A 257,500-nucleotide genomic window follows, 5' to 3' on the forward strand; every position below is an offset into this window, starting at 1 on the left:
AGCCTCCACATTGTTATATTACTGCTGCTGTTGAATTATTTGTTACTTTTATTTTCAATTTTTTACTTAACACTTATTTTTCTTAAAAATGCATTGTTGGTTAAGGGCTTGTAAGTAAGCATTTCCCCTTTATTTAACTAGGCAAGTTAGTTAAGAACAAATTCTTATTTACAATGACGGCCTAGGAACAGTGGGTTAACTGCCTGTTCAGGGGCAGAACGTCAGATTTTCACCTTGTCAGCTCGGGGATTCGATCTTGTAAACTTTCGGGTTACTAGTCCAACGCTCTCACCACTAGGCTACCTGCCTCCTCACTGTAAGGTCTACACCTGTTGTATTCGGGCGCATGTGACAAATACAATTGGATTTGGTTTTGGATTTGATATTAACAGAACAGAGTACGATGGAGCAAAATAGCTGATTGACGATCTATGCTTCATTGGGAGCGAGGAGCCTAATTAAGAAACATTGGTGCAATATACATACCGCATAGATGGCGAACCCGATGGCACTGAGGTCTTCTCCCATCTGGCGGTTGCGTCGTCCGTCTTTCTGCATCAGGCCCACCAGGAAAGTGCAGCCATCCACACCATCCAGAGGATCATCGTCCACATCCTCCAGACACACCAGGAACTGGGGGTTGGAGCAGAACGTGGCTGGAAGAGAGGAGGGAAATCAGTGCCTCGTTTAAGGGCAAAACGAGACATCGAAATTTAAACCAACCAGTGAAAGACTCTCATACTCCTGTAATATGGGGGCTCGAAATAAACATGAACAAAAATCTCCAAAAACACTCAGATATACTGAAGAAAAAAATATAAACGCAGAACGCAACAGTTTAATAGATTTGAACGAGTTACAGATCTTATAAGGAAATCAGTCATTTTGTTTTTGATTCCACCGGACCAGCTGTGCTGTTCTCCTGCCAATATCCAGCAGTTTCACACAGCCGTTGTAGAGGAGTGGGACCAACATTCCACAGGCCACAATCAACAGCCAGAGCAACTCTATGCGAAGGAGATGTGCCACACTGTATGAGGCAAAATGGTGGTCACACCAGATACTGACTCGTTTTTTTACAAGGTATCAGTGACCAACAGATTCGTATCTGTACTCCCAGTCATGTGAAATCCATAGATTAGTGCCTAACGAATTCATTTTAAATGACTGATTGCCTTTATAGGAAATGTAACTCAAGTAAAATCGATTAAATTGTTGCATGTTGCGTTTTGTATTTTTGTTCCAGTATATTTGGGTGTTTTTTGGAGATTTTGTTCATGTTTATTTCGAGCCCCCTGATAATGCAGAACGAGGAAGTCAAGTCAAGGGAAATCGCAAAACAAACGTCTCTTTCAGAAGCTTTAATAACATGGCTTTTATCTACAGACGGTCAACAACTTCTCCTTTAAACTATTCAGACTTGTTGGATGTACCTGGATGGTTCCTGCAGCCTCCAGCGGTAGACCCTACCCTCCACGTGCCTTTATACTGGTAGTTGTTCCAGCGGCCCACCTCGTCACTGGTCAGGATGTCCGGAGTCAGGTTACAGATCTCCAGCTTGGAGAACTGACGTATAAAGTCTGAATAGGACATCCTGGAGAGACAGAGAGACAGAGAGACACAGAGAGAGACACAGAGAGAGACACAGAGAGAGAGAGAGAGAGAGAGAGAGAGAGACAGAGAGACAGACCCTGGATGAACCAGACGTAAACACTGTGCAGACCACGGTTTCACTTCAAACAACAGTGAAATAAGTTGGGGATGCCAAGCTAAGAACTGCCTCACAAATGTCTGAGTCGAACATCCTGTAGATTCTGGTGGGAAACACTTCAGCATCAGCAGACACGCTGATGAACGCGTTAGCCCGATACGCTTCGGTGTACGTTAATAATGGCTTAGCCCGCACAATAGAGGCTTTTTAACTTTCAAACCCACACAATTGCCTGATTTTAATGCCACTTAGCAACACATTGTTGTTGTAATTTCTACAGATGCCATATCTTAATTTGATCATCCTGTTGATGCAGGAATCTTCCTGCGAGGCAGGAAATACAAACGTGTAGTATTTTCTAGGTTTAAAAAGGCTTCTAAAGTTTTTCATTTCCCGCTTCGAAATGTCCGAGTTGATTTGCCCTAAATAAAATATATCAAGCCCTACCTCACCGTTATTATAATCCACATTTCCTGTTGCCGTAGGATTATTTTCCTGCTGTAGCAGGCTGGCTCAAATTAAGATCCTACATCAGTAGTTCTATTCCTCTGAAACAGCACCTGTGGTTGTCTTGAATGTTTAAATGTTTTATGTGGCTCAGTTGGTAGAGCGTGGCACTTGCAACACCAGGGTTGTGGGTTCAATTCCCACGGGGGGACTAGTGTGGAAAATATATTCATTCACTTCTGTAAAACTTTCTGGATAAGAGCATCTGGTAAATGACTAAAATGTAAATGTACATCTTAGCAGGAAGTCAAGCTGAGGCCCCTGGTCTTTTTTGCAGAGGAGCCCTGCATGCATATCTACATACACATCAATTACACTATATATAGCCTATCTATTATACCAATCAAATGACACTATACACATCAATTACACTATACATATATAATATACACATGTACAGTAGGGCAAAAAAGTATTTGGTACTTATTTTCCACCATAATTTGCAAATAAATTCATTAAAAATCCTACAATGTGATTTTCTGGATTTTTTTTCTCATTTTGTCTGCCATAGTTGAAGTGCACCTATGATGAAAATTACAGGCCTCTCTCATCTTTTTAAGTGGGAGAACTTGCACAATTGATGGCTGACTAAATACTTTTTTGCCCCACTGTCAATAACACTATATATAGCCTATCTATATACAAATCAAATTACACTACACACATCAATTACACTATACATATATAATATTATATATACACACATCAATAACACTATACATACAGTATCTTTCTACACATCAAGACAATACCTAGCCTATCTCTATACACACCAATTACACTATACATACATATATATATATATATATATATATATAATATTATATATACACACACCAATTACACTATACATACAGTATCTATCTACACATCAATTAGGCAATACCTCTCTATACACACCAATTACACTATACATACATATATATATATATATATATATATATATATATTATATATATATATATATATATATAATATTATATATACACACACCAATTACACTATCCATGAAAAGCAAACACAGTCATATGAAACAAATACCAACTCCAGCAACTTTAATGAGTTTTGGAGATCATTCCACAGGAGATGTGTAAACAACTAAAAGCAGATTCATCTAACTGGGAGGGGATTGAAGGTACCCCCTGGTCTAAAGTAGTGCCCTACTACCCTATACACCCTGGTCTAAAGTAGTGCACTACTACCCTATAGACCCTGGTCTAAAGTAGTGCACTACTACCCTATACACCCTGGTCTAAAGTAGTGCACTACTACCCTATACACCCTGGTCTAAAGTAGTGCACTACTACCTTATAGACCCTGGTCTAAAGTAGTGCACTACTACCCTATACACCCTGGTCTAAAGTAGTGCACTACTACCCTATAGACCCTGGTCTAAAGTAGTGCACTACTACCCTATAGACCCTGGTCTAAAGTAGTGCACTACTACCCTATACACCCTGGTCTAAAGTAGTGCACTACTACCCTATACACCCTGGTCTAAAGTAGTGCACTACTACCCTATACACCCTGGTCTAAAGTAGTGCACTACTACCCTATACACCCTGGTCTAAAGTAGTGCACTACTACCCTATACACCCTGGTCTAAAGTAGTGCACTACTACCCTATACACCCTGGTCTAAAGTAGTGCACTACTACCCTATAGACCCTGGTCTAAAGTAGTGCACTACTACCCTATAGACCCTGGTCTAAAGTAGTGCACTACTACCCTATAGACCCTGGTCTAAAGTAGTGCACTACTACCCTATAGACCCTGGTCTAAAGTAGTACACTACTACCCTATAGACCCTGGTCTAAAGTAGTGCACTACTACCCTATAGACCCTGGTCTAAAGTAGTGTACTACTTAGTATACATTTAAGTTAAAAAAGGATCTAAGTGTACTATTTATTCAATTATTTAGGTCACAGGGGTCACCACCTTTGTGAAGGAGCAGTATATGGGCTGCCTTCCAGACCCTGACGATGGTTCCAGGAACCATTGTAATGTAAAACATTTGTGCTAAAGATTCTGCAATCACAAGAGAAGAAATATTCTGCAATCACAAGAGCAGAAAGATTCTGCAATCACAAGAGCAGAAATATTCTGCAATCACAAGAGCAGAAAGATTCTGCAATCACAAGAGCAGAAAGATTCTGCCATCACAAGAGCAGAAAGATTCTGCCATCACAAGAGCAGAAAGATTCTGCAATCACAAGAGCAGAAAGATTCTGCAATCACAAGAGCAGAAAGATTCTGCAATCACAAGAGCAAAAAGATTATGCAATCACAAGAGCAGAAAGATTCTGCAATCACAAGAGCAGAAAGATTCTGCAATCACAAGAGCAGAAAGATTCTGCCATCACAAGAGCAGAAAGATTCTGCCATCACAAGAGCAGAAAGATTCTGCAATCACAAGAGCAGAAATATTCTGCAATCACAAGAGCAGAAAGATTCTGCAATCACAAGAGCAGAAATATTCTGCAATCACAAGAGCAGAAAGATTCTGCCATCACAAGAGCAGAAAGATTCTGCAATCACAAGAGCAGAAAGATTCTGCAATCACAAGAGCAGAAAGATTCTGCAATCACAAGAGCAAAAAGATTATGCAATCACAAGAACAGAAAGATTATGCAATCACAAGAGCAGAAAGATTCTGGAATCACAAGAGCAGAAAGATTCTGCAATCACAAGAGCAGAAAGATTCTGCAATCACAAGAGCAGAAAGATTCTGGAATCACAAAAGCAGAAAGCTGCAGCAAGAAGGGATCAAGCAAATCAGCCCCGGTGTCACCTTCTGACCTTAGTTCTTTAACGTTCTTTGAACGTTACACCCGGTGTATTCTTTTAGAACAATAACAAGTAGAATGTTGTTGAAATGAAGACAAAGATTCACTAGAAGGTTGAACTTCCATCGAAACAACTAAGAGTCTAGGAGAGGGACAGGCACTCGGTTTATTAAACCACCATTTCATTTAAACAAAAAGCCTTCTTCAAACGTTGATCAAGAGCATCACTTATCTTACATGTCTCAGTAATCATGCCAGAGTCTAACATAACTTTCTTATACAGGGAAGGAGAGGACTTTCTACGCTTCAGTGCATTAAATGTTGTACAAAATTGAGATAGAATATAGAAAGTAGCTAGATTTTATTTTCTTGATCGAGGATGAACATGTACTTCTCAATTGCCTGAAAAGCTGCCAATCAGCTAAAGAGTCAGTATCTCTAGTCTTGGCCTGATTTCTCATCATAAAAAGATCTGAAAGTTCCATAGAGAACCAAGTATTTGTTATCTTTTTTACTCAAAGGCTTTTAAAGGGTGCATGTTTGTCTGCCAGAGAGATGCAAAGAGATGAGAACAATTCTGAATCGATCCTGCTATTTCTTTTTCTTCAAATATCTCAGTAATATTGACAGGTAATGGAGGGATCCCCACACAGGAAAGTTAATAGAACAGAAGAGAACTGGGAGGGAACACAGGAGAGTTAATAGAACAGAACTGGGAGGGAACACAGGAGAGTTAACAGAACTTGGAGGGAACACGGGAGAGTTAATAGAACAGAACTGGGAGGGAACACAGGAGAGTTAATAGAACAGAACTGGGAGGGAACACGGGAGAGTTAATAGAACAGAACTGGGAGGGAACACAGGAGAGTTAATAGAACAGAACTGGGAGGGAACACAGGAGAGTTAATAGAACAGAACTGGGAGGGAACACAGGAGAGTTAATAGAACAGAACTGGGAGGGAACACGGGAGAGTTAATAGAACAGAACTGGGAGGGAACACAGGAGAGTTAATAGAACAGAACTGGGAGGGAACACAGGAGAGTTAATAGAACAGAACTGGGAGGGAACACAGGAGAGTTAATAGAACAGAACTGGGAGGGAACACAGGATAGTTAATAGAACAGAACTGGGAGGGAACACAGGAGAGTTAATAGAACAGAACTGGGAAGGAACACAGGAGAGTTAATAGAACAGAACTGGGAGGGAACACAGGAGTGTTAATAGAACAGAACTGGGAGGGAACACAGGAGAGTTAATAGAACAGAACTGGGAGGGAACACAGGAGAGTTAATAGAACAGAACTGGGAGGAACACAGGAGAGTTAATAGAACAGAACTGGGAGGGAACACAGGAGAGTTAATAGAACAGAACTGGGAGGGAACACAGGAGAGTTAATAGAACAGAACTGGGAGGGAACACAGGAGAGTTAATAGAACAGAACTGGGAGGAACACATGAGAGTTAATAGAACAGAACTGGGAGGGAACACAGGAGAGTTAATAGAACAGAACTTCGGAGGGAACACAGGAGAGTTAATAGAACAGAACTGGGAGGGAACACAGGAGAGTTAATAGAACAGAACTGGGAGGGAACACAGGAGAGTTTTAGAACAGAACTGGGAGGGAACAAAGGAGAGTTAATAGAACAGAACTCGAGGGAACACAGGAGAGTTAATAGAACAGAACTGGGAGGAACACAGGAGAGTTAATAGAACAGAACTGGGAGGGAACACAGGAGAGTTAATAGAACAGAACTGGGAGGGAACACAGGAGAGTTAATAGAACAGAACTCGGAGGGAACACAGGAGAGTTAATAGAACAGAACTGGGAGGGAACACAGGAGAGTTAATAGAACAGAACTGGGAGGGAACACAGGAGAGTTAATAGAACAGAACAGGGAGGGAACACAGGAGAGTTAATAGAATAGAACTGGGAGGGAACACAGGAGAGTTAATAGAACAGAACTCGGAGGGAACAATGGAGAGTTAATAGAACAGAACTGGGAGAGAACACAGGAGAGTTAATAGAACAGAACTGGGAGGGAACACATGAGAGTTAATAGAAGAGTACTGGGAGGGAACACAGGAGAGTTAATAGAACAGAACTGGGAGGGAGAGTTAATAGAACAGAACTGGGAGGGAACACATGAGAGTTAACAGAACAGAACTGGGAGGGAACACAGGATAGTTAATAGAACAGAACTGGGAGGGAACACAGGAGAGAACAGAACTGGGAGGGAAACAAGGAGAGTTAATAGAACAGAACTCTGTTAATAGAACAGAACTGGGGTGTTTCACAGGAGAGTTAATAGAACAGAACTAGGAGGGAACACAGGAGAGTTAATAGAACAGAACTGGGAGGGAACACAGGAGAGTTAATAGAACAGAACTGGGAGGGAACACAGGAGAGTTAATAGAACAGAACTGGGAGGGAACACATGAGAGTTAATAGAACAGAACTGGGAGGGAACACAGGAGAGTTAATAGAACAGAACTGGGAGGGAGGGAGAGTTAATAGAACAGAACTGGGAGGGAGAGTTAATATAACAGAACTTGGAGGGAACACAGGAGAGTTAATAGAACAGAACTGGGAGGGAACACATGAGAGTTAATAGAACAGAACTGGGAGGGAACACATGAGAGTTAATAGAACAGAACTGGGAGGGAACACGGGAGAGTTAATAGAACAGAACTGGGAGGGAGAGTTAATAGAACAGAACTCGGAGGGAACACAGGAGAGTTAATAGAACAGAACTGGGAGGGAACACAGGAGAGTTAATAGAACAGAACTGGGAGGGAACACAGGAGAGTTAATAGAACAGAACTGGGAGGGAACACAGGAGAGTTAATAGAACAGAACTGGGAGGGAACACAGGAGAGTTAATAGAACAGAACTGGGAGGGAACACAGGAGAGTTAATAGAACAGAACTGGGAGGGAACACAGGAGAGTTAATAGAACAGAACTGGGAGGGAACACAGGAGAGTTAATAGAACAGAACTGGGAGGGAACACAGGAGAGTTAATAGAACAGAACTGGGAAGGAACACAGGAGAGTTAATAGAACAGAACTGGGAGGGAACACAGGAGTGTTAATAGAACAGAACTGGGAGGGAACACAGGAGAGTTAATAGAACAGAACAGGGAGGGAACACAGGAGAGTTAATAGAATAGAACTGGGAGGGAACACAGGAGAGTTAATAGAACAGAACTCGGAGGGAACAATGGAGAGTTAATAGAACAGAACTGGGAGAGAACACAGGAGAGTTAATAGAACAGAACTGGGAGGGAACACATGAGAGTTAATAGAACAGTACTGGGAGGGAACACAGGAGAGTTAATAGAACAGAACTGGGAGGGAGAGTTAATAGAACAGAACTGGGAGGGAACACATGAGAGTTAACAGAACAGAACTGGGAGGGAACACAGGATAGTTAATAGAACAGAACTGGGAGGGAACACAGGAGAGTTAATAGAACAGAACTGGGAGGGAACACAGGAGAGTTAATAGAACAGAACTCGGGGGAACACAGGATAGTTAATAGAACAGAACTGGGTGTGAACACAGGAGAGTTAATAGAACAGAACTAGGAGGGAACACAGGAGAGTTAATAGAACAGAACTGGGAGGGAACACAGGAGAGTTAATAGAACAGAACTGGGAGGGAACACAGGAGAGTTAATAGAACAGAACTGGGAGGGAACACATGAGAGTTAATAGAACAGAACTGGGAGGGAACACAGGAGAGTTAATAGAACAGAACTGGGAGGGAGAGTTAATAGAACAGAACTGGGAGGGAGAGTTAATAGAACAGAACTGGGAGGGAGAGTTAATATAACAGAACTTGGAGGGAACACAGGAGAGTTAATAGAACAGAACTGGGAGGGAACACATGAGAGTTAATAGAACAGAACTGGGAGGGAACACATGAGAGTTAATAGAACAGAACTGGGAGGGAACACGGGAGAGTTAATAGAACAGAACTGGGAGGGAGAGTTAATAGAACAGAACTGGGAGGGAACACATGAGAGTTAATAGAACAGAACTGGGAGGGAACACAGGATAGTTAATAGAACAGAACTGGGAGGGAACACAGGAGAGTTTAATAGAACAGAACTGGGAGGGAACACAGGAGAGTTAATAGAACAGAACTGGGAGGGAACACAGGATAGTTAATACAACAGAACTGGGTGTGAACACAGGAGAGTTAATAGAACAGAACTAGGAGGGAACACAGGAGAGTTAATAGAACAGAACTGGGAGGGAACACAGGAGAGTTAATAGAACAGAACTGGGAGGGAACACAGGAGAGTTAATAGAACAGAACTGGGAGGGAACACTTGTAGAGTTAATAGAACAGAACTGGGAGGGAACACAGGAGAGTTAATAGAACAGAACTGGGAGGGAACACAGGAGAGTTAATAGAACAGAACTGGGAGGGAACACAGGAGAGTTAATAGAACAGAACTGGGAGGGAACACAGGATAGTTAATAGAACAGAACTGGGTGTGAACACAGGAGAGTTAATAGAACAGAACTGGGAGGGAACACAGGGGAGTTAATAGAACAGAACTGGGAGGGAACACAGGAGAGTTAATAGAACAGAACTGGGAGGGAACACAGGAGAGTTAATAGAACAGAACTGGGAGGGAACACAGGAGAGTTAATAGAACAGAACTGGGAGGGAACACAGGAGAGTTAATAGAACAGAACTGGGAGGGAACAGAGGAGAGTTAATAGAACAGAACTGGGAGGGAACACAGGAGAGTTAATAGAACAGGACTGGGAGGGAGAGTTAATAGAACAGAACTGGGAGGGAGAGTTAATAGAACAGAACTGGGAGGGAGAGTTAATATAACAGAACTTGGAGGGAACACAGGAGAGTTAATAGAACAGAACTTGGAGGGAACACAGGAGAGTTAATAGAACAGAACTGGGAGGGAACACAGGAGAGTTAATAGAACAGAACTGGGAGGGAACACAGGAGAGTTAATAGAACAGAACTGGGAGGGAACACAGGATAGTTAATAGAACAGAACTGGGTAACACAGGAGAGTTAATAGAACAGAACTGGGAGGGAACACAGGGAGTTAATAGAACAGAACTGGGAGGGAACACAGGAGAGTTAATAGAACAGAACTGGGAGGGAACACAGGAGAGTTAATAGAACAGAACTGGGAGGGAACACAGGAGAGTTAATAGAACAGAACTGGGAGGGAACACAGGAGAGTTAATAGAACAGAACTGGGAGGGAACACAGGAGAGTTAATAGAACAGAACTGGGAGGGAACACAGGAGAGTTAATAGAACAGGACTGGGAGGGAGAGTTAATAGAACAGAACTGGGAGGGAGAGTTAATATAACAGAACTTGGAGGGAACACAGGAGAGTTAATAGAACAGAACTTGGAGGGAACACAGGAGAGTTAATAGAACAGAACTGGGAGGGAACACAGGAGAGTTAATAGAACAGAACTGGGAGGGAACACATGAGAGTTAATAGAACAGAACTGGGAGGGAACACATGAGAGTTAATAGAACAGAACTGGGAGGGAACACAGGAGAGTTAATAGAACAGAACTGGGAGGGAGAGTTAATAGAACAGAACTGGGAGGGAGAGTTAATAGAACAGAACTGGGAGGGAACACATGAGAGTTAATAGAACAGAACTGGGAGGGAACACAGGAGAGTTAATAGAACAGAACTGGGAGGGAACACAGGATAGTTAATAGAACAGAACTGCCCCCTAGTCACAAAATTAATCACACAGTGCCATCACTTATGAGAAGGACAACTCTTAATGACACAGTGCCATCACTTATGAGAAGGACAACTCTTAGTGACACAGTGCCATCACTTATGAGAAGGACAACTCTTAATGGCACAGTGCCATCACTTATGAGAAGGAAAACTCTTAAGGGCCCCAGGGGGCAGTGGCCGACTTACCAGAACTCCCCATCCTCAGCAACATGATCCAGCTTCAGCTTCTCGTCGGGACGGACATATTTCCATTCACTAGAACTGATCAAAGGGATCCAGCAGTCAGTGTAAATAGTGGGGGGGGTGTTTACAGGAGATCATGGTAATAGTGGAGGGAGGTTTTACAGGTGATCATGGTAATAGTGGAGGGAGGTTTTACAGGTGATCATGGTAATAGTGGAGGGAGGTTTTACAGGTTATCATGGTAATAGTGGAGGGAGGTTTTACAGGTGATCATGGTAATAGTGGAGGGAGGTTTTACAGGTGATCATGGTAATAGTGGAGGGAGGTTTTACAGGTGATCATGGTACTAGTGGAGGGAGGTTTTACAGGTGATCATGGTAATAGTGGAGGGAGGTTTTACAGGTGATCATGGTAATAGTGGAGGGAGGTTTTACAGGTGATCATGGTAATAGTGGAGGGAGGTTTTACAGGTGATCATGGTCTGTGCAGTAAGCAGAGATATTGTACACTAACAAGCAAAACGGCAGTAACTGCTCATAGCGTGGAATTGAGAAAAATGGTTTTCATTTACCTTAGTTTCACAGTAACCTTATCCAGTTACTGCTAACATGACCTCCATTTTCTCCTAAACACAATACAATAGAGGCAGGATACTTGTCCACGTGACTAAACGTGTATTTAATGTAGCAAAAAATTTTGGACCAATTTAGCCATTACTGCCTTTGTGCTTGGTAGGGCAGTTTCCCACTCTCAATATTGTTTGGTGTAGGTCTTCCTTGTGGACACAGTGGGCATATCGTAGCCTGGTACCAGACCTCTTTGTGCTGTCTTGCCAACTCCTTTGGTGACAATGAGCATTGAAGTTGACAAGACAGCACAAACAGATCTGGGACCAGGCTGTAGAGCTTGTTGGTCTTGTAGTCTATTTCAGTGTACTGCTTGGAAGTCATGATCATTCCCTCACCCATCACTCCAGGGCCCAGTCCACTCCACCTGTCCCCAGGGGTTCCTGATGCGAATCAGCTGGACCGGGTCTCTATGGAGATGGACCTGGATTGAGAACAGGACTCACTTAGGCCTGTGGTCTTATTTAACACAATCAGTACTGTGTTTTTCCCCCATATGTTTGTGATTTTATTGAAAGGGTAGGACCTGACCCCAGATGAACCTGGGGTTAGAGCCCATCAGAAAGACAGATGAACCTGGGGTTAGTGCCCATCAGAAAGACAGATGAACCTGGGGTTAGTGCCCATCAGAAAGACAGATGAACCTGGGGTTAGTGCCCATCAGAAAGACAGATGAACCTGGGGTTAGAGCCCATCAGAAAGACAGATGAACCTGGGGTTAGAGCCCATCAGAAAGACAGATGAACCTGGGGTTAGAGCCCATCAGAAAGACAGATGAACCTGGGGTTAGTGCCCATCAGAAAGACAGATGAACCTGGGGTTAGAGCCCATCAGAAAGACAGATGAACCTGGGGTTAGAGCCCATCAGAAAGACAGATGAACCTGGGGTTAGAGCCCATCAGAAAGACAGATGAACCTGGGGTTAGAGCCCATCAGAAAGACAGATGAACCTGGGGTTAGAGCCCATCAGAAAGACAGATGAACCTGGGGTTAGAGCCCATCAGAAAGACAGGTGAACCTGGGGTTAGTGCCCATCAGAAAGACAGATGAACCTGGGGTTAGTGCCCATCAGAAAGACAGATGAACCTGGGGTTAGAGCCCATCAGAAAGACAGATGAACCTGGGGTTAGTGCCCATCAGAAAGACAGATGAACCTGGGGTTAGTGCCCATCAGAAATACAGATGAACCTGGGGTTAGAGCCCATCAGAAAGACAGATGAACCTGGGGTTAGTGCCCATCAGAAAGACAGATGAACCTGGGGTTAGAGCCCATCAGAAAGACAGGTGAACCTGGGGTTAGAGCCCATCAGAAAGACAGATGAACCTGGGGTTAGAGCCCATCAGAAAGACAGATGAACCTGGGGTTAGAGCCCATCAGAAATACAGATGAACCTGGGGTTAGAGCCCGTCAGAAAGACAGAAGAACCTGGGGTTAGAGCCCATCAGAAATACAGATGAACCTGGGGTTAGAGCCCGTCAGAAAGACAGATGAACCTGGGGTTAGAGCCCATCAGAAATACAGATGAACCTGGGGTTAGAGCCCGTCAGAAAGACAGATGAACCTGGGGTTAGTGCCCATCAGAAAGACAGATGAACCTGGGGTTAGAGCCCATCAGAAAGACAGATGAACCTGGGGTTAGAGCCCATCAGAAAGACAGATGAACCTGGGGTTAGAGCCCATCAGAAAGACAGATGAACCTGGGGTTAGAGCCCATCAGAAAGACAGATGAACCTGGGGTTAGAGCCCATCAGAAATACAGATGAACCTGGGGTTAGAGCCCGTCAGAAAGACAGATGAACCTGGGGTTAGAGCCCATCAGAAATACAGATGAACCTGGGGTTAGAGCCCGTCAGAAAGACAGATGAACCTGGGGTTAGAGCCCATCAGAAAGACAGATGAACCTGGGGTTAGAGCCCATCAGAAAGACAGATGAACCTGGGGTTAGAGCCCATCAGAAAGACAGATGAACCTGGGGTTAGAGCCCATCAGAAAGACAGATGAACCTGGGGTTAGAGCCCATCAGAAAGACAGATGAACCTGGGGTTAGAGCCCATCAGAAATACAGATGAACCTGGGGTTAGAGCCCATCAGAAATACAGATGAACCTGGGGTTAGAGCCCATCAGAAATACAGATGAACCTGGGGTTAGAGCCCATCAGAAATACAGATGAACCTGGGGTTAGAGCCCATCAGAAATACAGATGAACCTGGGGTTAGAGCCCATCAGAAATACAGATGAACCTGGGGTTAGAGCCCATCAGAAAGACAGATGAACCTGGGGTTAGAGCCCATCAGAAATACAGGTGAACCTGGGGTAAATGGTGCTGGTACAGTGTGGACACTGTGATATGTAGGTACTTTACCTCTTCAGCACCGGTGACAGAGTATGCGTGTCCCTTCACCAGTTTAAGAGCTGTCACTGCCTCTGTCTCATAGGAATTGGTGATCTAAAAAATAAACAATTGTGATGTTAGTATCTAAATCAATCAATTAATCAATTGAAATATTGATCAACCTACATCAATGGAACAGCCCAGTAGAGAGCCCAGGCCCAGAGCCTTCTCCATGATCTTGAAGAGGTGAGGAGGAGCTTTGTCCAACTGGTAGTTCTCTGCTATCCCTCCTGTGAAGTCCTCAAAGCCCTCAATGGTGGAGCCACCTGACAGAGACTCATAGCATCCATTCACCCTGAGACAGAGACAGAGAGACAATATATTCAGACTCATAGCATCCATTCACCCTGAGACAGAGACAGACAATATATTCAGACTCATAGCATCCATTTACCCTGAGACAGAGAGACAGACAATATATTCAGACTCATAGCATCCATTTACCCTGAGACAGAGACAGAGAGACAATATATTCAGACTCATAGCATCCATTCACCCTGAGACAGAGACAGACAATATATTCAGACTCATAGCATCCATTTACCCTGAGACAGAGACAGAGAGACAGACAATATATTCAGACTCATAGCATCCATTCACCCTGAGACAGAGGCAGACAGACAGAAAATATATTCAGACTCATAGCATCCATTCACCCTGAGACAGAGACAGAGAGACAATATATTCAGACTCATAGCATCCATTTACCCTGAGACAGAGACAGAGAGACAATATATTCAGACTCATAGCATCCATTCACCCTGAGACAGAGACAGACAATATATTCAGACTCATAGCATCCATTTACCCTGAGACAGAGACAGAGAGACAGACAATATATTCAGACTCATAGCATCCATTCACCCTGAGACAGAGACAGACAATATATTCAGACTCATAGCATCCATTTACCCTGAGACAGAGAGACAGACAATATATTCAGACTCATAGCATCCATTTACCCTGAGACAGAGACAGAGAGACAATATATTCAGACTCATAGCATCCATTCACCCTGAGACAGAGACAGACAATATATTCAGACTCATAGCATCCATTTACCCTGAGACAGAGACAGAGAGACAGACAATATATTCAGACTCATAGCATCCATTCACCCTGAGACAGAGACAGACAATATATTCAGACTCATAGCATCCATTTACCCTGAGACAGAGACAGAGAGACAGACAATATATTCAGACTCATAGCATCCATTCACCCTGAGACAGAGGCAGACAGACAGACAATATATTCTGACTCATAGCATCCATTCACCCTGAGACAGAGACAGAGAGACAATATATTCAGACTCATAGCATCCATTTACCCTGAGACAGAGACAGAGAGACAATATATTCAGACTCATAGCATCCATTCACCCTGAGACAGAGACAGACAATATATTCAGACTCATAGCATCCATTTACCCTGAGACAGAGACAGAGAGACAGACAATATATTCAGACTCATAGCATCCATTCACCCTGAGACAGAGGCAGACAGACAGACAATATATTCAGACTCATAGCATCCATTCACCCTGAGACAGAGACAGAGAGATAGACAATATATTCAGACTCATAGCATCCATTCACCCTGAGACAGAGACAGAGAGACAGACAATATATTCAGACTCATAGCATCCATTTACCCTGAGACAGAGACAGAGAGACAGACAATATATTCAGACTCATAGCATCCATTTACCCTGAGACAGAGGCAGAGAGACAATATATTTTTTATTTTATTTATTTATTTCACCTTTATTTAACCAGGTAAGCAAGTTGAGAACAAGTTCTCATTTACAATTGCGACCTGGCCAAGATAAAGCAAAGCAATTCGACACATACAACGACACAGAGTTACACATGGAGTAAAACAAACATACAGTCAATAATACAGTAAAAAAAAACAAGTCTATATACAATGTGAGCAAATTAGGTGAGAAGGGAGATTCAGACTCATAGCATCCATTTACCCTGAGACAGAGACAGAGAGAGACAGACAATATATTCAGACTCATAGCATCCATTTACCCTGAGACAGAGACAGAGAGACAGACAATATATTCAGACTCATAGCATCCATTCACCCTGAGACAGAGACAGAGAGACAGACAATATATTCAGACTCATAGCATCCATTTACCCTGAGACAGAGAGACAGACAATATATTCAGTGACACAGTGAGGTCCAACAAGTATTGGGACAGTGACAAGTTTGTTATTGTTTTGGCTCTGTACTCCAGCACTTTGGATTGGAAATTATATAACAACTATGAGGTTAAAGTACAGAATGTCAGCTTTAATTTGAAGGTATTTTCATCTATATCAGGTGAACAGTTTAGAAATTACAGCACTTTTTGATATTTGTGTCTCATCATTATTCACAATTTATTTAAGTAGGCAAGTCAATTAAGAAATTCTGGTGCCCATCAGATTCTTATGTTCTTGCTTTCAAATTCTTATTTTCAATGACGGCCTAGGAACAGTGGGTTAACTGTCTTGTTCAGGGGGCAGAAGGACAGATTTTTACCTTATCAGCTCGGGGATTTGATCTTGTAACCTTTTGGATACTAGTCCAACGCACTAACCACTAGGCTACCTGCCACCCCTGGTGCTGTGTCTTAGCATAAACCATGTATGTATTATGGTGCTGTATCTTAGCATAAACCATGTATGTATTATGGTGCTGTATCTTAGCATAAACCACGTATGTATTATGGTGCTGTGTCTTAGCATAAACCATGTATGTACTATGGTGCTGTATCTTACTTGGCGTAGGCCTTCTCCAGCAGGGCGCTCCAGAACTCAGAGCCCTCGGCTGAGTGAACAAACAGCAGCTTTCCATCTCTGGTGGGCAGCCTGTCGTCAATCACCACGTCCACCCACTCACCAAACTGCCAGAACTGAAGAGGACCACAACAGACAACATTCCATAGAATGTCTCAACGTGTCACAAAGAGAGTGAATCACATGGCAGAACATGGAGAAGCATACTGGACACTACAACTGTCTCTAAACCTAGAAACGATCTAACTTCCACAGGCGTAAAACAAGTCCCCTATGACAGAAAATAAAGGGAAAATTCACTAAGGATCTTGGAAAAACATGTGTACTTGTCTTTCTCACACTAGCAATGACTGACATACTGTATGTGACTGTTTTATCTACCTTAGTTGAATTCAAGTTGCCCCTGGATAAGAGTGTTTGCTCAATGAACAATATGTAAATGTCAATGAATGGAGAGTGTTGAGGATTGGGAAAAACTAGATGTTAAAACCTTTGACCCTTAACTCGTGACCCCTAACCCCTGACCCCTGACCTGGAAGTGAAAGATGCCAGCGTAGCGGTCAGTGAAGCTCTGTTCAGGAGGAACAACCCTGGCCAGCACTCTCTCGTCCAGGGTCAGTGATGCAATAGCAGCCAGCAGCCAACAGTCCCCTGTAATACACACACACACACACACACACACACACACACACACACACACACACACACACACACACACATATATATTATATATATATAAAATATAAATATATATATATTATACTTGTGCCAGTCTTGTAGTACTGTATGCAATATTCAGAGACACACTCGTCTGGTTCTGCCAGATTACCGCATACAACAAACATCCTGTTTTGTCATAGTTACAAAACTGTAACAATGGAAACATCTCAGCGATATTGACAAGGGAGGGAGGGAAACAGGAGAGTAAATACAACCGTTGGTGTTGTTTTCATAAAGTATGTGTTTGAAGTTTTAACACTCTGAAACTGGCGCAACTTTGCAAACGCAGTCTCATAATAATATTATTGTGTATGAATTCATTTTGCTTTCTTCACCACACAATCATTGATCCAAAATATACGTTTACTGTGAAATATCACGAGAAAATTGATTTTAGTCATCAAAACACTACATGATGATATCATCTCAATTGAGTTGTTTTAACAACCCGTTTAAACCAATAGCAGAAAATACAAGAAACAGCTTTATAAATTGTAATTTGAATGTAATACGCTACAGTACTGTCAATTACAGTATATTACCCTGTTTTCATATCAGGCAATACACTGTAATACGCTACAGTACTGTCAATTACAGTATATTACCCTGTTTTCATATCAGGCAATACACTGTAATATGCTACAGTACTGTCAATTACAGTATATTACCCTGTTTTCATATCAGGCAATACACTATTTTTACATCAGGCAAATGTAAATAGTTTGCTAATAGTTTTATACAGCTCTTTGAATGCGGTCTTAGTGCCAACATCGGTTTGTGGTGGTAAATAGACAGATACGAAATATAACGATGAAAACTCTCTTGGTAAATAGTGTGGTCTACAGCTTATCATGAGATACACTACCTCAGGCGAGAAAAACCTCCAGACTTCCTTAATATTAGATTTGGTGCACCAGCTGTTATTGACCAATAGACACAGACCGTCAGCCCTCGTCTTATGGAAGGCAGCTGTTCTATCTTGCCGATGGACCGAAAACCCAGCCAGCTGTATGTTATCCATGTTGTCGTTCAGCCACGACTCGGTGAAACATAAGATGTTACCGTTTTTAATGTCCCGTAGGATAGTGTTGAACGGAACTCATACAGTTTATTCTCAAATGATTGCACATTGGCCAACGGGACGGATGGTAGAGGCGAGTTCTCCGACGAATTCTCACAAGGCACCCTGACCTGCGTCCTCTGTAACGACGTCTTCTCTTCATGTGAATGACGGGTATTTGGGCCTGGTCGGGTATCTTGAGTAAATCCTTCACGTCCGACTCGTTAAAGAAAAAAATCTTTGTCCAGTCTGAGGTGAGTAATCGCTGCTCTGATATCCAGAAGCTCTTTTCGTTCATAAGAGACGGTGGCAGAATCACTATGTACAAAATAAGTTACAAACAACGCCAACGAAACACAGAATAGCACAAATCTTAGGAGCCCATTAAATCTCCTCCAGCGCCATTCAAATGAGAAGATTATCATATCATAGGTAACGTGAGCATTGTGAAAAGCAATTCCTTTATATGTATTTCAATGTGATTTCTAGATGAAACACTGATTCATTTTTGTGGAAAAGTGACTGTGATTTTGTGTGTCAATTGAAAATTAGCTTTTTTGATGATCTGTTTTGAGTTTTGTACTACGAAAATATAATTGTGAAAATCGCACCACATACTGGCACCAACGCGATTGAAAACAAAACTGTAATACATCACAGAACAAATATATGCCCTACGTTTAATACATCTATAGACAAAGATTATACTCTTCTGCAATATATCTGTAGACAAACATATGTTGTAGTCTCCTTCACTGTCTGTTGGTGGACACAAAGCCAGAATTAGTGGGAGGAGGATCTTGGGATTAGCAGTATTTACCTCAACACCCCTTCTCTTTGTGAAATATGCTTACCCAGATCTCCTTGGCAGATATCAGTCCTGGTGGCTCCATCGTCAATGAATTTGGGGTTTGAGCACAACTCCTACAGCAGTCACATGTGAGAGACAGAAGAATTCCTTTGTTTACACAGTAATCATTGTCGTATGATAAGTTGCTCGTCAAATCCTACAGCAAACGCATGAGCGAGAACAGGGGAATCTATTTGTTAAACCAGCTGCAATAGGATTGTGCGTTTACTTGACATTTGGGCATAAACTGTAGTTGAACCAACATACATTTTCAAGCTCAACTGTATGTTCACTCGATTTAGAATTTTAGTGTGAACGTACAATTCAACTTGAGAATTTATTCTACCTTATTTGCATATTTCCCCAGTGTGAAATTAAACTATTTATGAATAATATATATTTGTTAAAGTTTTCTATATTTAACCAGTGTGAGTTGACTGAGAATACATTCTCATTTACAGCTAAGATCTGGAGCAAGTTAGAAGACATGGGTCTAGTTCAAATATATAGTTCACATTCAAATATATAAGCCAGCGAAAAAACACAAACACCCCCCCCCCTCCTCCCCCCAAAAACACAAGATCAATCATAAAATCATAACAAATGTAACAAATTCTTCCTTAAGAAGGTCCTCACATAGCCGTCTGGACTGCTTCATAGACCATTCCACAAGCCATGTGCAAAATAGCTCAAGGCAGATTTACCTCGAAGGGATCTCTAGAATGAGTAATTCCTGAGATCGTATCTGATAGCTTGTATTTCTGAAGGTTAACAGAGAAGTGAGACGTGGTCGGTAGTTTATGCAATAGGGCTTTTATAATTGTGGAACACTGATACAGAGCGTAGTGATACTGTGTTAAACTGCACCCAGAGAGACGTGGTGGGTAGTTTATGCAATAGGGCTTTTATAATTGTGGAACACTGATACAGAGCGTAGTGATACTGTGATAAACCCAGAGACCTCAATACAACGGCAGACTCATTCAGAGAGACGATATCGCCATCGTCGAAGACCGCAATGAATGTCGAACTGAATTATTTGTTTTCTACTATTTAACTAAAGGCAGGACCTATTCCTATAAAAAAAAAATAATCATAATTCTTAACTAACTCATCAACATGGTTTTGACAGAAAGTCTATCATTGATCCAGATGCCTAGAAATTATAAAATCTGGGACACGATCAATAAGGGCCCCATCCAATGTAAGTATGCATAAATCATCAGATACATTTTTATGAGATTTATAAAATAACATATACTTGTTTTTACCTTGATTAAGTACTAATTTAAGCTCAACAAAGGCTTTCTGCAAGGTGGAAAAAGGCAGATTGAATCATTGAAGCTTCGAAATGGCCTGCTCAGCCATGGAGGCAATAACACCACAATGACCTCTGTATACAGACAACACATACATCAAAAGGTCTTTCTTTGAGGGCCTAGTTACACCCTGGTTTACACCCTAACACAGTGGTCTGAAACTCCTGGTTTACACCCTAACACAGTGGTCTGAAACTCCTGGTTTACACCCTAACACAGTGGTCTGAAACTCCTGGTTTACACCCTAACACAGTGGTCTGAAACTCCTGGTTTACACCCTAACACAGTGGTCTGAAACTCCTGGTTTACACCCTAACACAGTGGTCTGAAACTCCTGGTTTACACCCTAACACAGTGGTCTGAAACTCCTGGTTTACACCCTAACACAGTGGTCTGAAACTCCTGGTTTACACCCTAACACAGTGGTCTGAAACTCCTGGTTTACACCCTAACACAGTGGTCTGAAACTCCTGGTTTTACACCCTAACACAGTGGTCTGAAACTCCTGGTTTACACCCTAACACAGTGGTCTGAAACTCCTGGTTTACACCCTAACACAGTGGTCTGAAACTCCTGGTTTACACCCTAACACAGTGGTCTGAAACTCCTGGTTTACACCCTAACACAGTGGTCTGAAACTCCTGGTTTACACCCTAACACAGTGGTCTGAAACTCCTGGTTTACACCCTAACACAGTGGTCTGAAACTCCTGGTTTACACCCTAACACAGTGGTCTGAAACTCCTGGTTTACACCCTAACACAGTGGTCTGAAACTCCTGGTTTACACCCTAACACAGTGGTCTGAAACTCCTGGTTTACACCCTAACACAGTGGTCTGAAACTCCTGGTTTACACCCTAACACAGTGGTCTGAAACTCCTGGTTTACACCCTAACACAGTGGTCTGAAACTCCTGGTTTACACCCTAACACAGTGGTCTGAAACTCCTGGTTTACACCCTAACACAGTGGTCTGAAACTCCTGGTTTACACCCTAACACAGTGGTCTGAAACTCCTGGTTTACACCCTAACACAGTGGTCTGAAACTCCTGGTTTACACCCTAACACAGTGGTCTGAAACTCCTGGTTTACACCCTAACACAGTGGTCTGAAACTCCTGGTTTACAGGCCACATAGAGCCTGCAAGTTACATTATTCTGGCTTGCAAAGTGATGTGTAATTCCTATTAGAATGCAGCCAGAGTTAGGAGAGCCAACAACTGGAACTTTTATCTCTTTTAGTTTATTTTTCAAGGTACTTTTTAAGAAACTTGTAATAAACATGCATTGAGAATGACTGCCATGGGGGAAAGTGATTAGTTAGGCTACCTAAATCATATAAACTGGAACAGTCACCTTAGCAACGGGCGCAAAAAAATTTGATTAATTTAGAAAAAAATGGCTGTTATTTATGTTTGTGTAGCATAGGATTAATTAGCCAATCACTGTACATGGTGTTGAAACAAATAATTCGTGAAAATCAACATGCAATAAGAGCATGCTGGGAAATATGATAATAATGGGCGTGGTTTGATTGGTTTTGAGAAAATATACATTTGTATCTTTACTCAACAAGCTTCTTCAAATTCAGTTTATTGATTCAACGTGCAATCGTAAGGTTTAGTTTAGTCAACATTTGGGCATATAGCTGAACCATCGTACGGTGTTGCCTTCCAAAGGCAAACATGAATTTGTAAATTGACTCAACAGGCTTTAAACAAACATTAGCTCAAATTCTTGAAGTCCACTCAACTCACAGAATGATGCTGATTAAGAAATGGGTTAAATTGGCTTTTTCAGAGTGCAGCAGGCTGATAACACTCTCTGGTCTAGTCAGCTGAGTAAACAATGAGTTGACAAAATCCCCTTTTGATCTAATCTATTAGATTCTATTTTGCCCTGTTTATCAAAAGTGTTGAAAAAAAACTTGTCAATAATCAACTGACTGGCTTTCTTGACATCTATAATATTCTGTCGGGTATGCAATCTGGTTTCCGCTCAGGTTATGGATGTGTCACTGCAACCTTAAAGGTCCTCAATGATGTCACCATTGCCCTTGATTCTAAGCAATGTTGTGCTGCTATTTTTATTGACTTGGCCAAAGCATTTGATACGGTAGACCCTTCCATTCTTGTGGGCAGGCTAAGGAGTATTGGTGTCTCTGAGGGGTCTTTGGCCTGGTTTGCTAACTACCTGTCTCAAAGAGTGCAGTGTATAAAGTCAGAACATCTGCTGTCTCAGCCACGGCCTGTCACCAAGGGAGTAACCCCAAGGCTCGATCCTAGTCCCCACGCTCTTCTCAATTTACATCAACAACATAGCTCAGGCACTAGGAAGCTCTCTCATCCATTTATATGCAAATGAAGCAGTCATATACTCAGCTGGCCCCTCCCAGGATTTAGTGTTAAACTCTCTATAACAAAGCTTTCTTAGTGTCCAACAAGCTTTCTCTGCCCTTAACATTGAACACCTCCGAATCAAAGGTAATGTGGTTTGGTAAGAAGAATGCCCCTCTCCCCACCGGTGTGATTACTACTTCTGTGGGTTTAGAGCTTGAGGTAGTCACCTCATACAAGTACATGCTAGTATGGCTAGACGGTGTCCTTCTCTCAGCACATATCAAAGCTCCAGACTAAGGTTAAATCTAGATTTGGTATCCTCTATCGTATTCACTCCTCTTTCACCCCAGCTGCCAAACTAACCCTGATTCAGATGACCATCCAACCCATGCTAGATTACGGAGACATAATTTATAGATCGGCAGGTAAGGGTGCTCTCGAGGGACTAGATGTTCTTTAGCATTCGGCCATCAGATTTGCCACCAATGCTCCTTATAGGACACATCACTGCACTCTATACTCCTCTGTAAACTGGTCATCTCTGTATACCCGTCGCAAGACCCACTGGTTGATGCTTATTTATAAAACCCTCTTAGGCCTCACTCCCCCCTATCTGAGAAATCTACAGCAGCCCTCATCCTCCACATACAACACCCGTTATGCCATTCACATTCTATTAAAGGTCCCCAAAGCACACACATCTCTGGGTCGCTCCTCTTTTCAGTTCACTGCAGCTCGCGACTGGAACGAGCTGCAACAAACACTCAAACTGGACAGTTTTATCTCAATCTCTTCATTCAAAGACTCAATCATGGACACTTTTACTGACAGTTGTGGCTGCTTTGCATGATATATTGTTGTCTCTACCTTCTTGACCTCTGTGCTGTTGTCTGTGACCCATAATGTTTGTACCATGTTTTGTGCTGCTACCATGTTGTGCTGCTGCCATGTTGTTGTCATGTTGTGTTGCTACCATGCTGTGTTGTCATGTGTTGCTACCATGTTGTGCTGCTACCATGTTGTGTTGTCATGTTGTGTTGCTACCATGCTGTGTTGTCATGTTGTGTTGTCATGTTGTGTTGTCATGTTGTGTTGTCATGTTGTGTTGTCATGTTGTGTTGTCATGTTGTGTTGTCATGTTGTGTTGCTACCATGTTGTGTTGTCATGTTGTGTTGCTACCATGCTGTGTTGTCATTTGTTGCTACCATGTTGTGCTGCTACCATGTTGTGTTGTCATGTTGTGTTGCTACCATGCTGTGTTGTCATGTGTTGCTACCATGCTATGTTGTTGTCTTAGGTCTCTCTTTATGTAGTGTTGCTACCATGCTATGTTGTTGTCTTAGGTCTCTCTTTATGTTGTGTTGTGGAGTCTCTCTTGTCGTGATGTGTATTTTTATTTTATTTTTTAATCCCCTTTTGGTCGGTTCCTCATTGTAAATACGAATTTGTTCTGAACTGACTTGCCTAGATAAATAAAGGTAAAAAAAAAAAAAAAATTATTATAATGATAATAATCTTTAGACTCAGAGGAGAGGCTATGTTGTGGTCTTTGTGTGTGTCATTGGACATCCTAACCCTAAAACACAATCAAAATGAGATCAGTCAAACAGAAAGTAGAACAAGTGTCAACAAACGGACCAGCGCCCACCGCCCATGTCTCTAAAGCTCTGGTTACCATTATAATACGTTGTGTAGTGTTTCCATTGTTCTACACCTGGGCAGTTATATCCCCAGGACAGCATTCAGTGTAAATTTCATTTCCTGCACCAAGGTGCCTTTTAAAAGGTGACTGTGCTTGTGTATTGTAACTGACAAAGATCTTTGGGTTGACATGATGTCAGCACTGTACAACAGCAATAACCACCTCGTTTTCCTCTGGGACAGTACTTCTTGACACACACTTAGGAAAAAAATATGATTCCTTCAAGAACCGTTTTCATCTGAAGAACCCTTTTTTTTTTGAAACAGGGTTCTGAAATAGTTATTTGTAAAAGCAAAGAGTTCCAGCTAGAAACCATCCTAGTTTTTAAAACTTTTTTAAAGAAAGGGTTCTGTGTGACGGTTTAGAACCCTTTCTAGAACCCTTTTGATTCTGAAAAATAATTTTTCATTGTATTCTTTTTCTTTCTTTTAAATAGAGCCTTAACATGAAGTGTTTACTTCAGTATTTAAATGTTAACATTGAGAGATTGAGTAATATGATCCATTCATTTATTTTTAAAGATAGGTGTGAGAATATTTTAAACTGTGCCTATCTGGGGGATAATTGTACAGTACATGTGTCTGGTACTCCCTTAATCATTTGACATATACAGTACTGACAATTTATATTTTTTGCCATGATTTCTGTCTTTCAAAGTAGTATTTTCTGTGATTTTATTGAGCAGAGAGTAGGAGAATAGAAGGGAGTATGAACCAGCAGTGTGTTGTATATGGTACACAGCAAATTGTCCAGTTTAACAAAGCATTGGTTTTTCAGTGTAATATTTTTAGTGATAATTCACGAGATAAATTAACTTAACACTCAATGGTGTAAAATAACCTTAGTGTTGTTTTTTGTGTTGTGGTGGTTGTTAACAACCAGAGTTGAGTCGGACCGTGTCATTTTTACTCTGTGTTGAGTCAAGCACTCAAAACCACGCCCACCATTATCATGTTTCCCAGCATGCTCTATTGCAGAATTGTTTCAATATTTACGTTTGTACATTGATTGGTTGATTAACCTCATGCTACACAAAGATAAATAGCATAACCTTTTCGCACAGCCATCTTCACTAACCCAAGCCGTCAATCTGAATGCAGGTTGCAAGTGATTAAAAGTTCCAATTGTTGAATATCCTTGACCTAGCTAGATTCCAATAGGAACTACACATCACTTTGCAAGCCAGCATGATGTGATTTACAAGCCTGGTGTGTAAAACCAGGAGTTTCCTAACACCACTTGGTTAGGGTATAACTAGACCATAATGTATTGTTATAAAGAATTACATTTTAAAGGCTGATTTGGCTGGTGGAACCATTCATTAAGGGTTCTAAAAAGTTAAAGAGTTCTTGGTCAAACCATTCTGCCTAGAACCCTTCATAAAAGATACAGGTACAGGGGGTTCTATGTAGAACCCTACTTAGAGAGTTCTAGACCCTTAAATGGTTCTGCTATGGGGACAAACCATATATGGTTCTACTCAGCACCTTTTGTAGTGACAAGCTTAAATCTCCAATGAATTGTAATCTTGACACTGAGTATAATTTACATTATATATAAAAAATATAACACACTGATAAACTGATACATCTCACAATTTTTATTTTTAAATTTTATTTCACCTGTATTTAACCAGGTAGGCAAGTTGAGAACACCTTTATTTAACCAGGTAGGCAAGTTGAGAACACCTTTATTTAACCAGGTAGGCAAGTTGAGAACACCTTTATTTAACCAGGTAGGCTAGTTGAGAACACCTTTATTTAACCAGGTAGGCTAGTTGAGAACACCTTTATTTAACCAGGTAGGCAAGTTGAGAACACCTTTATTTAACCAGGTAGGCTAGTTGAGAACACCTTTATTTAACCAGGTAGGCTAGTTGAGAACACCTTTATTTAACCAGGTAGGCAAGTTGAGAACACCTTTATTTAACCAGGTAGGCTAGTTGAGAACACCTTTATTTAACCAGGTAGGCAAGTTGAGAACACCTGTATTTAACCAGGTAGGCAAGTTGAGAACAAGTTCTCATTTACAATTGCGACCTGATAACAATACATTTTTCCCTGCTTCAAATTAAACCAGACAAAGACCCTGGTAGTCAAAGCCAGACATCTGGTCGTTGTACATCTAGATTCTAGACTGTATGTGGAATCAAAAAGTGCTCTCTTACCGTGGGTCTCTTCCACATCAGCCCCTTGGTCTTGGATGAGTACTTCCCCAGCTCTTTGTACCCTAGAGACTTGCTCTCTGCTGGGAAGAACGGGTCCTGGAACAGCTTCCCGGACTCCAGACAGCCCTGAAGCAGCGTTTCATAGTCCTGCTGGAGGAACTTTACCGCCTGCTGGTTGGTTCCAACACCGTTTTCCCTCTCCTGCTGACGGGCCAGCCAACCTGCCATAGACGTCATCCTGGAGCCTAGGAGTGGGGAGAACAGTGAGTCCAAGGAGACTAAAGATAGAGGTTGTAGTTTGTTATCGCTGCCTGGATGAAAACCGACCTGGATTTGTTGTTGTGTGTCGCTGGGTTTTGCTGTGGAGACCGGTGAGATCCTTGGATGTTATCCTGACTCTGGACTCCTGGGAACAGTCCGCTGGGCTGTAAGGACTGAGTTAGAGGTTAGGTTGCTGTGTTGAATCCCTGGATGCAATCCTAGTTACCGTAATAGTTGTTGTTGTGTGTCCAGGCTCCTGGGGACAGTCAGTGTTGCTGAAGAGACTGTGGAGTCTAGCGTCTGGAGACTGAAGGTGTGATTAATGTGTGTGTGGGGGGGTGCAGTAGACTGGAGTCGTTTTGTGATGAAGAAGTTTTAGTGTCCTATGGAATGATTACAATCTCACACACAAACACAAATACCTCTGGTTCTCTGTCCTTCTCCTTTATACTAAACCAGCTAACAGAAAGGCAGGAGGCAGAAGCCCCGAGCTAGGGGAGGAGCCTGATGGATAGGACGACAGGTGTGCTGATGGAAATGAAGCAGACAAGACAACAGCATCAGGCCACATCAAACAACAGGGCTACCTGGCGGCCACCCACCTGACTCTGGCCTTAACCTCAGCAGAAATACACACACACACACAGAGAGAGAGAGAGAGAGAGAGAGAGAGAGAGAGAGAGAGAGAGAGAGACAGGGAGAGAGAGAGAGAGAGAGAGAGAGAGAGAGAGAGACAGAGACAGAGAGAGAGAGAGAGAGAGAGAGAGAGAGAGAGAGAGAGAGAGAGAGAGAGAGAGAGAGAGAGAGAGAGAGAGAGACAGAGAGAGAGAGAGAGAGACAGAGAGAGAGAGAGAGAGAGAGAGAGAAAACAAAACAGTAACCACACCTACAGCCCAAGTAACCTGATCCTTCCTCCAGCTAATGATCTAATGTCACGAGAATGGATGGGTGTGTGTGTGTGTGTGTGTGTGTGTGTGTGTGCGTGCGTGCGTGTGTGGTGAGGAGAGGAGAGAGAAGGTTCCTGGACAAAGGGGCAGTGGTGTACCTGGTCTAGTTTTGCAAGTTAAATATGACTGATATGGGTTGGGTCTAATTTCCTCTTTCCCCATGGATGGACACACACACACACACACACACACACACACACACACACACACACACACACACACACACACACACACACACACACACACACACACACACACACACACACACACCTTGATTTATGTGGGACTTCCCTGTTTACAGTAAAAAATATATATATATACTTCTCAAACAAGAATCCTGGTTACTGTAGTTGTTGTTGTTACTGTTCTTGCTGTTCTTATTCTTGTTGTTGTTGTACTTGTTGTTGTACTTGTTGTTGTTTGTTGTTGTACTTGTAGTTGTTGTTTTAGTTGTTGTTTTAGTTATTGTAGTTGTTCTTGCTGTTGTTGTTGCTGTTGTTGCTGTTGTTGTTGCTGTTGTTGCTGTTGTTGCTGTTGTTCTTGTTGTTGTTTTTCTTGCTGTTGTCGTTGCTGTTGTTGTTGTTGTTGCTGTTGTTGTAGTGGTTGTAGTTGTTGTAGTTGTGTTGCTGTTGTTGTTGTTGTTGCTGTTGTTGTAGTGGTTGTAGTTGTTGTAGTGGTTGTAGTTGTTGTAGTTGTGTTGCTGTTGTTGTAGTTGTTGCTGTTGTTGCTGTTGTTGTAGTTGTTGCTCTTGTTCTTGTTGTTGTTTTTCTTGCTGTTGTTGTTGCTGTTGTTGTTGCTGTTGTTGTAGTTGTTGTTGTAGTAGTAGTTGTAGTTGTACTTGTTGTTGTTCTTGCTGTTGTTCTTGCTGTTGTTGTTGTTGTACTTGTGTAGTTGTTGTTGTAGTTGTTCTTGTTGTTGTTGTAGTTGTTGTTGTAGTTGTACTTGTTGTTGTTGTAGTTGTAGTTGTTGTTGTTGTTGTTGTTGTTGTAGTTGTTCTTGTTGTTGTTGTAGTTTTGTTGCTGTTGTTGTAGTTGTTGTTGTAGTTGTACTTGTTGTTGTTCTTGCTTGTTCTTGCTGTTGTTGTTGTAGTAGTTGTTGTTGTAGTAGTAGTTGTTGTTGTTCTTGCTGTTGTTGTTGTTGTTGTTGTAGTAGTTGTTCTTGTTGTTGTTGTAGTTATAGTTGTTGTAGTTGTTCTTACTGTTGTTGTAGTTGTAGTTGTTGTAGTTGTTCTTGCTGTTGTTGTAGTTGTAGTTGTTGTAGTTGTTCTTGCTGTTGTTACTGTTGTTATTGTTGTTGTTGTTGTGCTCCTGGGAACAGTCAGTGGAACTGTAGACTGTAGAGACACAATGTCAACTTTCACTGCTATGCGGGCAACACACAACACACAGTACATTTCGATGAAACATGGTGAAACCCCCAAATTGCCTATCCTGGAAGCCTGTGTTTCAGACATAAGGAAGTGGATGGTGGCAAATGTTTAACTTTTAAACTCGGACAAAACAGAGATGCTAGTTCTAGGTCCCAAGAAACCTGCTGTTGGATCTGACCATTTCTTTATCTTTTATTTAACCAAGCAAGTCAGTTAAGAATACATTCTTATTTTCAATGACGGCCTAGCAACAGTGGGTTAACTGCCTTGTTCAGGGGCAGAACAACAGATTTTTACCTTGTCAGCTCAGGGATTCGATCTAGCAACTTTTCAGTTACTGACTTAACGCTCTAACCACTATGCTACCTTCCGACCCAAATTTAATTTTGATGGTTGTACAGTCGTCTCAAATAAAACTGTGAAAGACCTCTGATCTCTGGACCCCGATCTCTCTTTTGACGAACATATCAAAAAACGTTTCAAGAGCAGCCTTTTTCCATCTTCGTACCATTTACAACAAAAAAATATCAAACTTTTTCTCCCCCCAAAAACTGATCAGGAAAACTAATCCATGGATTTGTCACTTGTAGATTAGACGACTGCAATGCTCTACTCTCCAGCTACCCGGACAAGGCACTAAATACACTTCAGTTAGTGTTAAATACAGCTAATAGAACTCCAGTGCTAGCCTCCAGTGCTAGCCTCCAGTGCTAGCCTCCAGTGCTAGCCTTCAGTGCTAGCCTCCAGTGCTAGCCATCAGTGCTAGCCTCCAGTGCTAGCCTCCAGTGCTAGCCTTCAGTGCTAGCCTCCAGTGCTAGCCTTCAGTGCTAGCCATCGGTGCTAGCCGCAAGTGCTATCCTCCAGTGCTAGCCTTCAGTGCTAGCCTCCAGTGCTAGCCTCCAGTGCTAGCCTTCAGTGCTAGCCTTCTTGTTAAGGCTAACATGGAGTTGATCCCCCTCCATTTGCTGTTATAACAGCCTCTCTTCTGGGAAGGTTTTCCACTAGATGTTGGAACATTGTTGCGGGGGTCTTGCTTCCATTCAGCCACAAGATCATTGTTGACGTCGGACACTGATTTTGGGCGATTAGGCCCTGGCTCGCAGTCAGCGTTCCTATTCATCCCAAAGGTGTTTGATGGGGTTGAGGTCAGGGCTCTGTGCAGGCCAGTCAAGTTCTTCCACACAAATCTCGACAAAAAAATTCTGTATGGACCTCGCTTTGTGCATTGGGGGCATTGTCATGTGGAAACAGGAAAGGTCTTTCCCCAAACTGTTGGCACAAAGTTAGAAGCACAGGATCGTCTAGAATGTTATTGTATGCGTTAAGATTTCCCTTCAACTGGAACCAAAGGGCCCGAACAATGAAAAACAGTCCCATGTTACATGTTCTTCCACAATGTACAGTTGCCACTGTGGATTGGGACAGGTAGCGTCCTCCTGGCATCTGCCAAACCCAGACTTAGCCGTCGGACTGCCAGATGGTGAAGCGTGATTCGTCACTCCAGAGAGTGTGTTTCCACTGCTCCAGAGTCCAATGGCCGCAACCTTCACACCACTCCAGCCGATGCTTGGCATTACGTATGGTGATTTTAGGCTTGTGTGCAGCTGCTCGACCATGGAAACACATTTCATTAAGCTCCCGGTGAACAGCATCCAGAGGCAGTTTGGAACTGGGCAGTGAGTGTTGTAACCGGGGACATATGATTAGCACTCAACGGTTGCGTTATGTGAGCTAATGTGGCCTACCTTCGCGGCTGAGTCGTTGTTGCTCGTAGACATTTCCACTTCACAATAACAGCACTTACAGCTGCCCCGGATCAGCTCTAGAAGGGCAGACATTTTAAGAACTGACTTGTTGGAAAGTTGGCATCCTATGACGGTGCCACGTTGAAAGTCACTGAGCTCTTCAGTGACTGAAGGCTAGCACTGAAGGCTAGCACTGGTGGCTAGCACTGGAGGCTAGCACTGAAGGCTAGCACTGGAGTTCTATTAGCTGTATTTAACACTAACTGAAGGCCGTTCTACTGCCAATGTTTGTCTATGGAGATTGCATGGCTGTGTGCTCGATTTTATACACCTGTCAGCAACGGGTGTGGCTGAAATAGCCGAATCCACTAACTTGAAGGGGTGTCCACATACTTCTGTATATATAGTGTACCTGATGCTTACCTACCTGGCTCTGGCTATAACCTCAACAAAAATACACACGAACACACACACACACACACACCTGCATCCCAGGTAACATGAACCTTCCTCTGTCTAATGTCACGAGAATAGATGGGGGATGGTAGTTTGTGTGTGTGTGTGTGTGTGTGTGTGTGTGTGTGTGTGTGTGTGTGTGTGTGTGTGTGTGTGTGTGTGTGTGTGTGTGTGTGTGTGTGTGTGTGTGTGTGTGTGTGTGTGTGTGTGTGTGCGTGCGTGCGTGTGTGTGTGCGTGGGTGTTTGAGAAGGTGGAGTTTCCTCTATTTTAGGACAAAGGGGCAGGTGTACCTGGCCTGGAGCTTGTTGTCCATCACAATGAAACTGGGGAGGGGACTATGGATCTGCCTCTGTACGTTGGTGCGTGCCTCTGTACGTTGGTGCGTGCCTCTGCACGTTGGTGCGTGCCTTTATACGTTGGTGCGTGCCTCTGTACGTTAGTGCGTGCCTCTGCACGTTGGTGCGTGCCTCTATACGTTGGTGCGTGCCTCTATACGTTGGTGCGCGCCTCTGCACGTTGGTGCGTGCCTCTATACGTTGGTGCGTGCCTCTGTACGTTAGTGCGTGCCTCTGTACGTTGGTGCGTGCCTCTATACGTTGGTGCGTGCCTCTGTACGTTAGTGCGTGCCTCTGTACGTTGGTGCGTGCCTCTATACGTTAGTGCGTGCCTCTGTACGTTGGTGCGTGCCTCTGTACGTTAGTGCGTGCCTCTGTACGTTGGTGCGTGCCTCTGCACGTTGGTGCGTGCCTCTGTACGTTGGTGCGTGCCTCTGTACGTTGGTGCGTGCCTCTGTACGTTGGTGCGTGCCTCTGTACGTTAGTGCGTGCCTCTGTACGTTGGTGCGTGCCTCTGCACGTTGGTGCGTGCCTCTGTACGTTGGTGCGTGCCTCTGCACGTTGGTGCGTGCCTCTGCACGTTGGTGCGTGCCTCTGCACGTTGGTGCGTGCCTCTGTACGTTGGTGCGTGCCTCTGTACGTTGGTGCGTGCCTCTGCACGTTGGTGCGTGCCTCTGCACGTTGGTGCGTGCCTCTGTACGTTGGTGCGTGCCTCTGCACGTTGGTGCGTGCCTCTGCACGTTGGTGCGTGCCTCTGCACGTTGGTGCGTGCCTCTGCACGTTGGTGCGTGCCTCTGTACGTTGGTGCGCGCCTCTGTACGTTGAGGCGCGCCTCTGCACGTTGGTGCGCGCCTCTGTACGTTGGTGCGCGCCTCTGTACGTTGGTGCGCGCCTCTGTACGTTGGTGCGCGCCTCTGCACGTTGGTGCGTGCCTCCGTGCATACGTCCGTCAAACGTGATATCTCAGACACCACTGGCACACATTTTTGACGAAACTTGGTTGAATGACGCGGCTTACCAAAGACATCCGTCATTGAGAAAATGACACTGATTGGCCAGACGGTGGCGCTATGACAAGTGATAGAAAATGCTAACTTTTTAAGGTCACCCCCCCCCACCCTGTTTGATCGAGAGTCATGGAACTTGACACATAGGTCCTTCTCCTCACAAAGAATTAATTTACCTCAAGGTCTGCCATGACGGATCTTCCGCCATTTTTAATTTTGTGACAAATACTTAACATGCTAGTTAGTCCTCTGGTGCCAAATGACCGATCTGCACCAAATGACGATATGAGGAATCCATAGACAAAAGTCTCTCAGCACAATATTTTTTCCAGACTAGTACCTAAAACAACATGGTCCCCATTGACCAATGAACATTCACGTGGGTGTGGTCTGGCACATAAACGCATATCAATCCGCCATGGATATTTGTATTGAAACAAAACACTGTTAGGAATCAACGTTTATATTGACCAAACGGTCGCACTATAACAGGTACATGGTGCTGTCACTAACTTGTTTTGCAAGTGAAGTATTTTATTTCACTAGGCAAGTCAGTTAAGAACAAATTCTTAATTTCAATGACAGCCTAGGAACAGTGGGTTAACTGCCTTGTTCAGGGGCAGAATGACAGATTCGTACCTTGTCAGCTCTGGGATTTGAACTTGCAACGTTTTGGTTACTAGTCCAATGCTCTAACCACTAGGCTACCTGCCGTCCCTACACTCTAAACACTATGCTACCTGCCATCCCTACACTCTAACCACTAGGCTACCTGCCGTCCCTACGCTCTAACCACTAGGCTACCTACCGTCCCTACACTCTAAACACTAGGCTACCTGCCGTCCCTACACTCTAAACACTAGGCTACCTGCCATCCCTACACTCTAACCACTAGGCTACCTGCCGTCCCTACGCTCTAACCACTAGGCTACCTACCGTCCCTACACTCTAAACACTAGGCTACCTGCCGTCCCTACACTCTAACCACTAGGCTACCTGCCGTCCCTACGCTCTAACCACTAGGCTACCTACCGTCCCTACGCTCTAACCACTAGGCTACCTGCCGTCCCTACACTTTAACCACTAGGCTACCTGCCGTCCCTACACTCTAAACACTAGGCTACCTGCCATCCCTACACTCTAACCACTAGGCTACCTGCCGTCCCTACGCTCTAACCACTAGGCTACCTACCGTCCCTACACTCTAAACACTAGGCTACCTGCCGTCCCTACACTCTAACCACTAGGCTACCTGCCGTCCCTACGCTCTAACCACTAGGCTACCTACCGTCCCTACGCTCTAACCACTAGGCTACCTGCCGTCCCTACACTTTAACCACTAGGCTACCTGCCGTCCCTACACTCTAACAACTAGGCTACCTGCCGTCCCTACGCTCTAACACACCAGCCAGGTCACTACCAGATTAAATGCAGTATTTGACTTTCGTTCAGGTCCCCCATGAAGTCGGGAGATGCCTTCAGTTCAGGCCAATAGGGGCAACGGTTAACACTATGGGCGTCAGGTGGGCTGGCGGCTTGCTAGAGCGTTGTGGATGAGGATGGCAGATGGGTGTTCCACTGATCGTTGGTTTAACCCCAGCGCTAGGTGTGTTCTCATTAGTTTTAACTAAAACCTTTACCTTAACCATTCATAACCCTATCCTAACCTTAACCCTTACCTTAATCAATCATAACCCTATCCTAACCTTAACCCTTACCTTAATCAATCATAACCCTATCCCAAACCTTAACCATTCATAACCCTATCCCAAACCTTAACCATTCATAACCCTATCCTAACCTTAACCCTTACCTTAATCAATCATAACCCTATCCCAAACCTTAACCATTCATAACCCTATCCCAAACCTTAACCATTCATAACCCTATCCCAAACCTTAACCATTCATAACCCTATCCCAAACCTTAACCATTCATAACCCTATCCCAAACCTTAACCATTCATAACCCTATCCCAAACCTTAACCCTTACCTTACCTTACCTACCTTACCTAACCCTATCCTAACCTGACCCCTTACCTTAACCATTCATAATCCCAAACCTTAACTAGTCGGAATTAATGCCTAAACTTAACCATCAAAACTCAACATTTATGGTTGAACACTGAATGTTGCAGTCAGACTGTGAGATCGTATTACACACAAACACACAAACACACAAAATATACACAAACACACAACATATAAACAAACACACAACATATACACAAACACACAAACACACAAAATATACACAAACACACAAACACACAAACACACATAGCAAACACACACATAAACAAACACACACATATAGCAAACACACACACACACACACACACACGCACGCACGCACACGCACACACACACACACACACACACACACACACACACACACACATAGCAAACAAACACACACACACACACACACACACACATAGCAAACACACACACACACACACGCACACACACACACACACACACATAGCAAACAAACACACACACAAGTGTCACGATAAATGTACGGGGGTCAGTAACAAAATTCTTCGTAATTATTCAATGAGTCATCCAGGTTAGTCTGGAGTCAATGAGTAACAATCTGAGTTGAAAGAGACCTCGTCATGGACTGGAGTGGATTAGAGTAAATTGATATAGTTGGGTCTGGGAGTTGTGCAAGGCAAAGACTAGGTGATTAGAAAACGGTATGTGTCAAGAATAAACAGCAGTAAGCGAAGACGTTTCAACAGGTGAGTCTTAGTTCTTGATGTCAGGAGGATTTTGGAGACACTAGTTGTGACAGACATGAGGCGGGGGGCGGGGGGGAGGGGGTCTAACTCTGTCTTAAGGAGTTGTGGGAAATTGACTACTGAAGTGTGTAACAAATGGCACACTATTCCCTACATAGTAAACTACTTTTTTTTAAATTTATTTGTATTGTTGCCCATACAATTCTGGTTAAAAGTAATGTACTCCGTAGGAAATTGGATGCAATTTGAGTTGTCCAGCAGGCATTGGCCAGTCTGTCCTTGTAGTCTGTTGGCACAACAACATAAGTATATTTTCAGTTGTCCTATTTTGTCTTCAGGCCCTATTCATGAATCATAAAGCTAAATAAGGGAGGGTGCGATGTCTATCAACGCATATCCTTGTTTGTCGTGTGCTTAACACGAAGACGAGAGCAATGACTGACTGGCCAATGACAGCCTTTCTGGTACAGGATGGTTGACGTACAAGATAGGCTACAACTTAACCAGAAGTCTATATCCTGTAGGCAAAACCAGACTTCCTCATTGGATCCGCCCTGTAAACGGCATACTACTCCACACCAACATAAGGCCTCAGATTGTATGGGTAGGATATACTGTAAACTACTCCACACCAACATAAGGCCTCAGATTGTATGGGTAGGATATACTGTAAACTACTCCACACCAACATAAGGCCTCAGATTGTATGAGGCTCGCGCTCGCGAAGAAGAGAACCCTTAGGAGGCTTCAAATGAGGAAACGCCCCTCTGCCTCCCATGCTTTATACTGTATATCTATGTTCCTCTGTTCTTCTCTATCAATTTCAAATTTCAATTCAAAGAGCTTTATTGTCATGGAAACAAATGTTTACGTTGCCTAAGCAAGTGAAATAGATAATAAAGAAAAGTGAAATAAACTGGGGGGGGTTTTTAAATGAAGAGTGATGTTTCAAATGTCATATAATGTCAATTGACAGTTTTGTAACAATGTGCAAATAGTTAAAGTACAAAAAAAGGAAAATAAATAAACATAAATATTGGTTGCATTTATAATGGTGTTTGTTCTTCACTGGTTGTCCTTTTCTCGTGGCAACAGGTCACAAATCTTGCTGCTGTGATATTGGCACACTGTGGTATTTCACCCAGTAGATATAGGAGTTTTTAAAATCAGCATGGTTTTCTAATTCTTTGTGGGTCTGTGTAATCGGAGGGAAATATGTGTCTCTAATATGGTCATACATTGGACAGGAGGTTGGGAAATGCAATTGTTTCCACCTCATGTTGTGGGCAGTGAGCACATAGCCTGTCTTCTCTTGAGAGCCATGTCTGCCTACGGCGGCCTTTCTCAATAGCAAGGCTATGCTCACTGAGTTTTGTACATAGTCAAAGCTTTCCTTAAGTTGGGTAAGTCAGAGTGGTCAGGTATTCTGTCACTGTGTACTCTCTGTGTAGGGCCAGATAACATTCTAGTTTGCCTAATTCTGCTCTGCATGCATTATTTTGTGTTTTATGTTATACACTGAGGATATTTTCGCAGAAATCTGCATGCAGAGTCTCAATTTTGTGAATTCTTGGTTGGTCAGTGGCCCCCAGACCTCACAACCATAAAGGGCATTGGGTTCTATAACTGATTCAAGTATTTTTAGCCAGGTCCTAATTGGTATGTCGAATTTTATGTTCCTTTTGATGGCATAGAATGCCCTTCTTGCCTTGTCTCTCAGCTCGTTCACAGCTTTGTGGAAGTCACCTGTGGCGCTGATGTTTAGGCCGAGGTATGTATCGTTTTTTGTGTACTCTAGGACAATGGTGTCTAGATTCAATGTATTGTATTTGTATTTGTGTTCCTGGTAACTGGACCTGTTTTGGAACATATTTATTTTGGTCTTACTGAGATTTACTGTCAGGGCCCAGGTCTGACAGAATCTGTGCAGAAGATCTAGGTGCTGCTGTAGGCCCTCCTTGGTTGGTGACAGAAGAACCAGATCATCAGCAAACAGTAGACATTTGAATCTCCCTCCCTCCATCTGTCTCTCTCTCTCTCTCTCTCTCTCTATCTTTGTCCCTCCCTCTATCCTTCTGTCTCTCTCTCCCCCTGTCTCTCTCTCCCTCTGTCTCTCTCTCCCCCTGTCTCTCTCTCCCCCTGTCTCTCTCTCCCTCTGTCTCTCTCTCCCCCTGTCTCTCTCTCTCCCTCTGTCTTTCCCTCCGTCTGTCTCTCCCTCTGTCTCTCCCTCCCTCTGTCTCTCTCTCTGTCTCTCTCTCTCCCTATCTTTGTCTCTGTCTTTGTCCCCTCTATCTCTCTCTCCCCCCTGTCTCTCTCTCCCTCTGTCTCTCTCTCCCCTGTCTCTCTCTCCCCCTGTCTCTCTCTCCCCCTGTCTCTCTCTCCTCTGTCTCTCCCCCCTGTCTCTCCCTCCCTCTGTCTCTCCCTCCCTCTGTCTCTCTCCCTCTGTCTCTCTCCCCCTGTCTCTCCCTCTCTCCCTCTGTCTCTCCCTCCCCTGTCTCTCACCCCCTGTCTCCTCTCCCCTGTCTCTCTCTGTCTCTCTCTCTCTCTCTGTCTCTCTCTCCTCTCTCTGTCTCTCCCTCTCCCTGTCTCTCCCTCCCTCTGTCTCTCTCCCACTGTCTCTCCCTCCCTCTGTCTCTCCCTCTCCCTGTCTCTCCCTCCCTCTGTCTCCCTCCTCTGCCTCTCCCTCTGTCTTCCCTCCTCTCTCCCCTCTGTCTCTCCCTCCCTCTCTCTGTCACTCCCTCTCCCTGTCTCTCCCTCCCTCTGTCTCCCTCCCTGTCTCTCTCCCTCTGTCTCTCCCCCGCTATCTCTCTCCCTCTGTCTTTCCCTCCCTCTGTCTCTCTCTCCTCTCTCCCTATCCCTGTCTCTCCCTCCCTCTGTCTCTCCCCCGCTCTCTCCCTCTCTCTGTCTCTCCCTCCCTCTGTCTCTCCCTCCCCCTGTCTCTCCCTCTCTCTGTCTCTCCCTCCCTCTGTCTCTCTCCCTCTGTCTCCCTCCCTATGTCTCTCCCTCCCCCTGTCTCTCCCTCCCTCTGTCTCTCCCTCCCTCTGTCTCTCCCTCTCTCTGTCTCTCCCTCTCTCTCCCTCCCCCTGTCTCTCCCTCCCTCTGTCTCTCTCTACCTCCTCATGTCATAGGGAAAGTAGGGCTGGGCGATATATATATTTATTCAAATAGAGTTGAAGTCGGAAGTTTACATACACTTAGGTTGGAGTCATTAAAACTTGTTTTTCAACCGCTCCACAAATGTCTTGTTAACAAACTATAGTTTTGGCAAGTCGGCTAGGACATCTACTTTGTGCATGACACAAGTCGTTTTTCCAACAATTGTTTACAGACAGATTCTTTCACTGTATCGCAATTCCAGTGAGTCAGAAGTTGACATACACTAAGTTGACTGTGCCTTTAAACAGCTTTGAAAATTCCAGAAAATTATGTCATGGCTTTAGAAGCTTCTGATAGGCTAATTGAGGTCATTTGAGTCAATTGGAGGTGTACCTGTGGATGTATTTCAAGGCCTACCTTCAAACTCAGTGCCTCTTTGCTTGACATCATGGGAAAATCAAAAGAAATCAGCCAAGACCTCAGAAAAACAATTGTAGACCTCCACAAGTCTGGTTTATCCTTGGGAGCAATTTCCAAATGCCTGAAGGTACCACGTTCATCTGTACAAACAATAGTACGCAAGTATAAACACCATGGGACCATGCAGCCATCATACCTGTCACGCCCTGGTCATAGAGAGGTTTTTATTCTCTATTTTGGTTAGGCCAGGTTGTGAATGCCCACCCTAGGGTGTGACTAGGGTGGGCATTCTAGTTTCTTTATTTCTATGTTTTATATTTCTTTGTGTTTGACCGGGTGTGGTTCCCAATCCGAGGCAGCTGTATATCGTTGTCTCTGATTGAGAACCATACTTAGGCAGCTTTTTCCCCCACCTGTGTTTTGTGGGTAGTTGTTTTCTGTTTTGTGTTTCTGCACCTGACAGAACTGTTTAGTTTCATATTGTTATTTTTTCAGTTTAAATAAATGATCATGAACACGTACCACGCTGCGCTTTGGTCCTCTTCTTCAGACGAGCGTTACAATACCGCACAGGAAGGAGACGCGTTCTGTCTCCTAGAGATGAACGTACTTTGGTGCAAAAAGTGCAAATCTATCCCAGAACAACGGCAAGGGACCTTGTGAAGATGCTGGAGGAAACAGGTACAAAAGTATCTATATCCACAGTAAAACGAGTCCTGTATCGACATAACCTGAAAGGCCGCTCCAAAACCTCCATTAAAATTGTATTTTTTGTAGAAATGTCCTCTGGTCTGACGAAACAAAAATAAAACTGTTTGGCCATAATGACCATCATTATGTTTGGAGGAAAAAGGGGGAGGTTTGCAAGCCGAAGAACACCATCCCAACCGTGAAGCACGGGGGTGGCAGCATCATGTTGTGGGGGTGCTTTGTTGCAGGAGGAACTGGTGCACTTCACAAAATAAATGGCATCATGAGGTAGGAAAATGATGTGGACATGATGCAACATCTCAAGACATCAGTCAGGAAGTTAAAGCTTGGTCACACATGGCTCTTCCAAATGGACAATGACCCCAAGCATACTTCCAAAGTTGTGGCAAAATGGCTTAAGGACAACAAAATCAAGGTATTGGAGTGACCATCACAAAGCCCTGACCTCAATCCAAAAGAACATTTGTGGGCAGAACTGAAAAAGCATGTGAGCAAGGAGGCCTACAAACCTGACTCAGTTACACCAGCTTTGTCTGGAGGAATCAGCCAAAATTCACCCAACTTATTGTATGAAGCTTGTGGAAGGCTACACTAAACGTTTGACCTAAGTTAAACAATTTCAAGGCAATGCTACCAAATTGAGTGTATGTAACCTTCTGACCCACTGGGAATGTGATGAAAGAAATAAAAGCTGAAAAAAATCACTCTCTGTAATATTATTCTAACATTTCAAATTGTTAAAATAAAGTGGTGATCCTAACTGACCTAAGACAGGCTATTTTTACTCTGATTAAATGTCAGAATTGTGAAAAACTTCATTTAAATGTATTTGGCTAAGGTGTATGTAAACTTCTGACTTCAACTGTATATGTTTTACCACCATGTTCCAAATGCATGTACCTCAAGAATATAGATTTGTTTTATGTTCTATGTCTTTTTGGTCTTCTTCGCTCTTTCTGTGCTGTAACACCTAGCCCCTCCTCCTCTGTGCTGTAACACCTAGCCCCTCCTCCTCTGTGCTGTAACACCTAGCCCCTCCTCCTCTGTGCTGTAACACCTAGCCCCTCCTCCTCTGTGCTGTAACACCAAGCCCCTCCTCCTCTGTGCTGTAACACCAAGCCCCTCCTCCTCTGTGCTGTAACACCAAGCCCCTCCTCCTCTGTGCTGTAACACCAAGCCCCTCCTCCTCTGTGCTGTAACACCTAGCCCCTCCTCCTCTGTGCTGTAACACCTAGCCCCTCCTCCTCTGTACTGTAACACCTAGCCCCTCCTCCTCTGTACTGTAACACCTAGCCCCTCCTCCTCTGTGCTGTAACACCTAGCCCCTCCTCCTCTGTACTGTAACACCAAGCCCCTCCTCCTCTGTGCTGTAACACCTAGCCCCTCCTCCTCTGTGCTGTAACACCTAGCCCCTCCTCCTCTGTGCTGTAACACCTAGCCCCTCCTCCTCTGTGCTGTAACACCTAGCCCCTCCTCCTCTGTGCTGTAACACCTAGCCCCTCCTCCTCTGTGCTGTAACACCTAGCCCCTCCTCCTCTGTGCTGTAACACCTAGCCCCTCCTCCTCTGTGCTGTAACACCTAGCCCCTCCTCCTCTGTGCTGTAACACCTAGCCCCTCCTCCTCTGTGCTGTAACACCTAGCCCCTCCTCCTCTGTACTGTAACACCTAGCCCCTCCTCCTCTGTGCTGTAACACCTAGCCCCTCCTCCTCTGTGCTGTAACACCTAGCCCCTCCTCCTCTGTGCTGTAACACCTAGCCCCTCCTCCTCTGTACTGTAACACCTAGCCCCTCCTCCTCTGTACTGTGACACCTGCCCCTCCTCCTCTGTACTGTAACACCTAGCCCCTCCTCCTCTGTACTGTAACACCTAGCCCCTCCTCCTCTGTACTGTAACACCTAGCCCCTCCTCCTCTGTACTGTAACACCTAGCCCCTCCTCCTCTGTACTGTAACACCTAGCCCCTCCTCCTCTGTGCTGTAACACCAAGCCCCTCCTCCTCTGTGCTGTAACACCTAGCCCCTCCTCCTCTGTGCTGTAACACCAAGCCCCTCCTCCTCTGTACTGTGACACCTAGCCCCTCCTCCTCTGTACTGTAACACCTAGCCCCTCCTCCTCTGTGCTGTAACACCTAGCCCCTCCTCCTCTGTGCTGTAACACCTAGCCCCTCCTCCTCTGTGCTGTAACACCTAGCCCCTCCTCTGTGGTGTAACACCTAGCCCCTCCTCCTCTGTGCTGTAACACCTAGCCCCTCCTCCTCTGTGCTGTAACACCAAGCCCCTCCTCCTCTGTGCTGTAACACCTAGCCCCTCCTCCTCTGTGCTGTAACACCAAGCCCCTCCTCCTCTGTGCTGTAACACCTAGCCCCTCCTCCTCTGTACTGTAACACCTAGCCCCTCCTCCTCTGTGCTGTAACACCTAGCCCCTCCTCCTCTGTGCTGTAACACCTAGCCCCTCCTCCTCTGTGCTGTAACACCTAGCCCCTCCTCCTCTGTGCTGTAACACCTAGCCCCTCCTCCTCTGTGCTGTAACACCTAGCCCCTCCTCCTCTGTACTGTAACACCTAGCCCCTCCTCCTCTGTGCTGTAACACCTAGCCCCTCCTCCTCTGTACTGTAACACCTAGCCCTCCTCCTCTGTGCTGTAACACCTAGCCCTCCTCCTCTGTGCTGTAACACCTAGCCCCTCCTCCTCTGTGCTGTAACACCTAGCCCCTCCTCCTCTGTGCTGTAACACCTAGCCCCTCCTCCTCTGTACTGTAACACCTAGCCCCTCCTCCTCTGTGCTGTAACACCTAGCCCCTCCTCCTCTGTGCTGTAACACCTAGCCCCTCCTCCTCTGTGCTGTAACACCAAGCCCCTCCTCCTCTGTGCTGTAACACCTAGCCCCTCCTCCTCTGTACTGTAACACCTAGCCCCTCCTCCTCTGTGCTGTAACACCTAGCCCCTCCTCCTCTGTGCTGTAACACCTAGCCCCTCCTCCTCTGTACTGTAACACCTAGCCCCTCCTCCTCTGTACTGTAACACCTAGCCCTCCTCCTCTGTGCTGTAACACCTAGCCCCTCCTCCTCTGTGCTGTAACACCTAGCCCTCCTCCTCTGTACTGTAACACCTAGCCCCTCCTCCTCTGTACTGTAACACCTAGCCCCTCCTCCTCTGTACTGTAACACCTAGCCCCTCCTCCTCTGTACTGTAACACCTAGCCCCTCCTCCTCTGTACTGTAACACCTAGCCCCTCCTCCTCTGTGCTGTAACACCTAGCCCCTCCTCCTCTGTGCTGTAACACCTAGCCCCTCCTCCTCTGTGCTGTAACACCTAGCCCCTCCTCCTCTGTGCTGTAACACCTAGCCCCTCCTCCTCTGTGCTGTAACACCTAGCCCCTCCTCCTCTGTGCTGTGCTGTAACACCTAGCCCCTCCTCCTCTGTGCTGTAACACCTAGCCCTCCTCCTCTGTGCTGTAACACCTAGCCCCTCCTCCTCCTCTCCTCTGTACTGTAACACCTAGCCCCTCCTCCTCTGTACTGTAACACCTAGCCCCTCCTCCTCTGTGCTGTAACACCTAGCCCTCCTCCTCTGTGCTGTAACACCTAGCCCCTCCTCCTCTGTGCTGTAACACCTAGCCCCTCCTCCTCTGTACTGTAACACCTAGCCCCTCCTCCTCTGTGCTGTAACACCTAGCCCCTCCTCCTCTGTACTGTAACACCTAGCCCCTCCTCCTCTGTGCTGTAACACCTAGCCCCTCCTCCTCTGTGCTGTAACACCTAGCCCCTCCTCCTCTGTGCTGTAACACCTAGCCCCTCCTCCTCTGTGCTGTAACACCTAGCCCCTCCTCCTCTGTACTGTAACACCTAGCCCCTCCTCCTCTGTGCTGTAACACCTAGCCCCTCCTCCTCTGTGCTGTAACACCTAGCCCCTCCTCCTCTGTGCTGTAACACCAAGCCCCTCCTCCTCTGTGCTGTAACACCTAGCCCCTCCTCCTCTGTACTGTAACACCTAGCCCCTCCTCCTCTGTGCTGTAACACCTAGCCCCTCCTCCTCTGTGCTGTAACACCTAGCCCCTCCTCCTCTGTACTGTAACACCTAGCCCCTCCTCCTCTGTACTGTAACACCTAGCCCCTCCTCCTCTGTGCTGTAACACCTAGCCCCTCCTCCTCTGTGCTGTAACACCTAGCCCCTCCTCCTCTGTACTGTAACACCTAGCCCCTCCTCCTCTGTACTGTAACACCTAGCCCCTCCTCCTCTGTACTGTAACACCTAGCCCCTCCTCCTCTGTGCTGTAACACCTAGCCCCTCCTCCTCTGTGCTGTAACACCTAGCCCCTCCTCCTCTGTGCTGTAACACCTAGCCCCTCCTCCTCTGTGCTGTAACACCTAGCCCCTCCTCCTCTGTGCTGTAACACCTAGCCCCTCCTCCTCTGTGCTGTAACACCTAGCCCCTCCTCCTCTGTGCTGTAACACCTAGCCCCTCCTCCTCTGTACTGTAACACCTAGCCCCTCCTCCTCTGTACTGTAACACCTAGCCCCTCCTCCTCTGTACTGTAACACCTAGCCCCTCCTCCTCTGTGCTGTAACACCTAGCCCCTCCTCCTCTGTACTGTAACACCTAGCCCCTCCTCCTCTGTACTGTAACACCTAGCCCCTCCTCCTCTGTACTGTAACACCTAGCCCCTCCTCCTCTGTGCTGTAACACCTAGCCCCTCCTCCTCTGTGCTGTAACACCTAGCCCCTCCTCCTCTGTACTGTAACACCTAGCCCCTCCTCCTCTGTACTGTAACACCTAGCCCCTCCTCCTCTGTACTGTAACACCTAGCCCCTCCTCCTCTGTGCTGTAACACCTAGCCCCTCCTCCTCTGTGCTGTAACACCTAGCCCCTCCTCCTCTGTACTGTAACACCTAGCCCCTCCTCCTCTGTACTGTAACACCTAGCCCCTCCTCCTCTGTACTGTAACACCTAGCCCCTCCTCCTCTGTACTGTAACACCTAGCCCCTCCTCCTCTGTACTGTAACACCTAGCCCCTCCTCCTCTGTACTGTAACACCTAGCCCCTCCTCCTCTGTACTGTAACACCTAGCCCCTCCTCCTCTGTACTGTAACACCTAGCCCCTCCTCTCTGTGCTGTAACACCTAGCCCCTCCTCCTCTGTACTGTAACACCTAGCCCCTCCTCCTCTGTACTGTAACACCTAGCCCCTCCTCCTCTGTGCTGTAACACCTGCCCCTCCTCCTCTGTGCTGTAACACCAAGCCCCTCCTCCTCTGTGCTGTAACACCAAGCCCCTCCTCCTCTGTGCTGTAACACCTAGCCCCTCCTCCTCTGTGCTGTAACACCTAGCCCCTCCTCCTCTGTGCTGTAACACCTAGCCCCTCCTCCTCTGTGCTGTAACACCAAGCCCCTCCTCCTCTGTACTGTAACACCTAGCCCCTCCTCCTCTGTGCTGTAACACCTAGCCCCTCCTCCTCTGTGCTGTAACACCTAGCCCCTCCTCCTCTGTGCTGTAACACCTAGCCCCTCCTCCTCTGTGCTGTAACACCTAGCCCCTCCTCCTCTGTGCTGTAACACCAAGCCCCTCCTCCTCTGTGCTGTAACACCAAGCCCCTCCTCCTCTGTGCTGTAACACCTAGCCCCTCCTCCTCTGTGCTGTAACACCTAGCCCCTCCTCCTCTGTGCTGTAACACCTAGCCCCTCCTCCTCTGTACTGTAACACCTAGCCCCTCCTCCTCTGTACTGTAACACCTAGCCCCTCCTCCTCTGTGCTGTAACACCTAGCCCCTCCTCCTCTGTGCTGTAACACCTAGCCCCTCCTCCTCTGTGCTGTAACACCTAGCCCCTCCTCCTCTGTGCTGTAACACCTAGCCCCTCCTCCTCTGTGCTGTAACACCTAGCCCCTCCTCCTCTGTGCTGTAACACCTAGCCCCTCCTCCTCTGTGCTGTAACACCTAGCCCCTCCTCCTCTGTGCTGTAACACCTAGCCCCTCCTCCTCTGTGCTGTAACACCAAGCCCCTCCTCCTCTGTGCTGTAACACCTAGCCCCTCCTCCTCTGTGCTGTAACACCAAGCCCCTCCTCCTCTGTGCTGTAACACCAAGCCCCTCCTCCTCTGTGCTGTAACACCAAGCCCCTCCTCCTCTGTGCTGTAACACCAAGCCCCTCCTCCTCTGTGCCGTAACACCAAGCCCCTCCTCCTCTGTGCTGTAACACCTAGCCCCTCCTCCTCTGTGCTGTAACACCTAGCCCCTCCTCCTCTGTGCTGTAACACCAAGCCCCTCCTCCTCTGTGCTGTAACACCTAGCCCCTCCTCCTCTGTGCTGTAACACCTAGCCCCTCCTCCTCTGTGCTGTAACACCTAGCCCCTCCTCCTCTGTGCTGTAACACCTAGCCCCTCCACCTCTGTGCTGTAACACCTAGCCCCTCCTCTGTGCTGTAACACCAAGCCCCTCCTCCTCTGTGCTGTAACACCTAGCCCCTCCTCCTCTGTGCTGTAACACCTAGCCCCTCCTCCTCTGTGCTGTAACACCTAGCCCCTCCTCCTCTGTGCTGTAACACCTAGCCCCTCCTCCTCTGTGCTGTAACACCTAGCCCCTCCTCCTCTGTACTGTGACACCAAGCCCCTCCTCCTCTGTGCTGTAACACCTAACCCCTCCTCCTCTGTACTGTGACACCAAGCCCCTCCTCCTCTGTGCTGTAACACCAAGCCCCTCCTCCTCTGTGCTGTAACACCTAGCCCCTCCTCCTCTGTACTGTAACACCTAGCCCCTCCTCCTCTGTACTGTAACACCTAGCCCCTCCTCCTCTGTACTGTAACACCTAGCCCCTCCTCCTCTGTACTGTAACACCTAGCCCCTCCTCCTCTGTACTGTAACACCTAGCCCCTCCTCCTCTGTGCTGTAACACCTAGCCCCTCCTCCTCTGTGCTGTAACACCAAGCCCCTCCTCCTCTGTGCTGTAACACCAAGCCCCTCCTCCTCTGTGCTGTAACACCTAGCCCCTCCTCCTCTGTGCTGTAACACCTAGCCCCTCCTCCTCTGTGCTGTAACACCTAGCCCCTCCTCCTCTGTGCTGTAACACCAAGCCCCTCCTCCTCTGTACTGTAACACCTAGCCCCTCCTCCTCTGTGCTGTAACACCTAGCCCCTCCTCCTCTGTGCTGTAACACCTAGCCCCTCCTCCTCTGTGCTGTAACACCTAGCCCCTCCTCCTCTGTGCTGTAACACCAAGCCCCTCCTCCTCTGTGCTGTAACACCAAGCCCCTCCTCCTCTGTGCTGTAACACCTAGCCCCTCCTCCTCTGTGCTGTAACACCTAGCCCCTCCTCCTCTGTGCTGTAACACCTAGCCCCTCCTCCTCTGTGCTGTAACACCAAGCCCCTCCTCCTCTGTACTGTAACACCTAGCCCCTCCTCCTCTGTGCTGTAACACCTAGCCCCTCCTCCTCTGTGCTGTAACACCTAGCCCCTCCTCCTCTGTGCTGTAACACCTAGCCCCTCCTCCTCTGTGCTGTAACACCTAGCCCCTCCTCCTCTGTGCTGTAACACCTAGCCCCTCCTCCTCTGTGCTGTAACACCTAGCCCCTCCTCCTCTGTGCTGTAACACCTAGCCCCCTCCTCTGTGCTCCTCTCCTCTGTGCTGTAACACCTAGCCCCTCCTCCTCTGTGCTGTAACACCTAGCTCCTCCTCTGTGCTGTAACACCTAGCCCCTCCTCCTCTGTGCTGTAACACCTGCTGTGCTGTAACACCAAGCCCCTCCTCCTCTGTGCTGTAACACCAAGCCCCTCCTCCTCTGTGCTGTAACACCTAGCCCCTCCTCCTCTGTGCTGTAACACCAAGCCCCTCCTCCTCTGTGCTGTAACACCAAGCCCCTCCTCCTCTGTGCTGTAACACCAAGCCCCTCCTCCTCTGTGCTGTAACACCAAGCCCCTCCTCCTCTGTGCTGTAACACCAAGCCCCTCCTCCTCTGTGCCGTAACACCAAGCCCCTCCTCCTCTGTGCTGTAACACCTAGCCCCTCCTCCTCTGTGCTGTAACACCTAGCCCCTCCTCCTCTGTGCTGTAACACCAAGCCCCTCCTCTGTGCTGTAACACCTAGCCCCTCCTCCTCTGTGCTGTAACACCTAGCCCCTCCTCCTCTGTGCTGTAACACCTAGCCCCTCCTCCTCTGTGCTGTAACACCTAGCCCCTCCACCTCTGTGCTGTAACACCTAGCCCCTCCTCTGTGCTGTAACACCAAGCCCCTCCTCCTCTGTGCTGTAACACCTAGCCCCTCCTCCTCTGTGCTGTAACACCTAGCCCCTCCTCCTCTGTGCTGTAACACCAAGCCCCTCCTCCTCTGTGCTGTAACACCTAGCCCCTCCTCCTCTGTGCTGTAACACCAAGCCCCTCCTCCTCTGTGCTGTAACACCAAGCCCCTCCTCCTCTGTGCTGTAACACCAAGCCCCTCCTCCTCTGTGCTGTAACACCTAGCCCCTCCTCCTCTGTGCTGTAACACCTAGCCCCTCCTCCTCTGTGCTGTAACACCAAGCCCCTCCTCCTCTGTGCTGTAACACCTAGCCCCTCCTCCTCTGTGCTGTAACACCTAGCCCCTCCTCCTCTGTGCTGTAACACCTAGCCCCTCCTCCTCTGTGCTGTAACACCTAGCCCCTCCACCTCTGTGCTGTAACACCTAGCCCCTCCTCTGTGCTGTAACACCAAGCCCCTCCTCCTCTGTGCTGTAACACCTAGCCCCTCCTCCTCTGTGCTGTAACACCTAGCCCCTCCTCCTCTGTGCTGTAACACCTAGCCCCTCCTCCTCTGTGCTGTAACACCTAGCCCCTCCTCCTCTGTGCTGTAACACCTAGCCCCTCCTCCTCTGTGCTGTAACACCAAGCCCCTCCTCCTCTGTGCTCCTCCTCTGTACTGTGACACCAAGCCCCTCCTCCTCTGTGCTGTAACACCAAGCCCCTCCTCCTCTGTGCTGTAACACCAGCCCCTCCTCCTCTGTGCTGTAACACCTAGCCCCTCCTCCTCTGTACTGTAACACCTAGCCCCTCCTCCTCTGTGCTGTAACACCTAGCCCCTCCTCCTCTGTACTGTAACACCTAGCCCCTCCTCCTCTGTACTGTAACACCTAGCCCCCTCCTCTGTGCTGTAACACCTAGCCCCTCCTCCTCTGTGCACACTAGCCCCTCCTCCTCTGTGCTGTAACACCTAGCCCCTCCTCCTCTGTGCTGTAACACCAAGCCCCTCCTCCTCTGTGCTGTAACACCAAGCCCCTCCTCCTCTGTGCTGTAACACCTAGCCCTCCTCCTCTGTGCTGTAACACCTAGCCCCTCCTCCTCTGTGCTGTAACACCTAGCCCCTCCTCCTCTGTGCTGTAACACCTAGCCCCTCCTCCTCTGTGCTGTAACACCTAGCCCCTCCTCCTCTGTGCTGTAACACCTAGCCCCTCCTCCTCTGTGCTGTAACACCTAGCCCCTCCTCCTCTGTGCTGTAACACCTAGCCCCTCCTCCTCTGTGCTGTAACACCAAGCCCCTCCTCCTCTGTGCTGTAACACCAAGCCCCTCCTCCTCTGTGCTGTAACACCTAGCCCCTCCTCCTCTGTGCTGTAACACCTAGCCCCTCCTCCTCTGTGCTGTAACACCTAGCCCCTCCTCCTCTGTGCTGTAACACCTAGCCCCTCCTCCTCTGTGCTGTAACACCAAGCCCCTCCTCCTCTGTGCTGTAACACCTAGCCCCTCCTCCTCTGTGCTGTAACACCTAGCCCCTCCTCCTCTGTGCTGTAACACCTAGCCCCTCCTCCTCTGTGCTGTAACACCTAGCCCTCCCTCCTCTGTGCTGTAACACCTGTAACACCTAGCCCCTCCTCCTCTGTGCTGTAACACCTAGCCCCTCCTCCTCTGTGCTGTAACACCTAGCCCCTCCTCCTCTGTGCTGTAACACCAAGCCCCTCCTCCTCTGTACTGTAACACCTAGCCCCTCCTCCTCTGTGCTGTAACACCAAGCCCCTCCTCCTCTGTGCCCCTCCTCTGTACTGTGACACCAAGCCCCTCCTCCTCTGTGCCCCTCCTCTGTACTGTGACACCTAGCCCCTCCTCCTCTGTGCTGTAACACCAAGCCCCTCCTCCTCTGTGCTGTAACACCAAGCCCCTCCTCCTCTGTGCTGTAACACCAAGCCCCTCCTCCTCTGTGCTGTAACACCAAGCCCCTCCTCCTCTGTGCTGTAACACCAAGCCCCTCCTCCTCTGTGCTGTAACACCTAGCCCCTCCTCCTCTGTGCTGCTGTAACACCTAGCCCCTCCTCCTCTGTGCTGTAACACCTAGCCCCTCCTCTCTGTGCTGTAACACCTAGCCCCTCCTCCTCTGTGCTGTAACACCTAGCCCCTCCTCCTCTGTGCTGTAACACCTAGCCCCTCCTCCTCTGTGCTGTAACACCTAGCCCCTCCTCCTCTGTGCTGTAACACCTAGCCCCTCCTCTGTGCTGTAACACCTAGCCCCTCCTCTGTGCTGTAACACCAAGCCCCTCCTCCTCTGTGCTGTAACACCTAGCCCCTCCTCCTCTGTGCTGTAACACCTAGCCCCTCCTCCTCTGTGCTGTAACACCTAGCCCCTCCTCCTCTGTGCTGTAACACCTAGCCCCTCCTCCTCTGTGCTGTAACACCTAGCCCCTCCTCCTCTGTACTGTGAACACAAGCCCCTCCTCCTCTGTGCTGTAACACCAAGCCCCTCCTCCTCTGTGCTGTAACACCTAGCCCCTCCTCCTCTGTGCTGTAACACCTAGCCCCTCCTCCTCTGTGCTGTAACACCTAGCCCCTCCTCCTCTGTGCTGTAACACCTAAGCCCCTCCTCCTCTGTGCTGTAACACCTAGCCCCTCCTCCTCTGTGCTGTAACACCTAGCCCCTCCTCCTCTGTGCTGTAACACCTAGCCCCTCCTCCTCTGTGCTGTAACACCTAGCCCCTCCTCCTCTGTGCTGTAACACCTAGCCCCTCCCTCTGTGCTGTAACACCAAGCCCCTCCTCCTCTGTGCTGTAACACCTAGCCCTCCTCCTCTGTGCTGTAACACCTAGCCCCTCCTCCTCTGTGCCCCTCCTCTGTGCTGTAACACCTAGCCCCTCCTCCTCTGTGCTGTAACACCTAGCCCCTCCTCCTCTGTGCTGTAACACCAAGCCCCTCCTCCTCTGTGCTGTAACACCTAGCCCCTCCTCCTCTGTGCTGTAACACCTAGCCCCTCCTCCTCTGTGCCCCTCCTCTGTGCTGTAACACCTAGCCCCTCCTCCTCTGTGCTGTGACACCAAGCCCCTCCTCCTCTGTGCTGTAACACCTAGCCCCTCCTCCTCTGTGCTGTAACACCTAGCCCCTCCTCCTCTGTGCTGTAACACCTAGCCCCTCCTCCTCTGTGCTGTAACACCTAGCCCCTCCTCCTCTGTGCTGTGACACCAAGCCCCTCCTCCTCTGTGCTGTAACACCTAGCCCCTCCTCCTCTGTGCTGTAACACCTAGCCCCTCCTCCTCTGTGCTGTAACACCTAGCCCCTCCTCCTCTGTGCTGTAACACCAAGCCCCCCTCCTCTGTGCTGTAACACCTAGCCCCTCCTCCTCTGTGCTGTAACACCTAGCCCCTCCTCCTCTGTGCTGTAACACCTAGCCCCTCCTCCTCTGTGCTGTAACACCTAGCCCCTCCTCCTCTGTGCTGTAACACCTAGCCCCTCCTCCTCTGTGCTGTAACACCTAGCCCCTCCTCCTCTGTGCTGTAACACCTAGCCCCTCCTCCTCTGTGCTGTAACACCTAGCCCCTCCTCCTCTGTGCTGTAACACCTAGCCCCTCCTCCTCTGTGCTGTAACACCTAGCCCCTCCTCCTCTGTGCTGTAACACCTAGCCCCTCCTCCTCTGTGCTGTAACACCTAGCCCCTCCTCCTCTGTGCTGTAACACCTAGCCCTCCTCCTCCTCTGTGCTGTAACACCAAGCCCCTCCTCCTCTGTGCTGTAACACCTAGCCCCTCCTCCTCTGTGCTGTAACACCAGCCCCTCCTGCTGTAACACCAAGCCCCCTCTGTGCTGTAACACCAAGCCCCTCCTCCTCTGTGCTGTAACACCAAGCCCCTCCTCCTCTGTGCTGTAACACCTAGCCCCTCCTCCTCTGTGCTGTAACACCTAGCCCCTCCTCCTCTGTGCTGTAACACCTAGCCCCTCCTCCTCTGTGCTGTAACACCTAGCCCCTCCTCCTCTGTGCTGTAACACCTAGCCCCTCCTCTGTGCTGTAACACCTAGCCCCTCCTCCTCTGTGCTGTAACACCTAGCCCCTCCTCCTCTGTGCTGTAACACCTAGCCCCTCCTCCTCTGTGCTGTAACACCTAGCCCCTCCTCCTCTGTGCTGTAACACCTAGCCCCTCCTCCTCTGTGCTGTAACACCTAGCCCCTCCTCCTCTGTGCTGTAACACCTAGCCCCTCCTCCTCTGTGCTGTAACACCTAGCCCCTCCTCTGTGCTGTAACACCTAGCCCCTCCTCCTCTGTGCTGTAACACCTAGCCCCTCCTCCTCTGTGCTGTAACACCTAGCCCCTCCTCCTCTGTGCTGTAACACCTAGCCCCTCCTCCTCTGTGCTGTAACACCTAGCCCTCCTCCTCTGTGCTGTAACACCTAGCCCCTCCTCCTCTGTGCTGTAACACCTAGCCCCTCCTCCTCTGTGCTGTAACACCAAGCCCCTCCTCCTCTGTGCTGTAACACCTAGCCCCTCCTCCTCTGTGCTGTAACACCTAGCCCCTCCTCCTCTGTGCTGTAACACCTAGCCCCTCCTCCTCTGTGCTGTAACACCTAGCCCCTCCCTCCTCTGTGCTGTAACACCTAGCCCCTCCTCCTCTGTGCTGTGACACCAAGCCCCTCCTCCTCTGTGCTGTAACACCTAGCCCCTCCTCCTCTGTGCTGTAACACCTAGCCCCTCCTCCTCTGTGCTGTAACACCAAGCCCCTCCTCTGTGCTGTAACACCTAGCCCCTCCTCCTCTGTGCTGTAACACCTAGCCCCTCCTCCTCTGTGCTGTAACACCTAGCCCCTCCTCCTCTGTGCTGTAACACCAAGCCCCTCCTCCTCTGTGCTGTAACACCTCCCCTCCTCCTCTGTGCTGTAACACCTAGCCCCTCCTCCTCTGTGCTGTAACACCTAGCCCCTCCTCCTCTGTGCTGTAACACCTAGCCCCTCCTCCTCTGTGCTGTAACACTAGCCCCTCCTCCTCTGTGCTGTGACACCAAGCCCCTCCTCCTCTGTGCTGTAACACCTAGCCCCTCTGTGCTCCTCTCCTCTGTGCTGTAACACCTAGCCCCTCCTCCTCTGTGCTGTAACACCTAGCCCCTCCTCCTCTGTGCTGTAACACCTAGCCCCTCCTCCTCTGTGCTGTAACACCTAGCCCCTCCTCCTCTGTGCTGTAACACCTAGCCCCTCCTCCTCTGTGCTGTAACACCTAGCCCCTCCTCCTCTGTGCTGTAACACCTAGCCCCTCCTCCTCTGTGCTGTAACACCCCTCCTCCTCTGTGCTGTAGCACAGTTTGCTCAGTTTCTGTGCTGTAACACCTAGCCCAGAATTTGCTGTTTCCACTCAGCAGCAATGCGGAACCACTAGCAGCATTGCGGAACCACTAGCAGCATTGCGGAACCACTAGCAGCATTGCGGAACCACTAGCAGCATTGCGGAACCACTAGCAGCATTGCGGAACCACAAACTGTTATACTAGCTGTCTAGTCTGTGTTTTATAAATGTACAATGAGCATAAAAAGACGCATTTATATTGTCATGACTGCCCCCCCTGACGCTTGAGGTCGCCAGGCTGCCCTGCATCACGCACTCCTGCCTTCCCCCGTCACGGGCATCAGCGATATTGGACTCACCTGTATTCAGTCATCACCTGTTTATTTCCTCCTCTATATCTGTCAGTTCCTCTCTGATCCCCTCTGCTGCATTGTATTGTTTTTTGACTGTTACTCGTTTGCTGAAGCTGTTCCTGTCTCGTTCCATGTCCTTTCTTTATTAAATGTTTGATCCCCGTACCTGCTTCGTCTCTCCAGCGTCATCCCATGTGACATATTTAAGGATTTCAACACAGGGGCCCCTCAGGGGTGCGTGCCTAGTCCCCCTCCTGTACTCCCGGTTCAGGCACGACTGTGTGGCCAAGCATGACTCCAAAACCACCATTAAGTTTGCTAACACAACGGTGGTAGGCCTGATCACAGACAACGATGAGACAGTCTATAGAGAGGTCAGAGACCTGGCCGTGTGTTGCCTGGACAACAACCTCTCCCTCAACGTGATCAAGTCAAAGGAGATGATTGTGGAATATAGGAAAGGAGGACCGAACACACCCCCATTAACATCGATGGGGCTGTAGTGGAGCGGGCCGAGAGTTTCAAGTTCGTTGGTGTCCGCATCACCAACAAACTATCATGGTCCAAACAGCACAAGACAGTCATGGAGAGGGCACAACAAAACCTATTCCCCCTCAAGAGACTAAAAATATTTGTCATGGGTCCCCAGATCCTCAAAATGCTCTACAGCTGCACCATCAAGAGCTGGTTACATCACTGCCTGGTATGGCAACTGCTCAGCATCCAACCATAAGGCACTACAGGGAGTAGTGTGTACGGCCCAGTACATCACTGGGGCCAAGCTTCCTGACATCCAGGTCCTCAATACCAGGCGGTGTCAGAGGAAGGCCCAAAAAATTGTCAAAGACTCCAGTCACCCAAGTCATAGACTGTTCTCTCTGCTACCGCACGGCAAGCGGTACCGGAGTGCCAAGTCTAGGACCAAAAGGCTCCTGAACAGTTTCTACCCCCCAAGCCATAAGACTGATGAGCAATTAATCAAATGGCCACCTTGACTATTTACATTGACCCCCCCCACACACACACACACACTTTGTTTTTACACTGCTGCTACTCTCTGTTTATTATCTATGCATAGTCACTTCACCTGGACTAACCTGTACCCACGCACATTGACTCAGTGAGGTACCCCCTGTATATAGCCTCCACATTGACTCAGTAGAGGTACCCCCTGTATATAGCCTCCACATTGACTCAGTAGAGGTACCCCCTGTATATAGCCTCCACATTGACTCAGTAGAGGTACCCCCTGTATATAGCCTCCACATTGACTCTGACTCTGTACCCCTGTATATAGCCCACATTGGTACCCCCTGTATATAGCCTCCACATTGACTCAGTAGAGGTACCCCCTGTATATAGCCTCCACATTGACTCAGTAGAGGTACCCCCTGTATATAGCCTCCACATTGACTCAGTAGAGGTACCCCCTGTATATAGCCTCCACATTGACTCTGTACCGGTACCCCCTGTATATAGCCTCCACATTGACTCAGTAGAGGTACCCCTGTATATAGCCTCCACATTGACTCAGTAGAGGTACCCCCTGTATATAGCCTCCACATTGACTCAGTAGAGGTATATAACCTCCTTGACTCAGTATAGCCTCCACATTGACTCTGTAGAGGTATATAACCTCCACATTGACTCATATGTAGCCTCCACATTGACTCAGTACCGGTACCCCCTGTATATAGCCTCCACATTGACTCATATGTATATAACCTCCACATTGACTCAGTAGAGGTACCCCCTGTATATAGCCTCCACATTGACTCAGTAGAGGTACCCCCTGTATATAGCCTCCACATTGACTCAGTAGAGGTACCCCCTGTATATAGCCTCCACATTGACTCAGTAGAGGTACCCCCTGTATAAAGCCTCATTTGTGTTATTTAATTGTGTAACTTTTTTTTTTTTTTTTTTAAATGTACTTTTGTTTATTTAGTAAATATTTTCTCAACTCTATTTTCTGAACTGCATTGTGGGTAAGGGGCTCGTAAGTCAGCATTTCACTGTCAGGTCTACTACACCTGTTGTATTCAGCATTTCACTGTGAGGTCTACTACACCTGTTGTATTCAGCATTTCACTGTAAGGTCTACTACACCTGTTGTATTCAGCATTTCACTGTCAGGTCTACTACACCTGTTGTATTCAGCATTTCACTGTAAGGTCTACTACACCTGTTGTATTCAGCATTTCACTGTGAGGTCTACTACACCTGTTGTATTCAGCATTTCACTGTGAGGTCTACTACACCTGTTGTATTCAGCATTTCACTGTAAGGTCTACTACACCTGTTGTATTCAGCATTTCACTGTAAGGTCTACTACACCTGTTGTATTCAGCATTTCACTGTAAGGTCTACTACACCTGTTGTATTCAGCATTTCACTGTAAGGTCTACTACACCTGTTGTATTCAGCATTTCACTGTAAGGTCTACTACACCTGTTGTATTCAGCATTTCACTGTAAGGTCTACTACACCTGTTGTATTCAGCATTTCACTGTAAGGTCTACTACACCTGTTGTATTCAGCATTTCACTGTAAGGTCTACTACACCTGTTGTATTCAGCATTTCACTGTAAGGTCTACTGTACACCTGTTGTATTCAGCATTTCACTGTCAGGTCTACTACACCTGTTGTATTCAGCATTTCACTGTGAGGTCTACTACACCTGTTGTATTCAGCATTTCACTGTAAGGTCTACTACACCTGTTGTATTCAGCATTTCACTGTAAGGTCTACTACACCTGTTGTATTCAGCATTTCACTGTGAGGTCTACTACACCTGTTGTATTCAGCATTTCACTGTCAGGTCTACTACACCTGTTGTATTCAGCATTTCACTGTAAGGTCTACTACACCTGTTGTATTCAGCATTTCACTGTAAGGTCTACTACACCTGTTGTATTCAGCATTTCACTGTGAGGTCTACTACACCTGTTGTATTCAGCATTTCACTGTAAGGTCTACTACACCTGTTGTATTCAGCATTTCACTGTAAGGTCTACTACACCTGTTGTATTCAGCATTTCACTGTGAGGTCTACTACACCTGTTGTATTCAGCATTTCACTGTAAGGTCTACTACACCTGTTGTATTCAGCATTTCACTGTAAGGTCTACTACACCTGTTGTATTCAGCATTTCACTGTGAGGTCTACCTACACCTGTTGTATTCAGCATTTCACTGTAAGGTCTACTACACCTGTTGTATTCAGCATTTCACTGTAAGGTCTACTACACCTGTTGTATTCAGCATTTCACTGTAAGGTCTACTACACCTGTTGTATTCAGCATTTCACTGTAAGGTCTACTACACCTGTTGTATTCAGCATTTCACTGTAAGGTCTACTACACCTGTTGTATTCAGCATTTCACTGTAAGGTCTACTACACCTGTTGTATTCAGCATTTCACTGTAAGGTCTACTACACCTGTTGTATTCAGCATTTCACTGTAGGTCTACTACACCTGTTGTATTCAGCATTTCACTGTAAGGTCTACTACACCTGTTGTATTCAGCATTTCACTGTAAGGTCTACTACACCTGTTGTATTCAGCATTTCACTGTAAGGTCTACTACACCTGTTGTATTCAGCATTTCACTGTGAGGTCTACTACACCTGTTGTATTCAGCATTTCACTGTCAGGTCTACTACACCTGTTGTATTCAGCATTTCACTGTAAGGTCTACTACACCTGTTGTATTCAGCATTTCACTGTAAGGTCTACTACACCTGTTGTATTCAGCATTTCACTGTAAGGTCTACTACACCTGTTGTATTCAGCATTTCACTGTGAGGTCTACTACACCTGTTGTATTCAGCATTTCACTGTGAGGTCTACTACACCTGTTGTATTCAGCATTTCACTGTAAGGTCTACTACACCTGTTGTATTCAGCATTTCACTGTAGGTCTACTACACCTGTTGTATTCAGCATTTCACTGTAAGGTCTACTACACCTGTTGTATTCAGCATTTCACTGTAAGGTCTACTACACCTGTTGTATTCAGCATTTCACTGTAAGGTCTACTACACCTGTTGTATTCAGCATTTCACTGTAAGGTCTACTACACCTGTTGTATTCAGCATTTCACTGTAAGGTCTACTACACCTGTTGCATTCAGCATTTCACTGTAGGTCTACTACACCTGTTGTATTCAGCATTTCACTGTTGTATTCAGGCACTGTACTCTACTACACCTGTTGTATTCAGCATTTCACTGTAAGGTCTACTACACCTGTTGTATTCAGCATTTCACTGTAAGGTCTACTACACCTGTTGTATTCAGCATTTCACTGTAAGGTCTACTACACCTGTTGTAGTCAGCATTTCACTGTAAGGTCTACTACACCTGTTGTAGTCAGCATTTCACTGTAAGGTCTACCTACACCTGTTGTATTCAAATCAAATCAAATCAAATTTATTTATATAGCCCTTCATACATCAGCTGATATCTCAAAGTGCTGTACAGAAACCCAGCCTAAAACCCCAAACAGCAAGCAATGCAGGTGTAAAAGCACGGTGGCTAGGAAAAACTCCCTAGAAAGGCCAAAACCTAGGAAGAAACCTAGAGAGGAACCAGGCTATTTGGGGTGGCCAGTCCTCTTCTGGCTGTGCAGCATTTCACTGGGTAGAGATTATAACAGAACATGGCCAAGATGTTCAAATGTTCATAAATGACCAGCATGGTCGAATAATAATAAGGCAGAACAGTTGAAACTGGAGCAGCAGCACCGTCAGGTGGACTGGGGACAGCAAGGAGTCATCGTGTCAGGTAGTCCTGGGGCACGGTCCTAGGGCTCAGGTCCTCCGAGAGAGATAAAGAAAGAGAGAATTAGAGAGAGCATATGTGGAGTGGCCAGTCCTCTTCTGGCTACTACACCTGTTGTATTCAGCATTTCACTGTGAGGTCTACTACACCTGTGCCGGGTGGAGATTATAACAGAACGTGGCCAAGATGTTCAAATGTTCATAAATGACCAGCATGGTCGAATAATAGTAAGGCAGAACAGTTGAAACTGGAGCAGCAGCATGGCCAGGTGGACTGGGGACAGCAAGGAGTCATCATGTCAGGTAGTCCTGGGACATGGTCCTAGGGCCCAGGCCAGTTGAAACTGGAGCAGCAGCATGGCCAGGTGGACTGGGGACTGCAAGGAGTCATCATGTCAGGTAGTCCTGGGGCATGGTCCTAGGGCTCAGGTCCTCCGAGAGAGAGAAGGAGAGAATTAGAGAACGCACACTTAGATTCACACAGGACACCGAATAGGACAGGAGAAGTATTCCAGATATAACAAACTGACCCTAGCCCCCCGACACATAAACTACTGCAGCATAAATACTGGAGGCTGAGACAGGAGGGGTCAGGAGACACTGTGGCCCCATCCGAGGATTCAGCTATTCAGCATTTCACTGTGAGGTCTACTACACCTGTTGTATTCAGCATTTCACTGTAAGGTCTACTACACCTGTTGTATTCAGCATTTCACGGTAAGGTCTACCTACACCTGTTGTATTCAGCATTTCACTGTAAGGTCTACTACACCTGTTGTATTCAGCATTTCACTGTAAGGTCTACTACACTTGTTGTATTCAGCATTTCACTGTAAGGTCTACTACACCTGTTGTATTCAGCATTTCACTGTAAGGTCTACTACACCTGTTGTATTCAGCATTTCACTGTGAGGTCTACTACACCTGTTGTATTCAGCATTTCACTGTGAGGTCTACTACACCTGTTGTATTCAACATTTCACTGTAGGTCTACTACACCTGTTGTATTCAACATTTCACTGTAAGGTCTACTACACCTGTTGTATTCAGCATTTCACTGTAAGGTCTACTACACCTGTTGTATTCAGCATTTCACTGTAAGGTCTACAGGTACACCTGTTGTATTCAGCATTTCACTGTAAGGTCTACCTACACCTGTTGTATTCAGCATTTCACTGTAAGGTCTACCTACACCTGTTGTATTCATCATTTCACTGTAAGGTCTACTACACCTGTTGTATTCAGCATTTCACTGTAAGGTCTACTACACCTGTTGTATTCAGCATTTCACTGTAAGGTCTACCTACACCTGTTGTATTCAGCATTTCACTGTAAGGTCTACCTACACCTGTTGTATTTAGCATTTCACTGTAAGGTCTACTACACCTGTTGTATTCAGGTCTACTACACCTGTTGTATTCAGCATTTCACTGTAAGGTCTACTACACCTGTTGTATTTATTTCACTGCATTTCACTACTACACCTGTTGTATTCAGCATTTCAGGTCTACTACACCTGTTGTATTTAGCATTTCACTGTAAGGTCTACCTACACCTGTTGTATTTAGCATTTCACTGTAAGGTCTACCTACACCTGTTGTATTTAGCATTTCACTGTAAGGTCTACTACACCTGTTGTATTCAGGTCTACTACACCTGTTGTATTCAGCATTTCACTGTAAGGTCTACTACACCTGTTGTATTTAGCATTTCACTGTAAGGTCTACTACACCTGTTGTATTCATCATTTTACTGTAAGGTCTACTACACCTATTGCATTTATCCAGGTAGGCCACTTGATTTCAATATCTAAACAATGTGAACAGGTTGTGTTGTTCAAACAGTTGGAGACTGACAGGTGTATTCATAACAATTCAACTCAGGTCATAAGGAAAGTCTCTACCTCTCTTCCTCAGGTCATAAGGAAAGTCTCTACCTGTCTTCCTCGGGTCATAAGGAAAGTCTCTACCTCTCTTCCTCAGGTCATAAGGAAAGTCTCTACCTGTCTTCCTCAGGTCATAAGGAAAGTCTCTACCTGTCTTCCTCAGGTCATAAGGAAAGTCTCTACCTGTCTTCCTCAGGTCATAAGGAAAGTCTCTACCTCTCTTCCTCAGGTCATAAGGAAAGTCTCTACCTCTCTTCCTCAGGTCATAAGGAAAGTCTCTACCTCTCTTCCTCAGGTCATAAGGAAAGTCTCTACCTCTCTTCCTCAGGTCATAAGGTCTTTCAGGTCTTAAGGTCTCTCAGGTCTTTACTGAAGACTCATCTCTTCAGTGGGTCATACGATTGAGTGTAGTCTGGCCCAGGATTGTGAAGGTGAACGGAAAGGCTCTGGAGCAACGGACCGCCCTTACGGTCTCTGCCTGGCCGGTTCCCCTCTTTCCACTGGGATTCTCTGCCTCTAACCCTATTACGGGGGCTGAGTCACTGGCTTACTAGGGCTCTTTCATACCGTCCCTAGGAGGGGTGCGTCACTTGAGTGGGTTGAGTCACTGATGTGATCTTCCTGTCTGGGTTGACACCCCCCCCCCTTGGGTTGTGCCATGGCGGAGATCTTTGTGGGCTCTACTCGGCCTTGTCTCAGGATGGTAAGTTGGTGGTTGAAGATATCCCTCTAGTGGTGTGGGGGCTGTGCTTTGGCAAAGTGGGTAGGGTTATATCCTTCCTGTTTGGCCCTGTCCGTAGGTGTCATCGGATGGGGCCACAGTGTCTCCTGACCCCTCCTGTCTCAGCCTCCAGTATTTTTGCTGCAGTAGTTTGTGTCGGGGAGCTAGGGTCAGTTTGTTATATCTGGAGTACTTCTCCTGTCCTATCCGGTGTCCTGTGTGAATTTAAGTATGCTCTCTCTAATTCTCTCTTTCTCTCTCTCTGAGGACCTGAGCCCTAGGACCATGCCTCAGGACTACCGGGCATGATGAGTCCTTGCTGTCCCCAGTCCACCTGGCCGTGCTGCTGCTCCAGTTAACTGTTCTGCCTGTGATGATTATTATTTGACCATGCTGCTCATTTATGAACATTTGAACATCTTGGCCATGTTCTGTTATAATCTCCACCCAGCACAGCCAGAAGAGGACTGGCCACCGCACATAGCCTGGTTCCTCTCTAGGTTTCTTCCTAGGTTTTGGCCTTTCTAGGGAGTTTTTCCTAGCCACCGTGCTTCTACACCTGCATTGCTTGCTGTTTGGGGTTTTAGGCTGGGTTTCTGTACAGCACTTTGAGATATCAGCTGATGTACGAAGGGCTATATAAATACATTTGATTTGATAAGGAAAGTCTCTACCTGTCTTCCTCAGGTCATAAGGAAAGTCTCTACCTGTCTTCCTCAGGTCATAAGGAAAGTCTCTACCTCTCTTCCTCAGATCATAAAGAAAGTCTCTACCTGTCTTCCTCAGGTCATAAAGAAAGTCTCTACCTGTTTTCCTCAGGTCATAAGGAAAGTCTCTACCTGTCTTCCTCAGGTCATAAAGAAAGTCTCTACCCGTCTTCCTCAGGTCATAAAGAAAGTCTCTACCTGTCTTCCTCAGGTCATAAGGAAAGTCTCTACCTGTCTTCCTCAGGTCATAAGGAAAGTCTCTACCTGTCTTCCTCAGGTCATAAAGAAAGTCTCTACCTGTCTTCCTCAGGTCATAAGGAAAGTCTCTACCTGTCTTCCTCAGGTCATAAGGAAAGTCTCTACCTGTCTTCCTCAGGTCATAAGGAAAGTCTCTACCTGTCTTCCTCAGGTCATAAGGAAAGTCTCTACCTGTCTTCCTGGGGTCCCGTGACCAAAACACAGTCGCTGGACTCTAGGTGGCATCTCAAACACTTGGGGTCAACATTTGGGTATATTTTTGCCAACCTGTCATTTGAGTGTGCAGATTTTGTATTTGCAAAGGAAGGCGGATTAATGTTCTGTATTATGTCTGGAGATTATGCCCTTCAGATACGGGTTAAGATCTAAGCACCTCTCGACTGGACACTTAGAGGTCTCGAGTGGAAATTAAGGGAAATGTTTTTGGGCAAAGCTGCGAGTTTGCAGGTATCTAAAAATAGTAGGTATTGGGAAAATTATTGTCAACCCTCAGAGTATGGAATGAGACGAATGTGTTATCAACAAATAGGTCATACATAAAATCCGACCGTTCCTATGCCAGAACTGTCAATCTGTGACACTGAGAAGAGATGATTAGATGTTAATGGAGAGACGTCGCTTGCTTGTTTAAGGCTAAAGTGACTTTGGAATTGGGACCAGATTTTAAGGGAGTTCTTGACAATGGGGTTCAAAACATGGGAGCCGAGGTTCATGGGCATTGGGGGAGCACAGGAGAGAGACAGGAGAAGTTGGAAGGATTGACTGTAACTCAATGATGGCCCAAGTTGGACCATCCTTGTTTTCATGTGTAGAAACCCAATAAACACATTTAGATATATTTACTGACCAGTAGCAGTGTCAAAAAAAATTGGGAAGACCCAGCCCACCTGCAGGCTTAGGTCTCTCCAGATATACCTTTCTCATTCGTGGATTTGACTTATTCCAAATGAAGTTGGAAATGTAGCTGGCCAGTTGCTTGAACATCGACTTTGGCAGAAAAAATGGGAATCATTTGGAATAAGTACAAAAACCTAGGTAGTACAGTCATCTTGACAGAATTAATGTGACCTGTTAATAAAATGGAGACGACCACCTTATGAAATCCTGCTTGGTGCGCTCCAGGAGTGTTTTGAAGTTGTTTAAACAGAGCCTTAAGAGTGTATGACCTTTATCCCCAAATAAGTATAGACATGATGCTCCACCTTAAATGGGAAATTGGCATACCCAATTCCTTCTGCTAACTGATTAATGGGGAGTATGCTTTTTGTTAGGTTTAACTTATAACCAGAGACTGTCCCAAAACCTTGTAGCATGTCCAAGAGAGGGTATAGACTCCACAGGGTTAGAGATGTAGAAAATAAGATTGTCTGCAAAAAGGACACCTTGATCCTCTCCTCCGCCTATAGGGCGATAGCAACAGGTTCAATAGCATATCAAATAGGAAAGGGGATAAACAGCAACCTTGCCTGGCCCCCCTGTGGAGATGGGAAGTAGCTGGATGCAACATTGTTGGTGCGAACAGAAGCCACTGGGGACGAGTACAACATCTTCATCCAGGAAAGGAATGACGGGCCAAACCCAAATCTCTCTAGTACTGTAAATAGATATTCTGTAAATAGATATTCCCCCTCAACCCGATGAAAGCCTTTTCAGCATCTTCTGGCTGGTGGCGGGGTAGCCTAGTGGTTAGAGCGTTGGGCTAGTAACCGAAAGGTTGCAAGTTCAATTCCTTGAGCTGACAAGTTACCAATTTGTCATTCTGCCCTGAATAAGGCAGTTAACCCACTGTTCGTAGGCCATCATTGAAAATAAGAAATTGTTCTTAACTGACTTGCCTAGTTATATAAAGGTAAAAATATATATATATATATTGGCTATTAGTTACAAAAGGAAGAATTCTATTGTCGAAAACGTAAATCCTAGAGTATGAGCGGGGGACTGGAGAAATAAAAGGAGTACTGTTTATCATTGGGATTGCTCCTCCTCCATGGATCAGGCAAATTATAGGATTCTAGAAATGAGTTGATTACTGTGCCTGATTTTGAAATGACGTTGTTGGGCTTTGGTCTGGATCTGTCTAGACGTGGATTTGGTCTGGATCTGTCTAGACTTGGCTTTGGTCTGGATCTGTCTAGACTTGGCTTTGGTCTGGATCTGTCTAGACTTGGCTTTGGTCTGGATCTGTCTAGACTTGGCTGCAATACACAATTGAAATCTCCACCCAATATCAAATGATGTTGTAACTTAAATGGGTTACAAAGTTAATGTTTACAGTTAATGCATTGAGCTGTATCTAAAGATATTTTCTTTAGAGTTATTTACATATGTAATTGTATTAGAATTCGTGTGTTGGAGATTGAGAGAACTACATACATATCTGTTGTATTGGTTAGTATTGGATTACGCTTTTGACGGCAAGTTCCAGAATGCCTTGCGACAGGAAGTAGAGAGAGAACACGCCAGTTATGTACTAGTGACAAGTGTTAACTGACTTGCCCAGTTAAATAAAAGGTTAAATTAAAAAGTAGCAGTCAGATATTTACAATGTGCCATGAATACTAGGCTAGTTCTTTATAAAAATAAATTACAAAGAAGCTAGCTAGCTTAGTGGTTAGAGCGATTGGGCCAGTAAACGAAAGGTTTCTGGATTGAATACCCACGATGACAAGGAAAAAAATCTGTTTTTCTTCCCCTGAACAAGGCAGTTAACCCACTGCTCCCCGGTAGACTGTCATTGTAAATAAGAATTTGTTCTTAAACTGACTTGCCTAGTTAAATAAAGGTTAAATAAAAATAAATCGAGGATATTAGCAACATACCCTTATTTTGCAGTTCCTCTTCTCCTTCAGCCAGTGGATGTTTGTATTTAATCCCTTATCATTTCTGCTAACTTTCTGAACCAGGTGAAATCACTGGAGGCTGTTGAAGGGAGGACGGCTCGTAATAGTGGCTGGAACGGAGCCAATGGAATGGCATCTTTTATTACCATTCCACTTATTCTGTTCCAGCCAATTACCATTCAATCCTCAACTAAGGTGCCACCAACCTCCTGTGGGCGAAATCCATTTAAATTCATGGTGTCAAAATGCACTGCTGTATTTAAGCAACTCAGAACTAACTTGTTGACATGTTCTGTTGCAGATTCAATGACAGATTAACTCATTGCAGAATGTATGAATAATCAGATTTATTTGACAGGAATGCACCAAGTCACCCATCAATCACATCCAACACCTGAACTCCAACCATTATATTATTTTAAAGAACAAAATATAGTAAAGTATGCCTTACATACATAACTTAAACATCTGACTTGAAGTGAAGAACAAACGATTCATTCATCAATGCCACAAACCTGGGACATAGATCACCATAGTAACTATGATTACTAACCTGGGACATAGATCACCATAGTAACTATGATTACTAACCTGGGACATAGATCACCATAGTAACTATGATTACTAACCTGGGACATAGATCACCATAGTAACTATGATTACTAACCTGGGACATAGATCACCATAGTAACTATGATTACTAACCTGGGACAGAGATCACCATAGTAACTATGATTACTAACCTGGGACATAGATCACCATAGTAACTATGATTACTAACCTGGGACAGAGATCACCATAGTAACTATGATTACTAACCTGGGACAGAGATCACCATAGTAACTATGATTACTAACCTGGGACAGAGATCACCATAGTAACTATGATTACTAACCTGGGACATAGATCACCATAGTAACTATGATTACTAACCTGGGACAGAGATCACCATAGTAACTATGATTACTAACCTGGGACAGAGATCACCATAGTAACTATGATTACTAACCAGGGACATAGATCACCATGGTAACTATGACTACTAACCTGGGACATTGAAGATCACCATGGTAACTATGATTACTAACATGGGACATTGAAGATCACCATGGTAACTATGATTACTAACCTGGGACATTGAAGATCACCATGGTAACTATGATTACTAACCTGGAACATTGAAGATCACCATGATTACTAACCAGGGACATAGATCACCATGGTAACTATGATTACTAACCTGGGACATTGAAGATCACCAGGGTAACTATTAGAGTACCCACAGATTCTTCTGCTCTTCCATTGTAGGAATTAGACCAGCACAAATAACAACATATTGGCATATTGCGATTGTATTTTTTTGTAGACGAGTTAGAAATGTAGAAACAACTGGATGTGTGAGGTATGTTTATTAAATATAAAATACAAGGTCAACTCTAACAGAATGAGTGACGCACGTAAAAGACTACAAAATCCATGTTGTTGCTGTCAACTGTGGGCAGCACATTCACCACTGCATTCAGTCTGAACCCCAGAATAAGCAGGAGGAGGACAGCATTCCACAGGTGAAGAAAAGGTAGACAAAAAGAGAGAGTACGCCACAACACCTTGAAAAACGTGTTCCCGAGTCTAGACGTTATCACACCAGGAGATGAACAAGCGAAAGAAGCAGCATTTGGGAGAACGGGTGTAGGTAGGGTGGGTTTATGGAGATATGATGGAGATTTCCAACGATGGAGAATTCCAAAAGGGTCCTAAGTTGAGGGACCACGGGGCCATAAAAGGCATAATGTGGAATAAGGGGTTGCTACAGGGATGGTTGGCCATGGAATAAACATAACATGGCCAACCATTGCTTAGCCAGGGACACACTCCAACACTCAGACATAATAAACAAAGCATGTGAGTCTGCCAGATCAGAGACCGTAGGGATGACCATGGGTGTTCTCTTGATAAGTGGAGATGACCAGGGGTGTTCTCTTGACAAGTGGAGATGACCAGGGGTGTTCTCTTGATAAGTGGAGATGACCAGGGGTGTTCTCTTGATAAGTAGAGATGACCAGGGATGTTCTCTTGATAAGTGGAGATGACCAGGGATGTTCTCTTGATAAGTGGATATGACCTGGGATGTTCTCTTGATAAGTGGAGATGACCAGGGGTGTTCTCTTGATAAGTGGAGATGACCAGGGGTGTTCTCTTGATAAGTAGAGATGACCAGGGATGTTCTCTTGATAAGTGGAGATGACCAGGGGTGTTCTCTTGATAAGTGGAGATGACCAGGGATGTTCTCTTGATAAGTGGAGATGACCAGGGGTGTTCTCTTGATAAGTTTGTAAATTAGATCACTTTCCTGTCAAAATGGAACGAGTACTTTCGGGTGTCAGGGGAAAATGTACGGACTAAAAAATACATTATTTTCTTTTGGAATGTTGTGAAGTAAAAGTAGTCCATATACAGTTGAAGTCGGAAATGTACATACACCTTAGCCAAATACATTTAAACACAGTTTTTCACAATTCCTGACATTTAATCCTAGTAAAAACTCCCTGTCTTAGGTCAGTTAGGATCACCAATTTATTTATTTTTTATTTATTTATTTAAGAATGTGAAATGTCAGAATAATAGTAGAGAGAATGATTAATTTCAGCTTTTATTTCTTTCATCACATTCCCAGTGGGTCAGAAGTTTACATACACTCAACTAGTATTTGGTGGAATTGCCTTTAAATTGTTTAACTTGGGTCAAACATTTTGGGTAGCCTTCAACAAGCATCCCACAATAAGTTGGGTGAATTTTTGCCCATTCCTCCTGACAGAGCCGGTGTAACTGAGTCAGGTTTGTTGGCCTCCTTGCTCACACACACTTTTTCAGTTCTGCCCACAAATGTTCTATAGGATTGAGGTCAGGGCTTTGTGATGACCACTCCAATACCATGACTTTGTTGTCATTAAGCCATTTTGCTTCAACTTTGGAAGTATGCTTGGGGTCATTGTCCATTTGGAAGACCCATTTCCAACCAAGCTTTAACTTCCTGACGGAGGTCTTGAGATGCTGCTTCAGTATATCCACATAATTTTCCATCCTCATGAAGCCATTTATTTTGTAAAGTGCACCAGCCCCTCCTGCAACAAAGCACCCCCACAGCATGATGCTGCCACCCCCGTGCTTCACGGTTGGGATGGTGTTCTTCAGTTTGCAAGCCTCCCCCTTTTTCCTCTAAACATAACGATGGTCATTATGACCAAACAGTTCTATTTTTGTTTCATCAGACCAGAGGACATTTCTCCAAAAAGTATGACCTCTGTCCCCATGTGCAGTTGCAAACCGTAGTCTGTCTTTTTTATGGCAGTTTTGGAGCCGTGGCTTCTTCCTTGCTGAGCGGCCTTTCAGGTTATGTCGATATAGGACTCGTTTTACTGTGGATATTGATACTTTTGTACCTGTGTCCTCCAGCATCTTCACAAGGTCCTTTGCTGTTGTTCTGGGATTGATTTGCACTTTTCGCACCAAAGTACGTTCAACTCTAGGAGACAGAACGCGTCTCCTTCCTAAAGGGTATGACGGCTGCGTGGTCCCATGGTGTTTAAACTTGCGTACAATTGTTTGTACAGATGAACGTGGTACCTCCAGGCATTTGGAAATTGCTCCCAAGGATGAACCAGACTTGTGGAGGTCTACAATTTTTCTTCTGATTTTCCAATGATGTCAAGCAAAGAGGCATTGAGTTTGAAGGTAGGCCTTGTAATACATCCACAGGTACACTTCCAATTGACTCAAATGACGTCAATTAGCCTATCAGAAGCTTCTTAAGCCATTACATCATTTTCTGAAATGTTCCAATGCTGTTTAAAGGCACAGTCAACTTAGTGTATGTAAACTTCTGACCCACTGGAATTGTGATACAGTGAATTATACGTGAAATAATTTGTCTGTAAACAATTATTGCAAACATTACTTGTGTCATTCACAAAATAGATGTCCTAGCCGACTTTCCAGAACTTGCTTGTTTGTTAACAAGAAATGTATGGAGTGGTTGAAAAACGAGTTTTAATGACTCCAACCTAAGTGTATGTAAACTAGTTTTAATGACTCCAATCTAAGTGTATGTAAACTAGTTTTAATGACTCCAATCTAAGTGTATGTAAACTAGTTTTAATGACTCCAATCTAAGTGGATGTAAACTAGTTTTAATGACTCCAATCTAAGTGTATGTAAACTAGTTTTAATGACTCCAATCTAAGTGTATGTAAACTAGTTTTAATGACTCCAATCTAAGTGGATGTAAACTAGTTTTAATGACTCCAATCTAAGTGGATGTAAACTAGTTGTAATGACTCCAATCTAAGTGTCTGTAAACTAGTTTTAATGACTCCAATCTAAGTGTCTGTAAACTAGTTGTAATGACTCCAATCTAAGTGTATGTAAACTAGTTTTAATGACTCCAATCTAAGTGTATGTAAACTAGTTTTAATGACTCCAATCTAAGTGTATGTAAACTAGTTTTAATGACTCCAATCTAAGTGTCTGTAAACTAGTTTTAATGACTCAACCTAAGTGTATGTAAACTAGTTTTAATGACTCCTAATGTATGTAAACTTTTAATGACTGTATGTAAACTAGTTTTAATGACTCAATCTAAGTGTATGTAAACTAGTTTTAATGACTCCAATCTAAGTGTATGTAAACTAGTTTTAATGACTCCAATCTAAGTGGATGTAAACTAGTTTTAATGACTCAATCTAACCTTTTAATGACTGGATGTAAACTAGTTTTAATGACTCCAACCTAAGTGTATGTAAACTAGTTTTAATGACTCCAATCTAAGTGTATGTAAACTAGTTTTAATGACTCCAATCTAAGTGGTTTGTAAAACTAGTTTTAATGACTCCAATCTAAGTGGATGTAAACTAGTTTTAATGACTCCAATCTAAGTGGATGTAAACTAGTTTTAATGACTCCAATCTAAGTGGATGTAAACTAGTTTTAATGACTCCAATCTAAGTGGATGTAAACTAGTTTTAATGACTCCAATCTAAGTGGATGTAAACTAGTTGTAATGACTCCAATCTAAGTGTCTGTAAACTAGTTTTAATGACTCCAATCTAAGTGTCTGTAAACTAGTTGTAATGACTCCAATCTAAGTGTATGTAAACTAGTTTTAATGACTCCAATCTAAGTGTATGTAAACTAGTTTTAATGACTCCAATCTAAGTGTATGTAAACTAGTTTTAATGACTCCAATCTAAGTGGATGTAAACAAGTTTTAATGACTCCAATCTAAGTGTATGTAAACTAGTTTTAATGACTCCAATCTAAGTGGATGTAAACTAGTTTTAATGACTCCAATCTAAGTGTATGTAAACTAGTTTTAATGACTCCAATCTAAGTGTATGTAAACTAGTTTTAATGACTCCAATCTAAGTGGATGTAAACTAGTTTTAATGACTCCAATCTAAGTGGATGTAAACTAATTTTAATGACTCCAATCTAAGTGGATGTAAACTAGTTTTAATGACTCCAATCTAAGTGGATGTAAACTAATTTTAATGACTCCAATCTAAGTGGATGTAAACTAGTTTTAATGACTCCAACCTAAGTGTGTGTAAACTAGTTTTAATGACTCCAATCTAAGTGTATGTAAACTAGTTTTAATGACTCCAACCTAAGTGTATGTAAACTAGTTTTAATGACTCCAATCTAAGTGTATGTAAACTAGTTTTAATGACTCCAATCTAAGTGGATGTAAACTAGTTTTAATGACTCCAATCTAAGTGTATATAAACTAGTTTTAATGACTCCAACCTAAGTGTATATAAACTAGTGTTAATGACTCCAATCTAAGTGTATATAAACTAGTTTTAATGAGTCCAACCTGAGTGTATGTAAACTTCTGACTTCAACTGTAAATAGTGAAGTACAGATACTCAAAATAAACAACTTAAGTAGTACTATAAGTAGTACTTTTAAAGTATTTCTACACCATTGCATGTCCAGTCATACTTGGGGTCTGAGCGTGTCTCTCGACGTCGTTCCGTCTCCGTTGCAGCATTCAAATCGTGGTCATGGTGTGTCTGTGCATCACAGCATTTCCACAGATTGAGCCATACACAATACAAGTTAAGCAATGAGGATAACATTTTGTTGACAACATGGTGGTTTACACTGTGTCTACTGTGTGTGAGAATGATGGAAGAAATCTTACCCCAGCTGTAGGTCCATTTGAGTCTGTGTGGTTACTTAGGCCTACGCATCAACCAGTACTGGGTCCATTTGAGTCTGTGTGGTTACTTAGGCCTACGCATCAACCAGTACTGGGTCCATTTGAGTCTGTGTGGTTACTTAGGCCTACGCATCAACCAGTACAGGGTCCATTTGAGTCTGTGTGGTTACTTAGGCCTACGCATCAACCAGTACTGGGTCCATTTGAGTCTGTGTGGTTACTTAGGCCTACGCATCAACCAGTACAGGGTCCATTTGAGTCTGTGTGGTTACTTAGGCCTACGCATCAACCAGTACAGGGTCCATTTGAGTCTGTGTGGTTACTTAGGCCTACGCATCAACCAGTACAGGGTCCATTTGAGTCTGTGTGGTTACTTAGGTCTACGCATCAACCAGTACTGGGTCCATTTGAGTCTGTGTGGTTATTTAGGCCTACGCATCAACCAGTACTGGGTCCATTTGAGTCTGTGTGGTTACTTAGGCCTACGCATCAACCAGTACTGGGTCCATTTGAGACTGTGTGGTTACTTAGGCCTACGCATCAACCAGTACTGAGTCCATTTGAGTCTGTGTGGTTACTTAGGCCTACGCATCAACCAGTACTGGGTCCATTTGAGTCTGTGTGGTTACTTAGGCCTACGCATCAACCAGTACTGAGTCCATTTGAGTCTGTGTGGTTACTTAGGTCTACGCATCAACCAGTACTGGGTCCATTTGAGACTTGGGATGCTTGATCTCAAAGTGCTGCTTGAATGTCTTTGGGTCTGCGTCTATAAAAAGGTCAAGGACAACATGGAAGACGTTAACAATCTATGTCTTAGACTGAATTCAGAGTTGACACAAATGATAAACTATGCAACAAACTACTCCACATATGAAAGACCACACAGGCCAGTCCAATAGTCTACACATGGAATGGAACCTAAAGGCAAATACAGTACTAACTGTTGATGGAATTTGTATGAATGACTAGAATATTCCGCCCTGAAGCCATATCTACCCTGAAGCCATATAATCGTATGAAATTGGTTACAATCATGTATGTCTATGATCATGTATGAATCATGTCTGTCAATATGTCTATAATAGTATCTTAAAACTGACTGTCTGAGCAAGATTCATGCATGTAAATGGAAAGACAAATAGACGGCTCATCTATCCAGTCTAATGTTGCTAACTAAACTCAGCAAAAAAAATAAACGTCCTCACTGTCAGCTGCGTTTATTTTCAGACAATTTAACATGTGTAAATATTTGTAGGAACATAAGATTCAACAACTGAGACATAAACTGAACAAGTTCCACAGACATGTGACTAACAGAAGTGGAATATTGTGTCTCTGAACAAAGGGGGGTGTCAAAATCAAAAGTATCAGTCAGTATCTGGTGTGGCCACCAGCTGCATTAAGTACTGCAGTGCATCTCCTCCTCATGGACTGCACCAGATTTGCCAGTTCTTGCTGGCAAATCTCTTCCACCACTCTTCCACCAAGGCACCTGCAAGTTCCCGGACATTTCTGGACATTTCTGGGGGGATTGGCCCTAGCTCTCACTCTCCGATCCAACAGGTCCCAGACATGCTCAATGGGATTGAGATCCAGGTTCTTCGCTGGCTATGGCAGAACACTGACATTCCTGTCTTGCAGGACATCACGCACAGAACGAGCAGTATGGCTGGTGGCATTGTCATGCTGGAGGGTCATGTCAGGATGAGTCTGCAGGAAGGGTACCACATGAGGGAGGAGGATGTCTTCCCTGTAACGCACAGCATTGAGATTGCCTGCAATGACAACAAGTTCAGTCCGATGATGCTGTGACACACCGCCCCAGACCATGACGGACTCTCCACCTCCAAATCGATCCCACTCCAGAGTACAGGCCTCTGTGTAACGCTCATTCCTTCGACAATAAATGCCAATCGACCATCACCCCTGGTGAGACAAAAGCGTGAACTCGTCAGTGAAGAGCACTTTTTGACAGTCCTGTCTGGTCCAGCGAAGGTGGGTTTGTGCCCATAGGCGACATTGTTGCCAGTGATGTCTGATGAGGACATGCCTTTACAACAGGCCTACAAGTACTCAGTCCAGCCTCTCTCAGTCAATTGCGGACAGGCTGAGCACTGATGGAGGGATTGTGCATTCCTGGTGTAACTCAGGCAGTTGTTGTTGCCATCCTGTACTTGTCCCGCAGGTGTGATGTTCGGATGTACCGATCCTGTGCAGGTGTTGTTAAACGTGGTCTGCAACTGCGAGGACAATCAGCTGTCCGTCCTGTCTCCCTGTAGCGCTGTCTTAGGCGTCTCACAGTACGGACATTGCAATTTATTGCCCTGGCCACATCTGCAGTCCTCATGCCTCCTTGCAGCGTGCCTAAGACACGTTCACGCAGATGAGCAGGGACCCTGGGCATCTTTCTGATGTTGTATTTCAGAGTCAGTTGAAAGGCCTCTTTAGTGTCCTAAGTTTTCATAACTGTGACCTTAATTGCCTACTGTCTGTAAGCTGTTAGTGTCTTAACGACCGTTCCACAGGTGCATGTTCATTAATTGTTTATGGTTCATTGAATAAGCATGGGAAACAGTGTTTAAACCCTTTACAATGAAGATATGTGAAGTTCTTTGACAGACAGGGTCCTTTTTTTGCTGAGTTTAGCTAGCTAACCTTGAGCTAGCTAGCTAGATCACAGGTATTCTGTAAATTAAAAAAACTTTCCCAAGACAGTTCACAGATGTCAATTTAAACCATTTTTTCCAATTTATTCTTTACTAAATTTAGCTAACAGATGTTTAATCCAGAGATTCTTACCTTTGCCAGGATTCAGCAGTCTCATCCACATCATCATGGCCCATTAGCAGCTAATATTGATAAAAGTCACCTTGTCTGAGAAAGATTTATGGTTATCAAAACGGCACACCTGGGTAAGCCTACGTGAAACACAGCCCTTATTTAAAGTGTTACTTAAATCCCCTATAGGAAAAGTAATGGTGGAAAAACGATTGGAACCATTTCTGTATTTGACCGCTAGGTTTTATGGGTATTATGACTCATACTGTGGTACTCTATAAGGGCAGCATAACTTTTAATTTATGGAAGTTGTTCCTTTCTTTATCAGGCATGTAATGTGGTTCTATTTGTCGAGTTAGCTATTGTGATATTTATATTTATATATTTTTATATTTTACTGTTCGGAAAGTGCAAGTCACTTGGTGGTGGTCTGGCTGGTAGCGCCTGGCTGTCATTGAGGTCTAGTAACGGCTGATGGCTAATGCCCCCTGCTGGTAGACATTATTACTGCAACACGTTGGCCAGATGTGGCATGAACGTCCACAAATCTTAGGGTAGAGCGCCATCTTTCGGCCATCAACCGCACACACCTGTGGCTTTTTACCTGTATGTTCATAGCATGGAATAGAGTAGAGAATTGACTCGGACTTTATATTAATCCACCCATATGATGTTCAAAAAGATTATTTCAATTCCAGGTGAGTGTACATCCGGAGTAGTTGATCTTCAGTGTTCATTTTCACAATAAATACTTTTGAACTGGTAAACGTTGACGAAATGAACAATTCCTGATAGTTCCGGTCATAGAAATCTATGTAAACATTGTAAAAAAAATATATAAAAAAATAACTTGCACAGACTTGCAAACCACGCCTGAAAATTCAGGGGCGGAGGAGAAGAATTTGACTATTCCAACACAACTGTTTTCCTCTTCACTGTCAACACAGACTTCCACAATGGCTGGTGTGGCATCTACGTTGGCCAAGAAGAGGGCATTGGCCGCTGGGTTTGGCACTAATGCCAACGCGTCAAAGTACCTAAACCAAGACTTCCAATCTCTCAGGAGCGAGTGTCTAAGAAAAGGTTCGATATTTACCGATTGCACTTTTCCAGCTGCACCCGAGTCGCTCGGATTCAAAGAGCTTGGCCCGAATACTTCCAAAACCAGAGGTGTGCAATGGAAGAGACCTGGGGTAAATTACTGCGCCTCTTATACTCACTGCATTTACGCATGATTGAAGTGTCTGTCTGCTCTATTGACTAGAAGTTCACTGCACTTTAAAAAAAATATATATATACACAAATAGACCAAAGTGTTATTAAAAATTGCATTTCCTATCACTGGAAGAAAAAAAACGCCTGAACATGTGTCAGTTGTTTTTAGATGGGCGAGTCCGGATGCGTGTCCTTTTTGATACCCTATGGCTAATCGGTGTAAATCCATTCACATTACAATATTATTTTCTAACTAAAGCAACTCATGTCTTGGGTTAAATCAATGACCGATCCAGCTATTTATACGAAACTTTAGTTACACATCTGATCTGATCCTACATGGTTTTGGCTGTGGTAGATGTGATCTGTGATCTGATCCTACAGGGTTTGCGCTGTGGTAGATGTGATCTGTGATCTGATCCTACAGGGTTTTGGCTGTGGTAGATGTGATCTGTGATCTGATCCTACAGGGTTTTGGCTGTGAATAGATCTGATCGGTGATCTGATCCTACATGGTTTTGGCTGTGGTAGATGTGATCTGTGATCTGATCCTACAGAGTTTGGGCTGTGGTAGATGTGATCTGTGATCTGATCCTACAGGGTTTTGGCTGTGAATAGATCTGATCTGTGATCTGATCCTACAGGGTTTGGGCTGTGGTAGATGTGATCTGTGATCTGATCCTACAGGGTTTTGGCTGTGAATAGATCTGATCTGTGGTCTGATCCTACAGGGTTTTGGCTGTGGTAGTGTTGACAGTAGATCAACTCCATGTCTAGGCTAACTCATGTGTATAGACATTATCTCCCTGAGTAAAGATAGTGTATGACTGTAAACAGTGCTGTTAAAGATTGGCCCTCAGTATATCTTTCACAGTCTTACTCGTGTTTTGATCCCTCCCTGAATAGGAACTGGTGTCCAACCCAGAATTCATCGTTGGTGGAGCCACGAGAACCGACATCTGCCAAGGAGGTCTGGGTAAGTCTACCTTTACATTAGGAGTTCTGGGTGAGTCTACCATTTACATTAGGAGGTCTGGGTGAGTCTACCCTTTACATTAGGAGGTCTGGGTAAGTCTACCTTTACATTAGGAGGTCTGGGTAAGTCTACCCTTTACATTAGGAGGTCTGGGTAAGTCTACCCTTTACATTAGGAGGTCTGGGTGAGTCTACCCTTTACATTAGGAGGTCTGGGTAAGTCTACCTTTACATTAGGAGGTCTGGGTAAGTCTACCTTTACATTGGGAGGTCTGGGTAAGTCTACCTTTACATTAGGAGGTCCGGGTAAGTCTACCTTTACATTGGGAGGTCTGGGTAAGTCTACCCTTTACATTAGGAGGTCTGGGTAAGTCTACCTTTACATTAGGAGTTCTGGGTGAGTCTACCATTTACATTAGGAGGTCTGGGTGAGTCTACCCTTTACATTAGGAGGTCTGGGTAAGTCTACCTTTACATTAGGAGGTCTGGGTAAGTCTACCTTTACATTAGGAGGTCTGGGTAAGTCTACCTTTACATTAGGAGGTCTGGGTAAGTCTACCTTTTATATTAAGAGGTCTGGGTAAGTCTACCTTTACATTAGGAGGTCTGGGTAAGTCTACCTTTATAACAGGAACCATACCAAAACCACAGGGCCGGTTTGCCAACAGTGTCCATGTTTTCCTCTTTGAGGAAGAGATGGTATAGTAGTCTAAGTGAATGTGATTGATGTGATAGCACAACCAGTTATTGCTTTATTAACCAATGAGGTGATTTGTTTTCCTAGACTACCAATGAATAGCCTCCATCTCAGGTTGTTATCTCTCTCTCAAGGTATAATAAGGACTCAGCGGTCTAAGGCACTGCATTTCAGTACAAAAGGTGTCACTATAGTACCTGGTTCGAATCCAGCCTGTATCACATCTGGCCGTGATTGGGAGTCCCATGGGGGCGGCACACAATTGGCACCAGCGTCGTCCGGATTTGGCCGGAGTAGGCCGTCATTGTAAATAATAATTTTTTCTTAACTGACTTACCTAGTTTAAATAAAGGTTGAATAAAGCATCACCCTAACCTTATAAATCGACCACAGGGATATATTTATATGGAAACCAATCCAGTAAGCCTGCTGGGGGGGAAGTCCGGTCACTCTTTATGGGGATCGTCCCATATAGATGATCTACAGATGGTCATACTATCAACAAACTCTCTGTTGATAACCAGCTGATTGATAAGGTTAGGGTGAGGGCTAGGGTTAGGGTGAGGGCTAAGGTTAGAGTGAGGGCTAAGGTTAGGGTGAGGGTTAGGGTGAGGGCTAAGGTTAGGGTGAGGGCTAGGGTTAGGGTGAGGGCTAAGGTTAGAGTGAGGGCTAAGGTTAGGGTGAGGGCTAAGGTTAGGGTGAGGGCTAAGGTTAGGGTGAGGGCTAAGGTTAGGGTGAGGGGTGAGGGCTAAGGTTAGAGTGAGGGCTAAGGTTAGGGTGAGGGCTAAGGTTAGGGTGAGGGCTAAGGTGAGGGCTAAGGTTAGGGTGAGGGCTAGGGTTAGGGTGAGGGCTAGGGTTAGGGTGAGGGCTAAGGTTAGAGTGAGGGCTAAGGTTAGGGTGAGGGCTAAGGTTAGGGTGAGGGCTAAGGTGAGGGCTAAGGTTAGGGTGAGGGCTAAGGTTAAGGTGAGGGCTAAGGTTAGGGTGAGGGCTAAGGTGAGGGCTAAGGTTAGGGTGAGGGCTAAGGTGAGGACTAAGGTTAGGGTGAGGGCTAAGGTTAGGGCTAAGGTGAGGGTGAGGGCTAAGGTTAGGGTGAGGGCTAAGGTGAGGGATAAGGTTAGGGTGAGGGCTAAGGTTAGGGTGAGGGCTAAGGTTAGGGTGAGGGCTAAGGTTAAGGTGAGGGCTAAGGTTAGGGTGAGGGCTAAGGTTAGGGTGAGGGTTAAGGTTAGGGTGAGGGCTAAGGTTAGGGTGAGGGCTAAGGTTAGGGCTAAGGTGAGGTTGAGGGCTAAGGTTAGGGTGAGGGCTAAGGTGAGGGATAAGGTTAGGGTGAGGGCTAAGGTTAGGGTGAGGGCTAAGGTGAGGGCTAAGGTTAGGGTGAGGGCTAAGGTTAGGGCTAAGGTGAGGGTGAGGGCTAAGGTTAGGGTGAGGGCTAAGGTGATGGCTAAGGTTAGGGTGAGGGCTAAGGTTAGGGTGAGGGCTAAGGTTAGGGTGAGGGCTAAGGATAGGGTGAGGGCTAAGGTTAGGGCTAAGGTGAGGGTGAGGGCTAAGGTTAGGGTGAGGGCTAAGGTGAGGGCTAAGGTTAGGGTGAGGGCTAAGGTTAGGGTGAGGGCTAGGGTTAGGGTGAGGGCTAAGGTTAGGTGAGGGCTAAGGTTAGGGTGAGGTCTAAGGTTAGGGTGAGGTCTAGGGTTAGGGTAAGGGCTAAGGTTAGGGTGAGGGCTAAGGTTAGGGTGAGGGCTAAGGTTAGGGTGAGGGCTAGGGTTAGGGTGAGGGCTAAGGTTAGGGTGAGGTCTAGGGTTAGGGTGAGGGCTAAGGTTAGGGTGAGGGCTAAGGTTAGGGTGAGGTCTAGGGTTAGGGTGAGGGCTAAGGTTAGGGTGAGGGCTAAGGTTAGGGTGAGGGCTAAGGTTAGGGTGAGGGCTAGGTTAGGGTGAGGTCTAAGGTTAGGGTGAGGTCTAAGGTTAGGTGAGGGCTAGGGTTAGGGTGAGGTCTAAGGTTAGGGTGAGGGCTAGGGTTAGGGTGAGGTCTAAGGTTAGGGTGAGGTCTAAGGTTAGGGTGAGGGCTAGGGTTAGGGTGAGGTCTAAGGTTAGGGTGAGGGCTAGGGTTAGGGTGAGGGCTAGGGTTAGGGTGAGGGCTAAGGTTAGGGTGAGGGCTAAGGTTAGGGTGAGGTCTAGGGTTAGGGTGAGGGCTAGTTTAGGGTGAGGGCTAAGGTTAGGGTGAGGGCTAAGGTTAGGGTGAGGGCTAGGTTAGGGTGAGGGCTAGTGTTAGGGTGAGGGCTAGGGTGAGGTCTAGGTGAGGGCTAAGGTTAGGGTGAGGGCTAGGGTAGGGCTAAGGTTAGGGTGAGGGCTAAGGTTAGGGTGAGGGCTAAGTGTTAGGGTGAGGGCTAGGGTTAGGGTGAGGGCTAAGGTTAGGGTGAGGTCTAGGGTTAGGGTGAGGGCTAAGGTTAGGGTGAGGGCTAAGGTTAGGGTGAGGTCTAGGGTTAGGGTGAGGGCTAAGGTTAGGGTGAGGGCTAAGGTTAGGGTGAGGGCTAAGGTTAGGGTGAGGGCTAGTGTTAGGGTGAGGGCTAGTGTTAGGGTGAGGGCTAAGGTTAGGGTGAGGGCTAGGGTTAGGGTGAGGGCTAAGGTTAGGGTGAGGGCTAGTGTTAGGGTGAGGGCTAGGGTTAGGGTGAGGGCTAAGGTTAGGGTGAGGGCTAGGGTTAGGGTGAGGGCTAGGGTTAGGGTGAGGGCTAAGGTTAGGGTGAGGGCTAAGGTTAGGGTGAGGTCTAGGGTTAGGGTGAGGGCTAAGGTTAGGGTGAGGGCTAAGGTTAGGGTGAGGGCTAGTGTTAGGGTGAGGGCTAGTGTTAGGGTGAGGGCTAAGGTTAGGGTGAGGGCTAGGGTTAGGGTGAGGGCTAGTGTTAGGGTGAGGGCTAGGGTGAGGTCTAGGGTGAGGGCTAAGGTTAGGGTGAGGGCTAGGGTAAGGGCTAAGGTTAGGGTGAGGGCTAAGGTTAGGGTGAGGGCTAAGGTTAGGGTGAGGGCTAGGGTTAGGGTGAGGGCTAAGGTTAGGGTGAGGTCTAGGGTTAGGGTGAGGGCTAAGGTTAGGGTGAGGGCTAAGGTTAGGGTGAGGTCTAGGGTTAGGGTGAGGGCTAAGGTTAGGGTGAGGGCTAAGGTTAGGGTGAGGGCTAAGGTTAGGGTGAGGGCTAGTGTTAGGGTGAGGGCTAGTGTTAGGGTGAGGGCTAAGGTTAGGGTGAGGGCTAGGGTTAGGGTGAGGGCTAAGGTTAGGGTGAGGGCTAGGGTTAGGGTGAGGGCTAGGGTTAGGGTGAGGTCTAGGGTTAGGGTGAGGGCTAGGGTTAGGGTGAGGTCTAGGGTTAGAGTTAGTAGATAGTGAAAATGTCTATAGATAGATAGTCCATCTGTAGATGCTCTAATGTCTATAGATAGATAGTCCATCTGCAGATGCTCTAATGTCTATAGATAGATAGTCCATCTGTAGATGCTCTAATGTCTATAGATAGATAGTCCATCTGTAGATGCTCTAATGTCTATAGATAGATAGTTAATCTGCAGATGCTCTAATGTCTATAGATAGATAGTTAATCTGCAGATGCTCTAATGTCTATAGATAGATAGTTAATCTGCAGATGCTCTAATGTCTATAGATAGAGAGTTAATCTGCAGATGCTCTAATGTCTATAGATAGATAGTCCATCTGTAGATGCTCTAATGTCTATAGATAGATAGTCCATCTGCAGATGCTCTAATGTCTATAGATAGATAGTCCATCTGTAGATGCTCTAATGTCTATAGATAGATAGTCCATCTGTAGATGCTCTAATGTCTATAGATAGATAGTCCATCTGTAGATGCTCTAAAGTCTATAGATAGATAGTCCATCTGTAGATGCTCTAATGTCTATACAAATGGGTTAACTGAAGCCCTAATTAAACCAGTTACTGGAAAGCTCAGCTGTTCCTTTGAAAATGTCCATTTAGTCTTCATGTTAAGTTGATTTATTTTACCTTTATTTAACTAGGCAAGTCAGTTAAATTAAGAACAAATTCTTATTTACAATGATGGCCTAGGAACAGTGGGTTAACGGCCTCGTTCAGGGGCAGAATGACAGATTTTTACCTTGTCAGCTCGGGGATTCGATCTTGCCACCTTTCGGTTACTAGTCCAACGCTCTAACCACTAGGCTTCCTGCCGCACCAGATAGTGTAGCCTCGTCCTCAACCGTTAAATCATCTTCTCTTCGGTGTGTGAGTGTGTGTGTGTGCGTGCGTGCGTGCAGGCTATATCATCCTCCGTTTCCTTTTAAGACAGAGGATAAAGGACACTTTTATTCACAGATGGCTTCAGATTGTCAGTCCCCACAGGAGTGCGTGAGCTGTGAAGGTGTGGCTGGTACAAAGTAAACAGTTGCCCAGAGTAAACTAGTACACTGTGCTCTAACCAGTCGTGCTAGTTGACAGTAGATAGCGGTGCTCAGTTCTGTCTGTCAGACAGCATATTCTATAGCGTGAGAGTTTGAGAGAGCAATGGCCGGGGTCGACTAAACCAGTTAAACTAGAATGAACGCCTCACTCGCTCACCGTAAACATGGTAGTTAAGAAAGATTTAACCAGGGTAGGGATGGGGCCCGCCATCCCGCCCAGAGGGAAATGTGTTGATCATTTGACTCATTATGCATAACTCATCTTTAGACACACACACACACACACACACACACACACACACACACACACACACCCACACACACACACACCCGCACACACACACACACACACACACACACACACACACACACCCACACACACACACCCACACACACACCCACACACACACACCCACACACACACCCACACACACACACACACACACACACACACACACACACACACACCCACACACACACACCCACACACACACACACACACACACACACACACACACACACACACACACACACACACACACACACACACACACACACACACACACACACACCCCGCACACACACACCCACACACACACCCACACACACACACACCACACACCCACACACACACCCACACACACACACCCACACACACACCACACACACACACACCCACACACACACACACACACACACACACCCACACACACACACACCCACACACACACCCACACACACACACACACACACCAAACATGTGTCTCCTCTCTGTTCTCTCCAGGTGACTGCTGGCTCCTGGCAGCCATCGCCTCTCTGACCCTGAATGAAGATGTGATGGCCCGGGTCGTTCCTGAAGGACAAGGATTTGGACGTGGAGAGTACGCTGGGATCTTTCACTTCCAGGTAGAGATAAGCTCAAATTCTAGAGTTATACAGGCTGGATCACAAAATGCCAGCCTATTATACATGACTTTTTATTAGGCTCTGGCACAAAGTACACTATAAATCAGTCACATTTCTTTCCAGCAGAATTACTGGTATTTTCCCCATGACCTTCTCTCGACCCCTGACCCCAAATCTAATGAACATTTACGTCATTTATCAGACACTCGTATCCAGAGAGATTTACAATAGTGAGTGCATACATTTTAATGACTCAACCTTATAACCCCTACATTTTTACATCAACAAATTACCTTCAATTCAGTACATTTTCATCTCTTTATCAAAACGAAAAGAAATCAATAAATACATTTACTCAATAGTTTTATTCATTATTGTTATCTTTCTCCAAATGATCTTTCCCAGACAATAATTTGTACTCCTGAATTTTCTGTTCCTAAAATTTTAATTTATTATTATTTTTTTTTTTATTTTGGCAACCGAACTGCAGTTCACCCCCCGACCCCGACTTGGAATACCACTGCTATGAAAGAAACAGTGCTATATTGTGTATATAGTTCAAGTATACAGTATTTAATGTGACTATACAGCTTAAATTAACCCAGCCAGACGTCACACCTTATTCTCATTCTGGAGAACGCTAGAACGGCTGGGGATGAGACGACCATAAGTCAAGCCCTGTCTTATGTTGTCTCATATATGTGGCATTAGATTAACTATGTGACACAGTATGAACAACACCCACACGAAGAGGCCCTGGTTCGCCCGCAGCACAATACAGTACCTTTGTCAAAGCCACAGTTAGGTAGGGCGTATCCTCTGTCAGACGTGCAATACACCCTGGAGATGGGACAATCGGTTAAGTCACTTGTGGATTACCCAAACTCAATAACATAATGTGACTACCTTCAGTTTCTTTTGGATACCCTAAACTCAGTAATGTGATTACTTTCAGTTACTTTTGGATTCCCCAAACTCAGTAATGTGATTACTTTCAGTTACTTTTGGATTCCCCAAACTCAGTAATGTGATTACTATCAGTTACTTTTGGATTCCCCAAACTCAGTAATGTGATTACTATCAGTTACTTTTGGATTCCCTAAACTCAGTAATGTGATTACTATCAGTTACTTTTGGATTCCCCAAACTCAGTAATGTGATTACTTTCAGTTACTTTTGGATTCCCCAAACTCAGTAATGTGATTACTATCAGTTACTTTTGGATACCCTAAACTCAGTAATGTGATTACTATCAGTTACTTTTGGATTCCCCAAACTCAGTAATGTGATTACTTTCAGTTACTTTTGGATACCCTAAACTCAGTAATGTGATTACTATCAGTTACTTTTGGATTCCCCAAACTCAGTAATGTGATTACTTTCAGTTACTTTTGGATACCCTAAACTCAGTAATGTGATTACTATCAGTTACTTTTGGATTCCCCAAACTCAGTAATGTGATTACTTTCAGTTACTTTTGGATACCCCAAACTCAGTAATGTGATTACTTTCAGTTACTTTTGGATTCCCCAAACTCAGTAATGTGATTACTATCAGTTACTTTTGGATTCCCCAAACTCAGTAATGTGATTACTATCAGTTACTTTTGGATTCCCCAAACTCAGTAATGTGATTACTATCAGTTACTTTTGGATTCCCCAAACTCAGTAATGTGATTACTATCAGTTACTTTTGGATTCCCCAAACTCAGTAATGTGATTACTATCAGTTACTTTTGGATTCCCCAAACTCAGTAATGTCACTACCTTCAGTTACTTTTGGATTCCCCAAACTCAGTAATGTGATTACTTTCAGTTACTTTTGGATACCCCAAACTCAGTAATGTGATTACTATCAGTTACTTTTGGATTCCCCAAACTCAGTAATGTGATTACTATCAGTTACTTTTGGATTCCCCAAACTCAGTAATGTGATTACTATCAGTTACTTTTGGATTCCCCAAACTCAGTAATGTGATTACTATCAGTTACTTTTGGATTCCCCAAACTCAGTAATGTGATTACTATCAGTTACTTTTGGATTCACCAAACTCAGTAATGTGATTACTATCAGTTACTTTTGGATACCCCAAACTCAGTAATGTGATTACTATCAGTTACTTTTGGATTCCCCAAACTCAGTAATGTCACTACCTTCAGTTACTTTTGGATTCCCTAAACTCAGTAATGTGATTACTTTCAGTTACTTTTGGATTCCCTAAACTCAGTAATGTGATTACTATCAGTTACTTTTGGATTCCCCAAACTCAGTAATGTGATTACTATCAGTTACTTTTGGATTCCCCAAACTCAGTAATGTGATTACTTTCAGTTACTTTTGGATTCCCTAAACTCAGTAATGTGATTACTATCAGTTACTTTTGGATTCCCCAAACTCAGTAATGTGATTACTATCAGTTACTTTTGGATTCCCCAAACTCAGTAATGTGATTACTTTCAGTTACTTTTGGATTCCCTAAACTCAGTAATGTGATTACTATCAGTTACTTGTGGATTCCCCAAACTCAGTAATGTGATTACTTTCAGTTACTTTTGGATTCCCCAAACTCAGTAATGTGATTACTATCAGTTACTTGTGGATTCCCTAAACTCAGTAATGTGATTACTATCAGTTACTTGTGGATTCCCCAAACTCAGTAATGTGATTACTTTCAGTTACTTTTGGATTCCCCAAACTCAGTAATGTGATTACTATCAGTTACTTTTGGATTCCCCAAACTCAGTAATGTGATTACTATCAGTTACTTTTGGATACCCCAAACTCAGTAATGTGATTACTTTCAGTTACTTTTGGATTCCCCAAACTCAGTAATGTGATTACTTTCAGTTACTTTTGGATTCCCCAAACTCAGTAATGTGATTACTATCAGTTACTTTTGGATTCCCTAAACTCAGTAATGTGATTACTTTCAGTTACTTTTGGATTCCCTAAACTCAGTAATGTGATTACTTTCAGTTACATTTGGATTCACCAAACTCAGTAATGTGATTACTATCAGTTACTTTTGGATTCCCCAAACTCAGTAATGTGATTACTATCAGTTACTTTTGGATTCCCCAAACTCAGTAATGTGATTACTATCAGTTACTTTCGATTAAATGATCTATATTGTTGCTGGTAACGTAACTAACTACAGTGGTCACGTGCGTGCGACACATACATGTGTCACGTAAAGACAGCAAGGGAAAAGGGAATATTTTTCCTAAACAAATGAGGGATTTCGGTAACAGAACTTTTCAAGTAAGAAACTAGAAATGTGTGTGATTTTTGTTGCAGCGTCAGCACCACGGCGATAAGCACTGTTTCTGTGTATTGTATGGTCCCTTTGTCGCTGCATGACTTATGAGGATATACAATGTTGTGGCTTTATGCTAAGTTATTTCCACTGGACTCAACAACTAAAAAAAAAGTAACATAACATCAACTGAATTAAATGTAAAAGGCTTTGAATGATTGTTTTTTTTTAAAGCTTGCGTTATGCTCAGTTGACATTTTCACAGAGATACGCTTGTTTCTCTGATAAATCTGTTTTAAATAACTTTTTTTTAAATAACTGATTTCGCATTAATATGAAAAGTGTAAAGAGCGTCTACTCAAATACTATGTCTAAACATCGATATCCGTCTTACCGTCTTACTTCTCTATTGTTTTTCTGTCCTCCGTATTCGAGGAGAAAGAGGACGTTGAGCCTTCAGTTTGCCTTGATTCTCTCACAGCATCCAGACTAGTTGACACAATGCTTTTTCCCAGGTTCTTGACCACTTTCTCTGCCTTCCATTGATTTAGTCAGACTAATTCTGGTCATTCTACAAGGTCAACAACTCCAATAACCGTTTAAACAAATTATGATTCATGAGGTTTGGACCATTTTGTTTTCTGGGAGGATTAACATATTATTAGGAGAGGCTGCTGTCTGTCAACACTACCACTAGGAGAGACTGCTGTCTGTCAACACTACCACTAGGAGAGGCTGCTGTCTGTCAACACTACCACTAGGAGAGGCTGCTGTCTGTCAACACTACCACTAGGAGAGGCTGCTGTCTGTCAACACTACCACTAGGAGAGGCTGCTGTCTGTCAACACTACCACTAGGAGAGGCTGCTGTCTGTCAACACCACCACTAGGAGAGGCTGCTGTCTGTCAACACTACCACTAGGAGAGGCTGCTGTCTGTCAACACTACCACTAGGAGAGACTACTGTCTGTCAACACTACCACTAGGAGAGGCTGCTGTCTGTCAACACTACCACTAGGAGAGACTGCTGTCTGTCAACACTACCACTAGGAGAGGCTAGGAGAGGCTGCTGTCTGTCAGACTACCACTAGGAGAGGCTGCTGTCTGTCAACACTACCACTAGGAGAGGCTGCTGTCTGTCAACACTACCACTAGGAGAGACTGCTGTCTGTCAACACTACCACTAGGAGAGGCTGCTGTCTGTCAGACTACCACTAGGAGAGACTGCTGTCTGTCAACACTACCACTAGGAGAGGCTGCTGTCTGTCAACACTACCACTAGGAGAGACTGCTGTCTGTCAACACTACCACTAGGAGAGGCTGCTGTCTGTCAACACTACCACTAGGAGAGGCTGCTGTCTGTCAACACTACCACTAGGAGAGACTGCTGTCTGTCAACACTACCACTAGGAGAGGCTGCTGTCTGTCAACACTACCACTAGGAGAGACTGCTGTCTGTCAACACTACCACTAGGAGAGGCTGCTGTCTGTCAACACTACCACTAGGAGAGGCTGCTGTCTGTCAACACTACCACTAGGAGAGGCTGCTGTCTGTCAACACTACCACTAGGAGAGGCTGCTGTCTGTCAACACTACCACTAGGAGAGACTGCTGTCTGTCAACACTACCACTAGGAGAGGCTGCTGTCTGTCAACACTACCACTAGGAGAGGCTGCTGTCTGTCAACACTACCACTAGGAGAGGCTGCTGTCTGTCAACACTACCACTAGGAGAGGCTGCTGTCTGTCAACACTACCACTAGGAGAGACTGCTGTCTGTCAACACTACCACTAGGAGAGGCTGCTGTCTGTCAACACTACCACTAGGAGAGACTGCTGTCTGTCAACACTACCACTAGGAGAGGCTGCTGTCTGTCAACACTACCACTAGGAGAGGCTGCTGTCTGTCAACACTACCACTAGGAGAGACTGCTGTCTGTCAACACTACCACTAGGAGAGACTGCTGTCTGTCAACACTACCATTAGGCAGTGGTGGAGAAAGTACTAAATTGTCAGACTTGAGTAAAATTAAAGATTCCTTAATAGAAAATGACTCAAGTAATAGTGAAAGTCACCCAGTAAAATACTACTTAAGTAAAAGTCTAAAAGTATTTGGTTTTAAATATAATATATGCTAAAATGTACTTAAGTATCAAAAGTAAAACTATAAATAATTTAAAAGTCCTTATATTAAACAAACCATGTAAAGTTTACACCACTGACACTAGGAGACGCTGCTCACATATCAGCCTTGTCTAGAAACAATCCCTTTACCTCTACCACCCTAGAAACAATCCCTTTACCTCTACCACCCTAGAAACAATCCCTTTACCTCTACCACCCTAGAAACAATCCCTTAACCTCTACCACCCTCGAAACAATCCCTTTACCTCTACCACCCTAGAAACAATCCCTTTACCTCTACCACCCTCGAAACAATCCCTTTACCCCTACCACCCTAGAAACAATTCCTTTACCTCTACCACCATAGAAACAATCCCTTTACCTCTACCACCCTCGAAACAATCCCTTTACCTCTACCACCCTAGAAACAATCCCTTTACCTCTACCACCCTCGAAACAATCCCTTTACCTCTACCACCCTAGACCCTAGAAACAATCCCTTAACCCCTACCACCCTAGAAACAATCCCTTTACCTCTACCACCCTCGAAACAATCCCTTTACCTCTACCACCCTAGACCCTAGAAACAATCCCTTAACCCCTACCACCCTAGAAACAATCCCTTTACCTCTACCACCCTAGAAACAATCCCTTTACCTCTACCACCCTAGAAACAATCCCTTTACCTCTACCACCCTCGAAACAATCCCTTTACCTCTACCACCCTAGACACAATCCCTTAACCCCTACCACCTTAGAAACAATCCCTTTACCTCTACCACCCTAGAAACAATCCCTTTACCTCTACCACCTTAGAAACAATCCCTTTACCTCTACCACCTTAGAAACAATCCCTTTACCTCTACCACCCTAGAAACAATCCCTTAACCCCTACCACCCTCGAAACAATCCCTTTACCTCTACCACCTTAGAAACAATCCCTTTACCTCTACCACCCTAGAAACAATCCCTTTACCTCTACCACCCTAGAAACAATCCCTTTACCTCTACCACCCTCGAAACAATTCCTTTACCTCTACCACCCTAGACCCTAGAAACAATCCCTTAACCCCTACCACCCTAGAAACAATCCCTTTACCCCTACCACCCTAGACACTAGAAACAATCCCTTTACCTCTACCACCCTAGAAACAATCCCTTTACCTCTACCACCCTAGACACAATCCCTTAACCCCTACCACCCTAGAAACAATCCCTTTACCTCTACCACCCTAGAAACAATCCCTTAACCCCTACCACCCTAGAAACAATCCCTTTACCTATACCACCCTAGAAACAATCCCTTTACCTCTACCACCCTCGAAACAATCCCTTTACCTCTAACACCCTAGACCCTAGAAACAATCCTTTAACCCATACCACCCTAGAAACAATCCCTTTACCCCTACCACCCTAGACACTAGAAACAATCCCTTTACCTCTACCACCCTAGACATTAGAAACAATCCCTTTACCTCTACCACCCTAGTCCCTAGAAACAATCCCTTTACCCCTACCACCCTAGACCCTAGAAACAATCCCTTTACCTCTACCACCCTAGACCCTAGAAACAATCCCTTTACCTCTACCACCCTAGACACTAGAAACAATCCCTTTACCTCTACCACCCTAGAAACAATCCCTTTACCTCTACCACCCTAGACCCTAGAAACAATCTCTTTACCTCTACCACCCTAGAAACAATCCCTTTATCTCTACCACCCTAGAAAAAATCCCTTTACCTCTACCACCCTAGAAACAATCCATTTACCTCTATCACCCTAGCAACAATCCTCTACCTCTACCACCCTAGACCTTAGAAACAATCCCTTTACCTCTACCACCCTAGACCTTAGAAACAATCCCTTTACCTCTACCACCCTAGACCCTAGAAACAATCCCTTAACCCCTACCACCCTAGAAACAATCCCTTTATCTCTACCACCCTAGACACTAGAAACAATCCCTTAACCCCTACCACCCTAGAAACAATCCCTTTATCTCTACCACCCTAGAAACAATCCCTTTACCTCTACCACCCTAGAAACAATCCATTTACCTCTATCACCCTAGCAACAATCCCTCTACCTCTACCACCCTAGACCTTAGAAACAATCCCTTTACCTCTACCACCCTAGACCTTAGAAACAATCCCTTAACCCCTACCACCCTAGAAACAATCCCTTTACCTCTACCACCCTAGAAACAATCCCTTTACCTCTACCACCCTCGAAACAATCCCTTTACCTCTACCACCCTCGAAACAATCCCTTTACCTCTACCACCCTAGACACAATCCCTTAACCCCTACCACCTTAGAAACAATCCCTTTACCTCTACCACCCTAGAAACAATCCCTTTACCTCTACCACCTTAGAAACAATCCCTTTACCTCTACCACCCTAGAAACAATCCCTTAACCCCTACCACCCTCGAAACAATCCCTTTACCTCTACCACCTTAGAAACAATCCCTTTACCTCTACCACCCTAGAAACAATCCCTTTACCTCTACCACCCTAGAAACAATCCCTTTACCTCTACCACCCTAGAAACAATCCCTTAACCCCTACCACCCTCGAAACAATCCCTTTACCTCTACCACCTTAGAAACAATCCCTTTACCTCTACCACCCTAGAAACAATCCCTTTACCTCTACCACCCTAGAAACAATCCCTTTACCTCTACCACCCTCGAAACAATCCCTTTACCTCTACCACCCTAGACCCTAGAAACAATCCCTTAACCCCTACCACCCTAGAAACAATCCCTTTACCCCTACCACCCTAGACACTAGAAACAATCCCTTTACCTCTACCACCCTAGAAACAATCCCTTTACCTCTACCACCCTAGACACTAGAAACAATCCCTTTACCTCTACCACCCTAGACCCTAGAAACAATCCCTTAACCCATACCACCCTAGAAACAATCCCTTTACCCCTACCACCCTAGACACAATCCCTTAACCCCTACCACCCTAGAAACAATCCCTTTACCTCTACCACCCTAGAAACAATCCCTTAACCCCTACCACCCTAGAAACAATCCCTTTACCTCTACCACCCTAGAAACAACCCCTTTACCTCTACCACCCTCGAAACAATCCCTTTACCTCTACCACCCTAGACCCTAGAAACAATCCCTTAACCCATACCACCCTAGAAACAATCCCTTTACCCCTACCACCCTAGACACTAGAAACAATCCCTTTACCTCTACCACCCTAGACATTAGAAACAATCCCTTTACCTCTACCACCCTAGACCCTAGAAACAATCCCTTTACCCCTACCACCCTAGACCCTAGAAACAATCCCTTTACCTCTACCACCCTAGACCCTAGAAACAATCCCTTTACCTCTACCACCCTAGACACTAGAAACAATCCCTTTACCTCTACCACCCTAGAAACAATCCCTTTACCTCTACCACCCTAGACCCTAGAAACAATCTCTTTACCTCTACCACCCTAGAAACAATCCCTTTATCTCTACCACCCTAGAAACAATCCCTTTACCTCTACCACCCTCGAAACAATCCCTTTACCTCTACCACCCTCGAAACAATCCCTTTACCTCTACCACCCTAGACCCTAGAAACAATCCCTTAACCCATACCACCCTAGAAACAACCCCTTTACCCCTACCACCCTAGACACAATCCCTTAACCCCTACCACCCTAGAAACAATCCCTTTACCTCTACCACCCTAGAAACAATCCCTTAACCCCTACCACCCTAGAAACAATCCCTTTACCTCTACCACCCTAGAAACAACCCCTTTACCTCTACCACCCTCGAAACAATCCCTTTACCTCTACCACCCTAGACCCTAGAAACAATCCCTTAACCCATACCACCCTAGAAACAATCCCTTTACCCCTACCACCCTAGACACTAGAAACAATCCCTTTACCTCTACCACCCTAGACATTAGAAACAATCCCTTTACCTCTACCACCCTAGACCCTAGAAACAATCCCTTTACCCCTACCACCCTAGACCCTAGAAACAATCCCTTTACCTCTACCACCCTAGACCCTAGAAACAATCCCTTTACCTCTACCACCCTAGACACTAGAAACAATCCCTTTACCTCTACCACCCTAGAAACAATCCCTTTACCTCTACCACCCTAGACCCTAGAAACAATCTCTTTACCTCTACCACCCTAGAAACAATCCCTTTATCTCTACCACCCTAGAAACAATCCCTTTACCTCTACCACCCTAGAAACAATCCATTTACCTCTATCACCCTAGCAACAATCCCTCTACCTCTACCACCCTAGACCTTAGAAACAATCCCTTTACCTCTACCACCCTAGACCTTAGAAACAATCCCTTTACCTCTACCACCCTAGACCCTAGAAACAATCCCTTAACCCCTACCACCCTAGAAACAATCCCTTTATCTCTACCACCCTAGACACTAGAAACAATCCCTTAACCCCTACCACCCTAGAAACAATCCCTTTATCTCTACCACCCTAGAAACAATCCCTTTACCTCTACCACCCTAGAAACAATCCATTTACCTCTATCACCCTAGCAACAATCCCTCTACCTCTACCACCCTAGACCTTAGAAACAATCCCTTTACCTCTACCACCCTAGACCTTAGAAACAATCCCTTAACCCCTACCACCCTAGAAACAATCCCTTTACCTCTACCACCCTAGAAACAATCCCTTTACCTCTACCACCCTCGAAACAATCCCTTTACCTCTACCACCCTCGAAACAATCCCTTTACCTCTACCACCCTAGACACAATCCCTTAACCCCTACCACCTTAGAAACAATCCCTTTACCTCTACCACCCTAGAAACAATCCCTTTACCTCTACCACCTTAGAAACAATCCCTTTACCTCTACCACCCTAGAAACAATCCCTTAACCCCTACCACCCTCGAAACAATCCCTTTACCTCTACTCCACCTTAGAAACAATCCCTTTACCTCTACCACCCTAGAAACAATCCCTTTACCTCTACCACCCTAGAAACAATCCCTTTACCTCTACCACCTCGAAACAATCCCTTTACCTCTACCACCCTAGACCCTAGAAACAATCCCTTAACCCCTACCACCCTAGAAACAATCCCTTTACCCCTACCACCCTAGACACTAGAAACAATCCCTTTACCTCTACCACCCTAGAAACAATCCCTTTACCTCTACCACCCTAGACACTAGAAACAATCCCTTTACCTCTACCACCCTAGACCCTAGAAACAATCCCTTAACCCATACCACCCTAGAAACAATCCCTTTACCCCTACCACCCTAGACACAATCCCTTAACCCATACCACCCTAGAAACAATCCCTTTACCCCTACCACCCTAGACACTAGAAACAATCCCTTTACCTCTACCACCCTAGACATTAGAAACAATCCCTTTACCTCTACCACCCTAGACCCTAGAAACAATCCCTTTACCCCTACCACCCTAGACCCTAGAAACAATCCCTTTACCTCTACCACCCTAGACCCTAGAAACAATCCCTTTACCTCTACCACCCTAGACACTAGAAACAATCCCTTTACCTCTACCACCCTAGACCCTAGAAACAATCTCTTTACCTCTACCACCCTAGAAACAATCCCTTTATCTCTACCACCCTAGAAACAATCCCTTTACCTCTACCACCCTAGAAACAATCCATTTACCTCTATCACCCTAGCAACAATCCCTCTACCTCTACCACCCTAGACCTTAGAAACAATCCCTTTACCTCTACCACCCTAGACCTTAGAAACAATCCCTTTACCTCTACCACCCTAGACCCTAGAAACAATCCCTTAACCCCTACCACCCTAGAAACAATCCCTTTATCTCTACCACCCTAGACACTAGAAACAATCCCTTAACCCCTACCACCCTAGAAACAATCCCTTTATCTCTACCACCCTAGAAACAATCCCTTTACCTCTACCACCCTAGAAACAATCCATTTACCTCTATCACCCTAGCAACAATCCTCTACCTCTACCACCCTAGACCTTAGAAACAATCCCTTTACCTCTACCACCCTAGACCTTAGAAACAATCCCTTAACCCCTACCACCCTAGAAACAATCCCTTTACCTCTACCACCCTAGAAACAATCCCTTTACCTCTACCACCCTCGAAACAATCCCTTTACCTCTACCACCCTCGAAACAATCCCTTTACCTCTACCACCCTAGACACAATCCCTTAACCCCTACCACCTTAGAAACAATCCCTTTACCTCTACCACCCTAGAAACAATCCCTTTACCTCTACCACCTTAGAAACAATCCCTTTACCTCTACCACCCTAGAAACAATCCCCACCTAACCCCTACCACCTCGAAACAATCCCTTTACCTCTACCACCTTAGAAACAATCCCTTTACCTCTACCACCCTAGAAACAATCCCTTTACCTCTACCACCCTAGAAACAATCCCTTTACCTCTACCACCCTCGAAACAATCCCTTTACCTCTACCACCCTAGACCCTAGAAACAATCCCTTAACCCCTACCACCCTAGAAACAATCCCTTTACCCCTACCACCCTAGACACTAGAAACAATCCCTTTACCCTACCACCCTAGAAACAATCCCTTTACCTCTACCACCCTAGACACTAGAAACAATCCCTTTACCTCTACCACCCTAGACCCTAGAAACAATCCCTTAACCCATACCACCCTAGAAACAATCCCTTTACCCCTACCACCCTAGACACAATCCCTTAACCCTACCACCCTAGAAACAATCCCTTTACCTCTACCACCCTAGAAACAATCCCTTAACCCCTACCACCCTAGAAACAATCCCTTTACCTCTACCACCCTAGAAACAACCCCTTTACCTCTACCACCCTCGAAACAATCCCTTTACCTCTACCACCCTAGACCCTAGAAACAATCCCTTAACCCATACCACCACCCTAGAAACAATCCCTTTACCCCTACCACCCTAGACACTAGAAACAATCCCTTTACCTCTACCACCCTAGACATTAGAAACAATCCCTTTACCTCTACCACCCTAGACCCTAGAAACAATCCTTTACCCCTACCACCCTAGACCCTAGAAACAATCCCTTTACCTCTACCACCCTAGACACTAGAAACAATCCCTTTACCTCTACCACCTTAGAAACAATCCCTTTACCTCTACCACCCTAGAAACAATCCCTTTACCTCTACCACCCTAGAAACAATCCCTTTACCTCTACCACCTCTCCCTTTACCACCAATCCCTAGACCCTAGAAACAATCCCTTAACCCCTACCACCCTAGAAACAATCCCTTTACCCTACCACCCTACAATCCCTTTACCCCTACCACCCTACCCTAGAAACAATCCTAGACACTAGAAACAATCCCTTTACCTCTACCACCCTAGAAACAATCCCTTTACCTCTACCACCCTAGACACTAGAAACAATCCCTTTACCTCTACCACCCTAGACCCTAGAAACAATCCCTTAACCCATACCACCCTAGAAACAATCCCTTTACCCCTACCACCCTAGACACAATCCCTTAACCCCTACCACCCTAGAAACAATCCCTTTACCTCTACCACCCTAGAAACAATCCCTTAACCCCTACCACCCTAGAAACAATCCCTTTACCTCTACCACCCTAGAAACAACCCCTTTACCTCTACCACCCTCGAAACAATCCCTTTACCTCTACCACCCTAGACCCTAGAAACAATCCCTTAACCCATACCACCCTAGAAACAATCCCTTTACCCCTACCACCCTAGACACTAGAAACAATCCCTTTACCTCTACCACCCTAGACATTAGAAACAATCCCTTTACCTCTACCACCCTAGACCCTAGAAACAATCCCTTTACCCCTACCACCCTAGACCCTAGAAACAATCCCTTTACCTCTACCACCCTAGACACTAGAAACAATCCCTTTACCTCTACCACCCTAGAAACAATCCCTTTACCTCTACCACCCTAGACCCTAGAAACAATCTCTTTACCTCTACCACCCTAGAAACAATCCCTTTATCTCTACCACCCTAGAAACAATCCCTTTACCTCTACCACCCTCGAAACAATCCCTTTACCTCTACCACCCTCGAAACAATCCCTTTACCTCTACCACCCTAGACCCTAGAAACAATCCCTTAACCCATACCACCCTAGAAACAATCCCTTTACCCCTACCACCCTAGACACAATCCCTTAACCCCTACCACCCTAGAAACAATCCCTTTACCTCTACCACCCTAGAAACAATCCCTTAACCCCTACCACCCTAGAAACAATCCCTTTACCTCTACCACCCTAGAAACAACCCCTTTACCTCTACCACCCTCGAAACAATCCCTTTACCTCTACCACCCTAGACCCTAGAAACAATCCCTTAACCCATACCACCCTAGAAACAATCCCTTTACCCCTACCACCCTAGACACTAGAAACAATCCCTTTACCTCTACCACCCTAGACATTAGAAACAATCCCTTTACCTCTACCACCCTAGACCCTAGAAACAATCCCTTTACCCCTACCACCCTAGACCCTAGAAACAATCCCTTTACCTCTACCACCCTAGACCCTAGAAACAATCCCTTTACCTCTACCACCCTAGACACTAGAAACAATCCCTTTACCTCTACCACCCTAGAAACAATCCCTTTACCTCTACCACCCTAGACCCTAGAAACAATCTCTTTACCTCTACCACCCTAGAAACAATCCCTTTATCTCTACCACCCTAGAAACAATCCCTTTACCTCTACCACCCTAGAAACAATCCATTTACCTCTATCACCCTAGCAACAATCCCTCTACCTCTACCACCCTAGACCTTAGAAACAATCCCTTTACCTCTACCACCCTAGACCTTAGAAACAATCCCTTTACCTCTACCACCCTAGACCCTAGAAACAATCCCTTAACCCCTACCACCCTAGAAACAATCCCTTTATCTCTACCACCCTAGACACTAGAAACAATCCCTTAACCCCTACCACCCTAGAAACAATCCCTTTATCTCTACCACCCTAGAAACAATCCCTTTACCTCTACCACCCTAGAAACAATCCATTTACCTCTATCACCCTAGCAACAATCCCTCTACCTCTACCACCCTAGACCTTAGAAACAATCCCTTTACCTCTACCACCCTAGACCTTAGAAACAATCCCTTAACCCATACCACCCTAGAAACAATCCCTTTACCCCTACCACCCTAGACCCTAGAAACAATCCCTTAACCCCTACCACCCTAGAAACAATCCCTTTATCTCTACCACCCTAGACCCTAGAAACAATCCCTTAACCCCTACCACCCTAGAAACAATCCCTTTATCTCTACCACCCTAGACCCTAGAAACAATCCCTTAACCCCTACCACCCTAGAAACAATCCCTTAACCCCTACCACCATAGAAACAATCCCTTTACCTCTACCACCCTAGAAACAATCCCTTTACCTCTACCACCCTCGAAACAATCCCTTTACCTCTACCACCCTAGACCCTAGAAACAATCCCTTAACCCCTACCACCCTAGACACTAGTGGATATCAAGGTTGATTCTGGACACGGCCATTCCTTATCAGGTATGTAAGCTAAGGGATGTAAGCTAAGGGATGTACGTTTTGTAAGTTTCCATTGTGTTAGGGTGGGAGGCCCTAGTGAGAGGTGTGGTGTGGGAAACGTAGGGTTTAGCGCAAAACAAGCAAGTCTAGTATAGAAAATCATTGTACCATCTAAACTGCTGTGAAATATATTTTACATAACCCGAACATAGTGTATTTTCAGCAGTTTGAAGCTGGTGTACAAAACCGAAAAGTAAAAGACGCAAAAATGAAACTTGGGAAGCATAGAAATTGTGCACATAGAACAGATCACCTGCTTTTTAGACTTGATTTCAATGCGAATGAGAGATCTATAACTAACATTTCTATGTGAATTTGGTCGGGTCGCATGAAAAGTTATATATTGCAGCTTTAACAATTGAACTAACTATTTAGTAGTCTTATGGGTTGGGGGTAGAAGCTGTTCAGGGTCCTGTTGGTTCCAAACTTGGTGCATCGGTACCACTTGCCATGCGGTAGCAGAGAGAAAAGTCTATGACTTGGGTGGCTGGATTCTTTGACAATTTTTAGGGCCTTCCTCTGACACCGCCTGGTATGGAGGTCCTGGATGGCAGGGAGCTCGGCCCCAGTGATGTATACTCACAGCGACCATGGAGAGCATGATCGCACAGTCGTCCGGGAACAGCTGGTGCTCTCATGCATGGTTCAGTGTTGCTAGCCTTAAAGCGAGGATAGAAGGTATTTAGCTCGTCTGGTAGGCGCACGTCACTCGGCAGCTCACGGCTGGGTTTCCCTTTGTAATCCGTGATTGTTTGCAAGCCCGTACCACACCCGACAAGCATCAGAGCCGGTGTAGTAGGATTTGATCTTGGTTCTGTATTGACGCTTTGCCTGTTTGATGGTTCGTCAGAGGGCGTAGCGGGATTTTTTTATAAGCGGCCAAATTAGTGTCCTGCTCCTTGAAAGCGGCAGCTCTAGTCATTACCTCGGTGCGGATGTTGCCTGTAATCCATGGCTTCTATTTGCGATATGTACGTACGATGCACTTTTTAATGGAGCAGGTGACAGATGTGGTAAACTCCTCAGTGCCATCGGATGAATCACAGAACATAGTCCAGTCTGTGCTAACAAAACAATAGCTTAGCATCTGCGTCATCTGACCACTTCCGTATTGAGTCACTGGTACTTCCTCTTTGAGTTTTTGCTTGTAAACAGGAATCAGGAGGATAGAGTTATGGTCAGATTCGCCAAGTGGAGGACAGGGGAGAGCTTTGTATGAGTCTCTGTGTGGAGTAAAGGTGACCTAGAGTTTTTTTCACCTCTAGTTGCACAGGTGACATGCTGGTAGAAATGAGATAAAACGGATTTCATTTTTCCTGCATTAAAGTTTCCGTCTCTCGGTGAGCCTTTTCTTGTTTACTTACGGCCCTATACAATTGTGCGGCGCTATTGCAAGCATTGGTTTGTGGTGGTAAATAGACAGCTACGAAAAACACAGAGCCATCTTCTCCTTCAAGTGTCTGGGATTTGGGTCTGGTCCGGGATAATCCATGTGTCTTTCGCCTCTGACTCATTGAGGTAGTCCTGGCCCAAATCGAAGGTTAATGATAGCTGTTCTGATGCCCAGAAGCTCTTTGCGGTCATAGGAAACGATGGCGGAAACATTATGTACCAAACAAAGCTACGACCAGTACAAGAAAATATACAAAATAGCACAAATGGTCAGGAGCCTATAAAACTGCCACTATTCCCTCCAGCACCATTCTCTGCAAAGAGTTCTGGAATGTTTGTCCGGCACCATTCTCTGCAAAGAGTTCTGGACTGTTTCTCCGGCACCGTTCTCTGCAAAGTGTTCTGGAATGTTTCTCCGGCACCTTTCTCTGCAAAGAGTTCTGGAATGTTTCTCCGGCACCATTCTCTGCAAAGAGTTCTGGAATGTTTGGCCGGCACCATTCTCTGCAAAGAGTTCTGGAATGTTTCTCCGGCACCATTCTCTGCAAAGAGTTCTGGAATGTAAACCATTCTTTCGTTCTGGAATGCAATGCAAATCCTTCTCATTTGTTGAAGTGGAAATGTAGAATGCTGTCTGTTGTGGTCCTCTTCAGTTCTGGCAGTTTGGTGAGTGGGTGGACGTGGTGATTGACGACCGGCTGCCAACGAAGGATGGAAAGCTGCTGTTTGTTCACTCAGCCGAGGGCTCTGAGTTCTGGAGCGCCCTGCTGGAGAAGGCCTACGCCAAGTAAGAAACAGCACCATAGTACATACATGGTTTATGCTAAGACACAGCACCATAATACATACATGGTTTATGCTAAGACACAGCACCATAATACATACGTGGTTTATGCTAAGACACAGCACCATAGTACATACATGGTTTATGCTAAGACACAGCACCATAATACATACATGGTTTATGCTAAGATACAGTACTGTAATACATACATGGTTTATGCTAAGACACAGCACCATAGTACATACATGGTTTATGCTAAGACACAGCACCATAATACATACATGGTTTATGCTAAGATACAGCACCATAATACATACATGGTTTATGCTAAGACACAGCACCATAATACATACATGGTTTATGCTAAGACACAGCACCATAATACATATGTAACGGATGTGAAACGGCTAGCTTAGTTAGCGGTGGTGCGCGCTAAATAGCGTTTCAATCGGTGACGTCACTTGCTCTAAGACCTTGAAGTAGTGGTTCCACTTGCTCTGCCGCAGCTTTTGTGGAGCGATGGGTAACGATGCTTCGTGGGTGACTGTTGTTGATGTGTGCAGAGGGTCCCTGGTTTGCGCCCGGGTATGGGCGAGGGGACGGTCTAAAGTTATACTGTTACACATACATGGTTTATGCTAAGATACAGCACCATAACACATACAGTATGTGGTTTGTGCTAAGTAAGATAAGGTATTAACACAACATATTCAGTACATGGTGTAAACATTGTATGCCACAGAGTTCTGACAGTCCGGTGTTACCTGATTCCCATAGGATTTGCAGGATACATTTTGTCACTTGAGTCAAACACTTTCTACTGAACTAACTTCATGTCAGGATAGGCAACCCGAAATATGAATAATTAATGTATGTGTGTTATATTAAACATAGAGGAGGGAGTAAAATGTAGGCAAGTAATAAACATTTCAGAACTACTACTAGTTGAATAAGACGTGGGAGAGATGATGAATTTTTGGCAAAGAGATTTATTTATAGACTAATACACTTGAAACAAATGGCCAAAACTAGCCAAAAGTGCAGATATTACTAGAGTGCCTCCCCCGCGATCAAACCGCCATATGAAATGAAATGAAACGCAGCCTAACGTGATCATTGCTCAGCTGCCTTGGAAGGACACAAATGAAACCTGCGTTTTGCTACTAAGTGTATTGTTTTCTGTCTGTCTGTGTCTCTCTCTCTGTCTCTCTGTCGCTCAGGGTGAATTGATGCTATGAGTCTGAATATATTGTCTGTCTCTCTGTCTCTGTCTCAGGGTGAATGGATGCTATGAGTCTGAATATATTGTCTGTCTCTCTGTCTCAGGGTGAATGGATGTTATGAGTCTGAATATATTGTCTGTCTCTCTGTCTCTGTCTCAGGGTGAATGGATGCTATGAGTCTGAATATATTGTCTGTCTCTCTGTCTCTGTCTCATGGTGAATGGATGCTATGAGTCTGAATATATTGTCTGTCTCTCTGTCTCAGGGTGAATGGATGCTATGAGTCTGAATATAATGTCTGTCTCTCTGTCTCTGTCTCTGGGTGAATGGATGCTATGAGTCTGAATATATTGTCTGTCTCTCTGTCTCAGGGTGAATGGATGCTATGAGTCTGAATATATTGTCTCTCTGTCTCAGGGTGAATGGATGCTATGAGTCTGAATATATTGTCTCTCTGTCTCAGGGTAAATGGATGCTATGAGTCTGAATATATTGTCTGTCTCTCTGTCTCTGTCTCAGGGTGAATGGATGCTATGAGTCTGAATATATTGTCTCTCTGTCTCTGTCTCAGGGTGAATGGATGCTATGAGTCTGAATATATTGTCTGTCTCTCTGTCTCTGTCTCAGGGTAAATGGATGCTATGAGTCTGAATATATTGTCTGTCTCTCTGTCTCTCTGTCGCTCAGGGTAAATGGATGCTATGAGTCTGAATATATTGTCTGTCTCTCTGTCTCTGTCTCAGGGTGAATGGATGCTATGAGTCTGAATATATTGTCTGTCTCTCTGTCTCTCTGTCTCAGGGTGAATGGATGCTATGAGTCTGAATATATTGTCTGTCTCTCTGTCGCTCAGGGTGAATGGATGCTATGAGTCTGAATATATTGTCTGTCTCTCTGTCTCAGGGTGAATGGATGCTATGAGTCTGAATATATTGTCTGTCTCTCTGTCTCAGGGTGAATGGATGCTATGAGTCTGAATATATTGTCTGTCTCTCTGTCGCTCAGGGTGAATGGATGCTATGAGTCTGAATATATTGTCTGTCTCTCTGTCTCTGGGTGAATGGATGCTATGAGTCTGAATATATTGTCTGTCTCTCTGTCTCTGTCTCAGGGTGAATGGATGCTATGAGTCTGAATATATTGTCTGTCTCTCTGTCTCTGTCTCAGGGTGAATGGATGCTATGAGTCTGAATATATTGTCTGTCTCTCTGTCTCAGGGTAAATGGATGCTATGAGTCTGAATATATTGTCTGTCTCTCTGTCTCTGTCTCAGGGTGAATGGATGCTATGAGTCTGAATATATTGTCTGTCTCTCTGTCTCTGTCTCAGGGTGAATGGATGCTATGAGTCTGAATATATTGTCTGTCTCTCTGTCTCTGTCTCAGGGTGAATGGATGCTATGAGTCTGAATATATTGTCTCTCTGTCTCTGTCTCAGGGTGAATGGATGCTATGAGTCTGAATATATTGTCTCTCTGTCTCTGGGTGAATGGATGCTATGAGTCTGAATATATTGTCTGTCTCTCTGTCTCTGTCTCAGGGTGAATGGATGCTATGAGTCTGAATATATTGTCTCTCTGTCTCTGTCTCAGGGTGAATGGATGCTATGAGTCTGAATATATTGTCTGTCTCTCTGTCTCTGTCTCAGGGTAAATGGATGCTATGAGTCTGAATATATTGTCTCTCTCTGTCTCTGTCTCAGGGTGAATGGATGCTATGAGTCTGAATATATTGTCTGTCTCTCTGTCTCTGTCTCAGGGTGAATGGATGCTATGAGTCTGAATATATTGTCTGTCTCTCTGTCTCTGTCTCAGGGTGAATGGATGCTATGAGTCTGAATATATTGTCTGTCTCTCTGTCTCAGGGTGAATGGATGCTATGAGTCTGAATATATTGTCTGTCTCTCTGTCTCTGTCTCAGGGTAAATGGATGCTATGAGTCTGAATATATTGTCTGTCTCTCTGTCTCTCTGTCGCTCAGGGTAAATGGATGCTATGAGTCTGAATATATTGTCTGTCTCTCTGTCTCTGTCTCAGGGTGAATGGATGCTATGAGTCTGAATATATTGTCTGTCTCTCTGTCTCAGGGTGAATGGATGCTATGAGTCTGAATATATTGTCTGTCTCTCTGTCGCTCAGGGTGAATGGATGCTATGAGTCTGAATATATTGTCTGTCTCTCTGTCTCAGGGTGAATGGATGCTATGAGTCTGAATATATTGTCTGTCTCTCTGTCTCAGGGTGAATGGATGCTATGAGTCTGAATATATTGTCTGTCTCTCTGTCGCTCAGGGTGAATGGATGCTATGAGTCTGAATATATTGTCTGTCTCTCTGTCTCTCTGTCTCAGGGTGAATGGATGCTATGAGTCTGAATATATTGTCTCTCTGTCTCTGTCTCAGGGTGAATGGATGCTATGAGTCTGAATATATTGTCTCTCTGTCTCTGGGTGAATGGATGCTATGAGTCTGAATATATTGTCTGTCTCTCTGTCTCTGTCTCAGGGTGAATGGATGCTATGAGTCTGAATATATTGTCTCTCTGTCTCTGTCTCAGGGTGAATGGATGCTATGAGTCTGAATATATTGTCTGTCTCTCTGTCTCTGTCTCAGGGTAAATGGATGCTATGAGTCTGAATATATTGTCTCTCTGTCTCTGTCTCAGGGTGAATGGATGCTATGAGTCTGAATATATTGTCTGTCTCTCTGTCTCTGTCTCAGGGTGAATGGATGCTATGAGTCTGAATATATTGTCTGTCTCTCTGTCTCTGTCTCAGGGTGAATGGATGCTATGAGTCTGAATATATTGTCTGTCTCTCTGTCTCAGGGTGAATGGATGCTATGAGTCTGAATATATTGTCTGTCTCTCTGTCTCTGTCTCAGGGTAAATGGATGCTATGAGTCTGAATATATTGTCTGTCTCTCTGTCTCTCTGTCGCTCAGGGTAAATGGATGCTATGAGTCTGAATATATTGTCTGTCTCTCTGTCTCTGTCTCAGGGTGAATGGATGCTATGAGTCTGAATATATTGTCTGTCTCTCTGTCTCTCTGTCTCAGGGTGAATGGATGCTATGAGTCTGAATATATTGTCTGTCTCTCTGTCGCTCAGGGTGAATGGATGCTATGAGTCTGAATATATTGTCTGTCTCTCTGTCTCAGGGTGAATGGATGCTATGAGTCTGAATATATTGTCTGTCTCTCTGTCTCAGGGTGAATGGATGCTATGAGTCTGAATATATTGTCTGTCTCTCTGTCGCTCAGGGTGAATGGATGCTATGAGTCTGAATATATTGTCTGTCTCTCTGTCTCTGGGTGAATGGATGCTATGAGTCTGAATATATTGTCTGTCTCTCTGTCTCTGTCTCAGGGTGAATGGATGCTATGAGTCTGAATATATTGTCTGTCTCTCTGTCTCTGTCTCAGGGTGAATGGATGCTATGAGTCTGAATATATTGTCTGTCTCTCTGTCTCAGGGTAAATGGATGCTATGAGTCTGAATATATTGTCTGTCTCTCTGTCTCTCTGTCTCAGGGTGAATGGATGCTATGAGTCTGAATATATTGTCTGTCTCTCTGTCTCTGTCTCAGGGTGAATGGATGCTATGAGTCTGAATATATTGTCTGTCTCTCTGTCTCTGTCTCAGGGTGAATGGATGCTATGAGTCTGAATATATTGTCTGTCTCTCTGTCTCTGTCTCAGGGTGAATGGATGCTATGAGTCTGAATATATTGTCTCTCTGTCTCTGGGTGAATGGATGCTATGAGTCTGAATATATTGTCTGTCTCTCTGTCTCTGTCTCAGGGTGAATGGATGCTATGAGTCTGAATATATTGTCTCTCTGTCTCTGTCTCAGGGTGAATGGATGCTATGAGTCTGAATATATTGTCTGTCTCTCTGTCTCTGTCTCAGGGTAAATGGATGCTATGAGTCTGAATATATTGTCTCTCTGTCTCTGTCTCAGGGTGAATGGATGCTATGAGTCTGAATATATTGTCTGTCTCTCTGTCTCTGTCTCAGGGTGAATGGATGCTATGAGTCTGAATATATTGTCTGTCTCTCTGTCTCTGTCTCAGGGTGAATGGATGCTATGAGTCTGAATATATTGTCTCTCTCTCTGTCTCTGTCTCAGGGTGAATGGATGCTATGAGTCTGAATATATTGTCTCTCTCTGTCTCTGTCTCAGGGTGAATGGATGCTATGAGTCTGAATATATTGTCTGTCTCTCTGTCTCTGTCTCAGGGTGAATGGATGCTATGAGTCTGAATATATTGTCTCTCTCTCTGTCTCTGTCTCAGGGTGAATGGATGCTATGAGTCTGAATATATTGTCTGTCTCTCTGTCTCTGTCTCAGGGTGAATGGATGCTATGAGTCTGAATATATTGTCTGTCTCTCTGTCTCTGTCTCAGGGTAAATGGATGCTATGAGTCTGAATATATTGTCTGTCTCTCTGTCTCTGTCTCAGGGTGAATGGATGCTATGAGTCTGAATATATTGTCTGTCTCTCTGTCTCTGTCTCAGGGTGAATGGATGCTATGAGTCTGAATATATTGTCTCTCTCTCTGTCTCTGTCTCAGGGTAAATGGATGCTATGAGTCTGAATATATTGTCTCTCTGTCTCTGGCTCAGGGTGAATGGATGCTATGAGTCTGAATATATTGTCTGTCTCTCTGTCTCAGGGTGAATGGATGCTATGAGTCTGAATATATTGTCTGTCTCTCTGTCTCAGGGTGAATGGATGCTATGAGTCTGAATATATTGTCTGTCTCTCTGTCGCTCAGGGTGAATGGATGCTATGAGTCTGAATATATTGTCTGTCTCTCTGTCTCAGGGTGAATGGATGCTATGAGTCTGAATATATTGTCTGTCTCTCTGTCTCAGGGTGAATGGATGCTATGAGTCTGAATATATTGTCTGTCTCTCTGTCGCTCAGGGTGAATGGATGCTATGAGTCTGAATATATTGTCTGTCTCTCTGTCTCTGGGTGAATGGATGCTATGAGTCTGAATATATTGTCTGTCTCTCTGTCTCTGTCTCAGGGTGAATGGATGCTATGAGTCTGAATATATTGTCTGTCTCTCTGTCTCTGTCTCAGGGTGAATGGATGCTATGAGTCTGAATATATTGTCTGTCTCTCTGTCTCAGGGTAAATGGATGCTATGAGTCTGAATATATTGTCTGTCTCTCTGTCTCTCTGTCTCAGGGTGAATGGATGCTATGAGTCTGAATATATTGTCTGTCTCTCTGTCTCTGTCTCAGGGTGAATGGATGCTATGAGTCTGAATATATTGTCTGTCTCTCTGTCTCTGTCTCAGGGTGAATGGATGCTATGAGTCTGAATATATTGTCTCTCTCTCTGTCTCTGTCTCAGGGTGAATGGATGCTATGAGTCTGAATATATTGTCTCTCTCTCTGTCTCTGTCTCAGGGTGAATGGATGCTATGAGTCTGAATATATTGTCTGTCTCTCTGTCTCTGTCTCAGGGTAAATGGATGCTATGAGTCTGAATATATTGTCTGTCTCTCTGTCTCTGTCTCAGGGTGAATGGATGCTATGAGTCTGAATATATTGTCTGTCTCTCTGTCTCTGTCTCAGGGTGAATGGATGCTATGAGTCTGAATATATTGTCTCTCTCTCTGTCTCTGTCTCAGGGTAAATGGATGCTATGAGTCTGAATATATTGTCTCTCTGTCTCTGGCTCAGGGTGAATGGATGCTATGAGTCTGAATATATTGTCTGTCTCTCTGTCTCAGGGTGAATGGATGCTATGAGTCTGAATATATTGTCTGTCTCTCTGTCTCAGGGTGAATGGATGCTATGAGTCTGAATATATTGTCTGTCTCTCTGTCGCTCAGGGTGAATGGATGCTATGAGTCTGAATATATTGTCTGTCTCTCTGTCTCAGGGTGAATGGATGCTATGAGTCTGAATATATTGTCTGTCTCTCTGTCTCAGGGTGAATGGATGCTATGAGTCTGAATATATTGTCTGTCTCTCTGTCGCTCAGGGTGAATGGATGCTATGAGTCTGAATATATTGTCTGTCTCTCTGTCTCTGGGTGAATGGATGCTATGAGTCTGAATATATTGTCTGTCTCTCTGTCTCTGTCTCAGGGTGAATGGATGCTATGAGTCTGAATATATTGTCTGTCTCTCTGTCTCTGTCTCAGGGTGAATGGATGCTATGAGTCTGAATATATTGTCTGTCTCTCTGTCTCAGGGTAAATGGATGCTATGAGTCTGAATATATTGTCTGTCTCTCTGTCTCTCTGTCTCAGGGTGAATGGATGCTATGAGTCTGAATATATTGTCTGTCTCTCTGTCTCTGTCTCAGGGTGAATGGATGCTATGAGTCTGAATATATTCTCTGTCTCTCTGTCTCTGTCTCAGGGTGAATGGATGCTATGAGTCTGAATATATTGTCTGTCTCTCTGTCTCTGTCTCAGGGTGAATGGATGCTATGAGTCTGAATATATTGTATCTCTGTCTCTGGGTGAATGGATGCTATGAGTCTGAATATATTGTCTCTCTTTCTCTGTCTCAGGGTGAATGGATGCTATGAGTCTGAATATATTGTCTGTCTCTCTGTCTCTGTCTCAGGGTAAATGGATGCTATGAGTCTGAATATATTGTCTCTCTGTCTCTGTCTCAGGGTGAATGGATGCTATGAGTCTGAATATATTGTCTGTCTCTCTGTCTCAGGGTGAATGGATGCTATGAGTCTGAATATATTGTCTGTCTCTCTGTCTCTGTCTCAGGGTGAATGGATGCTATGAGTCTGAATATATTGTCTGTCTCTCTGTCTCAGGGTGAATGGATGCTATGAGTCTGAATATATTGTCTGTCTCTCTGTCTCTGTCTCAGGGTAAAGGGATGCTATGAGTCTGAATATATTGTCTGTCTCTCTGTCTCTGTCTCAGGGTGAATGGATGCTATGAGTCTGAATATATTGTCTCTCTCTCTGTCTCTGTCTCAGGGTGAATGGATGCTATGAGTCTGAATATATTGTCTGTCTCTCTGTCTCTGTCTCAGGGTGAATGGATGCTATGAGTCTGAATATATTGTCTGTCTCTCTGTCTCTGTCTCAGGGTAAATGGATGCTATGAGTCTGAATATATTGTCTGTCTCTCTGTCTCTGTCTCAGGGTGAATGGATGCTATGAGTCTGAATATATTGTCTCTCTCTCTGTCTCTGTCTCAGGGTGAATGGATGCTATGAGTCTGAATATATTGTCTCTCTCTCTGTCTCTGTCTCAGGGTGAATGGATGCTATGAGTCTGAATATATTGTCTCTCTCTCTCTGTCTCTGTCTCAGGGTGAATGGATGCTATGAGTCTGAATATATTGTCTGTCTCTCTGTCTCTGTCTCAGGGTGAATGGATGCTATGAGTCTGAATATATTGTCTCTCTCTCTGTCTCTGTCTCAGGGTGAATGGATGCTATGAGTCTGAATATATTGTCTCTCTCTCTGTCTCTGTCTCAGGGTGAATGGATGCTATGAGTCTGAATATATTGTCTGTCTCTCTGTCTCTGTCTCAGGGTAAATGGATGCTATGAGTCTGAATATATTGTCTGTCTCTCTGTCTCTGTCTCAGGGTGAATGGATGCTATGAGTCTGAATATATTGTCTGTCTCTCTGTCTCTGTCTCAGGGTGAATGGATGCTATGAGTCTGAATATATTGTCTCTCTCTCTGTCTCTGTCTCAGGGTGAATGGATGCTATGAGTCTGAATATATTGTCTCTCTGTCTCTGTCTCAGGGTGAATGGATGCTATGAGTCTGAATATATTGTCTGTCTCTCTGTCTCAGGGTGAATGGATGCTATGAGTCTGAATATATTGTCTGTCTCTCTGTCTCTGTCTCAGGGTAAATGGATGCTATGAGTCTGAATATATTGTCTGTCTCTCTGTCTCTGTCTCAGGGTGAATGGATGCTATGAGTCTGAATATATTGTCTCTCTGTCTCTGTCTCAGGGTGAATGGATGCTATGAGTCTGAATATATTGTCTGTCTCTCTGTCTCTGTCTCAGGGTGAATGGATGCTATGAGTCTGAATATATTGTCTGTCTCTCTGTCTCAGGGTGAATGGATGCTATGAGTCTGAATATATTGTCTCTCTGTCTCTCTGTCTCTGTCTCAGGGTGAATGGATGCTATGAGTCTGAATATATTGTCTCTCTGTCTCTGTCTCAGGGTGAATGGATGCTATGAGTCTCTGTCAGGTGGCTCCACCACTGAGGGCTTTGAGGACTTCACAGGAGGGATAGCAGAGAACTATGACCTGAAGAAGGCTCCCTCCGACCTGTTCCAGATCATCAGGAAAGCCCTGGCCTCTGGAGCTCTGCTGGGCTGCTCCATCGACGTGTGTACAACTTCAGAATATAACATTTATATCACTGTCATCGTCATCCAGTTTTTGGAAGGTTTCAGGTTTAATTTGCCGTGTGTAATGAAAACATGATTGTGATATGTAGTTGTTTTACGGGATAAGAGCATCTTCTATAAAAATAAAAAAACATAATGGAGACTGTTACATGCAGTGAAGGACATGATCATATCTAAGATTTGATTTTAATAGCATGGTTCTTCACTGCACTGTGCCACGGAACATAAGTCGCTCTGGATAAAAACATCTGTCACCTTTTAAATGCAGTAAACATTTGGGGGTGGTTTCATGGGCACAGATTAAGCCTAATCCTAGACTAAAAAGCAAGCTGAATGAACTGTGTAAACATTTGGGGGTGGTTTCCTGGGCACAGATTAAGCCTAATCCTAGACTAAAAAGCAAGCTGAATGAACTGTGTAAACATTTGGGGGTGGTTTCCTGGGCACAGATTAAGCCTAATCCTAGACTAAAAAGCAAGCTGAATGAACTGTGTAAACATTTGGGGGTGGTTTCCTGGGCACAGATTAAGCCTAATCCTAGACTAAAAAGCAAGCTGAATGAACTGTGTCTGTGGATATTTTAGTGCAGGTTCTGTGTGCTGTTTGGCTGTGATATTATCAGGGGTTTTCCATGGTGTGGTTATGATTTAGTTACGGTTCGGTTCCCTGTCTCTCCAGATCACCAGTCAAGCAGACTCGGAGGCCGTCACCTATCAGAAGCTGGTGAAAGGACACGCCTACTCTCTGACCGGGGCTATGGAGGTAACGTTAGACAGACTCAATATTTCATACAGCACGGTTCCCTGACTGGAGGGCAGAATTTGGCCCGCTGTTGGTTTCATTTGGCCCCCCAAGTTTTTGGAGCAACCCACCCCCCCTCCCCTCCCCCCCAACACAAAAAGGAAATCATCTCCTGGTGATTTTAATTTAAGAAATCCGCTCCCAAGTATTACAACGCATAATAGAGAGAGACCTTTGATCATATACAAATGTAAGCAAGGTTTGAAATTGTAAAGTTTTAGTCAAAAATTATCTACTTTGGGCTTCTTCCGGTCAATTTGCAGTCTACTCAACAACAACAACAACATCGTCCAGAGGATGAATCTAGTTGTCGATCCCTGTCATACAGTGTATCCACAAAGTCCAGGCCTGGTCGCAGGTCTGTTTGTGCTTTATAGCCAACTTGTATGTATGATGTATGCATTATGTTGAGTGTGTCATGTGTCTATGTTGCATACAGCAGTACTGTGTGACTGGTACAAGTTAATCCTATCATATTGACAACGACCATATATATATATATATATGAGTTGGCTATACAACACCAACAGATCCAGTTTATCAAAGTTTCTCATAGTATATGACAATAGTCGCCAACCGATCGATCGCGATCTACTGGTCGCTGTTCAATGCATTACAAGTCTATCGCCAAACATTTCTGTTGAAAATTCAAGGATAAAAGCAGTTTTTTTTCTTCTTTTTTGTGTTGCGCTGTTGACCTCCGGTGCACTTAATTCAGAAGTCCTGCGCACCGGATAAGCAAAGTGTTCCCATTTTGAACGATTCAATATGTCTGAAAAGACAAACTCCGCCTACCCGGCGGACCGGGAGATCTGTGGGTAAATCGAGTGCGCCTACTGGGCTGGCCAATCAGATAGCTCAAATCACTGTGCGAACAGAGCTTCGACGGTCACCGCAAAGTTTGATACTAACCTACGTAAAATGAACTAACTTAAAGCCATAACCACAGAGAAACTGTCAAAGAGCTGCAGTTTATGACTGAGTTCATGTTTCTGTTTTCATTCAGCACAAAACATAAAAGCTCTACTCCGTAATTCCACTCGCGCTGCAGCTGCAATGAATGAGTAGCCGATCATATCGATAGCTCTAAGTTTTAATTATTATTAGCAGCTCGTCGTATCGATTAATTTTTTACATTCTCTGTTCATAGGAACAACATTTAATTTGTTCATGAGGCAGATGCGACTCGTTACGCCACCAGGTGGAAGACTGGCCCCTCTGATCAGTCTCACCGGAGGAAAGGAAGGCGAGAGCGAGCAGGGACTGTGAGAGGCGGACCTTCTGCAGGCTCTCTCTCTCCCTCCGTTGAGACTAATGCCGTGTTCAAAACAACTGGGAACTCGTAATCACCGACTTCCGAATTCAATGCGTTCCAGACAACTGGGAACTCGGGTGGAAAAAAACGAGATCTGGCATATAGCCAATATGCTGTGATAATGTATTAGACCAGGCATATAGCCATTATGATTCGATAATGTATTAGGGCTACTGCACACCTCATTCATACATAACTGTTTTTATTCTGTTAATTTTACAAATCTGAGCGGTAGATCTGAACTTACTTTTTGACTGCGAAAGTTGATCTTGACTCAGAAATTGTTGGTGACGACAATGTATGAGATCTGTCTGAACCCAAAGCAGGACCTAACAACTGTATGATGACCTTACTAAACCAGGTGAACTACCGTGGCCGCAAGGAGAAGCTGGTCAGAGTGCGTAACCCCTGGGGAACAGTGGAGTGGACTGGGGCCTGGAGTGACAAGTAAGAGAGAACCTCAGAGTAGTGGGTGGGTTCAATTCACTGGGTGGGTTCAATACAAACTGGGTGGGTTCAATACAAACTGGGTGGGTTCAATTCAAACTGGGTGGGTTCAATTCAAACTGGGTGGGTTCAATTCAAACTGGGTGGGTTCAATTCAAACTGGGTGGGTTCAATTCAAACTGGGTGGTTTCAATTCCAGTTCAGTTAATTTAGGAAGTCAACTGAGAAATGTTATTGGAATTTCAACTTGCTTTCTGAATTGAATTAACCCTGATGGTTACCACACACTTGTTAAAGAAACTGTTTTTTCTCTCTTTCTTTCTCTCTCTCTCTCTCTCTCTCTCTCTAGCTCCTCGGAGTGGAACAGCGTTGATTTTTCTGAGCGTGACGTTGTGAAAGCAGACGATGGAGAGTTCTGGTAAACTGTTTTTCTACAGCACTCAACGGGCCCATAATTATATCCCAAGGATCTGTTATTTTAATTATTTATTTTCTTATTTTAGCTCCCTTACGGCCACTTAAGCAACACGTTATAATCTCATTATCCTAAGTATCTGTTATGATTAAAGTTGTGTGGGTCTAAGCCAAGGTGTGCCTGGGTTTAACCGTGTGAGTCGTGTCATGGCTTGTGTCTGATCAAATGACCTGTGTTGCTTTGTATTGTGAAATGTGTGTATATATATATATATATATTTTTTTTTACAGACAGACAAATCAGGTTATTGCTTGGAAAATATTGAACTGGCAAATGTCATTTCTGTTTTGTGGTGTCTTTGTGATCTGTTCCACAGGTTGGATTTCACAGTCTGTGTAAATACTGTATATATAAAATACTGTATATATAAAATACTGTATATATAAAAATATCTAATGTGTCCCCAGGCTATTGAGCACAGAGGCCTCAGTGGGAGTGACTAAAGAATTCTACCTTGGAATTCTGTGGTCACGCCCACTTACTGAGGAAAGTATTTGTCATCGTTTCATTTTAGCGAATCACACGACTCCCAAGGCAATGCTACAAATAGAGGCGAGACCCAACATGAATGGGGGGAAGGTTAGGGGGAAGATGATTGGTTGGTAGATGAAGCTGATTGAGACAGCTGGGAGTTTCTCCCTGTCTTTGTCTGTTTGCTAACGAACGCCAAGTTTCAAATGTAAATACCATTGAATTTCTTACCCATCAACGTTGCAGATAACAAACAGAGTAGCAACAGCATATATGATGTGTGTGTGGATGCACGTTATATGTGTGTGGTTTGACCCACCAGGCTCTTCGTACATCAAATCAAATGTATTTATAAAGCCCGTCTTACATCAGCTGATATCTCAAAGTGCTGTACAGAAATCCAGACTAAAACCCCAAACAGCAAGCAATGCAGGTGTAGAAGCACAGAGAGGCGGACGTTTCTGGGAATGAGATACTTTTATCGAAAGCAACTTACATTGATTTTTTTTATTTGACCTTTTACCTAGGCAAGTCAGTTAAGAACAAATTCTTATTTTCAATGACGGCCTAGGAACAGTGGGTTAACTGCCTGTTCAGGGGCAGAACGACAGATTTGTACCTTGTCAGTTCGGGGATTTGAGCTTGCAACCTTCCGGTTACTAGTCCAACGCTCTAACCACTAGGCTACCCTGCCGCCCCATTGGAATCAAACCCACTATCCTGGCCTTACAAGTGCCGTGCTTGACCAACCGAGCTTGATTTGTGTGTTAAAGAATAATAGTTTACCGACTTGGTCTTTACAGGATGTCCTTCTCTGACTTGGTGTTGCTTCCTGTCTTTACAGGATGTCCTTCTCTGACTTGGTGTTGCTTCGTGTCTTTACAGGATGTCCTTCTCTGACTTCCTGTCTTTACAGGATGTCCTTCTCTGACTTGGTGTTGCTTCCTGTCTTTACAGGATGTCGTACACAGACTTCATGAAGAATTACCATCGTCTGGAGATCTGCACTCTGACCCCTGACACCCTGACCTCCGATGATACAAAACAATGGAGTGTGACCAACTATGACGGGGCCTGGAGGAAAGGATCGACCGCAGGAGGATGCAGGAATAATGCCCGTAAAGGACGCCCCATACACACAGACACACACACCACAGGAGGCTGTTTACGGGAGGACAGCTCATAATAATCACTGGAATGGAGTAAATGGAATGGGAGTATATGGAATGGGAGTAACTGGAATGGAGTAAATGGAATGGGAGTAATGGAATGGAGTAAATGGAATGGGAGTATATAGAATGGGAGTATATAGAATGGGAGTATATAGAATGGGAGTATATGGAATGGGAGTATATAGAATGGGAGTATATGGAATGGGAGTATATAGAATGGGAGTATATAGAATTGGAGTATATAGAATGGGAGTATATGGAATGGGAGTATATAGAATGGGAGTATATAGAATGGGAGTAAATGGAATGGAGTAAATGGAATGGAGTATATGGAATGGAGTAAATGGAATGGGAGTATATGGAATGGGAGTATATAGAATGGGAGTAATGGAATGGGAGTATATAGAATGGGAGTAATGGAATGGAGTAAATGGAATGGGAGTAAATAGAATGGGAGTAATGGAATGGAGTATATAGAATGGGAGTAAATGGAATGGGAGTATATGGAATAGGAGTATATGGAATAGGAGTATATAGAATGGGAGTAAATGGAATGGAGTAAATGGAATGGGAGTATATAGAATGGGAGTAAATGGAATGGAGTAAATGGAATGGGAGTATATAGAATGGGAGTAATGGAATGGAGTAAATGGAATGGAGTAAATGGAATGGGAGTATATAGAATGGGAGTAATGGAATGGAGTATATAGAATGGGAGTAAATGGAATGGGAGTATATGGAATGGGAGTATATGGAATTGGAGTATATAGAATGGGAGTATATAGAATGGGAGTATATAGAATGGGAGTAAATGGAATGGGAGTATATAGAATGGGAGTAAATGGAATGGAGTAAATGGAATGGGAGTATATAGAATGGGAGTAATGGAATGGAGTAAATGGAATGGGAGTATATAGAATGGGAGTAAATGGAATGGGAGTATATGGAATGGGAGTAATGGAATGGGAGTAATGGAATTGGAGTAAATGGAATGGAGTAAATGGAATGGGAGTATATAGAATGGGAGTAAATGGAATGGAGTAAATGGAATGGGAGTATATAGAATGGGAGTAATGGAATGGAGTAAATGGAATGGGAGTATATGGAATGGGAGTATATGGAATGGAGTAAATGGAATGGGAGTATATGGAATGGGAGTAATGGAATGGAGTAAATGGAATGGGAGTATATAGAATGGGAGTAAATGGAATGGGAGTATATGGAATGGGAGTAATGGAATTGGGAGTAAATGGAATTGGAGTAAATGGAATGGAGTAAATGGAATGGGAGTAAATGGAATGGAGTAAATGGAATGGAGTAAATGGAATGGGAGTATATAGAATGGGAGTAATAGAATGGGAGTAATGGAATGGAGTAAATGGAATGGGAGTATATAGAATGGGAGTAATGGAATGGAGTAAATGGAATGGAGTAAATGGAATGGGAATAAATGGAATCGGAGTAATGGAATGGGAGTAAATGGAATGGGAGTATATAGAATGGGAGTAATGGAATGGAGTAAATGGAATGGAGTATTTGGAATGGAGTAAATGGAATGGGAGTATATAGAATGGAGTAAATGGAATGGGAGTATATGGAATGGGAGTAAATGGAATGGGAATAAATGGAATGGGAGTATATAGAATGGGAGTAAATGGAATGGAGTAAATGGAATGGGAGTATATGGAATGGGAGTATATAGAATGGGAGTAATGGAATGGGAGTAAATGGAATGGAGTAAATGGAATGGGAGTATATAGAATGGGAGTAATGGAATGGGAGTAAATGGAATGGAGTAAATGGAATGGAGTAAATGGAATGGGAGTATATGGAATGGGAGTAAATGGAATGGAGTAAATGGAATGGAGTAAATGGAATGGGAGTATATAGAATGGGAGTAATGGAATGGAGTAAATGGAATGGAGTAAATGGAATGGAGTAAATGGAATGGGAGTATATAGAATGGGAGTAATGGAATGGAGTAAATGGAATGGGAGTATATAGAATGGGAGTAATGGAATGGAGTAAATGGAATGGGAGTATATAGAATGGGAGTAATGGAATGGAGTAAATGGAATGGGAGTAAATGGAATGGAGTAAATGGAATGGGAGTATATAGAATGGGAGTAATGGAATGGAGTAAATGGAATGGGAGTATATGGAATGGGAGTAAATGGAATGGAGTAAATGGAATGGGAGTATATAGAATGGGAGTAATGGAATGGAGTAAATGGAATGGGAGTATATGGAATGGGAGTAAATGGAATGGAGTAAATGGAATGGGAGTATATGGAATGGGAGTATATGGAATGGTGTAAATGGAATGGAGTATATAGAATGGGAGTATATGGAATGGGAGTTTATGGAATGGGAGTATATAGAATGGGAGTAATGGAATGGAGTAAATGGAATGGGAGTATATGGAATGGTATCAAACATCAGGAAACCATATATGTATTTTGAGTTCCATACCATTCCATTACTTCTGTCCCAGCCATTACTATGAGACTGTCCTCCCCAATTACGGTGTCACCAACCTCCTGTGACTCACACAGACAGTTTCCTCAGCCATAGCAGTGGAGTCTTTATGTCAAACATCAGGCTAAATCCATGCAGTGGCAATGGCCCACGAGTATGAATAAAACACCTTCTGTTCTATTGTCTCCATCAACCCAACCCTCGTATTGACCCTGGTCTCTACTCCCACAGATCCTTCCACAGATCCTTCCACAGATACCTCTAAAAAATACCACAAACACACCTCAACCATACACTACAAGTCATACTTTGTAACAGTACTCTCCTTCATAATAACCCTGGCCCCCCGCCTCCCCCCACAGACACGTTCTGGATGAATCCCCAGTTCAAGATCAATCTGGAGGAAGAGGATGACGACCCGGGGGATAATGAGGTGGGCTGTAGCTTCGTGGTGGGACTCATCCAGAAGAACAGAAGACGGATGAGGAAAGTAGGAGAGGACATGCACACCATCGGATTCGCCATCTATGAGGTGGGGCTTGTGGGGGGGAGGAATCATCATTATAATAATATACTGGTCCTAAATCTGTTTGTGCTCTCGCCAATCAATCATTCAATCAATTATGATTCCCTGTTTACATAGTGAGCAGTTGTCACACAAACAAGTGCATTACAGAAACCCAGCCTAAAATCCCTAAGAGCAAGCAATGCAGAAGTTAACTCCATTGCTATCCATGTCAAGCCATTGAGTTGGCAGGATAAACAGACCAGCACTCAGGCTATATTAAACCCACTGCTGTCAGATAAATCCATAATTAATACCAGTCCTGTTTGTTATACCTGTTACTTTTATTGTGTTTTATACTATATTAACATATGACATTTAGCAGACACCTCTATCCAAAGTGCCTTAGTCTTATGTGTGCATACATTTTAAGAATCGGTGCTCCCCGGGAATCAAACTCACAATTCTCCCGTTGCAAGCACCTTGCTCTACAGAAGATCCCTGATGTAACATTAACATTATGTGATGTTTCTTTATTTAACTAGGCAAGTCAGTTAAGAACAAATTCTTATTTTCAATGACTGCCTAGGAACAATGGGTTAACTTCCTTGTTCAGGGGCAGAATGACAGATTTTTACCTTGTCAGCTCGGGATTCGATCTTGCAACCTTCCAGTTACTAGTCCAACGCTCTGACCACTAGGCTACCTGCCGTCCCTACACTCTAACCACTAGGCTACCTGTTGTCCCTACACTCTAACCACTAGGCTACCTGCCGTCCCTACACTATAACCACTAGGCTACCTACCGTCCCTACACTCTAACCACTAGGCTACCTGCCGCCCCTACACTCTAACCACTAGGCTACCTGCCATCCCTACACTCTAACCACTAGGCTACCTGCCATCCCTACACTCTAACCTGATGTAATGTGATGTGGCTGATGTAACGTGATGTGGCTGATGTCATGTGATGTGATGTGGCTGATGTAATGGGATGTGGCTGATGTAATGGGATGTGGCTGATGTAATGTGATGTGGCTGATGTAATGTGATGTGGCTGATGTAATGGGATGTGGCTGATGTAATGTGATGTGGCTGATGTAATGTGATGTGGCTGATGTAATGTGATGTGGCTGATGTGATGGGATGTGGCTGATGTCATGTGATGTGATGTGGCTGATGTAATGGGATGTGGCTGATGTGATGGGATGTGGCTGATGTCATGTGATGTGATGTGGCTGATGTAATGGGATGTGGCTGATGTAATGGGATGTGGCTGATGTAATGGGATGTGGCTGGTGTAATGTGATGTGGCTGATGTAATGTGATGTGGCTAATGTGATGGGATGTGGCTGATGTAATGTGATGTGGCTGGTGTAATGGGATGTGATGAGGCTGATGTGACTGATGTAATGTGATGTGGCTGATGTAATGTGATGTGGCTGATGTAATGGGATGTGATGTGGCTGATGTAATGGGATGTGATGTGGCTGATGTAATGTGATGTGATGAGGCTGATGTAATGGGATGTGATGTGGCTGATGTAATGTGATGTGGCTGATGTGATGGGATGTGATGTGGCTGATGTAATGTGATGTGATGTGGCTGATGTAATGTGATGTGGCTGATGTGATGGGATGTGATGTGGCTGATGTAATGTGATGGGATGTGGCTGATGTAATGGGATGTGATGTGGCTGATGTAATGTGATGTGGCTGATGTAATGTGATGTGGCTGATGTAATGTGATGTGATGAGGCTGATGTGACTGATGTAATGTGATGTGGCTGATGTAATGTGATGTGGCTGATGTAATGGGATGTGATGTGGCTGATGTAATGGGATGTGATGTGGCTGATGTAATGTGATGTGGCTGATGTGATGGGATGTGGCTGATGTAATGGGATGTGGCTGATGTGATGTGATGTGGCTGATGTAATGTGATGTGATGTGGCTGATGTAATGTGATGTGATGAGGCTGATGTAATGGGATGTGATGTGGCAGATGTAATGGGATGTGGCTGATGTAATGTGATGTGATGTGGCTGATGTAATGTGATGTGATGAGGCTGATGTAATGGGATGTGATGTGGCTGATGTAATGGGATGTGGCTGATGTAATGTGATGTGATGTGGCTGATGTAATGTGATGTGATGTGGCTGATGTAATGTGATGTGATGAGGCTGATGTAATGTGATGTGATGAGGCTGATGTAATGGGATGTGGCTGATGTGATGGGATGTGGCTGATGTCATGTGATGTGATGTGGCTGATGTAATGGGATGTGGCTGATGTAATGTGATGTGATGTGGCTGATGTAATGTGATGAGGCTGATGTAATGTAATGTGATGTGGCTGATGTAATGGGATGTGATGTGGCTGATGTAATGTGATGTGATGAGGCTGATGTAATGGGATGTGATGTGGCTGATGTAATGGGATGTGATGTGGCTGATGTAATGTGATGTGGCTGATGTGATGGGATGTGGCTGATGTAATGTGATGTGGCTGATGTAATGTGATGTGGCTGATGTGATGGGATGTGGCTGATGTAATGGGATGTGGCTGATGTGATGGGATGTGGCTGATGTAATGTGATGTGATGTGGCTGATGTAATGGGATGTGATGTGGCTGATGTAATGTGATGTGGCTGATGTGATGTGATGAGGCTGATGTAATGGGATGTGATGTGGCTGATGTAATGGGATGTGGCTGATGTAATGTGATGTGATGTGGCTGATGTAATGTGATGTGATGAGGCTGATGTAATGGGATGTGATGTGGCTGATGTAATGGGATGTGGCTGATGTAATGTGATGTGGCTGATGTGATGGGATGTGGCTGATGTAATGTGATGTGATGTGGCTGATGTAATGTGATGTGATGTGGCTGATGTGATGTGATGAGGCTGATGTAATGTGATGTGATGAGGCTGATGTAATGTGATGAGGCTGATGTAATGGGATGTGATGTGGCTGATGTAATGGGATGTGATGTGGCTGATGTAATGTGATGTGGCTGATGTGAAGGGATGTGGCTGATGTAATGTGATGTGATGAGGCTGATGTAATGGGATGTGATGAGGCTGATGTGACTGATGTAATGTGATGTGGCTGATGTAATGTGATGTGATGTGACTGATGTAATGGGATGTGGCTGATGTGATGGGATGTGATGAGGCTGATGTAATGTAATGTGATGAGGCTGATGTAATGTAATGTGATGTGGCTGATGTAATGGGATGTGATGAGGCTGATGTAACACGACGTGATGAAGCTGTTTCTACTCCCAGGTACCACAACAGTTCCACGGCCAGAGGGAGGTCCACCTGGATAAGAACTATTTCCTGACCCATGCCCAGAAGGCCCGCTCTGAGACCTTTGTCAACCTGAGAGAGGTCAGCACCCGCTTCAAACTGCCCCCTGGAGAATACCTCATCGTCCCCTCCACCTTCGAGGCCGACCTGAACGGGGACTTCTGCCTACGAGTGTTCTCAGAGAAACAGGCCCAATTTCAGTAAGGAGTGTGTGTGTGTGGTGTGTGCGTTCAGTGGTTCTTCCTGTAAAAGTTGCATCACTCAGCTTTATGTAGGTGTTGAGGCTATATGACTGAGTCACTCAGCTTTATGTAGGTGAGGCTATATGACTGAGTCTCTCAGCTTTATTTAGGTGAGGCTATATGACTGAGTCACTCAGCTTTATGTAAGTGAGGCTATATGACTGAGTCACTCAGCTTTATTTAGGTGAGGCTATATGACTGAGTCACTCAGCTTTATGTAGATGCTGAGGCTATATGACTGAGTCACTCAGCTTTATGTTGGTGCTGAGGCTATATGACTGAGTCACTCAGCTTTATGTAGGTGAGGCTATATGACTGAGTCACTCAGCTTTATGTAGATGCTGAGGCTATATGACTGAGTCACTCAGCTTTATGTAGGTGAGGCTATATGACTGAGTCACTCAGCTTTATGTAGGTGAGGCTATATGACTGAGTCACTCAGCTTTATGTAAGTGATGAGACTATATGACTGAGTCACTCAGCTTTATGTAGGTGTTGAGGCTATATGACTGAGTCACTCAGCTTTATGTAGGTGCCGAGGCTATATGACTGAGTCACTCAGCTTTATGTAGATGAGGCTATATGACTGAGTCACTCAGCTTTATGTAGGTGAGGCTATATGACTGAGTCACTCAGCTTTATGTAGGTGAGGCTCTATGACTGAGTCACTCAGCTTTATGTAGGTGCTGAGGCTATATGACTGAGTCACTCAGCTTTATGTAGGTGAGGCTATATGACTGAGTCACTCAGCTTTATGTAGGTGAGGCTATATGACTGAGTCACTCAGCTTTATGTCAGTGAGGCTATATGACTGAGTCACTCAGCTTTATGTAGGTGAGGCTATATGACTGAGTCACTCAGCTTTATGTAGGTGAGGCTATATGACTGAGTCACTCAGCTTTATGTAGGTGCTGAGACTATATGACTGAGTCACTCAGCTTTATGTAGGTGCCGAGGCTCTATGACTGAGTCACTCAGCTTTATGTAGGTGAGGCTATTTGACTGAGTCACTCAGCGTTATGTAGGTGCTGAGGCTATATGACTGAGTCACTCAGCTTTATGTAGGTGCTGAGGCTATATGACTGAGTCACTCAGCTTTATGTAGGTGAGGCTATATGACTGAGTCACTCAGCTTTATGTAGGTGCTGAGGCTATATGACTGAGTCACTCAGCTTTATGTAGGTGAGGCTATATGACTGAGTCACTCAGCTTTATGTAGGTGCTGAGGCTATATGACTGAGTCACTCAGCTTTATGTAGGTGAGGCTATTTGACTGAGTCACTCAGCGTTATGTAGGTGCTGAGGCTATATGACTGAGTCACTCAGCTTTATGTAGGTGCTGAGGCTATATGACTGAGTCACTCAGCTTTATGTAGGTGAGGCTATTTGACTGAGTCACTCAGCTTTATGTAGGTGAGGCTATATGACTGAGTCACTCAGCTTTATGTAGGTGCTGAGGCTATATGATTGAGTCACTCAGCTTTATGTAGGTGAGGCTATTTGACTGAGTCACTCAGCGTTATGTAGGTGCTGAGGCTATATGACTGAGTCACTCAGCTTTATGTAGGTGCTGAGGCTATATGACTGAGTCACTCAGCTTTATATAGGTGAGGCTATATGACTGAGTCGCTCAGCTTTATGTAGGTGCTGAGGCTATATGACTGAGTCACTCAGCTTTATGTAGGTGAGGCTATATGACTGAGTCACTCAGCTTTATGTAGGTGAGGCTCTATGACTGAGTCACTCAGCTTTATGTAGGTGCTGAGGCTATATGACTGAGTCACAGCTTTATGTAGGTGAGGCTATATGACTGAGTCACTCAGCTTTATGTAGATGAGGCTATATGACTGAGTCACTCAGCTTTATGTAGGTGCTGAGGCTATATGACTGAGTCACTCAGCTTTATGTAGGTGAGGCTATATGACTTTCAGCTTTATGTAGGTGAGGCTATATGACTGAGTCACTCAGCTTTATGTAGGTGCTGAGGCTATATGACTGAGTCACTCAGCTTTATGTAGGTGAGGCTATATGACTGAGTCTCTCAGCTTTATTTAGGTGAGGCTATATGACTGAGTCACTCAGCTTTATGTAAGTGAGGCTATATGACTGAGTCACTCAGCTTTATTTAGGTGAGGCTATATGACTGAGTCACTCAGCTTTATGTAGATGCTGAGGCTATATGACTGAGTCACTCAGCTTTATGTAGGTGCTGAGGCTATATGACTGAGTCACTCAGCTTTATGTAGGTGAGGCTATATGACTGAGTCACTCAGCTTTATGTAGGTGCTGAGGCTATATGACTGAGTCACTCAGCTTTATGTAGGTGAGGCTATATGACTGAGTCACTCAGCTTTATGTAGGTGCTGAGGCTATATGACTGAGTCACTCAGCTTTATGTAGATGAGGCTATATGACTGAGTCACTCAGCTTTATGTAGGTGAGGCTATATGACTGAGTCACTCAGCTTTATGTAGGTGCTGAGGCTATATGACTGAGTCACTCAGCTTTATGTAGGTGAGGCTATATGACTGAGTCACTCAGCTTTATGTAGATGAGGCTATATGACTGAGTCACTCAGCTTTATGTAGGTGCTGAGGCTATATGACTGAGTCACTCAGCTTTATGTAGGTGAGGCTATATGACTGAGTCACTCAGCTTTATGTAGGTGAGGCTATATGACTGAGTCACTCAGCTTTATGTAGGTGAGGCTAAATGACTGAGTCACTCAGCTTTATGTAGGTGCTGAGGCTATATGACTGAGTCACTCAGCTTTATGTAGGTGAGGCTATATGACTGAGTCACTCAGCTTTATGTAGGTGCTGAGGCTATATGACTGAGTCACTCAGCTTTATGTAGGTGAGGCTATATGACTGAGTCACTCAGCTTTATGTAGATGAGGCTATATGACTGAGTCACTCAGCTTTATGTAGGTGCTGAGGCTATATGACTGAGTCACTCAGCTTTATGTAGGTGAGGCTATATGACTGAGTCACTCAGCTTTATGTAGGTGCTGAGGCTATATGACTGAGTCACTCAGCTTTATGTAGGTGAGGCTATTTGACTGAGTCACTCAGCGTTATGTAGGTGCTGAGGCTATATGACTGAGTCACTCAGCTTTATGTAGGTGCTGAGGCTATATGACTGAGTCACTCAGCTTTATGTAGGTGAGGCTATTTGACTGAGTCACTCAGCTTTATGTAGGTGAGGCTATATGACTGAGTCACTCAGCTTTATGTAGGTGCTGAGGCTATATGACTGAGTCACTCAGCTTTATGTAGGTGAGGCTATTTGACTGAGTCACTCAGCGTTATGTAGGTGCTGAGGCTATATGACTGAGTCACTCAGCTTTATGTAGGTGCTGAGGCTATATGACTGAGTCACTCAGCTTTATGTAGGTGCTGAGGCTATATGACTGAGTCACTCAGCTTTATGTAGGTGAGGCTATATGACTGAGTCTCTCAGCTTTATGTAGGTGCTGAGGCTATATGACTGAGTCACTCAGCTTTATGTAGGTGAGGCTATATGACTGAGTCACTCAGCTTTATGTAGGTGAGGCTCTATGACTGAGTCACTCAGCTTTATGTAGGTGCTGAGGCTATATGACTGAGTCACTCAGCTTTATGTAGGTGAGGCTATATGACTGAGTCACTCAGCTTTATGTAGATGAGGCTATATGACTGAGTCACTCAGCTTTATGTAGGTGCTGAGGCTATATGACTGAGTCACTCAGCTTTATGTAGGTGAGGCTATATGACTGAGTCACTCAGCTTTATGTAGGTGAGGCTATATGACTGAGTCACTCAGCTTTATGTAGGTGCTGAGGCTATATGACTGAGTCACTCAGCTTTATGTAGGTGAGGCTATATGACTGAGTCACTCAGCTTTATGTAGGTGCTGAGGCTATATGACTGAGTCACTCAGCTTTATGTAGGTGAGGCTATATGACTGAGTCACTCAGCTTTATGTAGGTGCTGAGGCTATATGACTGAGTCACTCAGCTTTATGTAGGTGAGGCTATATGACTGAGTCACTCAGCTTTATGTAGGTGCTGAGGCTATATGACTGAGTCACTCAGCTTTATGTAGATGAGGCTATATGACTGAGTCACTCAGCTTTATGTAGGTGAGGCTATATGACTGAGTCACTCAGCTTTATGTAGGTGCTGAGGCTATATGACTGAGTCACTCAGCTTTATGTAGGCTATATTACTGAGTCACTCAGCTTTATGTAGATGAGGCTATATGACTGAGTCACTCAGCTTTATGTAGGTGCTGAGGCTATATGACTGAGTCACTCAGCTTTATGTAGGTGAGGCTATATGACTGAGTCACTCAGCTTTATGTAGGTGAGGCTATATGACTGAGTCACTCAGCTTTATGTAGGTGAGGCTAAATGACTGAGTCACTCAGCTTTATGTAGGTGCTGAGGCTATATGACTGAGTCACTCAGCTTTATGTAGGTGAGGCTATATGACTGAGTCACTCAGCTTTATGTAGGTGCTGAGGCTATATGACTGAGTCACTCAGCTTTATGTAGGTGAGGCTATATGACTGAGTCACTCAGCTTTATGTAGGTGCTGAGGCTATATGACTGAGTCACTCAGCTTTATGTAGGTGAGGCTATATGACTGAGTCACTCAGCTTTATGTAGATGAGGCTATATGACTGAGTCACTCAGCTTTATGTAGGTGCTGAGGCTATATGACTGAGTCACTCAGCTTTATGTAGATGAGGCTATATGACTGAGTCACTCAGCTTTATGTAGGTGCTGAGACTATATGACTGAGTCATCATCTTGATTATTTAGCAGACATCACTTGTAAATATTTAGTCAACACATATATCGTAAGAATATCGTGGAATATAATTGAACATTTTAATTTCTCTTAGAATAATCACCTTAGTGGAACAACAGTTTTAGTAAGTAATACTGACGAGTAGAAATAAATAAATGTTTTTCCGGGTGTGTGCGCGTGCAGGTCAGAGGAAGACCAATTCTCACACTATTGTTCTAAATTCAATCACCTTCTTCATCCTCATCATTCAATTCATTGAAATTCAATTTTGAAGTTGTGCACAATTATCAGTTTCTATTTGGTTTATATCGCCCATTCATTTGTTGTCAGTTAGTGCCTTGGGACCCAAAAGCATAACCAGTGCTCTACCTCCCCCTTGTGGTGGTCTGGAGCAATGCATCAGTGACGCAGAGTACCATACTAAACCACATATTACCTCTAAATCCCGCAGAATAATCCCAAAATGTAGTTGAGCAACAATTGTATGTGTGTACATATGTGTTTAATGTGTTTATTTCTCTGTTCCACAGCCACTGTGAAGACCGTGTAGAGGCTAAACTAGAAAATGTAAGGAACCAAATCACACTATCACTACTATACCCTGTGACTTATCCTATCACTACTATACCCTGTGACTTATCCTATCACTACTATACCCTGTGACTTATCCTATCACTACTATAGCATACCCTGTGACTTATCCTATCACTACTATAGCATACCCTGTGACTTATCCTATCTCTACTACAGCATACCCTGTGACTTATCCTATCACTACTATAGCATACCCTGTGACTTATCCTATCACTACTACAGCATACCCTGTGACTTATCCTATCACTACTACAGCATACCCTGTGATTATCCTATCACTACTATAGCATACCCCGTGACTTATCCTATCACTACTACAGCATACCCTGTGACTTATCCTATCACTACTACAGCATACCCTGTGACTTATCCTATCACTACTACAGCATACCCTGTGTCTTATCCTATCACTACTATACCCTGTGACTTATCCTATCACTACTACAGCATACCCTGTGACTTATCCTATCACTACTATACCCTGTGACTTATCTTATCACTACTGTTCCATACCCTGTGACTTATCCTACCACTACTGTTCCATACCCTGTGACTTATCCTATCACTACTATACCCTGTGACTTATCCTACCACTTTTATACCCTGTGACTTATCCTATCACTACTATACCCTGTGACTTATCCTATCACTACTATACCCTGTGACTTATCCTACCACTACTGTTCCGTACCCTGTGACTTATCATATCACTACTGTTCCGTACCCTGTGACTTATCCTATCACTATAGCATACCCTGTGACTTATCCTATCACTATTATAGCATACCCTGTGACTTATCCTATCACTACTATAGCATACCCTGTGACTTATCCTATCACTATAGCATACCCTGTGACTTATCCTATCACTACTGTTCCGTACCCTGTGACTTATCCTATCACTACTGTTCCGTACCCTGTGACTTATCCTACCACTACTGTTCCGTACCCTGTGACTTATCCTATCACTACTGTTCCGTACCCTGTGACTTATCCTATCACTATAGCATACCCTGTGACTTATCCTATCACTACTATAGCATACCCTGTGACTTATCCTATCACTACTATAGCATACCCTGTGATTATCCTATCACTACTATAGCATACCCTGTGACTTATCCTATCACTCTAGCATACCCTGTGACTTATCCTATCACTACTATAGCATACCCTGTGACTTATCCTATCACTATAGCATACCCTGTGATTATCCTATCACTACTACAGCATACCCTGTGACTTATCCTATCACTATAGCATACCCTGTGACTTATCCTATCACTACTACAGCATACCCTGTGACTTATCATATCACTACTACAGCATACCCTGTGTCTTATCCTATCACTACTACAACATACCCTGTGACTTATCCTATCACTACTACAGCATACCCTGTGACTTATCCTATCACTACTACAGCATACCCTGTGACTTATCCTATCACTACTATACCCTGTGACTTATCTTATCACTACTGTTCCATACCCTGTGACTTATCCTACCACTACTGCTCCATACCCTGTGACTTATCCTATCACTACTATACCCTGTGACTTATCCTACCACTTCTATACCCTGTGACTTATCCTATCACTACTATACCCTGTGACTTATCCTATCACTACTATACCCTGTGACTTATCCTACCACTACTGCTCCGTACCCTGTGACTTATCCTATCACTATAGCATACCCTGTGACTTATCCTATCACTACTATACCCTGTGACTTATCCTATCACTACTATACCCTGTGACTTATCCTATCACTACTGTTCCGTACCCTGTGACTTATCCTATCACTATAGCATACCCTGTGACTTATCCTATCACTACTATACCCTGTGACTTATCCTATCACTACTATAGCATACCCTGTGACTTATCCTATCACTACTATACCCTGTGACTTATCCTATCACTACTATACCCTGTGACTTATCCTACCACTACTGCTCCGTACCCTGTGACTTATCCTATCACTATAGCATACCCTGTGACTTATCCTATCACTACTATACCCTGTGACTTATCCTATCACTACTATACCCTGTGACTTATCCTATCACTACTGTTCCGTACCCTGTGACTTATCCTATCACTATAGCATACCCTGTGACTTATCCTATCACTACTATACCCTGTGACTTATCCTATCACTACTATAGCATACCCTGTGACTTATCCTATCACTACTATACCCTGTGACTTATCCTATCACTACTATACCCTGTGACTTATCCTACCACTTCTATACCCTGTGACTTATCCTATCACTACTATACCCTGTGACTTATCCTATCACTACTATACCCTGTGACTTATCCTACCACTACTGCTCCGTACCCTGTGACTTATCCTATCACTATAGCATACCCTGTGACTTATCCTATCACTACTATACCCTGTGACTTATCCTATCACTACTATACCCTGTGACTTATCCTATCACTACTGTTCCGTACCCTGTGACTTATCCTATCACTATAGCATACCCTGTGACTTATCCTATCACTACTATACCCTGTGACTTATCCTATCACTACTATAGCATACCCTGTGACTTATCCTATCACTACTATACCCTGTGACTTATCCTATCACTACTATACCCTGTGACTTATCCTACCACTACTGCTCCGTACCCTGTGACTTATCCTATCACTATAGCATACCCTGTGACTTATCCTATCACTACTATACCCTGTGACTTATCCTATCACTACTATACCCTGTGACTTATCCTATCACTACTGTTCCGTACCCTGTGACTTATCCTATCACTATAGCATACCCTGTGACTTATCCTATCACTACTATACCCTGTGACTTATCCTATCACTACTATAGCATACCCTGTGACTTATCCTATCACTACTATACCCTGTGACTTATCCTATCACTACTATACCCTGTGACTTATCCTATCTACTACTATATCACCTATACTGTGACTTATCCTATCACTACTATACCCTGTGACTTATCCTATCACTACTATACCCTGTGACTTATCCTATCACTACTATACCCTGTGACTTATCCTATCACTACTATACCCTGTGACTTATCCTATCACTACTATACCCTGTGACTTATCCTATCACTACTATACCCTGTGACTTATCCTATCACTACTATACCCTGTGACTTATCCTATCACTACTATACCCTGTGACTTATCCTATCACTACTATACCCTGTGACTTATCCTATCACTACTATACCCTGTGACTTATCCTATCACTACTATACCCTGTGACTTATCCTATCACTACTATACCCTGTGACTTATCCTATCACTACTATACCCTGTGTCTTATCCTATCACTACTATACCCTGTGACTTATCCTATCACTACTATACCCTTATCCTATCACTACTATACCCTGTGACTTATCCTATCACTACTATACCCTGTGACTTATCCTATCACTACTATACCCTGTGACTTATCCTATCACTACTATACCCTGTGACTTATCCTATCACTACTATACCCTGTGACTTATCCTATCACTACTATACCCTGTGACTTATCCTATCACTACTATACCCTGTGACTTATCCTATCACTACTATACCCTGTGACTTATCCTATCACTACTATACCCTGTGACTTATCCTATCACTACTATACCCTGTGACTTATCCTATCACTACTATACCCTGTGACTTATCCTATCACTACTATACCCTGTGACTTATCCTATCACTACTATACCCTGTGTCTTATCCTATCACTACTATACCCTGTGACTTATCCTATCACTACTATACCCTGTGTCTTATCCTATCACTACTATAGCATACCCTGTGACTTATCCTATCACTACTATACCCTGTGACTTATCCTATCACTACTATAGCATACCCTGTGACTTATCCTATCACTACTATACCCTGTGACTATCAATGTGCTAAATGTGTTTTTCACTCCTATTTCCCCAGGACACTGTGTCTGAAGCGGAGGTTGATGCTGGGTTCAGAGGTCTGTTCGCCAAGCTAGCTGGAAAAGTGAGTTTTACAAACCGTTATCACTGAGGGGGGGAAAAGGATTCAGTAGTGAGTGTATGTCACGTGGGGTGTTTACACACACCTCATTTCTGTCGCCGTGACAATCGCCACCTTTTTAAATACAGGACTAGAATAAAACATGTTCTTAAAGGGGCGGAGCATGGAAATAAAATACACACATATCATCAACAGTTTATTTTTCATGGCTGAGTTACATCATTCACAACAACGATATCTTGTCTTCGGTGCTCCTGTTACTTAAATCCCCAGCAGCTCTCGTACACGCCTTTTATATCTTTATCACAGGACCGATTTCAAAACATTGGAAACAGATCAACAATTCAATACGTCTAACAAATGTAATTCATTTATAGAGGTATTGCGCAACACCCGTTTAAAAAAAAATAATAATTATAGAAGGGCGTGACCAGGGAGAAGTGGAGCGGATCAATGACACTCACACCACAGAAACAACACACTGTACTTTTACAATCAACACAGCTGCTTCTCTCGCCGTTCTTGTTCTCCCTGTGCACGCCAACCTACACACAGTAATGGGGAATCTGCTGAAGAGTAGCAAACAGACAGGTTAAATACAGAAAGCCACACCCTTAGTTACAATCAACTACACCTGGCAACGAGAAAGAAGCTCTGTGTTCACAACTCAACTGTTCCACCCTGTGACATAAACCTCGTCACTGCGGCCATGTGGGTCTTACTGGGGTACGGACGCAAAAATCCCCCAAAAAAAAAAATCTACCGTTGTCGGCCATTTCAAATTAGCCCCAAGGTTGCCTTGTTAAATCTGGTTTATTTTTATGCTTTTTGAAATGTCCAATACAACATACTTTGGTGATATCGTGATCAACTTTATTAGCATGCTAACACTCATTAAGACAGACAGGCTGAATAGCTAGCCATTGTTAGCATTCACTGGTTGAAGTAACTTTTGAGGGTAATGCAGTTGACTCGTGACTATGACATGAATATCTATCATTCACGACATTTTGATAATCCATCTTTAATAAAAAATAAAAAATAAATATTTTGTTGTTGTTCGTTTGGAATTCAAGATTGGCTTCCGTTATTTTGTTGAAAACGTCTCTTTTCCCGTGTGCGGGAAACCTACATAAGGGTTGTAATTTTTGTGACTGTCACTTGTTTCTAGGACATGGAGATTTCAGCAGCTGAGCTCCAGTCGATTCTCAACAAAATCATAGCTAAACGTGAGTGAAGTGCTATATATGCTTTCTATCCCGTCATGATTCGTATTTCTCCTGTACATACTGCACACTGTTTTATGTAGAGTGGAAGTCCTAACTCTTTGTGATGTCTCCTCTACAGGAACGGACATAAAGACGGACGGTTTCAGCCTAGAAACAGCCAGAGTCATGGTCAATCTCATGGACGTATCCTTAACGGCAGGTAGCCTAGTGGTTAGAGTGTAGGGACGGCAGGTAGCCTAGTGGTTAGAGCGTAGGGACGGCAGGTAGCCTAGTGGTTAGAGCGTAGGGACGGCAGGTAGCCTAGTGGTTAGAGTGTAGGGACGGTAGGTAGCCTAGTGGTTAGAGCGTAGGGACGGCAGGTAGCCTAGTGGTTAGAGTGTAGGGACGGCAGGTAGCCTAGTGGTTAGAGTGTAGGGACGGCAGGTAGTCTAGTGGTTAGAGTGTAGGGGCGGCAGGTAGCCTAGTGGTTAGAGTGTAGGGGCGGCAGGTAGTCTAGTGGTTAGAGTGTAGGGACGGCAGGTAGCCTAGTGGTTAGAGCGTTGGACTAGTAACCGGAAGGTTGCAAGTTCAAACCCCCGAGCTGACAAGGTACAAATCTGTTGTTCTGCCCCTGAACAGGCAGTTAACCCACGATCTAGGCCGTCATTGTAAATAAGAATTTGTTCTTAACTGATTTGCCTAGTTAAATAAAGGTAAAATAAAAAAATAAATCAAATAAATAACATGCCTTCACAGCGCCACTAGATTCAGACCTGGGTTTCAATACTATTTACAATGTCTCAGGTATTTTCACAAAGTTAGTATTCAGATGTATTTTATTTGAAAAGACAAGAAGTTTAATATTTGAATTTGTATTTGGAAAATACATCGACTCAATCACACTCCTGTGCGTTTAACCCTGGTATTTCAAAATGGTATGTGAAAAAAGTTTGAGAAAATAATTGTAAATACAATTTGGTCGACTATTTTTTTGTTTTTTGAAATAACTGTTAAAATACTCAAATAAAATTACTTGTTTTGGGCTGTGTTTTCTGAAAATACACCAAAAAAAAAAGAGTATTTTAAGTACCAGATTCTCAAATACACATGTATTTGAACCCAGGTATGGCTACATCACAATGATTATATACTGTGTCTGTCTATACAAAGAATGGTATTCTAGATCTAGAATGGTATTCTAGAATGGTATTCTAGATCTAGAATGGTATTCTAGAATGGTATTCTAGCTTGAGATCTGCAACACTGTGCATAACTTGACACAAGTCTCCCATTGACCTCAATGAGTGACTTGGGCACACTCATCTCAATACTAAATCAGGCCCAACGTGACTAATGAAAGTTTTTAGTTTGGAATGTTCTGGTTTCTAAGGGCTTGCTGATGTGCGGATACTTGTTGAGCCTTAACCGTCGTACAGGACAACGGTAACGGACAACTGGGGCTGGGAGAATTTGCGACACTGTGGAAGAAGATCCAGAGATACTTGGTGAGGTTCTAGTGTTTGTGTTACTGCTGTGGTAGCTCTGGTCCATGGCGTTTACGTACAACTTCTGCGTCCGCAAGCTGCACGTAACCCCTTGGACCAGAGCTAATGCAGCATTATTTATGTTATGTAAGAATGGACAGCCTATATACGAGTGTTTACTTTACAGAGTGTTCACAGTGTAGTGTGTTTTACAGTGTAGTGTGTGTTACAGTGTAGTGTGTTTTACAGTGTAGTGTGTTTTACAGTGTAGTGTGTTTTACAGAGTTCAGTGTAGTGTGTTTTACAGTGTAGTGTGTTTTACAGTGTAGTGTGTTTTACAGTGTAGTGTGTGTTACAGTGTAGTGTGTTTTACAGTGTAGTGTGTTTTACAGTGTAGTGTGTTTTACAGTGTAGTGTGTTTTACAGTGTAGTGTGTGTTACAGTGTAGTGTGTTTTACAGTGTAGTGTGTTTTACAGTGTAGTGTGTTTTACAGTGTAGTGTGTGTTACAGTGTAGTGTGTTTTACAGTGTAGTGTGTTTTACAGTGTAGTGTGTTTTACAGTGTAGTGTGTTTTACAGTGTAGTGTGTGTTACAGTGTAGTGTGTTTTACAGTGTAGTGTGTTTTACAGTGTAGTGTGTTTTTCAGTGTAGTGTGTTTTACAGTGTAGTGTGTGTTACAGTGTAGTGTGTTTTACAGTGTAGTGTGTTTTACAGTGTAGTGTGTTTTACAGTGTAGTGTGTTTTACAGAGTTCAGTGTAGTGTGTTTTACAGTGTAGTGTGTTTTACAGTGTAGTGTGTTTTACAGTGTAGTGTGTTTTACAGTGTAGTGTGTGTTACAGTGTAGTGTGTTTTACAGTGTAGTGTGTTTTACAGTGTAGTGTGTTTTACAGTGTAGTGTGTGTTTTACAGTGTAGTGTGTGTTTTACAGTGTAGTGTGTGTTTTACAGTGTAGTGTGTGTTTTACAGAGTTCACAGTGTGTGTTTTACAGTGTAGTGTGTGTTTTACGGTGTAGTGTGTGTTTTACAGTGTAGTGTGTTTTACAGAGTTCACAGTGTGTGTTTTAGTGTTCAGTGTATTGTGTGTTTTACAGTGTTCACGTTGTAGTGTGTATTTTTTAGTGTAGTGTGTGTGTTTCAGTGTAGTGTGTTTTACAGTGTTCAGTGTATTGTGTGTTTTACACAGTGCAATCTGATTATAACCCTTCTTTATTCCCCATCCATCCCTTCCTTATTCCCCCTTCATCCCGTCATCCATCCCTTCCTTATTCCCCCTTCATCCCGTCATCCATCCCTTCCTTATTCCCCCTTCATCCCGTCATCCATCCCTTCCTTATTCCCCCTTCATCCCGTCATCCATCCCTTCCTTATTCCCCCTTCATCCCGTCATCCATCCCTTCTTTATTCCCCCTCCATCCCGTCATCCATCCCTTCCTTATTCCCCCTCCATCCCGTCATCCATCCCTTCCTTATTCCCCCTCCATCCCGTCATCCATCCCTTCTTTATTCCCCCTCCATCCCGTCATCCATCCCTCTCTAATTCCCCCTCTATCCCGTCATCCATCCCTCTCTTATTCCCCCTCCATACCGTCATCCATCTCTCTCTCCATCCCTTCCTTCCTCTAGTCCATTTATAAGAAGAATGACATGGATAACTCTGGCACCATGAGTACCCCAGAAATGAGGATGGCCTTGAAGGATGCAGGTTTGTGGACATAAAATAAAATAATTTTGTGCCTCCAGAGACTCTGGGTTCGCGCCCAGGCTCTGTCGTAACCGGCCGCGACCGGGAGGTTCATGGGGCGACGCACAATTGGCCTAGCGTCGTCCGGGTTAGGGAGGGTTTGGCCGGTAGGGATGTCCTTGTCTCATCGCTCACCAGCGACTCCTGAGGCGGGCCAGGCGCAGTGCGCGCTAACCAAGGTTGCCAGGTGCACGGTGTTTCCTCCGACACATTGGTGCGGCTGGCTTCCAGGTTGGAAGGCGCTGTGTTAAGAAGCAGTGCGGCTTGGTTGGGTTGTGTATCGGAGGACGCATGACTTTCAACCTTCGTCTCTCCCGAGCCCGTACGGGAGTTGTAGCAATGAGACAAGATAGTAGCTACTAAAACAATTGGATACCATGATTTTTAAAATATATATATATAAATATTAATAATTAATATATATATATATATATATATATATAGTTTTTTAAACATTTTTTAAAATGTAACTTTTGTTTAACTTGGCAAGTCAGTTAAGAACAAATTCTTATTTACAATGACGGCCTACCGGGGAACAGTGGGTTATAACTGCCTTGTTCAGGGGAACAGTGGGTTAACTGCCTTGTTCAGGGGAACAGTGGGTTAACTGCCTTGTTCAGGGGAACAGTGGGTTAACTGCCTTGTTCAGGGGAACAGTGGGTTAACTGCCTTGTTCAGGGGAACAGTGGGTTAACTGCCTTGTTCAGGGGAACAGTGGGTTAACTGCCTTGTTCAGGGGAACAGTGGGTTAACTACCTTGTTCAGGAGACCAGTGGGTTAACTGCCTTGTTGAGGGGAATAGTGGGGTTAACTGCCTTGTTCAGGGGAACAGTGGGTTAACTACCTTGTTCAGGGGAACAGTGGGTTAACTGCCTTGTTCAGGGGAACAGTGGGTTAACTGCTGTGTTCAGGGGAACAGTGGGTTAACTGCCTTGTTCAGGGGAACAGTGGGTTAACTGCTGTGTTCAGGGGAACAGTGGGTTAACTGCCTTGTTCAGGGGAACAGTGGGTTAACTGCCTTGTTCAGGGGAACAGTGGGTTAACTGCCTTGTTCAGGGGAACAGTGGGTTAACTACCTTGTTCAGGGGAACAGTGGGTTAACTACCTTGTTCAGGGGAACAGTGGGTTAACTGCCTTGTTCAGGGGAACAGTGGCTTAGCCTGTTCAGGGGAACAGTGGGTTAACTGCCTTGTTCAGGGGAACAGTGGGTTAACTGCCTTGTTCAGGGGAACAGTGGGTTAACTACCTTGTTCAGGAGACCAGTGGGTTAACTGCCTTGTTGAGGGGAATAGTGGGGTTAACTGCCTTGTTCAGGGGAACAGTGGGTTAACTACCTTGTTCAGGGGAACAGTGGGTTAACTGCCTTGTTCAGGGGAACAGTGGGTTAACTGCTGTGTTCAGGGGAACAGTGGGTTAACTGCCTTGTTCAGGGGAACAGTGGGTTAACTGCTGTGTTCAGGGGAACAGTGGGTTAACTGTCTTGTTCAGGGGAACAGTGGGTTAACTGCCTTGTTCAGGGGAACAGTGGGTTAACTGCCTTGTTCAGGGGAACAGTGGGTTAACTACCTTGTTCAGGGGAACAGTGGGTTAACTACCTTGTTCAGGGGAACAGTGGGTTAACTGCCTTGTTCAGGGGAACAGTGGCTTAGCCTGTTCAGGGGAACAGTGGGTTAACTGCCTTGTTCAGGGGAACAGTGGGTTAACTGCCTTGTTCAGGGGAACAGTGGGTTAACTGCCTTGTTCAGGGGAACAGTGGGTTAACTGCCTTGTTCAGGGGAACAGTGGGTTAACTGCCTTGTTCAGGGGAACAGTGGGTTAACTGCCTTGTTCAGGGGAACAGTGGGTTAACTACCTTGTTCAGGGGAACAGTGGGTTAACTGCCTTGTTCAGGGGAACAGTGGCTTAGCCTGTTCAGGGGAACAGTGGGTTAACTGCCTTGTTCAGGGGAACAGTGGGTTAACTGCCTTGTTCAGGGGAACAGTGGGTTAACTGCCTTGTTCAGGGGAACAGTGGGTTAACTGCCTTGTTCAGGGAAACTGTGGTTAACTGCCTTGTTCAGGGGAACAGTGGGTTAACTGCCTTGTTCAGGGGAACAGTGGGTTAACTGCCTTGTTCAGGGGAACAGTGGGTTAACTGCCTTGTTCAGGGGAACAGTGGGTTAACTACCTTGTTCAGGGGCAGAACGACACATTTTTACCTTGTCAACTCGGGGATTCGATCTAGCAACCATTTCAGTTACTGACCCAACGCTCTAATCACTTGGCTACCTGCCATCCCAATACCTGCCGCTCGATTAAGGCAGCCCCCCGCTCTGATTCAGATTTGTTGGGTTAAATTCGGAAGACACATTTTAGTTGAATGCATTCAGTTGTACAACTGACTAGGTATCCCCCTTTCCCTTTCCCTAAGTCTACTGTGAGTTGCTCTGGATAAGAGCATCTGCTAAATGACTAAAATGTACAGTATATACAGGACGGTATTAAATTATTTACCATTCATTTATATTGAGCACAAAATAATGTGAAACACAACCTAAACAACCTGCAAATTAAACAAATTAAATAGTTTATTGAGTCGCACGCTTGATGTAGTCATTGTGTGCTACAATATGAATATTGGACCAAATATTAAACTTTTCACTATTGTATTTATTAGAATCTTCAAGGGTGTCAATCTTTACTTGTTGAACAAAATCTCTTTCTCTGAGCAATTGTATTGGTATAAAATAACAACCCCCCCCCCACCCCCCACCCAAATTGAAGCATAAAATATAGCTTAGTATTTGAATAGTTGATTTAATTCAGTTATTATTACTCATCTTTTATCAAGGCTGTCAATCATTTGGGACCCCACAGTAATATTCTATCTCTCACCAGGTTTCAGTCTGAACAACGCCATCCACCAGATTCTGGTTGTTCGGTATGGAGAGGCTGACATGACCATCGACTTTGATAACTTTGTCGCCTGCATCATGCGGCTGGAGATGATGTTCAGTAAGTACAACGGCGTCCTGTTTTAAAGCCACAATCCTGAATTTATGTTTTTCAGCCAAACGGCAGCACTTTGTTTTCCAATAAAGCTGAGAGATGGCCATGGAGTGTAACAGCAGTAAATATTGCAGATTGTACCTTTTTTTAATGTGTGGGTTAAAAAAAAATTGGGGGGGGGGGGGGTATGCTTTTCTTCTCTTTTATCTATTTAATTTCAGCTCTGGATTACAAGCAGACAGTTTGACTCTCCACAGATAGGATTTATGGGGTGTAAATATGTCATAATGTATATTTTAATTCATAGCCGTATCCAGGCAACTGAAAGTCATCAGCGTTCTCTTCCTGTCTTACCGTGTCGGGTTCATGTGGAGACTTCTCTCTTCTGAGAGGGTAGAGTGTGTGTTTATAGACTCTCTTATGCCTGTACCTCTCTCTCTCTCTCTCTCTCTCTCTCTCAACCCTGCAGAGGTCTTCATGAAGATCGACACGGCTAATACTGGCTCTATTGAATTGGATATCCATCAGGTGAGAACCGTCAGCTTACTCTTATAATCAACTCATAAAGACAGCTTTTATGTTGTTGTTGTTACAGTTCTAATGTATTGTTATTCTGTTTTTCTATTTTCAGTGGTTGTCATTTACCATGATCTAGAACACTGCAGACATAAAAAGACGTCTGTAAATCTGTCAACTTTATGTGCCACAATTTTTTTATTTTACAAAAATTGAAGCCAGGAGGGCAAGAGAGCTCTCTACAAATCATTAAACCAAAGTGCCTTTTAAAAGACGTTTAATTTGAAAACACGGTATTACATCACATCCTGTTTTAAATCTTTATTTGTTTTATTAGATGTAGCCTAGCTGTCTAGGCCTATTGAAAGTTGCTTACAGATTATATTTGTGTGATAAATGTATCACGTAGTTCCGATCCTTTTTATGCAGATTTGTGTCGCTCATTTTGTCATGTTTTGAAAAGAAAAGCCTTTCTATATGTCTCAAAGCTAATAAACAACGTTATTATTATAGTGTCTGTTTTATTTCGAACTTGTATCTATAGTTTTTAGTCCTATAAGCGCACCATGCGTGTGGCCAGCTTTGAGACGGTCCATGCGCCCCTCCCCCGACGGACGGGGTTGGGTTTTTACGGGCGCAGTAGTATTGACCGAACGTACGGAACTTGCGCTTCTGTCGCCGCACCACAACCGCCTTGCAACTTTCTACGTTAAACACCCAGTACTGAGATTTATGCGATTGTTTAGCGAACTGGCACTCTGTCACCTAACTACAACACACATCGGAGGTGTCTTCAAAGTGGTGAGTGCTCAATGTTGTTGTAGTTTCTAAGTGACATCTCTATTCAGAGAGAGTGCGTGTTATTTTCGGGTTTCCTCTTTCCAGAAGGCCACCGTACTCTAGGTTTACTATATTTCTAAGAATGGTTCTGTAATTTTGTTATAATTTTAACATATTAATATTTTCGGTAGGTTACATCATGAATGTATTAAATAACCAGCCATGTCAACTAGGTTATGCCTCTGCAATAACCCAGAAGTGAACCATTTGCGCGACAAAATAATATCTCAAATTAACTTATTGTCATGACCCATGCATCTTCAACCCTCCTGCTGTGTTCCGGTCGAATTGGACCGATTTAAGTATTCTCTCTGAAAAATGTAGTTCCTTTAATCTGATTGTCATATAAGGTTCCATGACTTTGTCCACACAGGGCATCTGAACACACAAAATACATTTAGATGATTTTCATGACATTTTGGGTGTTTTATTTAACTTTTGTACACCTGTGGTGTTCCCGCTCAGAATGACCGGTCATTAGAAATTAATGGGTGAGACTACAATTAGTGTATAAAATTGAGTTCAGCCACATGCCCATTCATCAGATGGACACAGTTCCTCTCCCAGACCCCCACATGCATGTGTGTTTGAGCGTGTAAACACACACACCTCACTCCCCTTCTTGGCTTCCATGGCAACCCCCACGGGAACCCAATAGAATCTTTCCCCCACGGGAACCACACCTGTTGGCATTCTCATAAACAATCGCAACATTGTTTCAATAATATATAGAACTTTTCTCACAGCTCTGGTATATAAAGCTTTTTTGAGGCCTTGCTCACAATTCATTCTGTAGCAGCACAACGACCAAACGATATAGTGTATGTGAGGCTCTTGATCATATCTTTGATCATGACACTGGTGAGGAGGAGAGAGTCCTTGTTCAACTTTGACACAAAGTAGTCTGTGATAAACAGCACAATATGTTTCATCTGGGTATTTGTTATAGTCAAAATAATCCATACATTATTTATTTTTACTCAAAAATGTGTTGTATGAGCTCAGGTCAATGAGGCCCACAGGCCATGAATAGCAAATAGAAGTTCAAAACTTGTAATGTTCACATAGAACTGAAGTTGATAAAAAGATCTAACACAACATTAGGTGATAATATATGTATTATTATGGATTTATAATCAGCTATAATGGGGAGGTCAATTTGGACAGGGAACACAGAATTAATTAACATGAAAAGAACAGGAGTCCCCTGTTACACCCACAGTACTGAGGAGTCCTGTTACACCCACAGTACTGAGGAGTCCTGTTACACCCACAGTACTGAGGAGTCCTGTTACACCCACAGTACTGAGGAGTCCTGTTACACCCACAGTACTGAGGAGTCCTGTTACACCCACAGTACTGAGGAGTCCTGTTACACCCACAGTACTGAGGAGTCCTGTTACACCCACAGTACTGAGGAGTCCTGTTACACCCACAGTACTGAGTCCTGTTACACCCACAGTACTGAGGAGTCCTGTTACACCCACAGTACTGAGGAGTCCCCTGTTACACCCACAGTACTTAGGAGCCCCCTGTTACACCCACAGCACTGAGTAGTCCTGTTACACCCACAGTACTGAGGAGTCCTGTTACACTCACAGTACTGAGGAGTCCTGTTACACCCACAGTACTGAGGAGTCCTGTTACACCCACAGCACTGAGGAGTCCTGTTACACCCACAGTACTGAGGAGTCCTGTTACACCCACAGTACTGAGGAGCCCCCTGTTACACCCACAGCACTGAGGAGTCCTGTTACACCCACAGTACTGAGTCCTGTTACACCCACAGTACTGAGGAGTCCTGTTACACCCACAGTACTGAGGAGTCCCCTGTTACACCCACAGTACTGAGGAGCCCCCTGTTACACCCACAGTACTGAGGAGTCCTGTTACACCCACAGTACTGAGTCCTGTTACACCCACAGTACTGAGTCCTGTTACACACCCACAGTACTGAGGAGTCCTGTTACACCCACAGTACTGAGTCCTGTTACACCCACAGTACTGAGGAGTCCTGTTACACCCACAGTACTGAGGAGTCCTGTTACACCCACAGTACTGAGGAGTCCTGTTACACCCACAGTACTGAGGAGTCCTGTTACACCCACAGTACTGAGGAGTCCTGTTACACCCACAGTACTGAGTCCTGTTACACCCACAGTACTGAGGAGTCCTGTTACACCCACAGTACTGAGGAGTCCTGTTACACCCACAGTACTGAGTCCTGTTACACCCACAGTACTGAGGAGTCCTGTTACACCCACAGTACTGAGGAGTCCTGTTACACCCACAGTACTGAGGAGTCCTGTTACACCCACAGTACTGAGGAGTCCTGTTACACCCACAGTACTGAGGAGTCCTGTTACACCCACAGTACTGAGGAGCCCTGTTACACCCACAGTACTGAGGAGTCCCCTGTTACACCCACAGAACCGAGGAGCCCACTGGTTGGATTACAGGCTCATCTCTAGTTGTTTTTGAGCGTTTGTTGAAGTTGAGTCCGGGAACAGGACGAAGGTCCTATGCATGACTTGACTCCAGGACTGCATGAATCAGCTGCTCTCTGAGAATGGAGAGACTTTGGCTCATAGTGAGTGAAACTAGCCTGAGTCGCACTCTCACAGTCTGACCTTATGTCCCTGAGGAGAAGGATATGTGGTTGGTTTCTTTCAGACACAAACAGAATTTCAGTTTTTGCCTTTGACTGAAATAGGTTCCGGTACACATTTTGTTTGCCGTAACTGTTTATATTTGCAGCAACTCTAGAACACTTTTAAGCTAATATTCTAGAAGAGGTGCAGGAACTCTAGAACACTTTTAAGCTAATATTCTAGAAGAGGTGCAGGAACTCCAGAACACTTTTAAGCTAATATTCTAGAAGAGGTGCAGGAACTCTAGAACACTTTTAAGCTAATATTCTAGAAGAGGTGCAGGAACTCCAGAACACTTTTAAGCTAATATTCTAGAAGAGATGCAGGAACTCCAGAACACTTTTAAGCTAATATTCTAGAAGAGGTGCAGGAACTCCAGAACACTTTTAAGCTAATATTCTAGAAGAGGTGCAGGAACTCCAGAACACTTTTAAGCTAATATTCTAGAAGAGGTGCAGGAACTCCAGAACACTTTTAAGCTAATATTCTAGAGGAGATGCAGTAGAACATTTGAGGGGGCAGTACTCAGTTCTAGTGTACTACAGCCCAAGTCAAGCACTAACACAACATTGATTCAGCTTGTAACTGTGTATAACAAGTGATTTTATGATGCTGTCGTGTAGATAAGTTGAATTCCTCCCTCCAGAACTGAACAGAGTACTCTCTATGTGACTCAGCTGCCTCCCAAATGCCACCCCATTCACTTTACAGTGCACTACTTTAGACCAGGGCCCATAGGGAATAGGGTGCCATTTCCGAGGCACACTTTCAGATTCCCTCCCCACCTTCATGGATTTATGGCATTCAGTCTATCTATTCACTCCGATGACCTGCTGCTTCCCAGGCGAGCCTCTCTCTCTCTCTCACTCTCTCTTTGTCTGTCTCTTTCTCTCTCTGTGTGTGTCTCTCTCTGTGTCTCTCTCGCTCTGTTTCTCTCTGTGTGTCTCTCTCTCTAGGTCTGTCTGTCTGTCTGTCTGTCTGTCTCTCTCACTCTGTGTCCTCTCTCTCTCTCTCTCTCTCTCTCTGTCTCATTAGAATGCCAGTCAAGTGTTTGAGAACTGTTTTGGCATACTAAACACTACTGGGTTGCCATATTGGTTAATGTTTATATTATATTCTCCATTAAGGGGAATGAGAGAGAGAGTTCAGAAAGTATTCAGACCCCTTAACTTTTTCCACATTTTGTTACATTACAGCCGTATTATAAAATTGAGTAAATTCCAATTTTTACCTCATTAATCTACACACGCTACCCTATAATAACAAAATGAAAACAGCTTTTTAGAAATAATTAAATAAAAACAGAAATACCTTATTTACATAAATATTCAGACCCTTTACTATGAGACTCCAAATTGAGTGCAGGTGCATCCTGTTTCCATCAATCATCCTTGAGATGTTTCTACAACTTGATTGGAGTCCAACCTGTGGTAAATTCAATTGATTGGACATGATTTGGAAAGGCACACAGATGTCTATATAAGGTCCCACAGTCAGAGCAAAAACCAAGCCATGAGGTCGAAGGGATTGAGGCTCATACCCAATAAGACTTGAGGCTGGGTGAAATTCACAGTGTGCCATCACAGCAGCAATATTTGTGACCTGTTGCCACAAGAAAAGGGCAACCAGTGAAGAACAAACACCATTGTAAATACAACCCATATTTATGTTTATTTATTTTCCCTTGTGTACTTTAACTATTTGCACAACGTTACAACGCGTGACATTTGAAATGTCTTTATTATTTTGGAACTTTTGTGAGTGTAGTGTTTACTGTTAATGTTTTGTTTATTATCTATTTCATGTAAACATATGTTTCCCATAAAGCCGTTGGGGAGAATCTTCATTGTTTTTCTCCCATACAGAATGAGGACTTCACATTCCCTAACACAGGACAGTAATGTTTTGGTATCAAATGAACCTGCCTAACACAGGACAGTAATGTTTTGGTATCAAATGAACCTGCCTAACACAGGACAGTAATGTTTTGGTATCAAATGAACCTGCCTAACACAGGACAGTAATGTTTTGGTATCAAATGAACCTGCCTAACACAGGACAGTAATGTTTTGGTATCAAATGAACCTGCCTAACACAGGACAGTAATGTTTTGGTATCAAATGAACCTGCCTAACACAGGACAGTAATGTTTTGGTATCAAATGAACCTGCCTAACACAGGACAGTAATGTTTTGGTATCAAATGAACCTGCCTAACACAGTACAGTAATGTTTTGGTATCAAATGAACCTGCCTAACACAGTACAGTAATGTTTTGGTATCAAATGAACCTGCCTAACACAGGACAAATGTCCCGATTCACTACTAAACTCAGCAAAAACAAAGAAACGTCCTCTCACTGTCAACTGCGTTTATTTTCAGCAAACTTAACATGTGTAAATATTTGTATGAACATAACAAGATTCAGCAACTGAAACAGACTCAACAAGTTCGACAGACATGTGACTAACAGAAATGGAATAATGTGTCCCTGAACAAAGGGGGGGTCAAAAGTAACAGTCAGTATCTGCAGTGCATCTCCTCCTCGTGGACTGCACCAGATGTGCCAGTTCTTGCTGTGAGATATTACCCCACTCTTCCACCAAGGCACCTGCAAGTTCCGGGCATTTCTGGGTGGAATGGCCCTAGCCCTCACCCTCCGATCCAACAGGTCCCAGACGTGCTCAATGGGATTGAGATCCGGGCTCTTCGCTGGCCATGGCAGAACACTAATATTCCTGTCTTGCAGGAAATCATGCACAGAACGAGCAGTATGGCTGGTGGCATTGTCATGCTGGAGGTTCATGTTAGGATGAGCCTGCAGGAAGGGTACCACATGAGGGAGGAGGATGTCTTCCCTGTAACGCACAGCGTTGAGATTGCCTGCAATGACAACAAGCTCAGACCGATGGTGCTGTGACACACCGCCCCAGACCATGACGGACCCTCCACCTCCAAATCGATCCCGCTCCAGAGTACAGGCCTCGGTGTAACGCTCATTCCTTCGACGATAAACGCGAATCCGACCATCACCCCTGGTGAGACAAAACCGCGACTCGTCAGTGAAGAGCACTTTTTGCCAGTCCTGTCTGGTCCAGCGATGGTGGGTTTGTGCCCATATGCGACGTTGTTGCCGGTGATGTCTGGTGAGGTCCTGCCTGGTGTTGCAGTGCCAGACGTGTGCCCCTGCTTAAGCCAGTACATCTCCAGGCCCGTCTGAAGTTTGCTAGAGAGCATTTGGATGATCCAGAAGAAGATTGGGAGAATGTCATATGGTCAGATTAAACCAAAATATAACTTTTTGGTAAAAACTCAACTCGTCGTGTTTGGAGGACAAAGAATGCTGAGTTGCATCCAAAGAACACCATACCTACTGTGAAGCATGGGGGTGGAAACATCATGCTTTGGGGCTGTTTTTCTGCAAAGGGACCAGGATGACTGATCCGTGTAAAGGAAAGAATGAATGGGGCCATGTATCGTGAGATTTTGAGTGAAAACCTCCTTCCATCAGCAAGGGCATTGAAGATGAAACGTGGCTGGGTCTTTCAGCATGACAATGATCCCAAACACACCGCCCGGGTAACAAAGGAGTGGCTTCGTAAGAAGCATTTCAAGGTCCTGGAGTGGCCTAGCCAGTCTCCAGATCTCAACCCCATAGAAAATCTTTGGAGGGAGTTGAAAGTCCGTGTTGCCCAGCAACTGCCCCAAAACATCACTGCTCTAGAGGAGATCTGCATGGAGGAATGGACCAAAATATCAGCAACAGTGTGTGAAAACCTTGTGAAGACTTACAGAAAACGTTTGACCTCTGTCATTGCCAACAAAGGGTATATAACAAAGTATTGAGATAAACTTTTGTTATTGACCAAATACTTACCAAATAAATAAATAAATAAATAAATAAATAAAAAATCCTACAATGTGATTTTCTGGATTTTTTTTCTCATTTTGTCTGTCATAGTTGAAGTGTACCTTTGATGAAAATTACAGGCCCCTCTCATCTTTTTAAGTGGGAGAACTTGCACAATTGGTGGCTGACTAAATACTATTTTGCCCCACTGTATCTCTTATTTTTCAAGGTGGTGCCCGAAAGGTTCTGAATGCAACAGACTAAACCCTGTTTCTAAAGTCATATTGGTTACAGACATGAATCCTTTCTCTCATTTCTCCACAGCCTGCTCACAGACCCAAGGTATTCATCTCTTTTTTTTGTGTGTGTGTGGGGGCGGGGGGGTCTGGTTTGTTAAGATAGATGTTGCTGTCTCTGTCTCCCATTTCAACCTAACCGTAACCTCGTCCCCAGGCTATTGCACATAGTAGGATATCAACCATTCACACATGGGATATCACCCATTCACGCATGGGATTTCATCCATTCAAAGTTGGCCTTAGTTGGAGTGACCATAGAATTCTATGTGAATGACCTTCTGATCAAAGTATTTGTCATTAGTTAATTTTAGCAAATCACACGACCATGAGGCGTGGGGAGAGTTAGGGGGAAGGTGTTATGGGAGATGATTGGTTGGTAGATTAAGCCAATTACTGCCTATCCACTGGGAGCGTCTCCCGGCTTTCTGTATTGGCTAATGGTCTACCAGACTCATCGCGCATTTAGGCGGAAGTGTCTGGGAATGAGATTACCCTAACACCTAGCACCCTACCCCTAACACCTAGCACCCTATCCCTAACACCTAGCACCCTATCCCTAACACCTAGCACCCTATCTCTAACACCTAGCACCCTATCCCTAACACCTAGCACCTTACCCCTAACACCTAGCACCCTATCTCTAACATTTAGCACCTTACCCCTAACACCTAGCACCCTACCCCTAACACCTAGCACCCTATCTCTAACACCTAGCACCCTATCCCTAACACCTAGCACCCTATCTCTAACACCTAGCACCCTATCCCTAACGCCTAGCACCCTACCCCTAACACCTAGCACCCTAAATCTTTCTGAAACCTCTCTGACTCACTGCAGGTGGGAAGGCCAGAGGAAATCTTTCTGAAACCTCTCTGACTCACTGCTGGTGGGAAGGCCAGAGGAAATCTTTCTGAATCCTCTCTGACTCACTGCAGGTAGGAAGGCCAGAGGAAATCTTTCTGAAACCTCTCTGACTCACTGCAGGTGGGAAGGCCAGAGGAAATCTTTCTGAAACCTCTCTGACTCACTGCTGGTGGGAAGGCCAGAGGAAATCTTTCTGAAACCTCTCTGACTCACTTCTGGTGGGAAGGCCAGAGGAAATATTTCTGAAACCTCTCTGACTCACTGCAGGTGGGAAGGCCAGAAGAAATCTTTCTGAAACCTCTCTGACTCACTGCAGGTGGGAAGGCCAGAGGAAATATTTCTGAAACCTCTCTGACTCACTGCTGGTGGGAAGGCCAGAGGAAATCTTTCTGAAACCTCTCTGACTCACTGCAGGTGGGAAGGCCAGAGGAAATCTTTCTGAAACCTCTCTGACTCACTGCAGGTAGGAAGGCCAGAGGAAATCTTTCTGAATCCTCTCTGACTCACTGCAGGTAGGAAGGCCAGAGGAAATCTTTCTGAATCCTCTCTGACTCACTGCAGGTAGGAAGGCCAGAGGAAATCTTTCTGAAACCTCTCTGACTCACTGCAGGTGGGAAGGCCAGAGGAAATCTTTCTGAAACCTCTCTGACTCACTGCTGGTGGGAAGGCCAGAGGAAATCTTTCTGAAACCTCTCTGACTCACTTCTGGTGGGAAGGCCAGAGGAAATATTTCTGAAACCTCTCTGACTCACTGCAGGTGGGAAGGCCAGAAGAAATCTTTCTGAAACCTCTCTGACTCACTGCAGGTGGGAAGGCCAGAGGAAATATTTCTGAAACCTCTCTGACTCACTGCTGGTGGGAAGGCCAGAGGAAATCTTTCTGAAACCTCTCTGACTCACTGCAGGTGGGAAGGCCAGAGGAAATCTTTCTGAAACCTCTCTGACTCACTGCAGGTAGGAAGGCCAGAGGAAATCTTTCTGAATCCTCTCTGACTCACTGCAGGTAGGAAGGCCAGAGGAAATCTTTCTGAATCCTCTCTGACTCACTTCTGGTGGGAAAGATCAGTTGAAGAATCTATAACACGTTTACAGACACATCACAAGATCAGAGGTTCATTGGTTGAAAAACAGAACAGAATAGACAGGCACAGATCACTAGTAAAACAGCGAACATACAAACACAGACAGGCTGGAATAGATGGTTGCTGTGCTGCAGTCTTTGTGTCAGTGTGCCACTCTGTTGTTAGCTTAGCTTGCTGCTATTAATACCTTCCGCCCTGTGCCTGTCCCAGACGTGGGTTCAGAGACTATTTCAAAATATTTGAAATACTTTGAGCGTTAGCTTTAGGCTGCCTGAAGGGCCGGGTGGGAGGGGATTCAGTCGTACGACGATTCTATTGGTTCCCTTGCAGACAGACAAGCTTAATCAAGCCCAGCTAATGTATTTTAAATGATATTGAATATAATTTGAACCCAGGTGTGGCCTGTGCATTGCAGCACCCACCTAGCCTCTTGTTTATATCCTGTATCTGATCCAGCATGTCAGGAGACATTGAGAGACAGCAGCAGAATATTGGCTGTCTTGTAAATGATTTGCCTATGCTGCTCCCACCTAGGCCTCTGACTGTATTTGCAATGAGCTCCAAAAGTATAGGGACAGTGACACATTTTTAAAATACTTTGGCTCTGCTCATCCAGCACTTTGGATTTGAAATTATACAATGACTCGGTGGTTAAAGTACCGGAGTCGCTGGTGATTAAAGTCAGGCGCAGGAGAGCAGAGATGAGTGAAACAACGCACTTTACTCGACAGCACTAAGTAAAACAATTTACAAAGTGCAAAAAGAACGGTTGCCACAAAGCTTGATGGGTGATAAACAGCACCCGGTACAAACCAGCCGGAACATTCCGACCTGAACCAATAACAATCGCACACAAAGACATGGGTGATAAACAGCACCCGGTACAAACCAGCCGGAACATTCCGACCTGAACCAATAACAATCGCACACAAAGACATGGGGGAAACAGAGGGTTAGATACAGTGGGGAGAACAAGTATTTGTTACACTGATGATTTTGCAGGTTCTCCTACTTACAAAGCATGTAGAGGTCTGTATTTTGTTATCATAGGTACACTTCAACTGTGAGAGGCGGAATCTAAAACAAAAATCCAGAAAATCACTTTGTATGATTTTTAAGTAATTAATTTGCATTTTATTGCATGACATAAATATTTGATACATCAGAAAAGCAGAGCTTAATATTTGGTACAGAAACCTTTGTTTGCAATTACAGAGATCATACGTCTCCTGTAGTTCTTCACCAGGTTTGCACACACTGCAGCAGGGATTTTGGCCCACTCCTACATACAGACCTTCTCCAGATCATTCAGGTTTCAGGGATGTTGCTGGGCAATACGGACTTTCAGCTCCCTCCAAAGATTTTCTATTGGGTTCAGGTCTGGAAACTGGCTAGGCCACTCCAGGACTTTGAGATGCTTCTTACGGAGCCACTCCTTAGTTGCCCTGGCTGTGTGTTTCGGGTCGTTGTCATTCTGGAAGACCCAGCCACGACCCATCTCCAATGCTCTTACTGAGGGAAGGAGGTTGCTGGCCAAGATCTCGCGATACATGGCCCCATCCATCCTCCCCTCAATACGGTGCAGTCGTCCTGTCCCCTTTGCAGAAAAGCATCCCCAAAGAATGATGTTTCCACCTCCATGCTTCATGGTTGGGATGGTGTTCTTGGGGTTGTACTTATCCTTCTTCTTCCTCCAAACACGGCGAGTGGAGTTTAGACCAAGAAGCTCTATTTTTGTCTCATCAGACCACATGACCTTCTCCCATCCTCCTCTGGATCATCCAGATGGCCATTGGCAAACTTCAGAAGGGCCTGGACATGCGCTGGTTTGAGCAGGGGGACCTTGCGTGCGCTGCAGGATTTTAATCCATGACGGCGTAGTGTGTTACTAATGGTTTTCTTTGAGACTGTGGTCCCAGCTCTCTTCAGGTCATTGACCAGGTCCTGCCATGTACTTCTGGGCTGATCTCTCACCTTCCTCATGATCATTGATGTCCCATGAGGTTAGATCTTGCATGGAGCCCCAGACTGAGGGTGATTGACCCGTCAACTTGAACTTCTTCCATTTTCTAATAATTGCGCCAACAGTTGTTGCCTTCTCACCAAGCTGCTTGCCTATTGTCCTGTAGCCCATCCCAGCCTTGTGCAGGTCTACCATTTTAACCCTGATGTCCTTACACAGCTCTCTGGTTTTGGCCATTGTGGAGAGGTTGGAGTCTGTTTGATTGAGTGTGTGGACAGGTGTCTTTTATACAGGTAACGAGTTCAAACAGGTGCAGTTAATACAGGTAATGAGTGGAGAACAGGAGGGCTTCTTAAAGAAAAACTAACAGGTCTGTGAGAGCCGGAATTCTTACTGGTTGGTAGGTGATCAAATACTTATGTCATGCAATAAAATGCTAATTAATTACTTAAAAATCATGCAATGTGATTTTCTGGATTTTTGTTTTAGACTCTGTCGATCACAGTTGAAGTGTACCTATGATAAAAATTTCAGACCTCTACATGCTTTGTAAGTAGGAAAACCTGTAAAATCGGCAGTGTATCAAATACTTGTTCTCCCCACTGTACATGACCAGTAATTGGGAAATGAAAACCAGGTGTGTGGGAAAACGAGACAAAACAAATGGAAAATGACAAATGGATCGGCGATGGCTAGAAGACTGGTGACGTCGACCGCAGAACACCACCCGAACAAGGAGAGGCATCGACTTCGGCCGAAGTCGTGACAGACAGCTTTAATTTGAGGGTATTTTTATTCATATCTCGTGAACCGTTTAGAAATTAGAGCACTTTTTGAACATCGTCCCCTCCATTTAGAGGACTAAAAGTATTGGGACAAATGTACTTATACTGTGTGTGTATTCAAGTAGTCAAAGGTTTAGTATCTGGTCCCATATTCATAGCACTCAATCACTACATCAAACTTGTGACTCTACAAAGTTGTTGGATGTTTCAGATCGTTTTGTGACCAATAGAAATGAATGGTAAATAATATACTGTGTCATTTTGGAGACACTTTTATTAAAAATAAGAATATATATACTATATGATTCTAAACACTTCTACATTAATGTTGATTCTACCATGATTACGGATAATCCTGAATGAATCAAGAATAATGATGAGTGAGAAAGTTACAGACGCACAAATATCATACCCCAAAATGCTAACCTCTCACCATTACAATAACAGGGGAGGTTAGCATTTTATATCATACCCCCAAGACATGCTAATCTCTCACCATTACAATAACAGGGGAGGTTAGCCTTTTATAACACAACCCCAAGACATGCTAAACTCTCACCATTACAATAACAGGGGAGGTTAGCATTTTATATCATACCCCCAAGACATGCTAACCTCTCACCATTACAATAACAGGGGAGGTTAGCCTTTTATAACACAACCCCAAGACATGCTAACCTCTCACCATTACAATAACAGGGGAGGTTAGCATTTTATATCACATTTACATTTACATTTAAGTCATTTAGCAGACGCTCTTATCCAGAGCGACTTACAAATTGGTGCGTTCACCTTAAGACATCCAGTGGAACAGCCACTTTACAATAGTGCATCTAAATCTTTTAAGGGGGGTGAGAAGGATTACTTTATCCTATCCTAGGTATTCCTTAAAGAGGTGGGGTTTCAGGTGTCTCCGGAAGGTGGTGATTGACTCCGCTGTCCTGGCGTCGTGAGGGAGTTTGTTCCACCATTGGGGGGCCAGAGCAGCGAACAGTTTTGACTGGGCTGAGCGGGAACTGTACTTCCTCAGTGGTAGGGAGGCGAGCAGGCCAGAGGTGGATGAACGCAGTGCCCTTGTTTGGGTGTAGGGCCTGATCAGAGCCTGGAGGTACTGAGGTGCCGTTCCCCTCACAGCTCCGTAGGCAAGCACCATGGTCTTGTAGCGGATGCGAGCTTCAACTGGAAGCCAGTGGAGAGAGCGGAGGAGCGGGGTGACGTGAGAGAACTTGGGAAGGTTGAACACCAGACGGGCTGCGGCGTTCTGGATGAGTTGTAACGGTTTAATGGCACAGGCAGGGAGCCCAGCCAACAGCGAGTTGCAGTAATCCAGACGGGAGATGACAAGTGCCTGGATTAGGACCTGCGCCGCTTCCTGTGTGAGGCAGGGTCGTACTCTGCGGATGTTGTAGAGCATGAACCTACAGGAACGGGCCACCGCCTTGATGTTATTTGAGAACGACAGGGTGTTGTCCAGGATCACGCCAATTATTAATTGTGTGTCGTCTGCATAGCAATGATAGGAGAGACCATGTGAGGTTATGACAGAGCCAAGTGACTTGGTGTATAGCGAGAAGAGGAGAGGGCCTAGAACAGAGCCCTGGGGGACACCAGTGGTGAGAGCACGTGGTGAGGAGACGGATTCTCGCCACGCCACCTGGTAGGAGCGACCTGTCAGGTAGGACGCAATCCAAGCGTGGGCCGCGCCGGAGATGCCCAACTCGGAGAGGGTGGAGAGGAGGATCTGATGGTTCACAGTATCGAAGGCAGCCGATAGGTCTAGAAGGATGAGAGCAGAGGAGAGAGAGTTAGCTTTAGCAGTGCGGAGCGCCTCCGTGATACAGAGAAGAGCAGTCTCAGTTGAATGACTAGTCTTGAAACCTGACTGATTTGGATCAAGAAGGTCATTCTGAGAGAGATAGCGGGAGAGCTGGCCAAGGACGGCACGTTCAAGAGTTTTGGAGAGAAAAGAAAGAAGGGATACTGGTCTGTAGTTGTTGACATCGGAGGGATCGAGTGTAGGTTTTTTCAGAAGGGGTGCAACTCTCGCTCTCTTGAAGACGGGAGGGACGTAGCCAGCGGTCAGGGATGAGTTGATGAGCGAGGTGAGGTAAGGGAGAAGGTCACCGGAGATGGTCTGGAGAAGAGAGGAGGGGATAGGGTCAAGCGGGCAGGTTGTTGGGGGTTATATCATACCCCCAAGACATGCTAATCTCTCACCATTACAATAACAGGGGAGGTTAGCATTTTATAACACAACCCCAAGACATGCTAAACCTCTCACCATTACAATAACAGGGGATGTTAGCGTTTTATATCATACCCCCAAGACATGCTAACCTCTCACCATTACAATAACAGGGGATGTTAGCATTTTATATCATACCCCCAAGACATGCTAACCTCTCACCATTACAATAACAGGGGATGTTAGCATTTTATATCATACCCCCAAGACATGCTAACCCCTCACTATTACAATAACAGGGGATGTTAGCATTTTATATCATACCCCCAAGACATGCTAATCTCTCATCATTACAATAACAGGGGATGTTAGCATTTTATATCATACCCCCAAGACATGCTAACTCTCACCATTACAATAACAGGGGATGTTAGCATTTTATATCATACCACCAAGACATGCTAACCTCTCACTATTACAATAACAGGGGATGCTAGCATTTTATATCATACCCCCAAGACATGCTAACTCCTCACCATTACAATAACAGGGGATGTTAGCATTTTCGGGGGGTATGATATTTGTGCGTCTGTAACTTTCTGACTCATCATTATTCACGATACATTCAGAATTATCTGTAATAATGGTAGCTTCAACATTAATATAATCATTGCGTGCTAGGAAAATGGGCCCAAATACTAAACTTCTGTATACTTTAATACAAATATAAGTGAACTTTTGTTCCCCTAAAATGGGGGAGGGACTATGTACAAAGAGTGCTGTAATTTCTAAACAGTTCACCTGATATGGATGAAAATACCCTCAAATTAAAGCTGACAGTCCTGCACTTTTGTCATCATTTTTGTATCATTTCAAATCCAAAGTGCTAGAGAACAGAGCCAAAACCCACGCCCAAAAAATGTGTCACTGTCCCAATACTTTTGGAACTCACTGTATGTCCTGTCCCGTGTCAGAATGTCAGGGGGAATCTCTGCTAGCATAGCCACCGGCAGACTGCGAGCTGAGGGAATGGGCTCCAACGACCACGCCGTACCCTTCCTTGAGCAGGTCAGTTTGTTTGTTTCATTGTTTTGTTTTGTAAACCTTGTGCCCCAAATGGAGCCCTATTCCCTATTTAGTGCACTACATTTGTCCAGAACCCATAGGGATTAGGGTGTCATTTGGGACAGATTATTTTATGTTATTTATTTACCATCGAGGACCACTTTGGAAATACAGGGCGAAACGCACGCCCAATTTTTCAGTTTTTGATTTGTTAAAAAAGTATGAAATATCCAATAAATGTTGTTCCACTTCATGATTGTGTCCCACTTGCTGTTGATTCTTCACAAAAAAATACAGTTTTATATCTTTATGTTTGAAGCCTGAAATGTGGCAAAAGGCCGCAAAGTTCAAGGGGGCCGAATACTTTCGCAAGGCACTGTACCTGTTTAATCATTCAAGATCTGTTTAAATGCACATATTGATGCACAATGTGTGTTATGTTTATTTAATTCATTCAACCAGGACTATGAGGCTTTGAGGCAGGAGTGTCTGGAGACGGGGTGTCTGTTCCAGGACCCCTCCTTCCTAGCGGAGCCTCCCTCTCTGGGCTTCAAGGAACTGGCCCCCTTCTCCGCCAAGACCAGGGACGTGGAATGGATGAGACCCACGGTGAGAGAGAGGGGGAGGGAGAGGGATAGAGAGAGAGAGAGAGAGGGATAGGGAGAGAGAGAGAGGGGGGGAGAGGGATAGAGAGAGAGAGAGAGAGAGAGAGAGAGAGAGAGAGAGAGAGAGAGAGACATAGAGAGAGAGAGAGAGAGAGAGAGGGGGGGGGGAGGGATAGAGAGAGAGAGAGAGAGAGAGAGAGGGATAGAGAGAGAGAGAGGAGGAGGGAGAGGGATAGAGAGAGAGAGAGAGAGAGAGAGAGAGAGAGAGAGATAGGGAGAGAGAGAGAGGGATAGAGAGAGAGATAGGGAGAGAGAGAGGAGGAGAGAGAGAGAAGGAGAGAGAGAGAGAGGTAGAGAGAGAGATAGAGAGAGGGAGAGAGAGGAGGAGGGAGAGGGAGGAGGAGAGAGAGAGAGAGAGAGAGAGAGCAACACAATTAGACCCAACCAAATCATGAGAAAACAAAAAGATAATTACTTGACACATTGGAAAGAATTAACATAAAAAAATAAAAAACAGAGCAAACTAGAATGCTATTTAGCCCAAAACAGAGAGTACACAGTGGAGACCCAAACTTAAGGAAAGCTTTGACTATGTACAGACTCAGTGAGCATAACCTTGCTATTGAGAAAGGCCGCCGTAGGCAGACATGGCTCTCAAGAGAAGACAGGCTATGTGCTCACTGCCCACAAAATGGGGTGGAAACTGACCTGCACTTCCTAAACCTCCTGCCAAAAATGTATGACCATATTATAGACACATATTTCCCTCAGATTACACAGACCCACAAATAATTAGAAAAGACACCCAATTTTGATAAACTCCTATATCTACTGAGTGAAATACCACAGTGTGCCAATATCACAGCAGCAGGATTTGTGACCTATTGCCACAAGAAAAGGGCAACCAGTGAAGGACAAACACCATTATAAATACAACCAATATTTATGTTTATTTATTTTCCCTTTTTGAGAGAGGGAGAGAGAGAGAGAGGGGCGACCACATGTACTAATTATCTATCTAGCGTCCTCTGAACACCTGTGTCTAAGCTACCTGGGCAGGAAGTGAGTGTAGTTGGTCAGCTGTCTGCTACAGGAAGTGAATCATTTTTATTTGAAAGATTCTTTCTCGCTGATATGAAAGATAAGGGGGCAAATCAGCATATGCTTTAAACTGTTTTGCCAAGCGTTGATGATTAACGTGTCTAATCATTTCTAAACGTTTCTTAACAGTATCGGAATTGTAGTTTACACAGAGCCCACCGAAGTTAACTGCTGAAAACCCTACGGGGATGGAGAGGTTTTCAGAGCAAAATGTACCCGTGTAACATCACAGTTTGGATGCTGTCTACTACACGGCCTCTGTCACGCCCTGCACCTGTTACCATTCAAGGCAATTCACATTCAAATCTAATTTAGGTTGATCCATGTTGTTGTAAAGACAGCTAGATGGTCTAGCCCACATGCTGCATGCCTGTCACACCCTACTCCTGCACTTGTTGTATGGCTGGCATGTGGGACAGACTGGCAGTATGGGACAAGTAGAGACAGGAAGAGGAAGGAACCTCTCAGTCCAATAAAGACCAATCAGTGCAGCTGTTGACCAGGTTTCCTCTGACCACTCCCTAGATTTGCCACTTGTTTACCTGAGTTACATATTATGTTCTAGAATCACTCAAGTGCCAGATATGCTCAGCTGCCTGAACAACTAGAAGCATCAGTTATAGAAATATACAGAGAATAAATGTTATACCTGTAATGTATTGTAAATGAAGTGGATACTCCCACAGGAAAAAGACAACCCAAGAATGTCTGTTTGCTGAGCAGTCCCTCTCCCTAACAGTCTACTGTAAATCACTCTTGCTATAGTCTAATGTAATCCTCCCCTTTCCTTCCCTCCAGGAGCTGACAGATGATCCTCAGTTCATCCTGGGAGGAGCTACCAGAACAGACATCTGCCAGGGAGCTCTAGGTGAGTTCTGATTGGCCAGGGACAAGCTCTCTGAGTTCTGATTTGGCAGGGAGCCCTACGTGAGTTCTGATTGGACAGAGACTTCCTCTGGGTGAGTTCTGATTGGCCAGGGAGCTCTACGTGAGTTCTGATTGGACAGGGACACAATAGGATTATGTGTTTTCACATGCAAAAGGAATTGCTTTTGATAAAAATGCTTTATCTGCCTTCCCGAATTAAAATTCAAACATTTATTTTATGGAAAATATATGTTGTATGTTTCTGAATGATGCACCATGCTGCCTTGTTGACAACATGGCCGAGCGGTACAGATTACTGTTCTATTTGAGCAGGGCGCTCCTCCCTCCCTCCTTGCTTTTCCCCCGTTCACATCACAGTCCATAGCCCGGTCCACCTCGGGTCAGCTTCATCCCTCAATAGATTGACCTTCCAATAAAAGTCACCTGTTCCTGTCTGAAGATGGGGACTTGTGAATGGCTAATAAATACAGGATTGCTGGCACAACAAATGGTTGCTATGGGGTGTTTATGTGCTTTATGTGGCTATGGGGTGTTTATGTTGCTATGGGGGTGTTTATGTTGCTATGGCTGTGTTTATGTTGCTATGGGGGGTGTTTATGTTGCTATGGGGTGTTTATGTTGCTATGGGGTGTTTACAGTGGGGCAAAAAAGTTTAGTCAGCCACCAATTGTGCAAGTTCTCCCACTTAAAAAGATGAGAGAGGCCTGTAATTGTCATCATAGGTACACTTCAACTATGACAGACAAAATGAGAGAAAAAAATCCAGAAAATCACATTGTAGGATTTTTTATGAATTTATTTGCAAATTATGGTGGAAAATAAGTATTTGGTCACCTACAAACAAGCAAGATTTCTGGCTCTCACAGACCTGTAACTTCTTCTTTAAGAGGCTCCTCTGTCCTCCACTCGTTACCTGTGCTGTCATCCTGTTAGAAGGTAACAGATTATTTTATTACAATGGTTAAATTGGATTTTCATTGTGTTCAATGGTGTTATTTGCCCCCTAGTGGCATTTTCTGGTACTTAGAAAGACCACGCAAACAGGAAGTACAGAATTTGTTTTGCACGCATAGAAACAGCTACAAACAACGCTACGGTGCAGGTCTTTCAATGTAGTTATTTCTTGTCACGCTTCAGCCTTGGAAAAATATTTGTTTGTAAGTTCGATTCAAGCATTTAGCTAATGATGATAATCTTGTTATTGATAGAGTTGCTTACATATCAATGTTGGTTGCATTTACTCACAAATTGCAATGCCTTTAATGTATGTCGTTAGCTGTATTACTTTGCTCATGCGTCATGCAAACGAATTGTAAAATATACAATACTGTAGTTTTGTTACTGTTTCTAGTGTAATATGCTTTGTTATTCTACATAGATGGTTATACATTATTAGAGTAATGAAAGGAGCCAATTACCATATGGTTAACAATTAGCTATATGGTTTGGCATCATGCCAGATGCATGGTACCTTAGCGCGTGCTTTGTATTTATGCAACTTCAAATGTTTAATGTACAGCTACAGTATGTCGGTGTGAATTGAACACTAAAGTATATTCTTTTCTGTATTTTGCAGTTTCACAACATAAACGTTTTCAATATATTCATTCAAGAAAAGTCACGCCTTGGGAGTTTTATTGAAGACTTAGTTGTTAGCTATCTGTCTAGTTTTGCATGGGAACGCAACTCAAGGGCAGAATATTACCTGTATTAATGGCACCTGTTTGAACTTGTTATCAGTATAAAAGACACCTGTCCACAACCTCAAACAGTCACACTCCAAACTCCACTATGGCCAAGACCAAAGAGCTGTCAAAGGACACCAGAAACAAAATTGTAGACCTGCACCAGGCTGGGAAGACTGAATCTGCAATAGGTAAGCAGCTTGGTTTGAAGAAATCAACTGTGGGAGCAATTATTAGGAAATGGAAGACATACAAGACCACTGATAATCTCCCTCGATCTGGGGCTCCATGCAAGATCTCACCCCGTTGGGTCAAAATGATCACTAGAATGGTGAGCAAAAATCCCAGAACCACACGGGGGGACCTAGTGAATGGCCTGCAGAGAGCTGGGACCAAAGTAACAAAGCCTACCATCAGTAACACACTACGCCGCCAGGGACTCAAATCCTGCAGTGCCAGACGTGTCCCCCTGCTTAAGCCAGTACATGTCCAGGCCCGTCTGAAGTTTGCTAGAGAGCATTTGGATGATCCACAAGAAGATTGGGAGAATGTCATATGGTCAGATGAAACCAAAATATAACATTTTGGTAAAAACTCAACTCGTCGTGTTTGGAGGACAAAGAATGCTGAGTTGCATCCAAAGAACACCATACTTACTGTGAAGCATGGGGGTGGAAACATCATGCTTTGGGGCTGTTTTTCTGCAAAGGGACCAGGACGACTGATCCGTGTAAAGGAAAGAATTAATGGGGCCATGTATCGTGAGATTTTGAGTGAAAACCTCCTTCCATCAGCAAGGGCATTAAAGATGAAACGTGGCTGGGTCTTTCAGCATGACATGATCCCAAACACACTGCCCGGGCACCGAAGGAGTGGCTTCGTAAGAAGCATTTCAAGGTCCTGGAGTGGCCTAGCCAGTCTCCAGATCTCAACCCCATAGAAAATCTTTGGAGGGAGTTGAAAGTCCGTGTTGCCCAGCAACAGCCCCAAAACAACACTGCTCTAGAGGAGATCTGCATGGAGGAATGGGCCAAAATACCAGCAACAGTGTGTGAAAACCTTGTGAAGACTTACAGAGAACGTTTGATCTCTGTCATTTCCAACAAAGGGTATATAACAAAATATTGAGATAAACTTTTGTTATTGACCAAATACTTATTTTCCACCATAATTTGCAAATAAATTCATAAAAAATCCTACAATGTGATTTTCTGGATTTTTTTTCTCATTTTGTCTTTCATAGTTGAAGTGTACCTATGATGAAAATGACAGGCCTCTCTCATCTTTTTAAGTGGGAGAACTTGCACAATTGGTGGCTGACTAAATACTTTTTTGCCCCACTGTATGTGCTTTATGTTGCTATGGGTGTGTTTATGTTGCTATGGGGGTGTTTATGTTGCTATGGGGGGTGTTTATGTTGCTATGGGGGGTGTTTATGTTGCTATGGGGGTGTTTATGTTGCTATGGGGTGTTTATGTTGCTATGGGGTGTTTATGTTGCTATGGGATGTTTATGTTGCTATGGGGGGTGTTTATGTTGCTATGGGGGTGTTTATGTTGCTATGGGGTGTTTATGTTGCTATGGGGTGTTTACAGTGCCTTGCGAAAGTATTCGGCCCCCTTGAACTTTGCGACCTTTTGCCACATTTCAGGCTTCAAACATAAAGATATAAAACTGTATTTTTTTGTGAAGAATCAACAACAAGTGGGACACAATCATGAAGTGGAACGACATTTATTGGATATTTCAAACTTTTTTAACAAATCAAAAACTGAAGAATTGGGTGTGCAAAATTATTCAGCCCCTTTACTTTCAGTGCAGCAAACTCTCTCCAGAAGTTCAGTGAGGATCTCTGAATGATCCAATGTTGACCTAAATGACTAATGATGATACATACAATCCACCTGTGTGTAATCAAGTCTCCGTATAAATGTACCTGCACTGTGATAGTCTCAGAGGTCCGTTAAAAGCGCAGAGAGCATCATGAAGAACAAGGAACACACCAGGCAGGTCCGAGATACTGTTGTGAAGAAGTTTAAAGCCGGATTTGGATACAAAAAGATTTCCCAAGCTTTAAACATCCCAAGGAGCACTGTGCAAGCGATAATATTGAAATGGAAGGAGTATCAGACCACTGCAAATCTACCAAGACCTGGCCGTCCCTCTAAACTTTCAGCTCATACAAGGAGAAGACTGATCAGAGATGCAGCCAAGAGGCCCATGATCACTCTGGATGAACTGCAGAGATCTACAGCTGAGGTGGGAGACTCTGTCCATAGGACAACAATCAGTCGTATATTGCACAAATCTGGCCTTTATGGAAGAGTGGCAAGAAGAAAGCCATTTCTTAAAGATATCCATAAAAAGTGTTGTTTAAAGTTTGCCATAAGCCACCTGGGAGACACACCAAACATGTGGAAGAAGGTGCTCTGGTCAGATGAAACCAAAATTGAACTTTTTGGCAACAATGCAAAACATTATGTTTGGCGTAAAAGCAACACAGCTCATCACCCTGAACACACCATCCCCACTGTCAAACATGGTGGTGGCAGCATCATGGTTTGGGCCTGCTTTTCTTCAGCAGGGACAGGGAAGATGGTTAAAATTGATGGGAAGATGGATGGAGCCAAATACAGGACCATTATGGAAGAAAACCTGATGGAGTCTGCAAAAGACCTGAGACTGGGACGGAGATTTGTCTTCCAACAAGACAATGATCCAAAACATAAAGCTCAATCTACAATGGAATGGTTCAAAAATAAACATATCCAGGTGTTAGAATGGCCAAGTCAAAGTCCAGACCTGAATCCAATCGAGAATCTGTGGAAAGAACTGAAAACTGCTGTTCACAAATGCTCTCCATCCAACCTCACTGAGCTCGAGCTGTTTTGCAAGGCATACCCCAAGCGACTTACAGCTGTAATCGCAGCAAAAGGTGGCGCTACAAAGTATTAATTTAAGGGGGCTGAATAATTTAGCACGCCCAATTTTTCAGTTTTTGATTTGTTCAAAAAGTTTGAAATATCCAATAAATGTCGTTCCACTTCATGATTGTGTCCCACTTGTTGTTGATTCTTCACAAAAGAATACAGTTTTATATCTTCATGTTTGAAGTCTGAAATGTGGCAAAAGGTCGCAAAGTTCAAGGGGGCCGAATACTTTCGCAAGGCACTGTGTGTTGCTATGGGGTGTTTATGTGTCATGGCTGTTGAAGGAGGAGGACCAAGGTGCAGCGTGGTGAGCGTACATATTATTTTTATTTGAAAAAGATTCAGACAAAAACAATAAACACTACAAAACAAACCGTGAAGCTAAAGGCTATGTGCCATGAACCAAGACAACTTCCCACAAAGAAATGAGGGAAAAAGGGCTACCTAAGTATGGTTCCCAATCAGAGACAACGATAGGCAGCTGTCCCTGATTGAGAACCATACCCGGCCAAAACATAGAAACACAAAATCATAGAAACACAAAACATAGAACGCCCACCCCAAATCACACCCTCACCAAACCAAATAGAGAGCTTAAAAGGCTCTCTAAGGTCAGGGCGTGACATTATGTAGCTATGGGGTGATTGTCTAGCTAAATAGATACTACTAGAAGTTAGAGCTGGGCGACACGGACAAAATCAATAAATTGCCTGAGTTGATACAATAACAATAAATATAATTATATTTTTTTATCATATTAATGTGCACCACAGTTTTTCTATTTTATTATCTTTTAAACTACTAACTTACTACTAGTTTGTCTCATGAACTATCACCCATATTAGCATATTGTTTTCATTTCATTTCAAACTTGACATTTCTCCAGTATATCTCCAGTATAGGCTACTTATCATCATGAACCTTACTGTATCAGGCTACTTATCATCATGAACCTTACTGTATCAGGCTACTTATCATCATGAACCTTACTGTATCAGGCTACTTATCTTCATGAACCTTACTGTATCAGCAGAATGTCTGCTACAAGAGGTTGTCATGGCTTTAACCGTCCCAGCGCTACCTGAAGTTCAAAGAGGGAAGGGGACATCTTTAAACACTTCTAATAGCCTACTAGCTGAAAGGCTCTTTTGCTATAACCCCAACAGTCCAGCCTCGTTCTTGACTTGTACAAGATGGACGGATAACCTTAATCACATTTACATTTTGATAGTTTTAATAGCAGACGCTCTTATCCAGTGACTGAGTCAGTGCATTCAACTTAAGGTAGCTAGGTAAAACAACCACGTAATCTTGCCGTCCCCCCCGTCCCCCAGTTTTTTACACTGATGCTACTCGCTGTTTATTATCTATGCACAGTGTCGTGACGTTGTATTAGTTAATGTGACGACTGTGATTAACTGAATCAAGCAATTATTAACTCATTAACCTGGGGCACCATGGGAAAACTCGTTTTTATTTTTTTTTATATTTCTCAAATTAACTCAAAGAATATCAGAATATCGATTTTACAACAGCCGCTAATTAACCAGTTGCCTCTACCAATCTCGTTCTGAACGTCGTATAGCACGTGAATCTGCACGGACCTGGGTCTCACCAATGGGTTCGGACCCGGGTCTCACCAATGGGTTCGGACCCGGGTCTCACCAATGGGTTCGGACCCGGGTCTCACCAATGAGTTCGGACCCGGGTCCCACCAATGAGTTCGTACCACACCAATCTTAGTTGAATATTTATTTACTAAAAAGCTAAAATGATGATAAAAGATACACATAGACAAAACACATTATAGGCTATTGATTAGGACTTAGTTTAAATAACTGGCCAACACACTATGGCGCGTGTTACCCACAATGAGGATTTCAAAGAGAGAGAAAAAAAGAAAGTACACAAGAGAAATATACACTTGGGTGAATTTGCCAGCTATGCTATTCTAACCCTAGCCTTGCCCCAAATTGCCGCTCTTATGGGTCAGAATATAATGATGTAATTACGTGGGGATGATATCCGAGGATTCTCTGCGTGGACCGTTCAGCTGCTCGATGACGCACTTCTCCTGCGCACCTCTCTGATCGTCCTCCCGATGTTTCCTTTTGGCTTAGGAGTCTGTTCCCTCACCCTTTGCTCTGGAAGGGGTCTTCTGAGGACAGACAGCTCTGTAGCTCAGAGCTCACTGCATAGGAATGAAACCCTTTAGATACCACGATTCGATGGGAGATGGAGGCTAGGTGGTTCGACTTGAATTCACCCGCTTAGACAGAGCTACTCATCCGTAGCTTGGGTAGAAAAGGATTTCTTTGTCCTCAAACTTGCGTTGCATTCTGGGTTCGTTGACTTTTTAGACCTTGCTGCAGCTTGGGTGACGTAGTCTTATCTGTAAATTCTATACTCACAGGTTATATACCCTTGGGTCAGAAGTGGGCGTAACCGCCTTTAGGGCAATTCTCTGGGCGTACCAAATTAATGAGGCAAGGTCTAGATTTGATTCAAATCCAATTTTAGACAACTAACTTAACATTTCATCTTTACCAAAACATTCTATTTGATTTTGATATTTTCCATACAACGTACAATGTATAAACATCAGACATATACTAGGAAAACTCTTCACATTACAATATTTTCGTAATAATGTAATCTATTAACCTTTAATAACAAAACAAAAATGACATACATTTTCATATTCCATCTATCGTCATGACCACCATTGTGGCTGACGGAAACCATTGTTCCAAAGTCCCTTTATTTCATGTTTAATGTTGTGAGGCTGGTTCTCCATAGTAACAGGACAAAGGAATTTGTCTGTGGCCTGAGATTGAACAGGGGCTTGAGGGGTCATAAACCCCCCCCACATCTTCAGACCCCTAGATCTCTCCTCCTCTGTTGGGGTTGAGAGATAATCTGTAGGGTTGTGGTCTCCTGTAACCTGATCTGGTCAGGACAGTCATGACAACAGTCACTTTACAAATGACCTCGGTTAACCTGTACCCTCGCACATTGACTCGGTACCAGTAACCCCTGAATATAGAATCCACATTGACTCGGCACCAGTAACCCCTGTATATAGTCTTGCTATTGATAGTTTATTGTGTTACTTTTTGATTGATTCCATTTTTTAAACTTTACTTTAGCCGTCTTATCCCCCTCTCCTCTCAGTGATAGTGTCGTCTTCTAACCCTCTCCTCTCAGTGATAGTGTCGTCTTCTAACCCTCTCCTCTCAGTGATAGTGTCGTCTTCTAACCCTCTCCTCTCAGTGATAGTGCCGTCTTCTCCCCCTCTTCTCTCAGTGATAGAGCCGTCTTCTCCCCCTCTCCTCTCAGTGATAGTTCCTTCTTCTCCCCCTCTTCTCTCAGTGATAGTGCCGTCTTCTCCCAGTGATAGTGCCATCTTCTCCCCCTCCCTCTCAGTAATAGTGTCGTCTTGTCCCCCTCTCCTCTCAGTGATAGTGCCGTCTTCTTCTCCTCTCAGTAATAGTGTCATCTTCTCCCCTTCTCCTATCAGTGATAGTGCCGTCTTCTTCCCCAGTGATAGTGTCGTCTTCTCCCCCTCTCCTCTCAGTGATAGTTTAATCTTCTCCTCCTCTCAGTGATAGTGCCTGCTCCCCCTCTCCTCTCAGTGATAGTGCCGTCTTCTCCCCCTCTCCTCTCAGTGATAGTGTCGTCTTCTCCTCCTCTCAGTGATAGTGCCGTCTTCTCCTCCTCTCAGTGATAGTGCCGTCTTCTCCCCCTCTCCTCTCAGTGATAGTTTAATCTTCTCCTCCTCTCAGTGATAGTGCCTTCTCCCCCTCTCCTCTCAGTGATAGTGTCGTCTTCTCCTCCTCTCAGTGATAGTGCCGTCTTCTCCTCCTCTCAGTGATAGTGCCGTCTTCTCCCCCTCTCCTCTCAGTGATAGTGTCGTCTTCTCCTCCTCTCAGTGATAGTGCCGTCTTCTCCCCCTCTCCTCACAGTGATAGTGTCGTCTTCTCCTCCTCTCAGTGATAGTGCCGTGTTCTCCCCCTCTCCTATCAGTGATAGTGTCGTCTTCTCCTCCTCTCAGTGATAGTGCCGTCTTCTCCCCCTCTCCTCTCAGTGATAGTGCCGTCTTCTCCCCCTCTCCTCACAGTGATAGTGTCGTCTTCTCCTCCTCTCAGTGATAGTGCCGTGTTCTCCCCCTCTCCTATCAGTGATAGTGCCGTCTTCTCCCCCTCTCCTAACAGTGATAGTGCCACCCACCACAGCCATATAATATCTCATCCAGATCTTTGCCTTGCTTCCATCCATATTTACAACATGCTTTTACAGACCTCAGTCATCACTGTGAGGTCTGTCTAATTTGCATCCATTAAAGTAAAGTGCTGTACTCTGGTAGCTGGCTCAAGAAATCAAACAATTTCCCCCTTTCATCATGTTCAAGTGAATGTGGAAAATTCTCTTCCACAGAACGAAGTTGAACTATGGGGTAGGACAGTAGGTAATAGTAGGTAGTAACGGTAGTACTTGGTTGTTAGTGCAGCTTTCTTCCTAGAGGGACTACCGCCATACTAACGCCCTGGACCAGATCTGGGTGGGCCCTGGACCAGAGCTGGGTAGGCCCTGGACCAGAGCTGGGTGGGCCCTGGACCAGAGCTGGGTGGGCCCTGGACCAGAGCTGGGTGGGCCCTGGACCAGATCTGGGTGGGCCCTGGACCAGAGTTGGGTGGGCTCTGGACCAGAGCTGGGTGGGCCCTGGACCAGAGCTGGGTGGGCCCTGGACCAGAGCTGGGTGGGCCCTGGACCAGAGCTGGGTGGGCCCTCGACCAGAGCTGGGTGGGCCCTGGCTGACATCCATACACAAGCACACCCTGGTACACACTCCACCTGCTGGACATTCTAGTTAAATGGTTGCAACAATCTCTCTCTCTGTCTATCTGTCTTACCCTCCCTCCCTCCCGCCCCTCTTTCTCCCCTCTCTCTGTCCCTCCCTGTCTCTATCTCACTCCCCTCTCTTTCTCCCCTCTCTCTCTCTCCCTCCATCAGGTGATTGCTGGCTCCTAGCAGCCATAGCCTCTCTAACCCTCAATGAGAGGCTGCTCCACCGAGTGGTCCCTCATGGTCAGTCCTTCCAAGAGGACTATGCTGGGATCTTCCACTTTCAGGTATGACTACGTGCGTGATGGCGCCGATGGGTAGGGCTGCTGTCTTATCGGCCCTCAACCAATCATGCTATTTTGTTTGTTTTTTCGCGTTGTTCGTAACTTGTTTTGTCTCTGATTGAGGATCATATTTAGGCAGCCTTTTCCCACCTGTTGGTTGTGGGATCTTGATTTTGTATTGTTGCTTTTTAGCCCCACAAAGCTGTACGTTTCGTTTGTTACTCTTTCTTGTTTTGTGCCTGTTATCATAAATAAAAAATGATTAACCTGCCCCACGCTGCATCTTGGTCCGACCATCCTTCCAACAACGATTGTTACATTGTGAGGATCAGGCGACGATTGGCTAGTCTGCCCTTGCCTTCCGTCCTGCTAGCTGACGTTCAATCGCTAGAAAATAACATTAAAAATTAAAATATTTTATGCTTCACCGAGTGGAGGACGACATTAAGAACATACGGCTGGCGGGTTATACGCTGTATCGGCAGGACAGAACAGCAGCCTCTGGTGAGACGGCTGGCGGGTTATACGCTGTATCGGCAGGACAGAACAGCAGCCTCTGGTGAGACGGCTGGCGGGTTATACACTGTATCGGCAGGACAGAACAGCAGCCTCTGGTGAGACACGTTCTGACCTTAGTTCCTTTATGATAGAGGAATTCTAAATTCCTATGTGTTTTATAGCCAAAATCAATTTCACACTCTCTCTAAGTCATTAATGATGTGTAAGTTCATTAATTATGCATGAAGTAGATCGAGACCAGTCTTAAAAGCCAGGTAAGAGCGTTTAATTCCAGAGAGTACTGACCACATACACATATTTCCACAGGTTATAAACTGAAAATGACATCATCAGTTTCCCACAATAGCCCCGTGTTTTTAGGTCCGGAGATGCTTTCTACTCCCCTCATAAACCAGACATTCCAATCTGTCTAAAAGATATAATTTTCTTCACTAATGGAACATAACCCAAACATTCTTATCTGTCTGAAAAGCTATATCATCTCACCCCCCGAGAGGCACAGACAATTAATTCGTTCTGCTTACATTTTCAGTAACAGCTTAACCAAGAACCCATACCTTTCATACCATAACATAATAGTATTAGAATAAATGGTTCTAATCAATAATGTATACATAATTAATCATTTCAACTATAATTTCCTCTAACAATCCTCCCTTTGATCAAATATTATACATTCAAATCTACATCTAGTTTACATTATATCATAAAAAATGAAAATATCAACCTACTCATACTAACCTTATGATAAAGGTTTATCAGATTATCATATGAATAGACACATAATCAACATTATTATAAATGTTTATCCGACTCTTCACACATCATTAATCAAATCTAACCTTAACTCCAACTGTTTTTAAACAGAATCAGAATCATAACTCTTCTTTCCGGATTTTCGTTACGACCTTCATTAAAAAAACAGTTTAATCATGGAAACAAATTACAATCTAATTCCCCTTCATCTCAACACTAGTCTCATCAAACATAAATTCCCCACAAATGACAGATCCAGATTCGTCCACTTCCTCTGTAGACATGCCTTCAGTCCTCCACGGGTCAGAACCTGGAATCGGCCCATAACGCACCATCTGTAGTGTCATTGATCTCTCCAGAGTCCTGGAAACAATCACTTTCATACATACACGCAATCAACCACGTACGTACAAAACTAACACAGTCACACAGGTGAAGGTAGCCCATAACACCACATTTTTCCATAAATACTGTCAACCCAATTTAGTTCAGAGAAGTATCCACCCCAGAGTTTCTGCCAACCCGTGAGCCAGGGTGGTCAAACCAGGCTTCGGGCACTGATTCGTCCGGAGCTGTGTTACCTGGGATGTAAGACATGGTCCTGATTATCACGCCCACTTCCCCCTTTTATCTAATGCAATTCTATTCTGTCAGGTCTTCCAGCTGGTTGCTTCAGTCTGTTCTACAAAACCTTTAATAACACCTCTGGTATACCTGCGAAAGCGCTGTTGATTATCATAAATATACTTAATCCAGTCCACGTTCTTGTGAGAGTAGAGCCCCGGAAATGCTTAACTCTAATCCTGCTAGGATCTGATTTCTTGCTTTGACTCATCTGGCACCTCCCATGGAACCCCAATGTTATCAATGTATACCTTGTCATCAAATGACCCAGATGGAGTGCTTCTCTTTTCCCTTTTAGATAACTTCATGTCCTGTTGTCTGAACATCCAACGCACATGACCCCACACAACCACTAGGTGTCAACACTGGTCCATTTTATTTTATTGAAATCCCCAGAGTTCAACCAGCCTGTCAAATCAGACATGGTCTCGTCAGTGGTCATATTCTCTGTCCTATTGCAAGTACTAACTTCACCCACGTATTTCTCATGTGTACCGTACAGGGCCAGACAGTAATATTCTCCTCCTGTACTGTAAAGGGAGGAAGTCTTGATTTAAGGGGAACCTGGGGATATAAATAGTGCAAATCAATACAACTGTCATTATCTGGCATTCCTGCTTTCATGAACAGCTTTACCATACCGACCCACACTCCTCTACCCAGAACCGTACTAGGGTGTCGACCAAGACCTGGTCATCTCCCTACCACAACCCTTGATCCTCCTTCATTTCTATTTAAAGGGTTAAGCGTCTCTTTATGCCACTCTACTCTACCTTTCTCCATACTGGGTGAGTGGATTCATATAGCATATAGCTCTCTCCCCATGAGCTATGACCTGTGTCCACGATCAATATGAGAACCTGCACCGGTATCTCTTCTATTTTGGAACAAAATCCTCACCGTCTGAACCATGGGTCAAATTACCCCTCTCCGCATATCTAGTAGGACGTGCTGTATCAGGAATATGTCACCCACGATAAAACAGCTTCAGACGAACAGCTTCCATGTGAAGCCCCACCCTCTCCCCTAGAACACATCGCTTAGCAAGAGCCAGACACATCTCCACTTGTATGAACAACAACAGTGAGGAAAGGACAGGTAAGGTATTTTTCATTCGAGAGATGGCCCCCAGAATTCTGTTAATTCCAGTTCTCCTCTCGAACTCTGTTATTGTTCGACAGTTTCAAATGTGCCTTACCCTCCCGCAGTGCGATATGAATCCGGGTAGCTCTTTCAGCTAGCTGTCACCAGGATTCCTTGGTATGGTCCCCCCAACAGGCCTATGGGACTGGATTGAGTGACTTCACCTGTAGTTCACCTGTAGTGCATAAAATCTTGGACATACAGGTTTGGTTAATAAAACAGTTTCTTATTCGTTCTGTTTATTAGCTAAAAAAATAAAAATGTATTAGTTAATTATCCCGTAGGTCACATCCTATTCTAGAACACTATTTACCCATCCCCCCTTTGTTACCTGGCTCTGCCCAGGTAACAACCTTGCCTTATTCTTACACAATGACTTAGGTAAGATTTAGTGAATTATCCTTATGTCTGACATTATCATTTAGGAGCGCCCCTTTCATTTTCCACATGTCCAATTCTCGCTTTTGTCTCCACTCCGTAACTGTTATCTTCACACTATGTTATCTTTGCTCGTCCTGGCTCCTCTTCTAAAACTTCTCCTCTCTGCTCTCCAACCTTCAGGGTCTCTGCAGTGCGGGGGAGGGCTCTTCTGTCTGCCTGTGGCTCTGTTTCTCATGTTCCCAAATTTGAACTACATGTCTCACTGTTTGGCTTTATCGAAACTCATGGATTTTCTTTTAGAAAAAACATGTCTATGAGCGGCTTTTCTCTAAAGTCCTTACATTTCCTTAATCAATCTATCTTAATCCTAACAATAATCCTAAATCATCATAGATGTCCTATATTCCTGTTAAATGTAATACTATTTAAAAACTTATAATAATCAATCAAGGTCTAATAAATGCTAACCATATTAAAAATCCTTCCTATACTAACAAGCCCTCTCCTTGGGGACCCTCAGTATTCCATCTGACAATAACATGGATTTAATATGTGTTGCAAAGTGTGGAATAAAACTTTGGTCATGGAAAACAGAGTAAAGCAGAACAAAGCATTATTATAACCCATCTGGTCCTCTCAGCTACTCCTATCCTGCACCAGGTGGGCACCATGCCACCCTTCACGACAGGGAGAACAAACATACATGGGTCATCCTCAATCAGTCTCATCCTCCCCTGAAAGCATGCTTCAGTATCAGCATCTCCAACTGGAGCATCAAGCAAAGGCATCATGCCTGAAGCCTTCACCACATCTGTAACAGACTTCTTAAAACACGGTATGATGCAAGCAGCACAACACATCAATAACAAAAATACAAGAATTAGGGTCAGAAATCCAGTAACCACCATACCAGTGTACTTACCTAACCAGGCTCCCAACTAAGAGAACAGTCCAGACTCCTCCACCCCCGCCATGGTCCTCATCTCAGCAGATAGTGCATCAAGCCCATTAAGGGCCTTAGATATACTACCATCTGGACTGGTGTTATTAGGAATATACGTGAAACATTGTTCACCGAATTATCCTTATGTCTGAATGGGATTTTTAACACAGTGGTGGCAGGTTCGGTCCAGGGGTGGTAGAGGAGTGTGTCTGGCCCTGGTTCGTCTGGGACCTCTGGTTTTGGCAGTACCTTAATAGAAAACACACCCATCGTGTCTGTCACGGTCCTTTGTAGTCCGAGGGTGTAAGTGCCTGCATCAGAGAGCTTAATAGTTTTGATGGTTAGTAGGATTTCATCACCTTTACAAAGTTCAACAGTGCTCCCAGGTTTTCCCCATATCATGGAAAACCTATCCACCTTTGTGGGATCCCCTATGCTATAAGGATATCCTCTTCTCCAATCCCAGAACTGTCCCAAGTTGGCTATCATGTAATCCCCATACGGACACCCTCCCCCATTACACAGGTAATGTCCCCCGTCTTTTGACACTCCTGTACACGGGTGTTAAAACCAAACAAAAATATCTAAATTTCTTCCCTGCCCTGTTGGCTCAAAATATGTTATCTTCCCCTATTTATTCTCAATGATGAATATGACTTTCTCTCTGTTACAATACCAAATCACTAATAGCCCATTCAACAACTTCACAGCTAATTGTTATAAGACGGAATCCTGAACCACTTTCTCATTTGCGGTTCAAACAGTAATTCTAACCCCTCAACCAAAACTGCTTCATTTCTAATGAATTTACCTTAAAACTAGTAACTCAATATGACCACATTCATTATACAAATGACTCTCCCCTGAGGCTGATCAGACCTCAGAAGTCAGTCACGATAAGGTCAAAAGGTCATACCATATTAGACATAAAGAACCCTTTATCCTTACAATAGAAATAGTCACCTGTGTAATTAAAAGCCATAAAATAACATCTCATAAGGTTCCATATGTGAGCGTGCCTCTTTAAAATACCCTTGCACTAAAACAAATAGTTCTAACAATTGTTTTATGTGTATATATTTGCAGACCTTTTTCAATTTGGTCGTTTATGGCTGCTCTCTCCCCCACTCTCCCCAAAATTATAATCCCAGGAGGCTTCTAAAAGTGAGACACCACACACCTAACTATCATTCACTAATGCTACCTCGAATCAGAAACTCAATAAGTGAACTATAACTAAAACCTAATGATAATTCCCCTTTGACTCAAATCATTAATCATAAGTTTTAAACATCGTCTACGGATATGTTTACTTAAATGAACATGCTACCTTTAGATACAATTAACCAGATAACATTATTATCCAATGTATTACTTTTTCTCTCTGCCGCAAATGTCGTACATTTCACAGTGTAAGGAATCCGTAATTTAATCCCCGATATTTAATAAATATGCATTCGCATTCTCTCATGGCTCCTTTAATTTACTTATTTTGGGTAACTCCCATCCGTCCCGGAACAAAGAGTTCTACCTAAACCCGCCAGAACACAATGTTCGACTAAGTTAAATCAACCCCTAAAATTGACCATAACCAGTAAACAAATAAACAAAACACTTTTACCAGCAAAAAACAAACTATACGGAAACTCACTACTATAATGATTCAGATGGCAAACTTACTCAGAGACTCACGTTTACATCTGTTAGTTCGTCAAGGAAAAAAACCCACTTGCCCCTGTTACGGATGTCTACGTATCAGGGGAAAAGCTTGAATAACCCAATTCAACCTAGCTAATTTCCCGAAACATATGCCGTTATGTTTTTCTATAGAGGTTGCTTTTCAACTTTAAATACCTAACATGGTTCCACACAATTGAAAGTGCTCAAATTCACTGGTGTTACGTAAACAATCAACCCTGGAATTTCAACCATGGAATCCATTACCACTATGTTTTACGAATCATACATCCAGTCTCCCTCTCTAACATGGTTCAACCCAAACCAACGCCACAAACCTTGATGCCTACCTAGGTATCAGCTGATCGTTTTTAGCATCTTTCCTGACATCCTGGCAACTCTCAAATTACTGTTAAAAATGTATTTTGCAATTTATATCAACTTCTGAAAAGTTACTCGAAACCTCGATACACACACTAACAGCCATACGATTTGCTCCGTTATCCCCAGTCCCTGGTGACAAAAGTGCCTCGCTAGTGACGTCATCATCAAGCGCTCAACCTGCCAATTCGTAGCGACTTCAAACGAATTGTAAATCATTCTTGTTCGATTAACCAAACCTAATTTATCACATCTGTTCAAATCCTGAATTTTAATTTACCACCCCAACCAACATCTCTAAATTCGCTAATTTTATAAAAGCTTTTCGATGGGCATAAATCATAATTTTCTCTTTGTTATCATTTAGAATCCATTTTGCTCTAAGTACCTGTCTCGTCTTTGACTTAGTATTTTAATTACAACTCTATTCCCAATACGTTATTCACTTGTTTAATTACAAAGTCAGACTAGCATTAGTGAGTGTACGCCTTTAAAATGCCTTGTCTCTGGGAACAGGGAAATCCCCTTAACCCAAACATTTACTCCTACAACGACACCCAATAATTCTGATGATCCCTTCACATCGTTCGTTTTAAATCTCTTGATGTTTCATGTAACTTATTTTTCTATCTTCGAATTGTCATCCCACAATATTTTTTCCACTGTCATACACTCAAACCACTGTGATTACCGTGCACTGTCCCTTTAAGATAAGACATTTTATTTGTTCCCCGCAATGAGAACGGAAAACAGATCATTTTTAGAATACGTTACTTTTTGTTCAAATTCACTGGCGTTACCTTAACCAAAAATCAATACTCGGAAAAACAATCACAACTTTTTACGATTAAACTATTCTTACCTAATTTATAGTCCAAAGCGTTGCACTATATAGCCCCATTGAGTGTCTAGCAATTCCGTTGCTGGCTATAGCCACAAATCTGCCTGCCTTTGTAAAATATATATTCCCTATTCAGATTGAGTTCAGTTTTAAATTCTAATCATCAGAGTAAACCCAACCAAACTTCTCAACTTACTATACCCTAACATTTAAACGTACCATGTTTTTGTGTTAAACTTCTCATATGTCAATCGATTCATAAATAGCTATAACGTCCGGATAGCCCGAAATTGTATCGTATCTCTCCGTTATCCCCTCCATTTAACTTTAGGTAACTCTCTCTTCTATGATACATCTATTTAAATACGACTCCCATCTCAATACATTGTTCCACCCGATCATTTTGGGCGAAATAGCGTTTTACATCGAAATTGTCTCGCCATTATTTTTAATGACTTCTTTTTTCAATTCTATCTAGAACACATAATAAACGTTCATTTCATATCTTTTACAAACACTGGCGACCGTATTTTTCAGGCAAAACATGCAAATAGGTCAATTACAATCTATAATCCATTTTAGTTAACCGCCTCGGCCGGGATTACAATTAAACCATCTTGTATTTTTCTTTTGACTCACCTTATCCATTTTTACGGTAATCTCCCGCTAGTTTTTCGACCCTTCTTTTGAGGAATTTCTAAACAATCCTTCCTTTTCTGTCTGACTGTTTGTGTGTCTCTTTTAAAAATAATCAGTATGTATTTTCCATCCTGTGAACCGCGTCCATAGAAGACTTTTGATCGGACATCACATTTCACCCATAGGATATTCCTTCTGGGACTTTCAACGTTAATGTCTCGAATCTCACTACTCTAGACTAAGTTGACCTCTCCTGTGAACCATGTCTATGGAATACTTTTGATCGGACATCACCTTTCACCCATAGGATATTCCTTTTGGGACTTTCAACGTTAATGTCTCGAATCTCACTACTCTAGACTAAGTTGACCTCTCCTGTGAACCACGTCTATAGAAGACTTTTGATCGGACATCACATTTCACCCATAGGATATTCCTTCTGGGACTTTCAACGTTAATGTCTCGGATCTCACTACTCTAGACTAAGTTGACCTCTCCTGTGAACCATGTCTATGGAATACTTTTGATCGGACATCACCTTTCACCCATAGGATATTCCTTTTGGGACTTTCAACGTTAATGTCTCGAATCTCACTACTCTAGACTAAGTTGACCTCTCCTGTGAACCATGTCTATGGAATACTTTTGATCGGACATCACCTTTCACCCATAGGATATTCCTTTTGGGACTTTCAACGTTAATGTCTCGAATCTCACTACTCTAGACTAAGTTGACCTCTCCTGTGAACCACGTCTATAGAAGACTTTTGATCGGACATCACATTTCACCCATAGGATATTCCTTTTGGGACTTTCAACGTTAATGTCTCGAATCTCACTACTCTAGACTAAGTTGACCTCTCCTGTGAACCACGTCTATAGAAGACTTTTGATCGGACATCACATTTCACCCATAGGATATTCCTTTTGGGACTTTCAACGTTAATGTCTCGAATCTCACTACTCTAGACTAAGTTGACCTCTCCTGTGAACCATGTCTATGGAATACTTTTGATCGGACATCACCTTTCACCCATAGGATATTCCTTTTGGGACTTTCAACGTTAATGTCTCAAATCTCACTACTCTAGACTAATCACTTATCATTTGATATTAATTTCTTTCAGCATTGTACAGGTTCAATTACTCTGTTCGCCTAGAATTACCCTGCCTTCTCACCACGCCTAATTTATCCTCACCTGTTTTAATATATCTACCTGCTACTTTTCACAGTCAGACTACTTCCCATATACAGATAGACTATTAGGTAAAAACTTTATTTAGGTATGTTTATTGAATTATTGGCCATCCTATTTGTACGGAACAAGCGTCCTAATTCTCCAATGCGTACTATATCACTCCTTAATAACCTTCTGGCTTGCAAGACCAGGCTTTATTAAGCTCTAGTTTATTTGATGGTAGCGCTCCTTACCCCAGGTCAATTTCGGACCTGCTTCCTTTTTATCGATATCCTGGTTAATATACCCGGTAGAAACCCATTGTATTTGTTCAGAATATTCAAGCACCTATTATTGATCAAATTCAACTCCTTCATAACATTTTAATCAATAAATATCCTAAATAACCCCTCCCAAATTCAGGAATAAAGGCTACTTTACCTGCTGCCGACTGGGATAAGCACTGTTCGTTGTATCTAGTCACCCTCCCTGTCCTCCGTGATAATACGCAGGCCTGTTTCAATTTTAACCTCAATTCAGAGGTCAGGTCTTTAGTAAAACGAGTCAAAAACGAGTCCGTGCACGATTTCCAGCGTACTACCTCCAGACAACAGAGATATTTAGATCCGGCTTCGAAGGACCAAATTGATAGAGGAATTCTAAATTCCTATGTGTTTTATAGCCAAAATCAATTTCACACTCTCTCTAAGTCATTAATGAGGTGTAAGTTCATTAATTATGCATGAAGTAGATCGAGACCAGTCTTAAAAGCCAGGTAAGAGCGTTTAATTCCAGAGAGTACTGACCACATACACATATTTCCACAGGTTATAAACTGAAAATGACATCATCAGTTTCCCACAATAGCCCCGTGTTTTTAGGTCCGGAGATGCTTTCTACTCCCCTCATAAACCATCTTTTTTCTATGTAGTATTTATGTGTTTGGCCTGCTATGGTTCTCAATCAGAGGCAGGTGTCGTTCGTTGTCTCTGATTGAGAACCATACTTGGGCAGCCGGTTTTTCCCACTTGAGTTGTGGGTGATTTGTTTTCTGTGTCTTCACCATACAGAAGTGTTTCGTTTTCGTTTCGTTCTTTCTCTTTGTTATTTTGTATTTTCGAGTTCAGGGTCTTTTCATAAAAAATTGCGAACGCATTTACTACGCTGCACATTGGTCCGATCTGTCATACTCCTCGTCAGAGGAAGACATATTTCGTTACAGCGGAGGCAAAGGCATTTATGTAAACAGCACGATATCTAAGGAAGTCTCAAAGATTTGCTCGCCCGAGGTTGAGTATCTTATGATAAGCTGTAGACCACACTATTTACCCAGAGAGTTTTCATCTGTATTCTTTTGTAGCCGTCTACATACCACCACAGAGCGAGGTTGAAACTTTTTTCCCCTTTTTTCAGGACCTAGACCTGCCGCTCCTGTACCGCTTGCCGTGCGTTAGCAGATAGAACAGTCTATGACTTGGGTGGCTGGAGTCTTTGACAATTTTTAGGGTCTTCCTCTGACACCACCTGGTATAGAGGTTCTGTGAATCCTTAGTGAATTTTCCCTTTTATTTCTGTCATAGGGGACTTGTTTTACACCTACTTTCCACCTGTGGAAGTTAGATCGTTTCTAGGTTTAGAGACGGTTTTAGTGTCCAGTATGCTTCCCCATGTTCTGCCATGTGATTCACTCTCTTTGTGACACGTTGAGACATTCTATGGAATGTTGTCTGTTGTGGTCCTCTTCAGTTCTGGCAGTTTGGTGAGTGGGTGGACGTGGTGATTGACGACCGGCTGCCAACGAAGAATGGAGAGATCATGTTCGTTCACTCAGCCGAGGGAAATGAGTTCTGGAGCGCCCTGCTGGAGAAGGCTTACGCCAAGTATGTCAACGAAGGCCGGGCCTCCGTCCCAAATGGCACCTCATTTCCTATTTAGTGCACTACTTTTAATCAGGGCCTATGTGTGTGTGTCGATCATATTAACACTCTCTCTGCCATATAGACTTCATCATGTATACATGTATCTACAGTGAGCTCCACAAGTATTGGGACATGACTGATTTTTTTTTTGTTTTGGCTCTGTACTGACATCATACAATGACGATGAGGTTAAAGAGCAGACTGTCAGCTTTAATTTGAGGGTATTTTCATCCATATCGGGTGAACCGTTTAGAGATAACAGCACTTTTTGTACCTAGTCCCCTCCATGTTAGGGGAACAGAAGTATTGGGAGAAAATATGTGTATGAAAGTATACTGAACAGGAATGTAAATGCAACATGTAAAGTGTTGGTCCCATGATTTCATGAGCTGAAGTAAAAGATCCCTGCAATTTTCCAAATGCACAAAAAAGCTTATTTCTCTCAAACGTTGTGTACAAATTTCTTTATATCCCTGTTAGTGAGAATTTTCTCCTTTGCCAAGATAATCCATCCACCTGACAGGTGTGGCATATCAAGACGCAGTTTAAACTGCATGATCATTACACAGGTGCACCTTATGCTGGGCACAATAAAAGGCAACTCTAAAATGTGCAGTTTTGTCACACAACACAATGCCACAGATGTCTCATGTTTTGAGGGAGCGTGCAATTGGCATTCTGACTGCTGTTGACATATAATTTAATCTTAATGTCTCTACCATAACCTCTCACCATTATAAAGGTTAGCATTTTATATAGTCAGAAAGTTAGACACACAAATATCATACCACCCCCCCAAGAAAAAATGCTAACCTCTGTTATTGTAATGGTTAGAGGTTAGCATTTTGGGGGGGTATGATATTTGTGTGTCTGTAACTTTGTGACTTATCATTATTCACAATTCATTTAGGATTATCCATAATCGTGGTAGTGTCCACAGTAATGTAATCATTGGGTGCTAGGAATATGGGACCAAATACACATTTTTTGACTACTTGTATAGACATACTGTACAGTATGAGTCCATTTGTCCCAATACTTTTGGACTATGTACAAAAAGTGCTGTAATTTCTAAACGGTTCACCCGATATGGATGAAAATACCTTCAAACTCAAGCTGACAGTCTGCACTTTAACCTCATAGTCATTGCATCATTTCCAATCCAAATATCTGGAGTACAGAGCCAAAACAACAACAAATCGGTCACTCTCCCAATACTTTTGGAGCTCACTGAATGCGACGTGTGTATATCCCTCCATTTATGTGTTTCTACTGTCACTGTCAGGTTGAATGGTTCCTACGAGGCTCTGTCTGGAGGCAGCACCACAGAAGGCTTTGAGGACTTCACCGGCGGTGTGTCTGAGATGTATGAGCTCCGTAAGGCTCCACGGGACCTGTACAGGATCATCGACAAAGCCCTGGACAGAGGCTCCTTGCTGGGCTGCTCCATCGACGTGAGTCCCCTGCTCCTCTGGTCCTGTCAAAAACACCAGGGTCTCATTCATTAGGGCACATCAATTTAAAACGTTTTTTTTGGGTATAGTTTACCTACTTTTTGAAGAGCATGGGTATAGTTTACCTACTTTTTGAAGAGCATCCTAATTTAAAACGTTTTTTTTTTTGAAGAGCATATAGTTTACCTACTTTTTGAAGAGCATGGGTATAGTTTACCTACTTTTTGAAGAGCATTTTTGGGGTATAGTTTACCTAGAAGAGCATTATACCTACTTTTTGAAGAGCATGGGTATAGTTTACCTACTTTTTGAAGAGCATTTTACCTACTTTTGAAGAGCATTATACCTACTTTTTGAAGAGCATGGGTATAGTTTACCTACATTTTTTACCTACTTTTTGAAGAGCATGGGTATAGTTTACCTACTTTTTGAAGGGTATAGTTTACACTTTTTGAAGGTATAGTTTACCTACTTTTTGAAGAGCATGGGTATAGTTTACCTACTTTTTGAAGAGCATGGGTATAGTTTACCTACTTTTTGAAGAGCATGGGTATAGTTTACCTACTTTTTGAAGAGCATGGGTATAGTTTACCTACTTTTTGAAGAGCATGGGTATAGTTTACCTACTTTTTGAAGATGCATGAAGAGCATGGGTATAGAAGAGCATTTACCTACTTTTTGAAGAGCATGGAAGAGCATGGGTATAGTTTACCTACTTTTTGAAGAGCATGGGTATAGTTTACCTACTTTTTGAAGAGCATGGGTATAGTTTACCTACTTTTTGAAGAGCATTATCATGAACTTTATAATTTATAACATTAACATTGTAGTCAATACATCCTTATATCAAATAATGCTGATTCAGATGCATCATGGGTATTTTATTTTGCATCGTGGGTCTTGTATTCTTCTGACTATATTTTGTGACTACAGATCACCAGTGCCTTTGACATGGAGTCTGTGACGTTCAAGAAGCTGGTGAAAGGTCATGCTTACTCAGTCACCGGCCTGAAGAAGGTAGGTTAAGCCCGTAAATAGAATAAACTAGGAAGCCTGGTTTCACCTGGGTCTGAGTTCCTGCTTTGGAACCCTGGTCGCTGTCTTTTCATGTTCGTGTTTCTATGTAGACTGGGTTTTTATTGTTGTACTGCGTGATATGTGTGATTCTGTTCTGCTCCAGGTGGACTACCAGGGTCAGGTGGAGAGGCTGATCAGGGTGAGGAACCCCTGGGGACAGGTGGAGTGGACTGGCGCCTGGAGTGACAAGTGAGCATAACAGAACCACTACTAGGTCCACATTCACAACCAACATATTTACACACCTAACCTACGTACTAAACCCCAGTTTCACCACAAACCTCGACTTTTACTTACACATTCAGAAAGTTTCTGTCGTAGGTTGTAGTAGATTCTGTTTCTCAGTATACTATTGCTCTGTTCTTGTCTCCCCGTCTGTGTCCAGTTCTCCTGAGTGGGATGAGTTGGACCCATCTGAGAGAGAGGACCTGCATCTAAAGATGGAGGACGGAGAGTTCTGGTAGGATGAAGAGCGTGATTACATGCTGAGATCTCAGTTGTTTAAAATGACCCTGGTGTTCTGTAATCTCAGAACCCAGAACCCTTCGTGTGCCGGCCAGCTTCATCTAAATTTATGTCACGAGACACCAGGAAATCTACAACATCTTCAGCTGCCATTGTGATGAAAATATCATATACACTAAATATACAAAATCGAGCACAGAGCCATGCAATCTCCATAGACACACATTGGCAGTAGAAGCCTTACTGAAGAGCTCAGTGACTTTCAACGTGGCACCATCATAGGATACCACCTTTCCAACAAGTCAGTTTGTGAAATGTCTACCCTGCTAGAGCTTCCCCCCGGTCAACTGTAAGTGCTGTTATTGTGAAGTGGAAACGTCTAGGAGCAACATTTCCCGCAGTGGTGGGCCACACAAGCTCACAGAACGGGAGCGCCGAGTGCTGAAGCACGTAGCGCATAAAAATTGTCTGTCCTCGGTTGCAACACTCACCACCGAGTTCCAAACTGCTTCTGGAAGCAACGTCAGCACAAGAACTGTTCGTCAGGAGCTTCATGAAATGGGTTTCCATGGCCGAGCAGCCGCACACAAGCCTAAGATCACCCTGCTAAATGCCAAGCTTCATCTGGAGTGGTGTGAAGCTCGCCGCCATTGGACTCTGGAGCAGTGGAAACACGTTCTCTGGGTTAATGAATAACGCTTCACAATCTGGCAGTCCAACGGACAAATCTTGGTTTGGAGGATGCCAAGAGAACGCTACCTGCCCCAATGCATAGTGCCGACTGTAACGTTTGGTGGATTAGGAGTAATGGTCTGGGGCTGTTTTTCATGGTTTCGGGCCCCTTAGTTCCAGCGAAGGGAAATCTTAACGCTACAACATACAATGACATTTTAGACGAGTCTGTGTTTCCAACTTTGTGGCAACAGTTTGGGGAAGGCCCTTTCCTGTTTCAGCATGACAATGCCCCCCGTGCACAAAGCGAGGTCCATACAGAAATGGTTTGTCGAGATCGGAGTGGAAGAACTTGACTGGCCTGCACAGAGCCCTGACCTCAACCCCATTGAAGTCCCCACGGCAATGTTCCAACATCTAGTGGAAAGCCTTCCCAGAAGAGTGGAGGCTGTCATAGCAGCAGAGGGACCAACTCCATATTAATACCCATGATTTAGGAATGAGATGTTGGACGAGCCGGTGTCCACATCCTTTTTAAATCACACTAATCTCCCCTGTCTGTAGGATGTCGTTCCAGGAGTTCCTGAGGCAGTTTTCCCGTCTGGAGATCTGCAACCTGACAGCGGACGCTCTGAGTGAGGACGGCCTCAGCCACTGGAACACCATCAAGTTCCACGGCATGTGGAGACGGGGGAGTACCGCCGGGGGCTGCCGTAACCACCCCAGTGAGTCATAGAACATCTAACATATCTTCAAGAACACATAGAATATTTACATCACAGTATTACATTACAACGTTAACACCTCATACTGCAGAACGTTAATACCTCATACTGCAGACGGTTAACACCTCATACTGAAGAACGTTAACACCTCATACTGCAGAACGTTAATACCTCATACTGCAGACGGTTAACACCTCATACTGCAGAAGGTTTACACCCTCATACTGCAGAACGTTAACACCCTCATACTGCAGAACGTTAACACCTCATACTGCAGAACGTTAACACCTCATACTGCAGAACGTTAACACCTCATACTGCAGAGCGTTAACACCTCATACTGCAGACGGTTAACACCTCATACTGCAGAACGTTAACACCTCATACTGCAGACGGTTAACACCTCATACTGCAGAACGTTAATTAACACCTCATACTGCAGAACGTTAACACCTCATACTGCAGAGCGTTAACACCTCATACTGCAGACGGTTAACACCTCATACTGCAGAACGTTAATTAACACCCTCATACTGCAGAACGTTAACACCTCATACTGCAGAACGTTAACACCTCATACTGCAGAACGTTAACACCCTCATAATGCAGAACGTTAACACCCTCATACTGCAGAACGTTAACACCCTCATACTGCAGAACGTTAACACCTCATACTGCAGAACGTTAACACCTCATACTGCAGAACGTTAACACCTCATACTGCAGAACGTTAACACCCTCATACTGCAGAACGTTAACACCTCATATTGAAGAACGTTAACATCTCATACTGCAGACGGTTAACACCCTCATACTGCAGAACATTAACACCTCATACTGCAGAACGTTAACACCTCATACTGCAGAAAGTTAACACCCTCATACTGCAGAACGTTAACACCCTCATACTGCAGAACGTTAACACTCTCATACTGAAGAACGTTAACATCTCATACTGCAGAACGTTAATACCCTCATACTGCAGAAGGTTAACACCTCATACTGCAGAACGTTAACACCTCATACTGCAGAACGTTAATACCTCATACTGCAGAACGTTAATACCCTCATACTGCAGAAGGTTTACACCTCATACTGCAGAACGTTAATACCTCATACTGCAGAACGTTAACACCTCATACTGCAGAACGTTAATACCCTCATACTGCAGAAGGTTTACACCCTCATACTGCAGAACGTTAATACCTCATACTGCAGAACGTTAACACCTCATACTGCAGAACGTTAACACCTCATACTGCAGAACGTTAATACCCTCATACTGCAGAACGTTAACACCTCATACTGCAGAACGTTAACACCTCATACTGCAGAACCTTAATACCCTCATACTGCAGAACGTTAACATCCTCATACTGCAGAACGGTAACACCTCATACTGCAGAACGTTAACACCTCATACTGCAGAACCTCATACTGCAGTTAACACCTCATACTGCAGAAGGTTAACACCTCATACTGCAGAAGGTTAACACCTCATACTGCAGAACGTTAACACCTCATACTGCAGAAGGTTAACACCTCATACTGCAGAACGTTAATACCCTCATACTGCAGAACGTTAATACCTCATACTGCAGAACGTTAACACCTCATACTGCAGAAGGTTAACATCTCATACTGCAGAACGTTAACACCTCATACTGCAGAACGTTAACACCTCATACTGCAGAACGTTAACACCTCATACTGCAGAACGTTAACACCTCATACTGCAGAACGATTACAGTAGAATGTGAAGAAGAGGGAGTATAGCCAGGGACCGCTTCAACCACCACAGTGAGTCAGTCACTATGTTATCAGAACATCTCAGAACAGACAAAATGTTACCCTGGGTACCAGTCTCCTTCGCTAACAATCTACACCTTATCTTTGCCCAGTTGCCTTTGGCAATGACAACGAAAGGGAAAGAGGGGATACCTACCTAACTGAATGCATTCAACTGAAATGTGTCTTCCTCATTTAACCCAAACCCCTCTGAATCAGAGATGTGCGGGGGGGGCTGCCATAATCGACATCCACGACTTCTGAGCCGGAGGGAAAGGGTGAGGCAAGGAGTGAACTGTTAGTTAAAGAGACTGGTACTACTAACCCAGACTTCATTTACGGTACAGTACAGGAACCGGAAGGCTATCGCAATCACCCCAGTGAGTCACAGAACCACTTCCAGAACCAACATTCCAGAACACCTACATTCTAGAGCTGTTACAGTACAGGGCCAGCACAGAATGTGTAGGATGGAGGGTCAGCACGACCGAGGGCTGTGGGAACCACCCCAGTGAGTTAAACAGTTTACTAGATGGAGGGTCAGTATGACCGAGGGCTGTGGGAACCACCCCAGTGAGTTAAACAGTTTACTGGATGGAGGGTCAGTACGACCGAGGGCTGTGGGAACCACCCCAGTGAGTTAAACAGTTTACTGGATGGAGGGTCAGTACGACCGAGGGCTGTGGGAACCACCCCAGTGAGTTAAACAGTTTACCAGTACATTATTTACAAACCAGAACACATAGTTTAGAAAATACCAGAACATCAACATTTACACTATGGTACAGACACAGCACAGCCAGAACCTTCCTAGTGTCATAGAAACATCTTACATAGAACGTTTTGCAGTCCAGAACAGGAACCATCCCAGTGAGTCACAGTCAACATGAACATTTAGAGTCGGAGCTAAGATCATATTTTATGTGTTAGTGTTTTCAGGAAAATCACCACAGAGTATTTACAAAAGCTACACATTCACATGTTACCTCGACAACAGTGACTACCCTCGACTGCCTCGACTACACTCGACTGCCTCGACTACTGCGACTGTCTTGACTACCTCGACAACAGTGACTACCCTCGACTGCTTCGACTGTCTTGACTGCCTCTACTGTCTTGACTACCTCGTACCCCTGCACATTGACTCGGTACCGGTACTCCTTGTATATAGTCTCATTATTGTTATTTTATTGTGTTACTATTTCATTTTATTTTTTTAAACACATTTTTGTAAGTATTTCACGGTAAAGTTTACACCTGTCGTATTCGGCACATTCAACAAATAAAAATGTGATTTGATTTGACCATATGGGATATATATATAACACTTTGGTTGTATGGATGACCTTAATGCCTGCTCCTCTATTGTCCAGACACGTTCTGGATCAAACCCCCAGTATAACTCTGTCTTATCTCTGTGTTGTTCAGCATCAACCCCCCAGTATAACTCTGTCTTATCTCTGTGTTGTTCAGCATCAACCCCCCAGTATAACTCTGTCTTATCTCTGTGTTGTTCAGCATCAACCCCCCAGTATAACTCTGTCTTATCTCTGTGTTGTTCAGCATCAACCCCCCAGTATAACTCTGTCTTATCTCTGTGTTGTTCAGCATCAACCCCCAGTATAACTCTGTCTTATCTCTGTGTTGTTCAGCATCAACCCCCAGTATAACTCTGTCTTATCTCTGTGTTGTTCAGCATCAACCCCCAGTATAACTCTGTCTTATCTCTGTGTTGTTCAGCATCAACCCCCAGTATAACTCTGTCTTATCTCTGTGTTGTTCAGCATCAACCCCCATCTCTGTGTTGTTCATAACTATAACTGTCTTATCTCTGTGTTGTTCAGCATCAACCACCCCAGTATAACTCTGTCTTATCTCTGTGTTGTTCTGGATCAACCCCCCCAGTATAATTCTGTCTTATCTCTGTGTTCCTCCAGACACGTTCTGGATCAACCCCCAGTATAAGATCACTCTGCTAGAGGAGGACGACGACCCTGAGGATGAAGAGGTGGCTTGTAGCTTCCTGGTGGCTCTGATGCAGAAGGACAGGAGGAGGTACCGGAAACAGGGTCAGGACATGCACACCATCGGGTTCGCCATCTACGAGGTGAAAAACGAGCTTCTAAGGAGTCGACAGCCTAACAAGTGGGGGGGCGGGGGGGGGGGGGGGGGCGCTACCCACTCACTACTTTGCTTATCACAGATATTCATAGTTTTCATACTTTAATGTTTCTCCTATTGTATTCTTCTGTTTGTGCAGATTCCAGAAGAGGTATAAAGAATTTTTTCCACAGCTGGGCATTTAGGCTCATGTCTTTTGGGCATTGTGAGAATGAGCCAAGTCGGGTATGGTTATAGATGCTTTCTTCCTTTTTAAATGGCACTCATTTACATGAATATGGGCCAGTTTCCCAGACACAGGTGTAGCCTAATCTTGGACTAAGAAGCATTTTTTATTGAGAATTTCCATTGAACATATTTTTTTTTTTGGGGGGGGGGGGGGGGTCGGGTCTAGGACTTAACCTGTGTCTGGTAAACTGGGCTTCAGCATATGTAGTTAAAGCGATGTCTTTTCCTTCCACATCCTCTGCAGTACAGGGGCTGTCAGAACGTGCACTTAAAGAAGGACTTCTTCCTGACCCACTCATCCTGCGCCCGCTCGGAGACCTTCGTCAACCTGAGAGAGGTCAGCAACCGTCTCCGTCTGCCTCCAGGAGAATATCTCATCGTCCCCTCCACCTTCGAGTCTGGCCAGGAGGCCGACTTCGTCCTGCGAGTTTTCACTGAGAAACAGTCTGAGACAGAGTAAGTGTGTGCGTGTGATCCTGTAATTCATGACGTATGGCAAAAAAAAAAAAAAAAGACTTCATGTGTGGGTCACCATGTGTGTGTGTGTGTGTGTGTGTGTGTGTGTGTGTGTGTGCGTACGTACGTACGTGCTAGGTGTGTGTGTATATTTTCATTGTGTCTGTTTTCTCATCCCAGAGAGCTAGACGATGAAATCTCAGCAGATCTGGAAGATGAGGTGGGTTTTCCTGTATTGTCACTCACTACCATAACTACTATGGGTAGAACAGTCACTACCATAACTACTATGAATAGAACAGTCACTACCATAACTACTATGGGTAGAACAGTCACTACCATAACTACTATGGGTAGAACAGTCACTACCATAACTACTATGGGTAGAACAGTCACTACCATAACTACTATGGGTAGAACAGTCACTACCATAACTACTATGAATAGAACAGTCACTACCATAACTACTATGGGTAGAACAGTCACTACCATAACTACTATGGGTAGAACAGTCACTACCATAACTACTATGAATAGAACAGTCACTACCATATCTACTATGGGTAGAACAGTCACTACCATATCTACTATGAATAGAACAGTCACTACCATAACTACTATGGGTAGAACAGTCACTACCATAACTACTATGGGTAGAACAGTCACTACCATAACTACTATGGGTAGAACAGTCACTACCATAACTACTATGAATAGAACAGTCACTACCATAACTACTATGAATAGAACAGTCACTACCATAACTACTATGGGTAGAACAGTCACTACCATAACTACTATGGGTAGAACAGTCACTACCATAACTACTATGGGTAGAACAGTCACTACCATAACTACTATGAATAGAACAGTCACTACCATAACTACTATGAATAGAACAGTCACTACCATATCTACTATGGGTAGAACAGTCACTACTATGAATAGAACAGTCACTACCATAACTACTATAAATAGAACAGTCACTACCATATCTACTATGGGTAGAACAGTCACTACTATGAATAGAACAGTCACTACCATAACTACTATGGGTAGAACCGTCACTACCATAACTACTATGAATAGAACAGTCACTACCATAACTACTATGAATAGAACAGTCACTACTATGAATAGAACAGTCACTACCATAACTACTATGAATAGAACAGTCACTACTATGAATAGAACAGTCACTACCATAACTACTATGAATAGAACAGTCACTACTATGAATAGAACAGTCACTACCATAACTACTATGGGTAGAACAGTCACTACTATGAATAGAACAGTCACTACCATAACTACTATGGGTAGAACAGTCACTACCATAACTACTATGGGTAGAACAGTCACTACTATGAATAGAACAGTCACTACCATAACTACTATGGGTAGAACAGTCACTACTATGAATAGAACAGTCACTACCATAACTACCATGAATAGAACAGTCACTACCATAACTACTATGGGTAGAACAGTCACTACCATAACTACTATGAATAGAACAGTCACTACCATAACTACTATGGGTACAACAGTCACTACCATAACTACTATGGGTAGAACAGTCACTACTATGAATAGAACAGTCACTACTATGAATAGAACAGTCACTACCATAACTACTATGGGTAGAACAGTCACTACTATGAATAGAACAGTCACTACCATAACTACTATGAATAGAACAGTCACTACTATGAATAGAACAGTCACTACCATAACTACTATGAATAGAACAGTCACTACTATGGGTAGAACAGTCACTACCATAACTACTATGGGTAGAACAGTCACTACTATGGGTAGAACAGTCACTACCATAACTACTATGACTAGAACAGTCACTACTATGGGTAGAACAGTCACTACCATAACTACTATGAATAGAACAGTCACTACCATAACTACTATGGGTAGAACAGTCACTACCATAACTACTATGAATAGAACAGTCACTACCATAACTACTATGAATAGAACAGTCACTACCATAACTACTATGAATAGAACAGTCACTACCATAACTACTATGGGAACAGTCAGAACAGTCACTACTATGGGTAGAACAGTCACTACTATAACTACTATGAACAGTCACTAGAACAGTCACTACTATGGGTAGAACAGTCACTACCATAACTACTATGAATAGAACAGTCACTACCATAACTACTATGGGTAGAACAGTCACTACCATAACTACTATGGGTAGAACAGTCACTACTACTATGAATAGAACAACTACTGGGTAGAACAGTCACTACCATAACTACTATGAATAGAACAGTCACTACTATGGGTAGAACAGTCACTACTATAACTACTATGGGTAGAACAGTCACTACTATGCATAGAACAGTCACTACCATAACTACTATAAATAGAACAGTCACTATTATAACTACTATGAATAGAACAGTCACTACCATAACTACTATAAATAGAACAGTCACTACTATAACTACTATGAATAGAACAGTCACTACTATGGGTAGAACAGTCACTACCATAACTACTATGAATAGAACAGTCACTACCATAACTACTATGGGTAGAACAGTCACTACCATAACTACTATGAATAGAACAGTCACTACCATAACTACTATGGGTAGAACAGTCACTACCATAACTACTATGGGTAGAACAGTCACTACCATAACTACTATGGATAGAACAGTCACTACCATAACTACTATGGATAGAACAGTCACTACCATAACTACTATGGGTAGAACAGTCACTACCATAACTACTATGGGTAGAACAGTCACTACCATAACTACTATGAATAGAACAGTCACTACCATAACTACTATGGGTAGAACAGTCAATACCATAACTACTATGAATAGAACAGTCACTACCATAACTACTATGGAACAGTCAGAGAACAGTCACTACCATAACTACTATGGGTAGAACAGTCACTACCATAACTACTATGGGTAGAACAGTCACTACCATAACTACTATGAATAGAACAGTCACTACCATAACTACTATGGGTAGAACAGTCACTAGAACAGTCATAACTACTATGGGTAGAACAGTCACTACCATAACTACTATGAATAGAACAGTCACTACCATAACTACTATGGGTAGAACAGTCACTACCATAACTACTATGGGTAGAACAGTCACTACCATAACTACTATGAATAGAACAGTCACTACCATAACTACTATGGGTAGAACAGTCACTACCATAACTACTATAAATAGAACAGTCACTACCATAACTATTATAAATAGAACAGTCACTACCATAACTACTATGAATAGAACAGTCACTACTATAACTACTATGGGTAGAACAGTCACTACCATAACTACTATGGGTAGAACAGTCACTACTATAACTACTATGAATAGAACAGTCACTACCATAACTACTATGAATAGAACAGTCACTACCATAACTACTATGGGTAGAACAGGCACTACTATGGGTAGAACAGTCACTACTATAACTACTATGAATAGAACAGTCACTACCATAACTACTATGAATAGAACAGTCACTACCATAACTACTATGGGTAGAACAGTCACTACCATAACTACTATGAATAGAACAGTCACTACCATAACTACTATAAATAGAACAGTCACTACTATGAATAGAACAGTCACTACCATAACTACTATGAATAGAACAGTCACTACTATGGGTAGAACAGTCACTACTATGGGTAGAACAGTCACTACCATAACTACTATGAATAGAACAGTCACTACTATGGGTAGAACAGTCACTACAATGGGTAGAACAGTCACTACTATATGGGTAGAACAGTCACTACATAACTACTATGAATAGAACAGTCACTACCATAACTACTATGAATAGAACAGTCACTACCATAACTACTATGGGTAGAACAGTCACTACCACTAACTACTATGAATAGAACAGTCACTACTATAACTACTACTGAATAGAACAGTCACTACCATAACTACTATGAATAGAACAGTCACTACCATAACTACTATGGGGGTAGAACAGTCACTACTATAACTACTATGAATAGAACAGTCACTACCATAACTACTATGAATAGAACAGTCACTACCATAACTACTATGGGTAGAAACAGTCACTACTATGGGTAGAACAGTCACTACTATAACTACTACCATAAACTATGAACAGTCACTACCATAACTACTATGAATAGAACAGTCACTACCATAACTACTATGGGTAGAACAGTCACTACCATAACTACTATGAATAGAACAGTCACTACCATAACTACTATAAATAGAACAGTCACTACTATGAATAGAACAGTCACTACCATAACTACTATGAATAGAACAGTCACTACTATGGGTAGAACAGTCACTACTATGGGTAGAACAGTCACTACCATAACTACTATGAATAGAACAGTCACTACTATGGGTAGAACAGTCACTACAATGGGTAGAACAGTCACTACCATAACTACTATGAATAGAACAGTCACTACCATAACTACTATGAATAGAACAGTCACTACCATAACTACTATGGGTAGAACAGTCACTACCATAACTACTATGGGTAGAACAGTCACTACTATAACTACTATGAATAGAACAGTCACTACCATAACTACTATGAATAGAACAGTCACTACCATAACTACTATGGGTAGAACAGGCACTACTATGGGTAGAACAGTCACTACTATAACTACTATGAATAGAACAGTCACTACCATAACTACTATGAATAGAACAGTCACTACCATAACTACTATGGGTAGAACAGTCACTACCATAACTACTATGAATAGAACAGTCACTACCATAACTACTATGGGTAGAACAGTCACTACCATAACTACTATGAATAGAACAGTCACTACCATAACTACTATAAATAGAACAGTCACTACTATGAATAGAACAGTCACTACCATAACTACTATGAATAGAACAGTCACTACTATGGGTAGAACAGTCACTACTATAACTACTATGAATAGAACAGTCACTACCATAACTACTATGAATAGAACAGTCACTACCATAACTACTATGAATAGAACAGTCACTACCATAACTACTATGAATAGAACAGTCACTACCATAACTACTATGGGTAGAACAGTCACTACCATAACTACTATGAATAGAACAGTCACTACCATAACTACTATAAATAGAACAGTCACTACTATGAATAGAACAGTCACTACCATAACTACTATGAATAGAACAGTCACTACTATGGGTAGAACAGTCACTACCATAACTACTATGAATAGAACAGTCACTACTATGGGTAGAACAGTCACTACAATGGGTAGAACAGTCACTACCATAACTACTATGAATAGAACAGTCACTACCATAACTACTATGAATAGAACAGTCACTACCATATCTACTATGGGTAGAACAGTCACTACTATGAATAGAACAGTCACTACCATAACTACTATAAATAGAACAGTCACTACCATATCTACTATGGGTAGAACAGTCACTACTATGAATAGAACAGTCACTACCATAACTACTATGGGTAGAACCGTCACTACCATAACTACTATGAATAGAACAGTCACTACCATAACTACTATGAATAGAACAGTCACTACTATGAATAGAACAGTCACTACCATAACTACTATGAATAGAACAGTCACTACTATGAATAGAACAGTCACTACTATAATTACTATGAATAGAACAGTCACTACCATAACTACTATGGGTAGAACAGTCACTACCATAACTACTATGGGTAGAACAGTCACTACTATGAATAGAACAGTCACTACCATAACTACTATGGGTAGAACAGTCACTACCATAACTACTATGGGTAGAACAGTCACTACCATAACTACTATGGGTAGAACAGTCACTACTATGAATAGAACAGTCACTACCATAACTACTATAAATAGAACAGTCACTACCATATCTACTATGGGTAGAACAGTCACTACTATGAATAGAACAGTCACTACTATAATTACTATGAATAGAACAGTCACTACCATAACTACTATGGGTAGAACAGTCACTACCATAACTACTATGAATAGGTCACTACTAGTCACTACTATGAATAGAACAGTCACTACCATAACTACTATGGGTAGAACAGTCACTACCATAACTACTATGGGTAGAACAGTCACTACTATGAATAGAACAGTCACTACCATAACTACTATGGGTAGAACAGTCACTACCATAACTACTATGGGTAGAACAGTCACTACTATGAATAGAACAGTCACAGTCACTATGGGTAGAACAGTCACTACTATGAATAGAACAGTCACTACCATAACTACTATGAATAGAACAGTCACTACCATAACTACTATGGGTAGAACAGTCACTACCATAACTACTATGAATAGAACAGTCACTACCATAACTACTATGGGTAGAACAGTCACTACCATAACTACTATGGGTAGAACAGTCACTACTATGAATAGAACAGTCACTACTATGAATAGAACAGTCACTACCATAACTACTATGGGTAGAACAGTCACTACTATGAATAGAACAGTCACTACCATAACTACTATGAATGGAACAGTCACTACCATAACTACGATGAATAGAACAGTCACTACCATAACTACTATGAATAGAACAGTCACTACTATGGGTAGAACAGTCACTACCATAACTACTATGGGTAGAACAGTCACTACTATGGGTAGAACAGTCACTACCATAACTACTATGAATAGAACAGTCACTACCATAACGACTATGGGTAGAACAGTCACTACTATGAATAGAACAGTCACTACCATAACTACTATGGGTAGAACAGTCACTACTATGGGTAGAACAGTCACTACCATAACTACTATGAATAGAACAGTCACTACCATAACTACTATGGGTAGAACAGTCACTACCATAACTACTATGAATAGAACAGTCACTACCATAACTACTATGAATAGAACAGTCACTACCATAACTACTATGAATAGAACAGTCACTACCATAACTACTATGGGTAGAACAGTCACTACTATGGGTAGAACAGTCACTACTATGGGTAGAACAGTCACTACCATAACTACTATGGGTAGAACAGTCACTACCATAACTACTATGAATAGAACAGTCACTACTATGGGTAGAACAGTCACTACTATAACTACTATGGGTAGAACAGTCACTACTATAACTACTATGAATAGAACAGTCACTACCATAACTACTATAAATAGAACAGTCACTACTATAACTACTATGAATAGAACAGTCACTACTATGGGTAGAACAGTCACTACCATAACTACTATGAATAGAACAGTCACTACCATAACTACTATGGGTAGAACAGTCACTACCATAACTACTATGAATAGAACAGTCACTACCATAACTACTATGGGTAGAACAGTCACTACCATAACTACTATGGGTAGAACAGTCACTACCATAACTACTATGGGTAGAACAGTCACTACCATAACTACTATAAATAGAACAGTCACTACCGTAACTATTATGAATAGAACAGTCACTACCATAACTACTATGAATAGAACAGTCACTACCATAACTACTATGAATAGAACAGTCACTACCATAACTACTATGGGTAGAACAGTCACTACCATAACTACTATGGGTAGAACAGTCACTACCATAACTACTATGAATAGAACAGTCACTACCATAACTACTATGGGTAGAACAGTCACTACCATAACTACTATGAATAGAACAGTCACTACCATAACTACTATGGGTAGAACAGTCACTACCATAACTACTATAAATAGAACAGTCACTACCATAACTATTATGAATAGAACAGTCACTACCATAACTACTATGAATAGAACAGTCACTACCATAACTACTATGGGTAGAACAGTCACTACCATAACTACTATGGGTAGAACAGTCACTACCATAACTACTATGAATAGAACAGTCACTACCATAACTACTATGGGTAGAACAGTCACTACCATAACTACTATGAATAGAACAGTCACTACCATAACTACTATGGGTAGAACAGTCACTACCATAACTACTATAAATAGAACAGTCACTACCATAACTATTAGGAATAGAACAGTCACCACCATAACTACTATGAATAGAACAGTCACTACTATAACTACTATGAATAGAACAGTCACTACCATAACTACTATGGGTAGAACAGTCACTACTATAACTACTATGAATAGAACAGTCACTACCATAACTACTATGAATATAACAGTCACTACCATAACTACTATGAATAGAACAGTCACTACCATAACTACTATGAATAGAACAGTCACTACCATAACTACTATGAATAGAACAGTCACTACCATAACTACTATGAATAGAACAGTCACTACCATAACTACTATGGGTAGAACAGTCACTACTATGAATAGAACAGTCACTACTATAACTACTATGAATAGAACAGTCACTACCATAACTACTATGAATAGAACAGTCACTACCATAACTACTATGAATAGAACAGTCACTACCATAACTACTATGAATAGAACAGTCACTACCATAACTACTATGAATAGAACAGTCACTACCATAACTACTATGGGTAGAACAGTCACTACCATAACTACTATGAATAGAACAGTCACTACCATAACTACTATGAATAGAACAGTCACTACCATAACTACTATGAATAGAACAGTCACTACCATAACTACTATGGGTAGAACAGTCACTACCATAACTACTATGAATAGAACAGTCACTACCATAACTACTATGAATAGAACAGTCACTACCATAACTACTATAAATAGAACAGTCACTACCATAACTATTATGAATAGAACAGTCACTACCATAACTACTATGAATAGAACAGTCACTACCATAACTACTATAAATAGAACAGTCACTACCATAACTACTATGGGTAGAACAGTCACTACCATAACTACTATAAATAGAACAGTCACTACCATAACTACTATGGGTAGAACAGTCACTACCATAACTACTATGAATAGAACAGTCACTACCATAACTACTATGGGTAGAACAGTCACTACTATGAATAGAACAGTCACTACCATAACTACTATGAATAGAACAGTCACTACCATAACTACTATGAATAGAACAGTCACTACCATAACTACTATGAATAGAACAGTCACTACCATAACTACTATGGGTAGAACAGTCACTACCATAACTACTATGAATAGAACAGTCACTACCATAACTACTATGGGTAGAACAGTCACTACTATAACTACTATGGGTAGAACAGTCACTACCATAACTACTATGGGTAGAACAGTCACTACTATAACTACTATGAATAGAACAGTCACTACCATAACTACTATGAATAGAACAGTCACTACCATAACTACTATGAATAGAACAGTCACTACCATAACTACTATGGGTAGAACAGTCACTACCATAACTACTATGGGTAGAACAGTCACTACCATAACTACTATGAATAGAACAGTCACTACCATAACTACTATGGGTAGAACAGTCACTACTATGAATAGAACAGTCACTACCATAACTACTATGGGTAGAACAGTCACTACCATAACTACTATGGGTAGAACATAAGACTAATGTTGACACATTGTAGCTGTCTCGACTGTTACTATGGTTTTATATTGTACATCCTGACCTTCTGATTAAATGGTTGGAATGTAAAAAATTAAAAAATTGTATTCCCCTGTTCTCTTGTAGGATGACATCAGTGAAGATGACATCGAAGACTCATTCAAATCTATGTTTTCTCAGCTGGCAGGAGAGGTGGGTTTCCTTTATTGGCTTGTTAGCTGTTAGCTACGTTAGAGATGTCCATCGTAGGATTATCAGTTATGCTATATCTAATTCAGATAACAAATATTCTAGAACTACTTTGTTCCAAGATTGTTTAAAGGTTGGACCTTTGAGATTTTTCTAAACCTACGCTATGTCTAAGACTTTTTTTTTTTTTCCCTCAATCGCCCTTCTGTGTTTTAGGACATGGAGATTTCTGTCCGCGAGCTTAGGACCATCCTGAACAGAGTAGTGACTAGACGTGAGTACAGCGGTTTTCCTGTGGTGTGAACCCACATATTTCCTGATAGCCCAAACCCCAAACCCAGTCCACCATTAGTGTATGCCCCCCTTCTCAGGGGGACAGGAGGTATAGCCTTGTGGGTTCTGCTGTGGGAAGACTCAGATCATCAGTTTGACTGGTTTGTTGTTTGATTTCAGACGAAGACCTGAAGACAGACGGCTTCAGTATGGAGTCCTGTAGGACCATGGTCAGCCTCATGGATGTATCCTCCCCCCACACCCGTACGCTGGACAGGACTCGCCCTCCCCTTTGTTAATTCTAAAGAGTTGGGATTGGCCAGTGGTCTCTCAAGACCCTATAGGCTTGAGAACCCTTTTGATTTGACAGCCCTCTGGCGAATCAGCTCCCTTTATGCTGTCGGTATTGAACAGGGTCTCCACACTAGCAGCATGTTTCTGATTGGCTGACTGATGAGTTTCCTTCTTTTTTTTTACATTCCTTGACTCAGCAAATCCCCCAGAAGGATGGCACTGCCCGTCTCGGCCTGGTAGAGTTCCAGATGCTCTGGAATAAGATCAGGAAGTGGCTGGTAAGGCCTGGTAGAGTTCCAGATGCTCTGGAATAAGATCAGGAAGCGGCTGGTAAGGCCTGGTAGAGTTCCAGATGCTCTGGAATAAGATCAGGAAGCGGCTGGTAAGGCCTGGTAGAGTTCCAGATGCTCTGGAATAAGATCAGGAAGTGGCTGGTAAGGCCTGGTAGAGTTCCAGATGCTCTGGAATAAGATCAGGAAGCGGCTGGTAAGGCCTGGTAGAGTTCCAGATGCTCTGGAATAAGATCAGGAAGCGGCTGGTAAGGCCTGGTAGAGTTCCAGATGCTCTGGAATAAGATCAGGAAGTGGCTGGTAAGGCCTGGTAGAGTTCCAGATGCTCTGGAATAAGATCAGGAAGTGGCTGGTAAGGCCTGGTAGAGTTCCAGATGCTCTGGAATAAGATCAGGAAGTGGCTGGTAAGGCCTGGCTTGAATCCTCAACGGCACCCTATTCCTAATATAATGTACTACGGCCCAGAGATTTATCTGGGTTAGAGTTACCCTGGACAATTAGGGTTTGGGACATATACCTAGTTCTTCTGTCACTGTGTACTGTTGTTGGTGAGAGCTAAGGGTTGATTCATTCCTGATTCAATTCCTTAGGGCCCAGTTTGTATCTGTCTTGAAGGTGGACAATACTGATTCATTTATATGACTGATTCATATTCATTACTATTCAATAGAATACTGATTCATATTCATTACTATTCAATACAATACTGATTCATATTCATTACTATTCAATAGAATACTGATTCATATTCATTACTATTCAATACAATACTGATTCAATACAATACTGATTCATATTCATTACTATTCAATACAATACTGATTCATATTCATTACTATTCAATACAATACTGATTCATATTCATTACTATTCAATACTGATTCATATTCATTACTATTCAATACAATACTGATTCATATTCATTACTATTCAATACAATACTGATTCATATTCATTACTATTCAATACAATACTGATTCATATTCATTACTATTCAATACAATACTGATTCATATTCATTACTATTCAATACAATACTGATTCATATTCCATATGACTCTGCATTAATCTACAGCCTTTTATACAACTGCAATAACAGGAAGTACCCAGCATATACACTGAGTAGCCCGTTTAAGGGGACTGTAATTCCTAAGGTGCACAACACTGATTAATTTAATATGACTCTGTGTAACGGTTGTAGTTGGTGGAAGTTGAGGACCAAGGCACAGCGTGGTACGTGTTCGTCATTTAGAACTGAACACGAAATACAACGTAACAAAAAGAACAACCGAAACAGCTCCGTCAGGCGCAAAACACAAAAACAGAAAGCAACGACCCACAAACACCAGGGGGGGAAAAGGCTACCTAAGTATGGTTCTCAAATCAGAGACAACGATTGACAGCTGCCTCTGATTGAGAACCCACACCCGGCCAAACAGACACAGAAATCCAAAACATAGAAAATGAACATAGAATGCCCACCCTAGTCACCTCTCTATGGCCAGGGCGTGACACTCTGCATCAATCTACAGCCTTTTGTACAACTACAGTAACAGGAATAACAGCATATACACTGTTTAATTGGTACACCACCCCGTTCACAAAAAAAAAATTTGATCGCTCCTTCAGACAGTGAGTCACGTGGCCGTGGCTCGTTATATACAGCAGGCAAACAGGCATCGAGGCATTCAGTTACTGTTCGATTGAACGTTAGAATGGGCAAAACAAGTGACCTAAGCGACGTTGAGGATGGTATGATCGTCGATGCCAGGCACGCCGGGTCAAGGGTCGTGCAAACTAACAGGCGTGCCACAAACAGTCAAATAACGGCGTGTCATCTCGGAACGCACAACTCGTCGATCCTTGTCACTGATTGGCTATTGCAGCAGACGACCACACCGGGGCTCCACTCCTATCAACTAAACACAAGAAGAAGAAGCAGCAGCTACACTGGACACGCCATCCCCAACGCTGGACAATGAGGAGAAAAACATCTCCTGGTCTGACGAGTCCCACTTCCTGTTGCGTCATGCTGATGGCAGAGTCAGGTTTTGGCATCAGCAGCATGAGTCCATGGTCTCATCATGCCTGGTGTCAACGGTACAGACTGGTGGTGTAATGGAGTGTGGGGAATGTTTTCCTGGCATTACGTTAGGTCCCTTGATACCAATTGAGCAACGTTTCCATGTCCACAAGAATGCAGGCTGTTCTGGAGGCAAAAGGGGGGGTCTGACCTGGTACTAGATGGGTGTACCTAATAAACTGGCCACTGAGTATATACTTCCATACATGTGAACCTAATATACTGAATCATTCAAAGAAATGCATGTATTTCCTACCTTTTGAAATCTGTATGGCCATGATTCAATCCAAGGTGCGCTATAGCGCCAGGCACTATGAATCTGACAATGTTTATTTTATAGCCGTTTTCCATGACGTTCGCAGAGATCGCATTTCATGGTAAACGCTGTGCATGTGTGCGACATAACGCGACCAGAAATTGAATCCCGGCCTATGTCTATAATATCTGTGTGTTTATCGGTAGGTCATCTATAGAGAATGTGATATCTGTGTGTTTATCTATAGAGAATATGATATCTGTGTGTTTATCGGTAGGTCATCTATAGAGAATATGATATCTGTGTGTTTCTATAGATATCTGTGTGTTTATCAGTAGGTCATCTATAGAGAATATGATATCTGTGTGTTTATCGGTAGGTCATCTATAGAGAATATGATATCTGTGTGTTTTATTGGTAGGTCATCTATAGAGAATATGATATCTGTGTGTTTCTATAGAGAATATGATATCTGTGTGTTTATCAGTAGGTCATCTATAGAGAATATGATATCTGTGTGTTTTATTGGTAGGTCATCTATAGAGAATATGACATGGACAAGTCAGGATCCATGAGCTCCTATGAGATGCGACTTGCTGTGGAGTCGGCAGGTATAGACACACACACACACACACACACACACACACACACACACACACACACTACTGACTCTGCCGTCTCCCTCGTAGGTTTTAAACTGAACAACAGGCTGAATCAGGTCCTGGTGGCTCGCTATGCTGAGAACGAGGCCATAGACTTTGACAACTTCATCTGCTGTCTGGTCAAACTGGAAGCCATGTTTAGTAAGTACTGTACTGTTAGTTAATGAAGATGGATGTACTGTGTGTAGACCTAATGTATGCTAAACCAGTTACCTTGGCAACCGTTAATGCTTTAAACCCCTTTTTCTCATTGCAGTCTAGGTAGTCCCTCCTTGTTTTCTTCCATTTGGTGTCTAATCGACATGACCCTGGTCATATCCAACATAGTTTTCATTCATAAATGTACTTACTATTGTTACAGGATCTTTCCAGCAGCTAGACAAAGAGGGAGAAGGAGTGGCTGAGATGAACATCACTGAGGTGAGTCCTTTATCTGAGATGAATCTCTCTGAGGTGGGTCCTGGATCTGAGATTAATATCTCTGAGGTGGGTCCTGGATCTGAGATGAATATCTCTGAGGTGGGTCCTTCATCTGAGATGAATATCTCTAAAGTGGGTTCTGGATCTGAGATGAATATCTTGAGGTGGGTCCTGGATCTGAGGTGAGTCCTGCATCTGAGGTGAATATCTCTGAGGTGGGTCCTAGATCATTCTCTACATTTTCAACAAACAGCCATGCATTTTAGCAGCCTGTGGTCTAGTGTCTAACTTCTCTCCTCTCTGTGCTTCTCTCTTCTTCTCTCCTCTGTCCATCTCTCTTTCTCTCCTCTCTGTCCACCTGTCGTTCTCTCCTCTCTGTCCTTCTCTCCTCTCTGTCATCTCCCTTTCTCTCCTCTGTCCTCTCCTCTCTGTCCATCTCTCTCCTCTGTCCATCTCTCTTTCTCTCCTCTCTGTCCATCTCTCTTTCTCTCCTCTCTGTCCATCTCTCTTTCTCTCCTCTCTGTCCATCTCTCTTTCTCTCCTCTGTCCTTCTCTCCTCTCCGTCCTCTCTGTCCATCTCTCTTTCTCTCCGTCCTCTCTGTCCATCTCTCTTTCTCTCCTCTGTCCATCTCTCTTTCTCTCCTCTCTGTCCATCTCTCTCTCCTCTGTCCTTCTCTCCATCTCTCTCCTCTCTGTCCATCTCTCTTTCTCTCCTCTGTCCATCTCTTTCTCTCCTCTCTGTCCATCTCTCTTTCTCTCCTCTGTCCATCTCTCTTTCTCTCCTCTGTCCATCTCTCTTTCTCTCCTCTGTCCATCTCTCTTTCTCTCCTCTGTCCATCTCTCTTTCTCTCCTCTCTGTCCATCTCTCTTTCTCTCCTCTCTGTCCATCTCTCTTTCTCTCCTCTCTGTCCATCTCTCTTTCTCTTCTCTCTGTTCATCTCTCTTTCTCTCCTCTCTGTCCATCTCTCTTTCTCTCCTCTCTGTCCACCTGTCGTTCTCTCTCTCTCCTCTCTGTCCATCGGTCTCTCTCTCTCTCTCCTCTGTCCATCGGCCTCTCTTTCTCTCCTCTCCTCTCTGTCCATTGGTCTCTCTCTTTCTCTTTTCTTCCTGTATGTATACAGTGGCTGTATATGACCATGTGTGGTTGAAGAGGACCAGTTTTCTCTTCACTGGGCTCATATAGATCTACTGTAGCCTCTTCCCTGAAACCATGAAGACCTTCCTAGCCTATATCTTCCCTGAAACCATGCAGACCTTCCTAGCCTATATCTTCCCTGAAACCATGAAGACCTCCCTAGCCTATATCTTCCTTTGCCTGATCTGAACTATAGGGCTGACCTGTACTGTACCGACTCAGATATTTTATTTCCACATTGTCCTTTCCAGCACGGTTCCAGGTAAAAGAATAACCAGCCCAGTTCAGTTCTGCTCAGTTTGGCCCTATAGTGTGAATCAGTTACTCCAGCCAGCTACACTACAGCACAGCCCCTCACCCAACCCCCCTCAGCCTGCCAACTACAGTACAGCAAGCCCCCTCACCCACCCCCCCTGCCAACTACACTACAGCAAGCCCACTCACCCACCCCCTCAGCCTGCCAACTACACTACAGCAAGCCCCCTCACCCACCCCCTCCCCTGCCAACTACACTACAGCAAGCCCCCTCACCCACCCCCTCAGCCTGCCAACTACACTACAGCAAGCCCCCTCACCCACCCCTCCCCTGCCAACTACACTACAGCAAGCCCCTCACCCACCCCCTCAGCCTGCCAACTACACTACAGCAAGCCCCCTCACCCACCCCTCCCCTGCCAACTACACTACAGCAAGCCCCTCACCCACCCCCTCAAGCCCTGCCAACTACACTACAGCAAGCCCCCTCACCCCCCCTCAGCCTGCCAACTACACTACAGCAAGCCCCCTCACCCACCCCTCCCCTGCCATCTACACTACAGCAAGCCCCTCACCCACCCCTCCCTGCCAACTACACTACAGCAAGCCCCCTACCCCACCCCTCCCCTGCCAACTACACTACAGCAAGCCCCCTCACCCACCCCCCTCAGCCTGCCAACTACACTACAGCAAGCCGCCTCACCCACCCCTCCCCTGCCAACTACACTACAGCAAGCCCCTCACCCACCCCTCCCCTGCCAACTACACTACAGCAAGCCCCTCACCCACCCTCCCCTGCCAACTACACTACAGCAAGCCCCCTCACCCACCCCCTCAGCCTGCCAACTACACTACAGCAAGCCCCTCACCCACCCCTCCCTGCCAACTACACTACAGCAAGCCCCTCACCCACCCCCTCCCCTGCCAACTACACTACAGCAAGCCCCTCACCCCCCCCTCAGCCTGCCAACTACACTACAGCAAGCCCCCTCACCCACCCCTCCCCTGCCAACTACACTACAGCAAGCCCCCTCACCCACCCCCCTCAAGCCTGCCAACTACACTACAGCAAGCCCCCTCCCCCCCAGCCTCAGCCTGCCAACTACACTACAGCAAGCCCCTCACCCACCCCCTCCCTGCCAACTACACTACAGCAAGCCCCCTCACCCACCCCCCCTCAGCCTGCCAACTACACTACAGCAAGCCCCCTCACCCACCCCTCCCCTGCCAACTACACTACAGCAAGCCCCTCACCCACCCCCCCTCAAGCCTGCCAACTACACTACAGCAAGCCCCCTCACCCCCTCAGCCTGCCAACTACACTACAGCAAGCCCCCTCACCCACCCCCTCCCTGCCAACTACACTACAGCAAGCCCCCTCACCCCCCTCTCAGCCTGCCAACTACACTACAGCAAGCCCCCTCACCCACCCCCTCCCCTGCCAACTACACTACAGCAAGCCCCCTCACCCACCCCCTCAGCCTGCCAACTACACTACAGCAAGCCCCCTCACCCCCCTCAGCCTGCCAACTACACTACAGAGCGCCCCCTCACCCCCCCCCCTCAGCCTGCCAACTACAGCAAGCCCCTCACCCAACCCCCAAAGCCTGCCAACTACAGCAAGCCCTCTCACCCAACCCCCTCAGCCTGCCAACTACACTACAGAGCGCCCCTCACCCACCCCCTCAGCCTGCCAACTACACTACAGCATTCCCCCTCACCCACCCCCTCAGCCTGCCAACTACACTACAGCAAGCCCAATCACCCACCCCCTCAGCCTGCCAACTACACTACAGCAAGCCCCCTCACCCCCCCCAGCCTGCCAACTACACTACAGCAAGCCCCTCACCCACCCCCTCCCCTGCCAACTACACTACAGCAAGCCCCCTCACCCACCCCCCTCAGCCTGCCAACTACACTACAGCAAGCCCCCTCACCCCCCTCAGCCTGCCAACTACACTACAGAGCGCCCCCTCACCCACCCCCCCTCAGCCTGCCAACTACAGCAAGCCCCCTCACCCAACCCCCAAAGCCTGCCAACTACAGCAAGCCCTCTCACCCAACCCCCTCAGCCTGCCAACTACACTACAGAGCGCCCCTCACCCACCCCCTCAGCCTGCCAACTACACTACAGCAAGCCCCCTCACCCCCCCCCCTCAGCCTGCCAACTACACTACAGCAAGCCCCCTCACCCACCCCCTCAGCCTGCCAACTACACTACAGCAAGCCCCTCACCCACCCCCTCAGCCTGCCAACTACACTACAGCAAGCCCCTCACCCACCCCCTCAGCCAGCCAACTACACTACAGCAAGCCCCCTCACCCACCCCCTCAGCCTGCCAACTACACTACAGCAAGCCCCCTCACCCACCCCTCCCCTGCCAACTACACTACAGCAAGCCCCCTCACCCACCCCCTCCCCTGCCAACTACACTACAGCAAGCGCCCTCACCCACCCCCTCAGCCTGCCAACTACACTACAGCAAGCCCCCTCACCCACCCCTCCCCTGCCAACTACACTACAGCAAGCCCCCTCACCCACCCCCTCAAGCCTGCCTACTACACTACAGCAAGCCCCCACCCCCTCAGCCTGCCAACTACACTACAGCAAGCCCCCCTCACCCACCCCCCCTCAGCCTGCCAACTACACTACAGCAAGCCCCTCACCCACCCCCCTCAGCCTGCCAACTACACTACAGCAAGCCCCTCACCCACCCCCTCAGCCAGCCAACTACACTACAGCAAGCCCCCTCACCCACCCCCCTCAGCCTGCCAACTACACTACAGCAAGCCCCCTCACCCACCCCCTCCCCTGCCAACTACACTACAGCAAGCCCCTCACCCACCCCCCTCAGCCTGCCAACTACACTACAGCAAGCCCCCTCACCCACCCCTCCCCTGCCAACTACACTACAGCAAGCCCCTCACCCACCCCCTCAAGCCTGCCAACTACACTACAGCAAGCCCCCTCACCCCCCCTCAGCCTGCCAACTACACTACAGCAAGCCCCCTCACCCACCCCCTCCCTGCCAACTACACTACAGCAAGCCCCCTCACCCCCTCAGCCTGCCAACTACACTACAGCAAGCCCCTCACCCACCCCCTCCCCTGCCAACTACACTACAGCAAGCCCCCTCACCCACCCCCTCAGCCTGCCAACTACACTACAGCAAGCCCCTCACCCCCCCCTCAGCCTGCCAACTACAGCAAGCCCCTCACCCAACCCCCTCAGCCTGCCAACTACAGCAAGCCCTCTCACCCAACCCCCTTCAGCCTGCCAACTACACTACAGAGCGCCCCCTCACCCACCCCCTCAGCCTGCCAACTACACTACAGCAAGCCCCTCACCCACCCCCTCAGCCTGCCAACTACACTACAGCAAGCCCCTCAGCCTGCCAACTACACTACAGCAAGCCCCCCTCACCCACCCCCTCAGCCAGCCAACTACACTACAGCAAGCCCCTCACCCACCCCCTCAGCCAGCCAACTACACTACAGCAAGCCCCCTCACCCACCCCCCTCAGCCTGCCAACTACACTACAGCAAGCCCCTCACCCACCCCCTCCCCTGCCAACTACACTACAGCAAGCCCCCTCACCCACCCCCTCAGCCTGCCAACTACACTACAGCAAGCCCCTCACACCCCCCTCAGCCTGCCAACTACACTACAGCAAGCCCCTCACCCACCCCTCCCCTGCCAACTACACTACAGCAAGCCCCTCACCCCCCCTCAGCCTGCCAACTACACTACAGCAAGCCCCCTCACCCACCCCCTCCCCTGCCAACTACACTACAGCAAGCCCCTCACCCACCCACCCTCAGCCTGCCAACTACACTACAGCAAGCCCCCTCACCCCCCCCCCCCAGCCTGCCAACTACACTACAGAGCGCCCCCTCACCCACCCCCCTCAGCCTGCCAACTACAGCAAGCCCCCTCACCCAACCCCCCTCAGCCTGCCAACTACAGCAAGCCCTCTCACCCAACCCCCTCAGCCTGCCAACTACACTACAGAGCGCCCCCACCCACCCCCTCAGCCTGCCAACTACACTACAGCAAGCCCCTCACCCACCCCCTCAGCCTGCCAACTACACTACAGCAAGCCCCCTCACCCAACCCCCTCAGCCTGCCAACTACAGTACAGCAAGCCCCCTCACCCAACCCACCTCAGCTAACCCCATATAGCAGTGAGGGTCCTACTAGCCATGTAATGCAGGGCGAGACCCTCCCGACCAAGCTAAAGACCCCCCCCCAGCTACGGGGTTGCCTATGCAAAATGTTTTTTAAAAAACATTTTATTCACTGTGGAATTGTAGATCTGTCTGTGAATAAAGTGGGATGCACGACACTAATGAGCCCATACTGGTATCGTCCCGGCCCTACTAGAGGTGTCTGTGAATAAAGTGGGATGCACGACACTAATGAGCCCATACTGGTATCGTCCCGGCCCTACTAGAGGTGTCTGTGAATAAAGTGGGATGCACGACACTAATGAGCCCATACTGGTATCGTCCCGGCCCTACTAGAGGTGTCTGTGAATAAAGTGGGATGCACGACACTAATGAGCCCATACTGGTATCGTCCCGGCCCTACTAGAGGTGTCTGTGAATAAAGTGGGATGCACGACACTAATGAGCCCATACTGGTATCGTCCCGGCCCTACTAGAGGTGTCTGTGAATAAAGTGGGATGCACGATACTAATGAGCCCATACTGGTATCGTCCCGGCCCTACTAGAGGTGTCTGTGAATAAAGTGGGATGCACGATACTAATGAGCCCATACTGGTATCGTCCCGGCCCTACTAGAGCTGTCTGTGAACAGAATGGGTCAGAGCACGAAGCATCAGTATGGCTGTGTGGAAACACGTTTTTTTAAATCACGTTAGTTGAACCGAAGAGGATCCAGTCTGTTTTGTCTTTTTGCTGTTTAGTGCACGTGAACTCTTTCATCACCTGGTTGACCCACCGTGGGGTGTTATGGGAATATTTACACATAGTGCATCTGGCTCACGCACTCACAAAGGGTATATATCTTACGATTTTTTAGGTTTATTATTTTGTGAGATATGTTAGGAAGGCTCTCGATTATCGCAGGGGTCTGGGTAATATCATATGTCTTTTAGCCACAGCTGATATTTGAGGACATTATTTGACTATGCCCACTAGGTGGAAGTATTGTATTGAGTCTCAGTGTGGCGATCATGGTACTGCAGTTGTAGAATGTTACTGTATATGAGGAAATACAATATTTTAGTTATTAAAACTGAACAAAAGTAGAACTGACAAATAACAAATCATAGTTTTTATGGGTTTAAAACATCTCGTATTGGATAATATTTTAGATACTCAGACCACGTGGATTGGATTACAATGCAGATTAACGGGATGGTTGATCTAATTTTCATTGGGTAAAATGTATTTGAGTTGATTGTATTAAAGGGATGGTTGATCTAATTTTCATTGGGTAAAATGTATTTGAGTGGATTGTATTAAAGGGATGGTTGATCTAATTTTCATTGGGTAAAATGTATTTGAGTTGATTGTATTAAAGGGATGGTTGATCTAATTTTCATTGGGTAAAATATATTTGAGTGGATTGTATTAAAGGGATGGTTGATCTAATTTTCATTGGGTAAAATATATTTGAGTGGATTGTATTAAAGGGATGGTTGATCTAATTTTCATTCAAATGTATTCGAGTGGATTGTATTAAAGGGATGGTTGATCTAATTTTCATTGGGTAAAATGTATTTGAGTGGATTGTATTAAAGGGATGGTTGATCTAATTTTCATTGGGTAAAATGTATTTGAGTGGATTGTATTAAAGGGATGGTTGATCTAATTTTCATTGGGTAAAATGTATTTGAGTTGATTGTATTAAAGGGATGGTTGATCTAATTTTCATTCAAAATGTATTTGAGTTGATTGTATTAAAGGGATAGTTGATCTAATTTTCATTGGGTAAAATGTATTTGAGTTGATTGTATTGTAGTTAAAGGGATTGTATTAAAGGGATGGTTGATCTAATTTTCATTGGGTAAAATATATTTGAGTTGATTGTATTAAAGGGATGGTTGATCTAATTTTCATTGGGTAAAATATATTTGAGTTGATTGTATTAAAGGGATAGTTAATCTAATTTTCATTCAAATGTATTCGAGTTGTCTATATAAATGATCTATAAGACCAAAGGAAGCAATGAGAGGAAAACGTTCCAACATAATTACATCCATCAATGTCTACTGTACTAAAAATATGCCTCTCCCCATACATTACATTTTAAAATGTATGAGTAAATAAGACCACTTAATTTATCCCAATGCTTTTCTGAGTGCATCTAATATCTACATGTTGCTGTTTGAAAAGTTCTGATTGTGTCAATCCTCTCTGCAAAAGCTAGTGATTGTAAATGTAGGGTTTTACCTTCAGTAAATACATGTTCATGTTAACTCCTAGGATTGAACACTGTGCTTCATGGTCTTTGAAACTCTTGACATTTACAATCATAAGAGGCATGGCTTTCATCAAGTTCACACACACACACACACACACACACACACAGTAGAAATGAACATATTTGACCTAGATATAAAACTGGTCCTGATGGTGAAACTAATCAGTCTTTTGATTCATCACAATTGATCTATTTCAGAGCTGATCTGATTGGTCAAAAGAACAATAAGCGAAAAAAAAATCTGAAATTGGGGCTGCCTGTCTTCTCTAAACACAGCCTGGGTGGCAATCAGGACCTGCATTGCTCATGACCAAAGGCAAGTGCGCGTGACGGAAGAAGAGCGCGCGCGTGACGGAAGAAGAGCGCGCGCGTGACGGAAGAAGAGCGCGCGCGTGACGGAAGAAGAGCGCGCGTGACGGAAGAAGAGCACGTAAACCATGAGCACTAACCAAAGTCTTGCAGGTGTCTCCATGGTTGTGCGCCAGGTGATCAGACTTATTAACTGCAGTACCAGCATTCTTAACAAGTGGGGTAAACTACACTTTATTTTGGAGACGTCTCAATCTGAGCAGTTGAAGGACCAACACCAAGGACACATTGGCAGAGTAAGTTCAAATATCATTTTCTTTAACATTCTGGCTTGTAAAGGACCCCAGAGGTCCATTTTCCAGAATCAAATTCACCATCTGGTCCCCAAGCAAAGAGGTGCCATGAATCTTTCTTCTATATGTCAGATCCTTGCTCGTTCTACACAACATATTTCTAATCTGAATGTTCCATGTAGTGCCTCGCTCGTTCTACACAACATATTTCTATCTGAATGTTCCATGTAGTGCCTTGCTCGTTCTACACAACATATTTCTATGTGAATGTGCCTTGTAGTGCCTTGCTCGTTCTACACAACATATTTCTATGTGAATGTGCCTTGTAGTGCCTCGCTCGTTCTACACAACATATTTCTATTTGAATGTTCCTTGTAAGTGGAAATGTTCAAGAAAGGATCCAAAAAGGAATTAAATTAACCGGCATTCATTTGGGAACAAAAAGTTAACTACTGTAATTACAGAACACGCAGTGAGCAAAAGGGGTAGGTGAGGCATAATTCTGAGTCCCACCTATTAGAATGAACAGTCATTTGAACAGTAGGCTGTGATGAGCCTCATGTCACCTAGGTCCTTGATTTATCGTTGTAGGACTTTCCTCGAGTTCGACATTTTCCTGGACACCAAAAAAAAAAGTCATTAGTCTTGGACTAAATACTGTGGAAGATTTAAAATTCAGATTCTCCTTTGAACTTGTCATTGTCCAGGACAACGCTCATCAGTGTCCGGGAAACCGGCCCTAAAAGTTCACCCTGAGGAATAATACAGATGCGTCATTTGTATAATGTAAACTTTATTTATATCAAAACAACATAAATGACAAGAAAAAAGGGTCTGTTTACATTGACAACACGGTTTCATTACCAATAACATGTGGAGAGACATTTGGAGAGATTTCCATTGGCCTAACATAGGGGCACACAGCCCACTTAAAAGTCAAATGTTTCACTTAGTCGTACGTTGATGTCAATGGGAGACTACGTGAAAAATGTGCTAGGAATCACCTCCATAGACGTGATCCTGTGTGAGGAGCCAACGGCTGTCATCACAACTAATAACGAAGAACCTTCTGTTTTTAATTTGAACCTTTATTTAACTAGGCAAGTCAGTTAAGAACAAATTCTTATTTTCAATGATGGCCTAGGAACAGTGGGTTAACTGCCTGTTCAGGGGCAGAACGACAGATTTGTACCTTGTCAGCTCGGGGGTTTGAACTTGCAACATTCCGGTTACTAGTCTCTAACCACTAGGCTACCCTGCTGCCCTGTTACAGAACTACACAAACCGGCTAGCGATGGCCAACAGTTTGGAATAGTCTCCTTCCATTTTACGCAAGTGTGTCGGTAGTGGAACCTTAATTCTAGTTCCCGTAGGGTTACCGTTGTCTTCAATCAGGACAACGTTGTTGGAGTCAAAACGCGGGTTCATCCGCTCTCCGGGCATCTTGTGGCCAACGATAAGAGCTTTTTTCTTCCCTCCCTTGATGGCCAGCAGAACGCGGTCGCCCACCTTGCCCACTCCGTTCTTGGTGTACACGTGGATGACTCTAGGGGAACGGTGCCATGGGGTACTACCCAGTGGACTGTTGTCAACAACACGAACCCTGGTCATTTTCTGGATGGCTGCTGCGGCTGTTGACACACTACGAGAGAGAGAGATGTATAGATATAGAGAGAGATGTATAGAGAGAGAGAGAGATGTATAGAGAGAGAGAGAGATGTATAGAGAGAGAGAGAGATGTATAGAGAGAGAGAGAGATGTATAGAGAGAGAGAGAGATGTATAGAGAGAGAGATGTATAGAGAGAGAGAGAGATGTATAGAGAGAGAGAGAGATGTATAGAGAGAGAGAGAGAGATGTATAGAGAGAGAGAGAGAGATGTATAGAGAGAGAGAGAGAGATGTATAGAGAGAGAGAGATGTATAGAGAGAGAGATGTATAGAGAGAGAGAGAGATGTGTATAGAGAGAGAGAGATGTATAGAGAGAGAGAGATGTATAGAGAGAGAGAGAGATGTATAGAGAGAGAGAGAGATGTATAGAGAGAGAGAGAGATGTATAGAGAGAGAGAGAGATGTATAGAGAGAGAGATGTATAGAGAGAGAGAGAGATGTATAGAGAGAGAGAGATGTATAGAGAGAGAGAGATGAGAGAGAGATGTATAGAGAGAGAGAGAGATGTATAGAGAGAGAGAGATGTATAGAGAGAGAGATGATATAGAGAGATATAGAGAGAGATGTATAGAGAGAGAGAGAGAGATGTATAGAGAGAGAGAGAGATGTATAGATATAGAGAGAGATGTATAGATATAGAGAGAGATGTATAGAGAGAGAGAGAGAGATGTATAGAGAGAGAGAGAGAGATGTATAGAGAGAGAGAGAGAGATGTATAGAGAGAGAGAGAGAGAGATGTATAGAGAGAGAGAGAGAGAGATGTATAGAGAGAGAGAGAGATGTAGAGAGAGATGGAGAGAGAGATGTAGAGAGAGATGGAGAGAGAGATGTAGAGAGAGATGTATAGAGAGAGAGAGATGTAGAGAGAGAGAGAGAGAGAGAGAGATGTAGAGAGATGTAGAGAGAGAGAGAGAGAGATGTATAGAGAGAGAGAGAGAGATGTATAGAGAGAGAGAGAGATGTATAGAGAGAGAGAGAGATGTATAGAGAGAGAGAGATGTATAGAGAGAGAGAGAGATGTATAGAGAGAGAGAGAGATGTATAGAGAGAGAGAGAGATGTATAGAGAGAGAGAGAGAGAGATGTATAGAGAGAGAGAGAGATGTATAGAGAGAGAGAGATGTATAGAGAGAGAGAGAGATGTATAGAGAGAGAGAGAGAGATGTATAGAGAGAGAGAGAGATGTATAGAGAGAGAGAGAGATGTATAGATAGAGAGAGATGTATAGAGAGAGAGAGAGAGAGAGATGTATAGAGAGAGAGAGAGATGTATAGAGAGAGAGAGAGATGTATAGAGAGAGAGAGATGTATAGAGAGAGAGAGAGAGATGTATAGATATAGAGAGAGATGTATAGAGAGAGAGAGAGAGATGTATAGAGAGAGAGAGAGATGTATAGAGAGAGAGAGAGAGATGTATAGAGAGAGAGAGAGAGATGTATAGAGAGAGAGATGTATAGAGAGAGAGAGAGAGAGATGTATAGAGAGAGAGAGAGATGTATAGAGAGAGAGAGAGAGAGATGTATAGAGAGAGAGAGAGAGATGTATAGAGAGAGAGAGAGAGAGATGTATAGAGAGAGAGAGATGTAGAGATGATGGAGAGAGAGATGTAGAGAGAGATGTATAGAGAGAGAGAGAGATGTAGAGAGAGAGAGAGAGAGAGAGAGATGTAGAGAGAGATGTAGAGAGAGAGAGATGTAGATGTAGAGAGAGAGAGAGAGAGAGAGAGAGAGATGTATAGAGAGAGAGAGAGAGATGTATAGAGAGAGAGAGAGAGAGAGAGAGATGTATAGAGAGAGAGAGAGAGAGATGTATAGAGAGAGAGAGAGAGAGAGAGAGAGAGAGAGAGAGATGTATAGAGAGAGAGAGAGAGAGTATAGATATAGAGAGATGTATAGATATAGAGAAAGATGTATAGATAGAGAGAGATGTATAGAGAGAGAGAGAGATGTATAGAGAGAGAGAGAGAGATGTATAGATATAGAGAGAGATGTATAGATAGAGAGAGATGTATAGAGAGAGAGAAAGATGTATATAGATAGAGAGAAAGATGTATAGATAGAGAGATGTATAGAGAGAGAGAGAGATGTATAGAGAGAGAGAGATGTATAGAGAGAGAGAGAGAGAGAGAGATGTATAGAGAGAGAGAGAGATGTATAGAGAGAGAGAGATGTATAGAGAGAGAGAGATGTATAGAGAGAGAGAGATGTATAGAGAGAGATGTATAGAGAGAGAGAGAGATGTATAGAGAGAGAGAGAGATGTATAGAGAGAGAGAGAGATGTATAGAGAGAGAGAGATGTATAGAGAGAGAGAGAGATGTATAGAGAGAGAGAGATGTATAGAGAGAGAGAGATGTATAGAGAGAGAGAGATGTATAGAGAGAGAGAGATGTATAGAGAGAGAGAGATGTATAGAGAGAGAGAGAGATGTATAGAGAGAGAGAGAGATGTATAGAGAGAGAGATGTATAGAGAGAGAGAGAGATGTATAGAGAGAGAGAGAGATGTATAGAGAGAGAGAGAGATGTATAGAGAGAGAGAGAGATGTATAGAGAGAGAGAGATGTATAGAGAGAGAGAGATGTATAGAGAGAGAGAGATGTATAGAGAGAGAGAGATGTATAGAGAGAGAGAGATGTATAGATAGAGAGAGATGTATAGATAGAGAGAGATGTATAGATAGAGAGAGATGTATAGATAGAGAGAGATGTATAGATAGAGAGAGATGTATAGATAGAGAGAGATGTATAGATATTAGACCCAACCAAATCATGAGAAAACAAAAAGATAATTACTTTACACATTGGAAAGAATTAACAAAAAAACAGAGTAAACTAGAATGCTACTTGGCCCTAAACAGAGAGTACACAGCGGCAGAATACCTGACCACTGTGACTGACCCAAACTTAAGGAAATCTTTGTACAGACTCTGAGCATAGCCTTGCTATTGAGAAAGGCTGCCGTAGGCAGACATGGCTCTCAAGAGAAGACAGGCTATGTGCACACTGCCCACAAAATTAGGTGGAAACTGAGCTGCACTTCCTAACCTCCTGTCCAACGTATGACCATAGAGAGACATATTTTCCCCAGATTACACAGATCCACAAAGAATTCGAAAACAAATCCAATTTTGAAAAACTCCCATATCTTTTGGGTGAAATTCCACAGTGTTCCATCACAGCAGCAAGATTTGTGACCTGTTGCCACGAGAAAAGGGCAACCAGTGAAGAACAAACACCATTGTAAATACAACCCATATTTATGCTTATTTATTTTCCCTTGTGTTCTTTAAACATTTGTACCTTGTTACAACACTGTATATATATATATAAAATATGACATTTGTAATGTCTTTGTTTTGAAACCTCTGTATGTGTAATGTTTACTGTTAATTTTTATTGTTTATTTCACTTTTGTATATTATCTACCTCACTTGCTTTGGCAATGTTAACACATGTTTCCCATGCCAATAAAGCCCCTTGAATTGAAATTGAATTGAGAGATGTATAGATAGAGAGATGTATATATATATAGAGAGAGATGTATATATATAGAGAGAGAGATGTATATATATAGAGAGATAGATATGTATATATATATATATAGAGATGTATATATATATATATATATATATAGAGAGAGATGTATATATATATAGAGAGAGAGATAGAGATGTATATATATAGAGAGAGATAGAGAGATAGAGAGATGTATATATATATATGTATATATATATACATAGATGTATATATATATATATATATAGAGAGAGATGTATATATATATATATACAGATATATGTATATATATATATATAGAGAGAGATGTGTATATATATATATAGAGATATATAGAGAGAGAGATGTATATATATATAGAGAGAGAGATAGAGAGATGTATATATATAGAGAGAGATAGAGAGATGTATATATATAGAGAGAGATAGAGAGATGTATATATATATAGAGAGATAGAGAGATGTATATATATATAGAGAGAGAGAGATAGAGATGTATATATATAGAGAGAGAGAGAGATGTATATATATAGAGAGAGAGAGAGATGTATATATATAGAGAGAGATAGAGAGATGTATATATATAGAGAGAGATAGAGAGATGTATATATATATAGAGAGAGAGAGAGATGTATATATATAGAGAGAGATAGAGAGATGTATATATATAGAGAGAGAGAGAGATGTATATATATATAGAGAGATAGAGAGATGTATATATATAGAGAGAGATAGAGATATGTATATATAGAGAGAGAGAGAGAGATGTATATATATAGAGAGAGATAGAGAGATGTATATATATATAGAGAGAGAGATGTATATATATAGAGAGAGATAGAGAGATGTATATATATATATAGAGAGAGATGTATATATATAGAGAGATAGAGATAGAGAGATGTATATATATAGAGAGAGAGATGTATATATATAGAGAGATAGAGATAGAGAGATGTATATATATAGAGAGAGATAGAGAGATGTGTATATATATATATATATATAGAGAGAGAGATAGAGAGATGTATATATATAGAGAGAGATAGAGAGATGTATATATAGAGAGAGATAGAGAGATGTATATATAGAGAGAGAGAGAGAGATGTATATATATAGAGAGAGATAGAGAGATGTATATATAGAGAGAGATAGAGAGATGTATATATATAGAGAGAGATGTATATATATAGAGAGATGTATATATATAGAGAGAGAGAGATGTATATATAGAGAGAGATAGAGAGATGTATATATAGAGAGAGAGAGAGATGTATATATATAGAGAGAGATAGAGAGATGTATATATAGAGAGAGATAGAGAGATGTATATATAGAGAGAGATAGAGAGATGTATATATATAGAGAGAGAGATGTATATATATATAGAGAGAGATGTATATATATAGAGAGAGAGAGATGTATATATATATAGAGAGAGAGAGATGTATATATATATAGAGAGAGATAGAGATGTATATATATATAGAGAGATAGAGAGATGTATATATATATAGAGAGATAGAGATGTATATATATAGAGAGCTGATAGAGAGATGTATATATATATAGAGAGATAGAGAGATGTATATATATATAGAGAGAGAGAGATAGAGAGATGTATATATATATAGAGAGAGATAGAGAGATGTATATATAGAGAGAGAGAGATGTATATATAGAGAGAGATAGAGAGATGTATATATATAGAGATAGAGAGATGTATATATATAGAGAGAGATAGAGAGATGTATATATAGAGAGAGAGATGTATATATATAGAGAGAGATAGAGAGATGTATATATAGAGAGAGAGAGAGATGTGTATATATATAGAGAGAGATAGAGAGATGTATATATATAGAGAGAGATAGAGAGATGTATATATATAGAGAGAGATAGAGAGATGTATATATATATAGAGAGAGAGATGTATATATATATAGAGAGAGAGAGATGTATATATATAGAGAGAGAGAGATGTATATATATAGAGAGAGAGATGTATATATATAGAGAGAGAGAGATGTATATATATAGAGAGAGAGATGTATATATATAGAGAGAGATGTATATATATAGAGAGAGATAGAGAGATGTATATATATAGAGAGAGATAGAGAGATGTATATATAGAGAGAGAGAGAGATGTATATATATAGAGATAGAGAGATGTATATATATATAGAGAGAGAGAGATAGAGAGATGTATATATATATAGAGAGAGATAGAGAGATGTATATATAGAGAGAGAGAGATGTATATATATAGAGAGAGATAGAGAGATGTATATATATATATATATATATATATATATATAGAGAGAGAGAGATAGAGAGATGTATATATATAGAGAGAGATAGAGAGATGTATATATATATAGAGAGAGAGAGAGATGTATATATATAGAGAGAGAGAGATGTATATATATAGAGAGATAGATAGAGATGTATATATAGAGAGAGAGAGATGTATATATATATATAGAGAGAGATAGAGAGATGTATATATATAGAGAGAGATAGAGAGATGTATATATATAGAGAGAGAGAGATGTATATATATATAGAGAGAGATAGAGAGATGTATATATATATAGAGAGAGATAGAGAGATGTATATATATAGAGAGAGAGATATAGAGAGAGAGAGATGTATATATATAGAGAGAGAGAGATGTATATATATAGAGAGAGAGAGATGTATATATATAGAGAGAGATAGATAGAGATGTATATATATATAGAGAGAGAGAGATGTATATATATAGAGATAGAGAGATGTATATATATAGAGAGAGAGAGAGAGATGTATATATATATAGAGAGATAGAGAGATGTATATATATAGAGAGAGATTGAGAGATGTATATATAGAGAGAGAGAGATGTATATATATAGAGAGAGATAGAGAGATGTGTATATATATATAGATAGATATATATAGATGTATATATATAGAGAGATGTATATATATAGAGAGAGAGATAGAGATGTATATATATAGAGAGAGAGAGATGTATGTATATATAGAGAGAGATAGAGAGATGATGTATATATAGAGAGAGAGATAGAGATGTATATATATAGAGAGATAGAGAGATGTATATATATATAGAGAGCGAGAGAGATGTATATATATATAGAGATAGAGAGATGTATATATATATAGAGATGTATATATATATATAGATAGAGAGATGTATATATATATAGAGAGAGAGAGAGATGTATATATAGAGAGAGATAGAGAGATGTATATATAGAGAGAGAGATAGAGATGTATATATAGAGAGAGAGATAGAGAGATGTATATATAGAGAGAGAGATAGAGAGATGTATATATATAGAGAGATAGAGAGATGTATATATATAGAGAGAGAGAGATGTGTATATATATATAGAGAGATAGAGAGATGTATATATATAGAGATAGAGAGATGTATATATAAAGAGAGAGATAGAGATGTATATATATATATAGAGAGAGATGTATATATATATAGAGAGATAGAGAGATGTATATGTATATATATAGAGAGAGAGAGATGTATATATATATATATAGAGAGAGAGAGATGTATATATATATATAGAGAGAGAGAGAGAGATGTATATATATATAGAGAGATAGAGAGATGTATATATATAGAGAGATAGAGAGATGTATATATAGAGAGAGATAGAGAGATGTATATATAGAGAGAGATAGAGAGATGTATATATAGAGAGAGAGATAGAGAGATGTATATATAGAGAGAGATAGAGAGATGTATATATATATATAGAGAGATAGAGAGATGTATATATATATAGAGAGATAGAGAGATGTATATATATAGAACAGAGCAGATGTATCTAACTAAATGCTTGTGTTCCTAGATAGAGATGTATATATATATAGAGAGATAAATGATGTATATATATAGAGAGAGATAAATGAGATTGTATATATAAAGAGAGAGATAGAGATGTTGTGTTCCTATAACAGAGAGATGTATATATATATAGTGAGATAGAGAGATGTATATGTATATTATAGAGAGAGAGATGTATATCTAACTAAATATAGAGTTCTAGAGAGATGTATATATATAAATGCTAGAGAGAACAGAGAGTGTATATAATATATGAGAGATAGAGAGATGTAGTATGTATATATATAGAGTTCCCAGAGAGTGTATAGTATCTAACTAGAGAGATAGTTCCTAGAACATGTATATATAACTAGAGAGAGAGCTAACAGAGATGTATATATATAGAGAGAGAGAGATAGAGAGATGTATATATATATAGAACAGAGCAGTAGTATCTATAAATATTGTATTCCTAGAAGAGAGATGTATATATATAGAGAGAGAGAGAGATGTATATATATATAGAGAGAGAGATAGAGATGTATATATATATATAGTATCTAATAAAGAGAGAGATAGAGATGTATATATATATATAGAGAGAGAGAACATGTATATAACTATATATAGAGAGAAGAGATGTATATATATATATATAGAGTTCCTAGATAACAGAGATGTATATATATAGAGATTCCTAGCTCCAACAGAGATGTATATATATATATAGAGAGTGAGTAGATCTAATAAATATTGTATAGAGAACAGTGATGTATATATATATATAGAGAGAGATAGAGAGATGTATATATATATAGAGATAGTGAGAGTGTATATAACTATATATAGAGATAGAGAGATGTATATATATATAGAGAGATAGAGAGATGTATATATATATAGAGATAGAGAGAGATGTATATATATAGAGATAGAGAGAGATGTATATATATAGAGATAGAGAGAGATGTATATATATAGAGATAGAGAGAGATGTATATATATATAGAGAGAGATAGAAGAGTGTATATATAACTAAATAGAGAGTGTTCCTATAGAGAGATGTATGTATATCTAACTAAAGATAGTGTTCCCAGCTCCAACAGTGTGTATATATATAAATATAGAGTTCCTAGATAGAGAGATCTAACTAAATATATAGAGATAGAGAGATGTATATCTAACTAAATATTGTGAGAGAGATAGAGAGATGTATATAAATATATATTCCCAGAACAGATAGAGAGTATGTATATATATATATATTCCTAGAACAGAGAGAGTATCTAGAGATGTATGTATTATAACAGTAGAGAGATGTATATATACTAAGAGAGAGATAGAGAGATGTATATATATATAGAGAATGATGTATAACATGCATAGAGATAGAAATGATGTATTCCTAGCTATAACAGTAGAGATCTAACTAAATGTATATTCCTATAGAGAGATGTATGTATAAATATAGAGATAGAGTAGATGTATGTATATAGAGATAGAGAGATGTATCTAACTAAATATAGATAGAGAGATAGAGAGTGCAGTATATATATATATAGAGAGAGAGAGATGTATATATATATAAAGAGAGATAGAGATGTATATATATATAGAGAGAGATAGCTCCAACAGTTGTATATCTAACTAAATGAGAGATAGAGAGATGTATATATATATATAGAGAGATAGAAGATGTATATATATATATAGAGAGATAGACTAAATGATGTATTCCTATATACAGTAGAGAGATAGAGATGTATATATAGAGAGAGATAGAGAGATGTATATATATATATAGAGAGATAGAGAGATGTATATATATAGAGAGATAGAGAGATGTATATATATATATATATAGAGAGAGATGATATCATAAGAATATACTCCGTGTGGCCAAGACGACAAGTCATTCAAAATCAGATGTTATTGGTCACATACACACGTTTATCAGATGTTAATGGTCACATACACATGGTTAGTGCAGAAATATCTAACTAAATTCTTGTGTTCCCAGCTCCAACAGTGCAGTAGTATCTAACTAAATGCTTGTGTTCCTAGCTCCAACAGTGCAGTAATATCTAACTAAATGCTTGTGTTCCTAGCTCCAACAGTGCAGTAGTATCTAACTAAATGCTTGTGTTCCTAGCTCCAACAGTGCAGTAGTATCTAACTAAATGCTTGTGTTCCTAGCTCCAACAGTGCAGTAGTATCTAACTAAATGCTTGTGTTCCTAGCTCCAACAGTGCAGTAATATCTAACTAAATGCTTGTGTTCCTAGCTCCAACAGTGCAGTAGTATCTAACTAAATGCTTGTGTTCCCAGCTCCAACAGTGCAGTAATATCTAACTAAATGCTTGTGTTCCTAGCTCCAACAGTGCAGTAGTATCTAACTAAATGCTTGTGTTCCCAGCTCCAACAGTGCAGTAGTATCTAACTAAATGCTTGTGTTCCTAGCTCCAACAGTGCAGTAGTATCTAACTAAATGCTTGTGTTCCCAGCTCCAACAGTGCAGTAGTATCTAACTAAATGCTTGGTTCCTAGCTCCAACAGTGCAGTAGTATCTAACTAAACGCTTGGTTCCTAGCTCCAACAGTGCAGTAGTATCTAACTAAACGCTTGGTTCCTAGCTCCAACAGTGCAGTAGTATCTAACTAAATGCTTGTGTTCCTAGCTCCAACAGTGCAGTAGTATCTAACTAAACGCTTGGTTCCTAGCTCCAACAGTGCAGTAGTATCTAACTAAATGCTTGTGTTCCTAGCTCCAACAGTGCAGTAATATCTAACTAAATGCTTGTGTTTCTAGCTCCAACAGTGTGGTAATATCTAACTAAATGCTTGTGTTCCTAGCTCCAACAGTGCAGTAATATCTAACTAAATGCTTGTGTTCCTAGCTCCAACAGTGCAGTAGTATCTAACTAAACGCTTGGTTCCTAGCTCCAACAGTGCAGTAGTATCTAACTAAATGCTTGTGTTCCCAGCTCCAACAGTGCAGTAGTATCTAACTAAATGCTTGTGTTCCTAGCTCCAACAGTGTGGTAGTATCTAACTAAATGCTTGTGTTCCTAGCTCCAACAGTGTGGTAGTATCTAACTAAATGCTTGTGTTCCTAGCTCCAACAGTGCAGTAGTATCTAACTAAATGCTTGTGTTCCTAGCTCCAACAGTAGTATCTAACTAAATGCTTGTGTTCCCAGCTCCAACAGTGCAGTAGTATCTAACTAAATGCTTGTGTTCCTAGCTCCAACAGTGTGGTAGTATCTAACTAAATGCTTGTGTTCCTAGCTCCAACAGTGCAGTAGTATCTAACTAAATGCTTGTGTTCCTAGCTCCAACAGTGCAGTAGTATCTAACTAAATGCTTGTGTTCCTAGCTCCAACAGTGTGGTAGTATCTAACTAAACGCTTGGTTCCTAGCTCCAACAGTGCAGTAGTATCTAACTAAATGCTTATGTTCCTAGCTCCAACAGTGTGGTAGTATCTAACTAAACGCTTGGTTCCTAGCTCCAACAGTGTGGTAGTATCTAACTAAACGCTTGGTTCCTAGCTCCAACAGTGCAGTAGTATCTAACTAAACGCTTGGTTCCTAGCTCCAACAGTGCAGTAGTATCTAACTAAATGCTTGTGTTCCTAGCTCCAACAGTGCAGTAGTATCTAACTAAATGCTTGTGTTCCTAGCTCCAACAGTGCAGTAGTATCTAACTAAATGCTTGTGTTCCTAGCTCCAACAGTGCAGTAGTATCTAACTAAATGCTTGTGTTCCCAGCTCCAACAGTGCAGTAGTATCTAACTAAATGCTTGTGTTCCTAGCTCCAACAGTGTGGTAGTATCTAACTAAATGCTTGTGTTCCTAGCTCCAACAGTGCAGTAGTATCTAACTAAATGCTTGTGTTCCCAGCTCCAACAGTGCAGTAGTATCTAACTAAATGCTTGTGTTCCTAGCTCCAACAGTGTGGTAGTATCTAACTAAACGCTTGGTTCCTAGCTCCAACAGTGCAGTAGTATCTAACTAAACGCTTGGTTCCTAGCTCCAACAGTGCAGTAGTATCTAACTAAACGCTTGGTTCCTAGCTCCAACAGTGTGGTAGTATCTAACAATACACGCAATTAACAACTTAAATAATGGAATAAATAAATATAAATATTAGGACTAGCAACAGAGTCCAGAGTCTAAATATATGTGTATGTATAGACTATAAATGGACAGTACATGGTAGAATATGTATGTAGCACTGTATATCTGAAGAATAGGATGTAGAGCAATAGTTGAACAGGATGAGCCTTGACTAGAATACAGTATATACATATGAAGTGGACAACAGTAGTTATATAGGATGAACCATGACTAGAATACAGTATATACATATGAAGTGGACAACAGTAGTTATATAGGATGAACCATGACTAGAATACAGTATATACATATGAAGTGGACAACAGTAGTTATATAGGATGAACCATGACTAGAATACAGTATATACATATGAAGTGGACAACAGTAGTTATATAGGATGAACCATGACTAGAATACAGTATATACATATGAAGTGGACATATGAAGTGAACAGCAGTAGTTATATAGGATGAACCATGACTAGAATACAGTATATACATATGAAGTGGACAACAGTAGTTATATAGGATGAACCATGACTAGAATACAGTATATACATATGAAGTGGACAACAGGATGAACCATGACTAGAATACAGTATATACATATGAAGTGGACAACAGTAGTTATATAGGATGAACCATGACTAGAATACAGTATATACATATGAAGTGGACAACAGGATGAACCATGACTAGAATACAGTATATACATATGAAGTGAACAGCAGTAGTTATATAGGATGAACCTAGACTAGAATACAGTATATACATATGAAGTGGACAGCAGTAGTTATATAGGATGAACTAGAATACAGTATATACATATGAAGTGGACAGCAGTAGTTATATAGGATGAACCTAGACTAGAATACAGTATATACATATGAAGTGGACAACAGTAGTTATATAGGATGAACCATGACTAGAATACAGTATATACATATGAAGTGGACAGCAGTAGTTATATAGGATGAACCTAGACTAGAATACAGTATATACATATGAAGTGGACAACAGTAGTTATATAGGATGAACCATGACTAGAATACAGTATATACATATGAAGTGGACAACAGTAGTTATATAGGATGAACCATGACTAGAATACAGTATATACATATGAGGTGGGTAAAACAGTAAGTAAACATTATTAAAGTGACTAGTGCTCTGTTATTCAAGTGACCAGTTGGATTATACAGAGAATAAGGTGCCATTTTGTTTTCTGTGTGACCAATATCATGTTTTGTTCTGTTATTCAAGTGGCCCAGCGTTCCGTTATTCAAGTGGCCAGCGCTCCTTCTTAAAAGGGACCAGCGCTCCTTCTTAAAAGGGACCAGCGCTCCTTCTTAAAAGGGACCAGCGCTCCTTCTTAAAAGGGACCAGCGCTCCTTCTTAAAAGGGGACCAGCGCTCCTTCTTAAAAGGGACCAGCGCTCCTTCTTAAAAGGGACCAGCGCTCCTTCTTAAAAGGGACCAGCGCTCCTTCTTAAAAGGGACCAGCGCTCCTTCTTAAAAGGGACCAGCGCTCCTTCTTAAAAGGGACCAGCGCTCCTTCTTAAAAGGGACCAGCGCTCCTTCTTAAAAGGGACCAGCGTTCCTTCTTAAAAGGGACCAGCGTTCCTTCTTAAAAGGGACCAGCGTTCCTTCTTAAAAGGGACCAGCGTTCCTTCTTAAAAGGGACCAGCGTTCCTTCTTAAAAGGGACCAGCGTTCCTTCTTAAAAGGGACCAGCGCTCCTTCTTAAAAGGACCAGCGCTCCTTCTTAAAAGGGACCAGCGCTCCTTCTTAAAAGGGACCAGCGTTCCTTCTTAAAAGGGACCAGCGTTCCTTCTTAAAAGGGACCAGCGCTCCTTCTTAAAAGGGACCAGCGCTCCTTCTTAAAAGGGACCAGCGCTCCTTCTTAAAAGGGACCAGCGCTCCTTCTTAAAAGGGACCAGTGTTCCATTACTATGTACACAGGGCAGCAGCCTCTAAGGTGCAGGGTAGAGTAACCGGGTGGTAGCTGTCTCGTGACAGTGACTAAAGTTCAGGGCAGGGTACTGGGCAGAGGGCCGGCTAGAACCATGCTAGGAATCACTCCGTAATTCAAATACAATAAGAACGATTGTGCACGTCATGTAACCTTGTGTTCAGAGAAAAATGTTTGGCCTTTCATAACAGACAACTCGACATCAGGCCACTAGCCGATACATAGCTACAGATTGGTTGGATCACATGATCTGGTGTACAAAGATGTTTGGTATCCATGACTGGGTGTTACTGGACAGGGGGAAACCTAGTCAGTTGTCCAACTGAATGTATTCAACTGAAATGTGTCTCCTGGATTTAACCCAACCCCTCTGAATCGGTGAGGGGGGCTGCCTTAATCGGAAAGGTACTTTTCAACCAACCTGATCGATACCGTCGTCGTTCCTATTAGGCCAATCACGGAGCTTATAAAATGTCCGTGTCTAGTTGCAGGTGGATCGTTTGAATTTTCAGAAAAACGCTCATTACTAAAATGGTTACATTTTTGCTCCGTGGAGTAATGCAACAACGTGCACGCCGACATCGTGTCTATTTTAAATCTTCCCTCATTGACCGAGACAGGAAGTGATTTCTGACTGTATAGGTATTGAAATACAGGCCTCAGCAAGTCACGGTATTAAGACTAAATAGGATGTGCTCTTAGGCCTACAGCCCCATGGTGGTTATACCAGGCTACTACACTAAGTCTACTACTGATAATGACATGGTGGTTATACCAGGCTACTACACTAAGTCTACTAATGATAATGACATGGTGGTTCTACCAGGCTACTACACTAAGTCTACTACTGATAATGACATGGTGGTTCTACCAGGCTACTACACTAAGTCTACTAATGATAATGACATGGTGGTTCTACCAGGCTACTACACTAAGTCTACTAATGATAATGACATGGTGGTTCTACCAGGCTACTACACTAAGTCTACTAATGATAATGACATGGTGGTTCTACCAGGCTACTACACTAAGTCTAATGATAATGACATGGTGGTTCTACCAGGCTACTACACTAAGTCTACTAATGATAATGACATGGTGGTTCTACCAGGCTACTACACTAAGTCTACTAATGATAATGACATGGTGGTTCTACCAGGCTACTACACTAAGTCTACTAATGATAATGACATGGTGGTTCTACCAGGCTACTACACTAAGTCTACTAATGATAATGACATGGTGGTTCTACCAGGCTACTACACTAAGTCTAATGATAATGACATGGTGGTTCTACCAGGCTACTACATTAAGTCTACTAATGATAATGACATGGTGGTTCTATTTTTCACCAGTAGAACATTTACCATTCATTCCTATGATTTCTAATCTACAAGGTTTGTTATGGTCATTTATTTGAATGCATATTCCAGTCTTCCTGTTCTCATTGAGGGGAGTGAAAACAATTGTTTGCAGAGTGCACAACCTATGCTATACTTGTGAGAAACAAGTTTTGGTTGATTTAATTCCATTTACGAGTTCTGTCAATTTAGTCATTGTCTTTTGTTTGGAGCGCCTCTGTCAATGTTGTGTAAGGAAGCACACGTATAGAAGTAGTTCTATTGGCTCCCTGGCCAGCGGGCAAATGTACACGTATAAAATGTGCCCATTTGTAGATCTGATAGTATTTCTGATTGGCTAAATGCACCACCACTAATGAACTGTGGAGCTTCTCAGAGTAACGTTGTTTTCTTCACCTCAAGTCTGTTTTTACATCCATTGAGAATGACAATAGTTCCTCAATGTATTTGAAAAAAAATCTTTCCAGCTCTCTCCCTTTCGATAACCACTCAGCGTGAAAGGGGACAATGTCATGCTCTGCTGATCCAGTGGAAACGTCATAAAATAGGCTTCTTATCAGCGCTCGACTTGGACCGAAATAGGTTCCGGTACTCACTGTTTATATTTAGGTGCAGGAGATCCACAATACTTTTGAGCTAATATTGTATAAGAGGAACAGGATCTCAGGCAGTAGAATGTGAGGTGCCAGTACTCAGCTCCGGTGAGCGCCTGCCCAAGTCAAGCACTGCTTCTTTTCCCTTACATAAGTTTGCTAGCACAAGCTTTGGGCCAGACCCAAGTTAATAGTTGATACAATGTTTCAAGTTCGTTGCAGACAGGCCATGTGTAGCCAATGTGATTTATAGGATTTTTTAAATTTTAAATCCTGATATATATTCTACCAGCAGGCTGCAATGTTTTTATTTGATGGCTTTATGTAGACTGTTTACAATAGAAGTTACTTGTTAGGTTTGAATCATTTTCATAGAATTTTGATTAACCACATGACAATGATTTTGGCATATGAAGACATCATAAAGTAAATGAAACGGTTTCATAACAGCCACGGAGATCGGTAGAAATTGTAAGATAAATTGCCATTCCACATGAGGAAGGTTACCGACTCCTCATGTTGCCGATTACCAGGAACTTCAGGAGAGTATAATGGCAGAATCTGCGAAAAGCCAGCAGGAGTGGGAAGAGAATAGTTGGGTCTGGATCTCTGGCGCCCTCTTGAGGCATCAAACAATAAGCTTAAAGCATCAGACAAGTGCAGTGCAAAAAGTTGATTTTATTAAAACACATAGGGTATTTCTATACATGTAAAAAATTTAGCAATCGAATGGTTGAAAGAACAGACGACTTTCGGTCTACCAAGATTTTTTTTAGTTGGGGACAGCCCTAAATGTAATGGAACTGAGTCACGATCAAGGGCTACGCCAAACAGAATCTGGCCTTGCAGGACGTAGGTGGGACAAATCTCCTTTAAGCCCAGGAAGCAGCCATTTACCAGCTTTCAAGCTTAATAATGATAAAATAAGTTTGTTAATTTACTCCCGCCACGGCCGGTATGTACTTCAAATAAAAAGGTCTAAATTAACGGAGGGGGGGAAAAAAAATATCATTTTCGAAACCTCCAATTTATTGAGCTGGTGTAGACTTCTGACCTGTGCATGGCATTAGGTTAGTGCTATCGGGGATCCTTGGGAGGTGAGTGATCAGAGGTGCAGAATAGGCATTTGTACAGTTGCTTGTAAATCTTTATTTAGACCCTTTTTTAGATGTGATACCGTCCATGACGACAGTAAATGACAGTAGTTGCTAATGGAAATATTTGTTGAGTAATGAACATATTTTTACTATTAAAGCTGCAATGTGTAACCTTTTTGGGTGACCCACCAAACTCACGTAGAAATTTGAGTTATAGATCAGTCATTAGCATTGAAAGCAAGTCAAGGAAGCGGTAGATCTGTTCTATGTGTGTTATTTCTGTGCTTTTAGGCCGTCATTGTAAATGTGAATTTACATAATTGACTTGCCTAAAGATTAAATGAAATAAAAATTACCGTTCATGAGTTTTGCTTTTTTAACTTGTACTATTTGGTGTACAATCTGTGTAGGTAGCAAATACAGTACAGTGTAAGACAGGGAAAGCATATAACGTTACACAATGTAGGCAGATTACTTCTATATCAAAACAAATTGTCACCTGAAAGCCTTGTGATGCATCAGTGATGACAGTTGTGCGAGGAACCCACTGCATGATCTTGAAATAAGAGCCATGCTTGGACCTTGTGAGAAGAGAAGAGGTTAGCTAGCTATACATGCATCGTTTTGCAAATGGTCAGCTAGCTAACAATCTAGCAACTGAACCGACAAGCACGGGTTATTAAAGCAAGTTTCAAATTAAATCTACTAATTTCGCTACGTCTAAGCTTTACTACATCGTATATTCGTGTATGTAGCTACATGTTTCTGACTTTTGCTAGATAAAATAGAATAATTGCAGCTACCTTACAAGCTAGCTAGTTAGCAACTTTTCACGAGTGCTCCATACCAATGTCAAATACGTCATCAAACAGCGACCCAACCGATTACCAAACGCTTAGGACCAAATGCGCACCGGAATTTCTTTTGTATTTTGTATCTTCTGATAAGAGCTTTTTGTAGGTTCATAGTCGATATTTTATGGATGATAGTCGATACCCATTTTAGTTGATTACTCAATTAAAAAAGGGCCATGAGGAAATATATTCTAATGTGTCATTAAAACGCACTGGGTGACGAATCTGTTCTATTTGTTCTATGTCTATGATTTTGGTACGCCCTGTTCATTTCAATGGGTTTACGCACCTCATCCGATCCAACTCTTCTGCCTTGGTTAGCTGCTGCTGTGCTTGTAACTGGCTAGCGTTAGCTACTAAGCTCCTGCTTATCGTGTTTTTTTTTTGTGTGTGACGATTTTGGAGGGACTATATTGTATTTTCTACCTGGGAATCATACAAGACCTCGGATATAATACGAAGATTTTGTCCATTTGGATCGCGGAGTTCGCTGGTCTTGACTGCGTATCAAACAGCAGGTAAATTCATCGCTTATGCAGCGGTGTAAATCACAGCCATTCACAGCGTTAGTTACGCAAAAATTGTGAGCTGGGTAGCTACCTAAAAACTATATCGGGAAACTGTCATAAAACGTTTTTTTGTTGTTGTTGATAGAAATCTAGCAAGCTACCGTCTAGCTGACCTTAAATCCGTGAAATAGCACGGCAACGTTAGGTTAACGAGCGAGGTAACCGGATAACGTATCCAGCCTTGCCCTGCTATTTATCTAAAATATCGTAAGGATCTGACAGACAGAAATGGGTGAGACGTGTTTTATGTTGACTAAGGTTACCCAGTGAGAGAGCAAACAGAGAAGAGACAGCTCAGGATTATTGCAATGTACATTAAAATCAGCGTGTCTCTTTAGTTGTAGCCATCGATGGCCAAGAAAGACAGCTACAGTAACGTTATAACCTACATCAAAGAGGGTTTGGACGATGGCTCATCCACAGATTAGTGATGATAATAGGTAGCTAAACACGGCCTAATCCTTACAATGAACAATGTTCACACCCTGGTTTCTTCTTGTGCTGCTACCGTTATCGTCACTCGGCGTGTATTTTATTATTACTTTTCATTATTAACTACTTGTTTTAGTTCTCTATTTCTACATTTTCTTTATCTCTGCATTGTTGGGAAAGGGCCCGTATAAGTAAGCGTTTCTACACCTGTTGTTAACGAAGCACGAGAATGATAAGATGTTATTTGATCATGCGTTTTATTCGTCATTGCATAGGCCCAACCTGCAGTTTCTATGACAGGTTCGCCAGGGTCCCCGTAATGACAAGAGAGGGGAAAGCCGTACCCAGGCTGTCACTCATGCTATGGGAATGCTCTCTCAGGCCAAGGACGGAGAGAATAGCTGAGTAGGCTACTATAATTTAGTACTATTTACGAGTGAAACCAATAACAGATGTAGCTTAGGAACTGTAGCTCTGGTCCAGGGCATTAGTTGCGGCTTTTTAATGCTAAAGCATTCCTTCACTAACACCTAGGACCAGAGCTACTGAAGCCAATGCTCCTTTGAACGTCCAGTGACAACGAGAATTTCCCCCGATTCAGAGGCTGAATATGAGACGGGCCTTGGGGTTTGGTTTGCCTGGCTACCCAAACTCCTTCATACGGCACGTCCACGGACATTTAGTTCATTATCCGCAATGACTCTGGATCTGAGTACCTCCCCGGACCATTTCTAGAATCCCCGAAACCGGTGTGTTGGGCCAGAGACAGAACATGCGCGGGTAAAAGCGACGTTTTGAAAATGTACCATTGCCTTTGATACTCTGCATGGTTAGAGATAATCCACTCTCCGATGACATTGTTTTGTCCAACACCCCTAAATTTGACTTCACCACAAACGACTTCAGTGTAGCGAATAGAGCGCACTGCTCTGGTGCTCCAGGTCCTTTCCAACCGCTCTGCTAAAAAACACTCCTTACTCAAAGAGTATAAATGTCGCTCCATTTATTAAAATCACATTTTAACCAACACAATCTATTTTTGTGACTACCTGGACTTGGTTTTGAAGTATTTTTGGTTTTGAAATATTGAAACGAAAGTATTTTCATAAACAAGATGAAGAGGTGACTGTAAGAAACGCTCATCATTTTCAAATAAACTACACGTCATATTAAACAGCACATAAACACTCTGAATAGGTCAGGAGCCAGACAGGCAGACTAAGAAGGAACAAAAATGAATTATTTAGGATATATTATTTCAAGGCTGTAGCCTACAAGCATTTCCCTACACCCACAATAACATCTGCTAAACATGTGTATGTGACAAATACAATTAGATTTGATTTACAAATAAATAAATAGTGAACCATTTCAGGCTGGCAGGGACATTAAGCGCTCAGCTTGTAAACATTTAGTTGTATTAAATCATTCTAGTTGATAAGTTGCACATATAGGCTGTGACTTACTTAGAATGAAATACAAATTTAAATGGAAAAAATGCCTTTATTAGCCTCCCATCTATAAGGCCTTTTTAATTCATTTTTTTTTAGAAACATGAGTTTGGCCAGAATCTGTGGCTTCAGGCTCGTGCGATGGTACCTGGAGAGCAGGCCAGCAGCAGAGATGACCCTTTCAGCGCCTGCAGAGCCACTGGGGTTGCTAAACACCCTTTGGGCCACTCTGGGATGTGTAGTAAAACAAAAACAGTTTTCTGTAGGCAGGTCTAAAGGATTTTTAGGTCAAATAACTATCAAAATGGAGGTAATATGCCTTGCCTATTGGGCCCAAATCAATGACGGCCTATTGTGTATACAGATAATAGAATGAAAATGAACGGAACTTATAAGAGATCCGACTTTTTTTTTTTTTTTTTAAATACTGCCGCCGTGACACATACTTAGCTAGCACACTTTCTGTTAGCATGTATCATGTATCATGTAGTATGTAGCATGTAGTATGTAGCATGTAGTGTGTAGCATGTAGCATGTAGTATGTAGTATGTGCACCGTCATGCTCCCAGATGTCTTTTCAACTTCCACAGTGATTCTTTAGTTGTGGACATTACATCACCACACTCCCTCTCTTGCTCTTGGTTCCTCCTCATCTTTTGTAAGTCACCTTGACTTTGCACCTGTGTGCTTTTTTTTTATCAGTTTCCTTATGAAAATATTTAGAGAACTCTGTGACCGTAGCTAAAGCAAGGGGCTATAGCAGCACACGAGTAGGCTACAGATGCATTGTGGGCCAGGGCATGCCCTGAGCTTGTGAGGTTGAGCGCGTTTGGAGTGGGAGAGAAGGCCGACGCTCCCAACTTTTGGCGAAACTCCCTCGTTCCACTCCTTTCCCCCGCTCTGCTCCGCGCACACACTCTGCTACCATGGAGACGGATAGAAGCTGTTTATCTCCATCACTAGCTGGCTACAGCCCAGGACTTTAGAGACTGCTGCCTCATGTACATAGAGTCATTGAACACTGGTCACTAAACAATGTTTACATACTGGTTTACCCACTTCATATGTATATACTGTATTCTAGTTCATCCTATATGACTACTGCAGTCCACTTCATATGTATATACTGTATTCTAGTTCATCCTATATAACTACTGTTGTCCACTTCATATGTATATACTGTATTCTAGTCATGGTTCATCCTATATAACTACTGCTGTCCACCTCATATGTATATACTGTATTCTAGTTCATCCTATATAACTACTGTTGTCCACTTCATATATATATACTGTATTCTAGTCCTGGTTCATCCTATATAACTACTGTTGTCCACTTCATATGTATATACTGTATTCTAGTCGTGGTTCATCCTATATAACTACTGCTGTCCACTTCATATGTATATACTGTATTCTAGTCATGGTTCATCCTATATAACTACTGTTGTCCACTTCATATGTATATACTGTATTCTAGTCATGGTTCATCCTATATAACTACTGCTGTCCACTTCATATGTATATACTGTATTCTAGTTCATCCTATATAACTACTGTTGTTCACTTCATATGTATATACTGTATTCTAGTCATGGTTCATCCTATATAACTACTGTTGTCCACTTCATATGTATATACTGTATTCTAGTCATGGTTCATCCTGTTGTCCACTTCATATGTATATACTGTATTCTAGTCCTGGTTCATCCTATATAACTACTGTTGTCCACTTCATATGTATATACTGTATTCTAGTCCTGGTTCATCCTATATAACTACTGTTGTCCACTTCATATGTATATACTGTATTCTAGTCATGGTTCATCCTGTATAACTACTGCTGTCCACTTCATATGTATATACTGTATTCTAGTTCATCCTATATAACTACTGTTGTCCACTTCATATATATATACTGTATTCTAGTCCTGGTTCATCCTATATAACTACTGCTGTCCACTTCATATGTATATACTGTATTCTAGTTCATCCTATATAACTACTGTTGTCCACTTCATATGTATATACTGTATTCTAGTTCATCCTATATAACTACTGTTGTCCACTTCATATGTATATACTGTATTCTAGTTCATCCTATATAACTACTGCTGTCCACTTCATATGTATATACTGTATTCTAGTCATGGTTCATCCTATATAACTACTGCTGTCCACTTCATATGTATATACTGTATTCTAGTCATGGTTCATCCTATATAACTACTGCTGTCCACTTCATATGTATATACTGTATTCTAGTCATGGTTCATCCTATATAACTACTGTTGTCCACTTCATATGTATATACTGTATTCTAGTCATGGTTCATCCTATATAACTACTGTTGTCCACCTCATATGTATATACTGTATTCTAGTCATGGTTCATCCTATATAACTACTGCTGTTCACTTCATATGTATATACTGTATTCTAGTCCTGGTTCATCCTGTATAACTACTGTTGTCCACTTCATATGTATATACTGTATTCTAGTTCATCCTATATAACTACTGTTGTCCACTTCATATGTATATACTGTATTCTAGTCATGGTTCATCCTATATAACTACTGTTGTCCACTTCATATGTATATACTGTATTCTAGTTCATCCTATATAACTACTGTTGTCCACTTCATATGTATATACTGTATTCTAGTCATGGTTCATCCTATATAACTACTGTTGTCCACCTCATATATATATACTGTATTCTAGTCATGGTTCATCCTATATAACTACTGCTGTTCACTTCATATGTATATACTGTATTCTAGTCATGGTTCATCCTATATAACTACTGTTGTCCACTTCATATGTATATACTGTATTCTAGTCCTGGTTCATCCTGTATAACTACTGTTGTCCACTTCATATGTATATACTGTATTCTAGTTCATCCTATATAACTACTGTTGTCCACTTCATATGTATATACTGTATTCTAGTCCTGGTTCATCCTATATAACTACTGTTGTCCACTTCATATGTATATACTGTATTCTAGTCATGGTTCATCCTATATAACTACTGTTGTCCACTTCATATGTATATACTGTATTCTAGTTCATCCTATATAACTACTGTTGTCCACTTCATATGTATATACTGTATTCTAGTCCTGGTTCATCCTATATAACTACTGTTGTCCACTTCATATGTATATACTGTATTCTAGTCATGGTTCATCCTATATAACTACTGTTGTCCACTTCATATGTATATACTGTATTCTAGTCATGGTTCATCCTATATAACTACTGTTGTCCACTTCATATGTATATACTGTATTCTAGTCATGGTTCATCCTATATAACTACTGTTGTCCACTTCATATGTATATACTGTATTCTAGTCATGGTTCATCCTGTATAACTACTGTTGTCCACTTCATATGTATATACTGTATTCTAGTTCATCCTATATAACTACTGCTGTTCACTTCATATGTATATACTGTATTCTAGTCCTGGTTCATCCTATATAACTACTGTTGTCCACACCTTTTCTATCCATATACTGTCAATACTATTGATGCACACCATTTTATATAGATCTATATTTATTAGTTATTCTGCATTCGATAGATGAAAACGGACTGAACCAGTGAGTGACAAGGGCCTATATGAACGTTCCAATAAGAAACGTTTGTTTTATTTTATCAAAACATTTTGATACACCGTGTGCCATCATGACTCTCTCACAACGGTCAAAACAAAACTGTTCCATTGCAAGTATTCTACTAGCCAGGCAGGCAACTAGGGAAAGTAGACTGTCAATTGATGAGGACTTGGCCTATCGGAAATGGCTGCGGCTATTGACAATGTTAATCTATTGACAGTCTCTGTGTACACAAGGACAGAGTAAAATCCTCTGCATGTTGAAGTAGTGCACAGTTCGACTAGGCTGCCTGTGGTTGTTTGGCATGCATAATGACCTGTAGATCAATGACTGGCAGGGTTTTCATTGGCTGGCAATTGACAGCTTTTTGGCCAATTAAAAAAAATATATAATAATTGAAAGGCCAATAAATTAAACTGTTGCCGGGCAAAATTACTGGGACTAAATTTTTTATCTAAATGCAAAATAATGCTTTTTATTCATTGATGGAAATGCCAGTCTATGTATATACATTTGACCTTCATGCTTATTGGTCTTTTGGTTAATTTGCATAATTAAAATTGGCCTGTTTTTGTATTTTCATGAATCATCACGTATCTTATTTATCCAACGTAACTATCACACGTGCACAGCCTACAGAGCCTATTATGAGCGGGGTTTCTCCTCCTGCACAGCATACAGAGCCTATTATGAGCGGGGTTTCTCCTCCTGCACAGCATACAGAGCCTATTATGAGCGGGGTTTCTCCTCCTGCACAGCATACAGAGTCTATTATGAGCGGGGTTTCTCCTCCTGCACGGCATACAGAGTCTATTATGAGCGGGGTTTCTCCTCCTGCACAGCATACAGAGTCTATTATGAGCGGGGTTTCTCCTCCTGCACAGCATACAGAGCCTATTATGAGCGGGGTTTCTCCTCCTGCACAGCATACAGAGTCTATTATGAGCGGGGTTTCTCCTCCTGCACAGCATACAGAGCCTATTATGAGCGGGGTTTCTCCTCCTGCACAGCATACAGAGCCTATTATGAGCGGGGTTTCTCCTCCTGCACAGCATACAGAGCCTATTATGAGCGGGGTTTCTCCTCCTGCACAGCATACAGAGCCTATTATGAGCGGGGTTTCTCCTCCTGCACAGCCTACAGAGCCTATTATGAGCGGGGTTTCTCCTCCTGCACAGCATACAGAGCCTATTATGAGCGGGGTTTCTCCTCCTGCACAGCATACAGAGCCTATTATGAGCGGGGTTTCTCCTCCTGCACAGCATACAGAGTCTATTATGAGCGGGGTTTCTCCTCCTGCACAGCATACAGAGCCTATTTTGAGCGGGGTTTCTCCTCCTGCACAGCATACAGAGTCTATTATGAGCGGGGTTTCTCCTCCTGCACAGCATACAGAGTCTATTATGAGCGGGGTTTCTCCTCCTGCACAGCATACAGAGTCTATTATGAGCGGGGTTTCTCCTCCTGCACAGCATACAGAGCCTATTATGAGCGGGGTTTCTCCTCCTGCACAGCATACAGAGCCTATTATGAGCGGGGTTTCTCCTCCTGCACAGCATACAGAGCCTATTATGAGCGGGGTTTCTCCTCCTGCACAGCATACAGAGTCTATTATGAGCGGGGTTTCTCCTCCTGCACAGCATACAGAGTCTATTATGAGCGGGGTTTCTCCTCCTGCACAGCCTACAGAGCCTATTATGAGCGGGGTTTCTCCTCCTGCACAGCATACAGAGCCTATTATGAGCGGGGTTTCTCCTCCTGCACAGCATACAGAGTCTATTATGAGCGGGGTTTCTCCTCCTGCTCAGCTGCTGGAGTAAACCACGTGCACAGCATACAGAGCCTATTATGAGCGGGGTTTCTCCTCCTGCACAGCATACAGAGCCTATTATGAGCGGGGTTTCTCCTCCTGCACAGCATACAGAGCCTATTATGAGCGGGGTTTCTCCTCCTGCACAGCATACAGAGCCTATTTTGAGCGGGGTTTCTCCTCCTGCACAGCATACAGAGTCTATTATGAGTGGGGTTTCTCCTCCTGCACAGCATACAGAGCCTATTATGAGCGGGGTTTCTCCTCCTGCACAGCATACAGAGTCTATTATGAGCGGGGTTTCTCCTCCTGCACAGCATACAGAGTCTATTATGAGCGGGGTTTCTCCTCCTGCACAGCATACAGAGTCTATTATGAGCGGGGTTTCTCCTCCTGCACAGCATACAGAGTCTATTATGAGCGGGGTTTCTCCTCCTGCACAGCATACAGAGCCTATTATGAGCGGGGTTTCTCCTCCTGCACAGCTGCTGGAGTAAACCACGTGTTTTAATAAGGCCATTCATTGCGTGCAAACGTTTTAAAAGGAGATAGTATTTTAATTTTTCAACTGGTAATAATTGAAGAACGCCTCCCAATTCATCGTTCACGTGCAGGCAACAGGCAATCAGAGCGTGTCACCTACCACTTTACAATGTGAGCTGGAGGTCGTATGCATTTTGAAAACATACCTAATTGTTTGAAACCTGAAGTTTTTAAAATTTTATTTCATATTATGAGGCGTGTCTTACCTTGCTTCTAAGTAGCCTAAAGGTAAAATCCCACCATGGAAACGTGGAGGCAATTATTTTAGAAAGACTCCATAGGTGGTTGAAGGTTCATGTGAGAGGTCGAAGGTTCATGTGAGAGGTCGACGGTTCATGTGAGAGGTCGACGTTTCATGTGAGAGGTCGAAGTTTCGTGTGAGAGGTCGAAGTTTCGTGTGAGAGGTCGAAGTTTCGTGTGAGAGGTCGAAGTTTCGTGTGAGAGGTCGAAGTTTCGTGTGAGAGGTCGAAGTTTCGTGTGAGAGGTCGACGGTTCGTGTGAGAGGTCGACGGTTCGTGTGAGAGGTCGACGGTTCGTGTGAGAGGTCGACGGTTCGTGTGAGAGGTCGACGGTTCGTGTGAGAGGTCGACGGTTCATGTGAGAGGTTGAAGGTTCATGTGAGAGGTCGATGGTTCATGTGAGAGGTCGATGGTTCATGTGAGTCATGTGAGAGGTCGACGTTTCATGTGAGAGGTCGACGTTTCATGTGAGAGGTCGACGTTTCATGTGAGAGGTCGACGTTCATGTGAGAGGTCGAAGGTTCATGTGAGAGGTCGAAGGTTCATGTGAGAGGTCGACGTTTCATGTGAGAGGTCGAAGGTTCATGTGAGAGGTCGAAGGTTCATGTGAGAGGTCGACGTTTCATGTGAGAGGTCGAAGGTTCATGTGAGAGGTCGAAGGTTCATGTGAGAGGTCGACGTTTCATGTGAGAGGTCGAAGGTTCATGTGAGAGGTCGACGTTTCATGTGAGAGGTCGAAGGTTCATGTGAGAGGTCGACGTTTCATGTGAGAGGTCGAAGGTTCATGTGAGAGGTCGAAGGTTCATGTGAGAGGTCGACGTTTCATGTGAGAGGTCGAAGGTTCATGTGAGAGGTCGACGTTTCATGTGAGAGGTCGAAGGTTCATGTGAGAGGTCGAAGGTTCATGTGAGAGGTCGAAGGTTCATGTGAGAGGTCGAAGTTTGGGGAAGCTTTTGAATTTGTTCTGACCGTTTCCACCCTTCTGTGTGCCAGTTGTGATTTTTTTTTTCATATCCACATTTTCGTGTTACAGTTTAATTTCAATAATAATGTTTTTTGTTTTTCATTTCTCAATCATCTTCCCGGTCAGGTTGTCTGGCGCCACATTTTCCTAACGGAAACCCTGGTCAGTTACGTGCTTAGTTCCACACTGAAGGAGAGGACGCGTCAGTCAAACATTTCCAGAAGGTAGATAGTAAAATATGAGCTAAACTTGTTTTAGTGAACTGACAATTCGTACCGTATGAATCGATTTCTCTGACCGACCGCATGCTACATTTGGATCAGTTGTTTCCCACGGACTGATGCACTCGTATCTTAACATTTGAACTGGGAACGACGCTGTAAGGCTCTTTTCCTCTAATTTAATCGGACAAGTTCGAGAATAACATCTTGTTAAAATACAAGCTTCCAACCCCTTTTATCTGTGACTGGGGAAACGGCTTGCTAATGTTCGACTTAATTATTATTATTTCGACTTTAAAAAATAAAAACATTTGAGGTCTGCTGTGAAGATCATATCAGACCAGACCTCTGTTAGAAAACAGCTCTCGATGTCTCACTGCTGTTGTTGCCCACAAGACTTGTTTACTGTGACTCCATTCTCCATTGTGTAGGAAGACACAGCTGTGAAGATGGGCTGTATTCATTATGGTGCAACGGAGCAACAACATTTTGCAACAGAAAGCAACAACAACAAAAAAGCGAGTGTTTATTGGTCCAAGGTTAAGACCCTCCCCCCTCTTTTTGTTGTTGCCTGTTTTCATCAAGCACAGCTAGAGAGCATTGGAAATGATTTCAAACACTTTGAAGCCAGGTGTTCACGTAATATCAGTCAGTTTGCTTGGTCATATATAAACATGAACATAAACATGACCTAATCATATTTTATATTTTTTATTTAACCAGGCAAGTCAGTTAAGAACAAATTCTTATTTTCAATGATGGCCTAGGAACAGTGGGTTAACTGCCTGTTCAGGGGCAGAACGTCAGCTCGGGGATTTGAACTTGCAACCTTCCAGTTACTAGTCCAACGCTCTAACCACTAGGCTACCCTGCCGCCCAATCATATCGTTATTGCTGTTCTGTTCTAGGTCATGTTAAAAAGGGATTGTGACTAACGGATTGCATTTAGAAAGTAACCTACTCAACCCTGATTTATAAGTGCATGGTGAGTGACGTTCATTACTTCAAGGATATTAGCCTGTTATAGACTGAGTGTATAAAACATTAGGAACACCTGCTCTTTCCATGACACACAGACTGACCAGGTGAATCCAGGTGAAAGATATAATCCCTTATTGATGTCACCTGTTAAATCCACTTCAATCAGTGTAGATAAAGGGGAGGAGTCAGGCTAAAGAAGGATTTTTAAGTCTTGAGACAATTGAGACATGGATTGTGTATGTTTGTCATTCAGAGGGTGAATGGACAATACAAAAGATTTAAGTGCCTTTGAACTGGGGTATGGTAGTAGGTGCCAGGCACACAGGTTTGTGTAAAGGACAACATGTGCTGCCATAAAATGAATAAAACTGCGTAGACATTCAAATCAATCATGGCATAATGGGTTGACTGGTGGCTATTGCGAGTGTGCCGACAGAAACAAAGCAGGAAGTAAAACAGGAAGTGTACCCATCAATGTGCTGTCGTTTGTTGATTCAACATACAACATTGCAACATTGTTCAACATTGCATGAGCCACATCACTTAACATCATTTGAATGAACATTCTACATCACCATGGAAATGATTGCATCACAATACCAGGCAGCCATTGTGAGTGGACCCATGCATTTACAAGACACATTCCCAGTCTTAGAGGTTCCAAGCCTGTTCTATTTATTATATTTCTATGTTTACTGCTGTTGCATTGTTGATTCGTTTGCTACAAGACCTTGCTTGTTTCAGCAAGGAGCAGCAAAGCTTCATCATGTGGTTAAGAGTCCATGTTACCACAGAAATGGACTCAACCGCACGCACCAGTGACTGGCTGTACCCTCTTCAAATTCAAATGGTTAGCCGATGTTAATGCAAGTGTAGCGAAATGCTTGTGCTTCTAGTTCCAACAGTGCAGTAATATCTAACAAGTAATCTAACAATTCCCCAATAACTACCTAATACACACAAATCTAAAGTGATGGAATAAGAATATGTACATATAAATATATGGATGAGCGGCATAGGCATGGTTCAGTAGATGGTATAAGGTACAGTATATACATATGAGATGAGTAATGTAAGATATGTAAACATTATTAAAGTGACCAGTGATTGGGTCTCCATGTAGGCAGCAGCCTCTCTGAGTTAGTGATGGCTGTTTAACAGTCTGATGGCCTTGAGATAGAAGCTGTTTTTCAGTCTCTCAGTCCCAGCTTTGATGCACCTGTACTGACCTCGCCTTCTGGATGATAGCGGGGTGAACAGGCAGTGACTCGGGTGGTTGATGTCCTTGATGTTAAATGCTGAGCTGTAGTCAATGAACAGAATTCTTACATAGGTATTCCTCTTGTCCAGATGGGATAGGGCAGTGTGATGGCAATTGCATCGTCTGTGGACCTGTTGGGGCGGAAAGCAAACTGAAGTCGGTCTATGGTGGCAGGTAAGGTGGAGGTGATATGATCCTTGACTAGTTTCTCAAAGCACTTCATGATAACAGAAGTGAGTGCTACGGGGCAGTAGTCAAATCAAATTTTACATTTCTAGGCTGATGATAATCTAGAATAGTGCAGAATAGGAGCTATTGGCCTTGTGGGTCAATGCATAGCCTGTCAATCATTTAAGGACATCAACATTACTGCTGTACAAAGCTAGGTCTTGAGTTAGCCTAGTAACACAGAGGTTTATACCACAAAGCAGGATCAAGGAGTTAACCTGCTAACTTGCCTAATTATTATAACGTTTGTTACTCTTTTTTGGGGGGTTATGATGGGGCAAGACAGTTAGGCTATATTTGGCTCATAAGGCATGTTCTTGAAGACTGCCTACTTCTTGTTTTGTATAGTTGGACTGATAGAGCAGTTGTTATTTGAGGTGATCTTGCCCGCGCAGCTGTCTGTCTAGATGGCCGGTCTGTCTAGATGGCCGGTCTGTCTAGATGACCTGTCTGTCTAGATGGCCTGTCTGTCTAGATGGCCGGTCTGTCTAGATGGCCTGTCTGTCTAGATGGCCTGTCTGTCTAGATGGCCTGTCTGTCTAGATGGCCTGTCTGTCTAGATGGCCTGTCTGTCTAGATGGCCTGTCTGTCTAGATGGCCTGTCTGTTTAGATGGCCTGTCTGTCTAGATGGCCGGTCTGTCTAGATGGCCGGTCTGTCTAGATGGCCGGTCTGTCTAGATGGCCTGTCTGTCTAGATGGCCTGTCTGTCTAGATGGCCTGTCTGTCTAGATGGCCGGTCTGTCTAGATGGCCGGTCTGTCTAGATGGCCTGTCTGTCTAGATGGCCTGTCTGTCTAGATGGCCTGTCTGTCTAGATGGCCTGTCTGTCTAGATGGCCGGTCTGTCTAGATGGCCGGTCTGTCTAGATGGCCGGTCTGTCTAGATGGCCTGTCTGTCTAGATGGCCTGTCTGTCTAGATGGCCTGTCTGTCTAGTGTCTGTCTAGATGGCCGGTCTGTCTAGATGGCCTGTCTGTCTAGATGGCCTGTCTGTCTAGATGGCCTGTCTGTCTAGTGTCTGTCTAGATGGCCGGTCTGTCTAGATGGCCTGTCTGTCTAGATGGCCGGTCTGTCTAGTTTTCATTCTGTCCTGCGGCTCTGGAGAAGAGGATTGATACTTTCTTTATGCACAAGACTACATGGATAGTCTGGTCCCAACTGATTCTCACTCTGGTCCCAACTGATTCTCACTCTGGTCCCAACTGATTCTCACTCTGGTCCCAACTGATTCACACTCTGGTCCCAACTGATTCACACTCTGGTCCCAACTGATTCACACTCTGGTCCCAACTGATTCACACTCTGGTCCCAACTGATTCACACTCTGGTCCCAACTGATTCACACTCTGGTCCCAACTGATTCACACTCTGGTCCCAACTGATTCTCACTCTGGTCCCAGCTGATTCACACTCTGGTCCCAACTGATTCACACTCTGGTCCCAACTGATTCTCACTCTGGTCCCAACTGATTCTCACTCTGGTCCCAACTGATTCTCACTCTGGTCCCAACTGATTCACACTCTGGTCCCAACTGATTCACACTCTGGTCCCAACTGATTCACACTCTGGTCCCAACTGATTCACACTCTGGTCCCAACTGATTCACACTCTGGTCCCAACTGATTCACACTCTGGTCCCAACTGATTCTCACTCTGGTCCCAGCTGATTCACACTCTGGTCCCAACTGATTCACACTCTGGTCCCAACTGATTCTCACTCTGGTCCCAACTGATTCTCACTCTGGTCCCAACTGATTCTCACTCTGGTCCCAACTGATTCACACTCTGGTCCCAACTGATTCACACTCTGGTCCCAACTGATTCTCACTCTGGTCCCAGCTGATTCACACTCTGGTCCCAACTGATTCTCACTCTGGTCCCAGCTGATTCTCACTCTGGTCCCAACTGATTCTCACTCTGGTCCCAGCTGATTCTCACTCTGGTCCCAACTGATTCTCACTCTGGTCCCAACTGATTCTCACTCTGGTCCCAACTGATTCTCACTCTGGTCCCAACTGATTCTCACTCTGGTCCCAACTGATTCTCACTCTGGTCCCAACTGATTCTCACTCTGGTCCCAACTGATTCTCACTCTGGTCCCAACTGATTCTCACTCTGGTCCCAACTGATTCTCACTCTGGTCCCAGCTGATTCTCACTCTGGTCCCAACTGATTCTCACTCTGGTCCCAACTGATTCTCACTCTGGTCCCAGCTGATTCTCACTCTGGTCCCAGCTGATTCACACTCTGGTCCCAGCTGATTCTCACTCTGGTCCCAACTGATTCTCACTCTGGTCCCAACTGATTCTCATTCTAACTCTGGTCCCAACTGATTCTCACTCTGGTCCCAACTGATTCTCACTCTGGTCCCAACTGATTCTCACTCTGGTCCCAGCTGATTCTCACTCTGGTCCCAGCTGATTCTCACTCTGGTCCCAGCTGATTCTCACTCTGGTCCCAACTGATTCTCACTCTGGTCCCAACTGATTCTCACTCTGGTCCCAACTGTCCCAAATCTCAACCAGACAGTTCAAAACAAACAGATTGAGAACCGAACTAGTTAGTAGCTGCATCGATAGGAGGGTAGTGAACCTAATCTAACACACCTGATTGGGTTCCCTCCAAACCTAATCTAGCACACCTGATTGGGTTCACTCCAAACCTAATCTAGCACACCTGATTGGGTTCACTCCAAACCTAATCTAGCACACCTGATTGGGTTCACTCCAAACCTAATCTAGCACACCTAATTGGGTTCCCTCCAAACCTAATCTAGCACACCTGATTGGGTTCACTCCAAACCTAATCTAGCACACCTGATTGGGTTCACTCCAAACCTAATCTAGCACACCTAATTGGGTTCCCTCCAAACCTAATCTAGCACACCTAATTGGGTTCCCTCCAAACCTAATCTAGCACACCTGATTGGGTTCCCTCCAAACCTAATCTAGCACACCTGATTGGGTTCCCTCCAAACCTAATCTAACACACCTGATTGGGTTCCCTCCAAACCTAATCTAACACACCTGATTGGGTTCCCTCCAAACCTAATCTAACACACCTGATTGGGTTCCCTCCAAACCTAATCTATCTGATTCTAATAATTAGCTGGTTGATAAGATGAACCAGGTTAGTTACAACTGGGGTTGGAGATAAAACCTAGAGGAGGGTCTCTCTCCAGGAACAGGGTTGGAGTTAAAACCTACAGGAGGGTCTCTCTCCAGCAACAGGATTGGAGTTAAAACCTACAGGAGGGTCTCTCTCCAGCAACAGGATTGGAGTTAAAACCTACAGGAGGGTATCGCTCCAGGAACAGAGTTGGAGTTAAAACCTACAGGAGGGTTTCTCTCCTGGAACAGGGTTGGAGTTAAAACCTACAAGAGGGTCTCTCTCCAGGAACAGAGTTGGAGTTATAACCTACAGGAGGGTTTCTCTCCAGGAACAGGGTTGGAGTTATAACCTACAGGAGGGTGTCTCTCCAGGAACAGGGTTGGAGTTAAAACCTACAGGAGGGTCTCTCTCCAGGAACAGGGTTGGAGTTAAAACCTACAGGAGGGTTTCTCTCCAGGAACAGGGTTGGAGTTAAAACCTACAGGAGGGTTTCTCTCCAGGAACAGGGTTGGAGTTAAAACCTACAGGAGGGTCTCTCTCCAGGAACAGGGTTGTGGACTCCCCAGCCCACAGCACAGATTATTTTGAGCCAGTCAGGCCAGTAGACGAGCAATCAGCCCATTGACTCTACCCATCTAGCAGACGGTGAATTTAATTTAACCAGGGCTCAGCATGTGATTGTCTCCCTCATTGCCTCCATGCTCCTTTTGTTTGTACTGTTGTGAGAATCTCTGGCAGAACGTGGCGGTGGTGTCATGGCAACCGGCTCCAGGTCAGGTGGGCTAGCTTGGTGACGGTGGTAGCCCAGTCACACTGTTTCCATGCAGAGTCATTCACAGGGTGCACTTACCAGGCCTGTATATCTGTGGTACTTAGCCTGGATATCTGTGGTACCTAGCAAAAGTATTCATCCCCCTTGGCGTTTTTCCTATTTTGTTGCATTACAACCTGAAATTTAAATTGATTTATATTTGGATTTCATGTAATGGACATACACAAAATAGTGAAATGAAAAAAAAAAACTAGTTGTTTAAAAAATGTAAAATATGGACAAGTGGTGCATGTAACCAATTACCTTCAGAAGTTAAATTAGTTAAAAGTCCACCTGTGTGCAATCGAAGTGTCACATTATCTCAGTATATATATAGACCTGTTCTGAAAGGCCTCAGAGTCTGCAACACCACTAAGCAAGGGGTACCACCAAGCAAGCGGCACTATGAAGACCAAGGAGCTCTCCAAACAGGCCAGGGACAAAGTTGTGGAGAAGTACAGATTAGGGTTGGGTTATAAAAAAATATAAATCTCTTTGAACATCCACGGAGCATCATTAAATCCATTATTAAAAAAATTGACGAATATGGCACCACAACAAACCTGCCAAGAGAGGGCCGCACACCAAAACTCAGGGACCAGGCAAGGAGGGCATCAAAGAGACCAAAGATAACCCTGAAGGAGGAAAATGCTATGTCTGGTGCTAACCCAACACCTCTCATCACCCCGACTGGGGAACTGGTCAGAATTGAAGGAATGATGGATGGTGCTAAATACAGGGACATTCTTGAAGGAAACCTGTTTGTCTTCCAGAGATTTGAGACTGGGACAGAGGTTCACCTTCCAGCAGGACAATGACCCTAATCATACTGCTAAAGCAACACTTGTGTGGTTTAAGGGGAAACATTTAAATGTCTTGGAATGGCCTATTCAAAGCCCAGACCTCAATCCAATTAAGAATCTGGTATGACTTAAATATTGCTGTACACCAGCGGAACCCATCCAACTTGAAGGAGCTGGAGCAGTTTCGCCTTGAAGAATGGGCAAAAATCCCAGTGGCTAGATGTGGCAAGTTTATAGAGACATACCCTAAGAGACTTGCAGCTGTAATTGCTGCAAAAGGTGACTCAACAAAGTATTGACTTTGTGGGGGTGAATAGTTATGCACGCTCAAGTTCTGTTTCTTTTGTCTTATTTCTTGTTTGTTTCACATTAGAAAATATTTTTTTTCTCTTCAAAGTGGTAGGCATGTTTTGTATATCAAATGATACAAACCCCCCCCGAAAAAAATATATATTTTAATTCCAGGTTGTAAGGCAACAAAATAGGAAAAATGCCAAGGGGGTGAATACTTTCGCAAGCAATTGTATCGGAGGTACCTAGCCTATCTATCTGTGTTACGTTGCAGCATGAACTGACATATTGTCCACCCAATCAAAGGATCAGATAGTGAATCTAGTACTGAAAGCAGAAGCTACAGCTAGCTAGCACTGCAGTGCATAACATGTGGTGAGTAGTAGAAAGACAATAGTTGATTGTTTATTTTTATTTATTTTTTACAAATTAATTTCTCCCAAAATTGGAGAGAGATTTCGTTATTATTTTCACTTACTTAGCTAGCTAGTTTAGCTCAACAACCTGACTCAAACAGAGAGGAATGCTATGTATGTTAGCTAGCTAGTTTAGCTCAACAACCTGACTCAGAGAGGAATGCTATGTATGTTAGCTAGCTGGCTAAGACCATTCTTATCAACACTGGAACTCATCAGTCGCCGGAATAACTGATAAACTGCTTGCTGTACTACTTGATTGTAGCGGGTTTACGAACTCATTAGTTCTAGTAGCTTTGTTGACTATGACCTTTTAGTTAATATGGTGACAACGATGTAGGCTGTGTAGCGTTTATGGTATGAAGATTTGGTTTGTAGAGGTTTTTCCGCCAGGTCACAGACGACGTGTTGTGTTGTGCACAAGTCCACAAGCGAAGGGAAAAGGTGAGAGGAAGAGTGAGACAATTATACAACGAGCAAAGTGATGATGGCGGTTGTATGTTGCTGCTATGAAAGTTAACTCTGTGTGCGGTGGGGATCATTCCGCCGGTTCTGTTGAAAAATGTTTCTTAAACGGAAGAAAACAACACCAGGCCTAGAGGTTGAAGGCCTCCAGCCGATACTGTCATATAGTCAGTCAGTGTATAGACTAGGCCCAGTAGAGGTTGTGCACCCGATACTGGAGGAGGTGGATAGGCCTGGAGGAGGTGGATAGGCCTGGAGGAGGTGGATAGGCCTGGAGGATACTGTAGGAGGTGGATAGGTCTGGAGGAGGTGGATAGGTCTGGAGGAGGTGGATAGGTCTGGAGGATACTGTAGGAGGTGGATAGGCCTGGAGGATACTGTAGGAGGTGAATAGGCCTGTAGGATACTGTAGGAGGTGGATAGGCCTGGAGGATACTGTAGGAGGTGAATAGGCCTGTAGGATACTGTAGGAGGTGGATAGGCCTGGAGGATACTGTAGGAGGTGGATAGGCCTGGAGGATACTGTAGGAGGTGGACAGGCCTGGAGGATACTGTAGGAGGTGGATAGGCCTGGAGGATACTGTAGGAGGTGGATAGGCCTGGAGGAGGTGAATAGGCCTGGAGGATACTGTAGGAGGTGAATAGGCCTGGAGGATACTGTAGGAGGTGGATAGGCCTGGAGGATACTGTAGGAGGTGGATAGGCCTGGAGGATACTGTAGGAGGTGGACAGGCCTGGAGGATACTGTAGGAGGTGGATAGGCCTGGAGGATACTGTAGGAGGTGGATAGGCCTGGAGGATACTGTAGGAGGTGGATAGGCCTGGAGGATACTGTAGGAGGTGAATAGGCCTGGAGGATACTGTAGGAGGTGAATAGGCCTGGAGGATAGTGTAGGAGGTGAATAGGCCTGGAGGATACTGTAGGAGGTGGATAGGCCTGGAGGATACTGTAGGAGGTGAATAGGCCTGGAGGATACTGTAGGAGGTGGATAGGCCTGGATGATACTGTAGGAGGTGAATAGGCCTGGAGGATAGTGTAGGAGGTGGATAGGCCTGGAGGATACTGTAGGAGGTGAATAGGCCTGGAGGATACTGTAGGAGGTGGATAGGCCTGGAGGATACTGTAGGAGGTGAATAGGCCTGGAGGATACTGTAGGAGGTGGATAGGCCTGGATGATACTGTAGGAGGTGAATAGGCCTGGAGGATAGTGTAGGAGGTGAATAGGCCTGGAGGATACTGTAGGAGGTGGATAGGCCTGGATGATACTGTAGGAGGTGAATAGGCCTGGAGGATAGTGTAGGAGGTGGACAGTTGGCTGATACTGCTTGTCTGCAGGATTTTCTTCTTGTTTCTTCTTCTTCTTCAGGATTTTCTTCTTGTTTGCCTCAGACTAATACGTGCCTTGAACTATGATTTCTGTACACTGTGTGTGGTGTGGCCTAGAGTTTCAGTCAGCCAGTTTAACAGTTGAAGTGCTGACAGAGGGGTTGTTTGTGACTTTCCGTCTCCCTCACAGATTATGCATATTAGATTTGTGGAAATATGTTGACGACAGCTGGGAACATCTTCCATGTGTCCCAAATGGCACCCTATTCCCTATGTAGGCACCCTATTCCCTATGTAGGCACCCTATTCCCTATGTAGAACACCCTATTCCCTATGTAGAACACCCTATTCCCTATGTAGGCACCCTATTCCCTATGTAGGCACCCTATTCCCTATGTAGGCACCCTATTCCCTATGTAGGCACCCTATTCCCTATATTGGCACTCTATTCCCTATGTAGGCACCCTATTCCCTATGTAGGCACCCTATTCCCTATATTGGCACTCTATTCCCTATATTGGCCTAGTGCACTACTGTGGGTCCTGGTCCAATAAAATGCGGAGACTGATAATAATTTGACTCAGTAGATCTGATCAGGTTGATTGTCTTCTTCTGGGTCATTTGATTTATTAAGTCACTTTGTCATCGTGATATTCTCTACTTCAGTCTGAACTTGTTATGTGTGGCGAGTGTGTCGTCAGTTGTAGGAAGACGTCGTGGTCGACCCAATCAGGTCTGGGCTAGCGTTCGTTAGGTATCACATTGGAAGAGAACACACCGAAACAGGGAGGCACTACCTGGGCTAATTTCTGTTTCCCTGCTGAACACGAACCTGGTCGATGAAGCTGTCTGTTTAGAGGCTAGAGAAATAAGGGATAGTAGGACCCTATACAATCTGTTTCGTAGGGGATGGTAGGACCCTATAGAATCTGTTTCATAGGGGATAGTAGGACCCTATAGAATCTGTTTCATAGGGGATAGTAGGACCCTATAGAATCTGTTTCATAGGGGATAGTAGGACCCTATAGAATCTGTTTCGTAGGGGATAGTAGGACCCTATAGAATCTGTTTCGTAGGGGATAGTAGGACCCTATAGAATCTGTTTCGTAGGGGATAGTAGGACCCTATAGAATCTGTTTCGTAGGGGATAGTAGGACCCTATACAATCTGTTTCGTAGGGGTTAGTAGGACCCTATAGAATCTGTTTCGTAGGGGATAGTAGGACCCTATAGAATCTGTTTCGTAGGGGATAGTAGGACCCTATAGAATCTGTTTCGTAGGGGATAGTAGGACCCTATAGAATCTGTTTCGTAGGGGATAGTAGGACCCTATAGAATCTGTTTCGTAGGGGATAGTAGGACCCTATACAATCTGTTTCGTAGGGGATAGTAGGACCCTATAGAATCTGTTTCGTAGGGGATAGTAGGACCCTATACAATCTGTTTCGTAGGGGATAGTAGGACCCTATAGAATCTGTTTCGTAGGGGATAGTAGGACCCTATAGAATCTGTTTCGTAGGGGATAGTAGGACCCTATAGAATCTGTTTCGTAGGGGATAGTAGGACCCTATACAATCTGTTTCGTAGGGGATAGTAGGACCCTATACAATCTGTTTCGTAGGGGATAGTAGGACCCTATACAATCTGTTTCGTAGGGGATAGTAGGACCCTATACAATCTGTTTCGTAGGGGATAGTAGGACCCTATACAATCTGTTTCGTAGGGGGTTGGACTGAACCTACAGGACAGTAGATCTCCAGGAAGAAGGTTGGGGAGCCCTGGTCTAGACTATAGAGCAGGGTTCTCCAACTGGCGGCCCACAGGCTGAATTTGGCCAGTGGAGGATTTAATTTGGTCCCCCAAGTTTTCTGAGCATATTATTATTATTATTATTATTATTATTATTATTATTATTGTTGGACATGAAAGACTGTTAAAAACACCAGGAAACCAGTTCCAAGTTATTTTAATTTTGGGAATCTGTTCTCAAGTATTACCACACATAATAGAGAGACGTGATCGTATTCAATTGTGTAAGCAAGATTTTACTCTTTTTTTTCTCCCCAGTCAAATATTATATCTGTTTGGGCTTCTTGCGGTCAATTTGCTGCCTGCAAATGATTTTAAATGATGTACCGGCCCCCTGACCATCCTCTCAAGAATAAAATCATCCCAGGGCTGAATGTAGTTGATAATCCCTGCTCTAGAGCCTACCCCGCTTACCCCTTAAAGGTAGGAGGATACATATGCAAATAAAAGATGACTCTTCATTGGACAGAATAATCAGATCAGATTGTGATGTCATGATCTGGGCCAAAAAATTCCATCTCATCTGAACAGACTGAAATTCCAGGATTTAAAATTTTTTTTTCTTCCAAACAGCTTTTACACAAAAAGGATATTATCATAATTATCAGGGTTTTATTTCAACCTCCTAGTGTGGAAATAACATAAAGTTAAAAAGGAAAATCACATTTTTGACAGCACCAAAATGGTCACGCACACTGGATGACCAAACGCTAACCCAATTATCCTCCTGGAACGCTGTGACATCATCACCCTGATGTAGAGGGAGGGAGGGAGGGAGGGAGGGAGGGGGAGGCTGGTGGAGAACAATGGGCCAATAGAGGGTACAGGGTTCACACAGACCACAGTCAACCCAGAGAGGAGACAACCTACTCTTCTCAACCAGTGAAAAGAAAGCGATTAGAGTGCATCCCAAATAACACCCTGTTCCCTACATAGTGGACTACTTCTTAACCAGAACCCTATGGGCAATATAGTGCTATTTGGGATACACCCCGTTGTCACTTTGTGCACTTAAACTACACCATTGCTGGGCCTGGTCTAGGACCATTACCAGATCGAGACTATCCCTCAAACACTTTGAAGACAGCTCCTTCAACTACTACCGTCGTAGTCTGAGAATATCCTCAAAAAGACAGAAAAATAAATCCATTTTGATTTCCTAGAGAAAGTCTGTTTATCTCTCTTTTGACTTCCCCAAAAGTCAAAATGAGTTTTTTTTGGAGAGAATTTCATCTGGCCTGATTGTTCACATTGATGAGGATGAAATAGAGTACCACAGTATGATTCATAATACCCATAAAACCTAGCGGTCAAACAAGGAAATGGTTCCAATCTTTTTTCCACCATTCATGTTTTCCCATTGGGGATTTTAGAAACGCTTAAAATAAGGGCTGTGTTTTGTGTCGGCTTACGCTGACTTGATGTTTAGATAACCATGTAAATCTCTCCAGGACAAGGTGACTTTTATCAATATATTCATCTGTTTGACCCTCCAAATGACATGCTAATTAAATGCTAATGTGGCTATCATAAAGAACTACAAATGCCATGATGATCTGGCTGAGACTGACGAATTGAGGCAAAGTTAAGAACCTCTGGATGAACTATCTAATGTTAGCTAAATGTAGTAAGGAATAAATAGGCTATATTTCTTTAAATGAACAGTACTGTGAACTGTCTTTGGGCAAGTAGAAAATGTACACAATACCTGTTAGTAAAGCTGTCAGCTGAAGATGACGTGCAGGAGCATGCTGGGATTTGTAGTCTACTTTGATGCTAATTAGCATTTTCTAATCTGAGAGTAAATAGAGATGAATATATTGATAAAAGTCACCTTGTCCTGGAGAGATTTAGACGGTTTTCTAAACGTCACACCAGGGTAAGTCCACAACGATGCTTAAACCACATTAGGAGACATCTTTTGAGGTCTTGGAGCAAAGCAAAACAAAACTATTTGAATTGTGTTAGTTGCCTTTTTTAATTCAATTGTGCTCAGGACTGGCAAGTGTTTCTGCACTGTACAATGTAGTCTACATGTGACGGGTACGAATCGTCATGATATCATTCTGCCAGGTAGGCCTACTTTGAAGTGAACCTTTAATCGGGAAGTTTTTTTGGGGGGGGGGAAGCATAACATTTTCATTCAAACAGTGCATGATGACTGAATTGTGCCTCGCAAAAACTCAATCGATTTCGGACAAAACTTTTTGAATACCCTTTGCTGTATACCTATTGTTGCTGTTTGAATAAATCTTGATAATATATTTTAAAAAACATTTTAAAAAGTCTAAAAGCTAGTTACATTATTTTAACTGCCACCCTAGCAACAAATTAAAAAAAACATGTTTGGAAATGCAAGTGTTTTAATCGTAGTTTTTAGCCAATCAGACCCTTGGATGGTTTGAGTGTTTTTTTTTGGAGGTGTGGGGGGGGACAAACCCAATATACTGTACTTGAAAATGACTAAAACCAAATAGAAACTGTAGGAATGATTTATGTATCTTTTAGAGGTCGACCGATTATGATTTTTCAACGCCGATACCGATTAATCGGTCGAAAACTAGTATCTACATTCATGCAGTTTCTTGTGTCCAGATAAAAAATCACCCAACAATGAAAGCCAGACAGTCAGGGAGCATCAAATTCCCAAAACGACGGAGGCTGCAGTGCGTTGAATCCTCTCTCCTCCAGGTGTTTTATTAAATGTTTACATTTTACCTTTTATTTAACGAGGAAAGTCAGTTGAGAACAAATTCTTATTTTCAATGACGGCCTACCAGGGAACAGTGGGTTAACTGCCTTGTTCAGGGGCAGATTTAAAATTTAAAAAAGCATTTTTCAGCTCGGGGATTCGATCCAGCAACATTTCGGTTACTGGCCCTACCCTCTAACCACTAGGCTACCAGCTCTAACCACTAGGCTACCAGCTCTAACCACTAGGCTACCTGCTCTAACCACTAGGCTACCTGCTCTAACCACTAGGCTACCTGCTCTAACCACTAGGCTACCTGTCTCTAACCACTAGGCTACCTGCTCTAACCACTAGACTACCTGTCTCTAACCACTAGACTATCTGCTCTAACCACTAGGCTACCTGCTCTAACCACTAGGCTACCTGCTCTAACCACTAGGCTACCTGCTCTAACCACTAGGCTACCTGCTCTAACCACTAGGCTACCTGCTCTAACCACTAGGCTACCTGCTCTAACCACTAGACTACCTGTCTCTAACCACTAGGCTACCTGCTCTAACCACTAGACTACCTGTCTCTAACCACTAGGCTACCTGTCTCTAACCACTAGACTACCTGTCTCTAACCACTAGACTACCTGTCTCTAACCACTAGGCTACCTGTCTCTAACCACTAGGCTACCTGTCTCTAACCACTAGGCTACCTGTCTCTAACCACTAGGCTACCTGTCTCTAACCACTAGGCTACCTGCTCTAACCACTAGACTACCTGTCTCTAACCACTAGGCTACCTGTCTCTAACCACTAGGCTACCTGCTCTAACCACTAGGCTACCTGCCGCCCCATTTTTAAGATGCCACAGTGAGTGTGGAGCTGATTCCTAACTGAATTCTCGTTCTCCTCCAGGTGTTTAAGATGCCGCAGTGAGTGTGGAGCTGAATCCTAGCTGAAGCCTCAGCATGTCTGTCCTGCTGACGGTGGTGGTGGGTGTGGTGGGGTGGGGGGCCGTGGTCCAGGGGGCTCTGTGTCCCGGAGGGGGCCTGGCTGACTGCCCTGCCCAGCAGAGCAACACCTCCGCTGGAGGTAAGACCTCCAGGGACTACTGCTACACCGCCCGTATCCGATCCACCGTGCTCCAGGGCCTGCCCTTCGGAGGGGTGCCCACCGTCCTCGCACTCGACTTCATGTGCTTCCTGGTGAGTCACTTCTGGTTTTGTATCGATACGTCCATCGTTGTCTTTTATTTTTATTTATTTTTTATACATCAAATTCAGATGAATATTTTAGTAGGGCCAAGAGGTTTTATTTTTTTTACTGACCATCTGGTCTGGAAAAAAAACCCTCTAGTTGGCTGGAACCTATACCTTAGGTCCAGTGTTGTTCCTGGTTCAAGGAATACCCAGGGCCCCATGGGACAGATGTAACCACTAGGTAGTGTGTCTAACTGGTTCTGATTCTGTATGTGTAAATACAGGAAAGCAGTTGGAATAACACTGTGCTTTACTAATGTATTGTGTAATAGCTAGCTACCCTCTCTGTGTGTGTGTGTACATTGGGACCTCTCCCTCTCTATGGGAAGACCGTAGTGAGATGGCGCCTACAGAAGTGGGGAGCTCTGTTTCTAGCGCCACGGTCTTCTACTTTCAGATCTGTGTGTATTGTTGTGTACTGTTAGATATTACTGCGACGCTGGATCTAGGAACAGAAGAATCTTCGCTACACCTCGCAATAACATCTGCTAAATATGTGTATGTGACCGATTTTTTGATTTTGTGTGTGTGTGTGTGTGTGTGTGTGTGTGTGTGTGTGTGTGTGGCATTCCTAGGTACTCCTGTTTGTGTTCTCCATCTTGAGAAAGGTAGCGTGGGACTACGGCCGCTTGGCGTTGGTGACTGACGCAGACAGGTATATCACCACACCGCAGTCTTTTAGAATGTGATGTCTGCTTCTCCCGGAGTAGTAGAAGACCAGGCTGTTGTAACTCTCGTTAGCTTTGCAGCCTGATATAACGCTAGTGCTTTGTGTTCTACCAGAGAATACATGTCCAGACAGACTACTTGTTTTAAAAAATATATATATGTTTTTATGGGATTTTCAGATTTATTGAACAGATAGAGAGAGGATGTTAGTGGAGAGAAAGACAGAGAGAGGATGCCAGTGGGGAGAAAGACAGAGAGAGGATGCCAGTGGGGAGAAAGACAGAGAGAGGATGCCAGTGGAGAAAGACAGAGAGAGGATGCCAGTGGAGAAAGACAGAGAGAGGATGCCAGTGGAGAAAGACAGAGAGAGGATGCCAGTGGGGAAAGACAGAGAGAGGATGCCAGTGAGAAAGACAGAGAGGATGCCAGAGAGACAGAGAGAGGATGCCAGTGGAGACAAGAGAGGATGCCAGTGGAGAAAGACAGAGAGAGGATGCCAGTGGAGAAAGACAGAGAGAGGATGCCAGTGGAGAAAGACAGAAGAGATGCAGAGAAAGACAGGAGAGGATGCCAGTGGAGAAAGACAGAGAGAGGATGCCAGTGGAGAAAGACAGAGAGAGGATGCCAGTGGAGAAAGACAGAGAGAGGATGCCAGTGGGGAGAAAGACAGAGAGAGGATGCCAGTGGGGAGAAAGACAGAGAGAGGATGCCAGTGGAGAAAGACAGAGAGAGGATGCCAGTGGGGAGAAAGACAGAGAGAGGATGCCAGTGGGGAGAAAGACAGAGAGAGGATGCCAGTGGAGAAAGACAGAGGAGGATGCCAAGAAAGACAGAGAGAGGATGCCAGTGGGAAAGACAGAAGAGACAGAGAAAGACAGAGAGGATGCCAGCAGGGTGAAAGAGAGAGAGATGCCAGCAGGGTGAAAGAGAGAGAGGATGCCAGCGGGGTGAAAGAGAGAGAGAGGATGCCAGCGGGGAGAAAGACAGAGAGAGGATGCCAGTGGGGAGAAAGACAGAGAGAGGATGCCAGCAGGGTGAAAGAGAGAGAGAGGATGCCAGCGGGGTGAAAGAGAGAGAGAGGATGCCATTGGGGAGAAAGACAGAGAGAGGATGCCAGTGGGGAGAAAGACAGAGAGAGGATGCCAGTGGAGAAAGACAGAGAGGATGCCAGCGGGGAGAAAGACAGAGAGAGGATGCCAGCGGGGAGAAAGACAGAGAGAGGATGCCAGCGGGGAGAAAGACAGAGAGAGGATGCCAGTGGGGGATGTCATAAGGTGAATGCACCAATTTGTAAGTCGCTCTGGATAAGAGCGTCTGCTAAATGACTTAAATGTAAATGTAAATGTGAGAAAGACAGAGAGAGGATGCCAGTGGGGAGAAAGACAGAGAGAGGATGCAAGTGGGGAGAAAGACAGAGAGAGGATGCCAGTGGGGAGAAAGACAGAGAGAGGATGCCATTGGAGAAAGACAGAGAGGGATGCCAGTGGGGAGAAAGACAGAGAGAGGATTCCAGTGGAGAAAGACAGAGAGAGGATGCCAGTGGAGAAAGACAGAGAGAGGATGCCAGTGGAGAAAGACAGAGAGAGGATGCCATTGGAGAAAGACAGAGAGAGGATGCCAGTGGGGAGAAAGACAGAGAGAGGATGCCAGTGGGGAGAAAGACAGAGAGAGGATGCCAGGGGAGAAAGACAGAGAGAGGATGCCAGTGGGGAGAAAGACAGAGAGAGGATGCCAGTGGGGAGAAAGACAGAGAGAGGATGCCAGGGGAGAAAGACAGAGAGAGGATGCCAGTGGAGAAAGAGAGAGAGAGGATGCCAGTGGAGAAAGACAGAGAGAGGATGCCAGTGGAGAAAGACAGAGAGAGGATGCCAGTGGAGAAAGACAGAGAGAGGATGCCAGTGGAGAAAGAGAGAGAGAGGATGCCAGTGGAGAAAGAGAGAGAGAGGATGCCAGTGGGGAGAAAGACAGAGAGAGGATGCCAGTGGAGAAAGAGAGAGAGAGGATGCCAGTGGAGAAAGAGAGAGAGAGGATGCCAGTGGGGAGAAAGACAGAGAGAGGATGCCAGTGGGGTGAAAGACAGAGAGGATGCCAGTGGAGAAAGACAGAGAGAGGATGCCAGTGGAGAAAGACAGAGAGGCTAGATTAGAACCTAGACTAGCCAGACCACGAGATGGACTGCTTCTACTGTGGGTCAGAGTTTACGCACAGCAGAGTTTACTGTCCTCAGACAGACAGAGAGACAGATGTTGGGCAAATGGAGGAACTAGGAATAATCATCAGGCAAAGCCAATCAAAATCGTGGTAGTAGTCAGTAATGAGGCCAGGTCAGTAATGAGGCCAGTAGTCAGTAATGAGGCCAGTAGTCAGTAATGAGGCCAGTAGTCAGTAATGAGGCCAGGTCAGTAATGAAGCCAGGTCAGTAGTCAGTAATGGGGCCAGGTCAGTAATGAGGCCAGAAGTCAATAATGAGGCCAGGTCAGTAATGAAGCCAGGTCAGTAGTCAGTAATTTTGCCAGGTCAGTAGTCAGTAATGAGGCCAGGTCAGTCGTCACCAATGAGGTCAGTAATGAGGTCAGTAATGAGGTCAGTAGTCAGTAATGAGGTCAGTAATGAGGTCATTAGTCAGTAATTAAGCCAGGTTAGTAGTCAGTAATGAGGTCAGGTCTGTAATGCAGTATCCAAATCTTGATTTGATGGAACAAGTCAACTACTGCCTTTGACTCCCGAGGACAATGTCTCATTCCCAATTAGTTGTCCTGGCATCCCACTTCCTGGTCTCCTTCTTTAAAACACAGGGGAGGAGAAGGTCCGAGGAGGTGAGGAGAGAAGGAGGAGAGAGGACGTGAGGAATTGAGAAAGAGCCAGTGTGCTCGGCAGTCAAAAGGAAGTAGTTGAGTCATCTGCCAGAGAGGACAGTGGGTAAAAAAGGGACAATACACTTTGCTTTAGGCTTCATTCAACTCATCGAACACCTACAAACTGCGATCATGACATGGTTACTCTCTATCACTTTAAATACTCTGCAGAACAGTTGAGGCTTCCTTCAGAGGTCATGTTTGTTTATCTAGCTGATGTTTTTCCACTATTTGCACAGCTGGATATTTGATAGCATCTAACCCCATAGGACTACAGTCATGACTCAGGGCTAGCTATGGGAGGAGAGAGATGGGAGGGGGAGGGGGGTGCAGGAGGGGGAGGGATTGGCCAAGGGAAGGGGAGGGAGGGACAGGGACGGACCAAGGGGGAGGGAGGGACAGGGACCCGACCGAGGGACAGGGACGGACCGAGGGAGGGGGAGGCAGGGACGGACCGAGGGAGGGGAGGGCAGGGACGGACCGACCGAGGGACCGACCAAGGGAAGGAGGGAGGGAGGGAGGCAGGCAGGGAGAGGGACAGATGAACCGAGGGAGGGAGGCAGGGAGAGGGACAGCGGGAGAGAGGTCGAGGCCAAAGGTCTACTTTTGTAATGGAGAGAGAATACGTAGATGAGGAGACTAGACATTAGTCCCATGACTGAGGTGCTGACTGGGGCTCCGTTTGTCTCCTGTCTAACTCTGCTCTACTAAGTGGATAATGACACAGTCTTCCATAGATAGGCCTGTTGTTTACCCAGCTGCATGTCTGCATGTCTGCAGGACAGACGGTGAATCCCATTTTGGCTTAACGTCTAGGCTTAATGCATTTCTGTCTTGATTGGTTTGCTCATCAACCACTAGCAGCCATTTATGGAGTAGAGTTCTGGTCTTTTGGTACTAATACCTTCCAGAAAATACTCAGGCAAACACCTGTGTTTCTCACCGCAGTATTTGTACTTTTGTCCAGCTGTTTGAAAAGGTTTCTCATATGTAGGTCTCACCCCAGTCGAAGGGCCTGTAGGTCCTCTATGTCTCACCCCAGTCGAAGGGCCTGTAGGTCCTCTATGTCTCACCCCAGTCGAAGGGCCTGTAGGTCCTCTATGTCTCACCCCAGTCGAAGGGCCTGTAGGTCCTCTATGTCTCACCCCAGTCGAAGGGCCTGTAGGTCCTCTATGTCTCACCCCAGTCGAAGGTCCTGTAGGTCCTCTATGTCTCACCCCAGTCGAAGGGCCTGTAGGTCCTCTATGTCTCACCCCAGTCGAAGGGCCTGTAGGTCCTCTATGTCTCACCCCAGTCGAAGGGCCTGTAGGTCCTCTATGTCTCACCCCAGTCGAAGGTCCTGTAGGTCCTCTATGTCTCACCCCAGTCGAAGGGCCTGTAGGTCCTCTATGTCTCACCTCAGTCGAAGGTCCTGTAGGTCCTCTATGTCTCACCCCAGTCGAAGGGCCTGTAGGTCCTCTATGTCTCACCCCAGTCGAAGGGCCTGTAGGTCCTCTATGTCTCACCCCAGTCGAAGGTCCTGTAGGTCCTCTATGTCTCACCCCAGTCGAAGGGCCTGTAGGTCCTCTATGTCTCACCTCAGTCGAAGGTCCTGTAGGTCCTCTATGTCTCACCCCAGTCGAAGGGCCTGTAGGTCCTCTATGTCTCACCCCAGTCGAAGGGCCT

At 43.7% G+C, this 257,500-nt stretch overlaps 5 protein-coding genes across 6 annotated transcripts in view; 3 read left to right on the forward strand and 2 right to left on the reverse strand.

The window, feature by feature from the left end:
- LOC115107157 (calpain-2 catalytic subunit-like) overlaps positions 1 to 27,507 on the reverse strand; it is a 78,176-nt gene extending 50,669 nt beyond the window's left edge. Inside the window, exons 1-11 of the mRNA XM_065007807.1 lie at positions 27,241 to 27,507; positions 26,914 to 27,158; positions 19,391 to 19,460; positions 17,289 to 17,407; positions 16,739 to 16,872; positions 14,088 to 14,256; positions 13,932 to 14,015; positions 11,906 to 11,991; positions 10,945 to 11,019; positions 1,434 to 1,594; positions 487 to 656 (exon numbers count right to left, since the gene is read on the reverse strand). Coding sequence (XP_064863879.1) covers positions 487 to 656; positions 1,434 to 1,594; positions 10,945 to 11,019; positions 11,906 to 11,991; positions 13,932 to 14,015; positions 14,088 to 14,256; positions 16,739 to 16,872; positions 17,289 to 17,407; positions 19,391 to 19,460; positions 26,914 to 27,150 — 1,305 coding nt within the window. The 5' untranslated portion in view covers positions 27,151 to 27,158; positions 27,241 to 27,507. The remainder of the gene's footprint in view (positions 1 to 486; positions 657 to 1,433; positions 1,595 to 10,944; positions 11,020 to 11,905; positions 11,992 to 13,931; positions 14,016 to 14,087; positions 14,257 to 16,738; positions 16,873 to 17,288; positions 17,408 to 19,390; positions 19,461 to 26,913; positions 27,159 to 27,240) is intronic.
- A 47,443-nt stretch (positions 27,508 to 74,950) lies between these two features.
- LOC115122462 (calpain-2 catalytic subunit-like) lies at positions 74,951 to 138,075 on the forward strand. The gene is made up of 20 exons (XM_065007808.1): positions 74,951 to 75,229; positions 76,158 to 76,227; positions 82,109 to 82,230; positions 99,267 to 99,400; positions 108,804 to 108,972; positions 109,674 to 109,757; positions 111,473 to 111,558; positions 111,908 to 111,976; positions 113,462 to 113,622; positions 116,517 to 116,686; positions 119,953 to 120,176; positions 125,544 to 125,580; positions 129,565 to 129,630; positions 130,799 to 130,856; positions 130,975 to 131,039; positions 132,272 to 132,340; positions 133,945 to 134,023; positions 136,939 to 137,055; positions 137,519 to 137,577; positions 137,681 to 138,075. The coding sequence occupies exons 1-20, from the start codon at positions 74,993 to 74,995 to the stop codon at positions 137,702 to 137,704; spliced, it is 2,100 nt and encodes a 699-aa protein (XP_064863880.1). The 5' UTR covers positions 74,951 to 74,992; the 3' UTR covers positions 137,705 to 138,075.
- Positions 138,076 to 138,131: 56 nt separating this feature from the next.
- Positions 138,132 to 201,084, forward strand: LOC115122460 (calpain-1 catalytic subunit). Its single transcript, XM_065008451.1, has 24 exons — positions 138,132 to 138,220; positions 145,230 to 145,247; positions 153,057 to 153,150; positions 153,610 to 153,756; positions 155,652 to 155,721; positions 165,370 to 165,488; positions 176,314 to 176,447; positions 177,772 to 177,940; positions 178,874 to 178,957; positions 179,121 to 179,206; positions 179,403 to 179,477; positions 180,719 to 180,879; positions 184,605 to 184,774; positions 184,928 to 184,939; positions 185,261 to 185,472; positions 185,653 to 185,692; positions 195,205 to 195,270; positions 195,484 to 195,541; positions 195,721 to 195,785; positions 196,044 to 196,112; positions 198,996 to 199,074; positions 199,153 to 199,266; positions 199,487 to 199,545; positions 200,667 to 201,084. Exons 1-24 carry the CDS (start codon positions 138,132 to 138,134, stop codon positions 200,691 to 200,693), a joined length of 2,217 nt encoding a protein of 738 aa, XP_064864523.1. The 3' UTR covers positions 200,694 to 201,084.
- Positions 201,085 to 208,761: 7,677 nt separating this feature from the next.
- mrpl14 (mitochondrial ribosomal protein L14) lies at positions 208,762 to 227,059 on the reverse strand. 2 transcript variants are annotated; one of them, XM_065007809.1, is made up of 3 exons: positions 226,963 to 227,059; positions 226,659 to 226,740; positions 208,762 to 209,630 (listed from the first exon to the last, which is right to left on the reverse strand). In XM_065007809.1, exons 2-3 carry the CDS (start codon positions 226,730 to 226,732, stop codon positions 209,264 to 209,266), a joined length of 441 nt encoding a protein of 146 aa, XP_064863881.1. In that variant the 5' UTR covers positions 226,733 to 226,740; positions 226,963 to 227,059; the 3' UTR covers positions 208,762 to 209,263. The 2 variants fall into 2 exon arrangements, with proteins under 2 accessions (XP_064863881.1, XP_064863882.1); XM_065007810.1 differs by having other exon boundaries at positions 226,968 to 227,008.
- A 244-nt stretch (positions 227,060 to 227,303) lies between these two features.
- The window catches only part of LOC115127151 (CSC1-like protein 2), a 116,859-nt gene continuing 86,662 nt past the window's right edge, over positions 227,304 to 257,500 (forward strand). The window contains exons 1-3 of the mRNA XM_065008452.1: positions 227,304 to 227,531; positions 251,968 to 252,257; positions 252,887 to 252,966. Of these exons, the coding sequence (XP_064864524.1) occupies positions 252,021 to 252,257; positions 252,887 to 252,966 (317 nt within the window). The 5' untranslated portion in view covers positions 227,304 to 227,531; positions 251,968 to 252,020. The remainder of the gene's footprint in view (positions 227,532 to 251,967; positions 252,258 to 252,886; positions 252,967 to 257,500) is intronic.

Source organism: Oncorhynchus nerka, linkage group LG23 (assembly GCF_034236695.1).
Source record: "Oncorhynchus nerka isolate Pitt River linkage group LG23, Oner_Uvic_2.0, whole genome shotgun sequence".
Taxonomy (NCBI): Eukaryota; Metazoa; Chordata; class Actinopteri; order Salmoniformes; family Salmonidae; genus Oncorhynchus; species Oncorhynchus nerka.

Bases quoted from the DNA above. Each gene is read 5' to 3' on its own strand.
- LOC115122460 (XM_065008451.1), top strand. From the start codon at position 138,132: ATGCGTGTGGCCAGCTTTGAGACGGTCCATGCGCCCCTCCCCCGACGG. The intron at 153,757-155,651 runs GTGAGAGAGAGG...CCTTCCCTCCAG, and splicing joins TGGAATGGATGAGACCCACG to GAGCTGACAGATGATCCTCA. The intron at 199,267-199,486 runs GTAAGTACTGTA...CTATTGTTACAG, and splicing joins CAAACTGGAAGCCATGTTTA to GATCTTTCCAGCAGCTAGAC.
- mrpl14 (XM_065007809.1), bottom strand. From the start codon at position 226,732: ATGGCTCTTATTTCAAGATCATGCAGTGGGTTCCTCGCACAACTGTCA. The intron at 209,631-226,658 runs GTGACAATTTGT...TCTCTCTCGTAG, and splicing joins ATGCATCACAAGGCTTTCAG to TGTGTCAACAGCCGCAGCAG.
- LOC115122462 (XM_065007808.1), top strand. From the start codon at position 74,993: ATGGCTGGTGTGGCATCTACGTTGGCCAAGAAGAGGGCATTGGCCGCT. The intron at 108,973-109,673 runs GTGTGTACAACT...CTGTCTCTCCAG, and splicing joins TGCTGGGCTGCTCCATCGAC to ATCACCAGTCAAGCAGACTC. The intron at 130,857-130,974 runs GTGAGTGAAGTG...TCTCCTCTACAG, and splicing joins CAACAAAATCATAGCTAAAC to GAACGGACATAAAGACGGAC.